Source organism: Kogia breviceps, chromosome 8, assembly GCF_026419965.1.
Source record: "Kogia breviceps isolate mKogBre1 chromosome 8, mKogBre1 haplotype 1, whole genome shotgun sequence".
Lineage (NCBI taxonomy): Eukaryota > Metazoa > Chordata > Mammalia > Artiodactyla > Physeteridae > Kogia > Kogia breviceps.
In genome coordinates, this window is record NC_081317.1 from 89,226,085 (window position 1) to 89,514,442 (window position 288,358).

At 40.0% G+C, this 288,358-nt stretch overlaps 2 protein-coding genes and 1 pseudogene across 7 annotated transcripts; 1 reads left to right on the forward strand and 2 right to left on the reverse strand.

Annotated features, from left to right (window-relative positions):
- Positions 1 to 13,289: 13,289 nt before the first annotated feature.
- Positions 13,290 to 136,857, reverse strand: RNF38 (ring finger protein 38). 5 transcript variants are annotated; one of them, XM_059072177.2, is made up of 13 exons: positions 136,766 to 136,857; positions 83,366 to 83,436; positions 63,390 to 63,539; positions 51,734 to 51,927; positions 43,325 to 43,538; positions 28,693 to 28,860; positions 27,104 to 27,274; positions 24,911 to 25,072; positions 24,304 to 24,410; positions 22,881 to 22,965; positions 19,762 to 19,883; positions 18,123 to 18,222; positions 13,290 to 16,702 (listed from the first exon to the last, which is right to left on the reverse strand). In XM_059072177.2, the coding sequence occupies exons 4-13, from the start codon at positions 51,838 to 51,840 to the stop codon at positions 16,640 to 16,642; spliced, it is 1,299 nt and encodes a 432-aa protein (XP_058928160.1). In that variant the 5' UTR covers positions 51,841 to 51,927; positions 63,390 to 63,539; positions 83,366 to 83,436; positions 136,766 to 136,857; the 3' UTR covers positions 13,290 to 16,639. The 5 variants fall into 5 exon arrangements, with proteins under 5 accessions (XP_058928160.1, XP_058928164.1, XP_058928161.1 ...); XM_059072181.2 differs by lacking the exon at positions 63,390 to 63,539; XM_059072178.2 differs by lacking the exons at positions 83,366 to 83,436; positions 136,766 to 136,857 and adding an exon at positions 70,980 to 71,359.
- Positions 136,858 to 190,687: 53,830 nt separating this feature from the next.
- Positions 190,688 to 191,423, reverse strand: LOC131761408 (large ribosomal subunit protein uL30-like; annotated as a pseudogene).
- Positions 191,424 to 193,648: 2,225 nt separating this feature from the next.
- On the forward strand, positions 193,649 to 275,239 carry MELK (maternal embryonic leucine zipper kinase). 2 transcript variants are annotated; one of them, XM_059072170.2, is made up of 18 exons: positions 193,649 to 193,835; positions 200,983 to 201,078; positions 202,363 to 202,448; positions 204,860 to 204,976; positions 208,825 to 208,968; positions 209,903 to 209,971; positions 211,715 to 211,807; positions 215,622 to 215,720; positions 238,263 to 238,331; positions 239,744 to 239,842; positions 246,581 to 246,667; positions 253,365 to 253,493; positions 257,192 to 257,314; positions 264,804 to 265,035; positions 266,050 to 266,146; positions 267,653 to 267,821; positions 272,385 to 272,488; positions 274,715 to 275,239. In XM_059072170.2, the coding sequence occupies exons 2-18, from the start codon at positions 201,021 to 201,023 to the stop codon at positions 274,890 to 274,892; spliced, it is 1,953 nt and encodes a 650-aa protein (XP_058928153.1). In that variant the 5' UTR covers positions 193,649 to 193,835; positions 200,983 to 201,020; the 3' UTR covers positions 274,893 to 275,239. The 2 variants fall into 2 exon arrangements, with proteins under 2 accessions (XP_058928153.1, XP_066895800.1); XM_067039699.1 differs by lacking the exon at positions 253,365 to 253,493 and having other exon boundaries at positions 193,758 to 193,835; positions 274,715 to 274,959.
- Positions 275,240 to 288,358: the final 13,119 nt, after the last annotated feature.

Below are 288,358 nucleotides of genomic sequence, written 5' to 3' on the forward strand. Positions count from 1 at the left end.
AACATCTGCCCAGCCTACTGAAAAACTTCTAGACCCCAAACATCTTTTCCTTAAGAAGGCTGAGATGAACTTTGTGGTCTTTGTTTGATGAGTCTATTGCTATTTGATCACTGAGTGTATGAGCCAAAGCTCAATACTAAACACCCACTTGAACTTTGCAGCTTCCGCGTTTCATTAAGAAGGTTATTGTAGAGTTTGGCCATGTGTCAAGGACACGTTGACTCTGGGGCCACCCCATTTACCTGAGTCAGTCCTGGAGGAGGGAAGGGTGTGGCCACGAGCCAACAGGGAGGGACGCAGACCAGATGGGAGAGGCTCTGCTGGCAGCTGGCAGCCCTGCCTCTCACTCCCTGCTTGACTGCGGGTGACTCTTGTCCCAGGGTGCCTCAGTTTCCCCGTCAGAAGGTTAACCATGGTTGAAGATCAGTGGACAAGGAAGAGGGAGGAGGGGCACGGGGACAGGTGCATGGGGTTCTGGGGAGCCAGGCTCACATGGGGAGAACCGAGGGAGCAGCGAGGTCTGGCAGGTGGCGGAGTCCCAGCCAGACAGCCAGGACTCTCAGGGTGCTGATGTCCCCACCGGTGACTGGTCAGGAGCACAGACCTGTTCCCAGTGCTGGCTGAAAGCCCCCTCCTCGGTGTGGGCAGCCAGAGAAAAGAGGAGTTTTCTGGGCCTGACACCTGCCGCCCCACAGCAGAGATCAGACTGGACAGCTGCCGTCCTACCCAACTAGTTAGAGTTCTGCATTTAAAAGAGAGAGAAGAGGGATGCAAAGCTGGTCTTTCTGGTAGCTTTCTTTAATTAATTAATTCATTCATTCAGTGCTATCTCTGGATATTTTTCTGCTTCTAAAAATAAAACGTGCTTATTGTAAAAAAATTCAACATAATAAAGATCTGAAACCACTAGAAATAATGTTTCTCAGTACTACCCCTTGAGCAAACCATTTATTGTTATGTGTTCATTGTATGTACTTTTTTTTTTTTGGTCTAATCTTAAGTGAATCAGTCTTTTTTTTAAAAAATTAATTAATTTATTTATTTTTAGCTGTGCTGGGTCTTTGTTTCTGTGCGAGGGTTTTCTCTAGTTGCGGCGAGCGGTGGCCACTCTTCATCGCAGTGCTCGGGCCTCTCACTATCGCGGCCTCTCTTGTTGCGGAGCACAGGCTCCAGACGCGCAGGCTCAGTAGTTGTGGCTCACGGGCCCAGCTGCTCCGTGGCACGTGGGATCTTCCCAGACCAGGGCTCGAACCCATGTCCCCTGCATGGGCAGGCAGATTCTCAACCACTGCGCCACCAGGGAAGCCCTGTATGTATTTTAATGTATGACATTTATCTTTGGGCTTCCCTGGTGGCGCAGTGGTTGAGAGTCCGCCTGCCGATGCAGGGGACACGGGTTCGAGCCCTGGTCTGGGAGGATCCCACGTGCCGCGGAGCAACTGGGCCCGTGAGCCACAACTACTGAGCCTGCGCGTCTGGAGCCTGTGCTCCGCGACAGGAGAGGCCGCGACAGTGAGAGGCCCGCGCACCGCGATGAAGTGTCCCCCGCTTGCCAAAACTGGAGAAAGCCCTCGCACAGAAACGAAGACTCAACACAGTCATAAATAAATAAAATTAAAAAAAAAAATTCCTTCATTTTCTCCTTTTTTGATAACATATAAACATGTTTACTTTGGGCAATACAGAAGTATTTGGATTAAAACATCAGAGTTTCTTTCCACACCTTTTGACCCCTAATTCCACTCCCCTCTGCAGAGAGAGTCGCTGCTAATGTTCAGGGTTCTTTCCTTCTAGACATTCAAATGCAGGGAGCTCACTCTCAAGCTTGCTGTCCAGCGCTGTCAGTGGTAAGGCACCTCCTGCCACACTGGCCTAGGGCTGCACTAGCCCTGCCCAGACTCTCCACGCAGCCCTGCTACACTTCTCAGCTAGGCATCACACCCTGTCCCCTCTGTTCCCCAAAGTCCAGAGGGCACATGTAAGCCCTCTAGTCGTTCCCTGAAGGTTCCTCTCACATTACTTTAGGTAAAGGGGAAGCATCTCTCCATCCCTGTGGGGAGTGTGGGGAGAGGGGACAGGAAGCCTCAGCACTCCAGTAACTCTCCAGTCCTCTGTCCCTTGTGGGCTGGATGGGGGTGAGCATTAATGCCAGCAAGGCTGGTTTCAGGACATCTTAGCATGTCCTGCATATGTGGTCTGGCTCCTCTCTTGGATGCAGGGGAATTAAGCCTCTATCATGTACTCTCAGCCTTTGGGGTCTCAGCTGAAACGGAGATGGAAAGAGGGTATATGTGTGTATGTGTACGTATGCTTACGAGCTACCGCAGGCAGGCTTTTAATTTAGCTGCTGGTTCTTCTAAACAGTGGTCATTTTGGCCTCCCCAGACCATCCCACCAGCCCTGGAATAGGTCCCCCTGCCCTGCTTCTCAAACTGGGAGAAGCTTAGCACTGGACATACCCAATGTATGCCACGGGGTTTATGAGAGCATCTCATTTATGTAAAAGTTTTGGTGGAAAAGGTGATATAACATAATTATTCAGTATTTAATACAAGAGGGATAAATTGGGAGACATCAAGAACATTCCTCCTTTGCAGTTAGCTACTTAGGGATTTGGTGCCAGACCTCCAGGAGATGCACAATTATTCTCCTGTGCCCCTAGAGATGTTCTCCTATGTCGTTCTCCTATGCCTCTCGGGACATCTTGAAATGTGCTGCCTCCAAGAAGGCCCCTGCTGATCCCTGCCTCCCAGTAGTCACACCTTTGAGTACTCCCTTCCCACACTGTGCCAGGGCTGGTCTGTGTGACCAATAGATTATGGCAGAAGAGATGTCATGTCACTTCCAAGATTAGGTTATAAGGTTACCAGGTTATGAAAGACCTGAGTTCTCTTTCTTAGATCATTTGCTTTGGGGGAAGCAAGCTGCCATGTGAAGCAGCCCTATGGAGAGGCCATAAGTGAGGGACCTAGGGCTGCCAACAACCACATAAATGAGCTTGGATGCAGACCCTTCAGCCCCAGTCAAGTCTCCAGAGACTGCAGCCCCAGCTGACAGTTTAATCATATCTTCATTCACACCTTGAAGTGTGAATTACTTCAATCACACCTTGAGCTAGAACCAGCTAAGCCGCTGCTGGATTCCTGGGCCTCAGAAACTGTGACATAATACATGTTTATTACTTTAACCTGTTAAGTTTTGGAATAATTTGTTATGCAGCAAAAAACTAATGCCCTGCCTTATAACACAGTTTCTTTTATAAAACAGCTTGACTACAGGTTGTCTTTCTCTAGATCTCTCTCACACTTAGCTTTTCTGGCTATTAAAAATTTATGCTGAAGTAAATGTGGCAGGCATGGGCCTCCATATGCAACTATTTCTGTACCCCTATGTGGTTTTAACACAAGGTCAGAAATTCAGGATTACTGCTGCTGACAACTGCAATTTGAGAGGGCTAACTTCTGGAAGGATGACCTGATCAACAGCCCAGGCCTTTCAACTTGAGCACCTCTCTTCTTTCTGAGTTGCCAAGGGGACATCCAATCTGAGACTCAGGAGAGACGCAAATCTCATCATTATTGACATATGAGTAATAGCTAAATCCAGGTGATTAGAGGAATTTCCTTGGGGTAAAAACTTTGGTTGAGAACTCTGATGTTTGGGGAGAAATTTGAATAAATTGTTTTTCATCTCAAATACTAGTGCTGCTTCTGTTTAAACACTGGCACTGTTCATGGTTATCTTTTTGAAATCATGAACCCCAGAAGATGTTTGCATGGTTCTATCAGTTATGATCCTATTTTGCCAGTTACAGAAAAGCCAAATTGAACAGGGGTTTTGCTGGCTCATATGGCCAGAAGTCAGATGAGTGAACTTGGTCCCATTTCTTTCCGAATCTCCTTTGCCTTCATGGGGTCAGCTGCATCCTGAGGCTAATTCCTATAGGCTGACTCTGGCTAGCCAGAAGAGACACATACATCCATGTTTACATCCAGGGGATCAGAGGGCATTTCTGAACCAACATTCCAAGTAAGAGCTGGAGATTCACCATAACTTGCCCCTCAAAGCCCTGACTGTGCCCAGAGGAATGGAATGTCCTCCAGGGCCCACCTGGAGCCAGGACTGAAGTCCATTTCCTCCTGAGAATGTGTGCTGCATGGGGAGGGTGGTGGGGACTTTAAGGAAAAATGAGGGAATGGTAGGTAATGAAAAATATCCTTTAGACAAGCATCTAGATCTGCCATTCTAAGAACATAGTGCAGAGAAAGATGCTGCCTCTTCAGTTTCAGAAGACACTCAATGCTCTAGTCCTCTTTTACGGGGAAAAAGAACTGATATTTCATCCAATTCTGGGTTTCAACCACCCATCACCAATATGTGAATGACTCTGGGGTCTTCTCTCCAGATCTTTGCGGGGCCTTTGGTCTCTTAGGGAAGGAGTCGATGGGAAAGTCATCAATCACACGAGCCTGCTGTGTGGGTGGTACTATCATCAGCACTTTCCCTTGCACTACATTATCTGATTTAGTTCCTTTGATCCTGTGAAGAACCTTACTATCCTCAGTTGATAGATGAGGAAATGATGCCCAAGGAGGTTAAGCAAATTACCCATGGGCACAGAGCTCATTAGTGGCATATTTCCAAGACTGATTAGGATTCCTAGTGAGTTGGAGTGGACTTAGCCGAGTCAAAACCCTGGACATTTGTCGTAAGGATGCAAGGGTATCTTGTGGAGCCTGAGGGCTGAGACACAGGTGGGAAAAGAACCAGGGACTGAAAAGCCATCAAGACTCTCTTCTTTTGTCTCCGCTCATTTGTGTTTCTGCTTCATTCTTCTCTCCTCCAGCAGACATGTTCTCTGCTTCTCCAGGTCTTGAGGCAGGAGAAGAGGCCAGTAAGTCACTGTCCTTTTCTTCCTCTCCAAATCCTGGGAAGGCACACCCCGACACAGGGGGTGAATGACGTTATCTGAAATGGCCGCTCCACTGGCCTCCCTTTGGATGGGTGTCAGCTAAGTAAGGCCATGGTGAGCTGAGCAGATACCCCAGAAGCAGTATTTTCTCTGCAGACCAGCAAAAGGGATCACACCTTCCGGCTAGTGCGTTGCTGAGAAAGGAGCTTGGAACCCACAACTTCTGCTGGTTGCCTACTTTTTCTCTCTGTGGGCATTTGGTCCAAGCAGCCCCTGTGGCTGTTTATTGTACAATTCACAAAATGGACTGAGAGCCTGTGATGAAATACTCACTTGGAACCTCAGAATTCTCTGCCACATTGTGTCGTGAAGAAATTCTGGGGCATTTCCTCCAGCATGGCCTTTGGTTTCAGATTGCGTTTGGGTGATGAATTCCCGGGAAGGATCATAACACTCCAGCCCCTTGGGGGCAAGCAAGGCCCTCTCTGGAGAATCGGCCCTGCTGGACCCTGGGTGGTCAAAGAACTGATGGCATCTGTGTTTGGTGCCCAAGCCAGGGCTTGCTCCTGATTGGGGTCTACTAGTGAGTGAGGCCAGTAAGAGGGGCGAGGCTCTCACCTGCCTGAGTTAATGTTGACCTGAACCAATTCACCCCACATGAGAATCCAGGAAGTGCGGTTCTCTCCGAACTGAGAAAGTCACTGACCGCTGGGGCAGCCTCTCCCTGGAGTGTTTGAGTAAAGGAGTGTCTGTTTATCTTCCACTATTCAGAGCCACTAGGAGCCTGGCCCAGGTCAGCATGCTCCAGCTCATAAGGAAGGGAGGGTTGGTCCCCCACCTCTCCGCCAGCCCTGAGGAGACTCCCTCCTGAGGCCTCTGAAGTCAGCCTTGTCTTCTTAGCTGACACAAGTAAGCGCTTCCAAAACCCAATGGCCCAGGCTTCTCTCCAGAGCTCCAGACCTGGTCATCCAGTTGCCCATTGGACATCTGCCCTTGCGTGTGCACCTCACCGGGAGTCTAAAAGGCCAGGCCCCCATCCGTCACACTCTCCTCTCCCATCCTCACTTTTGTCAAAACTGCTCCTAGTGCAGATTCATCCCTTGGTGATTGTCCCCACCAGCCACCTAACCATTCAAGCTGGGGAGCCATTCTCCATTCCTTCACTCAGGAAACATTTCTTGAACCTTTACCCTGTGCCAGATTCTGTGCTAGGCCCTAGAGGTAAAGACATGCCTCAGTGCAGACTCAAGATGCTCACAGGCTAGCGAACAAACCCAAGTGCTGACAGCACCCTGGGGAAGAGAAATGGCTCATCCCAGGCTGTTACAGTAGGAGTTAAAGCATCTGACCTGACTTACAGTACCAGGAAAAAACTTCTGGTGATACCTGAGTTGAGTCATGCGAGGAGAGAGCAAGGGAGGAAGAGGCCTGCCGGGCAGAGGGGTCTGCCTGAGAAAATATAGAGAAAGAAAGAATACGATGTGTCTGGGGAACCTTCAGCAGATTGATACTGTTAGAGGGTAAATACAAGGCAAAGGGGTCTTGAGCATTGAGGCTGGGACCACAGTCAGCAGCAGACCAAAGGGGGGCTTTTGTTGGAGAGGGGCTCCTGCTGTAAGCTTGGACTGTGTCCTGCAGGCAATGAGAGCCTTTTAAGGGTTTGAGGCTATGGGTGGGGGTGGGGGTGAAGGGAGCCAGATTAATACTTTGAAGGACTCATTTTGGAGGCTGTGGAGAGGTCTGAATATGAGGGGGTGGGGTGCATAGCTGGAAGCAAGCGCTTGTAAAGGCAGATGATGGAACCTGAACTAGGGGGCTATGGAGGAAGGGGAGGAGACAAAGGGGAGACTGATTAGATGTCAGAGGCACAAGACGGATGCGTCAAGGACGACTTCCCTGTTTCTGGCTGGGTTATTTGGGTGGGTGGTGGGGTCAGCAATGGAAACACAGAATGCAGGAGGAGAAACAAGTTTGGGGGAAATTTGATGAGTTCACATTTGGATGCACTGAGTTTGAGTGCCTGTGAGCTGTTCGGAATGGGGAGGGGGAAGTTCAGGAGGAAATGTTCAGTAGGCAGAAACTCTGGAGAGAAGCTGGGACCAGAGATGTGAATCTCTGGATCATGAGGACTGATCAGTTGAATCAGTAGGACAGGATGCGGTCACTCAAGAGAAAGGGTGCGGAATGAGAAAACCAGAGGGTGAGGGTGTCCTAGGGAACCCTGTTATTAAAGCTGCAGGCCAAAGAAACTCAGAGAGACAGGAGAGAGAAGAAACTCAAGAGAGAAACAGGAAGATGGGAGTGAGAAGAGGACCATAACAGCCAAAGGCACTTGAAGAAAGGAGTCTTTTAGCTGTAGTGATCCTGTACTATTCTGGGAAACAGATTTTTTAAATGTACGCTTTCTGTAAATAAAAGCAACATTAAAACAGATTTTGGATGTTTATAACCACATCAGTCCTGACCTGTACATTAAAAGGCTTTTATTTGGAACCTGGTTTTGTACAACAGTGCCCCCTGGTGTAGATGTCATACTTAAATACTTACCTTTTATTAGCATGGAGGCAATATTCTGGAAATATTGTTGCTGCTCTCACACTTTTTGTTTAACTTAAAAAGCAAATTCAAAACACAGATGTTTTGGGATGGGGAAGTGTTTAATTTGGGGAGCTTAAGTTTTATGTGATGCAACATTGGGGGTATTGATGTACCTGGTATGGCTCATTTAATATGACAAAACTTTGGAGTTCCCTGGCGGTGGTCCAGCAGTTAGGTGGGCCTGGGTTCAATCCCTGGTCGGGGAACTAAGATCCTGCAAGCCATGTGGCAAAAAAAAAAAAAGATAAAAATTCATTTGCCCACGTGCATTGTATAGCTTTGCTTCTATCAAAGGGTCACAGAGTGGGACCTACCACTTATTTTTAAAATAAAGTTCATAAAATGATATATACAGAAAACTGAGCAAATCATAAGCATAGAGTACAATTAATTTCTCAAATAGAACCACTGTGTAAAGAAGCACATAGATTAACAAACAGAAAATTCCTAACAGCCCAGATGCCCCTCGTGCCCTCTGCTCCTTTCAGTCACTACCACTGCCGCCAAGGAAAACCACTGTCATGCCTTCTCATGGCATAGGTCCATTTTGCTTGATTTTGAAATTTCAATAATTGGAATGATCAGTATGTATTCTTTTGTGTCTTATTCAATATATTCGTTGAGATTCATCCATGTTGCTCTGGGTATTTGTACTTTATTCTCTCTGCTGTTTTAAAAACCATTGCAAAAATCAACCATAATTTATCAATTCAGTAGTTGGTAAAAATTTGGGTTGTTTCCAGTTTGGGGCTATTAGAGTCTGCTATGAACATTCTTGTACGTACTTTTTGTGTATGCATTTCTGTTTGGTATATACCTAGGAGAGAAATTACTGGGTTATAGGATACGCTTAGCTTTTAGTAGATACTATCAAGCAGTTTTCTAACTCGGTTCTCCCAACTTATATTCTCATCAATGGTGTATGAGAATTCCCTTTGCTTCATGTCCTCACCAACACATGATATTGTTAATCTTCTTAATTATAGACATTCTGATGGGTATTGTGTTGTTTTTGAAAAACAGCTTTATTGAGATATAATTCACATACAATTCACCCATTTAAAGTGTACAATTCAATGGCTTTCAATATATTCACAGAATTGTGTACCCATCACAATTTCAGAATACTTTCATTACCCCAAGAAGAGACCCATACTCCTTGGCTGTCACTCCCAACCCTCCTAAGCCAGTCTAGTCAACTGCTAATCTACTTTCTGTGTCTACAGATTTGCCTTTAACATTTCACATAAATGGAATCATACCATATGTGGCCTCTCATCTGGCTTCTTTCACTTACCATAATGTTTTCAAGATTCAACAGATTTTGATTCAACAAAGGAACCATCATGGATCAAATCATACACCTGGGACATAGAATGCAGGCTTGTTCCTATTTATTCATCCCCCTTTAAAAAATTGCTAATTGTTCACTTACCTGATGGTACATTTCATATTGAACTCTCACAGTTAATTTCATGGATATACTAGGAAGCTGTGCTACTCTGAATCAATTTGTGAGAGCATGACTGAGGTTTATCTTTGGCTGCAACAATGAACTGAAGATAAAGGAAGGAACCCCTTCAACACTTTCCAAGTCAAAATTATTTTTTTCATGCTTTATAAGAAATTCTGGGGGACGTCCCTGGTGGTGCAGTGGTTAAGAATCTGCCTGCCAATGCAGGGGACACGGGTTCGAGCCCTGGTCCGGGAAAATCCCACATGCCGCGGAGCAACTAAGCCCGTGCACCACAACTACTGAGCCTGCGCTCTGGAGCCCTCAAGCCACAACTACTGAGCCCACGAGCCACAACTCCTGAAGCCCGCGCGCCTAGAGCCCGTGCTCTGCAACAAGAGAAGCCACCACAATGAGAAGCCTACGCACCGCCAACGAAGAGTAGCCCCCGCTCACCACAACTAGAGAAAGCCCGCGCACAGCAACGAAGACCCAACACAGCCAAAAATAAAATAAATTGTAAAAAAAATAAATGAAATTCTGGAATTTTGAGTTCATTCAATGAAAGATTCAAAAAATTTACTGAGATTGGACAAAACTGGCTTGGAGGCACCCCTATAGCTGACTTCTACGTAGAAGTGTGGGGACTTCCATTCAGCTGAAGACACACAGAGATGCAAGGGAGACATGAAGACCCATGTATAGACAGGCAGAGACTGGAGTTTCGTGTCTACAGACCAAGGCACTCCAAGGAGAAAGAAGCATGGAAGATTCTCACTCAGAGCCTCCAGGGAAAAACAAGGTTGCCAACACCGATTCTGAATTTCTGGCCCCAAAGCTGAGAGATTAAATTTGTTCTAAGTCACGAAGTTTGTGGAAATTTGTTACGGCAGTCATAGGAAACTAATACATTAAGACCTCCTGATTCTGAAGCTGCCTGGCCTAAGTTGGTGCTTAATAAAAACTTGTGTAGCACAGTCTGTTCATAGCAGACTCCTTAAGAAGGACTTGGATCTCTCCTTATTTTGTGGGAAACAGAAATTGACTGACCTTGAACTTTTTCCTTTCTGATTTGCTTCCCTAACTAAAATTTAGTAGCTTGGATTAGGTAGAGGATCCAAGTTTCTTTTAGATATTCTGGAATTAGAGTAAATGCAATCTATGCTCCTCCTCACTGATATCAAAACTGGGGCATTCTGAGCCTGAATCGCCATGGATTGAGATACATTTTTTTCTTGGCAAGGCTGGCTTTGTTTTGGGTAATGGAGTCAAGGTTATTGTTCTCTGATTTAGCTGAAGTCCAGAATGAACATATCCAAAAGCAGAAGTGGAGAAAAAGAACCAACTAAAACATGTGGACACCATATTGCTTACACTGACTACAGAAATGTCTGTTATTACTAGGATTACGCTGGCACTGTCAGAAGCCTACTTGGCACGTTTGGAGAACTCTTCTTTATTAAAAGATAATAACTACCAAGAAGGCTGGATAATATAACCTCATTCTCATCTAAACCTGAAAGTACTGTGGTAGTGGGAAGAGGGAGGCTTTAGAATCTCTTAAGTTTACTATTAAGGGAGGGCTGTGGGGAAGGGATTCTAACACTGAAAGGGAGGCTAAGAAGGCAGCTGGTGAACACCTTTACCGTATACCTGGTTGGGTACTGGCAGAGTGCTGGGTGTGGGCTGTAGGTCCTTCTATTAACCAGCCGCTATACTTTGTTTCCATGTGTAGACCAAGAACCATAGGTTTGAAGGGAATGTGGGTTCCTTCCTCCTAATTCTCTCCCTCTTTGTAGTGAGAAAACATCTATACTGATTCTGCAGCACATTTCCAAAAGATAAGATGACATTCAGTATCCCTGGCTGTCACTATGTTCATTTTATTTTTCTTCAATCTTTCTTATTCCTACATCTCCTGCCAGTTTGGGAGGCAAGAGATAGCCACACGAAAAAGGTTAAGAGCATGTGCACTGTATGTAAAGCAATCTCAGCTGGGATCCACCCCACCCTCTCCGTGTGGGTTGAAAGTTTCTTACTCTCTTCAGAATGCCCAATTTTCTGATTGGCAAGTTAATCTTTCAAATAGGTATGAATCCTGAAGGTGCTATAAGCAAATGTTTGATTTGGGAATTTACTGACAAGCAAGCAACTTTGTTCTTGAATTTAGCCAGGGAAGCTATATATGATGTTCACAGAACTAAGTCTGATTTTTACGTATTTATGTACTGAATATATAGCAACGAGTTACATTCAACTCTACAAAGAGTAAAATATTTCTAATCATACTGTAGTTTATTAAGGTATGCAATGAAAACATTAAGAAGCCTTGGGATATCAAGAGTAACCTTCAATTATTTGGAAACCAGATAACCTGGCATCTAGACCTGTCCAACATGGTAGCCACCATCCACATGTGGCTATTTCAGCATTTGAAATGCTGTGAAATTGAGATGTATTGTAAATGTAATTTATACACTGGATTCAAAGACTTGGTACAAGAAAATACAAATTATTTCAATAATCTTTTATACTGACTACGTATTGAAGTATTTTGGGTATGCTAGGTTGAATGTATTTTTTAAAAACTTGTTTCTTTTTATTTTTTGACATAGCCACTAAAATTTTAAAAATTACATGTGGCTAATTACACTTCTATTGGACACCCTTGTCTATACAGTTCATTAGTCTGAAGCACACAAGAGACCTGAAACACTTGATAGTGATCTGACCACAAACATTTAAAAGAATTTTATCCTGTGGTGCAAATCAGATCTTGTGATCCAGTAAAAGTTAACTGTAGCCAGTGATGTTTAATTGGCACATTTGAGGATTAGTATTATCAAAATGTAGTTAGAATAAGACTAAAAAGACTTGTAAAGGGGGGAAATAAACTGGCAAAGATGAAGTCCTGATGAATAGTTTAAGGACCTCTATTTATTGTTAACAGAAAATTTGTGGAGGCCAGTGGCTTTCTAGAAGAGCTCTCTTCCAGACAGTGGCTCAGGATCCAGGGATACCATCAACATGGCAGAGGAAAAGAGAGCTAGCTTTTATTTTTTTTAATTTTTTGCCGTACACGGGCCTCTCACTGTTGTGGCCTCTCCCGTTGTGGAGCACAGGCTCCGGACGCGTAGGCCCAGCGGCCATGGCTCACGGGCCCAGCCGCTCTGCGGCACGTGGGATCCTCCCGGACCGGGGCACGAACCCACGTCCCCTGCATTGGCAGGAGGACTCTCAACCACTGCACCACCAGGGAAACCCAGAGCTAGCTTTTAAATGCTCCCCCATGGCCTAAGCTTACAGTCCTTTGGTCAAACCCAGCTGCACGGGCCTTGCTACCTTATTGTAGGAAGGGGGATGGGAGAGAGTGCATAGGTACTGACTGAGCAGTAAATGCTTCTGCAGTAAGACAATACAAGTTTTGAGTCATTCAAAGTCCAACACAAACACTCACTCTTTGAAGTATGCTGGAAAAAAGAGGGAAACAATCAGGACTTAGTCCCTTTTTTGAATGCTTCTGTCAAGGGAGTACTGGAGCCAGTCTGAGGGTATCACCTTAGGCCAAAGGACTGCTTCCTGAAAGAGTGAGAATTGGGATCTATTAGCCTCATTTTTTTTTTTTTTTTTTTGTATTTTACTTCTACTTTCAGCATATATATAGACTGCTTTACTTTCTTCCTTTTTTAGTCAAAGGAAAGCAATTACACAAACATGTATGGAAAATGATATGCAGAGGCTCCTCTTTCCATATTATATTGAGAAGTCAGACATAAGCTACTGTAGCTAATGTGAACAAATCTGCCCAATTATTTATTTAGTTTCCATAGTTTATTTTTAACATCTTTACTGGAGTATAATTGCTTTATAATGTTTAGTTTCTGCTTTATAACAAAGTGAATCAGCTATACATATACATATATCCCTGTATCTCCTCCCTCTTCCATCTCCCCCAATTATCTTTTGTACTCTTATTTCCTACATCTTATAGTTGACATACACAGAAAGAAATCTAGCTGCCCACTTATGTAACCTTGATATTCCATCAGCTTATACACCATGTGTGTGCCTACACTCAAGCTATCTTCTTGGCCTTTGTAAAGATATAAATAGGTACCATATGGGTTATAATGAAAGTTGCTTTTATGTTTCTAAGTTGTTTATACACACAGAAACAAAATTCTGAATTACTGCCTAAAGTTAAATCTGGCTGCTAGTAGCTCAAGAACTCTATCTTCCTGTGAGAATCCCCCTCTACACCCCTCCCTCCAAACATACACAACCCCTACCCTTCCCTAACACAGTAACACCAAACACAACCGAATGTTTTAAGTGTACATCATACATTTATTACCAACAACCCTCTCAACTCCAAAATTGGGCACAGGGATTAAAAATAAAAATTCATTGCACTACTTAGTAAAGCATTACTAGTAACTTTCATAAAAAATGTACAAACTTTGTTAAAAATTTATCAAGCCTTCAAATGATTTGGTTACAGATATTTATAATACGTACATTTAAAACTATATGTTAACTGATACAATGGAGTATGATTTGAGGAAATGACTCAGCAAATGATTCCAAAGATACACCCCTGTAAGCTTTCATAATCTGAAAGAAACAGCAAAATGAGGTAACCAAATGTACCAACAGGGGGAAAACAGCTTTCTAACAGGCCTAAGGATATCTGTGAAAAATATTCTCATAAGTGAGTTGGTAGATCTCTTTCAAAATGTTATAAGAGGCCCAAATATAAGAATCTTAACAAATAACATTTCAGAGAGTGTATAAAATCTAAATACGCTTTCACGTTTTCCAGATTTTGCTCAAAAAAATTCAGGACAGAAAATCCTAATGAGATCTTGATACCTGGAGGCCTTGTTTTTTGTTTTGTTCTGTTTTGGGAAGAGGGGGCTTAAAACAAACAAAGATGGTATTTCATGCATAGAAAAACAAAAAACACAGTAGAGTTAAGGTGGTAAAGCCAAAATTGTTTTAGGAGGAAAGAGGAAGAAGGCAACAAACCAACATCTGCCTGCTATCTGGTGCATCACCCAAGGTGTCAACAGCTGGGTATGAATCAACTGTTCTTTCTCTTCTGCTAGCCACAAAGTTGCTCACTGTGGCTAGTCTAAGCTGGTTCAGAACACATGCATGTATGCTCCTAATATGCACTAACCACTTAATAAGCAAGTCTGCACACATCCTTAAGAGCCCCATGCAAAGAAGACATTCCCAAAGACAGATCAGTCACGAGAGTGCAACAATTAATTCAGGATTTTACCAAAATAGACCCTGCTGCCTCCTAAATTGCCAACAACCTCTCAAAATTTTAATGGAAAAGGGGTATTAAGAATTCATCAGGAGGGAAGAAAGAGCTACTTTTCCTAGTCATTAGTACAATGTGCCTTGTTAATTAGGTATCTATATAAATTAGAAAAAGTGCTTTACTTGCATGCTTCAATAAAATGAATACTGAGTGTAGTAGTGTTATGTTAGATCTGTACAGATATAAATTTTTTGCAGCTATATAAAAGAGTCTATGTATAAGATGGGCTTTTGCCATTTTAAACATGATTTCTTAATTAAAAAAAATAAAGATTAAACTATACGTGATTTGTAATGTAGCTGATTATTATGCCAATAATTTTGGTCTTTAACACACTTTATTCATCAGGAACAGGTGGAGGATATTCTAATGATTTTAAAGTAATGTGCATTTTACCACTGTTTAGATGTATTTCTGATGCACTGACAAATACAGGGGCAAACAGAAGGTACACAAAATCCTACTTGTATGACTAGATAGAGGCAACAGTGTCTGGAAAAGGGCAAAATTGTGCTTCTGTGTGAATTGACTTTACTGAACTCTAAGCTGTGATGAGCTTATAGAGTCTTCAAGGGAAGGCAAGTAGCACGGCAGTAACAAGTAGTTAACACTGAGTAGAAAATGGACACAGAGCCAACTGAAAGCTGAGTGAGGCTGGCAGCAAGTAATTACAATCCCGACTGGAGTTATGCAGCTTGTGCTACTGAAAAACAGAGCAAGGACATCAACTGCAGGAAGAGGCAATGTTGAGCACACTAGAATGAGAGAGGAATCCAAACATTGCTGGAACAATGATTTTAAACAATCTGAATTATGCTCAATGAACCTATTAAAAAAACCCACACAGCTATGCATTATTTTCAGATCAACTAAATGAAGGTCAATTCCTGTTTTACAGCATTATTTTTTATACAAAAATCAAATCTTCATTTATACTGCAAGTATTCTGGACACTTATTAAATTAATCTTTTTCCCATTCAAACAAAAATTAAAAAGAAAAGCAATAAAGCATTAAAAGTACATCAGGTCTAAATAACTTGAGCTGTCACAGCACTTGATCCATCCTGGAAATGAGGATTTCGATGAGAAGCACATTTACTGAGGGGAAAAGAACTAGACAACTTTCAGAAGTGGAGCTTGGCAGAACAGAAATATAGTTTTCTTAAAACAATTTAGTTGCCTATGGGAGCTTGAACAAAGAACATATCAGAAGTCAAGCTGAGTTAACAGATCTTGTTCTGGTGGAAGTAGAGGAGGTGAGACTTCACGGGACCAGTGGTATTCTTAGAAATATATTACTCAAATATCTTCAGAATAGACACAAATCTAAACATTAAAAAAAAAAATCACAAGTACTTCCAGTAAGAAGCTTACTGGAAAGGTAAAGGAAAAACAAGACACTATCAACATTCAAATCATTGATTGAAATGCTAATATTGCTAATTGATGATGTATGATATTGCACCTTCTTTTTGGAAACAGCAAGTTGGAGATTTAAAAATTTCTTTTTCACAATAGAATGAAAATATCAGGTTCATGGAGTGAGAATCTGTTACACTTTTTTCCTTAAGTGACCCACTTGGGATCACCAACGAAGAGAAGGTGACAGCTGCCTGAAGCAAAGGAAGAAGGCTTTTCTCATTCCATTCATTGGGAGGGAAGGGGATGGAGTATTCAATGCTTATAATTGATGCACCCTTAGCAATCAGTGTGCAACAGCAAACACAAGGGAAAAAACCAGTGTACAGTACTAGTGCTGTTTAAATAACACACCAGATTATACATTGCAGCATAATTAAAACTACACACACATTCTTGGTACATGCTGGTATATAGGATCTCATACACACTTGAGCTACCATGCCCTCACACAGGTAGTTTCATACATTCTCTCTCACACACACACAGATACATTTATCACCAACAGTCATACGCTGCATTCATTTCCACTCACAGTTTCTGAAGGCTCTATATAAGGTAGATTGCTATATCATCTGGAGCTACCACTTTTTATAAAAGCACATGCTAAAAGATCACGTCCACTGTAATCTTGCAGCAACACTCGGAATGATCACACGAAAACCAGGGAATGTTAGTGCACACACAAAATTAAGCTAAAGAAAAAGTCTTTGGAGTTCCAATCACACGGTTAGTATAACAATCCCATAATTGTGAAGACTAATTGTAAGCTTTTATAGTTGATTAAGTCACACAGTGCAAAGAAAGGTCCATTGACCCTTTTCGTAAAGGGAGGGCTGGAAGCCACACAGATTAAGTTCAATGGATAGTCCATATATACATGTGATGAGGAACACCCAAATTAAATTTGTGCTCTTAGGTTGGTCATTCTGAATCCCGATGCACTTCTGAAGCATCAGCTCGGCAGATTGGGCAAGTACGATTTGCCTAAAACACAGAAGAGAAAACTTTGAATTTTGACTTACACAACAGTGAAACATATTAAAAACAATAGAACTATTTTTACTTCCCACATATTTTTTACATTCTTTGTTTCTTTAAGAAGGTACAAAGCAATCATTTAATCTTTTAAAATATACTCCACAAACCTCAAAAACAATAATAGCCTATGAATAATTTTTTAATAGGTCCATTTCAACATACAGACAAAACTACCCATCACCAGTTTAGACAAATTTAACAACTGGCTTAAAACTCCATCTCAACAAATGGCACTACCACTGGCTGTGCTAAAGTCAGAAACATAAGCAACACCTGCTCTCTTATGTTCCACGAAGCATTTTTCATCAAATACTCTCATTTCTACATTATGATAGCTCTCAAATCAAGTACTCTTCTTTTCATCCAACTTCTACTGTTTCTTCTCCATCTGGCCCAGACCTCCTTATTTCATCTCTCTCTCAGAAATTATCTCCTCTATTCCATTCTCCAAACTGTGGCCGTGATCTTTCTAAAACATATCCTCTCACATGTTTTCAGGATCAAGTCCAAACTCCCACACACTTCACAGTGACTTTGCAATATGCTGCCTCCTGGTTTTACCTCTGAACCCATCTCTTCTCTTGCCTCTCTCCCTCACACTCTAGCCACCAGCCACATGGAACCTGTGTGTTTTCTGGTCATTCTCTGTTCTCACATGTCAGGGCTATGCATACCTCATTTTTCTAAAAAGTCTAGACTCTTTGCCTTCAGGATTCAGTTTGGACTAAACTGGGTACCCTTAATCCGTGCTCACACAGAAGACTGATTCTATTTTATTTTAACTCATCTGTCTTCCTCACCAACTGTGAAGTTATCTAAGCCAGTATTATCATCTCTTACTCAGAATAATCTAAAACAAACAAACCACTAAGTTTACTAAGTTATTTTACTTCGTCACATTTTTATCCTACTATTATGAAAAATAGAAAATAAGAAGTATCTGAAATAATTTCACCCTGGCATACATACTATTAGAATTTGTGTCTTTGGACTCCCCCCCACCCATATACATCAGGGAGAAAATGGTCAGAATTATGTAAAAGCACTAGAGGTTTATTTCTCATGTAAATCTCTGACAAAGAACCTCCAGTGAAGTCCCCTCTAAACTCTTAGAAGAAAGTTAGGACATACTGATTATCAAGGACAGAGAACCCATTTTCAGATTTTGCTCAATCACTCCCACGCTGATGATTGTAGTTCATTTCTACTTGTTTTTTCTCTTAATTTGCAGAAATCATACTGAAAGCTGTGTTTCAGTTTTGTCTCCTTAATCACCCTCCGCCAAACCATGGACTTACTCTACATGAAACTATGATGCATGAGAAAGAAAATGTGATGTCATTCTCTTCAGATGCCATCATTTTACCTTAAGCCATTTGTCGACACACTTGGCATGGAACTCGTGGTTACAGGGTAAAACTCTAAGTAGCTGCCTTGACTCAAAATCACACATGCATACTACACACCTAAAATAAAGCAAAAAGATTGTTTAACCATAAAACCAAGTGGTTTCTATTTTGTTACAACTGTCGAAGCCTACAAAACCACTTACCATCTCACTTATCAAAATATTTAAATTTTAAAACAAAATAATTTATCAATACCTCAAAAAAAGCATGATATTAAGAAATTTAGTAGGAGTGCTTTGCTTTACTGAGTGAGATCATCAAGAAAATTTCTGGCTTAACATCCAAGACAACCTTAATACTGAAGATACTATTATATTCAACAAATGGGGTTGGAACAGCTGGATACCCATATGCAAAAGCATGAAGTTGGACCCCTACCTCACACAATATACGAAAATTAACTAAAAAATGAAAAGCTTAAATGTAAAAGCTAAAAACTATTGAACTTTTAAAAGGAAACACAGGAGTAAATCTTCATGACCTTGGAATAGGCAATGGTTTCTTAGAGATGGTATCAAAAGCACAAGAAACACCAACCAGAAAACGCAGATAAACTGAACTTCATCCATTAAAAAAAAAAAAAGTGCTTCTAAAGATGCCAATCTATAAAGTGAAAAGACAACTAACTCACAGAATGGAAGATATTTTTGAAAATCATAAATCTTATAAGGACTTATATGTAGAATATACAAATAACTTCTACAACTCAATAAAGACAACCCAATTAAAAAATGGACAAAGAATGTGAATACACATTTTTCTAAAGATATATAAATGGCCAATAAGTATAGTAAAAGAGTTCAACATCACAAGCCATCTGGGAAATGGAAATCAAAAGCTCAGTGAGATACCACTTCACTCCCACTAGGATGACTAGAATCAAAAGACAGACAATAACAAGTGATGGTGACTATGTGGAGAAACTGAAAACTTCTATACACTGCTGGTGGGAATGTAAAATGGTATAGCCAATTAGGAACGAAGTGATTCAGGAGGGGGCTGAGCCAGGGTTTAGAGGGTTGGGGAGGAATGGGGAGTGGTTACTAATAGATGAGGTTTCTACTGGGCATGATGAAAATGGTGTAAACTTGATTGTGATGATGCAAATCAAATTCAGAGTTGCAAAATTCTACGAATATACTAAAAACCACTGGATTATACACTTTAAATGTGAATTGTATCTAGCAGAGTTGCTATTAAAAAAGATACTATAATAAGGAGAACCTTCAGGTAAAACCCTCAAATTTTACAGGTATGAAACTTTTCAATCTAATATAATTCTAGTGTTTGAATTAAAAACCATAAGATTTCTAGGCCACCTAAAAATCCAGAAGAGCACTGTCCAACAGAACTTCCTCAGGTGATAGAAATGTTCTACATCTACATCTTCTTATACAGCATCACTAGCTGGTGCAACTAAAAATTTTAACTTTTACTTTATTTAATTTAAATAGCCCCATGTGACTAGCAGCTATCTTACTGGACAGCACAGTCACTACTTATCTTTATCAAGTTATCTTTGACTTCCAAGCTTTTATTTCACAAAAGGTGGAAAAGGAAATTTAACAAAGAATGAGGTCAGAAAAATATACTTACAAAGTCTGTTCTGACTGGTGGTTGTTAGGATTGAACCTGTAAGAAGGAAGTTGTTCAATATCTGCTTTAGTCAGTCCTCGAGGCTTGGCCTCTCCCAGTCGCTCTGCTAGGTTTAACAGGGCCTACAGAGGGAAAAAGAGATATAGCTGCATTTTTCTTTAAATTTTATATTACAATGTATATATATTTAAACTACTTTTATTATGGAAAAATTTTAAATACATACAGCAATAGAGAAATAGTATAAAGAAATTACTTCCATATGCCCATTTCCCAGGCTCAACAACTCACAGCTTATTTCATCTTTTACTGTCCACTCCTAAACCCCAGATTATTTTGAAAGAAAACTAAAACATGGTATTGGTGAAATAGTTGTTTGTTATCTTTAAGACAGTCTGTCAACCTCAGCATTCTGGACATTTGGGGCTTTATAAAATTTTGTGGGAGGTTATTCTGTGCACTGTAGGATGCTTAGCAGTAACCCTGGCCTCTACAAAAGTATCTCCAGATGTTGCTAAATAGCCTCTAATGGATAAAACTGTCCCCAGATTAAGAACTACCACCAATCTAAAAACTAAAACACCTTTTTATTTATATTTTTTTGCAGTATGCGGGCCTCTCACTGTTGTGGCCTCTCCCGTCGCGGAACACAGGCTCCGGATGCACAGGCTCAGCGGCCGTGGCTCACGGGCCTAACCACTCTGTGGCATGTGGGATCTTCCCGGACCAGGGCACGAACCTGTGTCCCCTGCAACGGCAGGCAGACTCGCAACCACTGTGCCACCAGGGAAGCCCCTAAAACACTTTTCTTTTATTTTTTGAAGTATCACTTATAAATTCATGGATTTTAACACAGTTGATATGTTTCAACACATTGCAGCTATTATGCTTGATTTCACACTAGTACCTCCTTTCTCCCAGTTTTCAAGGGCTCTAATTGCTCATTTGCTTTATCCTACAATCAGGCAGCCATGTGCATGCTGCTTCCCCTCTTTTTTATTTTTTTAAGGATGCCACAGGGTTAAGAGAATAGGTAACAAAGAAATAATGATGGACAATGAGAGGAATAAATTTAATTTCCCATAATATCAATAACCAATGCTGTGATAACTGTGTGTTTTAACATGATGCTGCTGCAACACTGCTTTTGGTACAGTGTTATTTGGAGAATTATGTCATCTAAATAAATTGCTCCCCCTTCCCCATGCATGCCCCTAAGTCCTTCTAAATGCTAGTAGATGGTAATTTGTTAAATTTAATTGATGCTGATTACAATTAGCTATAAAGTTTACGATAGAGGTGATATATCTTTTACACCTATATTTTATATTCTATAGGATACTTAGGTCAAGTAATATAATTTATGACCATTATTTTTAGCCCTTATTGGATGGAGAATGTAATGACAATTGAGCCCTCAACAAACCTACATGATCTGAAAGCAAGACAACTGAAGGCAGGACATGATTAGTATGTATTGTTTTATAAGACCTATGAGAGCAAAAAGGAGGGAGAGACTCACATAACCTGGGAATGGGCTAGAAATGCCTTTCAGAGAGGTAGCAGGTTTTTAACTGGTTCTTGAAAGATGGCCATGTGCAGGAAGGGGGAAAAGTTCTTAAGCAGAAGAATCAAAGGGAATAAAGGCACTGAAGCAAGGATGTATAGGGCAGACTCAAAAAATGGTGAGACTCTGGACTAGGGTGTGTTATAAGGGTGTATACTATGAGACAAAACCAGAAAAACAAACAAGACTATTGACTGGATTAAAGTATGACTGTGCAGAAGACTAACCATAGTCAACCCAAAATACAATTTAGAAAGGGACTCCTGGGACTTCCCTGGCAGCCCAGTGGTCAAGACTCTGCGCTTCCACTGCAGGGGTGCAGGTTTGATACCTCGTCAGGGAACTAAGATCCTGTTGCCACATGGCGGGGCCAAAAGATAAAAATAAAAATTAAAATTAAAAAAAAAAAGAAAAAGAAAAAAGAAAGGGACTCCAATGCCAAACACAAAATATTTTTATTATACTAGGATGGTATCACTGTTTTTTTCACTGATATGTATATGATTTGTTTAACAAAGAGCTGTCCTCTTCAGCAACATGACTTATGACTTAATTTTAATACAGAATGCCTAAAGAATGACCAACTCCTTTTCTTACTACTCTGTACAAAACTAGCATAAACAGTGTAGAAACAGGAAATTATTATAGCCCCTTTCTCAAGAAATCTGAGAATGCAATCCAAAGGACACTGCAGTGTGACTGTATATGGAAAAAGTAACACAATGGCATTTTAAAAATTACAAAAGAATATAGATAGCATTTGGCCTGATCTCTTCCACATGCATTAAGAAAAAAAAAAAAGGTGCTGTAAGACTGTGTTTGCATTATGTGTGTCTTTCCTCCCTGTTCCCAGGTTCAAATCACCTAAAAAAATGAACAACAAAAAAACCCCTGTTCCAGTATTCATACTGCATATATAGAGATTCATAAATATAGTGAGGCTGGGGTAAGGCAGTACCAAAACAAAGTCAGAGTCACTCACATTCACCATTTCCAAATCCAAATGTGCCTTCCAACCCTGTCTGTCCTATTCCTAACCTCAAATAATATAACAATGTCAACACCGTCTATTTGCCCCATCATCTTTGAGTTTGCCTTCTGCACAAGCTATTGTAGTCCTTTTGCAAAGCATCTTCTCTTGCAACCTTCCCACTCACAACCCTGACACTACCACAAACCATTCAGTGATGAAATCCTGTTGATTCTAGTGTTAAAATGTCTTTCAAGATATACTCTTTTCTATTTGCAGTTCCCATAGTTCAGAACTTGCATGGTTTCAGAACATCCACTCATAATTCACCATTTTCTCGTTTACATTCTTTCACAGGAATTGTAAGTAATTCTAATAGAGCACCAAAGTCTATCTTGTTATCATAACTGTGTGGTACATGCTGAAATATCTTTAAGGATGAACAGTATTTTTGACACATTTGTATCTTGAAATATACAATGGATTTACCTAATAAATGTTCAATTAGATCAATGAGTTGAGTAGCACAATATTTTTATGCATACAAAATTCCCCAAATTAATTCACATTTCACCTACTAACCTCGTAATTTTCTACTTCTCCATCTTCCACATCCAATTCAAAACTGAAAGTTGGGCCCACTGCAGGTGGCACTGGAAGCATTGATCTGCAATGAAAATAAGCAACACAAGCATTGATAATGCATTAATACATTATTTCAATGAACAGAATGAGAAGAACAAGGCCAGTGCTAAATGGATAAAGAATGGTCAGTGTTGATCAGTGCCAAACTTTTAAAGAAACTGACTTCACTAGTAATAAACAAAAACTGACATTAAAAAAAATACCATTCACAACAGCATAAAAAACCATGAAACATTATGGATGAATTTAACTAAACATGTGCAAGACCTGTATAATATAAACTGTAAAAATACTGCTAGGATAAATTTTAAAAGATGAATAGAGAAATATACCATATAAGTAGGCCAGAAGACTCAATACTGTTAAAGATGTCAATTCTCTTCCAAAACTCACCTACAGATTTCATGTAATCCCTACCAAAATCCCAGCTTTTTTAAAGTAGAAACTGATTGCTGATTTTAAAATGTATATGGACAGGCAAAAGACTTTAAATAAAATCAGTTTAAGAACGAAGTTGGGAGATTTATACCATCTAATTTTAAGACTTACAATAAAGGTACAATTATCAAAATAGTATGATATAGGCACATGGCCCTCCGGTATAAAGACAACATTCCCCAGCCTTCCTAGAAGGTAGTTACAGACATGAGACTAAATTCTGGCCAATGGGACGTACGCAGGAGTCATACATGCAACTTCTAGGAAGTATCCTTGAGAGGATGCAGGTAGGCAGAGAGATCCATCTTCATTTTTGCTAGCTGGAATGTAGATGTAATGGCTAGAGTCTGAGGAGTCATCTTATATCATGCAGAGGAAGCCATAAAATTTTGAAGATAGCAGAACCATTCCTCAGGGTTATGGAGCTAACAAACCAAGTTTGAACTGCCTACTTCTAGACTTTATTACATGAGAAAGAAATAAAGAATTGTCATATTTAAGCCATGGGTGTTTCTGTTACAAACTTAATCCTAGAAGAGTATTTCTAAGGCACAAATACAACTTCTTTCTCCCTCTTCCTCTGAGAGAAGTAGCAGCATCAAATGCTAGATAACCAAAAGAAGGTGGCAAGTGATGCCAGCTGTAAAAGAGGCAAAAAATTTAAACTCTATCTTTTGATTTGTTAAACCTATCTTCTGGCTAACAAATTTCTCCCCCACCCCCCGCCAACTTCTACCTTGTCCTTGCTCTTTCTTTCACCCTTAAATGGTCCCCCCCACTCCAACCTCTTAACATTAAATAAAAACAAATATCTAACACACTCTAAATTAAATATATACCACACAGAAATGTTCATAAAGGAAAGAGAATCTCAAGAATGTCAAAATTCAGAACTCATTAAAATAAGAAAGACAGAACTTACAACACATATGGCAGTAAGCTGGGATGATAAGGGGGAGGTGGTATAGGTTGCTGGGATCGATATCTACTACGTCCTGTGAGCCTCCGAGGCATAAATGGAGGATAAGACTGTAGGGAAAAAAATGGTAAAACAATTTAAGATCATTCTATGTTCACAACGTTTTAAGCTGTCGAATAAAGTCTCTTCTTTTTTAAAAACCTAGGAAGTTGTTTACTGTTCAAGTGGTATTTAATATTTCTTAAATGTTAACATAGATGTGACAGCTTGTTTAAAACATACACTTAGGTGTACTTCTAAATATAATTTTCCAACTGACTGCAAGAATACATTTAAAATTCTAAACATGTAGAGTTACACCGAAGCAGAACTCGAGGGGCTTCCCTGGTTGTCCAGTGGTCAAGACTCCGTGCTCCCAATGCAGGGGGCCCGGGTTCCATCCCTTGTCAGGGAACTAGATCCCACATGCCACAACTAAAGATCCCACATGCTGCAACTAAGACCTGGCACAGCCAAATAAATAAATAAATATTTAAAAAGAAAAAAAAAAGAAACAGAACTCAAAACAAGTAATCAAGTAATAAATTAATAACAATGAATGAAAACTTACTACTCCAAAGGAAACCTCCTGATGCAAAGGATCATGTGTTAAGAACTGCAAAGGAGCTGATGGAGGCAATGTTGGGGGATGAGCCGATGGCGGGTAAGTAAAACCTCCTACAGGAAGATGTTCTCCTAAGAGTTCCACTTCATTTTCTATCCTTTGCAGAGGCTGAGGGGTTGGAAAAAGCAAACTAATATACTTCCAATATTTAGACAGATTGTGCTTTTTATCAACAAAAATCAAAAACCCCAATCTTTAAGGTCATGCATTTCTTGATGTTTACATCAATCTAAATTCATACATGTGGACATACAGCCTATAGTAAAATCTTACTGCCTTTAACTGAATTTCAGTAAGAAAATCTCTCAAACATGTTATTAAACATTTCCACTACCCACTAAAGGATACATTTCTTTCACTATTTGAATGTTCTCTAAAAAATGATAGAAGACAAAAAGTCATGTAGTAAGCCAATTATATGAAAGTTAAAATTACTTTAGTCATGGCACACTGACCTACATCAAATTTTCAGACACAACCTTTAACAGATGAAATCAAACACAGCACATATTGTAAATGAGAACTAAATAAGGCTAAATGGAATACAACACAGCAGGCTGTATGCTATAGTAGAAAGCTTACAGGCTTTGGCATTAGACAAACTCTTGGTGCTGCAACTAATGAGCCATGTGACTTTTATATAAATTACTTATAATCTGAACCTCAATACTGTCATCTATAGAACTGGTATGTTCACAACCTACTTCAAAAGTGTGTTGTGAACACTGAGACAATGCTCAAAAAGCACACAGTGCTATGCAAAGCACATTTGCTATAGATTTGCTTATTCTGGACATTTCATATATATGGAATCACATAGTATGTGGCCCTTGTATCTGGCTCCTTTCACTTAGCATAATGTTTTCAAGGTTCATCCATCTTGTGTTTGTGTAGTTTGTGTATCAGTACTTCATTCCTTTTTATAGTTGAATAATAATCAACTGGATAGATATGCCACTCCATTCATCAGTTAATGGACTTTTGGACTGTTTCCACTTTTTGGCTATTAGGACATTTTGGGCATAATGTTTTCATTTTGATTCTCTTGGGAACATATATTCTTAAATGTTAGTCTAACTTCTTTCCACAGTTAGAAAATGGCAACACAGTATTCAAATACAAATAACTGCTAACACTTCACTTTGGAAGCTTATGTATGCTTGATTGAGGAAGGCTTATTATGTATGCTTGTATGATGGCTAAATTTAGTTTTAATCTTGAATTCCCAGGTACAGGAAAAGCTTCCTACGGAACATCCTGGCATGAATCCTGTCCTGATTCTAATAAAAGATTTTTTGGTAGGAGTAACTTTAACTTTTCAGATTAGCCAGGTAACCTCACCTCTCACCTCTGCCTGAGACCAAGCATGGTGCATAAATCCTAAGTAAAGGATGGTCAGGCTCTGCTAGAGTAACCATCAAGCTCCTTTCACAGGACCAACCATTTCCACTCTAGTTCCACTCTAACCATTTCTATATGTTCTTTCCCCTATTCTCCCTTAATGCCTGATGGTTCAAGATGTTCAACTTGGCCTGTCCAAAAACAATGGGGTCTTCTTCCTGTGTCCTTCCTTCCACTGATACAGTGCTTACCTCTTCCAGCCCCGTGAAATAATATGCCTCTCAGCTATATTCCAGCCTCAGGACGGAGTTTTAATTATATTAAATAGACTATCTCTCATCTACTTTTCATCAAAACACAGTAGAAAACCAGCCTTTGGAAAAAACAACTGAGGTTCAAAGGATTACTTTACTTGCCTAAATGAATATAAATATTATTCTAACAAGTATAAATAATTTTATAATATGTTCATTTTCCATTTTAGAAACACATGGAAGAAAAAAACCAGACTATATTTTTTAGATTTACTTCCCAAAGGACTGCAGATACCAAAGAACAAATTTGATTAGATAAGTGACATATAAAATAACTAGAAAAACTTAAGAAGCCAAGATAATTCTAGGTAAATTATATATATATGTATTTGTATCAGTGGGGATTCCTTAATTCTTTTAAGAACCAGAGAAGTGCCTAAGTTATAATTTTTAATTGGTAACAACTTAACATCTACTGAATTAATCTGTCTTTTAGGTCTAAACATTCTGTGAAAGTTAAAGATATAAGAGTAGAGATACCTACCGATCGTGACTGCTGTGTTTGAAAAGGGACAAACTGGCCTGGAGGTGGCAAATGAGGAGGATGATGGGGAGAAAGGTGAGGAGGATGTAAAAGAAATGGATCGCTAGAAATAAGGGGTGGAAACGCAGCGTATGGTACTGGTAAGTGCTGAACTGAACATGCTTGAAGCATCTGTAAGAGAAATCATTACTTTTTGTTAAAAGTATTAGAATATATAATTAATTTTAAAAAACCTATAGTGAGATTGAAATGTTATTGCCATATCCCTCCCAAACACCATACCAAAATGTTTTTTTTTTTTTTTTTTTTTTTTTTTTTTTTTGCGGTATGCGGGCCTCTCACTGCTGTGGCCTCTCCCGTTGCGGAGCACAGGCTCCGGACGCGCAGGCTCAGCGGCCATGGCTCACGGGCCTAGTTGCTCCGCGGCATGTGGGATCTTCCCGGACCGGCGCACGAACCCGCGTCCCCTGCATCGGCAGGCGGACTCTCAACCACTGCGCCACCAGGGAAGCCCCCAAAATGTTTTAATAACCTATATTAACAATGAAATACTAGTGTACTTTTGCATCTGTTAGTAAAATAATGGTAACTAGTAATTATTCTGGATCTTATACATAGTTCTTATAAATCAGTCAAAACACCTACCTTCTACTTAAGCTTTTGTAACACCTATGAAATGGAGGGAAAGTGCTGCATAGAAGAGGAATCTCTTTCCACTTGGTTTAAAATATAGCAGATATTACTACCTTGCAAGAAGCTCTCCTTTTCAATCTTGTAGATTTTATTTCTAAGAGCCCAACTCACAACTAAATGCTTTATAGGCTAGACTGGGGGCTGGTAAAGGATAAAGCATAGCTTGTAAGAGGCAGAAAGAAGTGAGCGTGAACCCCTGTTTTCTCAAGCTAATTTTCTCTATGATATTAAGCAAGTCATTTTCAGTTTCATCAGGCTTCCTATAAGTGAGGAATAAGTAAGACCAAATATTCAAAGCTCCTGTTAAAACCCAGTAAGTGGGGCTTCCCTGGTGGAGCAGTGGTTGAGAGTCCGCCTGCCGATGCAGGGGACACGGGTTCATGCCCCGGTCCGGGAAGATCCCACGTGCCGCGGAGCAGCTGGGCCCGTGAGCCATGGCCGCTGGGCCTGCGCGTCTGGAGCCTGTACTCCGCAACGGGAGAGGCCACAGCAGTGAGAGGCCCGCGTATCACAAAAAAACAAAACAAAACAAAACCCAGTAAGTGCTGAGACTATTAATGTTGATCACTAGAGTCTCTGAGACTTTATTACTAACCAGTCCAATATCCTATGTTAAAACCCCAAGCCCAATCTTTATCAAGGTTTAATTATAAAGTGCTGATATGTGAGGAACATGCTTTGACCTTCAAAGGATATTAAAATATGTATAATTTAATTAATGTAAAAACATATCAAGTTTTAAAGCTAATTTTATTAAATTGTTACTGTACAGGTACTATTGAAATGTCTGTTGCAATAAAATTGCCTTTTTTACTTGAAAGTGAAAAGGTACAAGGTCTCTCAGGTTTTGCTTATATAAAACATTTAGCCACTCTAAAGAAGGACTGCAGACTTACTGGAGGAGGCACGCTACAGACAGGGAGGTGCTGTCCACTGAAAACCACAGAGCATCCTGGGACCTGTTGTGTACTGCAAGCAGGGATGTGCTGGCCTGTGCAGAGGGGAATCCCATGTGGTGCCACTGTTGTTACTGTGTAAGAAACAGGAACGGTGCCCTGATGGAGCTATTAGGAAAGAAAAACAGAACATTAGAACTTTTAACTGTTTGGATAAAACATCAACTACTAAAAATTAAGATCTGGGCATTTACTGATTCTCCTCTTCGCTGCACATATTTTCACAATGTACTACAGTTTAATCAAAATATTCTTGTCAAAAGAAAAAAAAGGTGACTGTTTCAAGAGTACTATATGATACCCAGTGACCTGGGTCTAAAGTTTTCCCTCAAAAAGACTTAAAAAGTCCAGGAGAATAATGAATTGCTATATTAACTCTTCTAGCCTGCTCTAAAGAGCAGAAAATTTTTCTAAAGAGGACATTTGGAAAAATGAAACATATCTTCTAATGACCTGGTCACATTTAACAGAAAAAAAACCTTTTAGTTGCAACTAGTGAAACAATGTAAAGTATTGATAGTATTTTCAAAAAGTTAAATAATTTCCTTCTCTCCTGGCCAGTTTTATTCCCACCCTACCTTATCTGGAAGAAATCAATAGTAATACCATGTTCTCCCACATCATTCTCCATGAGTACATAAACATATGTGAGCATGATTACCCATTAACTCTTGTCATGTTTGGTTTTGTCCTTAACAGAAATGAGATATTACACTGCAACTTACTTTTTTCAATTAATATTGCAGATATCTCTTCAAGGAAATTAAAAGCAATTCATTCTTTTTGACACTAACAAGATATTTCAAGTACACTCATCACTTTAACACAGTCCTATCATTTATATACTAATGGACATTCAAGTTGTATTCACTCTTTTTACCAATTCAGATACAACCATAAAAAATGTCACTGAACATATATCCTTACATATTAGTTTCATTTATTTCACAGGGGTGACTAGGTAAACAGGTGAATGTATTTTAAACTTTAGCAAAAGTCTGGATATGGATTAAGGCACAATCCCAACAGTAACAAAAGGACTCCCAGCACCTCCATTCCAGGTAGATGTATTTTGCATTACAAGCATGCTTACCTACTAGAAGAATGGGGGAGGTGAAAAAAAAAAACCAATATCACAACCAGCTTGCTTTAAATTTGCATTTCTCTGATTAGAAAGGTTGAACATCTTTTAATATGTTTATTAACCATTACAGATTTATGTAAATAATCTATATCCTTTGCTCACTGCCCACTTTCTTTTTTTTTTGCCGTATGCGGGCCTCTCACTGTTGTGGCCTCTCCTGTTGCAGCCGGACACGCAGGCTCAGCGGCCATGGCTCACAGGCCCAGTCACTCCACGGCATGTGGGATCTTCCCGGACTGGGGCACAAACCCGTGTCCCCTGCATCGGCAGGCAGACTCTCAACCACTGCGCCACCAGGGAAGCCCAGTGCCCACTTTCTACAAGGCTGTTCATTAACATTATAGTTTGGCTTTCTATTTAGAGATACGTGTAACTAAGATATTTTCCCAGTCTATGTTTTATCTTCTGTTAAACCCTTTATTTAATGGTAAATAAACCCTCCCTTTTCCTCTAAACTGAAATACATCTTTTTTCCATCAATAACTTCCCAAACATACTCGGATCTATTTTCTGATCTATTTTCTGCCAAATTTGTACTGTGTCAATTCTAGTACCTTACTAGAAAAGTTAGTATCTAGTAAGACAAATTCTCATTATCATGCTTTGTTTTCATTTTATTTTGGGGCCATTTTCACAAATTTATTCTTTTTTTTTTTTTTTTTTTTTTTTTTTGCGGTGCGCGGGCCTCTCTCACCACCACGGCCTCTCCCGTCGCGGAGCACAGGCTCTGGACGTGCAGGCCCAGTGGCCATGGCCCACGGGCCCAGCTGCTCCGCGACACGTGGGATCCTCCTGGACCAGAGCACGAACCTGCGGCCCCTGCATCGGCAGGGGGACTCCCAACCACTGCACCACCAGGGAAGCCCAACACAAATTTATTCTTAATTTTATCCAGTTTCAAAACCCACTGGAATCCTAATTTATATTAATTGTATTAAATGTTATTTTACAAAGGAAAATTTTATATTACAGCTTTTCTTTGGAATATCATGTCATTACATGTTCGATACTACAGTACTGTACCTTCAAGAAATTAGTTTTCTTCATAAAGATTATTCTTATTAAATTTACTTCTCAAAATTCTTTTGTAAGTTTGTAGACTTTGTTATATTGCTGATAGGTTATTTTTCTCTATTTCCATGTCAAATTGCCTTTTTTCTTCTTTCTTTTTCTTTTTTGGCCATACCACGTGGCATGCAGGCTCTTAGTCCCCCAACCAGGGATCAAACACTTGCCCCCTGCAGTGGAAGCTCGGAGTCTTAACCACTGGATCGCCAGGGAAGTCCCCATGTCAAATTGGTTAAGTGCTAGTAATGAGAAAAGTTACTAATTTTATGTTTCTCGAATCTAACAACGTTATCCAATTTTTTAATTCTAGTACTTTTAAAAATTAGAATCTCCTTTTCTATGTATACAACTGTATTTGCTAAGACTCAACACAATTATTTACTCATCTTTCTGCATTACTAATGAAGAACCTTCAAAAATGATGCTCACAGGCACCTATCTTAGATCTGATTTTAATGGATATGTATACACAATTTTTTTTAATGTTCTGGATTCTAGTCCTTTCTCAGAAATAGTACTGTGAATATTTTCTTCCAGACAGTGGCTTGCTTTTTCACCTTTAAAATACTGTCTTTTGGATGAGCAGAAATTTTTTATTTTAATGAAATCCAGTATGTTGGTGTTTTATCAAGCAGCTAGTACTTTATATATCCTATTTAAGAAATCTTTGCCTACCTTATGAAGACATCTCTTTTATTTTCTTTATCTTTCACATTTAAATCTAGAAACCAACTTTTTGTGTACTATACGAAGTAGGAGCCAAGGTTCAAATTTATCCACATAGATATCCAGTTGTTTCCATACCATTACTGAAAAAGACCTTCCTTTCTCTCCTGGAATTCCCTTGGCATTTTTGCCAAAAATTAAGTGACCAAAACAAATGTCTAAGTCTATTTCTCACAATGAACACAAGTTCTTTAATTTATCAACAGTTCTCTGTATAGTTAGTGCTTTTCCTATGTCTTAAAGAAAGCCTTCCCTACTTAAGGTCATGAAGCCATTCCCATTTTACTTTCTTAAAAGCTTATATTGCCATTAACATTTATGTCTTTAATCTACCTGGAATTGACATTTGTAGATGGTATGAGATAAAGGATCCAGTTTCATGTTTTCATTTGGATATCTAATTGTCCCAGCATCATTATTAAAAATTCTGTCTTCTCCCAACTCATCTGCAGTTATATATCACATACAAAGTATTCTTAAATCTGTTAGTTTATCTCTGGGCTTTATATTCTATTTCACTAGCATATTAATTATTCTGGCAAAAATACCTTCATATAGCTTTATAATTAGTCCTAATAAATGGAAGAGCTACTCTACCCACCTTGTTCTACTTCAGGATTATACACCAGAGGTTCTCTTAATTGTAGTGTGCATTAGAATTTACCTGGGTTAAAACAGATTGCTGGATCCCTTACCTAGTTAAGTCCATTGTATAGTCTGAGAATTTGCATTTTTAACAAATCTCTAGGTGATGCTGCTGCTGATGATCAGCTGATCCAAGACATACTTTGAGGACCAAGTGGCCTTAGAGAGTCCAGACCAGAACGTTAGTTGGCCAATGATTTCACAAAGGGCCAGAAAAGTAAATACTTTAAGCTTGTGGGCCATCCTGGTCCCTGCACAAAGCAGCCACAAATGACAGATAAATAAATAAGCATAGTTGTATTCCAATAAAACTCTACAAAAACAGCAAGCAATACTTTGCTTTTCCCTGCTCTGGATAATCCCAGGTCCTTTAAAATGCCATAGAAATTGCAGAATCAGCTTCTCAAGTTATATCAAAAAACTTACTGGAAATTTACTTGGGAGTACACTAATTCTACACACCCTATATGTCAGTTTTGAAAGCAGACAGTTTTTTACAAATTTGGATCTTTCAAGCCAAATCTTTTAGTATTTAGACAGTTTTGTAATCTTCTACATAGAGGACTTGAACATCTTTTGTTAAGATTCTTAACTTCCTTCTATTACTTTGATTTTTAAATTTTACTTTCTTATTTGCATAATTATTATGGAGAATTTCAAACATGCTCAATACCAGTATAATGAACCCCCATATCTAGCACATAGCCTCCAAAACCACAAAACCATATATCCAATCCACTCCCATCAACTTCTCCCTTTCCTGTACTTTGCTGAAACAAATCCCAGGAACCTATCACTTCATAAATATTTCAGTACTTACTTCTAAAAGATAACACTCAAAGCACTCAAAGTTTTACCATTAATTATGCTGTCTGAAATAGGTTATGTGGAACAAACGTAGAAGATGGCAGTGTGGGAAGATGTGGAGTTAGCGTCTCCCCACAACTAGGGCGCCTGTTGGCTGCTGGTGGGGGACTCTGACGCCCAAGGAGGCGGGAGGAACCCGAGAGTGAACCAGTATGATGTAGGGGGACTGAGGGGGGAGGAGAAGTGGAAGCCAGACAGGATCAGCGCCCCTGAGGCCGAGAAGATCAGGAGAGGCAGGTGGGAGGGGCCCTCCCAGACCAAAGGAGCAGGAGAGGTGGGAGTTTGCCCCACCCACTCGAGCCCAGGAAGCCTGCTGGGCCTCCCAGGTGAGGTCCCCTGCCCTCTGAGACCAGAGGTGGGGGGCATAACTGGGTCCTTTCTGTTCCTTGAGCCTAAGCCCCACCCCCCACAGCCCTCAGGGCCTTTTGCAGCCCTGTAGGTCCTGAGCATTGGCCCCACCCACTGCCCAAACCTCACCCTTGCTTAGGCCCCGCCCTCCACAGCCAAGGCCTCCCCACCCCCCGCCTTTTTTTCCTTTTTCCCCCTCCTTTTTACTACTGTGGTACTGATGTACCTTCCAATTGTTGATTCATCTATATTTTTATTTTTATATTCTTCCTAACATATTTGTTAGTTTCCTAGTCTTATTTTATTTTTTACTTTGTTATTGTTGTGGTTCCCACCGTGCCCCAGGTGGCTTGCGGGATCTCTTGGTTCTCAAGCCTGGGGTCGGGCTGAAGCTCCTGCAGTGGGAGCTCTGAGTTCAAACCACTGGACTAGCAGAGAACCTCAGACCCCAGGGAACGTAACATTCATCAGAGTGAGGTCTCATGGAGTTCCTCATCTCAGCACCAAGACCCAGCTCTACCCAACAGCCTACAAACCACAGTGTTAGAAGCCTCAGGCCAAACAACCATTAAGACAGGATCACAATCGCACTCATTAAAAAAAAAAAGAGAGAGAGAGGATGCAAAAAAATATGTCACAGATGAAGGAGCAAGGTATAAACCTATAAGACCAAATAAATGAAGAGGAAACAGGCAATCTACCTGAAAAAGAATTCAGAGTAATGACAGTAAAGAAGATCCAGAATCTCAGAAATAGAATGGAGGCACGATTGAGAAAATACAAGAAATGTTTAACAAAGATCTAAAAGAACTAAAGAACAAACAAACAGAGATAAACAACACAATAACTGAAATGAAAAATACACTAGAAGGAATTAATAGCAGAAAAACTGAGGCAGAAGAATGAATAAGTGAGCTGGAAGACAAAATGGTGGAAATAACTGCCGAGGAGCAGAATAAAGAAGTAAGAATGAAAAGAATTGAAGACAATCTCACAGACCTCTGGGACAATACTAAATGCACCAACATTCAAATTATAGGGGTCCCAGAAGAAGAAGAGAAAAAGAAAGGGCCTGAGAAAATATTTGAAGAGATTATAGTTGAAAACTTCCCTAACATGGGAAAGGAAATAGTCACCCAAGTCCAGGAAGCACAGAGAGTCCCATACAGGATAAACCCTAGGAAAAACACACCAAATCACATATTAATCAAACTAACAAAAATTAAATTCAAAGAAAAAATATTAAAAGCAGAAAGGGAAAAAAAAATAACATACAAAGGAATCCCTATAAGGTTATCAGCTGGTTTTTCAGTGGAAATTGTGAAGGCCAGAAGGGAGTAGCAGAATATACTTAAAGTAATGAAAGAGAAAAACCTACAACCAAGGCAAGGATCTCATTCAGATTCTACAGAGAAGTCAAAAGCTTTTCAGACAAGCAAAAGCTAAGAGAATTCAGCACCATCAAACCAGCTTTACAACAAATGCTAAAGAAACTTCTCTAAGCGGGAAACACGAGAAGAAAAACACCCACAAAAACAAACCCGAAACAATTAAGAGAACATACATATCAACAATAAACCTAAATGTAAATAGATTAGATGCCCCAACCAAAAGACACAGACTGGCTGAATGGATACAAAAACAAGACCCATATATATGCTGTCTACAAGAGACCCACATCAGACCTAGGGACAAATACAGACTGAAAGTGAAGGGATGGAAAAAGATGTCCCATGCAAATGGAAATCAAAAGGAAGCTGGAGTAGCAGTACTCTTATCAGATGAAATAGACTTTAAAATAAAAGCTGTTACAAGGGCTAAGGAGGGACACTACATAATGATCAAAGGATCAATCTAAGAATAAAACAATTATAAATGTTTATGCACCCAACATTGGAGCCCTTCAATACATAAAGCAAATGCTAACAACCACGAAAGGAGAGATAGACAGTAACACAATAATAGTAGGGGACTTTAACACCCCACTTACACCAATGGACAGATCATCCAAACAGAAAATAAAGAAGGAAACACAAGCTTTAAATGACACAACAGATCAGACAGATCTAATGGATACACCCACAAGTGGCAGAATACACTTTCTTCTCAAGTGGACATGGAATATCCTCCAGGACAGATCACATCTTGGGTCACAAATCAAGCTTTGGAAAATTTAAGAGAACTGAAATCATAGCAAGCATCTTTTCTGACCACAACGCCATGAGACTGGTAATCAATTACAGGAAAAAACCTGTAAAAACACAAATACATGGAGGCTAAACAGTGCACTACTCAATAACCAAGAGATCACTGAAAAAATCAAAGAAGAAACTAAAAAATACATAGAAACAAATGACAATGAAAACACAACGACCCTAACTAAACCTATGGGATGCAGCAAAAGTAATTCTAAGAGGGAAGTCTATAGCAATTCAATCTCACTTCAAGAAACAAGAAAAATCTCAAATAAACAATCTATAGCAAATATAAACACACCTAACATAAGTAATGAAATTGAAACCATAATTAAAAATCTTCCAACAAACAAAAGTCCAGGACCAGATGGCTTCACAGGCGAATTCTATAAAACATGTAAAGAGCTAATACTGATCCTTCTCAAACTCTTCCAAAAAATTGCAGAGGGAGAAACACTCCCAAATTCATTCTACAAAGCCAACATCACCCTGATACCAAAACCTGAAGAAAAAAAAAAATTATAGACCAATATCACTGATGAACATAGATGTAAAAATCCTGAACAAATTACTAGCAAACAGAATCCAACAGCACATTAAAAGGATCATACACCATGATCAAGTGGGATTTATTCCAGGGATGCAAGGATTCTTCAATATACGCAAATCAATGTGATACACCACATTAACAAATTAAGGAATAAAAACCATATGATCTCAATAGATGCAAAAAAAGCTTTTGACAAAATTCAACACCTATTTATGATAAAAACTCTCCAGAAAATGGGCATAGAGGGAACCTACCTCAACATAATAAAGGCCATATATGACAAACCCACAGCAAGCATCATACTCAATGGTGAAAAACTGAAAGCATTTCCACTAAGAACAGGAACAAGACAAGGATGTCCACTCTTGCCACTATTATTCAACGTGTTTTGGAAGTCCTAGCCACAGCAATCAGAGAAGAAAAAGAAATAAAAGGAATACAAATTGGAAAAGAAGCAGTAAAACTGTCACCATTTGCAGATGATACTATACATAGAAAATCCTAAGATGCCACCAGAAGACTACTAGAACTAATCAATGAATTCGGTAAGGTGGCAGGATACAAAATTAATGCACAGAAATCTCTGGCATTCCTATACACCAACAACAAAAAATCAGAAAGAGAAATTAAGGAAACACTCCCATTTACCACTGCAACAAAAAGAATAAAATACCTAGGAATAAACCTGCTTAAGGAGGCAAAAGACTTGTACTCAGAAAACTATAAAACACTTATGAAAGAAATAAAAAATGACATAACAGATAGAGAAATATACCATGTTCTTGGATTGGAAGAATCAGTATTGTGAAAATGACCATACTACCCAAAGCAATCTACAGATTCAATGCAATCCCTATCAAACTACCAATGGCATCCTTCACAGAATTAGAACAAAAAATCTTACAATTCGTATGGAAACACAAAAGACCCCAAGTAGCCAAAACAGTCTTGAGAAAGAAAAACGGAGTTGGAGGAATCAGGCTCACCAACTTCAAACTATACCACAAAGCTACAGTAATCAAGACAGTATGGTACTGATACAAAAACAGAAATATAGATCAATAGAACAGGATAGAATGCCCAGAGATAAACCCACACACATATGGTTACCTTATCTTTGATAAAGGAAGCAAGAATATACAATGGAGAAAAGACAGCCTCTTCAATAAGTGGTGCTGGGAAAACTGGGCAGCTACATGTACAAGAATAAAATTAGAACACTCCCTAACACCATAAACAAAAATAAACTCCAAATGGATTAAAGACCTAAATGTAAGGACAGACACTAAAACCACAGCAAGATCTTTTTTGACCCACCTCCTAGAGTAACAGAAATAAAAACAAAAATAAACAAACTGGACTTAATTAAACTTAAACGCTTTTGCATACCAAACGAAACCATAAACAAGACAAACAGACAACCCTCAGAATGGTAGAAAATATTTGCAAATGAAACAACAAAGGATTAACTTCCAAAATATACAAACAGCTCATGGAGCTCAATATCAAAAAAATAAGCAATCCAGTTAAAAATGAGTGGATGACCTAAACAGACATTTCACCAAGGAAGACATACAGACAGCCAAGGGGCACATGAAAAGATGCTCAACATCACTAATTAATATTAGAGAAATGCAAATCAAAACTACAATGAGGTATTATCACCTCATGACGCTCAGAACAGCCATCATCAAAAAATCTACAAACAGTAAATGCCAGAGAGGGTGTGGAGAAAAGGGAACCCTGTTGCACTGTTGGTAGGAATGTAAACTGATACAGCCACTATGGAGAACAGTATGGAGGTCCCTTAAAAAAAAAAAAAAATTAGAACTATCGTATGACCCAGCAATCCCACTACTGGGCATATACCCTGAGAAAACCATAATTCAGAAAGAGACATGTACCACAATGTTCACTGCAGCACTATTTACAACAGCCAGGACATGGAAGCAACCTAAATGTCCACAGACAGATGAATGGATAATGAAGATGTGGCACATATATACAATGGAATATTACTCAGCCATTAAAAGAAATGAAATTGAGTTATTTGTAGTGTGGTGGAGGGAGCTAGAGTCTGTCATACAGAGTGAAGTAAGTCAGAAAGAGAAAAACAAATACTGTATGCTAAAGCATATATATGGAATCTTAAAAAAAAAAAAAAAGTACTGATGAACATAGTTACAGGGCAGGAATAAAGAGGTAGACACAGAAAATGGACTTGAGGACATGGGGTGGGAGGGTGAAGCTGGGGCAAAGTGAGAGTAGCATCGACATATATACACTACTGAATGTAGAATAGTTGGCTGGTGAGAAGGAGCAGCATAGCACAGGGAGATTGGCTCGGTGCTTTGAGATGACCTAGAAGGGTGGGATAGGGAGGATGGGAGGGAGGCTAAAGAGGGAGGGGATGGGGGACATGTGTATGCATATGGCTGACATGCTTTGTTGTGCAACAGAAACTAACACAGTATTGTGAAGCAATTATACTCCAATAAAGATCAAGAAAAAAAAGAAAGAAATAGGTTATGTGAACCCACTGTAGATCTATTCCTGTTGGTTTTCATTTGTAGTCCTCTTTTCCTCATGTAGTTGGTTAACTTTGTTTACTGCTTACTGCCCTTGAAAATTTACTGGAGTAATTCTTTGAAAACTAGCCTGAAGATTTCTTCCTCCAAAGAGAATCTGCATGTTTTCTAGGCCCCTGCAGTCCCAAGCACTTTCACTAATTTCACAGTCTGATGTGAATCTGGCCGCAAATTACATTTGTTTCTGGTCACTCTTATTCTAAGGATACAGCCCTTTAAGGTGCCTATTTTACGTTAAGAAGGGTCACCTATGTAGGAAGGGACTCCTTAGACAGTGGTCTCTGATTCCTGTTCTCTATGCCTCATGATGGGAATTAAAATTGAAGTTCAAGTTTGCATAAATGAACAACATGCCTTCAGGATAGAACTAGCATCCCTACTCTCCCTTAAATTTTGACCTGGCAATTCCTTCTGATCTTTAAGCTCTTTTGATGCTTTTAGGATATCATTAATAATTTATCTAGTATAGTCAATTGTCCTCAATCAATGGGGATGCTCTCAATAACAGTGTCTACCAGCTCTAGGAAATAAAACTCCCTTTTCCATTATAAGACCTTTTATTGGACATGATGGCTAAATTTTATATTTTTGCATCTATTAACAAAACATTCTCCCTTTAGAGTGTTGATGAAATCTATTACCTTAAAAGATTTCCTGGGCTTCCCTGGTGGCGCAGTGGTTAAGAATCTGTCTGCCAATGCAGGGGACACAGGTTTGAGCACCGGTCCAAGAAGATCCCACCTACCACGGGGCAACTAAGCCTGTGCGCCACAACTACTGAGCCTGTGAGCCACAACTACTGAGCCTGCGTGCTGCAACTACTGAAGCCCGTGCGCCTGGAGCCTGTGCTCCACAACGAGAAGCCACCACAACAAGAAGCTCAGGCACAGCAATGAAGAGTAGCCCCCGCTTGCCGCAACTAGAGAAAGTCCACGCATAGCAACGAAGACCCAACGCAGCCCAAAACAAAACAAAAACAAACTAATAAATAGTTTCCCTAATGTTGAACTTATCCTGCATCGCCATAAACTCTAATAATCATTATTTCAACTTTGCTAATAGACCGTTTTAGTATAACACTAGTTATGGTTTATTATTTAAAGCATCTGCATCTGTATTCAAGAGGGAAACTAGCTGAAAGCTTTCATCTGTTGTACTGTCTGAGGTTTTATTATTAAGGTTATGTAAGCTTCACAAAATATACTTTGAAAATTTCTATCTTTGTCTATGATCTGGAATAGTTTAAATTGGAACTTTCAGTTCTTTATAGAGATTAGACAGAATTCAGATGTAATCTATAAAAACAGGTTTTTTATTATGCCTTTGCTTTCTTCCATAGCTGTTCAGTTTTTATATGTCTGTGTTGTTCTGGTGTTTACATATGCAATTGTTTCATTCTTCAATATGTAGACCCAATAAGTAACTTTACATAAACGAGATATCATCTTTTCTGAAATTAAGTCTTTTCCTTTTCTTTCTTTGGTTCCATCTCTACCCTCCTTCCCTTTCCCTTCACTTTAGCACTCACCCCCCTCACGCCTAGTATATATTTCTCCATATTTTTCTCTATGTTCAGAGTCCTATGTATACAAATATTTAATCACCATGTTTTACAAAATTGAACATAACACTTTCCTCAATTTTGTTTTTCTTGCTCAACAGTATCTTGCAGATATCACTCACATTCCTGGCATAATTCTAAGTAATTCTTTGTAATAGTTACATTTCACGGTATGAAGGTATCCTAATTTATTCTACTATTCTACTAATGATTAGCAATCACTTCATTCATACTTTGTTTCTATGGATTTGCCTATTTTAGACATTTCATATAAATGAAATCATACAAACTGTGAATCTGTGGCCTTTTGTGACTGGCTTCTTTTAATAAGCATGTTTTCAAGGTAAATCCATGTGGCAGCATGAATCAGTACTTCACCACTTTTTGAGTAATATTCCACTGCACAGATATACCATACTGCATCTATTCATCAGCTGACTGACATAAGTTATTGCTTTCTGTATATTTGATTTGCATTTAGGCACTGTATCAAATTCTTTCAAACTAGAATATCTTGTGTTTTCTTCTACTACAATTATATAATGAGAAGGAGAAAGATACAATGATTTCTTTCAATGTTTTATATCCATTACAATATCATTCTGCATTTGGTAGAACTCTTAACATAACACTGAATAAAAACCTGAGGAAGTTATCTCTCTAGTTGCTAATTTGTCACTCACAGATTAGGATACTTGCTATTAGTTTTATTTATTATAATTAATATCCTTCTTGCCCTATTTTGTTAGAGTTCTTAGCAAACTTTAACTGACTTTTCATCATCTTTTGATTATAATCATATGCTTTTTCTTCTACTATTTGCTGATGCGATATGATTTTCATACAAAACTATCGTCCCTTACTTGGAATAGATCTTATGTGGTCACAGTTTATTACTCTTTTGATATGGTGCTATAGTGTATTTTCTAAACATTTAGAAATTCTGCCTGTGCATTAGGGAGTTTGGGGGGATTACTATTTTTATTTGCCTTTGGTATTAAAACTATGCTGGTTTCACAAAATAGAAAGTTTGACTTAAAAAAAAAAAAACCGCCTGGAATTATTTGAGAGCTCTCTAAAGGTTAGAGAAAACAGCTGTGAAGCTATCTTGTCACCGTGCCTTGGTAAATCTCTGATTAGCTTTCACACTTCTGTGGTAATTCACATTTTCCTGTTATTCTTGGGTCAATTTTTGGAACTTCCTTTAAGTGTTCTTTTGTCCCCCCCAGGGTTATATATAAACTTTCATTACAATAGTTAATAATGAAGCAATACTTGAGCACTTGCACCAGTATAAGTGCTCAGAATGGATTAACTCTTAATTCTTTAAACATCCCTTATGAAACAGGTGCTATTTTCATTTTACAGCTGAAAAAATTCTTTGAATGTTTCCTACATATAGAGATATATCTTTTTATCATTCCTACTCTTCTTTACATTTGTTCTTCTTTCTATAACCAAGCTCAGAAGAAGTGTGCCATCCTTAGCAACTTTTCAAAGCATTAGGATTGGGTTTTGTTTGTGCTACTTCTCCTATTAAAAGAATAAATTTTCAAATCATTAATTTTAGTTGTTTGCCTGGTAAGTTATTCATCCCAATTCGTTTTGGTTTATTCTGTAACATTTCACCCTAATTACTCAAGCAATTAGCGTTCATAATGAAGGTTTATAAAAATTTCTTGGAGAACAGCTTTGGCCTGTCCCACTGACTACGGTATGAAAATTTTTCCTTTACAAGCTTGACTCAAATATTTCAGTGTCATTTTTAAAAATCTTTTTTTAAAACTTACAATTTACACTTTTATCAGATTATGACCACAAAAAATATGGTCTGGAAAAACTTTTCTTTTTAAAACTTATTGTTACATGATTAATTTTTTTAAAGTGTTTCAGGAACATAAAGGGAAACATGGCTGAAGGAAGAAGGATGTCTGAGCAAAATCATATTTTCTTTCAACTGTCAGTATATGGTACTTTGTTTTCCATCATCCCGTGCAGTAGATTAAAAAAAAAAATCAAATGCTAGTCTGATTTGATTTCCTTTCCTTTGTAATTTCTGCTGTCTATAATATAAACTTGGAAGATTTTTTTTCCTTATCCTTAAAGTCCAGAAACTTTATAAGAATATGTCCAGATTTGTCTTTTTAAAAATAATATTTAATTACTTATTTATTTTGGCTGTGCCGAGTCTTAGTTGTGGCATGCAGGATCTTCTAGTTGCGGCATGCATGTGGGATCTAGTTCCCCGACCAGGGATTGAACCCGGCCCCCTGCATTGGGAGCACAGAGTCTTATCCACTGGACCACCAGGGAAGTCCCTAGATTTGTGTCTCTTTTGACCTCAGAAAATCATACAATTTTGGTCTCAGGCTCTAAGGACTGGCAAACCCTCTTCTCAGCTAGTCCCTCAGTTCTTGGAAGGAACAAAGGGAAAGGAAGCTGTGTACCTGTCATCTCCGTGGAGACTTAGAGAAACTTGTAAGCAAAGATGCACCAAACTGTCTTGCCTACTGAATTACTCCAGAAGAAACCGGAAGGGAGAGGGAAACAGGAATATAGACTCAAACCACCAGCTGTCTGATACCTGCTATAAATCCTGTATTGGTCATTTTCAACCAACTATTACAATGAAGTCATTCTGAACTTTCACAACCTTGATCCTAATTTTTTAAAGTTCAGCTTTCTTCTAAAGAAGCTGTGTCAAATTTAAATTTTAATCCTCAATGAAGAATGATGAACTTACCTAAAATACCTTCATTTTGGGTAAAACTGTTTCCTCTTACGTAAAATTAAAAGAAATCTACAACAAAAAACAACCAACCTCAATAAACTGCTACCAACTTTCAGCATCTGTATTTCCTGGGCATTCTGTTACTATACCTGATCATGTATGTCAACCATTACTGCATTCTGCTGGGGTGGATGAGCAGCAGGGTGTAATAGACGGGGAGATACATTCGGAGGGTGGAAGGCTCGAGGTTCCTCTATTGCTTGCTGCTGTGCATAAGGGAGATGGTGATAATTTTCATCTTGACTAATGGAATTATGTCGAGACAGACGATCCCTTCTTCCTCTCTGGCGCCTGACAGGAGGACTGTAATATAGCAAAAATGTCAAAAAGGTTGTTATAATGTTTACTGTTGTGATCCATCAGGATTCTGTATTGTCTCTCGTTGTTATCCATTAGTAGTATATGCTGAGGTAGGCTTGAGTATTAAAGAATTGCTGTGGTTCATCATCTGCTCTGAACACTTACAAATTTAAATAGAATGTATATGTTTTTAAAAAAATAACAGAAGTAAACAAAATTGGTATTCAGCTCTGAGATTATTTAGAAATCAATAGCCAATCACTGTCATTTTGGGGGAGGGGGTTTAATTGTATAAAATTGATCCTTTTTTATCGGCAAATATAGTCAAATATCAGCAATTCCATATGGTTTAACCTATTATTTTGCCTCCTTTATTTTATAAACATTTTAGAACAAATTTTAATTTGCATATGTACCTTGGCCGTAATCCACATATGCCTAATGGGCATTTTATGTTTGTCTATCTGGCTAAGACACATAGAAAAGACAGTTTCTATATGCCCAAAATGACAATTTTTTAAAATGAGTAGAAAATACATGAAATAACTAAAGAACATTTAATTTGTTGACAATTGCAAATAATCGAGTTAATTGGGTAAATGCTGAGAATGGAAATGATGGCAAAATAGCATCAGCATAAATGTTCCAGTAATATACAGAATTTTTAGGTAGAATCTGCTTACTGAAGGAAACCACTTTTACTCCCTATGCACTTGTCATGGACATAGTTTTAACACAAATTACAAGTTATCATGAGTAGACTTCCATCTTCCACTTCCCTACAATTCCACAATTCAGCTCCACTGCTTTTTACAATGGCTCAGCACGTGTAACAATTCGAAAAAGCAGCAGGCCTCATTAAAAATGTACTTCACATTAGGCAAAAGAGGCCGAACAGCCCCCTTCAAGATACAGCTGCACACAGCCACCTCAGCAGTATTTACTGAGGACAGGTCACCTTTCCCTTAATTGTTGCACTCTGCACCTCTAAATCTGTTTCTTCTCAGTCAACTGCCCAATCTTAAAAAGAATAAGGGACATTCCTTTGCAACATCAACTCCTCTACAGTGCTCTTAAAACTAACCCCCAGGTTCTTGCTCCATTCATTGCTTCCTCTATCTTTATTTTCAGCATAACTCTTTTTTGCATTTCTGCTTCAAAACTGACATATACTGCATTTCACTGATTTTCAGATGCCATCCACCTTCTAACTCACTTTAATGTTTTATTTTGAGATAATTTTAGTATAATTTTTGTGTACCCCTCATCCAGCTTTCCTTCATGTTAATATTTTCCATTAGAATAGAAAAATTACCAAAATTAAGAAATAAACCTTGGTATCATACTGTTAACTAAACAACAGAATGTATTCAGACTTTACCCAGTTTTTCTACCAATATCACCTCATGGTCTAAAAATCCAGTGCAGGATCCCATTATTGCACATAGTGGTCATGTTTCCTTAGTCTTCTCCAATCCATGACAGTTCCTCAGTCTTTCACGACCTTGATACCTCTGAAGACACATTTACTCTGCAGAGTATTCTTTAACCCAGATTTGCCTGGTGTTTTTGCATGATCTGCATGATGTTATGTATTACTGGAAAGGATATCACAGAGGTGATAGGCCCTTTTCAGTGCATTGTATCCAGGGGCACATGACATCACATGCATCACTCATGCCTATGTATTTACCACCAATCACTTGGCTAAGTTGGTTTCTGCCAAGACCCTCTACTACAAAATCACCATTCTTCCCTTTGTAATTACCAAATATTTGGGGAGGAGATACTTTGAGACCATGCAAATATTCTGCTGCTGCTAAAAGTTTTGCCAATAACTTTAGCATGCATGAATGGACCTTCAGCTATCACTATTATGATATTCTAACGGTGACTTTCTACTCCTCTCATTTCTTCCACATGTATTAATTGGAATTCCATAATGAAGAACTGTTCCCTCTCTCCCATTTATTTGTTTATTCACTTATTTATGAGTATGGGCTAATGGCTATTTTGTTCTTTAGGTTATAATCCACACTATTATTTTGCTGTTAAAATTATTTCAAGTTTGTCCAATGGGAGCACTTTCAGTTTAGCTCCTGTGCCCTTTTACTATTGTTCTTTACTATATGGACAATATGCTCTAGGCTTATCTTGTATTTTCCCTATACCAACTCTGGAATTAACCAGTTCTCCAGAGCCCTGGTTCCTTTGATTGTGGAATGGTATTTAGAAGGTAAGTGCGCTGACTGCTACACTATTTCTAGTCTCTCTAAGAGAAAAGAACAAGAAAATTTATCTATGTATACTAACTCATGTATATGTACATATCTTTATACCTGTAAAAATATTTTAAAGGATGGTTTAATGTATCACTAAAAAAGAGGAGGAAAGCTGCCAATTAGATTATGCTATACCATCAATTTAGAGACATTATGATGTGAAAAAATGTGTACCTTACAATCAAAATAGAAAATATATGCCCAGATCGCTCATCTCCCAAAAAAACACTCAGCCTGTCCACAAACTTTAAGGGTCCCTTTTAATATTGTTTTATTCTGTTGTTGCTTCTTGCTCTCACTTCTCTACTCAAACATAATTTCAATAACTCAAACTTAACACAAATTAAGACCCAAGCTCTCATGCTGACATGTAAGTTCCTTGACAATTTTGGTCCTTGTCTTTCCTGAATTGCCTCTCATTAAATCTGTTATGTATGCCTTTGTAGTAGAACATTTAGATAGCAGAATTATTGGAAAATCTAGAAATAATAAAACAGTGATAAGATGGACAAATATTTCTTTCAGTTAACTTTTTAATCTATGATAGGTACTACTTTGTCACTTCGTTTTACATGTATCACTTGTGAACAGCACAAAGCTGTTCCATCCTGGCCTCACTCTGACCTGCCTTTTGTTAGATTGCGGTTTCTATGTATGTTGTTTATCTGTTTCATTGTGTGGAAGCTATATAATTCCAGTTCTATTCTTCTAGTGACTACACTTAAATTTTTAAACACATACTTCAATTTTTCTGAAAACACCTAGATGGCACATTTTTACTTCTCTCTGCTCTGTCCCCATTTTACATTCAGATCTTTCCTGAAATTTTTTCTCTTTTTTTGAACAACAGACCTTTATTCAGACTTAGCAGTATGTCTTTTTTGTTTCCTTTCCTAATCAAATGGTATTAAATCCTACTTCTTGCATTTATTCTTCCACTTCCTAAAGTACAGTGTTTAATTATTTCAAGAAGCTTCTCTTTTCTTTTAAAATTTCTTTTTAAATTCTAGTTGCTGTACAATATTACATAAGTTACAAGTATACAACAGTGATTCACAATTTTAAAGATTATGTTCCACTTATAATCATTATGAAATACTGGCTATACTCCCTGTGTTGTACAATAAATATATCCTTGCAGCTTATTTTATACCTAATAGTCTGTATCTCTTAATCCCCTACCCTTATATTAGCCCTCTCCCTCCTCCTTCCCCCCCCCACTAGTTTGTTCTCTGTATCTGTGAGTCTGCTTCTTCTTGTACATTCAACTAGTTAGCTGTATGTTTTAGATTCCATACATGTAAGTGATGTCATACAGTATTTGTTTCTCCCTGACTTATTTTACTTGGCATAATGCCCTCCAAGTCCATCCATGTTGCTGAAAATGGCAAAATTTCGGCCTTTTTTATGGCTTAATATTCCACTGTGTACACACACACACACACACGCGCATCCTTTATCCATTCACCTGCTGATGGACACTTAGGTTGCTTCCATACCTTGGCAATTGTAAATAATGCTGCTATGAACATGGGGTGCAAATGTTTCTGAATTAGTATTTTTGGTTTTTTTGGATATCTACCCAGGAGTTAAACTGCTGGATCATATGGTAGTTCTGTTTTTAGTTTTTTTGAGAAATCTTCATACTATTTTCCACAGTGGCTGCACCAATTTACATTCCCACCCACAGTGTATGAGGGTTCTTTTTTCCACACCTTTGCTAACATTTGTTCTTTTCGATAATAGCTGTTCTGCCAGGTGTGAGGTGATATCTCATTGTGATTTTGATTTCCCTGATGATTAGCAATGCTGAGCATCTTTCCAGGTACCTGGTTGGCCATCTGCATTTCCTCTCTGAAAAACTGTCCACTCAGGTCTTCTGCCCTTTTTTTTTTTTTTTTTTTTTTTGCAGTACGCAGGCCTCTCACTGTTGTGCTGTTGTGGCCTCTCCCGTTGCAGAGCACAGGCTCTGGACGCGCAGACTCAGCGGCCATGGCTCACAGGCCCAGCCACTCCGTGGCATGTATGATCTTCCCAGCCCGGGGCACAAACCCGTGTCCCCTGCATCGGCAGGCAGACTCTCAACCACTGCGCCACCAGGGAAGCCCTGCCCATTTTTTAACTGAGTTTTTTTTGACACTGAGCGGTATGAGCTGTTTATATATGTTCGATATTAACCCCATATTGGTCATATCATTTGCAAACATCTTCTCCCATTCAGTAGGCTGTCTTTTCATTTTGTTGATGAATTTTGTGCTGTGCAAAAGCTTTTAAGTTTAATTAAGTCCAATTTGTTTATTTTTGCTTTAATTTTCTTTGCTTTAGGAGACAGATCCAAAAAATACTGCTGCATTTTATGTGAAAGAGTTCACCTATGTTTTCCTCTAGGAGTTTTATAGTATCTGGTCTTACGTTTAGCTGTTTAATCCATTTTGAATTTATTTCTGTATATTGTGTTAGAGAATGTTCTAATTTTATTTTTTTTACATATAACTGTCCAGATTTCCCAGCACCACTTACTTGAAGAGGCTGTCTTTTCTCCACTGTATATTCTTGCATCCTTTGCCACAGATTGACCATACTGCGTGGGTTTATTTCTGGGCTTTCCATCCTGTTCCATTGATCTGTGTGTCTGTTTTTATGCCAGTATCATACTGTTTTGATGACTGTAGCTTTGTAGTATATAGTCTGAAGTCAGGGAGCATGATTACTTCAGCTCTGTTGTTTTTTCTCAAGATTGTTTTGGCTATTCAGGACATTTTGTCTCCATACAAATTTTAAAATTATTTGTTCTACCTCTGTGAAAAATGCCATCGGTATTTTGATGGAGACTGCACTGAATCTGTGGATTGCCTTGGGTAGTATGATCCTTTTAACAATATTAATTCTTCCAATTCAAGAACACGGTATATCTTTCCATCTGTTTTTGTCATCTTCAATGTCTTTCATCAGTGCCTTATAGTTTTCCAAGTACAGGTCTTTTAACTCCTTAAGTAGTCTTACTCCTAGGTATTTTATTCTTTTTGATGTGATGGTAAATGAGACTGTTTCCTTAATTTCTTTTTGATAGTTTGTCATTCACGTATAGAAATGCAACGTATTTATGTATATTAATTCTGTATCCTGCAACTCTACCGAATTCACTGATGAGCTCTAGTAATTTCCTGAGCATCTTTAGGATTTTCTATGCATAGTATCACATCATCTGCAAACAGTGACAATTTTACTTCTTCATTTCCAACTTGGATTCCTTTTCTTTTTCCTGTCTGACTGCTTTGGCTATGACATCCAAAACTATGTTAAGTAAAAGTGGCGAGAGTGGACATCCTCGTCTTATTCCTGATCTTGGAGGGAACACTTTCAGGTTTTTACCGCTGGGTATGATGTCACCTATAGGTATGTCATATAAGGCCTTTATTATGTTGAGGTATGTGCCCTCTATGTCCACTTTCTGGAGAGTTTTTAACTATAAATGGATGCTAAATCTTATCAAAAGCTTTTTCTACATCTACTGAAACGATCATATGGTTTTTACTCTTCCATCTGTTAATGTTGTGTATCACACTGATTGACTTGTGGATATTGAAAAATCCTTGTAACCCCAGAATAAATCCCTCTTGACCATGATGTATAATTCAGGGAGGATCTCTTATTGTTCAACGTTCTTCATCTCTGAATGTTTGTGCATATTCTTAAATTTCACCAAGATCTTGCTCAACACTCAGTCTTTCTTAAATTTTTTTTAAAAAAATATTTATTTATTTATGGAGGCACTGGGTCTTCGTTGCTGCACACGGGCTTTCTCTAGTTGTGGCAAGCAGGGGCTACTCTTCGTTGTGGTGCGCGGGCTTCTCATTGCAGTGGCTTCTCTTGTTGTGGAGCATGGTCTCTAGGTGCACGGGCTTCAGTAGTTGTGGCTCGTGGGCTCTAGAGCGCAGGCTCAGTAGTTGTGGTGCACATGCTTAGTTGCTCCATGGCATGTGGGATCTTCCTGGACCAGGGCTCAAACCTGCATCCCCTGCATTGCCAGGCAGATTCTTAACCACTGTGCCACCAGGGAAGTCCCTCTTCAATTCTTGAAAATGATTCTGTACTATTTCTGTCAAAATTGTTCCCTTCTACTGTTTCCGCCTGGAAATATGATTAGACATATTTAGAACTGATGATTCTTATCTATATTTAAATTTCTTTTCCACACTTTCCATTTTGCCCTTTTACACTACATTCTGGGAAAATTCCTTCACTTGATCTTCCAGGGACCAAGATGCTTTTTCTGCCTGTTTATTAATTTTACCAACTAAGATTGATTTTTATGGATACAATCTCTTCCACTTCCTTCATGTTATACTTATTCTAAAATTCTATTTTGTTTATTCTCGTTTTATTTCTTCTATTAACGGTTTCTTCAAGTTCTTTCTTTTATTGAGTTTCAGTGTCCTTCTTTTACTTTGTTGGCTTTCCTCAAATGCTTGGGAGTGATGACAAATCACAGGACGGGGGTTATAAGGAGGGTTTTTGATGTTCTATTTTAACCTAGGTGTTGGGCACACCTGTGTGTTATCCTTTTAAGTGTACACTTGTTTTACAAGTTCTCCTGAATGTATGTCACATTTCACCATATAACAACAGGAAAGATTACAGCAGGGGCTCAGGCTGTAACCTTGAAACAACCGACCTTATTTCCTCACGCTATTACATTTAACAGCTATAAAATATTTCACCTGGTTGGCATAGAATTATTCTACTTAAACATTCCCATATAATTGGGTAATACTGCACCAGATAATGTAAAAGTCTTAGTGTGTCAATAGAATACAGCTCAGGAACGGGTTTATCTTGTCTCATGTGGAACAATGAATGATGGGTTTTAAGACTCCTTCAGTATTAGTTTCCTAGGGCTGCCCTAACAAAATACCACAGACTCACTTAAACAGAAATTCATTTTCTCACAGTCCTAGAGACTATATCCAAGATGAAGGTGCCAGCATGGCTAGTTTCTAGCAAGAGCTCTCTTCCTAGAGTCTCCTCTTGTAAGGACACTAATCCTCTTGGATCAGGGCCCCATCCTTACGACTTCATTCAGCCTAAATTACTTCCTTAGAGGCCTCATCTCTAAATACATCCACACTGCGGGCTAAGGCATCAACCTATGGATCTTCAGGAGACACAAACATTTAGTCTGTAATACTACCCTACCTCAAGATTATTAGTACTTCTTAAATTATCAACATCCTGGACATATAAACAGTTGTCTCACCCCAAGTATGCTCTACTTCCTTGGAAGAAGAAAGGTATGACCTCAGGCAACTACTAAAGAGGAAGCAGCTCAGGAAATGTATTCCCCAGGGAAGGAAAGGCAAGGGGCAAGTCCTATATGGAAGATAGGACTGAAAGTCAAACTAAATTTCAGTCACTCTTCGTAGCACAGGCTCCACAATTTTAAAGAAACTTAATTACAGAAGGAATATATGGAGAGAGGTTATTCATTTCTAAGAATGGAGTGGATAAGAATGGCACGAAAAAGAGGTTGCTCATTCCTAAGACTATGGTTCTATATTTCCTTACAGTTGTAAACTATAAAATGCATTTTTCAGTAATACGGATTGAAGGCTAGTCCACAAAAAGTCTTAAACCTTAAGGTAGTTGAATTCACATATAATGGTATGGATTGATTTTAGGTAAACCACTTTAGCCTCTTTCAATTTCTTCTATCAATCACAAGCTAAATGAACTCTCATGATGGACTGTAGAAATCTAAACAACTTGTAATGTTGTTTCTCGTGTGTAAGCGTACAAGTAAAAAGGTGTTGATGTGTTTATAAAATTCCTACAGAAAAAATACTTTCTGATGTTAAAAAAAAACCTCACAAATATACCAATGACCAAAAATTTAATAAGTAACCATAACCAACTAACCTTCTTCTGTTGCGTGCAGGTGTGTTGCATCGTTCCCCTGAGAAGTGATGTTGGCTTGGTCGAACTGAAGGGGGCTGCCTATTTGATGTCATCTCCCATGGTCGCATTGGTGGTGAGGGAGCTGGTGATGCTGATGTATAATCAAAGACTGAATGAGAGAGGCGCTGTCTCTTGGGACTTGGACTATCTTCACTCTGCCAATACAACAAAATCAATCACCTGAATAAAATCTTTTAAGGATTTTTGCATTGCATAGGTGTTTAAGTATGTTTACCACAAAGTGTAAAGGAGGGAAAAAATACAGATCAACCTGAATTAAATACCTTTAAAAGATACGAGGGGTGGGGTGGGAAAGGGAGATGCACAGTAAATAATATCAAATGAAAAGTTAACTCTTTCTTTAAAATATCGTAAAATTAACCAGGTAACAACACACAAGGTAAACAATAGGGCAATAAACAATTTCTATGGTACTTGACCACCTCTTTAAAACTCTAATTCAACTGAGAAAATCTACTATGTACTCCCATCAGTTAACAGTTACTCTTTTAGGCATTAATTCTTAGCTAAGAGATCAATTTAGGAGAGGGTATAATTTTTTTTTTTTTTGCGGTATGTGGGCCTCTCACTGCCGCGGCCTCTCCCATTGCGGAGCACAGGCTCCGGACACGCAGGCCCAGCAGCCATGGCCTATGGGCCCAGCCGCTCCACGGCATGTGGGATCATCCCGGACCGGGGCACGAACCCATATCCCCCGCATCGGCAGGCGGACTCCCAACCACTGCGCCACCAGAGAAGCCCCAAGGGGGTATAATTTAAGTAGGCCCTTGATTTGATTTAGAATTACACTTGCCTGCCTCCTTATTCCTGTTGTTTAAGGCCATTACATTTATTATTTAACAATGTTTATGTGGACAAAGTAAAATTTATTTAAAACATTAAAAAACAGTCACCTGATCTAGTTCATCAGTTCTTAACTAGAATACCATAGAATATCTTTGGGAAAGACATGGCATTTCAGGTAGATCATGGGAGTGGTAGATAATTAAAAACCGATACCTGTTAATGTTGAAGCACAGTCTCAAGTTTTCAAGGGTTTAGCTATAAAATTGGTATGGATCACTTAACTGAATTATTAACTCTCCAGGATTCCCCACACAACTCAATTTTCCAATTGAGTCTCTCATCAAAACTCTCAAAATTACAAGTTAACTGAAAGTCTGATGAGGGCTGTGTGTTTTCTAATAGAGCCTCTCCTATCTCCAGTCCACTCCTGCAAATTCTAATCATTTGGGCATTAGGGAACTTTTGATTGGCACCTGCTGCTAGAACAAAAATGTTAATATTAGCTAAAGAATACATGAGGTTACATACTATGTTAGATTTTAGAATATAAGCATATAAAACAGAACTGATTAAACGGATAGGAATGAAGCACAAACTGCTAAATGGTTACTTTTGATCTTTCTAAATTATTTAGCAGATGTATTCAAAAAACCATGTCATTTTCCTTCTATACTTAAGAATATTACAGGGCTTCCCTGGTGGCGCAGTGGTTGAGAGTCCGCCTGCTGATGCAGGGGACACGGGTTCGTGCCCCGGTCTGGGAAGATCCCACATGCCGCAGAGCAGCTAGGCCCGTGAGCCATGGCCGCTGAGCCTGGTCTCTGCAACGGGAGAGGCCACAACAGTGAGAGGCCCGTGTACCGCAAAATATATATATATATATATATATATATAATTCAAATTGTTATAACTAAAATAGAAAATAGTTTTCAGAACCATATACAAATGCTCTTGTAACTTTCCTCACACTAACCTTATTTTCTCCCTATATTTAATGGTGCTATTAAAAGTAGTTGTTTTTAACCCCTTGATTTTAATAAGAAAATCAGTTATGTTCTGATAATCCTAAAACTTAGAAAGTGAAAAATAACCATTAATATTTAGATATTCTGATTAAAACAAAACAGCAGAACAACTAAGACTTGACAAACTCATACATGAACTACACATAAGCATTAGAAATGTAATCTCCACGTGTGGTAAAACAGACTTGATTAACATTGACTTTTTGAGGTACAATATGCTAGCAACCAATCATAATCATTGGCTTTCATATGTATAAACCTGTACCACAAAGCTTGATGCAAGCTAAGACATGGAACTCTGAATTCTAAAAATTCACTGCCCAAATGGAGGAGAATGCTACAGATCCACAAAATAACTAAGTATTGAAAAAACTTAGGCTATTGACTTTTACATATTTTCAGTGATGTTCAAGTTGTACGTTAGCATATTCTTATTTTACAACAAACGCATTACTTTTAAGAGTGGAGCTAAGGAAAGATGACTGAGAAAGTTTCCCATCCCTTCTCTTTGTGTTGTGAAAGGTTCTCAGTGTGTAAGAGGAGACAAAGATTAGGAAGTGAAGGGAAATATGTGGAAGTGAGCTCTTCATTAGTGTTATGGTAATAAGCCTTACTTTTTCACTCAAAGTAATAGGAAACCACAACTGATATTTAGCAACATGGAATTACTAAAAAGTTATTTTACTATATGCAATACGGTTTCATCATATTCCGTATCAATTTTAATACTCTAAGGAACTGCATAAAAAATTCTCAGTTTCCAGGAAAAAAAGGGGGCGTAACCTACAAAATAAAAGAATTAGATTAGCATTAGACTTCCCACAGAAAACAAAAGATGCTAAAGTGCTCTGGGGGAAAATAATGTTGAATCTAGAGTTTTATATTCCAATCAAACTATTAGTCTAGTATAAGGGAAAAATCAAAGACCTTGCCAGATGTATTAAGATTCAAAGTTGCTTCTCACATATCCATTCAGAAAATTTTACTTGATTGATTTTTACGTATGCGTGCATGCTCTCTCCTTCACCTGGGGACATATATATAAATACAGGATCCAAGAAACAGAAGTAACCCAGAAGTGCAATGAAAAGAAATCCCAGGGTGATGGCAGTACAGCAGGTCTGAAAAACAATCATTACAAATTAGAACGAATCAGAGGACTCTGAGAAAAATACCATATACAATGTGGATTCAAAAACAGTATGATTGAGAACTTACAAGTTCTTAATAAAACTTAAGCCCACAGCTCTCTTATCATAAGAAATATAAAAAGGCTATCAGGGAATTCCCTGCTGGTCCAGTGGTAAAGAATCTGCCTTCCAATGCAGGGGACGCGGGTTCAATCCCTGGTCGGGCAACTAAGCCCACGCACCTCAACGAGAGAGCCTGTGTGCCGCAAACTACAGAGCACACGCACTCTGGAGCCTGCACGCCACAACTAAAGAGAGAAAACCCACACACCACAACTAGAGAGAAGCCCGCGTGCCCCAATGAAGAGCCCACACACTGCAACGAAGATCCCGCATGCGAAGACCCCGTGTACCGCAATGAAGACCCCGTGTACCGCGACAAAGACCCAATGTAGCCAAAAAAACAAAGAAAATAATTTTTTTTTTTTTTTTAAAAAAGGCAATCAGAGAGTGAAGGACAAAGATGAAAACAAATCCATATCATTTTGTCACCTAAAGCATTCTCTGAGTAGGACAGGTAGTCAAAAGATTACAACTCCTCCTCCATGGGCCCAAAATGCTACTCGGTTCTGCAATGACTATACAAGTATTCCTAATAATATGAAGAATGTTTACTGGTTTTCAATTATTATAATCAACATAGGACAAGGCATGAAAGATCACTGTCGTAGTTACAGAACAGAAATAAGTATTGTAAACTTTGATATAAAGTAACTATAATGATTTCTGTGACAAAATCATGGACTAAAAGTGAAAATCCTAACATAAACATCTAGAAATAATGGTTTAAATACAAAAAACAAAAAAAAATTTTTTTAAGGTATTGCTAGATTCAGAGAAAAAGAGAAATTTCCAAGGACCAGAAACAAAGAGGAAAACTGAAAACCAGAGGTTTTTTTTGATATTCGCAGGAGGGACAGAAGATAAGGTCTTATCACTGAGACCCCTGCAATAAGGCCAAAATTTCCAAAGTACTATGCTTTCAATAAAAGGGAAGACTAGAAGAAGTCAGCCATTGGCACAGAGTGTCTACTCTGTAGGTATTGAGAACTGGAGGAGGGATCACATCCCTGAGAACTCAAACCACAGGTTAGCTCCTCACACCAAGGCTGGGGTTCAAATTTTTCACTACTCATGTTGTCTGTGAACCTCTAAACTTAGAAATTAATATAAAAACTGATCTAGAATTATGCTACCACAACGACTCTTGACAGAAGTAAATGCAAAGCAGAATCTGGAGGGATACTCCCATTACCTAGGCCAGTGGTTCTCAAACTTTTGCATGCATCAGAAACACCAGATTGTTGGGTCCACTCCCCAGTCTCTGATTCAGACAGTTTGGACTGGCACCCAAGAATTTTGCATTTCTAACATGATCCCATATGATGCTTGGTATTGCTCGTCTGGGACTACACTCTGAGAACCACTGAACTTAGAGATAAGGGATAAGAGGTAAGTCCCTAAGGATAAACTCACCATTACAGAAAAATTCACGTTTTGAAATCTCAGGGGGGAGCAGTTCCCTCCTGTTCCTGCTGACTCAGTGCCAGTAGGAAAGTACCAGATGTTGACAACTTAAACCTGTAAGATGTTGAGTGAAGTCAGGTACTAGTACTGTCTCTACTGGTACAGAATACTGTAGAGATATTACAGTACAGAATACGGATGCAGATTCAGGGATCAAGAGAGGAAGAGAGGGAGGAAGGACAGAAGAAAATTAGCTAGCTAGCTTTTATACTCAGTATTCAGCATCTGATAAAATGAGTATAGGATTACACCTCTGTAACACCAAATCTCGATAAACCAAAACATCATTATTAGAAGTGAAAACAACCCATAAGTAAGTATTCCACAGTTTCGAAAAATGCGAATCAGAAATGATTTAATGCTAAATACCATGGGAGAAAAAAAATACAAACACACTTGCATATGTATAAACACACACACATAAAATATAAATAATATTTATATATAAGTCAATCAGGAAGTCTTGAAGATAATGCAAACTTTCCCCAAAGCAGAAACAGGTTTCATGTTCTAGATTAAAAGTGGTGATTGAAAAGTGCCTCTGATTTCAACAAACACTAGTGAGCCCCAAAGACTTCTAAAAGGAGCAAAGGGGCAACTAGAGTCGGGGAGGTAAAATCTCCAATAACCTGGTCCGCTCTCCCCTCATTATTCAGGACTACCATTCATCTCAGATTTACAAGTAAGTAATCATAGCATGATTTTTGAGTTCCCAATCCTCTTTTAAACTTCCAGACTCTATTTGCCTTATTTATTCTATCAGACATAAGATTTAAGTTTCTCATTCCACAACCATTAAATTTAAATGGCCTGGGAGGGAAAATACTTACTGAATTCCATGAAAGTAAGAGACATGAGAGCACTTAGAAAACTGAAACACTCTACATAAAGCAACTTGCTAATAAAGAATAACCACCAAGACAAATCCCTTTTCGTAAATAATAAGGAATTAATAACTTTACATTTGAATCACACAATATAATTTACAAAATGATCTCTACACATTCTTTCATTTAATTTTCCACAAACCAAAGTCTTTGTTTAAACTACATTCAAATCTATGTAAAATGTTTCTATTAGTGAGGATGTACAAAAGACAATTCAGTGAATACACTGTCTTTGAACTACACAACATATATATAGTCCTGTTTCATATACTTCACAAAGGACTTTAATTTTCTAATGCACAACTTTGATTCCTCAGCTCAAAAGATTTCAGAACAAAATCTAACCTCATAACCACTCAAACAGTACATCCTCCTGGACTGTTATTTTACTTGTAGGTACGGGAGGGAAAAGAGACTTCAAATATTCTGCTTTCAAAAGTTACCACAGCATGCATTAAAAAAAAAAAAATCAGAACTTCGCTTTTTGACGTGGTCCAAGTTTGTGTTTTTTCATAAAAGGCCAAAGACCAGAACAGTTTTATGTGCAGTGAGTGCTTGCAAAGGGAATGTAGTGGTATAACATATTGCAATTCCATCATAATGAAGAAGATAAAATACCGTGTGAAAATATTATGTTTCTGTATTCATTGGCCATAACTGCTAACCCAGCAGTGGCTTCCTGAGTTTAGGGAAGCCTGTTTGGCTAATTTCTGAATAATGTATTAACAACCTTAAGTCCTAGATTTTTCTTAGAACATCACTGGTTCACAAAAACTGATTTACCTTGATGCTGTAATTGTAGTTTTCAAATGCTATATTTAGTTCCCCAGAAGCTACAAACAACGATCAATGAAATAATCTGAAGCATAAACATGAAGCCAACAAAAACAGAAAAGCTGTTAAGAACAACCTGATATCAAGGGATCCCTGTGAATCAAGGGATCCCTCCACATGGAGTCGTTCTGCAGACAACTGAAGCTCAGACTAGGTATGTTAATTCAGGACATTTTGGTATACTACAGATAGATGGTACGTCAACGAAGTTACAGGCATTGACAAAAATTGCTCAAAATAGTTTATACAATGAAAAGGAGGCCCAACACTGAAGAACCCTGAGAAGCTCCAACATTTTATGTTGAGTACCTGATGAGAGGAGAGTGGAGTGTGATGGTAAAAGCCAGTGTAATGGAGTTTCAAGGGTTCAACTAAGAGGTCATGTAGAATAAGGGCTGCAAAACATCCACTGCATTTTAACAACATGGAACTCACTGACTTGAAACTATTTCTTTACAATATGATTTAGTATTATTATGGTATATTTCCTTTTATGACAATTTTTGGAAAAGTTTTTGTTCCTGTCTTTCCTTTGGTGATATTATGAATTTAAGGATAACTCTAGGACTTCCCTAGTGGCACAGTGGTTAAGAATCTGCCTGCCAATGCAGGGGACGTGGGTTTGAGCCCTGGTCCAGGAAGATCCTACTTGCCATGGAGCAACTAAGCCCGTGCGCCACAACTACTGAGCCTAGAGCTCCACAACAAGAGAAGCCACCACAGTGAGAAGCCTGCACACCGGAATGAAGAGTAGCCCCCCTCACCACAACTAGAGAAAGAAAGCCTGCGTGCACACAGCAATGAACCCAACGCAGCCAAAAGTAAATTAATTAATTAATTAATGGGGGGGGGGGATAACTCCGTAAAGCTCTAAAATAAAAAATTTCTCATATTTTTGGCTAAAAGTTTTATTAAGTCTATAAATTTGCTGAAGACACATTTTTACAGTAGTCTTTCAGAAATCTAATATATTTCTTTATATGTATAAATCAACAAATTTCAATCACCTAACTTTAGTAAATTTACAAAATAAAGTTATCAAATAGCTGTATTAAGACACATGCATGCAAGCACACACACATACACACACAGCCCTGAAGAGAAAAGGAAACCCTCCTACACTGTTGGTGGGAATGTAAGTTGGTACAGCCACTATGCAAAACAGTATGGAGGTTCCTCAGAAAACTAAAAACAGAATTACCATACAATCCAGCAATCCCACTCCTAAGCATATATCCAGACAAAACTCTAATTCAAAAAGATACATGCACCCTTACATTCATAGCAGCATTGTACACAATAGCCAAAACATGGAAACAACCTAAATGTCCATCAACAGAAGAAATGGATAACGAATATGTGAGGGGTGTGTGTATGTATACACACACAAATGGAATACTACCCAGCCATAAAAAAGAACGAAATAATGCCATTTGCAGCAACATGGATGCAACTAGAGATTATCATGCTAAGTGAAGTCAGAAAGAGAAAGACAAATACCATACGATATCACTAAAGTATGGTATCAATGAACCTATCTACAAAACAGAAACAGACTCACAGACATAGAGAACAGACTTGTGGTTGCCAAGGGGGAGAGGACTGGGGGAGGGGTGGAGTGGGAGGTTGGGGTTAGCAGATGTAAGCTTTTCTATATAGAATGGATAAACAACAAGGTCCTACAGTATAGCACAGAAAACTATATTCAATATCCTATGATAAACCATAATGGAAAATATTTTTAAAAAGAATGTATATATACGTTAAACATACACACACCTGAAATTCAAATTCCCCACAATGTACATGACTTTTTAATGAAAGCATACAATCTTCAAGCACAATCACTGAACTGGTTGGTAGCACAAAACTGCTAATTTTAAAATTATAGGGGGCTGATAGCAAACAGACATGTGGGAATTTTGGGGGGTGCTGAAACTATCCTATATCTTGATTGTAATGGTCCCACGTCTGTATGTGTTTGTCAAAACTCACAGACCTGTACACAGAAAAAGGTGAATTTTACTGTATGTTAATTATACCTTAATTTTAATTTAAAAAAATTACAGGAGGCACTTTGATTCTAATTTTAAATATAGGCTTATTTTTAGAGACTCAAATGTGCATCTACTTAAACCTCTTTTGTAGGGAAAAAAAAGAGCAAGAAATACACAAAGCCATCATCTTTAAAGGAACATTAAAATACCAACTAAATGTACACCAGGAAACATACAAGAATATTCATGGCAGCACTGTTTCTAATAATAATAATAGAAAAGTGGAGACTACCCAAATGTCCATAAAAAGAGAAGGGATAAACTACAGTACAGTACATTCATATAAATGCAACGCTAAAAGCAGGAAAATGAATCTGCAGGACACAGCCACATGCATCAATATGGATGAATCTCAAAATGACAAAAATACACAATGATACCATTTACATTAAGTTCAGAAACTAAATAGTATAGTATTGAGGTATACTATATGTGCTAAAAACCACAGAAAAGCAAAGAGATACTGAACACAAAATTCAACAGAGGTTTACCCAAGGCACAGGTTTGGGACAGCACCTGAAAATAATATGGAAGCTTCAAAAACATTGGCAATAGTTGATTTCTTAAGCTAGATGGTGGGTTTTTAAAACTTATACATATGTCTTCTTTATATTTTATAACTTGCATATATGAAATATTTCATAACTTTTAAAATTAAAAAACATGCAAAATTTGAAAGATTTTGACTAGAAAAACAAGCAAGTAAAAAGCAGCAAAGTGCAAAAGTCTTTAATAAACAAGGACAGTGACACAAACTTGGTAAGTAGTGGAGATGAATGACAAAAAGAGATCAAAAACAGGATGAGCTTTTTGTTCAAAGCCTAGTGATTAAAAACAAGGATCCAGGAGAGTATCAATACTTTCCTTCACCTCTATGACCATCCTACCTACTAGCCACATACCCAATTCCATGCTTGGAGCAGGAAAAAGCAGTAATTTCTTTACCCTTAGAGAAGGCTACAGGGAAAATGATGTCCTCATAAAAGAGACTAGTTTCAGCTACAATATGGAAGTGGAGAGGGTGCTTTAAGAAAAAAATGGAAGAGGTAGGTGAGTCTGTTTAGAATGAATGGAGTCAAGGGGGAAGGAAAAGCAGAAAGAGTTGGGAGGAGAGGAAGTTAGAGCAAAGCCGAGAGAAAACAATGCATTAAGGGAATAACTTTCTGAGGATACGACGTGGCTGCATAGGTTGTTTTTACATGGCAACTAAGTTTTATAAGGATGAGAACCATAACTGGAACTAAGAAATCACACCCAATTATGGTATCAGAATTGGTTGAAGGTATCTGACAATATCTCGAAGGGGGTGTGAGAAGGATTTACTTTGCTTCATGTCGAACAATGGTAGGGTAATAAGTGGGCAAAGAAAATCTGCAGTCTCTCTTGGGAGCAAAGTACACTAAGGGCCTTATTCTAAAGTAAGAGACAAGTAAGATTTAAGTTAAATTAGGACTATAAATAAAAACTTAACAGTAATACCTTTCAGCTTTCTGCAACATCCAAATGGAACTGGGTCTAACTTTTTGGTTTTATTTTCAAAACATGGGTTTAATTCTTTTTTAAAAAAACTAATTAATTTGTATATTTATGGTTGCTTGGGTCTTCATTGCTGCACGCAGGCTTTCTCTAGTTGCGGCGAGTGGGGGCTACTCTTTGTTGCAGTGCATGGGCTTCTCGTTGCAGTGGCTTGTTGCAGAGCACGGGCTCTAGGCGCGGGGACTTCAGTAGTTGTGGCACACGGGCTTAGTTGCTCTGTGGCATGCGGGCATGGATCAGGGCTTGAACCCGTGTCCTCTGCATTGGCAGGCAGATTCTTAACCACTGTGCCACCAGGGAAGTCCCCAAACATGGGTTTAATCTATTGCATTTGGCAGCTACTCTTTGAGTTTAAAGTTAATATTGAGTTAATGCTTAAAGACTCAAAGGAGGTATGGAGAACACAAAGTGTCAAATAACTGTTTATTTAGTGGCAGCAGCTACGGTACAAAGTCAATTTCTTCCTTAGCTATATTGGTCTAATGCTAAAGATCAAGCTCTTGCAAGCTAATGCTGTATCCAAAATGGCAGTCAATATGCCATTCAATTCAATACAGATGATGTCTCTTAACATACACTGAACTGTGTTTACAGAATTATCTGTTAATATCCAAAGCTGGTATGATATAGTAGACAAGAAATAGCAAAAGTTGGATTTGAGTTTCTGTTCTGCCGATAACTAGATATGTAATTGGGCATCTCAGCGAGATTCTCTGAGCCTATTTCTTCATCTAGAAAACCATCCAGGACTCATTTATTATGAAGGTTAAAAACAAAAGGAGACAATACACACAAAGCAGAGAACCTGGCACAAATATTAACAAAGAAAGCAGACTAAAGAGCCCTAGATCACCTAAACATCTACCCTCAGAAATCCTATACCTCCAACTTAATGTGTCACAAGCATTGCTCTTTCAGAACTAGTCCCAAATCCCAACCTGTCACTCCCACACAAACAGAAAATGAGCTAGCTCTATCCAAAAGTCCTAGCTTTGATTAGCAACTCTCACTACCTCAGGTTTATATACACATGTACAATTACATGACTTGGCCCACAACCCTAGTATACAAAAGCAATTCTGTAACTTAGTTTCCTTTGTGGAAATAACGAATTCCATTACTAAAACTCGCTTCTCTAGGAATAATGGATTGTAAATGTAGTAGCCAATGATTTATGTGAGCACATCCTAGTATTCTTGTTAATAACATAATGACAGTTTAAATCCATTCATACCTTAATTTGTTTTCATTTTGTATATAACCAAATTTTTTAACACATTTTACCCACAGGTATAAAAAGTCATAGAAGGCAAGTTAACCATGTTTTCTCTTTGAAATATGCATTACTATCAAACTCTGGATGCTAAGCAAATAAGTAGTGATGACTTTCAAAAATACCTTACATGCTTCCATTTTTCCTTCCCTATACAATTTCACATATTCTGTAATATCTTCTACCTCCTACAGAACTTGACCTATTAGGACAAGTGATTAAGACCAAAAGATCAAAAAACAAGAATATTAAGTGGTCAAATAGTAACAGCAGCTCAAGACAAGACAAACATTCTTCAGAAAAGCTGGCTGAAAAAATTATGTTAAAGACGCCCTCTAAGAAGAATACTTAGTCCCACATATAATAGAAAATAAGAAGTAAGAAGATTCTGAGAATTCTGTCTCAAGCCTTCCTAGAAACAACCTAGAATGTATCTTGTGGCTTTCAGTCCTATGAAGGGAAAGGGTAAATATATAAGAACCTGGAAGAAAGCTTTGAAGTGAGCATCCTCTTGAACGGTAGTGTTCTGATCACTTGGGAGGAGAGGGAACAGGCTCTGAAGTCTCACCCTTTCACAAATCACCTTGTTAGGATGGCCAGGTAGAGGTGCTGAATTGGCCCCGGGAGATATCTGGGAAAAAGAGGGAGAAGAAAAGGATAGTTCATGGCTAGCTGCACCAATGTGGAGAATCATGCCTATGAAGGACAGTCTGGATTTTCTAGGTATTTGATGATTTTGTTAGCAGAGACTGAAAAGAAATAAAAAATTAATCTTAAACATCAAAACAAATATAAGGATGACAAAGGTTGCCTCTGGCAATGGATCTCTCTTATAAAAACGTTCTTTAAAGGCAAAATAGCACTGCTCAAGAACGCAAAGTCCTTCCTATGTTTCCCATATAATATCTATTGATATCTTTTCTGCTGGCATTAATTATGAAACCCTAAACGATAGATAAGACTTCATGTCGAGAAAAGCTGAAGTAAAAATCACTTAAGTACAGAAAGATTAGTATCCAGCTGGCGATGATTAATTTTTCATTCTCTTTTTAAGCTAACCTTCCAAATGATCATGCAAGGGAAGAGAGATTTCAGAACATCTATGGCAAAATTTCTATAGTGATTCCAAGTATGGAAAACAAGATTTTGATTGTGGAGATCTCAGCTCTATTCAACACAAACCTAGCAACCTTCCTAATGAATAAAGGACAAGATCATAAGCCTCAAAGTAAATGATTGCATGATTTAAATGCTTGACTAGATTGTAGAGTTAATCCCCTTAAACTCATATGTAAGTACACTTAATCTGTAGCATTTCTGATCACAGACATCATGAGTATCACCTGTTCCACTGTGCTGTGGCGTGAACTGCCTTTGGGGTTTAAGGTTTATGTACCCGCTTGTTCCTATACTAAAGACCATGTGCTTTAAGGCTGTCTTGTTTTTAGTTTCATTGCTGCACTCACTCCCTTACATGTTAAGTGTCTACTCTGTGACAGGCACTAAAACAAAAGATAGTCATGATTTCCTACCTTCAAGAAGTATATGCTATAAAAAAGAAACAAAAGCAAATCACTGCATTAAAAAGATTCTTTCTGTGATAATGGTCCATACTGGTGCTTTGGAGAGGTAACTGTAACAGTGTAGTCAAGAAACTACAAAATGTTCAGTGTAACTGGTCAGTAAGGAAGTAGCCAGAGAGGAAGGCAGAGACAAGATCATAAAATGGCATGTTAATTACATTAATAATCCTGCTATAACCTTCTTTAGCCCCTTTACAAATTTTTGTTTCTGGTTTGCTATGAGCCTGGTAAAAAGATAAATGACCAAGCCTGTTGCTAACAGTAAAATTACTTCCAAAGACCTTCCTAGGATTGAAAGCAAAAAACTTGAGGGCAGTAACTTTATAATTCATTAGTACTGCTCCACAAAATGTTTTGGACATGAACTAAAGCTTATCTCTGTACTATAAACATGAATGTGCCAATATCCTTTACCACTGTGATGAAGCATTAATGACTGAATCAAGGAGTTACTCACTGCCTCTTATAAGCAAACAGTTATGTTAGAAAAGAAAATAAAACATGGATCCCACCCTCAAGGAGCTTATTCTAGTTTAAAAAAAAAAAGATGCAAGCAGCCAACTACAGGATAATGTTTTGTTTGTTTGTTTGTTTTTTTGTGGTACACGGGCCTCTCACTGTTGTGGCGTCTCCCGTTGCGGAGCACAGGCTCCGGACGCACAGGCTCAGCGGCCATGGCTCACGGGCCCAGACGCTCCGCGGCACGTGGGATCTTCCCGGACTGGGGCACGAACCCGTGTCCCCTGCATCGGCAGGCGAATTCTCAACCACTGCGCCACAGGGGAAGCCCAGGATAATGTTTTAAATGCCATAATACAGGCAAAAATTAGAATAGAGGTCGGAGCCTTGGGTTTATCTGAGGGCAAGAGTAGAAAATATTTCAAAGGAAGAAGTATTTTCACATTCCTGACTCATTCAATGTAAGAGTGCTTTTACCACTTTAAAGCAGTTCTCTCCTCTCTCAAAATGGTCTGTTCCTTGATGTAGGCTTCATGTTCTTTCTGCAATCTTAAGCTTACACTTTGCACAATAAATACATTTTAAGAGTGTTTTAACAAGGCCATCCACTTTCAACTATCATACGTAAAGCAGTCTCACAAACTGCTAGTACAAGAGCTGGCTGGGAAAACAGATTTCAGTAATATGTAAGTAAAAAATTGGCAAACCCTGATCCTTGCAGGGGGAAGCGGGCGGAGTAGGGGGAGAGAAGGGAAGAGAGAATTCTAAGATGGTCTCCAAGATTCCCACCTCTGGTGTATATCTCTTGTATAATCCATCCCTCCCTGGTGTGTGGGTAGGACTGTAAATATGGTGAATTTCATTCCCATGATTAGGTTAAATTATATGACCTAAATTACACAAACCCTTTCACAGAGGTGAAGGGATATTTAAATATAATTAAGATTCCAAGTCACTGAATTTTAAGTTAGTCAAACAGGAGATTACCTTGGGTAGGCCTGACTTAATCAGAGAAAGCTCTCAAAAGAGAAGTTGAGCCCTTCCTAAAGAGATTCTCCTGCCAACCCTATAGACTAAGCTGCTATGTTTTGAGAAGTCATATGAAGGGGGCCATGTGGTAGAGACCTGAAGGCACCTAGGAACTGAGAATGGTCACCAGTTAACAGCTAGCAAAAAATTGGGGGAACCTCAGCCCTATAATCACAAGAACCACATTACACCAACAACAGTGAGCTTGGAAGAGTCCATCAAGTCTCTAATAAAAATCACAGCTACAGCCAAATAAGATCCTGAACAGAAGACTCTACAGCTAACCCATATCAGGACTTCGATCCATGGAAACTGAGATAATAGATTTGTGTTTTAAGCTACTAAATTTGTGGTTATTTGTTACACACAATAGAAAACTAACATAACATACATGTACATAATAGAATAAAAACTGTTGTGCCATACTCAAGGAGTTTCTTCTCCAAAATTCTAGCTGTATTAGATTAATTATGAAAGATGGCTTTTTATCTAAGCAATACAGCAGTTTTTAAAACCTCAATCTGGTACTTCATGCCAGGAACCAAACTGGGCTTTCTGATCTTTACATACTGCAAGTTAGGGTTAACCAACTTGCTTAAAGAGAAACATCTCATAAACACCAGAGCCATAATTTGAAGCCAAGTCTATCCGGCTCTAAGGTTCAGACTCAACCCACTAAACCACCTTCTAACTGAAGGATTTTAAAAGTAACATTCTTCTTTACAATCTATCTAGTTGGATTAGTAAGCAACAACTATTCCACAATGCCTATTTAAAGCTATTTTAAGCATTTAAAAATAAATTTGTTTCCTTGTAAGTTGTTTCTGACTTCCACTACTTCCCTAACTCTCCCCCAGTATATCTATATCTATATATCTGAAAATCAACACAGTTCTATTTTCCCCTAACCTACCAATTGCTGAGCATTACAAAGACATGGTAACTTCAGCTTTCTCTCAGGATGCACCTATATTTAAAAAGTCCTGCCATGAAAACATTCCTGAGATGGGACTGAACCTGCAAATTCCTACACTTCTCATTTCTAATGTTTATTTACATATAACTATATGACTAATTCACCCAGCACAACTGTTTTCTGTTTCCCAAGACTAGAATTATAGAAAACAGTTTAACCTTTTAAGCAATAACACATTACTATTTTAAGGACATCTTCTGTTTAATGCAGCCTTTCCCTGTCTTGGTAACCATAATATAACCAACAATTTAACCTCTGTGTTAGAGTGTAGTATTATTGTTACTGTGGCAAATTGTTGTAATTATTGTGTTAAAAATAACATTGGACTTAGGTCCACATATTGTCGCAGAACTTGCTTCCTCCAAAATCACTTCTGATGACAGCTTCCTTCATTTACATTTTTCTCATATAAGTGAAGTAGAGGATATACAGGTATGTGATCTCTAGGCCAGTATTAAATAATGTACTTTCCACAAAATAAATTGCTCAAAAGGCCAAACGGCCTTCTCCAAAATGGCCACATTACTCTCCAGGAAAAAAATTGTTCACTGTTACAAAAGCTGCATACCATCTGCTCAAAGGCACTCAAATCATAGGCTAACAGACAAAGGGAAAAAACAAAACAAAAAATGATGAGTTAGGTGCTTGGTCAACGTTGACTCCAACAAATGCCTTACTCCTCTAAGTCCAAGTCTAGGTACCTAAAAAATGAAGAGGTCGAATCCAAATTATCTAAAAATCCAAATATTCTCACTGCTTCCATGATGGCAAATATTAATCTCCTGGAAAGTAATCAAGGAGATTTCATTAACAGTTCGAATCACTGATCTTTCATCTGACAAATTCTGAGATTATATTCCAAAATATGAGAAAAGCCATAAGCACAAATATGTTCATCACATTACAGCAACAATTTAAAAGGGAACTAGAAGTAACCTAAACGTTTAACAAATAAGTATTTGTTAAGTGAGATTATGGTAAGTGTGCTTGGCGGACTATTATGCAGTCATTAAACCACTCAAGAACTGGTACTACTTATCAGGGAAGGATCATTACTGTCCAGCAATGGGACACTCTTTTTCAAAAATAAACTATTATTCCCATTCTTGAGTTAAGGCAAACAACAAACTGGGCCCATGCCTTTCTGGGAACACAGCAGAACCAGGGCTGGTGAAAATAGCTGCAGGCCTCCACCCTCCTTTCTCATTCTACAGCCCAACAAACTAATGGGAAAGGGAGGAAGGGAGGCACGTGCAACTAAGAAAGTCTCTAACCATTACATGTACTGAGCAGGTGAACATAAAGGTTAGGAAAAGTTAAGATTTACACATTTTTAAAATAAATTTTTCTTTCCTTCACTTCCACAATCCGGATTTGCACGCACAAGGATCATTTTCGCCTCAAGGAAGTATGTCTAAAATCATTTTACTTACACTGGTAACCTCAAAGTAGATTGCTCTAAACCATCTTTTCAAGATTTATCTCTTAAGAATTACATGGATTTGAAAAATATCTAGACCATGACCAATAAAAAATGTATACATATATACATACACACACATTTGAAAAGATGAAGTGTGACTGAGTGCTTTATAAGTCTTACTGAATAAAAGTCACAATTAATTCAAATACTGCATTCCTACCACGTGCTAAATGATATGAAAACAAAAAGAAATATTTCTTGCCCTCAAAGAGATTCAGTCTAGGGAGGGGCAAATTCAACAGGAATAAATGAGGACAACAGGGTCCCCCCCTAACATAGAGCGGAGAAGGAAAGGTGTTCAGATCCTTTAAAGGAACATGAAATGACAGAAGAGCTGGGGGAAAAATAAGACTGTGTACATGGCCCCTTCTTTGTCTACTTGCTCAAATCTTACTCGTTAATTCATTATATAGAGTTCAAGCATTTGCTTGATCTACAGATAGACAATGTGATGTTAGGAATCTAACATTTGCTGAACAAATTAACTAGACTACAACTCTAGAGTTCAAATGTGTTTACAATCCATACACTCTGTCGAGAGAAAACATAAAGCAAACTATGATTTAACCAAAGATGAACCGACATGAAAACAGATGCCTGATATATGTTGTTAGCAGGAAAACAACCAGAAAACTAGTGACTAGACCCAGACACTACACAACAATCACAGGACTAATCAAGAACTACCTTACCGGGGCTTCCCTGGTGGCGTGGTGGTTAAGAATCCGCCTGCCAATGCAGGGTGCACAGGTTCGAGCCCTGGTCCGGGAAGATCCCCCATGCCACGGAGCAACTAAGCCCGCGAGCCACAACTACTGAGCCCATGTGCCACAACTACTGAAGCCCGCGCGCCTAGAGCCCGTGCTCTGCAACAAGAGAAGCCACGGTATTGAGAAAACTGTGTGCACACCGCAAAGAAGAGTAGCCCTGATCACCACAACTAGAGAAAACCCGCGCGCAGTAACGATGACCCAACACAGCCAAAAATAAAGTCTAGCGATGTAACTAAAAGCCTCATCCAAAGCAACTGCAGAGACACAACAGGTCTACACTCCACATTATAATGCTAACAAATTCAATTATGTCTTAACTGTGCCATCCTCTGTCCACCCTTGCTCAAAAATCAGGTTGTTCTAGTACAGAAAATTCTCAATATTTACTCAGATTAATAACTTCCAACTTAAGTTTAGCTATAAAAGTTGGATGGTACATAAAACTCAACAAGTACAGAAACACACTACCTTCCAGAGTCACATAAGATATCAGAAGTGGAGGGACCACAGAGAACATTTAAATCCAACTCTCATATTTTACAGATGAGGACTTGAGGAGCACGTAGCTAATGTGTGGCAAAATTTATTCAACTATAGCCTCTCAAGGCTACCAAGTGTTTTAGAAACGAGCCTTACAGAAAATTACAAATACCAACTTAAAATTGAACCCCTACAATGAATAGATTTAAGGTTTAATAGGTTTTCAAAAGTGAAATATACTATGCCAATACATTTATGAGCCAGCAAGAGCTGGAGTACATTAAATGATAATCCTACTTAAAAATCCAGTTAGTAATTTTCATCTATTTACTGCAAGTATTGACTACATGCCAGCTGCAATGCAACTGATCTGACCCCTATATGTGGTTTTGTATTGTTACTTCTATATAAGCCCAATTTCTTCCTAATGGAAGACAGAAACAATTTTACTTTGATCCCAACTGACCCTAGATCCTCATTAAGTTTTGATTTCTTAAAACTGAGAGAACGGATTAAATAAAAAATTTAAGACTAGTTACCAGGGCTGCTACCTAAAGGAATTTTGCAGTAATTGTGTTAACAACAGTACCTGCAATCGAAGCCAAATAGTATCCAAAAAGGCCTGCAATTCTAAGGTAATAAACGACTGTGAATGATTTGCATACACTTAAATTTTCGTATATTAAGTGCGCCTCGTAAGAAAAAAAGCAATTCAATATTACATTATTCGTTTCTATTTACGGTGTAAGAACTAACATACCCAACTTTTAATGTTAATAGTATACATCGTTTTTGCAGCATAAAGAAAAAACGTCTTACAAGTCCTACACAAGTAAACGAAAACTTTATTCTCTTTGGCCGTCAATACTTTGAAAAACTCTCGGCTCAAAACCAACCTCTTTCATTCTTCAGCCCTGAAAGGAAGAATTCCCCTCCCCTGAGAACAAAACGCAGCCTGTTCAGAAACCCGCGGCGTCACAACGGAGACAGGACCCTTCTGACCGGGTTCTGCGTTCTCCTGAGTGACATCATTTCACCTGCGCCTGGGCAAAAAGGGAGGGAGCGAAAGTGCGAGGCCATCTGCCAGACGCGGCGGGCCGGCGCTCCCGAGGGCTGTACCCGCACCTCCTCGCCGCTGCCTCGGGAACAAAGACCGTCGGGCGGCCCGGCCGCGCCCCGCTTAACACCAAGCAACCTCATCTCTAGCGCAGCCCCGCAGGCTCCCAACGGCCCAAGGCTCGGCCCGTCCCGCCCTCGTGCGGGAACCAACGGCTGCGGCAGCCAGTACCTGCAAGGGAAGGCTCCGCCCTGCGGGGCTATTCCCGCGGCTCCTCGCTGGGCCACCGCCTCCTATTGTGACCGCTCGTCCAGCCAGCGGCCAGCTCGCCAGATCCTCTGTTCCCGGGCCTTCTCAACCCTGGAACCCGGGCTCCGACCGACGCGCTATCACGGCGCTTCCTTCCTCCCGGCACCATCACACGGGCCGCGCCAAGATACAACGGCTGCACGCGCAGAGCTGACAAAAGTCGGCTAACGCCTCGGGGGCTCCATCGTCTCGGCCCCCGCGCCCTAACCGCCCCGGCCACCGCACGACCCCGCACCGCTGCACGAGGGCCCGCCCCGCTCCACCCCTCCCCCGTGCTCGCAGACCGGACGCGCCGGCGCAGTACCCTGCGCTGCGCGCGCAAGCGACACCCCCCGCCGCTAGGCCGCAAGATGCGCGAGCACGCAGCCCTCCCACTTCTCAGGTCTGGGTCGCTCCCACCCCACCCCGCCCCCTCTCCGGAACAAACCTCGCGATCCCAGGGAGCGAGACTGCCAGTCGCTCCGCCCCTTTCCCCCTCGGCTGATCTCCGCGCGCGGAGCCACCTTTGTTTCCATCCGCGGGGGAGGGGGCGGGGCGTGCTGGGCTGGGCTGCGCTCGTCTAGGCGCGCGACTCGGACTAGTTCCGGCAACAGAACCGTCGCGCCGTAGCCCTGCGCAGCCCCGCCCCGCCCTGCCCCCCGCGCCTGGCGCCCGGAAAGGCTGCCGTTATGCCGGGCCGCGGGCGGGCCGAGCCTACGAGTTCTATATATTTCTCCCCAAGTGTTGCTGCAAGTCCATGGGTACCGCCTCCAAAACTCTGCCATCAAACAGTAATTCACCTCACTCACATTCATAATATAGTATGTATTCATGTGGCCCAAATGTTAGGAATTTTTATTGACGTAGAGAGAGGTGATTTGACCAAGGTGTCTTTGGCCAAGGTGTCTCAATGGAGAGGCAGGTTCAAACCCAACTTGTCCTACTCTAAGGCTCAATTAAACAGTTATTCATATTGTGCTGAGGACAGGAAATAAGATAGGTACGGAAGACCGAAGCTGGCATGGTGCCTGTCCTAATCACGTTCGAGATCTAAAAGAGAAAGTAAGATCTTCCATAAAAGCGCAATAAATACAAGGACAAAATAGTTTAAATGGTATCGGAGGAAAAGAGGGCAGTCAAGGGGACAGTATCGAAGAAGTGGGTTTTAAGCAGATAGGAATTATATTATGTCTTCAAGGATGGTGATCATATTTCAGTCCAATCATCAAAAAGCCCAGGTTCTGGTTCTTTTGGTATTACTTAAACCAGCCTCCTTCCTGCTGTGGGCCTCAGCTGCCTCCTGTAGAAAATTAGGGAACCAGACTAAAATGATGTTCCAGGACCCTCTGAACCTCTATGCATTGGTATGAATAACACGAAAGGGTAATTATTTGTGAACATCTCTCTCCCATTATCACACTGGGCGACCTGTTTTGACTCTGTAACCCTAAGGTCTAAACCTACAGCCTAAAATACAACAGCAGGTGCTTAGCAACTGCTGAATTCAAAGTTCCAGCAATAACATCACAGGTTTTTACAACTCCTGGACAAAAGGTAGAATGAGATAACAGGCCCCCATGAACATGTCCCCTTCCCCAGCCCCACACCCCCATTATGTAGCCCAGTTATCTAGCTGACTCTTCTTCCAAAGCCCTCTCTGCTAGTCTTCCAAAGCAGCCAATTTGGAGATGATTACATCCAAACTTTTTAAGGTTCCCTCCCCCTCTTTCACAGTGCAGAGTCATAAATCCCAACCACACCTTTAGGTGCATCCAATGTAATCCACTCCTAATATCTGGATCCCTCACAATACCCCCTTTACTGCTGTGGATTCACCTAGCATTACAGATCTTCCAACAGAATCTCAGCTATACAAGCTTCCTTACATAATACAGACCACCCTGAAACAGCTTTTCTTGTTTACTTGGACACGGGCTATGTAATGAGACGGGGAAATAGAGACAAAAATTGGGAACAGGGAGGGAAATTACCATTTGGAAGCTGTCCAAACCTAAGAGTCAGGTTCCTCAAGTGCTGAATTTCAGCAGCAAATATCTATTACAGTCCTCCAGGGTTCCTAACCCTTAAGCTTATGTGAATTCCCCCTGGGCTTCAGCCAATCCTTTGTCAGGCACTCTTTGAGAACCCTTCTCAAATGGCTGAGATCTTTGTTAACTGGGATCTGAAGGCTTCCACTAAGAAGTCTGTCTACATGTAAACAATGCTCCCACACCTCAAGGCTGAATCGTTGGAAATTTGTACTGCAATTTCTTTTCTAATTGATTTTCTTAACCAGAAAATCTGGTACCCTGCTAATAAACATCTGATGAGTGGGTTACATTTTAAGGTGGGCCACTGACCACCTAATATGGCAGGAAATTAATTATAGCAGAGCAGTGGCTCAACCCCAGTCCACCTAAAATTCTACTTGGTGTCGGTCCAAAAAGGTGGGAAGGCTTGTTGGAGAGGTGTCCAATGGATCTTTCTGCAATGATGGAAATGTTCAACATCTGCAGCATACTAAAGGTAGCCATTAGCTACATACATATGGCTACTGAGTGAGCACCTGAAATGGGGCTAGTGCAACTAATGCATTAACCAGGATTGTTTAAATAGTCACATGTGGCTAGGGAACAATACAGCACTTGTGCGAAAAGCAGTTGCTTGTAGTAAGAACTTTTGAGAATTCTGACTCCAAGACTGCCCTTTAAAATTCATTTTCATGACAGAAATGAAAACTGTGAATGCCTTCAAAAAACTTCTTCCTGGGGTACCTAAGTCATTTAAGTCCCCTCAACTTCTAAAATAAAAATATACCAATATGTTGCTTACCAAACAGGAAAATACTGCAGTTCCTTCAAATGTATCTGGTCACTGGGATTGTCTACCTTGGTGCCCTACCAGTCTAACACATGGGAATGACAGCTGAGATTTTTTTATTGGGCAGCATGGGATCCAGAGATAAATTAGGTAGTATTGATATCTTTACAATACTGAATCTTCAATCTGTAAGTAAGATGAACCCTTCTATTTACCCGAGTTGTTGATTTTTTCAATAATGCTTCACAGTTTTCTGTAGAGGTTTTTGCACATTTGTTCTAGGGTCTATTCTAGGTTTTATGTATAATTATTAATTCTAATAGTTTTGTTAATTTTTTTTTCAATTTTCTACATATACAGTACTGTTGGCAGAAAATGACTGTTCAATTTCTTTCTTTCCAACGTGTTTTCCTCTTGTCTGCACTTGCTAGGACCTCCATCCAGTACAATGCTAAATAGATACAGTGAGAGCATGCATCTTCGTCTTATTCCAAAACTGGAAAGCTTCCAACATTTCACCATTAAGTATGATGTTGGCCATAGGTTTTCTGTAGATTCCTTTAGCAAATCAAGGGAGTTCTTTTTTTATTTCAAATTTGTTAAAAGTTTATCACAAAATGGATATTTAATTTCATCAAAATTTTCTGTATATGAGATAATCATGGATTTTCTGTTACTGGGTGAATTAACTTGATTGTTTTTTGGAGGTTAAACCAATTTTACATTCCTAATAAAATCATGTCATATCGCACTACTCTTTTTATATATTGTTGGATTTGGTTTGCTAATATTTTGCTTAGAATTTTTACATCTGTGTTCTTAAGTGAGATTAGCTGTTATTTTCCATTTTTTGTAATGTCCTTATCAAGTTTTGTTACAGATATTATGCTAGCCTCAGAAAATGAATCATAGAGTATTCTCTCTTTTTCTATTCTCTACAAGAGTTTCTGTAAGATTGGTGTTATGCCTCCTTTAAACGTTTGGTAGAATTTGCTGGTTAGCTTTCTTTAGTGGTTATGGATTTCTTGTCAGATTTTCTGTCTTTTCCTTATTTCTTTTCTTTTCTTTTTTTTTTTTTTTTTTTTTTGGCCGCACCGAGCAGCATGCGAGATCTTACTTCCCCGACAAGGTATCGAACCCATGCCCCCTGCATTGGAAGCACGGAGTCTTAACCAACTCGACCACCAGGGAAGTCCCTTTTCCTTATTTCTAACAAAAGAAAAACAATTATAATCTTAGGACATATATAAGGAAGATCTCATTCTGAAACTCACAGGCAACGAGAAAAAAATAAATTGGATTACTTCAAAATGAAAACATCAGTGCAACAGAGTGAAAAGGCAACCTATGGAATAGGAGAAAATATTTGCAAATCATGTCTGATAAGAGGTTAATATCCAGAATATATAAAGAACTACAACCAAACAAAATCCAAAACCTGATTATAAAATGGGCAAAGCACTGAAATAGACACTTCTCCAAAGATGTACAAATATCCAGTAAGCACATGAAAATATGTTCAACATCACTAGTCGGGAGGGAAATGCAAATCAAAACCACAATGAGATACTACCTCACACTCATTAGGATGGCTACTATTAAACAAAAGAAGTAAAAACAGAAAACAACAAGTGGTGACAAGGATGTGGAAAAACTGGAATCCTTGTGCACTCCTGATGGGAATATAAAATGGTACAGTCACTTTGGAAAACAAAATAGTGGTTCCTCAAAACATTAAAAATTTTAAAAAATTTAAAAAAGAAAGAAAGAAATGATCTAGCAATTCCACTTCTAGGCATATACCCAAAAGAGTTGAAAGCAGGGTCTAAAAGAGATATTTGTACACCTATGTTCCAGTAGCATTATTCACAATAGCCAAAACGTGGAAGCAACCCAAGTGGCCATCCATGGATGAATAAACAAAATGCATTATACACATACAATGGAATATTATTCAGCCTTTAAAAGGAAGGAAGTTCTGAGGCATGCTACAACATGGATGAACTTTGACAACATTATGCTAAGTCAGTCACAAAAAGACAACTATTATATGACTTCACTTGTATGAGGTACATAGAGCACTCAAATTCAGAGACAGAAAGTAGAAGGGCGACTGCCAATGGTTGGGGGGAGAAGAGAGTAAATTATTGTTTAACGGATATAGTCTCCATTTTGCAACATAAAAGAGTTTTACAGATTGGTTGTACGATGTGAATGTACTTATTAACACTACTGAACTGTACACCTAAAAATGGTTAAGATGGTAAATTTTGTATTGCACATTTTACCACATTTTAAAAATTCTTATCACAACAGGAAAAGGGATATTTAAAAAAATATAACATCACTCCTTTGCTTAAAACCTTCCAAAGGCTTCCATAATACGCAGAATTGAAACTTCTTTCCCTGCTTACCAAGATCCACTTGATCTAGTCTGTGCCTACACCTTCAACCTCATCTCATACCACCACTTCCACCCTCATCCACCTTGCTTGTGCACATCAGCTTTCCTTCTGTTTGTTTCAAGTTCTAGCCTTATGGCCTTTGCACTAGATGTTTCCTCTCCCTAGCATGTTCTCCTATGCCCCAGATTTTCTCGATATGTTCTTTTCCATCTGTCAGATCTTAGCTTAAGTGTCACCTTCTTAAAGGTCTTCCCTAACACCTAATCTAGAGTAGCCAACTGCCCAATTACTTGCACAGTACTTAAGAGTATCTGATTATTTATTGGTTTACATATACAGTTCATTTTCTGACCTGTCCACAAAAAAATAAGCACCCAAAGAACAAGGACCTTCTTTGTCAGTCTTTTCACCATGGTACTCTGGTGATTCAATTATCCCTGGCACATAGTAGGCACTTATAAATATTTGCTGAATGAATAAATGCACAATTTTTAAAAAATGACCTAAAGCTCCACAATTGAAAACAAGTTAAATAAATTACCATGTACCCTTATGGTGGAACATTATGTAGACATTTTAACTGATGTTTCATGTATATATAATGTGCAGATTATATTTTCAAGATGGCCATGATACGTTCTCCCATCCTTCATTCTCTTATTATGTAGACATTCCTCCCCAGTGGTAGGATTGATGCTCCCTCCTCTTGAATTTGGGCAGGCCTATAACTATGGTGGAAGTGAAGCTTTGTGACTTCTGAAGTTAGGTCATAAAAGGCCATACAGCACCTGTATGGTACTCTTGGGACAGTCACTCTTAGAATCAAAGCTGCCATACTGTGAGGAAGCCCATGCTACATATAGGTGCTCAGGCTGAGGGCCCCAGTTGAAGTCCCAGCTGACAACCAGCATCAACCATCAGACATGTGAGTGAAGGCATCGAGATGACTCCAACCATAGCCACCAACTGACTGCAACTGCATGAGAAAATTCCAAGCAAGAGCCCACCTAGCTGAGCACAGGAAACCACAGAACCATGAACGATACCAAAAGATATGCTTTGCCCCGCTGAGTTTTCGGATAATTAATTACACAGCCATAGATAATCAGTGCTTTAGTTTTGTTTTAACCATGCAGAGAATGCAAAGAAAAATTTGAAGAAAAAATGCATGTTCAGAGTGTTATCTACTGAAAGATGGTACGTTTACTTATGACATGCTCTATTTCCCCACATTTCCCTAATGGAAATCATGTAACAATATAATACGAGGCATACGGACTTCCCTGGTGGTCCAGTGGTTAAGAATCAGCCTGCCAATGCAGGGGGACACAGGTTCGAGCCCTGGTCCGGGAAGATCCCACATGCCGCAGAGCAACTAAGTTTGTGTGCTACAACTACTGAGCCTGCACTCTAGAGCCCGCGAGCCACAACTACTGCAGCCCTCATGCCTAGAGCCTGTGCTCCACAACAAAGAGAAGCCACCACAATGAGAAGCACGACGAAGAGTAGCCCCCGCTCACCGCAGCTAGAGAAAGCCCGCGCGCAGCAACAAAGACCCAACGCAGCAAGTAAGCAAGCAAACAAGCAAGCAAGCAATAAATAAATAAATAAAATAATACGCAGCCTAGGGAGATTTTTTAAGCACAAGGGGGCAAGAACAATAAAAGGACCTTTAACTGACCAGAGAAGATTTCGGAATGGCCAATAAACATATAAAAAGATACTCAGCACAGTTAGTCACTAGAGAAATGCAAATTAAAACCGCAATAAGATGCCACTTCACACTCACTACAGTGGCTATAATTTAAAAGTCAACCAGGGGCTTCCCTGGTGGTGCAGTGGTTAAGAATCCACTGGCTAATTCAGGGGACATGGGTTCGAGCCCTGGTCCGGGAAGATCCCACATGCTGCGGAGCAACTAAGCCTGTGTGCCACAACTACTGAGCCTGCGGTCTAGAGCCCGCGAGCCACAACTACTGAGCCCATGTGCCACAACTACTGCAGCCTGCACACCTAGAGCCCATGCTCTGCAACAAGAGAAGCCACCGCGGTGAGAAGCCCGCGCACCACAACAAAGAGTAGCCCCCACTCGCTGTAACTAGAGAAAGCCACACACAGCAACGAAGAACCAAAGCAGCAATCAATCAATCAATCAATCAATTTATAAAAGACAACCAGGAAAAAAGTATTGGCAAGTATGTGAAGAAATTGGAACCCTCAAGCATTTGTTGGAATGCAAAATGGTGCAGCCACTTTGGAAAAGTTTGGCAGATCCTCAAATTGTTAAAATCAGGTGAAAACAAAAACACGCTCACAGGCAAATGTTCACAGCAGTGTTATTCACAATAACCAAAGCATGGAAACAAATATCCACGAACTGGGGAATTGATAAACAAAATATGCTAGATCCACACAATGGAATATTATTCACCCATAAAAAGGAATGAAGTACTGATTTATGCTACAACATAGACAAACCTATGAAACCATCATGCTAAGTGAGAGAAGCCAGACACAAAAGGCCACATATTGTGTGATTCCATTTACATGAAATGTGCAGAACAGGCAAATCCATAGAGACAGAACGATTAGTGGTTGCCAGAAGCTGGCGGGAAGGAATAATGGGGAGTGATTGTTAATGGGTATAGGTTTTTTTGGGGGGTGGTGGTGATAAGTGTTCTAAAATTAGATAGTAGAGATAGATGAACAACTCTTTGAATATACTAAAAACCACTGTTTGGGGCTTCCCTGGTGGTGCAGTGGTTGAGAATCCGCCTGCCGATGCAGGGGACACGGGTTTGTGGCCCGGTCCGGGAAGATCCCACATGCCGCAGAGCAGCTGGGCCCGTGAGCCATGGCCACTGAGCCTGTGCGTCCGGAGCCTGCGCTCTGCAACGGGAGAGACCACAAGAGTGAGAGGCCCACGTACCACAAGAAAAAAAATAACCCACTGTTTGCAAAGATGAAAAATATTTTACACAAATATAACTTTAAAAAATCCGGTTAATACTAAAATTCCAATTGCTGTTACTTCTGGGAAGAGGGATTGAAGGTAGTGCTGCATATCTTTTTACAATCAACATGTAATTTTTAAAAAAACTAAAAACTTAAAAGATTAAAAGGAAGTATATAGTCATGGAAGAAAAACCAGTAGCACATTTCCCATCTTTCTGAAAGCAGTCTATGTGCGAATACCTGTACACAAATTGGATTGATACCGTCTTCCATGACAAAGGGACTGAAGGCTAGCAAAAGGAAGTTTTGTCCAGAAAAGACTTCTGTTCTGAGTAGCCATTCATATGCAGTTTAGAAAGAACTCTCCATTTCCCTCTCTCAAATGGCCAGCCTTCCCAGAAGTATTACCAGGCCACCATGGAAGAGTGTACCCATTGAGGCTACAAATTAATTCATCTCACATGAAGGAATAGTCTCCTTCTATCAAATTGTTCAATGTTTTATCTCATTCTCAGGACAGACCTATTCCCCCATGTCAAGCTTGTTCTCACTGTGAAGATGACTACTTACTAATCCCAAGGTGACATTAGCTGATTTAGGTTAACTTCAATATCTAAGTGAAACATAAATATGCTATCACAATCATATTTTTGTCTTATTCTTTATACTTTTAAACTGCTTCTACATAACCATCACATTTGATCAGTGCAATACAGCAACACACAATGTGAGGTTTCTTATAAAGAAGCACAGATCTCTGAGTATGAATCAGGGCAGGGGTGTCGGGTCAGAGAAGCCTGGAGTAACAAACAGTCATGAATCACAATGGAGGCCAAAAGGAGCTAGGCAAGAAAAAACTGACAGGCAAAGATTACCTGCCAAGTGGCTTGGTTCACTGTGATTCTCCAGGGCCTTCTCCACTTGAAGATATTTTTCACTGAGCACGTCAGAGTTGAGTGGGTAAAGCTACATTAGGAACAGATTTCTTCAGACGGTCAAGTACAGACTCTGGAATTAGGTAGCTTGTGTTTGAATACCAGTTTTACTACTTACTAACTGGGTAACCTTGGGGAAACTACTTAATCTATGTCTCACGTTCCTCACCTACAAATGGGGATAAAACAACCCCTATTTCAAAGGGTGTTTAGAAGGTAATCTTCTCCCAATACTCCTATATCCCTTACCTGATTTATTATTCTTCATAACACAAATGAACTAACAGTGTCTTTATTTATGTCTTGCCATCTCCCTAACCCACTTACAGAGAGCAAGCTCCATAAGTGTAAAGATTCCTGTCTGTTTTGTTCAATACACTGTCCCCAATGCCTAGAACAATGCTTAGTTCATAGTAGGTACTCAAATATTGATATATAATAAGTGTTTGCTACCTGGAAATTATGGGATATGACATTGTGAATAAATATAAAAATATTGCTGGAGGGCTTTGTGTGAATTGCTATGCCCAATATAAACTGAACATGAGAGTATGTAACTCACAGTAGTTAACAGTAAACCTCAAAGCTGGAAACAGCTCCTTCTGGCACTGTAAGTTACAAGCCGATGTATAGCAGCAGAGAAACTTAAGTTGGAAAACAAGCCAAACCATGGAATTTGGGGGCTCGCCACCACTTCCAAGGTTGTAGAATGGAGGTCCAACAAATGGACTGACCCTTTTTCTCCTTGGTTCCACCCACATCACACATGAATTAGTTAAAATTCAGACAACATTTAAGAAAAATCAACTTTTGTTCCCAAATCTGATAAATGGACCATGCCTGAAAGCTAAGTGAGGATAATAAGCAAAGCATCAATATGTGTTTTGACAATGTGCTCAGAATAGCCAGACAATTACTTTACATGGCTTGTATCAGGGATAGAAGATGTGATCTAGCTGCAGCACTCTAGGGTGACTCCTGAACAAGTCTCTTCTCCCACAGGGGTTACAGCTTGCAAGTTTATTTTAAGAAGAGGGTTGAATTAGCTGTGCTCTATAATCCCTTCAATTCTCAGAGAGAGAGAGAGAGAGAGAGAGAGAGAGAGAGAGAGAGAGAGAGAGAGAGAGAGAGAGAACACATACCTACATATCCAAGTGGCATATATCAGGCAGCAGGTTTTGTTGTTGCTTTTGCAAAACCAATACCCATTTATTACAGAAAGAAAGAAGTCAGAAGCTGCTACAAACACAGAGATCTGATTCTTGTCCTATCCACCACTCTCCTCCCCAGAATGATGTCTAAGGATCCTATTCAAAGCTGCAATCTGTAACATCAAACTCTTGGTGGTCCTCATCCCACTTATTCTGCTGTATGTTTCTTTAATCCATTGTGATTATAGCATACTATGTAACTTATGTGTTATGTTTATTTTTATTGTCTGCCTCCCCCAGTTAGACTGCACACTCATGAAAAAACAGCAATCTTTGTTTTGTACCCTGATATATTCCCTAAGTGCCAAGAAACATAGCTGCCTATCAACAAATATTATTTGCTGACTGAATCAGTTGAATCAATTATAGTCAAGAGACCCTAATCCATTCTCTCCATTTCCCTCTGGGAAACCATCATAAATATATGCATGGTAGGTAGGAGAGGAGAGCAGTTTCTGACAGTTCTTTGATCTGCTGATCAAGTGACAAAAATCCCTAAAATTTCTCTTCCCTCCCCCCATGTATTTCAGGAAAGATCCCATCCTAAAAGCACAAAATGAGTCATACAAAGATTCAGAAATTAGGAGGAAAACCATTTTAAAGTAGATAAAAAGTATCTGGCAGAAATGGACAGAAATCTCATCTCTTGACTCTAAACCTGGAGACAGAACAGAGAATAGTCTGGCTTCTCCACTGTAAATGAACAATGGATAGAGGCATATTATACCTAGCTGCGGAAGGAAATTTTAACACCCAAACATCTTTACAATGATATAACACAATTCTTTGTAATATTACTGACCAAAAGTGATTTTGCCTTTTCTATCAGTCTTATTTTCAAATGCTTGTCTAAAATCTGTGGTATACGGAATTTTAGGGAGCTAACTATATAGTCTAGAAGTATTTTTCAGTGGCTTGCTTCTAAAAGAAGTTAAAAGTTAAACCCATGCCTCTGGATTACTATCATAATAAGAGAGAATCTGGAATACTAAAATCATACCACTCTCTCTAAACACACTGAAATCTGACTGAGTAAAGCTCACAAAGACAGAGAGCAACACACAGAACAAAAAGGCCATTTGGAAAATCCCAATGATCGACCAACATCTTGATCGAGCTCCAACAGGATGAGGGAGGAGGATCTTGATTACAACAGCACAGAAAAACAGCACTTGGATTGGTATGCCTGGGGAAACTACCAGGGGAGTGATACATTCCTGCATACAAGACACAGGAAATGGGAGGGAGACCACTGGAAACTGATGGCGGAAAAGAATAAATTTAAGCCCATCCAATATCAGCAGCCAGAGGTTCCAAACACCAAGCCCACATTAGTATCTACTTAAAGGGCTGGGCCATCAAAGGTGCTGATGAGTACTGGAAAGCCCCCAAAGACCAGTTTCTTTAGAGATAAAAAGAACAGAAGCAAAATACCCAAAGTCTGGACCTGATTTAAAAAATTTAAAAGGCCCAAAGCAGGCTTCTTTTGCATGAATCAGACAGGTTCCACCATCATTCCTCAACATTTAAATTGGGCTTTGGAAACAGAGCCACCCCCCTCCCCCGCCAAAAAAAAAAAGTAAGCATGAGAATAAGCCATAATACAATCAACTACAAAACAAACCAAATCAGAATGTCTGAGATATTTCAAATTGGAAACAGACACAAATTGCTGAAATAGTTATCAGCTTTGGGAGCACCTGTTCATATATTAAGATAATCCATCCAGGCTGTGCAGGAAAAGAAGCAGCACAGTGACAGAGACAGGAATGGGGGTAAGGAAATGGGTTATCAGGAGTCCAGCCCACCTCCTGGGAATGATCTGCAAGTTTTCTGGAGCAGTCTAGTGAGCTGGCACACAAACCAGCAAGGCTCTCTGCATCTCAACATTGTGCCCCCCAAGTCACACTCTTCTGCCCCTACGACCAGAGTTATACAAGTGAATCCAGTGATATAAGGGCAGCATGCATTTTCACCATTGTAGACATCAACACGGACCTCACCTTGTCACTGTCATCATGACAAATGTGGTCGTGATGGATGGACTGGCACTGAAAAGAAGCACCAACACTACCTACAAGAGAAAGGGAGGAAAAGTTAAGATGCAGTAATTCCTTACATTTAAACTGCTTTACCAGTTAAAGGTGCCTTTATATCCATCATCCCATCTAATCCTCAACAATACTCGGAAATAGGCAGGATAGGGATTGTTATTCATGCAGTTTGAGCAAAACAAAACACAGAGAGGCTGACTTGCACAAAGGAGCAGTCAGTGAAGTGGCAGGTCTGAAACCAGAACCCCATTATTCAAACCCCTAATTCACCACTTTCTACTACACTGAGTGGTTAGTTTTCAGAGTAAGGCCACCTAAATAAGCACAACAGCATTCAATAAGGCAAACTTCTATTTAGAAAAAAGTATACTGCTTTTCAGGCTACACATACTTTCTTTGAGAAAAAAATTGACCCTATAAATTTTCAGCACACAAATAACACAATCTAATACACAATCGTAAGATTATAAATAGGTTTTTATTACTTTTAAAAGTATACACATTTTTAATATACACAACCATTTGTTAATTTGAAGATCTCCTAATAACTGCTCTATGACAACAGTGACACTTCTAACCAATAGGAAAACAAATGACATTAAAAAAAAATAATCTTGGAGTAAGAAAAACCTTCTGAAAGACGATACTAAAACAAGAAGGCATAAATGAAAAATCAGCATGCATGACTGTGGACCAAAGAGGAGCAAAACCCGTTCTCCCTATGTATGAGAATTCAACCTTGGGTTAATCCCTGTTAACCTGATTAAACAGCATGCCACCTACGTTACCTGGCAACATTGCTTAGGATAGAAATTACCAAATTAGTAAATTGCATCTGGACTGGAAGTACAATAGCCACTTACTAGGAAGCCACGTTCTTGAACTTCTCTGAGTACGGTGCCATGTTACCTAATTAGGCATGTCCTGGCAAAAGACCCTGGAAACTATGCCCATGGAGTTCTCTGCACCACACAATGTGGATCTCATCTCTTTGAACCTAAGCTGTGAGAAGAGCACTTCAGACCTAAGCTGTGAGAAGAGCACTTCAGAAAGAATGAACTGCTGCAAGGACTCCCACTGTCTTACTGATAAGTTATAGCTTCTGTCCTATATCCTTCTGAATAAATGTTGCTAAGTGAGACCTATGGTGGTTTTACCAGTCTGAATGTGCAAATGTTTAGTTGAACCTAAGAAAACATCCCCATGTCACTCCTGTGCACGTTACACTGACAAATAAAATTATAAAATATACAATGCCATCAATTCAGATGTCCAATTATTCTATATGCTTGAGAAGAATGCTGCCAACTAAACTTTGATACATTTTCTTAATAATAAAAATTTTGGTTTTACACTTATTGAAATAACTCTTTTACACTTTAAAGGTAGATTTTTATCATATATTACTCTTATGCATTCATAAAAAGAAAATGAGAAAATAATTGGCAGTAACAGAAAATTATTAAAAACTACAAAGGATAGGGCTTCCCTGGTGGCGCAGTGGTTGAGAGTCTGCCTGCCGATGCAGAGGACATGGGTTCGAGCCCTGGTCCGGAAAGATCCCACATGCCACGGAGCAACTAAGTTCATACGCCACAACTACTAAGCCTGCACTCTAGAGCCTGCGAGCCACAACTACTGAGCCCAAGTACCACAACTACTGAAGCCCGTGCACCTAGAGCCCGTGCTCTGCAACAAGAGAAGCCACTACAATGAGAAGCCCATGCACTGCAACAGAGTAGCCCCCGTTGGGCACAACTAGAGAAAGCCCACGTGCAGCAACAAAGACCCAACACAGCCAAAAATAAAAATAAAATAATTTTTTTTAAATATGAATTATTTTTTAAAAATTCAGTAGATGAGTTTCAAGGAGTTAGTAAAAATTATACTTTCAGTCTCCTATTAATCTAATATCATGTAATACTAAAGTTAGACTGGTGAAAAGAACCCTAAGAACTGATGATTATAAGCATACATTTAGATACCTTTCAAAGAGGTACCAAAACATACATTTATCTTACTCTTACGCAAAACCGTTGTATTTAAGGTATCATGTTATATGTGTTTCTCTTGGACACAATCTAAGAAAAATGAAACTTTGTTAGAAATAGTTCACATAATACCACCATCTAATAACTATGAGGGAGTCCACCATTTGGGACCATTGTCAAAAACTTGGACTTGGGCTTCCCTGGTGGCGCAGTGGTTGAGAGTCCGCCTGCCGATGCAGGGGACGCGGGTTCGTGTCCCGGTCCGGGAAGATCCCATGTGCCGCGGAGCGGCTGGGCCCGTGAGCCATTGCCGCTGCGCCTGCGCGTCCGGAGCCTGTGCTCTGCAACAGGAAAGGCCGCAACAGTGAGAGGCCCGCAAAAAAATCTTTTCCAAAAGAGAGTATTAAAAATAAATGAATAGACGTCCACATACAAAAAAAAGAACCTAGACACTAACCATACACCTTTCACAAAAATTAACTCAAAATGGATTATAGACCTAAATGTAAAACACAAAACTATAAAACTTCTAGAAGATAACGGGAAAAAATCTAAGTGACCTTGGCTTGACACCAAAGCATAATCCATCAAGAAAAAAATGGTAAAATGGACTTCAATAAAATTAAAAACTTCTGCTCTGTGAAAGACACTGAAGAAAATGAAAAGACAATGCCACAGGCTGCTAGAAAATATCTGCAAAATGTGTATCTAATAAAGGACTGATACCCAAAAGTATTCAAAGAACTCTTAAAATTCAACAGTAATGGGAATTCCCTGGTGGTCCAGTGGTTAGGACTCCATGCTTTCACAACGGGGCCCTGGTTTGATCCCTTGGGGAACTAAGATCCCACAAGCTGTGCAGCCAAAAAAAAAAAAAAAAAAACCCGAAAAACAAAAAACTCAACAGGAAGAAAATAGAACCCAATTTTTAAATGGGCAAGGTTTTCTCTTTTTGATTTATTCCCCTGAATATCAGAATTCACTCCTTTGCAACAAAGGGAAGGGCCCTTTGCTGGAAAACAATGCAGAAGCATCCTAGAGGCAAATGAAAGCACAAAAGCACCAGTTTCCCTCTCCAGCTGTCCCTGCCCCATAAGAAAAAGAATGTAGACAGATCACTCAAACTGAACTCCTGAAGAATAAAATACAGATTGTAAGCAACTTTGGATAGCTAGTCAGAGAAAGAAGCACACAGAGGCAAAAGAATAAACCTTCTATACTAAAATAAAGGAGCCAATTTTTGAAAATTGAAAGAATCTAGCCAAACATACATTAAATGGCAGTGTTTACCACGGGTTTTCTGATTTTTTCAAATGCATTTTATAAAGTTATTATTCCTGCTCAAGAACCTACCCTGGCGCTCTACTACTCAAAGCATAATGTCCATGTCTGAATCCTCCACTCCCCATGAGAAATGTGGCAGGATGCTTCCATGCAGACGAGGCCTGTTCCTTCACCTGGTGAGCACGCAGTGCTCTCCTCACACCAGCATGACAGTTCTCCCTCTCGGTTCTTAACCAAGACTTACATGGGAATAAAATTTTACCACCTTTATTTTCATTAACTAGAAACTAAATGTAAAAAATCTACTCTATTATGAAAACAACAACAAACCACATTAGGATTGACAGTACCTGTGATTTTTATCTCTAATAAAAAACACACATATTTTCATATAATACAGTTGCTGGAGGTATATTGCAATATCATTTACACTTATCATTACTTTAAATTTACAATAGCTATCAGGCCCACTGCTAGAATGTGTTATTTAATACATTAAATAACAAATATATTTTTATCACAAATTAGTTTTAATATTTTGATAACTACATTCCAGTATGACTGGTTTTCTTTGTAATCTCATGTATTTCATTTTATGCAATTAAAAGTATTCTCCTGGGAAGGGGCCTATAAACTTCATCTGATTACCAAAGGAGTCCATGACGCACTCAAAATAGTTACAAACCCCCAAAATGGTTAGCAGAAAGTGCTGGGACCAGAGGGAGAACCAGATTAGGAGCATTATAAGGGAAAATGTGCAACATCTTGGGAAGAGTCAGACAAGTATGTGAAATCGAGGGAAGAGAACAGAAGTGAGGGCTCAAGTCGGGGTACGAAGCCCATAGTTTAGAACTAGGAAACACAAAGACGTCGAGGTTGAAACAGCGGTGGCAAGTGGAGAAGTTTCCGAGCAACTTCCAAGAATACGAGATAGTGTTTTAAGTCCACAGGGGTAAAGGTAGTGAGGTAAAGCAGAGACACTATTTGTCAAGTTCCCGGAGACCACTATACTGCAAAATCTAATGGTCAATTCTGAATCTTCACCTTTCTTGATCTACCAGCAGCATTTGACGCAGGTGACCCTACTCTCCTTCGTGAAACCCTTTTCTTCACTTGGCCTCACAGAAGCTTCCTACGTCACTGACTGCCACTCAGTCCCATTTGCTAGATTCTCATCTTCCCATTATAAAGGTTGGAATGTCCCGAGGATCAATCCTCAGACCTCTCTTTTCTATCTATATTCACTCCTTTAGTGATCCCAACTAGTCCCGTGGCTGATGACACCAAAATCTTTATTTCCAAGCTCTGACTCTCCCACCTCCCACCCCAAGGAAACCCAGATTTCCATATTCTACTACCTATTCGAAATCACTTAGATATCTAAACAGCATCTCAAACATAACATGTCCAAAATTGAGCTCTTGATCTCCTCTAAACCTGCCTCCAGTTTCAGTAAATGGCAGAACTATTCACCAGCTGCTCTGGCCAAAACCCTTGGCATCTTCCTCAACTCCTCTCTTTAATTCACATCCCACATTTGATGAGTTAGCAAATCCTGTTGGTCCCACTTCAAAAATATGCCTGAAATATAACTACTCAGCATCATCCACTGCGGCTACCCAAGCCAAAGCCTGGACTAATGCAATGTTTTCCTGACTGGTCTTAGTTCCACTCTTTCCCCATGAACTTTCCCTACCTCCTCCTCAGTCTATTCTCCACATAGTAGCACGAATGACCCTTTTCAAGGTTCAGATAGATCATGTCACTCCTCCTTTGAAAACCTTGTTCCGTCTCTCACTCAAAATAAAATCCAAAGTCCTTACTCCTTGGTCTACGAGGTCTCACATGACCTGGGTATCCTAGACCTTTCTGATCATGTCTCCTACCTCTTTTTCTTTCCTAAAAGGGAAATAAAACACAATAAACACACCTGTAGCAAATTATCAAGATATTATGTTATATCCTTAAAACATTGTCAAACAACACCATTTCTTCATAAGCAGTAATAAGGCCTCTTAGTGCCAGGCCCATCTAGAACTCACACCCTTTTTGCTGACATGCAGCATGGTTTTCCAAATGTCATGTTCTCTCAAGGATAATTGGAATGTATCAATAACTGAAACTCTTCTGCACATTGCTTTGAAGAAAAAAAATGTTGTACTGAGTTTGTGAAACATTAACATATAATCTTCTTAGATAAACATCAGCAGAAAACCATTGTTGAGATATATGCATATTCCTCGAAATCTGGCTATAAAAAACGAGGGGCATTAAACCACAAAACTGAACTGCAGAGACTTGGGCAAAATGTGCACATCTCTTTAAAAGTGGTTAGGCTCTTTAAGTTGTCATGAAAATGTGGCATTTTGAGCACTGTTAGAATTATTCCTAAATGTGCACATGTGAGATGGGGGTTTGCACTGTAATAGTAGTGGGTTAATCTAAAAGTATGAAGTGAGCCCCTCTCAAGCATTTCCTAGACTCATTTTTGGTTTTGTTTGTTTTTTCTGACCCCACCATGCAGCTTGTGGGATCTTGGTTCCTTGACCAGGCAATGAACCCAGGCCCCTGACAGTGAGAGCGTGGAGTCCTAACCACTGGATGCCAGGAAATTCCCAAAGATTTGAGGGTTTAAAAGTAAAGATTTTGAGCTACAAAAGTGGACAATGGGGAGAGCAATAGCACCAACCTGAGCACCACATGCTTTCTGAGACCTGTTCTACAGGACCAAAAGCAGCGGCTCCCACTGGCCAAACTCTTACCAGTTTAAGCATTAAAAACAACAACAACAAGAAAAGACTGTAGATAACCAAAACACATCATATAAATGAAAATCTGGGAGTCCCTTAATAGCAACTTTTTTTCCTCTCCCATTGCGGAGCACAGGCTCCGGATGCGCAGGCCTAGCGGCCATGGCTCACGGGCTTAGTTGCTCCGCGGCATGTGGGATCTTCCCGGACCAGGGCACGAACCCGTGTCTCCTGCATTGGCAGGTGGATTCTCAACCACTGCGCCACCAGGGAAGCCCAATAGCAACTTTTTAAAAATCATATATTTATCCTACCTTTTAGAGTAATTGAATAGCCCTAGTTCTACATTGCAGAAGAATGCCAGCTAATAGATACAGAAGGAATTTCAGAATTAGAAAACATCATTTTGCAAGCCCCATAAAACTGTTGATTCAGGCAAGGGTCACCAATTAGGCTAAAGACATTAAGTACACGGCTGATGGGGGTTTGTAAAGTGCCAAAGTAATGCTACCCACATTATCTATAGTTGCAGGGAGAACCTAACTACACTGTAAAGAGACCTAATCCCATCACCTTAATCCAATGGCCAATCCTAGCATCATTAACAGTAGGCCAACCAGATGTGACCTCTGATGTGATACACTGTGAAATTCAGACATAAGCTCTGTTTGGCATTCAAGCAAACAATACTTTCCTTGGCTCCATTAAACTATTGGATATAACTGGCAGTTTACAGGAAATACAAGGGATAGACATTACAGGAAGCAATCAGCTCATCCAAAAGTTGGTTCTGCAGAAGTGCTCAATAAGTCGGTATTATTATTATAAAAGGAATAAAAAAAGATAGGAACTGTGCTAGATTAAAAGAAATTAAAGGAAACAGATACAATGTGCATACCAGATTGCAGATTAGTTTAAATAAACTAGTTAAAAAGGATATTTGGGAGAGAATTGGAAAAATCTGAATATGGTAAAATTAGATGAAATGAAAACTTACTGAAATAAAATGCTAACTTAAAAATAATCGGAGCTTCCCTGGTGGTGCAGTGCTTAAGAATCCACCTGCCAATGCAGGGGACACGGGTTCGAGCCCTGGTCTGGGAAGTTCCCACATGCCACGGAGCAACTAAGCCCGTGTGCCACAACTACTGAGCCTATGCTCTAGAGCCTGCAAGCCACAACTACTGAGCCCACGTGCCACAACTACTGAAGCCCACGCACCTAGAGCCCATGCTCTGCAACAAGAGAAGCCACCGCAATGAGAAGCCCGTGCACCACAACGAAGAGCAGCCCCCACTTGCCGCAACTAGAGAAAGCCTGCACACAGCAACGAAGACCCAACCAAGCCAAAAAGAAAATAAAAATAAATAAATAAATTTTTAAAATAAAATAAAATTTTTAAAAAGCAGAGAATATGAATACTATGCTTTCATGATGGTTAAGTAAATATGTATATGTGTACACAGATATACAAAGGAAACGTTCAGAAGAATATATACCATGATACTAACAATGGTAATCCCTGGGTGACAGGAGGAAATTTTTCCCTTATTTTTGCTCATCTATATTTTCTGATTTTCCATGATGCCCATTAAAAAAAGGGCCTAGCTCCAAGGCTAGCTCCCAGTATCCCTAGGAATACTAGACCAAATAGGACAAACTCAAGAAAAAAAAAAAAAGAAAGAAAGAAAGAAGAGAGGGAATTCCCCTGGCAGTCCAGTGGTTAGGGCTCCTAGCTTCTACTGCAGGTGGGGCACAGGTTCGATCCCCAGTTGGGGAACTAAGATGCCGCAAGCCACACAGCAAGGCCAGGAAAAAAAAAAAAAAGAGGACTCCAACGGCACCCCCATGACCATGAGCAGGATTCTTGAGGTGAACTATCCATTATCTTCTCTCTCCTTTGAGACCCTGTCTACAAAATAATCTTGGTGGTAACTGTTAGGATGTTCTGCTAAGATGCAACCATTAGCCTAAGTATAGGCAGGGATATTTTTACTCCATTCTTTTTGTTATTAAGCTCCAGTCCAAATCTGTAATGGCTTCTGACAAAAGTACCTTAGAGAAGGCAGCTGAGACCAACCTATGAGCGCTTACCTGGCTCGTTCATGAAACCCCTCAAAGGTGATGTCTCTCTCCTCTCCATCCCATCCTCCCCCAAACACAGAGAACTGGGACTAGAGACATAGATAGAATCACTCGCCTGGCCTGGCTCAAGGACAGCATTGGGCAGTTAAGAACTGAACCTCACGCCTCAGTGATCTACCCAGGGCTTTTTATACACCAGTTAAGTACACGAGATGATGATCAAGGCTTGGAACAACTATTGTCCACACATCCCAAGGAGGTCAAGTGATTAACTGGGGTCACAAGTGGGCCAAGATGGAAGTCATGTCTCAGACAGAATCTTCTTGATAATCCAAAGACTAGCAAGGGAGAATTCAGTTATGCATTGCAGCAGATCGATTTATAAGTTCCAGCAAGGAGACAGTAAAATTCAGGTAGAAGATGCTAGGTCTTACACTGCTTTTAGATTCTTTAGGACACTGGTACAGGCCCTTGTACATAGTGGGTATTCTATAAATTTAATTAATTATTCTGAAATCTGGTCCCATTTTCTGAGGTATTAACAACCCTTCCAAATCAGTCTTTTGAAAACTTAGATTAGCCTACCAGCCACCACAATCCAAATAATTGGCATAGATACTAAAAAGCATCTGAACTCAATCAATAATATAAAAAAAACTAAACAGCTACTTTTTTGTTCATTCTACAATAAGAGAGACAGGTAGACTTTTAAAAAATCCAGCCCTAGGAACTTGCGTGTACTTTATAAGTAACTGTCACTGTAATTACTGTCCAAAAGAGACTCTCAGCACTTAAGTCTAATTTTTCGGTTCTGTTCCCATATAGTGTTTTTTCAGGGCTCTTTTCCTTTCACTCTAGCAGAAAGAATTTTTTTTAAGTGCCTGATTTTGTAGCAGGACACCAAAACATATTGAGCCTTATCCAATACTTGGCCTGGGGGCTGCTACACTCTGGAACATGATCTCTCTGGGTTTTAATCACATCACTTGCAGCAGCCTTCTCAACTGCTACCGGAATACCAGAGTCTATGACACGGCTTTGAAGAAAAGTGCCACGAAGGTTCCGAGTTTTAACAACCAACAACTTCCATATATCTGCTCCAAAGATTTAAGTATCAACCAATTGTTAAAACCCAACTTTATTTATACATCTCTCCTCAATGCTTCAAATTTTCTCCAATGAACTTACAAAACAGGCTGCACTATTTTTAGAAATCTTACTTAAAACTTACTAGACAAACTCTATTAGCTAATAATACACTTTACGACACTATTAGGGACTTCCCTGGTGGTGCAGTGATTAAGAATCTGCCTGCCAATGCAGGGGACATAGGTTCGATCCCTGGTACGGGAAGATCCCACATGCCATGGAGCAACTAAGCCCGTGCACCACAACTACTGAGCCCGTGCTCTAGAGCCCACGAGTCACAACTACTGAAGCCTGCACACCTAGAGCCTGTGCTCCGCAACAAGAGAAGCTACCGCAATGAGAAGCCCGTGCACCACAACGAAGAGTAGCCCCCGCTTGGGGCAAATAGAGAAAGCCCGCATGCAGCAATGAACACCCAATACAGCCCCCCCCCCAAAAAAAGACATTATTAACATAAGGTAAATGTTGATAAATAACATGCGAGGAAAAAGCCAGTCTTACTCTGTAAGTGACAATCAGTTGCTTATTTATTTTTACAATAAGTAATGATACTTCTAGCTACCTAGAGCAGAAAATTCAATTTCAGAGTCTCAGGATGTTTTGTTTTAAACAATTTTGTTGAGATACAATTCACATAACATTCAATTCCCGTTAAAAGTTTTTTTTAAATACATTCACAGAGTTGTACAACCATCACAATCAATCTCAGAACATTTTCATTACCCTAAAAAGAAACCCCAGGCCATTACCTCCTTTTCCCCTTCCATGAGCCCCTGACAATCACTAATCTAACTTGTGTATATGCCTATTCTGGACATTTCATATAAATGAAATCATAAAATGTGGTCTTTGTAACTGACTTCTTTCACCTAGCTTAATGTTTGTTTGCAAGGTTCATCCATGTTATAGCATGTTATCAATTCATTTCCTTTTTATATATTTTACATATTCCAGTGTATGGATAACCATTCATCAACTGATGGACCTTTGGGTTGTTTCCACTTCAGAACTATTGTGAATAGTGCTGTTATGACATTCATTTTTGGGTCGATGTTTGTTTTCATTTCTCTTGAGTGGAACTGTTGGGTCATACATATATACCTCTACTCAACCTTTTAAGGAACTGTTTTCCAAAGTGGCTGTATCATTTTACAATTCTACCAGCCATATATAAGGATTCCTCTAGTTGTTTCTTGAATGGAATGATCCTTGGAGTCAGACCTAGATATAGTTCAGTCATTTACTGCATACGTGATCTAAGGCATGTCATTTAATGTATCACATGCCTTCCTCATCTCTAAAGTGGGAAGAGTAATATCTACTTATACCTACTTCACAGAGTTGTTCTGAGGATTATTATTAAGAGTAAATATATAAAAATGCTCACAGCACAGTGCCTGGCACATAGTAATTCAAGAAATGGTGTTATAAATAACACTTCTATTCAAACCAAGTCTGCTGATTTTCCTGTGAGACTGCCTAACTCCTTAATTTTTTGCTAGAACTCTTTCATTGCCCTCATCATACTGTAATTTTTTGGTTACATGTCTGTCTCTCCAACCAGACCATAAGATCCTTAATTTATCTTTTCAATTCTGGCAGGTACCACGTTTCCTGGCTCATGGCAGGCACTAGGTAAATGCAGAAACAAAGGAAGGCAGAAAGGAAATAAAACAGTGAAAGGCGGGGGTGGGGTGGGGAGGAGAGGGGAACAGAAAGCAAAGGAAGCCTTCCTGATTCCTCCCCTCCCTTCCCTGGTCTGCACTTTAATCAGTCTCTCTACCCTCCCACCCCCAGTGAGATTTAATTATGCCTTCCTCCTTTCTCCCACACAAGCTGCTTAGGCCTCATAATATGTTTTGTATATAATAAACACATAGAAATTCAATTTCCCCTTCTGGACTATATTTTCTTTGGAGTCAGACACTGAGCCTTATTCACCTTTATAATCTCTATAGAGCCTAATGCCAAGTTTTGTTCATAGCAAGCCCTACTAAAAAAGTTTACTGAATACACAAAGACTTTGTGCAATTGATTAGCTCTGATTTTATGCCTAACAAAGGATCAACCAAGTGAGGCAAGGAGTAAGCTTCAGCTGGATAGATGCAACAAGACACAAGCTGAGGGAAGTACCCTTACTTCTCGCCCTCAAGGCTATAATTCTTGAATTGTCCATTTTAAAGAGCGCCCTGAGCACTTGCTGAGTACCTACTCTATACTAGACACCTATGTACAAGACACAGCAAAAAGCAAGCAAGACCCCTTGCTCTATGTAGTTTACAGCTCAGTGGACAGCATTTGCCTTCTATCCTGAAGGTTCTAATCTCATTCATACTCCAGAAATTTCATCTCTGCAATTGCTTCATTCATTAAGTATTTATCAAACCCCCACTGTGTCAAGTCTATCCTAGGGACATGGGATAAATAAGACAAGGTTTCTGCCCTTCATTTACCTTATATTTTAACCAATTCTATAAAGACGCATTTCCCAGTCAACTCTGTGAAATGCCATCATGTAAAAGTAAAACATGCACATTAAGTTTAAAAAATAAAAAAGAATGAAGTGGTTTATGATGAAAAAAGAACTCTTCTACTGCCCTCCCCCAACCCGGTCTCCCTTCCCAGAGGCAAGTATCGTCAAATCTTGTAGGCATCTCCTCCAGTACTGACCTCAATTTTCCTACATAATATGCATATATTACTATTGTTTGGCTATCAAATTTTATGAGTTATTTATTGAATTTCTGTCATGCCACTATCAGACGACTAAACTCTTCCATCCCTCCTGTTTCACGTCCTATCTCACCCAGTCCTCCAACATAATTATGTCACATTTTGTGTTTGTATCAAAATGATAGTCATAGAAATTTCAGAAACAGAAAAGCCCTCCTAAGGAGAGTAGAGTTTTCTAGGCAACAAATATAATCTAGTTCTTTGCAATTCTGTGTTTTCTTATCTAGCAGGACCTAGAGATTTTTATTTCTTAAAAAATATAACCTGTTTCAGCAACAGACTCACAGATATAGAGAACAGACTTGTGGTTGCCAAGGGGGAAAGGGGAAGGGAGAGGGATGGACTGGGAGTTTGGGGTTAGTAGATGCAAACTATGACATTTAGAATGGATAAACAACAAGGTCCTACTGTATAGCACAGGGAACTACATCGAATCTCCCGGAGGAAACCATATGGAAAAGAATATAAAAAAAAGAATGTATATATGTGTATAACTGAGTCACTTTGTGTATAGCAAAAGTTAGCCCAACACTGTAAATCAACGATACTTCAGTTAAAAAAAAAATTCTGACTTGCCTCAAAAAAAAAAAAATCACCTGTTTCAAAATTGCAAAATAATTCATTTAAATATTAAGCTTCCCACATAATGCTGTCAGCTCCTAATGCTAAAGATAGCCTTCTGAGAGTATATTCATAATTGTGTAATAATGTTTCATAGATGAATCTTCCACTAAAATTAGGCTTTTATCACTCCTAAGTGGTAGCAGGGTGTTCTGTTTTGCTTTTATGAGGAAGATACCAAAATGTGAAGAGTGAGTAGAAAACTAAATAATTGGGGGAAACTTCACTGTAAAGTATCCAGGGATGCACTAAATGATCTCCATGGGAAAGCTGACATTAAACTCATGATCCAAACGAAAAGAGAGCCCAATTCAGTTTGGAAAGACCTAAACCACTCAGCTCCTTTTCTGAAAGATGACTGCCCATTATTAAAATAGTAATGATAAACTTAAATAGCATATTCTGAATTATCATCTTAGATTCATTTATATCCATTTTTTCCTTCTATAATATGTGGAAGATATTCTAATTTACAGAAGCATAATCAATAGCAGGAAACAGACACACTAAGATTAGCACTAAAGAATGGGAACATAAGAATAAATAATATAAAAATGAATAATCATCCATCTTTTAGCCTTGCCATGGCAACCTGGGTCACTAATCTTTGAAGTTTGTTTCCTGGCCTGCTAGATCTGAAAGAAAGCAGTTTCTACCACCAGCAAAAAGTCAGGCCCTTCCTTTTTCCCTTTTGGTCGCAGCTAAACATTGAGGAAGCAAATAGGACAGGAGTGGCTACTTAAAGTCCACTCAGGCTGCAATGGCACGTGGCCAGCCCTTCCCTCCCTCTCCTGGCATTTCAGCTGATCAGGGCAAGAAAAGTGAGAGAGTTCATGCATCAATCTTACTATCGAAGATGCCACTTCTCACCCAGCATCAGATGGGTCATATGTATCCTATCTGCTTTTTTTTCTCAACAAATCTTACAATTAAAATATCTTCTTGTAACAATTCTTGGTTATCTATGATGGTGTTAGTGAGACCAACTATAAATGCCAGTATGTAAAATCAACTCAGAGGAAAATCTACCTAAGCTTGGTCAGTTACTATTGTATCTTGCCTAAAATTATTCACACATCCTTAATTGTAAAATATTTACCCTCCATCTGGGTAACTAATCCTTTTCACCTGAATTCAAACCTTTCTAAGGGCAACACTCTAAAAACCAGTGTTGTCACCGGTCAGAATGGCCATCATCAAAATATCTAGAAACAATAAATGCTGGAGAGGGTGTGGAGAAAAGGGAACACTTGCACTGTTGGTAGGAATGTAAACTGATACAGCCACTATGGAGAACGGTATGGAGGTTCCTTAAAAAACTATAAAAAAAAAAACAAAAACCCTACAAATAGAACTACCATACGACCCAGCAATCCCACTACTGGGCATACACCCTGAGAAAACCGTAATTCAAAAAGAGTCATTTAACAAAATGTTCATTGCAGCTCTATTTACAACAGCCAGGACATGGAAGCAACCTAAGTGTCCATCAACAGATGAATGGATAAAGAAGATGTGGCACATATATATAATGGAATATTACTCAGCCATAAAAAGAAACAAAATTGAGTTATTTGTAGTGAGGTGGATGGACCTGGAGTCTGTCATACAGAGTGAAGTAAGTCAGAAGGAGAAAAACAAATACCGTATGCTAACACATATATATGGAATCTAGGGGAAAAAAATGTCATGAAGAGCCTAGGGGTAGGATGGGAATAAAACACAGACCTACTAGAGCATGGACTTGAGGATATGGGGAGGGGGAAGGGTAAGCTGTGACAAAGTGAGAGAGTGGCATGGACATATATACACTACCAAACGTAGGGTGGATAGCTAGAGGGAAGCAGCCGCGTGGCACAGGGAGATCAGCTCGGTGGTTTGTGACCACCTAGAGGGGTTGGGATAGGGAGGGTCGGAGGGAGGGAGATGCAAGAGGGAAGAGATATGGGAACATATGTATATGTATAACTGATTCACTTTGTTGTAAAGCAGAAACTAACACACCATTGTAAAGCAATTATACTCCAATAAAGATGTTAAAAATAAAACAACAACAGTGTTGTTCACTTATCACCTGATGAGTGATAAGCCAATTAATGCTACTCCCTGTCAGACTGAGCTTGGTGCTGGAAGGAGGGTAAAGGCAGCAAAAATATGGTCCCCATCTTCAGGCAGCTTTCAACCTAGGAAGGGAAACAAGGCCTAAATATCAGAGGTTGACCCTAAAATAGCTTGTCAAGAAGTTTTACTTTGGACTGTAAGTGAATGGTTTTTAACAGATCCTCACAGGTTCACTACTCTAAAATCAAGTATTCAAGATTCCTACCCCCACACTTCATCTCGATCCCCTTACAAGCAGGAAGAGCTTGAGGACATTCAGTACAGTACAGAGAAGAGCTTTCACTGAGCTGAGCAAAAGGCCTGGAGGTAGGAAAACACACTCATTCTCAGATACATTTACTTCCACAAAGCCAAAGAGGTAGGGGGTGGGGAAGTGTCAACGCCATTCCTAACTGGAAGGAAAAAAGTTCCCTCTACCCAGCTGGCTAGGTAAGAGGCCTGACATCTTCCCCTGCTTGGGTAGAGATGCCCTCTCTCTTGCTCTCACTACCTTAGAGTGCCATGGCCTGGGGGAGGGCAAAGCAATACACAAGGTAAATGCAGACCTCAGAAGCTTAAGAATTATTATTAGGTGCACGTATCTTTTTGAATTATAGTTTTTGTCTGGATATATTCCCAGGAGTGGGACTGCTGGATCATATGGTAATTCTATTTTTAGTTTTCTGAGGAACCTCCATACTGTTTTTCCACAGTGGCTGCACCAACTTATATTCCCACTGACAGTGTAGGAGGGTTCCCCTTTTCTCCACACCCTCTCCAGCATTTGTTATTCAAAGACTTTTTAATGATGGCCATTCTGACTGTTGTGAAGTGGTACCTCACTGTAGTTTTGATTTGCATTTCTCTAATAATTAGCGATGTTGGGGCTTCCTTAGTGGCGCAGTGGTTAAGAATCCACCTGCCAATGCAGGGGACACAGGTTTGAGCCCTGGTCCGGGAAGATCCCACATGCCGCGGAGCAACTAAGCCCGTGTACCACAACTACTGAGCCTGAGCTCTAGAGCCCATGAGCGACAACTACTGAGCCCACGAGCCACAACTACTGAAGTCCGTGTGCCTAGAGCCCGTGCTCCGCAACAAGAGAAGCTACCTCAATGAGAAGCCTGTGCACCACAATGAACAGTAGCCCCGCCTGCTGCAACTAGAGAAAGCCCGCACACAGCAATGAAGACCCAACACAGCCAAAAATAAATAAATAAATTTATTTTTTAAAATAAAATTAGCGATGTTGAACATCTTTTCATGTGCCTACTGGCCATCTGTACTTCTTTGGAGAAATGTCTATTTAGGTCTTCTGCCCATCCCTATGTTCGTAGCAGCACTATTCACAATAGCCAAGACATGGAAACAACCTAAATGTCCATCGACAGATGAATGGATAAAGAAGATGTGGTACATATGTACAATGAAATACTATTCAGCCATAAAATAGCACGAAATAATGCCATTTGCAGCAACATGGATACAACTAGAGATTATCATACTAAGTGAAGTAAGTCAGAAACAGAATGACAAATACCATATATCATTTATATGTGGAATCTAAACTATGACACAGGGACTTCCCTGGCATTCCAGTGGCTAAGATTCCATACTTCCAATGCAGGGGGTGCAGGTTCGATCCCTGGTCGAGGAACTATGATCCCACATGCAGTGCGGATTAAAAAAAAAGTAAATAAACTAGGACATAAATGAACCTATCTATGAAACAGAAACAGAATCACAGACATAGAGAACAGACTGGTGGTTGCCAAGGAGGACAGGGCTGGGGGGGGGGGGCTGGAGTGGGAGGTTGGGGTTAGCAGATGTGAGCTTTTATGTATAGGATGGATAAACAACAAGGTCCTACTGTATAGCCCAAAGAACTATATTCAATATAATATAATATATAATAATATATATAATATATATTATATAATATAATAAACCATAATGGAAGATAATTTTTTACAAAAAGAATGTATATATAACTGAATCACTTTGCTGTACAGCAGTAATTAACACAACATTGTAAATTAACTATACTTCAATTTAAAAAAAGAATTATTAATTAGACATTTCTCTCAGCCTTGAATACTGCTACATAGTATACTGCTACTCTCTAACCCACAAACTAGAATAGGAGATAGAATGAGCCACAGGGGCCACTTCATATTGCCATATTTCAAATCTACACAGAATAGAGCTATACATGAAAAGCAACAGAGAGGAAAACTACAGAACTACAAATAAACAAGAAGTGAATTTTAAATTAGAACATGAAAATTATATTCAAGCTAATTCTAACATCACTGGCAGAAAAAAATTTTTTTTTACTTGCTAATTATATATTTAGACTTAGAAATGAAAAGTGGAAAAGGAGCAAGGTTCTGTGATGACACAGGCTTGGGCTTTAACCCTTGTTCTTTCATTCATGGGCTGTGAGACCTTGGGCAAATGAGCTTCAATTTTTTTCCTTACCTGGGAAGGGGTGTTAACACCTATGACACAGGTGGTTGCAAAGTTTATACAACGTATATAAAAAATTTAGCACTGTGTCTGGCACAAAGAGGGTTAATAAGTGGTTATTCTTATAATATATCAAAGAAAAAGTTAAAGTACCAACCTCCTTTTCCAGACCTCCAGAAATTGTCTGGCATAGTCTGTAACTAGGAAAATCTTACCAGTATCCATCAATATGAAAGTGGTTAAGTAAATCATTGCTATTCCTTCCTATGATCTACTTATTATACAGCATTCCTAAAAGTTACTGACATAGAAAGGCCACCAAGATATATTAAGTGAAAAAAAGCAAGCTGCATAACAATAAATACAATAAAGTCCAATTTATCTGGGAATATATACAAACTGTTAACAATAATTATCCTTGAAAAGGATAATGGGACTGGGGGTATTTACATATTTTATATTGTTTGCATCTTCAATTACAAGCACTACTTGCATAATTGAAAACTGATAACAAAAGAGAAAAAGGTATTACCTATATAATTAAAATGAAAATTACTCGTACAAAGCACTTATATAACCCCAGATACTGATTTAACCTCTCTATCCAAAACATGTTTTTCCTAAAGTAGCTCATGGTCTGACACCCCATGAACACCCCACCCGATGAGCAGACTTATTTTTGGTTCCATCTACCAGCCAATCTAACACAGCCAAGGCAAAGCTGGGCATGGCTCCTTTAACCATAATAGTGGCTAGGAAGTGGGGGAATGGGGTGCTGGTGTGAGTAGAGGAGAAAGTGGTAGAAGAAATGATGAGAAAGAAAAAGAGAGCACCCTTCTCTATTTCATACCGTACTGTTGGGGTTACAAAATGGTCTCTGCCCACACTGGTAGGCACCTATTGTGGCCTCAGTCATCCATATGACACATAGCCAAACCCTCCATGAATGTCAGCTGCTAAGTAAAGATGTAATTTATGTAATTTCATTTAGCAGGCTTTTTACCTGTTCAGGGTTACTCTGCCAAATCTTTCTTAACATTGAATCATATCACCTTGGATGGATTCCAAAACTATTTTTCTCATCTCATTTTATTTTGTCAGACACTACAAACAGTCCAACATACATTCATAAAAACATTCCTCAATAAAAAACTTGTACACCTCCTTCAAAAAGGCTTGCTTTGGGAAATTAATTCTAATGCTAAAAGGTGACTCCAAGTCCATCTAAATCAGCCTATGAAGCAGACTTCTGTTCAAAGAAATCACAGCTACTTAAGGAATGACTACCTTCAAGAAAGAGTATTTCCTATTAAATCATTTGTGCTTCCAAAATGATTTACAGTGAACATTAGGTGGTACTAACAGCTGTTACCACTGAATGTTAGCCTGCTCTTAAACACTAATGATGATATATTCTTGTATGTATTATACTTTATTGAAACATCAATTCATAAAACTCTTTCCTAACATATAACTTTAACATTACCATTCCTCTACATAGGAACTGTCAATTGTTTTCTGCTACTTATAAGATTAAAAAGTCAAATTTCTCCATCAGGCATTCAAAGTCCTATACAATCTGCCCTGGTCAATCTTCCTGGTCTCATCATTACCAACATCTTATCAAAGCCTTTTGCTCAAGCCAGCTTGAACTTGAGTTCAAGTTCCTGTTCTTTGAACTCATCTTCATCTGCCTGAATTTCTCAAGTCAACACATTTAAAAAATCCTACCTGAATTCTGCCATCTCTCAATACTCACCTCAAACCTCAAGAAAGCTAGCATCATGTTCCCTATGAACATTTTAGCAATGATTACCACTGGGGTTTAGGGGATCGTTAAATAAAATCCCTTCCTCCCAGCTACCCACCTACCTACCCACTTCTGGAATAATTGATAAAGACAGAAAAGTCAAATAGATGGAGATCAAACTGTCAGTTTTATTATAGGTAAAGCTCTTTTTTTTTTTTTTTTTTTGTGGTACGCGGGCCTCTCCCATTGCGGAGCACAGGCTCCGGACGCGCAGGCTCAGCGGCCATGGCTCACGGGCCCAGCCGCTCCGCGGCATGTGGGATCTTCCCAGACCGGGGCACGAACCCGTGTCCCCTGCATCGGCAGGCGGATTCTCAACCACTGCGCCACCAGGGAAGCCCAAAGCTCATATTTTTAAATGTAACTTAAAGGCATAGCAACAATGTCTTCCTAAAACTTCACCCAAGAACTGAGCTAATTCACTGGCCCAATGACAGTCACAGTCGGAAAACTACAGGTTTCTCCACACAGAGGTCAGTTTCTGGAAAACACAGAGGAACAGGCTATCGGTACCTTGCTCCCCAGGAAAGGAGAGAGGAGAGGGACTGAGAGCTAGGCCCTGACTAGTTCCTTGTCCAAATTATCCAATAAGATCAGCCACTCCTCCCTGGACAATGATGGGCCAAGGGAATTACATGGAGTGATATCCCTCTACACGGAAACATGAATCTAGGCTGAAAAAGATTTCCACCCTTCAAAAAACTGCTTATATAACTTTATTAGCAATTTATCAAACATAGACCTATGCCACTTCTTCTATAGATGACTTAAAATGTTATTTTTATGTAAGACTTTTACTGTTTTTTATGTACTTACTATGTTCGTTATCTCCAAGTAGATTTTAAGCTCCTAGTGGGCAGCATATTAAATGGATTGTCCACAGGCATAGCAGTGGCAAGATTTAGAGTGAGGATAGCAATACTATGAACCAGATGACAAAAATCTCTCATGAATGAGGGGAGCAGGATGAGAGAAATGTCTGTGCCAGAAGTTTTAGTGGATGATCACAAAGAGGGGTAAAGGGCAATATGGTATAAACCTCAAAGACAGGATTTTACACAAAGGTATTAAAGCAAAAGTAGGAAAGTTGCAAGAGTAAAAAAAAATGACAATGCTGCTGTATATATACTTACATTAAAAAGTAAAAACAAAGCAATTTAATCTTTATATCGTTTATATACACAATACGACAACCACTCAGTTGCTGGGACATGGAAGACTCAAATGACAGCTGGAAATCACTACAAGCAGATTAAAAGTCTCAATTAACATATATAGACAGAAAATTGTTTCAAGCTATCAAACTTTATAGATCTGTAGGCAATGAAAAGAACATCATTAAAATGCAAAGAAGAAATGAATTCAAACATTGAAAAGCAGGCATAACCACTGAACTGAAAACACATCCAAAACACATCCCTTAAGATGGCAAACAGACTTGTCCGCCTGGCTTTCGCGACTGATGGAGGCAGAGGTGCTCAGGGAGAGCATGAGAGGAGAGGAGAGACCTTAGATGAGAACCTGGTGAATATACCATGGAAGATGGGCTGCAAATGCAATGTACAGATGCTAGGCGACAACAAATGAGTGAAGTGCATGGCATGGAGCCAAAGCACTGGAGCAAACATGTGCCCCTCCCAGTAGAAGCAGCTCTGAGGATCACTGCCACAGCGGAATGGCCACCCAGTGCAGCCAGGTCACTTCCCCCCAAAAGTTACATTCAAATTCTTAATATAAAATATTATATTTTTATTATTGGCAACTACTATAAACATTTTCAGAACACTTTGAGGGCCAAATAAAATGTGTCAACAAACCAGATTTGAACCAGAGATTGCCAGTGTGCCATTGCAGATTTGAGGCATGAACAAAGAAAAAGCCACCAAAGCACCTAAAAAGAAATACAAAAAAGAGACAGTGAATGATCAGGACAGAACAGTTCACTGAAGCAAAGGCAGAAGGATTTCAAGAATAGTGATAAACAGGAAGTTCAACTAAAGTTCAAGGCTGAAAAGTGTCCAAAGAATTCAATTCACTAGAAATTCACTGACAGAATAAAGGCTTGGAAGAGACAATAGGCTGACAGCTACTTTGTACCAAAAATACTTCAGTAAACTGCCATTTTTGAAAACTCAGGGTTCAGAAAATTTTGCTAATCTAACAAAATTTTCTGCATATCCTTGATTAAAAATTAAAAATCAAATGTAGACTGTGGCTTTACAAATACTACAACTGTATAGTTTAGCTTTTCAGAAGAAAAAAAAAGTAAAATCTGAATAAACAAAGGAATACTCTCCCCCCCCCATGCTGTTATTTCTCTTTATTAATCTGAAAACAGAGCATGATTTCATACAGCTTTAAGAACCATTCCCCTTTCTTTTGACAGCCACCTCTGAAGATCACTTATGATACACTCTGGTTAAGCTATTATCCCTTAGGCCCCAGCAAATTCTGCATAGATCACAAAGGCTCAAATCTCCTAAACTACACTGGCTGACCCAGGACACATGGTGCCTCACCAGGGTTCAGCATCCACAAGGGTGAACCACCTCATTCTTTCTTATCATGGGACAGCATGTTATGATGATACTCCCACCCTAGAATGGCAGAGAGGGTACACACAAATGATGTGACTTAGGAACACTCAAAAACAACATCAACAAGAACCATCAAGTAGAAGCAAGGAACAACAACAAATTACAGATGGGAAGAAATTAATCATGAGATCCTTTCTGAGAAAATTTGAACATGGCAGAGAAATTGAATATGGTTAGGGAAACAGACAATAGAAACACAAAGTAGATTTCATGGCCACATGTCCCCAACTTTGAGAGAAAACGATTTCACATAATTTTTTTCTTTTTAATAATGGTTACTTACTAACTGAATAATTAAATGAACTTATTTATCACTTGTTCCAATCTCTTTCATATTCGTAGTTCTATAAATCAAGAAATCCCCTGTCAGATGGTGTACACAATTTGAGATTGGATAACTGGTTGCCATATGTATCAAAGCAATGGAGACTACAACACTGGTATAGAGATGCTTACAAATAAATTATGGAGTTGGGATGAGAGAAAGTGTAAGCAAACAGTCCATGCTAAGACAGGGAAGTCAAGCCATAGACCAGAAAGACCTGGGGAGGGTAAGAGGAACAGAACCAGCTACTGAAAGACTCTCCTTAAGCGCGGAGGCACATGGCCCTCTGAAAGCCAGGCTACAACTCCTTAATCCAGGTTTTCAACTCAGAACTTCTGAGTGTCAGCTGATCTCAAGGAGTGTCACAAAACAATAAACACAGCAGTAAACATGTTCCTTTACAAAAACAACTCACAGCTTTAACATGTCACCTGAAGTGACAGCCTAGAAAAAGATGTATTGAAATTCTTCCCCCTTTCATCCCGGCTTGAAACACATCACCTTGAAATGGAACATGAGAGCCAGTCCCACACAGTGCAATGCTTAGGACTTCAGTTGTCTAGTCCTCCCATACTCATTCTGCCTCTAAACTAGTCCTTGTTTTCCTTCCTCCCCTTCCCCCAAAGTTTTGGCTCTTGCATAGAAAAGTCTACCAGGCTTTGTGATGCACTAAAAATTCACATGCTGTTCTGTGTGGTCCACATGCACAACTGGACCTCACTCATATCAGGGAGTTGCTCTGTGAAACAGCCCTGAAAAGTCCTAAGGATGCTAACAGCCTCCAGGCAGGACTTCTGGCCCTTCAAGCACAAGCTCTGGCAATGTTACACTAATTTTTATCACATGAAGGGTTACTTTCTGTTCCTGGAGTTTTAGGGCAAGGAGTTAATATAAGGGTTCATACACAAAGTGAGGACTTGCCTGACAATTTCTTTAAGAGTTGAGGGCAATGTGAATTCAGTTCAGTAGTTTATATGAAATGCTTTTTTTCTCCCCTATGCTTCTTGGAAAAAAATTTTTGAATAAGGGAATGGTTTGGAGACACTGTTTATTTCTTTGCATTAAAAATGAAATCTAAAAACCGTTTATTTTAAAGTTTAAATAATGCACATTAGACTGATTAAGCTCTGTGATGAAGTGTGGTTAGAAATTTTGACTCCAGAGTCTCATCACTGTGCCTGAGTAGCATGATCTAGATCCTCCTCTTAGATCCTCCTCTGTGCTGCCACAGACCTCTGCATAACACGTCAAAACACATCACAACGCTTTGCTTCTCCTGCTACACCAGGAGCTGCTTGACAACAGAGCCATGACTTAATGTTTTGCTAAACCAAGCCCAACACAGTGCTGGGCACATAATAGATGTTAAACACTTCTGAATGAAAAAACATCATGCTCATTCTGAATTCAGAAGATAAATTTCTAACTAAAATTCTGCTATCTCTGAAGGATTCCAAATTAGCAATAAATATCTACACACCTCAAGCCCTAGATGTGTGGGCATTTGGTAATGTGATGTTAGTAAATGTTAAGTAACAAATGACCTGATAAAATAGATAACCAAGGAAAGGAATAAGCCCTTAGAGAAGCTAAGAAAATACAAGTACTTTATGGACTCTGAATTTTTTTTTTTTTTAACAATCATTTCGGGCTTCCCTGGTGGCGCAGTGGTTGAGAATCCGCCTGCCGATGCAGGGGTCACGGGTTCGTGCCCTGGTCCGGGAAGATCCCACATGCCGCGGAGCAACTAAGCCCGTGAGCCATGGCCGCTAGGCCTGCGCGTCCGGAGCCTGTGCTCCGCAACGGGAGAGGCCACAGCAGTGAGAGGCCCGCATACCAAAAAAAAAAAAAAAAAATCATTTCAATTGTTTTATTTATTTATTTATTTTTGGCTGCGTTGGGTCTTCGTTGCTGCGCACGGGCTTTTCTCTAGTTGCGCGAGCGGGGGCTACTCTTCCTTGTTGTGCGCAGGCTTACCATTGCAGTGGCTTCTCTTGTTGCGGTGCACAGGCTCTAGGCTCACGGGCTTCAGTAATTGCAGCATGTGGGCTCAGCAGTTGTGGCTCGAGGCTCCAGAGCGCAGGCTCAGTAGTTGAGGCGCACACTTAGTTGCTCCGCCGCACATGGGATCTTTCCGGATTAGAGCTCGAACCTCTGTCCCTTGCATTGGCAGGCAGATTCTTAACCTCTGCGCCACCAGGGAAGCCCTGGACTCTGAATTTTTGAGCCCCCTTATCAGGCTTGGGATTCAAAACAACTATTGCATAAGTAACAGAAATGTAAACCCAGAAAGGAAATGGTCTTGCCAACTACCTTTTACTTTCTCTGTTTTCTTTTCAAACCCAATAACCATAGGACCAAGGCCAAGAAGAAGCTTGAGATTTCACATTCAAAAATCTATTAACTGTATTGAGACCTAAATAAAAATTTATTCATTTGAACTTCAAAATTGGGTTTGTTTTCACTATGTGCATAATTACTGTCACGGGCAATCAAGAGTAGCTGCTTCTACCCTGAGAGTTTTTTTTAACTAAAAGCATGGAGAGGGTGATTCTTCATTGCAATATTGAAGCCTACATTCAGCTTAACAGCTCTGGATGGCACTGCTGAAAGGAACCTTTAAAGCTCATCAGGTCTAGGGAATTCCTTGGCGGTCCAGTAGTTAGAACTTCGCACTTCCACTGTAGAGGGCACGGGTTTGATCCCTGGTCAGGAAACTAAGATCCCACAAGCCGCACGGCGTGCCAACCCCCCCCCAAAAAAAAATCTACCTCTACCAGTTTCCACTGAGCACAAAACTAAAGTCCACTGAGGTCAAGAAGGAGACATAATGGGAGAGCAAGGGCAGAACAGGTCTTAAAGCCGAGTGAAGCCAGTGATTTACTACCCCAAACCATCTCTGTGCAGCCACTAAATTTGTGTTTATTGTGATAAACTGTGTCAAAGTATTATGCACATGCAACATTGAAATGATCAAGTATAGCAAAATCTTCCCAAGCAGACTTCTCAGAAAAACTGCATATTCTAGTTGATTTAATTTTCTGGTTACCAAAGGTTTGTTTTGATAACTGAACTTCACAATTATCAGGAAAAAGAACATGAGAAAAGGGAAAAAGCAGAATGAATACATACTATCTTTCTCCTAGATATGCTATAAAGTAGTGATGGTACAGTACAAACAGCCCGGCCTTACCACTGACTGATGAGCTGTGAGGCACTGTTCAAGCCAATCTCTAGAATTCAGTTTTCACATCTTTAAAAAGAAGAGGTTGAACTAAATAATGTAAGATTCCTTCCAGCTCTGAAACTCAAAGCTTCTACAACACTGAACATGTTTTCTTATCATTTGCAATGTTCTCCAGAAAGTGCCTACGTCCCATGCCCTCCTCCCATAAAAGTTTTGAGTATATGATTATCACACGTTGAACTAGACCTGAACAGTAAACTGCTTAAAACACCCAACTAATACCTGGATCTCCCCTACAAATACTTTTAACTCTAATGAATAATGGTTTGGGTTCGTATAGGAACTGCTCAGAGATCTTCCATAGTTTAAAACATTTTTGGCCCTACAATGGGTTGGGAGTGGGGGAAGTTGCTCAACTAGATGGAAGCTTTCCAGACCCCTCGCTATATCTAAGGAGTTCCAATTTTGTGTTTTATTTATCATGTTTTGCTGTTCAAAGTAATTCTGGAAGCTCACTAGGTCTTTCTCCCCCAAAAAGAATACAGCATAACAAACACATATTAGTTATTTTCACAAGAACCATACTGCTGACTCTCCTCATGTATTTATATGCTATCATATACTGTTATGAGGTTGTCCCCCCTTTTGTATTTTTTTTATTGTAGTGAAATATACATGACATAAAATTTACCATTTTAACCATTTTTTAGCGAATAATTCAGTGGCATACATTTTATTCACAATGTTGTGCAACCATCACCACTATCTATTTCCAAAACTTTCTCATTACCCCAAACAGAAACCCTGTAACCACTAAGCAATAGCTCCTCATTCTCCTGTCGTTTATTTTTTATAATTATAGTCTCAAAGGCCTTAATAACTTTCAAACTATGGTATGCTGCCACCAGGTGGCAAGAGAGTGTCATGGCTGCCCAAGATTGGAACTTGTTTCAAAATAATCCAAGATAGGTTTAGGGGAAGTAAGTAAAAGTGTAGATGAAATAAAACTGTCACAGTCTGGGGTTAGGAGTTCATTATACTAGTCTCTCCAAATCTGTACATGTTTGATATTTTCTATAAAAATATTAAAAGTGTGCCTACAATATTACAAATACAGAGATTTCATACATTTTTAAACCCTAGAAAGCAAAATATACATCAATATTGCACAGATAATTTTCTTCAGCTATTTTTAAAACCTGGGAAGACATTTTATACCTAAGTATCGATTATACATTAATTTTAAATCTTGTAATTAGATGGCAGATTTCCAAGGTTACATATTTAAACTAGTTAACAAAAACTTTGTGTTATATCCAACTAAACCTCATCAGCTACAAATGTGAAAAATCAAATTTATCAGCATTCAATTCTCACATGTATGCAGAAATAAATTTCTGAGTAACTGCAAATGCAATATTGGACTTTATCTCAATTAAGAAGCTTTTGTTTCTTTAATAGTAAGCACAAATATACAAAGGAGCCTCTCAAACATTTCCAGGGACGGAAGCTAGGAGGCAAATAAGTCAGTTTAAAATTGTAGGGCTTCCCTGGTGGCGCAGTGGTTGAGAGTCCTCCTGCCAATGCAGGGGACACGGGCTCGTGCCCCGGTCCGGGAAGATCCCACATGCCGCGGAGCAGCTAGGCCCGTGACCCATGGCCACTGAGCCTGTGCGTCTGGAGCCAGTGCTCCGCAACAGGAGAGGCCACAACAGTGAGAGGCCCGCGTATCGCAAAAAAAAAAAACAAAACACAACAATAAAATTGTACTTGTGGGCTTCCCTGGTAGCGCAGTGGTTAAGAATCCGCCTGCCAATACAGGGGACAGGGTTCAAGCCCTGGTCCAGGAAGATCCCACATGCTGCAGAGCATCTAAGCCCGTGAGCCACAACTACTGAGCCCATGTGCCGCATCTACAGAAGCCCGTGCACTTTACAGCCTATGCTCCACAACGAGAAGCCAACGCAATGAGAAGCCCGCGCACTGCAACGAAGAGTAGCCCCCCACTTGCTGCAACTAGAGAAAGCCCGTACACAGCAACAAAGACCCAACACAGCCAAAAATAATAAATTTATTAAAAAAAAATAAAACTGTACTTGTTTTCCTTCTTTTTTTCTTTCATAATTTGCCAGTTGACCAGATCACAGAAAAGTCAGCTCAGTAATTTTTAATTTTTCTAGCATCAGTAGGGAGTAGAGGCTGTACCTGGATGAATTTTCTTGATATTCAGCTATCTAACAAATAATTTTTATTTCTACCATCTTTACTGATATTATTCAAAAGTATAATATGCATTCTTCTGCTTTATAAAACATTAAAAGTAATTTAAAAATTTTCAGGATACATAATCATCATTAACATCAATTATCAAACTCTGATGTTTGCTGCTGCAGAATCAAGGGAGACTTAGACATTTGCTTTCCTGAATGCCAGGCTCTTGGTTTTTCTCTTCAATGATGTATCCTAAGCTCTGACTTGCAAGGGAAACTGCCTCCCCACCTGGGTTGAGGGTTTCTCTTGGCCTCTTCCTGCAATTCAGCTCTCAGCCTACTGAACTCAGGAAATCTAATGAATGCTCACTGCTTCTGTTCCTAGCTAGCTCAAGGGCCCCACACCTCCATGGGTCCAGAATGGCTACATCCACATTGTGCCAGTTATGAAGACCAACAGACTGGGCTGTTTTGGCCACTCACCGTGTTTACCTATTTAATGGTGGATGTGTTTTAGTATTATAAGATATGAAAATCTCAGTGATAAGAGTTCAATCTTCCTGTTTTATACATGAGTAAAAGCCCAGGAAGATGAAGTGACCCATCCAAGGTCACAGGATTATTTACTGACAGAAAAGATATTAATAGAACTGCTGGTTTCTAGTCCAAGTGCTTTTTGCACTACTTACATGAACATTCACATCCTCCAAGATTATCATACAATAAGATACAAGCTGATAAAGCCATTAAGAGCGCCAAATTTTAGCCAAATTCTTTAAATTCAGGGACACTAGTCCTTCTAGGAGTAAGACAATAAAACCCTAAATTCTGATTTCTGCTAGATGAACTTGTATTAAGGTAGGACCAGCTTGATCACAAATATTTGCTTTCTTCCAGAACATGGAAACACTGAACTCATAGGAATCAATCCTATTTAAACTAAACAAGGAGTTCCCCGATGGTCTACAGGTTAGGATTCACCACTTTCATAGCCCGGGTTCAGCCTCTGGTCAGGGAACTGAGATCCCACAAGCCGAGTGGCGCAGCTAAAATAAGAAAATAAACAAACCAAACATAAAATAAAACTATCTCACAGAACCACACATTCTACATATAGGTAACAGTTTAGAGTAGAACATGCTTTAAACAGACTCCCTCTGACTGAATTTAAACCATCGAATTGGCAATTCATCTTTTTTTTTTTTCTTTTTGGCTGCATTGGGTCTTCACTGCGATGAGGGCTTTTCATCGCAGTGGCTCCTCTTGTTGCGGAGCACGGGCTCTAGGCCCACGGGCTTCAGCAGTTGTGGCTCGTGGGCTCTAGAGTGCAGCTCAGTAGTTGCAGCACACGGGCTTAGTAGCTCTGTGGCATGTGGGATCTTCCCAGACCAGGGATCGAACCCATGCCCCTGCATTGGTAGGCGGATTCTTAACCACTGCACCACCAGGGAAGTCCCAGCAATTCATCTTTTAATTTTTAACTCCTTTTTACTGAGTTATGAGAATATAGCATGCATCTATCCTTTCAAAAGAACTATACCTCACACCACGGAATTCTGAAAGTCTGCAAATGAGCACAGACGTTAATATTTATTTAAATAGTTTAAATGTCTTTGTTCAAAATAACTTAAAACCCTTATGTATAAATTTTATGGTAAATCTCATTCATGTTAATCTTTAAGGCACAGGTTCTTACATTGAAGTCCACAGCCCTAAAAAAAATTTATCAATGGACTTTAGGAGGTCTGTGAACTCCCAAAAAACTGTACATAAAATTCTGTGTGTATATGCACAGATGCATGTGTTAGGAGAGAAGATCTACAGCTTTATCAAAAAGATCAGCATCACGGCTTTCAGTAAAACGAAGTATTCAGGCCATGGAGGCAAGGCAGCTAGTTCACTGCTGGCTGCAGAATGCCCAACAACAAAGGTTTGCTCTCTTTACTCATACCAACCCTTCTGGAATGCAAAACCTCAACAGAGTGGTATTCTTGAGAGACTAAAAGTTCCCTGGTCACAAGACTGGGAAACAAATCCACTATATACATTAAGTCCACTATATCTTCCCACCAACCTATCACCACATTTAGTCTCTTAACAAAAGAGCATCAAGATATTTTTAAATTAATTTATTTTATTTTATTTATTTTATTTTTGGCTGCGTTGGGTCTTCATTGCTGCACACAGGCTTTTCTCTGGTTGCGGTGAGCAGGGCTACTCTTCGTTGCAGTGTGCAGGCTTCTCTTTGCGGTGGCTTCTCTTGTTGTGGAGCACGGGCTCTAGGCACGTGGGCTTCAGTAGCTGTGGCACGCGGGCTCAGTAGTTGTGGCTTACAGGTTCTAGAGCACAAGCTCAGCTGTTGTGGTGCATGGGCTTAGTCGCTCCGCAGCATGTGGGATCTTCCCGGACCAGGGCTCGAACCCGTGTCCCCTGCACTGGCAGGCAGATTCTTAACCACTGTGCCACCAGGAAAGCCGAAGATATTTTTTAAGAAAGCAAGATTGCCCTCCGTGGCCACACACTAAAAAGATGGGGGAAGGGGTGGAGACATGATGGGGGAGTCCCTAAGGTAAAGAGCCTTCCAGCATCCATGAACTAGCAAAAGCCCACCCTGAAAATACTTTATCTCAACTACTACTGCCACCTCTTAGGGTTAAATTTACTAACCTGTGTTAAGATATTAACTCCTTTTATTGTCCAAAAATAAAACCTCTTTGTCAAACATCAGGGATGGAATATTTCTTCATTTGGTACTTTGAATATTTAGTATTGTGAGAATAAATCGATTATCATGATTTTATAAGTATGATCACAAATCCCCTTAGAATTTCTGAGAATGAAGAATTATTTTATATTTAACACCTTGGACGCATATGAGAGAAGGAGGGAAGGAAAGAAGGAAGGGAGGGGAGGAAAAGTGTGTGTGTGTGTGTGTGTGTGTGTGTGTGTATTAGAGAGTATGTGTACATACTCCATACTCCATCACATGCAGACCACATAAAACATTAACTCTAAATACTGTATGTTGCTTACACAGAAATCCTTTCCTTCCACCACCACTCAGTAATAATTGTTCACTTTAGAGGTTTGTTAATTTTTGAAATTTTAATTTTCATATTCTTCTTCTACTGCCATGTAAAATGCTAAGAATGAGTTTTAACTGATTTCAGTATTCTTGCAAAAGAAAATAAAGGAAGGATTATTTAGTCAGGAAATCTGTGAACACAAGATTCTCCACAGTGATTGGTACCATCAGTATAAATGCTCTGTTTTACACCTATGTATTTTTAGGCTATTGCTATCCAACACTTTAGAGGAAAAAATTTTATCTTAATGCAAAAAGGAAAAAAAATTTTTTAACTTAAAAGGCAGAGAAATTCAATTCATTCACCAAAATCATGCCTCTTAATACCTGAAAACTTAGGGCCAAAATCAATGCCTCCAACTAAAGATCACAAGTGCAATTAAAAAAACCTTTTACTTGTGGTTTATTAAGATCATGATCAACTACCTACAAAACAGTACTGAAAATTAAAAACTGTAATGACCAATAAATACATTAGAAATTCCAATTCTCCCATTTATAGGCACAGCATAGTTGTTTGATATAAGCACACAGAGTTAATTACCTGCACACCTTCTCCACAACTCCATGCAGGTGTCTGACAAACAAAGAAGGTAGTGGAGAATATTAAAAACAGGTTGTTCTTAGTAGAGGGGAAAGAGTGCAGTGGAGGGTGAAATGGATAAAGGGGATCAACTTTATGATGATGGATGGAAACTAAACTTTTGGTGGTGAGCATACTATAGTGTATACGTTAGTAGAAATATAATGTTGTACACATGAAACGTATATAACGTTACAAACCAATGACACCTAAAAAATAAATAAATTAGTAAATAAACAGGAAGGAAGGAAGGAAGAATAGGTTGTGCTAGTTGCAAAATTGACGGTTTACTTCTCTAGCATAAGTGACCATAAGTAGGAAGAAACTAACCTAATCCAAAACTTAAGCAAGCAAACAGGAAATTCAGAGGCAGGAATAAAAAGAACTTTCTTTCATTTCTATTGGTTTAGTCAAGGTATCATATACACATACATACTGGAGTAAATGTAAATAGAGTGACAACAAAGTGTGTGGGTACAAGTGCCTGCCCCACACCAGCCCCTACCATAAGAACAGGGCTCATTCAGAGAGTAAAGTAAAACACAGTGGTAGAAAACAGGTTTTTCCTAGGCCCAGGAACACTTAATGGACTGGGAGAAGCAACTAGCTTAATCAGTGACATGAACACATAATGTACAAAGAAACACAGGGCCACCTGAAGGTGGCAATAAGCAATGAGAAACAGGTTCTAAGACCACTTGTGTCATGTCCAGCTCTGCCCAGAGGAGAGGACAGGCACAAATCTGGATACTAGAGGCATCTACTGCTGAGAGGAAGAGATTTTTCATCAAGCCCCCTATCACTGAGATGAAATTCTCACAAGATGAACTACCTGTTTTTGCTCTAATTCCATTCTATGCTTAATCTATACGGAGCAGCTACTAAATGCCAGGCACTATATAAACCCTGGGTACATCATGATGGTGAAAACAGGAGACATTAACTCCTCATGCTGCTTGCAGACTAGTAGGGAAGACAATTTCTAAAGGGGTGGGGGAGGATAGGGGGACCTGAATTCCCTTCATTCCTTCTATTCTTCCCAATGCCAAACTTGTGGTCAGAAGGAGGTACTTTAGGATAATATACCAAAGTTAATATTAGGAGAGCTGGCCAAATAAGAGGGAGGTCTTGGTCTATCCTAAAAATGTTCAGTTTTGAAGAACATGATGATCAAAACCACCTTACTGGCTGGAGCCAGGAACAAGTCAACCCAGGCTTGAACACAAGCTGTCAAAGATTTCCCCAGTCTTGGGCAAAAAAATAAATAAATAAATAAAGGTTATAGAAAAGGAAGGAAGATCAGAGAATGGGCTTCTGGGAACTCACCCAAGACAAAGTCAAAAATTATTTGCAGCCTTTTCTCAACTCACTTTCTCTGTGATCAGTTACAATGAAGACCAAAGTCTTCTGCTAAAGGACAGGACAAGTATCTGGGCCACATATGCAAACCCATGAATGAGTAATTGTAAATTGTGGTTAAGTGCTATGAAGGAAAAAACAGGGTGTAATAAGAGAGCAAAGAAGTAGAACCTCCTTTAGACAGGGTAGCCAAGGAAAGCCTCAGAGGAAAGCTGAGCACTAACGGATGAGTAGGAACTGAGCACTCAAAGGGCAGAATGAGAAGTTTATGCAGAGAAAACAGCTTGTGAGAGGGAAAGGAAAAACTGGGTAAGTTCAAGTGCAACAGGAAGCCAATGAATGGCTTTAAGTAACCATGTGACCCAGTCTTTTAAAAGCTCTCTGGTTGCTGTGCAGAGAAAATGGGAGGGAAGCCAGAGAAGTGTGATGACCAAATGAAAGGCTAGAGTGGTAGTTCGGGGGAAAGGTGAGATGGATACGATGGAAAGAAATGGAAGGGTACAAGATACATTTTGGAAGTGGGTTGAAAAGGACTTGGTGAAGGATGTAGAGGGAGGGTTGTGGGAGAAAAACAAAGGTGCCAGAAATGACTCCTAGGTTCCGGTTTAAGCAATAGGATGCCATTATCTGAGGGGGAAAATGGGGGGTAGTGGGGGAGACAAGTTCCCCCTCAGTTTTGGCTGCATAATAAGTTTAGTCTTTGACATGTAAAATATGAGCTCCTTGTAAAATATAAATTTGGGAATTCTCAGCATATAAATGATATTTTAAATCCTTGGGAACAAACAATATCATCAAGAGAAAACAGAAGAGATGAGAGTACAGGACCAAGCCCTGAGCAACTCAAACCTGTAGCGATTGAGAGGAAGGGGCTAACAAAAAGTACACACAAAGGTGGGAGAAAAACCAGGATTATGTGATTACAGAAGTCAAGAGGTAAGGATTCAAAAAAGAGGGAGAATTCCATGGAGAATGCTGGTAAGACACGTACTGAGATGTGGCCTGAACCACAGGCCACATCAACTCACCATCATTGATCTTGTCAAAAGCAGTTTCCAGAAGTAGAAAAAAGGGTCAGGTAGATGAGGGCTGACTTCCCAGCTATAACCAAGAAGCAGGCAAATCACTTAATCTCCTGCTCAACCAAAACAGCCTCTTAACGGCTTTTCCTCCTTCAATCCTTACCCTTCTACAGCCCATTATCAACACAGCTGCCAGTGACCTGGCTAAAAAGAAAGTCACATCATATCATCATTCTCTGCTCAGTGATCTCATCTCACTCAGAACAAAAGTTAAAAGAAAGTCTTTATAACGGCCTAGAAGGTCACTATCTACCTCCTGCCACTCTCCTTCTCTAGCGGCTCAGAATTCCCTCCTGCCCCTTGAAGTCTCAGGGCTTCTACACCTGCAGTTTGACTCCCCACTTCCTTCAGGCCTCAGTTCAAATGTCACCACAACAAAGAGGCCTTCTTTGGCCAATGGATTTTAATAGTACTTGCTCCTTTCATTCTTTGCTCATCTTTCCTTACCTACGCTATTTATCTTCTTAGCACTTACCATCTTTATGACATATTATATATTTATTAGTTATTGTTTATCTCACATCATCAGAATGCAAGCTTCATCATAAGAGCAGAGGTTTTACCTCTGCTACCTCACTATTGTCTAACCAGTAAGTAGGCCTGGTACACAGTAGACATTCATATTTATCTGTTGCATTTAAATCATTAGAAAGGCCCTTTCACATTACAAATTAATAAACTTGTACTTTCAGTATGGATATAAGTCTTCTGTTATTTAGACAGCATGAGTCTTCTGATCACCTGTAGACATGCAAAAAAAAGCCCAGTTTCTGGGCCCATGAAATTGAATACTAGCCCCTATGCCTTGGAAAACTCACAACATCATCCTGTGGGCCATCCGCTACAGACTCTTCAAGGAGTATTTCCATTTAGATTTCAATATGAACTGTTTTCAATATGAACTTTTGGCTAAGGCAAAGTACACTGGACAAAAACTATTTGTAATAACTCAGAAAAGGGGTCATGGACGGAATAGTGGTACTGATGAATCACACAAATACGAAGACAGATATATACATATTATATTTGAACAAAGGCAAGTAGATATGATGCTCTGGGATTAGTTGATTCTTCCAAATAATGGAACAATGCTCTCCGGTCTGTCCATCTGGTTTCCCTATTCATCTCTCTGATCACAAAGAAACAGACTATATCATTTTTCTCTGCAAACCCCCTACCTCAGGCTGTTCTCACTGGAAGGGTAACTGACTGAAAAATATTACCTTGAAACTCCTGATGAATTTAGAGCAAACAAGGCTCTGAATTACATCAATGAAATGAAAATCTTAACCAAACCTTTGAAATGTTTCAGTAAGTCATAATAGATCATCAACTCATGTAATCTCATACATAATCTGTGCAAACATAGATCCTGAAAACTATAGTACTCACCCAACGAAATGATTCACAGTACTCACCCAAAGAACTGATTTACATTTATTGCATAGCTAAGAATGGAAGGCAACAGCAAAACAATTTAAAATTCTATTGTAAAGGGACTTCCCTGGTGGCACGTTGGTTAAGAATCCACCTGCCAATGCAGGGGACACAGGTTCGATCCCTGGTCCAGGAAGATCCCACATGCCACAGAGCAACTAAGCCTGTGCGCCGTGACTACTGAGCCTGCGCGCCACGACTACTGAGCCTGCGTGCCACGACTACTGAGCCTGCGCGCCACAACTACTGAAGCCCATGCACCTAGAGCCCGTGCTCTGTAACAAGTGAAGCCACCGCAATGAGAAGCCTGCGCACCACAACGAAGAGTAGCCCTCGCTCGCCGCAACTAGATAAAGCCCACACACAGCAACGAAGACCCAACACAGCCAAAAATAAATAATAAAGTTTAAAATAAAATAAATTCTATTGTAAATCTGGCTACATAATACATGAAAACATTTAAAAAATCATTCTCAAAAGAAAATATGTAATTTATAAAAACAACACAGATAAATAAAACTATAGATTATATTTATATTAAAAAATAAAGAGCGGAGACATAGATGTACTGAAATGCTTGTATAAAAATTATGAGGGGGGGGCTTCCCTGGTGGCGCAGTGGTTGAGAGTCCGCCTGCCGATGCAGGGGATGCGGGTTCGTGCCCCGGTCTGGGAGGATCCCACGTGCCGCGGAGCGGCTGGGCGCGTGAGCCATGGCCGCTGAGCCTGCGCGTCCGGAGCCCGTGCTCCGCAACGGGGAGAGGCCACAACAGTGAGAGGCCCGCGTACCGGGAAAAAAAAAAAAAAAAAAAAAAAAAAAAATTATGAGGGGGCTTCCCTGGTGGTGCAGTGGTTGAGAATCTGCCTGCTAATGAAGGGGACACGGGTTCAAGCCCTGGTCTGGGAAGATCCCACATGCCGCGGAGCAACTAGTTCCGTGAGCCACAACTACTGAGCCTGCGTGTCTGGAGCCTGTGCTCCGCAACAGAGAGGCCGCGATGGTGAGAGGTCCGTGCACCGCGATGAAGAGTGGCCCCCGCTTGCCACAACTAGAGAAAGCCCTCGCACAGAAATGAAGACCCAACACAGCCAAAAATTTAAAAATTAATTAATTAATTTAAAAAAAATTATGAGGACACCAAAGATACTATTTAGCTCTGCCTGACAATTAGAGAAAGTTTAAAAGCCTTTTTTAAATCTACATGGATCAGTAACACATGAAAAGATGCTCAATATTACTAGCCACTAGGGAAATGCAAATCGAAACCATAGTGAACTACCAATGCACCGATAAGACAGACAGACAGTAACAGTTTTTATGATAATGTGAAGAAATCAGGACTCTCATACATTGCTGGTGGAAATGTAAAAAGAAATGGTACAACCACATTGGAAAACAGTTTGGCAAGTCCTCAAAACGTTAAACACAGAGTTATAATTTGACACAGTAATTCCACTCCTGGGGTGATACATATATGTGTGTGTGCGTGCATGCGCGTGTGTGTGTGTATGTATCTTAAAGAAATGTAAACATATGTCCATGCAAAATCTAGTACACAAATGTTCACAGGAGCATTATTCATATTAGTCCAAAAGTGAATGCAACCCAAATGTCCATTAATTGATAGATGAATAAATAAAATATAGTATATACATACACTGAGTATCATTTGGTCATGAAAAGCAATGAAATGTTGATATATGTTACAACATGAACCTGAAAGCACTATGCTAAGTGAAAGAAGCCAGTCATAAAAGACTGTATATTGTATGATTCCACTATAAAAGGTCCAGAATAGGCAAATCTATAGAAAAAGAAAAGTAGGTAGTTGTTTCCTAAGCTTGGGGTGGGAGGAAATGGAGACTGACTGCCAGTGGGTACAGGGTTTCTTTTCTGAGCAATGAAAAGATTCTGGAATTAGACAGTGGTGATGGCTGCACAAGTATGAATATACCAAAATACTAAAAGCCATTGAACTCTACACTAAGTGAACTGTGTGATATGTAAGTTATATCTCAACAAAGCTGTTAAATTTTATAAAAGAATGAGGTAGGGGGCACAATGGAAGGTGTCTGGGGTAACTTTAATATATTTCTTGACCTGTCTGTTGGGTACACAAGTGTGTTCACATTGTGATTTCTCACTGATTGGCAAACTTACAAGATGTGCATGTTTTATAAATATATCACATGTTAAATAAAGGTTTTAGCAAAGAATAACTAGGTCTATAAATACTGACTTGGAAAGGGATCCAAGATATAAAGTGGAAACAAAGAAAGTTTCAAAACCATATATATACAATATGGTCCCACTTTTTATAAATTTATACACATATATGTATGTGCAGAGTAAAACACACACACACGAGTATACACACAAACCTGTTCTCATTGATCTCTGAAGAATTCAGATAAAGGGACTTAATTTTCTCTGATACATATTTCTGTAATGTTTGAATTTTTTGCAATGTGCATTTTTATAATCAGAAGACAATAAATGTATACACTTTTTAAATCTTTTAAGGTGTACAGACAGAATTTAATAAAGAACAGAAATTCCTCAATCAGTATACAAAAACATAGAAATAATAGATCCAAGAATAAAAGATAATCATTTTTCTAAAAAAATAACAGCAACAATCATTTGATTGCTTACTATGTAGTTGGCACATATATTAGCTCATTTTCATTATACCTATTTTACAGATGAGGAAATAGGCCGGGAGATTTTAATCTAATCAAAATAGAACAAAATATAGCTTATGAAGAAAGTTCATAAAATCACTTACAGAGAAAAGTTTATTTTATTTTATTTTATTTTTTTGTGGTACGCGGGCCTCTCACTGTTGTGGCCTCTCGCGTTGCGGAGCACAGGCTCCGGACGCGCAGGCTCAGCGGCCATGGCTCACGGGCCCAGCCGCTCCACAGCATATGAGATCCTCCCGGACCGGGGCGCGAACCCATGTCCCCTGCATCGGCAGGCGGACTCTCAACCACTGCGCCACCAGAGAAGGCCCAGAGAAAATTTTAAAAAGTAAAAGAACATAATGAACTCACTCATACTTTTTTTTTAATCTGGAAAAGAATTTAATTTTCTCAAAAAAAAAATTTTGCCAAAATTGACTGCTCCCCCCCCCCAACACACACACACACACCCAAAACCGAAAACTGAATGGAATAAGCTAAAAAACAAAATAGAAATGGTGGGCTTCCCTGGTGGCACAGTGGTTGGGAGTCCGCCTGCCGATGCAGGGGCACGGCTTCGTGCTCCGGTCCGGGAAGATCCCACATGCCGCGGAGCGGCTTGGGCCCGTGAGCCATGGCCGCTGAGCCTGCGCGCCCGGAGCCTGTGCTCCGCAACGGGAGAGGCCACGACAGTGAAAAGCTCGTGTACAGCAAAAGAAAAAAAAAAAAAAAAAGAAATGGTTACTGTCCTTCCTCCCCAAAGGCTATTTTTCCATGCTACCAAAATCCTTATATCAAGAATGGTACAAGGAAGGAAACTTACAGGCCTTCTCTCTTGTGATTATATACCAAAGCCCTAAATACTAACAAATCAATCCAGTACTATGAGCTCCATTACAAAAATTTAGGGATAATTCCATACTAAAAATTGATTAATGTAATTCAGCACATAAATAAGTAAAAAGAGACATAACCTCCAAGGGTAGATAATTGAGTTGGAAGGCATTTGACAAACTTATTCTTTCTAAGAAAAGCACTTAATAAATAAAAATACTACTTCTTTAACTTGTCAGCTTTCAGACCCACAGTCAACCCCACAATGAACAGTGAAACACAACTGAGGCAGCCTCATTACGCTACAGTCAAATATTGAATATGACATTTTCTGGATGTTATAGTGTAGCCAATGAAAAAAGAAAGAAAAATAACAGAGGAAAAGTACTGAAAAGGAGTCTAAATTAGCAGCATTGTCCAATAATAGAGCTGTTCAACTGGAATACCCAAGAAAAATCTATGAAAAATTACTAAAATGACTGAAAGAGCTCAGGAAATTGGCAGGTTTTTAAATAAATATACAAAAATCAACAGCTTTCCCTAACATCAGCAAAGCTCAAAAAATATGATGAAAAACATCCCACTGTCAAAAGCAAGAAGAGGGGCTTCCCTAGTGGCATGGTGGTTAAGAATCCACCTGCCAATGCAGGGACACGGGTTTGAGCCTTGGTCCGGGAAGATCCCACATGCCGCGGAGCAACTAAGCCCATGCGCCACAACTACTGAGCCTGTGCTCTAGAGCCCGCGAGCCACAACAACTGAGCCCAAGTGCCACAACTACTGCAGCCTGAACACCTAGAGCCCATGCTCTGCAACAAGAGAAGCCACCGCGGTAAGAAGCCCACGCACCACAACAAAGAGTAGCCCCGGCCGCAACTAGAGAAAGCCCACATGCAGCAACAAAGACCCAACACAGCCAAAATAAATAAATAAATAAAAATTTTTTTAAAAGCAAGAAGAACATAAAAGACTATGGAATTGACATTATGTGAATTAAACTACAAAGCCCTACCTACTAAGGCACATACTATGGCACTACTAAGCTCTACTAAGGCACATACTATAAGAAAAGGGGAAAGAAATCATGTTAATAGATTGATAGATGTTAATGGTGTGATGAGATCAACTATTTCCAACTTCATAAATTTAATGCTTTTCCAATCTGCGTATCAATGGGATTTTCGCAGTAATCCTGACAAAAACTTTAAAAAAGGGCTTCCCTGGTGGCGCAGTGGTTGAGAATCCGCCTGCCGATGCAGGGGACACGGGTCCATGCCCCGGTCCGGGAAGATCCCACATGCTGCAGAGCGGCTGGGCCCGTGAGCCATGGCCGCTGAGCCTGCGCGTCCGGATGAGCCTGCGCGTCCAGAGCCTGTGCTCCGCAACGCGAGAGGACACAACAGTGAGAGGACCGCGTACCACCAAAAAAAAAAAAAAAAAAAAAAAAAAAAAAAAAAAAAAAAACCAAACTTTAAAAAAGTATCTGGACAGTGGGGAAAAGCATGTAATGAAAGGCAAAAGTCTTTTTTCAAAATAATAATAACTACAAGGAGTTGCCCTACAAAGCATTTATCCATATAAAACTACAATAAGTAAAACATATAATATTGGTGCCAGAATACTGACAGATCAATAGAACAGAGTGAGAAACAGATCTAAGTATTAATGAAAATTCAGTATATGATTAAAAATGTCATGTTAAATATATAAGGAACTGGTTAAATTGTGGTACGGCCATTATCAAATACAATGGATATTACAGTTATTAAAAATGAGGTAGATTACACTGATGTAGAAAGATGGTCGCAATATAGTATGATGTAAAAAAAAAACAATGTAAAGAATAGGAAGAATATGATCCCTGTGTTTTATTTATTTGTTTATTTGACAGCCACGCTATGTATAGAAAATGTCTGGAAAGATACACATATCTAAATAGCACTGTCACTACCTCTGGGATTATAGTAAGGAGAGGAATAAGAATGGAGAGTCCATCAGTCATTACCCCAACAGTGAAGAGATGGCAAACTCAAATTAGAATAATCTGAAGGGGGTTTATTTATAAAAGGAATAATTACAAAGTTGGGAGGTGAGGCCTACAGAAACCACAGGGGATGAACAGAACTAGCTATAGCATAACAATTATCACTCTGGCTCCGAAAAAGACAGGACACAGAGAGTACCAGAACCCAGGTAATGTAAGGCCGGCCACCCTGAGAGAGAATAAATATTCTGACCTCATTCTTCTCCTTCCCTTCAATCTCCTCTTAAGGCTGAACCCAACCAGAAGACCTGGGAACTCTTTCCCTGGGGCAGAGAACCAGGTGGAAATGGGTGAAGGACAGGCATGGAGAAGTAAATAGAAGGTACCCGGGCCCAGATTTCTTTTCCCTTTTTATAAAATTAATTACATAAATAGAAGTACAATATCTTCATTAAAAATGAAAAACTTACATAGAAAGCTAAAATCCCACCCTCCATAATCCTGGATCCTTCTCCAGAAGTAATCATCTTTATTATCATCATTTTGATGCGATTTGTCACTGACTTTTTTCTAGACAGAGACACATACTCACCACAATAAAACACACAGAATTGCTTTAGGAGGTGTAGTTTGCTCAACATGAACAGTATTAATAACCCTATTACTTTCTGCAACCTTTTCTTCTCACCATTTTCAGTTCAGTTATAAAATAATGCTCAAGGAACCAAGAGGAACAGTTTGAAATCTCCTCAGGGTTGTTTACACCCTACCTCAGTGGTTCTCAAAATATCCCCACACTCCCCCAACAGCTGCATTAGCATCACCTAGGAATTTGTTTAAAAGGCCCCACCCTAGTACAGTGAATCAAAAGCTCAGGAAGTGGGGCCCAGTAACCTTCCTTCTAACCAGCCCCACAAGACGATTATGCAGGCTAAAGTTTGAGTGCCACTACTCCATCACCTGTGCCCTTGCTAGGAATCTGCTTTTTAACTAGATCCGGGGGTGATGCGTAAGTAAACTGAAGTGTTAAGAAGCCGGTCTACCTCTGAGCTATAAACCTAACCCCAATCCACATTACCCGCACCTATCCGCACACAGGGTATTATGAGTGGTTTCTGGAGATGGGAAGGGGGGAGGCCAGCAAAAAGAGCAGTGGTTTTAAACTTCTTTTAATTTAAATCTATCACTCCTGTGGGAAAAACATCAGCACTGCATGCCCTAGTTAGGCAGACCATGTTAGCAGTGTCGTCTTTTGTGCGTGACAGATAGCACATAACTACCTTTAAACCACCCTGGAAATGTACCGCTCTTAGGTGTCAATATTATATCATAAGTTCTCATTTTTCTTTTAAAATAAGTTAATTTCAATGTTAACCCCAGGCATAATAAAATTATGTAAGACTAGCTAACCTCTGTTTGTATCACTAATACTGTAATGGGAATCCATCATTTTAAAACAAAGCACAGGGATACACCTTTTCTGATCTAACAAGGATACTTTTATCAACATTTACAAGTGTATCTACCCTCCACTTCCATACTGCAGCCTCCACCTCTACAGAGCGTGTGGGGAAGGGAAAATGTCCCCAGAATTCCACCTTTAACTTCCTGCTGCCTCCCTCAAAGGCTGACATTTTCTTTCAAAACCTGCAACCTAAAGCCCCTCTTCCTTTGCTCTTCTCTCATTTTTCTCCACGGAGTCTTTAGGTCTGTCCTGAGTCACGGGCAAACATGTTGACTTTCTCAGGAAATCTGCCAAAGCAACGACATATATACATTTGTGCTTGAGAATCGGACTGTCTCACTGCTTAGGCAGCCTGATTCGGGCTAACACAACGATCTGCTTTTTTAAGGCACTTCCAGTTTCACTTCTAGTTCCTACCAGGCTTATGCCCCGCCCCAAGGCAGCACAGCCCCCTCTCTCTGAGCTTTCCTGACACAGGAAGTAACATAGTCAATTCTGTGGGGCCCAAACCCAATTTGACTTGCCTCTCTCCCTTCTTAAAGCAATCTCAGAATCAAAATTTCTAAAGCTCCTTTTCCGTCTGATAACTTTTCTTCCATACAAAGAAACTTTTAATCATGAGAAAATAAATTTGGGCCTTGGGTTTTTAATTACATAGCATCAGGAAAAATAATATAACTATTCTATCAAACAATTTTATTTCGAAAGGAAACATGTTTCTAATAAAGATGTTAAAATTTTTTTAAAAATGAAAATGAAAAAATGAAAGGAACATGTTTACATCTCAAAAGTGCTATAAAAAGATTTTGGTATGGAAAAACTAGTTTGATTTCTATCCTCACCCCACACAATTGTTTCTTAAAATCATTTATGGCAATTGAGACAGTTCATTTTTTAAAGATTTTCTTCTACCAAAAGCTAGACTCAAAATATGTACAGAATTACCTAAACATTCTAGAGTCAAATTCTGACTTTAGTTTTATCTCATGAACATTAATAATTTCATGAATTAAACACAGATTCACTTTAAGAAGGCAAATCTTTTTTTTTTTTTTTTTTTTTTGCGGTACACGGGCCTCTCACTGCTGTGGCCTCTCCCGTTGTGGAGCACAGGCTCCGGACGCGCAGGCTCAGCGGCCATGGCTCACGGGACAAGCCGCTCCGCGGCATGTGGGATTCTCCCGGACCGAGGCACAAACCCGTGTCCCGTGCATCGGCAGGCGGACTCTCAACCACTGCGCCACCAGGGAAGCCCAAGAAGGCAAATCTTTTGACTTGTTGCCTTTGCAGGGTTTTGCCTTTGCAGGTTGTTTTTTGTTGTTGTTAAGCACACAATGGTGGCTTTTATTTAAAGTTAAAGCTCAAAAATATCATGGAGGGCTTCCCTGGTGGCGCAGTGGTTGAGAATCTGCCTGCTAATCCAGGGGACACAGGTTCGAGCCCTGGTCTGGGAGGATCCCGCAATGCCGCGGAGCAACTAGGCCCGTGAGCCACAACTGCTGAGCCTGCGAGTCTGGAGCCTGTGCTCTGCAACAAGAGAGGCCGCGACGGTGAAAGGCCCGTGCACTGAGATGAAGAGTGGCCCCCACTTGCCACAACTAGAGAAAGCCCTCGCACAGAAACGAAGACCCAACACAGCAAAAATTAATTAATTAATTAATAAACTCCTACTCCCAACATCTTCTTCAAATATATATATACATATATCATGGAATAGTAATTTCTGTTTTCAATTTATGCATAGTTTTTAATAGAAATATTGGATAATTAGATCACAAGAATTCATGACTCATATTCTTCATATACAGCAAAGACAGTCAACAATGTCTTCCATTAGAGCCCCATACTGTAACTCTAGAGATGTTCTGATGCTAAGGTTCTTAAAGAAACACAAACCAGTATATGGGTGGAAATTCCTCAATTATCTGGATTTAATCAGCTTTTATCCTGCCTGAATAGAAGACTATCTTCCTCCTATGAATTAATTCTCATATTGCTTAGTTATTTGAAAGGTGGAGAATTCATTTTTCTTTTCCAACTATCCAAAACAAAGAAAAAGACTGAGCTGGCAGTGCTTAACTCAAAAACATGACATGTTCCAAAAGTCTAGAACTACTGTATCTCGTTTTGACCTTAGAATCCCATTTTCCCATAGAATATTTTCTAAATGTATGGCCCACCAATGCCTATTAAGCCCACAACATAAACGAAATAATATTAGAAACACATCTAACTGCTTGAGAAAATTTAATCTCAGATTCCAACTTTGGGCCACCTAAAGACAGAATTTTCAACAAGCATTCCAACCAAGTCTGAAGTAGTTCATTTGGGAACCACTACGCTACATTATTTTCCTCAAATAATCTACTATGTCAGACAGCATCAACACAGCACCAGGCTCTCCAACTGATGCCTGAAATATTCATATTCTATACCACTGAATAAAGGGATATGTTTATGCTTTAGCTTGTGACAAATCAAAGTTTATTATGGAAATTAAGAAGGCTAAAAAGAAGTCTAACATCCATTCTTGTACTAATTTCAGAGAGGGAGGTACTCATATCCACAAAAAGGTGGGGTTCTGAATAGGGCCAAATTTTTCTGTGAGAAGTTTTGTATCTGCGTAAGTGACCAAACAAGCACTGAGTTAAGACCAATGTTCAGAATCACGGAACATGGGAGATTTTCTAAGAAGCAATTTAAATATACCTGATCTGAGGTGAACCCACTCCAATGCAGGTACTCCTACTCCTTATTATGTGAAAAAGTAATGAATGACTAAAAAGAAAATTAAATAATCCTAACACAAAAATTCAGAACTTAAACGGAGTGTATTTCTCAGGAGGAACAAAGGTAAAACTGAAGACTGCAAATTCTCTCTAGTGGCTAAGACAGTGGTCACCTTTGCTTATGTTCAATCTTCTTACCAAAACTTAACTGCTATGTTTGCTTAAGCCATCTATAAAGTGAGACGTAAAGTATGATGGCTAAAAGTACAGACTCTGGAATAAGACGGCTTGGGTTCATATCCTAGATAACACTCTTAATAGCTGCGTCATCTTTAGCAAGTTATTTAACCTCTCTGCGCTCCAGTTTCTTCATCTGCACAATGAAGATGATAAAAGCATCAACCTTAGAGGATTGTAGTGAAAATTAAATGAATTAATCCAGGTAAACCACTTAGAACAGAGCCTTGCACATAATAAGCACACAGTAAGTGACCACTATTATCTAGATATTAAAAAATAAGCAGGACTTGGAGAAGATAGGAAAAATTAAAGCTGAAGCAACAATCAAATGAACAGAGGTGAAAAAGTGATACACACACACATGGAAACAGGGCATTACACTTCCCTGCAGAATATTCATGAAGAATAGTAGAGACTGGAATAATGAAGACCCAATTATGCTGGCCCTGAATGCCAAACCAAAAAATATTTTACTTACAAGGCAGCCACTTAAATTTGTGACCTGATTAGATCTGTGCTTTAGCAATGTTAATTATCATGATTATATCATATCACTACTATTTATGCAATTTTGATGTTCTCAAACCCAAAAATTTGTTTGGTCAACTAACACACTGTCAGAGTCTATTGCTAAACTGTTGTATATCTGAATCAAATCTGAAATCCCCACTGTGTCTGGTACATAGTAGGCATTCAATAAATGTTTTATTGTTACTTTTACTGGTCACCAGAGCAGTGAAGTAAACAGTCAGAAGTTATATGTATATGTATTGCAAGAAATATGTACTATAAATTAAGCAAATGAAGTAGCCAAGTAACAGCTGGTAAAATGTTAAGTCACTGCTGAGCAGTATACTTGCCTAAAACAGGGGTAATCACCCTTACTTTTCATTAAAAGCAGATAAAATGGAACCTTGTATATTTTTAAATCTCATAAAATTTAGCTGTCAGATTGATACAGTCGTTTTAAGGATTATTTGGGCAATATCTTTGTAATGGACTACCCAGGATTCTTATGTGATGATAAATTTAAGGCAGATTTCCTCAAGATATCTGCACTCCCATGTTCATTGCAGCATTATTCACAATAGCTAAGATAGAGAAAGAACCTAAGTGTCTGATGAATGAGTGGATGAAGAAGTTGTGGTATATACATACAATGGAATATTATTCAGCCATGAAGAAAGAAGGAAATCCTACCATTTGCAACAACATGGATGAAACTGGAGGATATAATGTAAAGTGAAATAAGCCAAAGAGAGAAAGACAAATAAATACTTTAAGATGTCACTTATACGTAGAATCTAAAATAATAATTTGTTTTTTAATATAAAAGTCAAACCCATGGAAACAGAGATTAGAATGGTGGTTACCAGAGCCTGGGGAGTGGAGGAAATGAGATGTTGGTCAAAAGGCACAAGCCTTCAGTTATAAGATAAGTAAGTTCTGAGGCTCTAATGTACAGCATGGTGACTATAGTTAATAGTACTGTATACTTGAAATTTGCTAAGAAAATAGATCTTAAGCATTCTCACCAAGAAAAAAGGTAGTTATGTGAAGTGACGAATGTATTAATTAACCTGACCATGGTAATCATTTCGCCATGTACACAAATATCAAACCATCACATTGCACACTAAATACATACAATTTTATTTGTCAGTATAAAAGGGAGAGAGAGAAGGGAAGGAAGGGAGGGAGGGAGGAAGGAAAGAAGGGAGGCAGGAAGGAAGAAAGACGTTTGAGACACTAGTAAAGTAATATACTAATAGTTAACATAGTAAAAAAAAAAAAAAGTGTTCACTAGAAGATTGATTGCCAACAGATCTTAGAAGCACATCATGACAGGATGGTTGATATAAGAGGTTACTAAACACATATCCCAGATTCATTGATTATTTTCTGGTGGTGGTAGGGGGAAATCAGCTTCCCAAGATGTCAGTCAGTGCTAACTTTTAGAAACTTAAAAAAAAAAAAAGATTAGCAAGAGCACCCCATGGATAGTAAGCAAGTTATAGATTTGGCTTTCTTGGGCAATCAATCATTCTGGCAACACAAGCATAAAACAAAGCAAGCCTGGATTTCTACATACCTTCTTGTAAAGTACTTTTTTTTAAAATATAAATTTATTTATTATTATTTATTTATTTATTTTTGGCTGTCTTGGGTCCTCGTTGCTGCATGCAGGCTTTCTCCAGCTGCAGCGAGTGGGGGCCACTCTTCGTTGCAGTGCGCGTGCTTCTCACTGCCGTGGCTGCTCTTGCTGCAGAGCAGGGGCTCTAGGCACGCGGGCTTCAGTAGCTGTGGCATGTGGGCTCAGTAGTTGTGACTCACGGGCTCTAGAGCACAGGCTCAGTAGTTGTGGCGCACAGGCTTAGCTGCTCCGCAGCATGTGGGATCTTCCTGGACCAGGACTCCAACCTGTGTCCCCTGCATTGGCAGGCGGATTCTTAACCACTGTGCCACCACGGAAGTCCCACTGTAAAGTACTTTTCAGTTACAGTTTTAGACTAGAAAAAAAAAGTTCCGGCTGTCTTGTGCTTTTTAAAGCTTCAAGTATCTTGCAAGTATTAGAATTTAAAACCTTGAAATGTATTCATTTAAACACATTCCTGTCAGCATTACCAACAACGCTCCATTATCCATTTTGGTACTGTCTCCAGATGCTTTTAATCCCCGCCTGACTTCTCCCTACCAACAAGTACTTGGATACCATCTTTACCCTGTCTGCCCCCATTACTTGGTTGTGCTTAGGGAATTATAATTACAGTGATCCCGCCTTTAAAACATCCTCAGAGCACAAAGCCTCTTTGTATGATTGGGGGTGAGGGGGGCGCCTTCCAGGCTCCACAGCAAAGTGTGGGTGGTGGCAACATAGGCAGCAACGAAAGAAGAGGAGCTGGGGTCACTCTGGAGGCCTTCGGGTCTGGTTCAATATTGTTCGAGGGGTTTTACTTGTGCGTGTCCAGCCCAAAGGTTCTACAAAGCCTCTGCACCCCTCCCATGAGGAGAGTAAAGGACAGGACCTGTTCTGACAGATGGAGAGATCACCACCAAGCCCAAAAGGCCAGGGAAGCATGAAAAGGGGGAGAAAAGAAAGCAGTAGCTGAAACATACTCCTTTGTGCTGTTCTCAGTACTTCAGGTAATGAAGTCTCTGACAGTGAAGCTATCACCCCAATGAATCAGTGGCTAGTACTGGTATTACCAGCACCCAGTAGGTGCTCACTCAAACACGTATTCAGGCGGCAGCAAAAATCTACATAGGAAGACAAATCTATTAAAAATTTAAAAAAATAAAATAGCCTAAAAGCCAAATGAAAATACTTTTTAAAAATTATTAGAGTCCCATCTTCTAGCTGCAAAAGTGATTATGAAAATGAATACTTGTTTTACTTTGCCTCCCCTACTACTTCAGTGTAGTCTTCAAAACTGCTCGCTTTCCAGCTCTGTGACAATAAAACAGACTTCAACTAAAGATCAATGAGCACCATCTGCAAACACTGAAATCAAAGGTGCTGAAGCATAACAGATACTGACAGGTGACTTTCAACTTAAGGTACATCCCAGAAGCACTACAAAATGTTCTACTACTTAATTGCTTGCAACTCTCTCTTCCATGCATGTATTTCTTCCTCTTTACCACTTCTTCCCTTCTTTCAACAGGGTCAAATGGTTATATCAAAACTTACAATCTCTCCCTCATTTCTACACATATTTTATCACAAATGCAGACAATACAGTGACAGCTTTCCATATCATGACTGGAGGGGGCTACTGATAAACTCTAGTATAATCCCATCATTCTCCTCCACCTGCCCAACATGGTTAACTGTCCCAAGCAGTCCCTAGAATAGCACTAATATCCATTTAAACTAAAAACAGAAGAAAAACCCTGAAACTGCTTTGGGTGAGGCTTATAGGTGAGAACTGTTTATTCTCCTTGTGTGGGCATAAGACTAGTTTTGTTAAACATTTTCAGTTTTATTTACATACATTTTCTTTAAAAAAAAATTTATTCAAGACAGCAGCAAAAGCACAATGGAACCCTCTATCCATCACCCTCAATCATGTTTTAAAATAATAATAAAAAAGACAATAGAAACCACTTCAAATTGTACCTCTCCCTTGAGCCCACAGAACAGCACTCTTCCATGACAACTGTTCTGAAAAAACAGGCTGCCATTATTTGCAAAAGCAGTAGGAAGTCCAGTCTTGTTCTTGGTTCAGCACTCCCCCTTCCTCTCTCTCCAAGAAAAAATGAAACAGCAGGAAGCATAAACAACCGCTTAATGGAAAATACAAATGGGCAAATATTTTCAAAATTGGCTAAAAAGCCTGAGGTCTTAAGAAATTCAGGAATACTAGTGTAGGAGGAAATAGGAAGAGAAAAACAGTATCGTATATCCCCCTCAAAGTGAGCACTATGTGACTGCATGAGCAAATGTGGCACATAGCTACTTTCTCTCCTTCACTTACCAGATGCTTTTGTCTTTTTAATGATTTCTTTCTCATTGCCTTTCCATAAATAATGGTATTTATCAAATTGTTTATTCTGTACAATTTCTCCAGACCCATAACAAATTTTACAATTTTGAGCTGAACTCTTTGGTTCAACTGAGCATGGTAATGAAAAGCCAGAGGTAGGCCCTTTCCCATGAAAAGCTCACATGGAGAAAACTCTTTTGGAGTCTCAGGCCTAGCAGCGACCAGCCCTCTTCACAGAGCCTGTGGTGAGTATGGACGGGTAACAGCTGGACCAACAGTTCCAAAGTCGCAGGGCCATGCTAGTTCACAGAGCACCTTTGTAAGGATTAGAAAAGGGTGCCCCCACTAAGGGGACACAGTTTCCACACAAGGTGTTCATCTTGGTAAGTGGAGCACAAAATGGGTTTCTACTCCCACTTGCAAAACAAAACAAGCACCCAGTGCTGAGAACAAGCCACACAACCCTCATCAGCAGCCCTGCAAAAGTGTACCTGGGGCAAAACTGCACCTGCAAAGTAGGTTTCCAAAAAGAAGAATGTCACCAACAACAAACAGCATTTTACAAATTTCATTACCAGAAATCCTCACACGTTAATATAAATTCATTCACAAACATCATTAGGACCAGAGGAAAAAGGGTCTAGCAAAGAAGGAAAACTAGAAAATTTGAGAGAAAGGAAACTCTTCCATCTAGAGGAATAATCAGTTGTTCCTAAAGCCCCCAATCTTTGACTACAGGTTCAAATAGCTGAACTTCAAATGCATGTGCTAAGCTAAAACAGGCAAACAATCACTATCATCTGCAGAGAAAGGCATGATCACATACATTTACCTTTGGGGGTTTACTTTCTCCAATTTGCTAGTTTTCCTTCTCAGTCAGACACTTTTTTGCTCCTATCCTAACTATAAAACCATACACAGTGATACATGTGGTTAAAGTTTATAAAACCTGATAAACAGCCCTGGCCCTTAGCTACCTGCATGAAAATAAGAGGAATAGACAACCTGGATTATGAAGGGTTTAACATTCAATGGCTTCCAAGCCGATCATTCTTTTATGCCCTACAGAAGAGCTAAATATCACATGGGTCCAAATTAGTCCTAGTCGTGCAGGAGGGGCAACAGAAGGCAGCCTGGGGACTAGGCTGGGCAAAGCTGAGAAGTAGTACAGCCCAGAGTCAGAAGAAACCTTAAGGCAGTGGTTCTCAAACTTTAGTGGGCATGAGAATCTATTAGGGAACACGTTCAGAATCAGATTTCTGGGTCCCTCCCTACATTTGATAGATCAGAATGTCCTGGAGCACTTATATTTTGACAAAACTCAAACTGCTGACCTAGGTCCACCAGAAAGTTTAGAAAGACTGGGAAATCCTCCACGTGCTTATCAACTGTTCCAAAATAAAAGTCATCCATCACAAAACTAGGCTTTGCGGGTCAGAATGGGGTGAGAAAAGGATCACCAGCCAGCATGCCTAACAGGCTGTGCTGGGCTGGATCCTGTGGCTAGGAATTTCACTATTATGGGACAAAAATCCTCTGCTATGTAAACAAGCAATTGTTTTGCATGTTGAGAACTATTTCAAACATCTGAAAAATATTTAAATATCTCTGTACCCTACATCCAAGATAAGCAAATCTTAATTTGCAATTCTCTGATTAAGGTTTAATAAAATACTAGATATAACTAAAGCCCTCTGTGTACCCCTGATCAATTCCATTCCTCACCCACTCTCCTGAGAGATAACCACTACTCTGAATTTGGTATTAGTTGTTACCATGATGTTTTTATACTATTACTTCATATGTACACAGACAATATTATTTTGCATGTTTTCAGATTTTATGCAAGTGGAAACATTCTCTAATAATTCTTCTGTTACTTGCTCCCCCAGCCCCTGTTATGTTTGTAAGATTCAACCATTTTAATGCATGTGGCTATAGTTTATTTTTCAGTGCTCTAATATTCAATTGTGTGGGACTATCTAACAATTTATGTATTTCCCTATTGGTGGACATTTAAGCAGCAATAAACATTCCTGTACTTCTTTTGTACTTATTTTCTTGGACAAGTGTGCAAAGATCTCTTAAAGTATATACCCAGAAATGGACATTTTATGTACATAGATTTGTTTGCCCTCCTCCTGCTAGACATCACTATGCTACTCTCCAGAGTGACTGTATCTATTTACATTCCCACTAGCAGTATATAAAAGGTGATTTCCCCATAACCTTACTAACACTTGGTTATCACAGCATTTAATTTCTGACAATCTGATGAGTGTGAAATGGCATGTCACTAATGTTTCAATTTGCATTTCCCTGATTTTAAGTCTTTGACAAGTAAATTTTCATACTTTTATATATATGTCAAATATGTTTTTCTCAGTTTTTTAGAAAAATTTAACCCATCTTGTCTGAATAAGGACAGTTCTTCCCAAAGAACCTTGCCAACAGCCACCACAACTGGAAAGCTGAGGTGCGGGACGGCAGCAAGAAAACAGCTGACTTAAACAAGGAATCATCTTGGACAAAGAGCCCTAATTAATGCATTTGCTAATTAGTCTTTCCCTTCCCTCTTTTGTCAAGGCTTACTTCCAAGACAATACTACGGGCCTGCAGCCTTAGAACATGAGAGAGAATGGGGGGGGGAGTACCCAAAACATTATGTAAAAGTACTTACAACTGTCTTTACTCAAAGAAAATGATGTGATTGCAGACCAATACCTATTACTCAACCTTGTAAGATATCATCCACCTCTAACAGACTCCTTTCAAGCTCATTACCTTTGGCTCCCTCTTTAAAACAGCCCAATCTTTTTCTCTACACTAGACACTGTCCCCCTCCCTTCAAGCAACCCTTTCATCTCCCTTCCCCCACAATGAATAAATTTCCCCCTTTTCCCCCATTCTACAGCTTCTAATTTCTAACTCCACAGGACCCTCTTCATTGACTATAACACTACTCTCTCTCCGTTGCCTCTAGAACCCCAAGTCCCTTTCCAAGATGCATCCACAATAAAAACAACCCACCCGAAAGAAAAACGGGAATCTCATGCAGTACATGACCCTCTTCCATGCCAGGGAGGTGGGTGACCTGTCCCAATCCTCTCACTTCCTACCCCTTCACGCCTGGGACAGCTGTTCTTTCTCTGGGGGTTCCCCAAGTGTGACAGGTCCAGACCACCTGGGAAAACCTCATTTGGCTTTCTGTGGCAGAAACGTCTTTACTAGGGCCATATATACACTTGGTTGGGGCAGGAATGAAACTCGGGCCATTTCGTGAAAAAGACACCTTACAGGCGCCTCCACAAAAACAGGCAGGCCTCCTCCTATTAATTACAGCTGGATTGGTTTAGTCCGTGCAGTGGTGGAAAAGGTGGCCTGGCAGAGACCAAATGGTCCCCGCAATAAGAACTTTCCGAAGCTCTGACCTACTCACTCAAGAAAGCCCTGTTCCCTGAGAGGACAACCTCACAGGAGTCTCTCCCCCTGCGGCTCCCCAGGACACCACCAATCCCCCACATCAGCAGCTACTCTCCTCCGTCCCAGCCTGCAAAAGATCCTTTCTCCTAAGCCAGCCCCAAAAGCGCTGGGTGGGCGTGCCTGGGGCCGGGGCCTAGCGCCCCCTCCTCCGCGATCAATCTCTCCGGGGCTAGGGGTTCTTCCTCCTCCCAGCGCCCCCTGCTCCGGACCCGCGCCGGCCCAGAGTGACCCTGTGGTCCCAGCCAGGTTACGACTTTCGCCGGCTATGTGACCTTGGGCAAGTCACTTCCCCCTGTAAACCTCCGTTTCCTCCGCCACCCAGAGGAGACCTAGAGAGGTCCTGCCCTGCCCACCCTAGGGGAGGGGGTTACCCACCAGGGGAGAAAACGCTTTGTGAGCCGCTCCGCGCAGCGGAGACGCAGGGTTCACAGGGGCTCCAGGGCCGGGCTAACCTGACCCGGACAACGCTCCACCCCCGCCGCGGGGCTGGGCGGCTGCACCACACGCCTCTGGGCGCCCCCCCAACGCACACACCCGAGACCAACCCACGCCCCTCCCCGCCTGGCCCGCTCCTGGACCCCGTACCTGCTCCCGGCGCTCGGCCGCAGGCGCCGCCACCCTGGGCGCCCGCCCGGAGAGGCCCGTGGCCCGGAGGGCTAAGGCGGCCGGCTGCGGCGGGCTCGGGCCGGGGCGGCGGCGGCAGGGGGCGCGGGCGGCGCGGGGGCCCGAGCTCGGCGGGGCCCGGCCTGGGAGACGACGACTGAGGCTGGAAGTGCGCGGCGGCCGCGGCTGCTGAGGCGGCAGCGGCGGCGACCGCGGCGGCGGCGCTTCCGCTCATGGCGGGGCCGCGAGCAGCAGCTCCGGCTGCGACTCGACTCCGGCGCGGCGGGCGCTGGCTGGGCCCGGGCCGGCGGCGGCGGTGGCGGTGGAGGCAGCAGCGGCGGCGACGGAGGCGGCTCCCGGAGGAGGAGGAGGCGGAGCCGGGAAGCGGCGGCGGCAGCGGAGGGGGCGGGGACGCGGAGGGGGGTGGGGACGCAGCGCCGGCGCCGCCAATGGGCGGCGAGCTCCTCGGCCGGCCGAGGCTCACGGGCTAGGCGGGCGGCGCCGTGGGGCATTTTCTGCTGCTGAGGCGGGGAGACTAAGGGCCGCCCGCTGGGAGAGCCCAGTTTCGGGGGCTGCTCCGCCCCCGGTCAGACTCCGGGGTAAGGCCGCGGGCCTCCGGGGCAAGGCCTCGCGCCACCCAGGCCCGCCTGTGCCTGGGGCTCCGCCGCGGCTGCCTGTGGCGCCGATGTCGGCGTCCGCGAGTTTGCCGGGGGCTTGGCCCGGGTAGCTGCTGCCTGCCGGCGCGCCCGCCCGCCCGCAGGCTCCCATTCCATGGGTTGTGCTGCCTCGGCCTCCTTCCTCCACCTCTCCCCACTCTAGAGCCACGGACTCCTCTCCTCTCCCTCTCTTGGCTGTTTCCTCAAAGTTTTTCCTTTTCAGACACTTAGGAAAGAAACTCTCCCTTCCCTTCTTGGGCTGTGTCTCAGTGGTAAATCAGTCCCTGTGGACCCAGAGAGGGTAGCAGAAGCAGAAACGAAACTGATGGAGATGCGCTGCCTTCTCTGAGTCTAGAGACCCATCTTGAATTATGAGCAGAAGCCAGCCTGATCCCTCGCCCCTTTCTCTGACTTTATCTTCCTCTTTCTTACTTTAAACCCTCTTGTTGTTAAAAGACAGGAAACCATCTAACTCGGCTGTGCCTAGTATCAAGAAAGGGAGAGACTGTGAGGTACAGAAAGGCTTTTGAGATGTGCTGACAGTTTTCTTATGAGAGAAGAGCTCTGCAGACTCATGACCCCCTTGCACCCTCTTCTCCTTGGATGTGATGTTAGTTACTGAAAACATTTTCCTTTCATGTTTCTCTGACTCTCAAATCAAAGCCATAGGGGAGCAAAATAAAGTCTGTCCTGAAATAGGAGTGCCTCTAAGTACAGCCGTGGCGGGTAGGAGTGCTACTAAACTGCTGAATAGTTCATTTCAATAAAGTATTATGCTCAGCCTTTCCCAACATGCAGCAACCGACTGGGGACTAAGCAGGTAGAGAGAGAGCTACAAGTTGACAAGGCATGGTACTACAGTGGTGGGCTGGCCGCATGAGAGAAGTGGGGATGAATCTTCGGCAACATACATTTCAAATTACACCCTAACACTTAACTAAGTGTATGATCTTTTCATTTATACAATCGTGACCAATGCTAGACACTAGGATACATTGATAGAGATACAGTCCGGGACTTGAAAGAGTTTACGATCTCCTTGGAGGCTGGTGAGATATATTCTTAGAAGTTAAGAATTTAAGGATGAGTAGGAGTTTACCAGGTGGAGCAGACTGGGGGAAAGTGGAGTGGAAAGACATTAAGATTATAATCAGCCAAAGCACCTAGTATCCTGAATCCCACCCTTGACTTTCTGGTCGCAGAGAAGGCAGGTAACATCATATTACTAGCTGGGTTTGGTTCCCAATGCCTACTGTAGAATGCCCGCGAGCCATAGTGTTCTTATCTCTTTTGATAGGTCTCACAGCCTTGAATGAAATCAGGCCTATTTTCACTCCAAAGCCCAAGCTCCAGTTTCAGCTCTTACAACTTCAGTTTGGTCACATGTTTTGCCCACCAACCCTAGAAGAGAAGGGGCAGGAAAGCAGTTGGATTCAGTAACCAAAGAAGCCCACTGAGGCTGCCTCGCAGGCCAGGAAGAAACAAGGGAGAGGGCCAGGCCAGGCCCTGGGCCACCTCACCTTGACAGTTAAGGAATGCAAAAGAAAGAATGGATGACATCCATGTGTCCTGTGACCTTTATCTCTGAAAATTTCCATCCTCCAGCAATGATCGGGAAGAGACGAGTATGATGTGTTTAGGAAACCACATTAATAGGGCTGGAGCACAGCCTGGGTGGTGAGCTGAGAGATCAGACTGGAGAGTTAAGAAGAGACCAGAAGACCATGAAGAGTCTTGAGTGCCGGGTTGAGGCATTTGAGCTTACCCCAAGTAACTAAAGGGAGCTATTGAAAGGTTTAATGAGAGAGACATGATCAGATTAGACTTTGGAAAGACTCTGGCTGCTTTGTAGAAAATAGACTGGAAGGGAATAAGAAGAGAGGTAATAAAACCAGGGGAAAAGCTATCATAATAGGCAAGGGATGAAAGTGACCCAAACTGAGGCAGAGATGGTAGGAATAGAGAGATATTAAGGTAGTAGAATTACCAAGACATAGCTGTTGAGGGAGGTGAGAGAGAATCAAAGATGACAGATTTTTGGCTTGGGCAACTGGGTGATAGTGGTGGCATTCCTGAAGGTAGGGAATACAGGATGGGGAAGAGAGAACTACTATCCTGGTTAATTCAGTTTATTTCTCTAATCCTCACTAACCTCATTCATATAAGGCAGAAGGGCTGAGGGAGTTGCCTAGAGTCACTACTGTACAATTACTAATGTCCTTCTAAGATTGGCACAGGCAGATTTACAAAGAGAGGCAAGATACCAGAATTGCCCTTTTCATTTTTTGTTTCCATTTTCTTTTATTGTGGTAAAAAATACATATCATAATTTTATCATTTTAACAATTTTCAGGTATACAACTCAGTGGCATTAGCTACTATCTTAGTTCGGGCTGCCATAACAAAATACCATAGGCTGGTGGTATAAACAAGTGAAATTTAATTTACTCACAGTTCTGGAGGCTGAAAGTCCAAGATCAAGATGGCAATGTGGTCAGTTTCTGGTGAGAGCCCCCTTCCTAGCTTATAGATGCTGATTTCCCACTGTGTCCTCACATGGGGGGGAGAGAAAGAGCAAACTCTCTGGTGTCCCTTCTTATAAACGCACTAATCTCATCTTGAGAGCCCCACCCTCATGAGCTCAAAACCTAAAATCTCCCCAAGACCCTGTTTACAAATCTTATCACATTGGTAGGTTAGGACTTCAACATATGAATTGGGCTGGGGGGGGGTTGCATAATTCAGTCAATAGCAACTACATTCACAATATTCAACCATCACTACCATACATTTCCAGAACTTTTTCATCATCCCAAACAGAATCTCTGTATCTGTTAAACATAATTCTCCCACTCTCCTCTCCCCCCAGTCCCTGGTACCTCCCTCCATTCTACTTTCTGTCTCTATGAATTTGCCTATTCTAAGTACCTCATACAATATTTGTCCTTTTGACTTTGGCTTATTTCACTTAGCATAGTGTTTTCAAGGTTCAACCATGTTATATCATGTATCAGAATTTCATTTTTTAAAGCTGAATAATACACCATTGTATGTATACACCACATTTTGTCTATCCATTCCTCCATCAGTGGACATTTATGTTGCTTTCGCCTTTGGCTGTTGTGAATAATATTGCTATGAACATTGATATGCAAGTATTACTTGAGCCCCTGCTTTCCATTCTGTTGAATTCTACCTTGGAGTGGAATTGCTGCATCATATGGTAATTCTGTGCTTAACTTTTTGAGGAACCACCAAAATGTTTTCCACAGTGGCTATACCATTTTACATTCCCATTGACAATGCACAAAGGTTCCAATTTCTCTACATCCTCATCAACACTTGTTATTTTCCAGTTTTTATATTAGCCTAGCCATCCTAATGGATGTGAAGTGGTGTCTCATTGTGGTTTAGATTTGCATTTGCCATTTCACTTTCCAGCCCAGCATATCTATTACTTGCATTTGTCTTCCAGCATGGTTTGCAAAAATTTGGTGGGGGTGGGGTTGTTGGTAAAGGAGGGAGATTGTAAGAAAATACTGAAAGAGTTATTTCCTGAAAACTTGTAACAGTGATAGACTTCTAACTTTATTATTTATTTATTTTTGGCTGCATTAGGTCTTTGTTGCTTCGCAAGCGCTTTCTTTTGTTGTGGCGAGGGGGGGCTACTCTTTGTTGTGGTGTGCAGGCTTCTCACTGCGGTGGCTTCTCTTGTTTCAGAGCACGGGCTCTAGGCACACGAACTTCAGTAGCTGCAGCATGCGGGCTCAGTAGTTGTGGCACACAGGCTTAGTTGCTCCACAGCGCTTGGGATCTTCCTGGACCAGGGCTCGAACCTATGTCCCCTGCATTGGCAGGCGGATTCTTAACCACTGCGCCACCAGGGAAGTCCCACAGTGATAGACTTCTAATATGTAAAACCAAAAGAAGAGCAAGATAGTCTTGGCTATGCTGCAGAATAACACTCTGCAACCTTAGCCACTGAAGGACTCCAGATGAGTGACAGTGACAGTCATAACCATGCCCAGAAAAGGCAGTGGAAATAGCAATGCCAAATGGAAGGGGCTGGAGCTGGAGATGATAGATTTAAGTACCAATACCACGTGACTACACTTGTTCACAAGCACATCACAAACACCTGTGGAACACCTCTGAGGTTTCCCTGAAACACCTGGGGATATATATTGCAGGGTGTGGGTGAGGGCAAAGGAACACATGCTGACCATTTTTCTCACTGTTACAAAACTAACAAGTGTTAGTTTCTATTTGCTTAGGCTAGATTCCTAAAAGTAGAATTGCTAGCTCAATGTTTTTAAAGATTTTACTTTCCAGAATGATTGTAGTAGCAATTTTTTTATTTAGTCATTTATTTATTTTTACTTAAATAGAGGGGATTAACTCGATCCCATTCCTCACTTGCAAAGCCTCTCACATTGGTTTATTTATTTTTTATTCTCTTTTATCCATATTTTCCAACCTCGTTCCCCTTTCTCACCATAGGAAAACATTCCAGTCTGTTTAGTGTACATCCTTTTGTCTGCAGGTGTTTATTTGAAAAGTGTACCATTGTTTTAGATGCGTTTTTTTCCTATGTAGATAGTATTATAAAATATATTTTTTTCTTTTTTTCTTCCTTGAAGCAACATGTTTTTAAGATCTAGTCCATTGCTTCTAACTACTGTATAGTACTCATCCACCACATTTTGCTCTCAAGGACTTCTTCAGTTATGGACACCCACATTGTCTCCAACTCCCCACAACCAAAAACAATACTGCTGTGCATATATTCATATATGCCCCTTATTGTGACCTGTGAGAATTTGGGGGGTTTGGGGGGGTTATATATCCAGTAGCAGAATTGAATATTTTATAGTTTTTTCTCTTTTATATAGCTTTGATTTTCATTTTTGATTACCGATAAGGATAAGAGAGAGTGTGTGTGTGTGTGTATTTCTTTAACCAGTGTATTCTTCCAGGAATTTTCTGACCACATTCTTAGCCCTATCCTCCATTACTTCTTTAAAGACTAATTTGGTCTGGAATTGATTGTAACACATTGAGTAAATGTGATACATGAATCCACATGTGAATCCATAATGATACTCAAAGAGAGAATGAGTGAAAGGAGAAAAAAACTCATTTGCACCAATGGAAATACTATGACACCAACTTCTTTGTCAGGAAATTGATAATTAAAGAGAAAGAATGAAGCATTTAACCTGCCATTTTTGGAAGAAATTAGGTTCATTCCCAATTGATGAGGGAAAACTCTACTTTATAGAAGAATGTAGCTAATAAATGTAGAAGGACTGATAGAATTAGAAAATCACCATTTTGCAATCTCCAGTAAGATAATTGATTCAGGCAAGGATCATCACTGAATGTTAAACTATTAAAAAAGAAAGAAAAAAGACCAATCTACCATTTTATCAATTTCGTACCACTCACTTGCCCTAGAACACTTCCAGTTTGGCTGCTGCTCCCACCATTCTATTGAAACTGCAGTGCTTAAAGGACAATGATGACTTCTCAGTTGCTAACCACAATGGCCTTTTCTCATCCTCCACGATCTCTTGATGGTATTTGACATTAGAGGCCACCTCCTTTTTCTTGTAACTCTTTCCTTTCATCCACAAAAGACTGGTTATCTGTTGCTATATAACAAACCAACCGTATTATTATTAAGTTATTATTAATAATAATGTTTTCCCTCATGGTTCTGAGGGAAAACTTGGCTCAGGTGGGTGTTTCTCACTCAGAATCTCTTATAAAGTTGAAGTCAGATTCTCGCTAGGGCTAGAGTCATCTGCAAGCTTGACTGGGATAGATATCCAAGATGGCTTCCTCACTCACTTTTCTGGTCCCTAAGCTGAGATGGCTGGAATAGCTGGGAATTCACGGGGCATCTCTTTTTCTCTCAATGTGGCTAAGCTTGGGCTTCCTAAAAGCACCGTGGTCTCAGGATAGATAGACTTCTTACACAGTGCCTAGCTCTCCCTAGAGTAAATGTTCCAAGTGTCCCAGGTCAAAGCTGCAAGGCTTCTTAGGAGACAATTAATGGTCTCTTTCTCATCCACTATGTATCATCCACTATGTCCAGCATTGGGCTATTTAGAGGGGAAAAAGAACCTAAAGACCCTTCCAAAGATGAGTGTAAAACCCATCCATATTTTTATTGTTTCATTTTTAACTATGTGTGTATCCATATCTAAACTCAAAGCAATTTTGAAATACTTTATATCAAGTCTTTCAAAAGCATTTAATTTAGTTTTCATAGAACCAGGAAGTCTATCTTTTTGTGCTTGTTTTTCTGTAGTTACTTAATATTTAATTAACTAACAAAATTGCAGTAATAAATACAACTAACATAAACAGTCTGGGGGACAAGGTACCAGAAAGCAGCCATTGGCTGTGAGTGTTCAGTATACAAGGGCATAAATCAGTGTATTTTACATAGGGAATGAAAAGCATTGGTTAATCTGTTTAATCAGTTAAAAGAGTTTCTAACTTATCTTTTATTGAACATTTTGAATTGGAAGTAACAGAAACCACATTAAGAAACATAGAATGTATTGGCTTCATTCAGGGGCTCAAATGATGTCATCAGCTCCCAATCTTCCTCCATCTATCAGCTGTGCTTGCCACCATGTTGGCTTCATGCAAGATTCCATGTGGTGGCAGGATAGTGATGGCAGCTCCTAGCACAGAAGAGAAAACATGTATTCCTCTCAGCAATCCTAGCAAAAGACTCAAAACTCATCGTTGGCTAAGATTGGGTACGTGCTCACTTCTGTACCAATCTGTGGCCAGGGCACTGTGTTAACCTGATTGATTAGGACTGAGTTCCATGACCCACTGAAGCCCTACCTAACCCCATGGACTAAGAAAAATTGCCTTGAAATGTTCCAGCATGCAACTATAGAAGTCCATTGCTGCAGTAATTATTGAAAGAAGGACAATGTGCTCCTTGAGGGCAAGTATAACTTCTTGTTCCTCCCTGTACTCCCTCCCAAACTATCCAGCCCCCTGTCTGTTTCCCTCCACACAGCAGGCATTACTTACGGTGAACTAAAAATCGCAGGCATCTTTCTCTTCATTTACTGTGCACCTTAAGGCAGTTTATAGAAAACTTGCTCTTGGTATGCAAAGTGCCAGTCCCCATTTGCCTGAATTTTATCTTTTGATCTCTCATGCTGTCAAAAGGTCTCAAAGCATGGGCTTCAACAGGGTTTGGACTCAAAGACCCACAGAGCTGAACTCTGTATAGAATCCTCTGAGTAAAGTCTTTCCTCTCCATCTCAAGTCTTGCATTTTGCCTTATAAGGGTGGTTATGATGAGGCAGTTTTAATATCATCTTCTGGGTTTGTACTAGAGCCACTTTTAAGGACTCTCCTTGGGTCTTTCCCATAGTCCTCCTCCTCCCTTCCCCCTTCCCTTGGTCCCTCCCTTCCCTGTAGCCACAGCTGCTTGGCTCCAGGGCACTCAGGCACTGTCGCCTAGGCAACGTAGGAGGGGGCTTCAATCTACTGTCTCCCCAGAGGGGCTGGGCTGGCCCTGAGCCAGAAAGAGGCAGGGGGCAGGGGACCTGACTGGCCCTGCGCAGAGTGTGTCGGGAAGTAAACAGACCATTGGTGTGTTGCCTGCCAGAAGAGATGGGGAATGTCATGGCTGTGATTGTCTGTGTTGTACTAGCAAAACGCCAAGGATGCTATGGCTGGCTGAGAGAACAGGAATGGGACAGGAAAAAAGAAGGCCTGATGCATCTTGGCCTGATGCAGTATCAGGGGGTTAAATGGCTGAGGTTCTGCATTAGTTTCCTGGGGCTGTGGTAACAAAGTATTGCAAACCAGCCAGCTAAAAATAATAGAAATGTATTGTCTCCCGGTTCTAGAGGCTAGAAGTCCCAAATCAAGGTATTGGATGGACCACTCTTCCTTCAAAACCTATAGGGGCGGGCTTCCCTGCTGGCGCAGTGGTTTAGAGTCCACCTGCCAATGCAGGGGACACTGGTTCGTGTCCTGGTCTGGGAAGATCCCACATGCCGCGGAGCGGCTAGGCCCGTGAGCCATGGCCGCTGAGCCTGCGCATCCGGAACCTGTGCTCCGCAACGGGAGAAGCCACAGCAGTGAGTGAGAGGCCCGCATCCCCCCCCCCCACAAAAAAACAAAAACAAAACCTGTAGGGGCATCCTTCCTTGCTTCTTCCTAGCCCTTGGTGGTTTACTGACAATCTTGGCGTTCTTTGGCTTGCAGCTCAGTAACTCCAACCTCTGCCTTCATGGTCACATGGCATTCTCCCTGATTGTCTCTTCATGTGGTCATTTTCTCATAAGGACATAGGTCATATTGGATTAGGGGTCCACCCTACTCCTGCAGGACTTCATCATAAAGAATTACATCTGCAATGATGCTATTCCCAAACAAGGTCACATTCTGAGGTATGGGGGGTTGGACTTCAACATACATTTTCTTTTTTTTTTTTTTGCGGTACGCGGGCCTCTCCCGTTGAGGAGCACAGGCTCCGGACGCGCAGGCCCAGCGGCCATGGCTCACGGGGCCAGCTGCTCTGCGGCATGTGGGATCTTCGCGGATCGGGGCACGAACCCGTGTCCCCTGCATCGGCAGGCGGACTCTCAACCACTGCGCCACCAGGGAAGCCCCAACATACATTTTCTAAGGGGACACAATTTAACCTCTAACAGGTTTCCAAAAAGGTATGAATGACGGGTTTAGAAGTTCCTATAGTATAAAACAAAGGCCTGGAAAGGTTATTTGACTGAACTAAGGAAGATTTGGAACACTAGGCTGAGGAGCTTGGCTTTTATTTAGCAGAGGGGAGTCAAGAAGGGTCTCGGAGCAGGTGGCAGTGTGACCACCTGTGTGACTGACTACCTATGAGACCCAGGATTTTGAGTCATTTGTTGCTTTTTAGTTTTTAGTACCAGTGGAATGAACCCCTTCTTTCTTCAGTGCATAACTGTCTAAGTCTCAGCCCAACCACATAGTTGAAGCCTGGAAAAGCCTACAAAATGAATAGCACAGAGTTTGGCACAGTTCAGAAATAAGACCACCACTTGGCAACTATGTTTGCCTTATAGTCAAATGAAGATAATCAGAGTACCTATCTCATAATATATACCATATATATGTGTGTGTATATATATATATATATATATATATATATATATATATATTAGAAGAATGCCTGGCAAAGTAAGAGCTTAACAAATGTTCACAATTATTATGCAAAGATGAACTGTTCATTTGGCGAAGAAGGGCAGGAAAAGCAATTATTATTAGTGGTGGTTGTTAGACTTTAGATCCTGGAACTACTGCCCCTTCCTTCTCCCTTCCAGAAATAACAGTCTCCCACATCTGCACAGCACTTTTCAGTTTTCGAAGTACTCTGTCATTCATTCTCCTGTGTAATCCTCTTGACAATCTTGTGAGGCAATCAGGGCTTTCAATATTGTCTCCATTTTGCAGATGAGAAACTGAGACCCAAATGGAGTAAATCAGCTGCTTTCAACATTTTTTCTTCTGGAACATTTTGAGAGATGATGCTTTCAGGTGGACACACTCCCCAGTGTAATTCCTGCCATATCTTCATTTCTTTCTCTCCCTTTGGAAAGTATTTGATGTTACACAGCCTTTAAGAAAGGTAAGGGGCTTCCCTGGTGGCGCAGTGGTTGAGAGTCCGCCTGCCGATGCAGGGGACGCGGGTTCGTGCCCCGGTCCGGGAAGATCCCACATGCCGCGGAGCAGCTGGGCCCGTGAGCCGTGGCCGCTGAGCCTGCGCGTCCGGAGCCTGTGCTCCGCAACGGGAGAGGCCACAACAGTGAGAGGCCCGCGTACCGCAATAAAAAAAAAAAAAAAAAAAAAAGAAAGGTAAGAAGAGCTTATATGCAATTCATGTGGAGCTATATCTTTGATATATTGTTGATGAAAATAAATCAGATTGCAAATTTACTATTTATAGTAATATTCTATGTATGTTTACACATGCATAAAGCTGTCAGAAAGGCCACATAGGAAACCATTCATAGTGGTTAACCCTGGAATTGAGGAGTGAGACGTGGCAGAGTGGATGCAGGGAGCATTCACTTTTACTTTACACGATTTGTAAATAATCATGTATTATTTTTATAATGAAAACCTTATTCAGTTTTGAAAATAAAGCGTTCAGTATGCAAGCAACATTATTATATGCATACCTTGAAACTGCCCTGATTTTCTTCAAGGAAATCATTCATGAACATGCATAGAATATCTCTGGAAGGGTATTTCAGAAGCTGATGACAATGGTTGCCTCTCAAGAGAGAGAATGGGGGACTGGTGTTCGGACTCAAGGATGAGAGGAAAATGGACCTTTCACTGTATACTCTTTCATAAGATTTAATTTGTTTTTAACCAAGTGCATGTATTATGAATTCAAATAAATTGAGAGACAATTCCTAAAAGCTTCAGTGATTTATAATTACCAATGAATAATTTGTAACTCACTCATGACCGATTACAACACACCAGTGCTTCCCACTGTATTAGATACTAAGCAGAGTGCTAAGATCCAAACTCAGGACTTCTGACTCCAAGTCTGTGGCTTTTTATACTACATTATTGCCCAATGCAGTTGCTTCAAGGGCTGCACCCTCTCATCCCCCAAACCCCTCAGGCCTACCCCTCAGGCTCAACAAACCATGGCAGCAACATCACAATTGTCATGGCAGAAAAGTCAGGACTGTGGAATTAACTCCCCAGCTAGTCTTTAACCAACCACACTTCTGTATTGTTTCTTTTTTTCACATTGAGATATAACTTACATGTGGTAAAGTGTACAAATGTTCATCTCAGTGAATTTTTATATATGTTCACCTGTGTAATCACCATCCAGTTCAAAATATATACCATACCATCTTTCCAGAAGGCTCCTTCAGGCCCCTCCTGCACATACCACCCCCTAAATATAACCCCTATTCTGGCTCCTAGCCACCATAGATTAATTTTGCCTGTTTTTGAACTTCACATAAATGAACTCATAAAATATCTACTCTTTGGTGTCTGTCTTCTTTTGCATAACGCTATATTGTGAGACTTACCCATGTTGTATGTAACAGTTGTTTGTTCATTCCAGGAGTGGAAGTGCTGAACCACAGGGTATATGCACACTTAGCTTTATATATACTGCCAAACAGTTGTTCAATATTGTTGTACAATTTATACTCCTACCCGTAATACAAGAAAGTTGCAGATGCTCTGCATTCTCATCCACACTTGATACTCTAAGTCTTTTTAATTTAAGCCATTTTGATGGGGGTCACAACTCAATCTTGATCCCCCCTGCCACACCTCGGTTCTCTGGTTCCCCATCTGCTCAGTGTTCTGGTCTAACAGCCCCTGAATGGACTTTTCCTACTCCTGATCAATGCTTCCTGCTCTTCTTTCCTGGAAGAGAGCCCTATCCTGCTATAACCCCAGCTATGGATTGAACTGTAGCGCTCACCACAAACAAATCTGATTTCTGCTGCAAGCTGAGACCTGATTCCAGTACAGACTGAGCCCTAATACTGATCACAGACAGGTCTCTTTCCTAACCACAGACTACATTCATATCCCACCACAGATTGAGCCCTACTCACAGCTACCCGGTGAACCCTGACACCAACCACAGTCTGAGCCATGACCCCAGTAGTAGACCAAGCTCTAATGCTAGACGTAGCCTGAGCCCTGAAGGTACTTACAAACTATCCTGAGCCAAACACAGACTGATAAATACAAATGGATCAAGCACAATGTTAGAACTTACAGTTGACATTTCAATGACACAGGTTAGAACTGCACGGATCTTCTTACATGTGCATTTTTTTCTCAAATACTATAAAATCCACTGTTGAATCTGTGGTTAGTTGAATCCGTGGATGTGGAACTGCAGATATGAAATACAGTAATTGGGAGTATGAAGGAACCCCGGGTATGAAGGAATCCCGGGTGAGGAGCGCAGACTATAATTTATAGAGGGATTTTCAACCATGTGGTGGGTGGGCACCGCTAACTCCTGCATTGTTCCAGGGTCAGTTTTATTAGAGACAGTGAAATTACAAGAATAAAGTCCACTGTGAAGTGAATTACAATCTCTATGGTCTCTTCTTGGTTCACTTCAAATTTTAAGTGGAACTAAATTTTGCTAAGTTAGGGAAAAAGACTATAATCAACCCCACCCTGACATGTTGTAAAGAACAGGCTGGAGGCGGGGGAGTGTGGCTCAAGGAAGCCTAAAGCTGAGCTAGCCCTGCAGATGGTGGTGGAAAGACAGGCAACCTTCTTCCTGTCCTCACAAGATGGCAGGTTTATTTTAAGGGTGTTTTTAACAGCTTAAAAAAAATGGATTCAGAGAACACTGGGGGAAGCCTCTGATTTTTGGGTTTCTGCCATGGTGCCTTTTTTTTAAAAAAAAAAAAAAAACAATGGTATTTGACTCCTAGTGAGATTTGTTCCTTCATTACATTCTGATCATATTGCTTTTTACATCCCTCTCCTTGCAGTGGCTGTTGGAAAGGAAAAAGGAACCAGAGCTTTCAAGAATGAATGCTTAGAGGTTCTGTTTGCCGTTTTTCTGCTAATCAGCAGCAAGCTAAGAACACAATTTTTACTTTTTCTCATGCCCTTGAGAAAAATCTTGATTTCACCCATAATGCTAGGAGAAATACCCTGAATGGACTGTATTCTGTGAAGGACGGGTGACGAGTTTGCCATGCAAAGTCGACCTTCACAAACATTTTCTCTCCTGGACAGAAATACTAATTGGTTTGAGATTTATGATTTTCTACACATTAACAGGTTAAGGAGCCATGTGCTATTATGGACAGGCACTGGGCTGGGAGTCAGGACACCTGAGCATTTCTGCCACCATTTATGACCTGGTGCAAATCCCTTTCTCTCTTTAAGCTTCCTCTCACCATCTATAATAATAAAGTTCAAGGGTAGCTGTTCATAATATCTTTTACATACTTTATCTGATTTAATCCTTACAACAATCTTATAGAGATAAGAACTATTATTACATTATTATTATTCCCATTTTACAAAAGAGGTAGCAGGGATGTAACAGAAAGTTAAGACCTGCCCAAGATAACGTAGAAGTCAAGTCGTTTTGTTGTTATTTATCATTAATTTGCTCATTGACAAACATTCATTAAGCATCTTCATGTGCCAAATACTGATTTTAACTCAAGAAACAGGGACATTTTCAGACCTAACCTTGTTGGTTAACTATTCTATAAAGGTCAGCATGTCAGCTGAAGGGGGTATGAATAGAACATTTTACGTTCTCCTTCTCTTAGTACAAATTTGGGCTAACTTTACAGCTCTGTCTCCCTGGAAGTGTAATAAAGGTACAATATCAGCTATAGTAGTAGGCAGCATTGCTTATAGTAAAAATAACCCCTGATTGGTAAAGTGCATCTGGCCCAGGATATATAAGTACCTGGTGAGAAGCCATGGCTCTGGGCCACCCTAAGCACAGTGACTCTTGAGACTAGGTTCATCTCCCACAGAGAACCTGAAAGCTATGCCTGTGGGACACAAGGTATTGATTCCTATTTGGGACAGGGCACTTCTAAACTAAGGCTGTTGCCCCATTCACTGGTGTGATTTTGTCTCCCTGGGCCGGGGGAGCCAAAGAAGACTAACCGCTGGATTACCACAAGAACTCCTGCTGAAGAGAAGTACCAGGGTACCAGGTGCTGTCCTATTGGCATGCTGTTTCTTACCTTGGCCCTTTGTTAGTTAATCTGATGCCAAATGAGGCCTATGGTAACTGAGTGAGGCCAAATGTCTAGTCGAGCCCAAAGAACACCTGCTGATGGACATTTCAGGAACAAATCCAGGTCACGAAGATAGGATTCCAACCCTGTTTTTTCAGACTCCAGAGCCACAGTTCTCAATCTTGGCCACATAGTAGACTCAAATTGAAATATTTGAATCACTTGCCACAATCGACACAGCAATGGAAAAGAGCAAAACACTGCTACACACGACATGGATGAATCTCTCTGACATAATGGTGAAGGAAAGAAGCAGACAAAAAAGAGTACCTACAGGCTAATTCCACTGATCTGAAGTTCAAAAGCAGGCAAAACTAACCAGAATAGTGACAATTGTTGAGGGGTAGGTATTGACTGGAAGGAAGTACAAAGGAGCCTTCTGGGGAGCAATAAATATTCTGTCTTGATCTGTGGTGGTTACATGAGTGGGTGTATATATTCATAAAATATGTGAAAGCAGAGTTAATCCGGGAATGCAGAAGCAGAAAGATAGGCTGGACCCAAAGGTGGATGGGACGTTTAATGGGAGATCAGGCAAATTTGAGGCCTTGGGTTAGAGGCTATATCTTCTAGAAAAGCTCCCACTGATTCTTCAGGGTAGAGAGTGAGCGCCCCATGGTATAGAGTGTGAATAGTGTTTCAATCAGAGAGACCCAAGGCTTTGAAGAGAAGAGAGATAGGGGTACATGACCTGCATGATCAACTCCCAAGGGAAGCAGGGAAGCAGCACCTGGAGCTGGAACCAAAAGGCAAATCTCTACTATGCCAGGAGCTATTCATATAAAACACAGGGGAGGTAATATTTTGTGAATATCAAGTAACAGCTTTCGGGATGGTGTTTTACTTTGCATGTGTCTCCCTTTTTTCCCTATCTATTTTGTAAGAGGTTTAATTGCAGGGAAATTTAATAAACTAATTTATAAGGCCTTATTTTAGTCAGTTTGGAGACCAGAGAGTACCTGAAATTAAGTCCTGCCTATGGTTGAAATGGATTCTTTCATTCCTGGCTTCAGGCTGGGACAAAACTGCCATAAAACCAAATTGAAAGGGAGAACCCAGGAGTCCTGTCTTATGAGAAATGGCTGAGAGGGTGGAGGTCATGGTCCTGGAAAAGTAAAGATCTGAGGGAAGAAAACAGGGCATGAGAAGTGTCTCCAGATATCTAAATGTTTGCCCTGTAAGAAAAAGGCAGATCTGCTCAGGGTGACTTCAGAGGGGAACAAGGATCAGTGAGTAGAAATTCTGGGAAATAAGAGTGCAGTGAGGAGAACCCTCCATGAGAAATTGGAGACCTCACAATTTCCCCCAAATGCAGTTTATTCATGCATATTTTCATTTCTGTGCTAGGCTCTGGGATACAGGGAACATGACCCCAAGGTCACTTATGGGGTTTACTAAATGTGGCAGAGACTGCAGATTGCCTATCTAATATTTATTCACCTCTTTTCTCTTACTGACAAAATTCTGATTTTGTTATGGGCTTTAATGTGTCCACCCAAAATATTACATTGCCCAATCTCTTATTTATTTATTATTGGCTGCGTTGGGTCTTCCATTACTGTGAGCGGGCTTTCTCTAGTTGTCGAGGGCTTCTCATTGCAGTGGCTTCTCTTGTTGCAGAACACAGGCTGTAGGCATGCAGGCTTCAGTAGTTGTAGCACATGGCCTCCAGTAGTTGTGGCTCACGGGCTCTAGAGCGCAGGCTCAGTAGTTGTGGCACATGGGCTTAGTTGCTCCGCGGCATGTGGGATCTTCCTGGACCAGGGTTCGAACCCTCGTCCCCTGCATTGACAGGCAGATTCTTAACCACTGCACAACCAAGGAAGCCCCTGCCCAATCTCTCTTGTAGCTAGAGATGACCAGTGAGTTGTGAATGGAAGTTGTAGGGTGAACTTCCAGGACATTGCCTTAAAAGAGGCTCACTTAGATAATAGAGGTACCATTATTGCCCTCTTCTTATTTCTGCTTAGAATATAGATGAAAGGACTGAAGTTTGAGCTGCCATCTTGGGTCATGAGTTGCCCTTCACAAAGGAAACCACTAAGGATAGTGGAAGAGAAAGACATAAGTATCCTGGGTTTCTAATGACTGTGAAGTCTCCATATTAGCTCTATATCGATTGTCTGTGGACTTTTTTACAAACTTCTACCTTGTTTGTTAAGTTATTTATTTAGGTTTTCGGTTGTATGTAGCCATTTCTACTCCTGATACACTAAGCAAAACTTTTTTTAAAAACTAAACTTGTATAAAACTGAGATCCATTTTAGCTCAAACAGCTGTATACCATGACTATTACTCTGAGGTCCCAGTATGGTATCACCTTCTATATGAAACTTTCCCAGATGTTTTTTTTTTTTTTTTTTGTGGTACACAGGTCTCTCACTGTTGTGGCCTCTCCCATTGCGGAGCACAGGCTCCGGACGCGCAGGCTCAGTGGCCATGGCTCACAGGCCTAGCCGCTCCGCGGCATGTGGGATCTTCCCGGACCGAGGCACGAACCCGTGTCCCCTGCATCGGCAGGCGGAGTCTCAACCACTGCGCCATCAGGGAAGCCCTCCCAGATTCTTTAAGAAGGTTAAATCTCTCCCTCTTTGAGTCTCCTACAGCGCTTTGTTTATTCTGCTAGGATAACACATCAAATTGAGTCTTATGGCAGGTCCCTGACACACACACATTTATGATTCCTGCTCATTATTGACTGTATAGGCAGAGTATGAGTGTTTAAATGGGGAGGGCACTTGTGTTGCTGTCCAAGGTCCTGAACCTTCAAACAAACTAGGACACAGTTGCTTTCTCCAGTCTCTGAGACACTAATTCTTTAAATTTTGTTGTTGTTGTTGTTGTTGTTGTTGTTGCATTGGGTCTTCGTTACTGTGCACAGGCTTTCTCTAGTGGTGAGCGGGGGCTACTCTTCATTGCAGTGGATTCTCTTGTTGCAGAGCACAGGCTCTGGGCACGCCGGCTTCAGTAGTTGTGGTGCTCAGGCTCAGTAGTTGTGGCTCATGGACTCTAGAGCGCAGGCTCAGTAAGTATAGCGCACGAGCTCAGTTGCTCCTCAGCATGTGGTATCTTCCCGGACCGGGGCTTGAACCCGTGTCCCCTGCATTGGCAGGAGGATTCTTAACCACTGCGCCACCAGGGAAGTCCTGAGACACATTCTATCTGACCAACCTCACCAAACAATTCTGATGAGGCAAGGGAGAAGCAACAGCAGGAAAAAAAACAGTAAGAGCTGAAAGAGACAGACAAATGGACAGAGAACAGAGGCTGCTCAGAACATTTTTGATGAAAGGAGGCCAGGGAGGAAAAAAAAAGTTTTCTTTTGACAATTTCAAATAATGTCATCAGAGATAACAAAGATTGATAGATAAGATGAGTCATAAATTTGTGTTCTAAGTGATGCAAAGCTGTGTAAGTATTGATATGAACAGCTATATTTGTGCAGACAGGGAAGCAGAACTTTATCTAGGTGGAGATGGCAGGAGGAATGATCTTCACTGGATTTACACCAGTGTGCTCATGCTTCTTCTTTTCAATTCTTTTTTTTAAAAAAAATATTTATTTATTTATTTTTGGCTGCGTTGGGTCTTTGTTGCTGCACGCGAGCTTTCTCTAGTTGTGGCGAGCAGGGGCTACTCTTTGTTGCGGTGTGCGGGCTTCTCACTGTGGTGGCTTCTCTTGCTGCGGAACATGGGCTCTAGGCGCGCGGGCTTCAGTAGTAGTGGCTCGCAGGCTCTAGAGCGCAGGCTCAGTAGTTGTGGCGCACGGGCTTAGTCGCTCCGTGGCATGTGGGATCTTCCTGGATCAGGGCTTGAACCTCTGTCCTCTACGTTGTCAGGCGGATTCTTAACCACTGCGCCACCAGGGAAACCCCTTCTTTTCAATCTTGATAAATACTTTGTGATTTTTAAAAATAGTGTCATATAAGAAGTTGGACTGTGACTTATGTTTTACAATTCCTACAATTGATTTCATATATTTTTTCATGTTCTACCATATTTCCATGTTTTTATTGGTTATATGTATATATGTTATCTCTCCCCCAAACTGGAGAATGGATATTCTGCCCATAGTCCCTCCTCCTTGCAACCCATCCCAGTTACCCTGTGTTTGGTTTGGCTAGTCACATGAGTCCCCTTGTACAAGATTTTTACAGTGCTCTTGATTTAAATACATCCTAGGGGGCTTCCCTGGTGGTGCAGTGGTTAAGAACCCTCCTGCCAATGAAGGAGACACGGGTTCGAGCCCCGGTCCAGGAAGGTCCGATATGCCACAGAGCAGCAAAGCCCATGCGCTACAACTACTGAGCCTTTGCTCTAGACACAAGCCACAACTACTGAGGCCATGTGCCACAACCACTGAAACCCACGCACCTAGACCCTGTGCTTCACAACAAGAGAAGCCACCGCAATGAGAAGCCTGTGCACCACAATGAAGAGTAGCCCCCGCTCACCTCAACTAGAGAAAGCCTACGTGCAGCAACGAAGACCCAGTGCAGCCAAGAATAAATAAATAAATTTATTTTAAAAATAGATGCATCCTAGGTGCTTAAAAATGCATTATCTCAGCTAATCCTTTCAACAGCCCATAATATCAGTATAATTATTCTCAATACAATTAAATTCATGTTTGAGGCTGTTTGTGAATTGAATAGTTGAAACAATAAATAGTAGTTCACAAATGTCAAGGGTCTGTTCTAATTTACCTGTCTCCCAAAATAGCCTATGAAAACTTTGAAGTCATGAACCATATCGTATTCATCATCATATTTTCAACAATATCTAGCATGGTTCCTGACACATAGTAGGGGTTCGAAAGTATTTTTAGAATAAATGAATGAATTAATGGAAATATATAATCATTAGCATTGTATTTAAATAATTTAAATAGGGTGCATTTATGAATAATAGGTCAAAGACACATAAGGGAAATCTCAAAATTGTCTTAACTATAGTGAAGGATTAGAAAAACATCCTACATGATATTTCCACTATATGAAATAATGCATTATTGAAAATTAAGACAGGGAGCAGGAATAGTGAAAAAATACCCTTCACATCTAGGTGATGAACCAAAACGATTTAGCTTACTCTAAGGGATAAAAGGGAAGCCCTCAGTCCCATCTCCTTCCTTTCCCTTCTTTCCCTCCCACTTTCCCTTCTCCTTCCTCTCCTTTCCCTTCTGTTCCCATATTCAAACATTTATTGAGATCCTACTGCATTAATGCCCTATGAGGATTTCAGCACTTGCCTTCAAAGAGTTTACTCTCTAGTCAAGAGGGGGAAAAGTTCGCAAATAGCAATATCTACAACCATAGTGATACCATCTGATTCTGTACAGTAACATCAAACCCACAGTTTTGCCTGGAGCTGCCCTCTTGCCCAACATGAATCCCATCTTGGAAGACTTACCTGATCTTACCTCCTAAGCAAAGGACAAAGAAAATTCTTTTCCTCAGTATCTAAGTACTCATTTGACTGAATTACAATAATAGCAAGGCTTTCCTCTGGGATTAAAAGCTAGGAAAAGCCCCAGAATTATATCCAAAATGACTAGAGCTACTCGAATGAAGGATTATAGCAACTAAAAGGAGACTTTATAGCTCCTCCAATCCAACCCCCTTATTTTTCAGATCTGGAAGCTGGAGTCCAGAGAGGTGGAAAGATTGCCTCCAGTCACACAGCAAATCAGTGGCAGTGCCACAGCTAGAGCATAGGTTTATAGGCTCCCACTAAATAGTCTCTTTATTTTCCACTATTTTTAAAGTTCCCAAGGTTTACTCAGGGTTAACATGTACATCCATAGGCTGTGCCCTGAACAGCTCTGATGTGACCATGATGCAAATGGCACTCTTAGACTTTTGCACGCGACAGCCCTGGTTTTACCAACGTGCTCCTGAGATTATTTTAAGTAATTCAAGACAAACATTTAAGGATACTAATAGTTATGCCTTTATTTTAATGTTTAGGAAACATAAAAAGCACACTAAACTTTGATTTTATGGATAGGGATATTAGATAGTAATCTAAAGTTTACTTTAAAATTTAAGTTGAGGGCTTCCCTGGTGGCGCAGTGGTTGAGAGTCCGCCTGCTGATGCAGGGGATGTGGGTTTGAGCCCTGGTCCGGGAAGATCCCACATGCTGGCCGCTGGGCCTGCGCGTCCGGAGCCTGTGTTCCGCAACGGGAGAGGCCACAACAGTGAGAGGCCCGCGTACCGAAAAAAAAAAAAAAAAAAAAAAAAAAAATTTAAGTTGAAAGGTGAATGAATTAAAATTAAAATATTTTTTAAAGGCATGCAACTGGTAACAATGTGATAAAAATCATGAAAGAAGTATACAAATTACTGACGTTTAGGAAACTTTGTGTTTATCATATTGTGCTGCATCCCTCCAAGATAAGATAAAGTATTTTTATAAATTTACCTGCTCAGGACATTGTAAGAAGATGAGTTTTTAAAGTGAAAGTGATGATTGAATGGTTGGATATATGTACATTTAGTAGAAACAGGTTAAAAGCAGTTAGGGGCTTCCCTGGTGGCGCAGTGGTTGGGAGTCCGCCTGCTGATGCAGGGGACGCGGGTTCGTGCCCTGGTCCGGGGGAATCCCACATGCCGCGGAGCGGCTGGGCCCGTGAGCCATGGCCGCTGAGCCTGCGCGTCCGGAGCCTGTGCTCCGCAATGGGAGAGGCCACGGCAGTGAGAGGCCCGCGTACCACAAAAAAAAAAAAAAAAAAAAGCAGTTGAGAGAGGATATTTTATTCAGGAAGGTTAGAGGGCAACTAGATGGGAGAGTTAGGCCTGAGTTTTGGCGTGTCATGGAAATGATTATGATTTTCAGATATGCACTCTTGGATTAGCAAAGGGTTAGGTAAAAACCTTGTGACCTATTTCCTGTAATTGAAAGTGAATATTTATCAGAAGAGATAGGTTCAAACCCTGCTTCTGCCACTTCCCAGCTTGTGCCCTCTACCAACCCCTTTGAATTTATTTTTAAAAGCTGTGTTGTGAGGAATAACTATGAGAATATAAAAATGCCTTGAAAGGGAGAGTGAGAGAAAGACTGAAAGAGAGAGGTAGAAAAAGAAAAGAATGATGAAAGAGAGGAAGCCAGGTTGGATGGACTGTCAGAAGAATGGGAGCTGGTGAAATTATCTCAGACTTTATGTGCTGAAATAGTCATTCTTGTCACAAGCTGCTAGATTTTTTCTTATGAAAACATTTCTAAGGTGGCAGATGAATATATATATATATTTTTTAGATGGATATATTTTTAAAAATTTTCCTGAAACATAACACTCCAAAAGGATGTGTTAGAGAAATGCCAAGAAAAGAAGGCAGAAGGAGGTAAAGTCCTTAGATGAAGAGGAAGATAAAATGATTTATACATGGACCTATGGAGGCAGAAGTCTCACCTCCTCCACGAACCTTCCTGACCTCCTGGGTGAAACTGACTATCTCCTCTTGGACTCCCATTAGACTTGCACACTTTCTACTAGAGTTGATACAATGGTTTAGGAGCTTCTCTGTTTGCCTGTCATTCCCATTAGATAATACAGGCATGCCTTGTTTTATTGCACTTCACTTTATTGTGCTTTGCAGATACTGAGTTTTTTACAAATTGAGTGTTTGTGGCAGCTGTGCATTGAGCAAGTCTATTGGCGCCATTTTCCCAACAGCTCACTTTGTGTCTGTTTTGGTAATTCTTATAATATTTCAAACTTTTTAGTTATTATTATACTTGTTATGGTGATCTGTGATCAGTGATCTTTGAAGTTACTGATGTAATTGTTTTGGAGTGCCACGAACCAGGCCCATATTTAAGCCCCTTGAGTACTGGGACTGCATCTTATTCACCTTCTGTATTCTAAGTTACTTCCACAGAACGTGGCACATGCAATATGCTTGACTAATGTTTGTTGAATGAATGAGCCTGGGTCAAGGGACTTAACACTATGTCCTTTGAGGGAGGCAGTCCAGAGGACATTTAACCTGGAGAAGAGATAACTCTGAGGAGGTATACTCAATATTTTCCCAATATTTGTAGCACTAACTTGGGGAAGTGTATTTGACTGTTTTATTTTTGGCCATGCTGTGCAACATGCGGGATCTTAGTTCCCTGACCAGGGATCAAACCCATGCCCCCTTCATTGGGAGCTCAGAGGCTTAACCACTGGACCGCCAGGGAAGTCTGGAGGAAGTGTATTTGAAATGGGCTCTGTGGTCCCCATGGCATAGCTAGGACTAAGAAAGCAACCTTGCCTCGTTATAAGGAATTCTAACTGTCAGAACTGGCCATAAATGTTATGGCTTATCTCATCGAGGCAAGGGCTCATTTCTGCAGAGACTAGATACCACCTTTCAATGTTTCAGATACTGGATTAGATGATCTCTGTAGTCTACCTGTCTTCTACTCTTATTTTTTGCTTGTTAGGTTTCTAGCTGAATTCAAAACATCTTCCCATTGGGCACCTCTATCTATTCTTGGAAACATAGACCTTACAGCTGGAAGGAACCTCAGAATTCATTTGGTTCAATCCCTTCTTTGTTTTTTTTTTTTTGTGTGTGTGGTATGCAGGCCTCTCACTGTTGTGGCCTCTCCCGTTGCGGAGCACAGGCTCCAGACGCACAGGCTCAGCGGCCATGGCTCACGGACCCAGCCGCTCCGCGGCATGTGGGATCTTCCCAGACTGGGGCACAAACCCGTGTCCCCTGCATCAGCAGGCAGATTCTCAATCACTGCGCCACCAGGGAAGCCCCAATCCCTTCTTTGTACCACTCTACATATGAGAAAACTAAGACCCAAGTCAAATAGCTAGATTATGGTGGAAGATAGCCCTAGAACCCAGTTCTCCAGGGTTCTCTTCATTGCTGACCAAGATATGGTGCCACTGTGTCTTAAGCAGTAGGACTCTCTTCCCTTTCCTTGTAGTATGTCAACAGGTACTGTATCTCTAAATCCCATTCTATCACTTCAGAAAAAAAATTGAAAGAGAAAGGGCTTCCCTGGTGGAGCAGTGGTTAATAATCCGCCTGCCAATGAAGGGGAGATGGGTTTGAGCCCTGGTCCAGGAAGATCTCACATGCCGCGGAGCAACTAAGCCCATGCACCACAACTACTGAGCCTGTGCTCTAGAGCCCGCGAACCACAACTACTGAAGCCCGCATGCCTAGAGCCCGTGCTCCGCAACAAGAGAAGCCACTGCAATGAGAAGCCCACGCACCGCAATGAAGAGTAGCCCCTGCTCGCCGCAACTAGAGAAAGCCCACACACAGCAACAGACCCAACTCAGCCAAATAAATAGAGTTATTTTTTAAAAAATTGAAAGAAATTGCAGAATTAATGCAGGGTTATCCTGAAGTTAAGACAGAGAAAGAAAAATACTGTATGATATTACTTATATGTGGAATCTAAAAAATACAACAAACTAGTGAATATAACAGAAAAGAAGCAGACTCAAAGATAATGGAGAACAAACTAGTGGTTACCATGGGGAGGGGTGGGGTGGGGCAACATAAGGATGAGGGAATGGGAGGTACAAAGTATTGGGTGTAAGGTAGTCTCAAGAGGGCTCCCCTGGTGGCGCAGTGGTTTAGAGTCCGCCTGCCGATGTAGGGGACACGGGTTCGTGCCCCGGTCCGAGAGGATCCCACATGCCGCAGGGCGGCTGGGCCCGTGAGCCATGGCCGCTGAGCCTGCGTGTCCGGAGCCTGTGCTCCGCAACGGGAGAGGCCCCAACAGTGAGAGGCCCGCATACTGCAAAAAAACAAAAAAAGATAGGCTCAAGGATGTATTGTACAACACGGGGAATATAGCCAATATTTTTGTAATAATTGTAAATGGAAAGTAACCTTTCAAAATTGTATACAAATTCAAATTTTTTTAACAAAAAAAGAGGGAAAAATACAGACATCATAATGAAAATACCATCCTTTGATAAACCATTATTGCATAGTGGTTAAGGGCTACGAGCCTGGAGCACAATGCATGACCGATGCACAGCAGATGTACCCATGTCCATGAGCTCTGGTGCAGGGCTTCATGGGCCAAGAGGCAGAGGCACCTGTTTTAAATTTACACAGGTGACACAGGATTGAAACTTGAGGGTCAAAGAGACCTGGGTTCTAGTTACTCCACATTTCTAGTAGTGTGATATTGGGCAAGTTAATTAGATCTCTGATCCCCAGTTTCCTTATTTCTAATATGAGAATAACTATACCCCCTCCCCAGGGGAGTGGTAATACTTAAGTAAAATAGCATGTAAAACTCTGAGCACAGTATAGTAATAAGCACTCAATATATAACTTAAAGTCAGCCCTAGTCTTCTTGTTTTTCTTTCCAGTCTCTTATCAGATATAAAAAGAGATAATTGAATAAAACTTCTCAATATTCCAGCCTCTTGCACTTCTACTGGAAATAATCCAGCTCAATCCCAGTGTCTGTCTCTGTGAAAACTTCTCCTGCACCCTCACTAGATGACATTGCATAGTCACTTTACTCTATGAGCTGTTTCTTCACCTGTAAATGAAGGCAGGAGAGTAAGGAAGGTCTATTTTCTATTTATAGCAATCTGTTACAAGTATATCTTAATTTTGTAATGCAAAAAAAAAAAAGGATTTTTGAAAATTGGACTAGAGTGTTATCTAAGGTCCCTCCCTGCTCTGACAAGATTTGAGTTTGAGAATCTAAACCTTCCTCTCTTTCTTCCACTCCCATTCCTTTCCTCCATCCCTACTCTCTTCTCTGGCCTTAGAACATGAAACTCAGTAAGAGTGACCCATGCAGGTGGAAGGACTGTAGGAAATGGATTTCTTCTTGAACCAGTCCCAGGAATCACTGTAGCTGGAAGTGCAGGGAAGCCCAGGACAGATCCAGTTGCCTCCCTTAGCTGGAGCCCAGCCTATCTTTTAAACTGGAGTGCTTTTCTTTACAATTTCACTATGTCATTCCTATCCAGTATCACATTTCCTTTAGGGAAAGTCAGCAGCTGAGTTAGAAAAATACAGACCTAAAAGTGCACAACCTGGGTAATAAAGAACACAAGTTTCGGACTTCCCTGGTGGCGCAGTGGTTAAGAATCTTCCTGCCAATGCAGGGGACGAGGGTTCGAACCCTGGTCCAGGAAGATCCCACATGCCATGGAGCAACTAAGGCCGTGTGCCACAACTACTGAGCCTGAGCTCTAGAGCCCATGAGCCACAACTACTGAGCCCACATGCCACAACTACTGGAGCCTGCGCGCCTAGAGCCCGTGCTCTGCAACAAGAGAAGCCACTGCAATGAGAAGTCTGCGCACCACAATGAAGAGTAGCCCCTGCTCACCACAACTAGAGAAAGCCCGTGTGCAGCAACGAAGACCCAACGCTGCCAAAAATAAATAAATACACCTATAAAAAATCTAATTAGACTTATTATCATAGAGTAAATGCAGGTGGGGTGATATCACATAAAATGTAACTTTAAGCTGTCTCTGAGAGCTCCATCTCTGACATTCCACCACCTTCTAAAAACCCACTTTTCCTAACACCCTATTCCCAGCTGCTTTTCTGACAGAGAGCAGTCTTAACAAATCCTTTCCTAATCCTTCAGGAATTCTGCTGAGTAATGTTACCTCCATCTTCTTACAGAGGTGTTTTTAAAGTGGGAGTCCAGAAGAGTTATGGACTCTGTATGAGGATGAGGGCAAAGCATCACAGGGATTACTGAGGAAGGAACCTCCTTATCCCAGGTTTCATGCATTTCAGTGGAGGGACCCCTGTAAACAGAGAAGCAGTGGCTTATGACTTGTGCCTGGTGTGTCTGGAGGAAGGAATAGCACAGACAGGGCTTTTTGTTTGGCACAAGCCCACATGGACCTGGCAGATATTCTGAACTGTTCCTTTATACCTTATGTGTTACTGGAGATCAATGATTGCTGGGAGCTGAATGAGGAGAGGTGCAGGAGGTGCATTAGAAAAGGGTATGGGATACTTTTAGGGGTGATGGATATGTTCATTACCTTGATTGTGTTGATGGTTTCACAGGTATACAGGAATGTCAAGACTATTAGATTGTACACTATAAATATGTACAGCTTATTATATCTCAATTATACCTCAATAAAGCTGGGGAAAAAACTAAATAGGTAAATGCAGAGAGGATTATGAAAAAGCATTTTCTATAATAACATGATTTTATTGTAAAAATCAATGAGAGTCACCTATAAAATTTACATATATATACATAGAACATGGGAAAAAAATGGTTAACCAGTTTTAAAATCTTCAAGATAAAGAGAATCATTGGGTTTTTAAAAACTCATTTGTTAGAATTATTGTAATGCCACATCTTGCAAATAGTTTGCAGGAAAAACTGATTAACATAAAGGAAGATGGAAATTTATTAGCTGAATTTCAATGAAAAGCAGTAGGAGTGTAAAATTGAAAGAGGAAATCAGGTTTTGATATACATATCAAAGTCTTGGATCTACATATCTCTGTGAAGCATCTTTTATAGCTAGGACAGCCTCAAAACAAACATTCAATAAAGCTGAAATGAGAATAGACCTTCAAATATCTATATCACAAATTATTTTAAAAGTTTTAAAAACAGCAAAATACATTCAATATATGGTACTCACTAAAATATTATCATTGGTTAAACAAATGCTTTTTTCTATGACTAATAGATAAAATAAGGTAAAACTAATTTTTAAAATAATGTTTGAAATAGTACTTCTAATAGATAAAATTTTAAAAATTAAGAAATAAAGTCTGACTAATTCCAGGGCCAAATATTAAAGTCATCTGGCCTCAAGCATAAGCCGTGTTCTCCAAGCTAGACTTTATGAATAATCAAAATGACATATTACTCTCAATCAGCCAGTTCCTCTGTCTACATCTCAAATAGTTCTGAACTGAGCAAGGAAAAGGGGAGAGTCATTTATTAACCTCCCAATAGTGGTGACATTTTGCTGGATTTTTGAAGACTGAATAGAAGATCACCAAGTAAAGATGTGGGAGAGGGCATGACAGGTAGAGGAGAAGCATAATCAAAGTTACGGAAGAATTAAAGAACCTGGTGCACCAAGGAAGTGCATGGCTGGAGATTTAGGGTGTATGTTGAAAAGTGGCAGGAAAAGAGGCTGTTGAGCCATACCCTTGGATCTAGATCAATGCTAAACATTTGTGTCTTAAAAGCAGGGGTCATATCCATCATGTTCTGCACTGACTACCTGGTGCCTAGAACAGTGTCTGGCTCAGGGGAAGGAATAAGTATTGTTTTGCACTATGTTTAATGAATTTGAGTATTTCACTGGGGGTGATGGGAAACATTCCCTGTGGGTGATGGGTGAGTTCAATTCTTCAGCCTTTCCTTTTCTTCTGTGAGCTAGCACATATCATTTGTTCTTAAGTTAGCCAGAGCTGATTTCTGTTGCTTGCAACCAAAGAATCCTGCCTGATTTAGCTCCCTCAATATCTCTTCCATGAAGTATATCAAGGGCATCCAAAGTGCTTTCAGTAGTGGGCTACAAGTTCAGAAATCCCTGGGTGTGTGCCACTGGCATTTAAACTAATAAACATAGAGAATAAAGAGGGTCTATATGTGTGCTAGATGGAAGTCAAGTGTGTGTGTTTAAGTCTAGTGTGTGCAACATATGAATGAGCAGAAACATTAAACATAACCTTTAGGAAAAGACAACAGGCAAGTCCAAACAAAAAGAAAGCAGAATATGCATTATTCATATTACAAAATAAATTCAAGGAAAGCAAAATCTATTTAGATATTTACCAAAGGGAGAGCACTACATAACAAAGCTTATGGGAATGGGCCAAATCTCTACTTTCAGGAAGATTAACAACCTTAAATTTCCTTATTATAGAAATAAGAATGAAATGTCTGAACTGAGCAGTCTAGTTAAGAAACTTGATGAAAAGAAGGGAGCAGACAGAATAAGAAAGGTGTTCGGCTGCAGTCAGGTCCATGGTAGGGGGCAGGGTGAGGAAGAATGGCCTCTCAAATGCATAAATCATATGGTCAGAAGGGTTCAAGGACAGCCAAAAGAGCTCAGTGTCACAGAAGCAAGGAAACAGAGGTGGTTTTTTGTTTGTTTTTTGCGGTTCGCGGGCCTCCCACTGCTGTGGCCCCTCCCGTTGCGGAGCACAGGCTCCGGACGCTCTCGCTCAGCGGCCATGGCTCACGGGCCCAGGCGCTCCACGGCATGTGGATCCTCCCGGACCGAGGCACGAACCCATGTACCGTGCATCGGCAGGCGGACTCTCAACCACTGCGCTACCAGGGAAGCCCGGAAACAGACTTTTAACGAAGTAATGAGTTGCAGAAAGGAGATAAGCCAACAGCATCAAATGCAAAAGAGAGATCCAATAAGAAAATTACTTAAATTTCTACAGAATTTGGCAATTAGCAGCAAGAGGTCATGAGAGTTTCTTCTAGCTTCTCACAGAAAGAAAAGACTTTTTCAGAATGAAAAAAAGGACATGGAGTTAGTGGTTATTTCTCATGTTTACCATCCAGCATCTTATTAGCCTTCTTATGGTAAATGCACTCCAATTTTGTTACAAAAGAGACAGCCATGCAGAAACTTGCAGCCATGTTGTTCAGATGAAGGTGACATGTTTCCATGTCTGCGCTTGATGTGGCACTGTGGGTTGGATAACCTAACATCATTCCCATCCCTCCTCTCTCTTACCTGCTCCCTGCCCTGTACTCACTTTCCCGATTACTTTATAGCAAGCAGTGGCAAAGCGATGTGTGACGCAAAGGAGACATAATGTCTAGACAGACATGATGACTAGAACTGGGGCATCCATCTTGTGAGAAAAAGTAGAAAGTTCAAGAGAATCACAGCTCTACCAGCCCTGAATAGTTGCTCACTGGATGGACACCAGGAGCTGTGTGACTCTAGGCGTTTTATCATGTGAGAAATAGAAATTCCTGATGTATGAGAAGTATAACCTCACCCTTCGGTGGGAGGCATATCAATCACATTGCAAGAAGAGAATGTGCAATGGGATAAATATATTGATGCAGCCATCTCTGGAAAAAACAATCTGCTACAGGCTCTATCAGTTTCATGTTACAGAAACTCCAAGACTAACTGGCTTAAAGAGAATAAAGAGAAATTGGGTTCAAATGACATAGCTTAAGATGTATTCAAGCCTTATCTGGAGTCAGCCTTACCCCTTGAGTTTTCACATATGTGACTCAATAAATTTCTTCTTTGTTTAAGCCAGTTAGTCTTGGGTTTTCTATAACACAAAACCGAAAGAGTGTAGCAGATTATTTTCCCTAAAGATGGCTGTAACCATGTATTTATCCCATTGTATGTTCTCTACTTGCAATGTGACTGGGTCTGTGTTCCCATCCCTTGAGGCTGGGTGGGGCTTGTGACTGCCCTAACCAGTGGAGTATGGCCTCGTGGTGCTGTGTGAGAAACTATGCTAAGGTATCAAAAGGTACAGATTTCACCTCTCTCTTTCTGTTTGCCATTGTAACCCCCAACTATATTGCAAGGAACCCTAAGCCACATGGAGAGGCCATGTGTAGGTGTTCTCACCAACAATCCCAGCTAAGGTCTCAGCTGACAGCCAGAATCAGTCACTAGATGTGAGTGAATGAGCCTTCAGCTAATTCTAGCCTCTAGTCTTCAAGTCTTCCAGCTGTGACTCAAAATATCAAAGGGCAGAGACAAGCCATTCTGGTGGTACCCCATCTGATATCCTGACCCACAAAAAACATGAAAGATAATAAATGATTATCACTGTTTTAATGAAACTAAGTATTGGGTAATTTGTTCCATGTTGCTAGATGAACTAATACAGAGCCCTAATTAATAGGGTTGGGGTTCTATGTGAGAGTGGTTTAAGAACAGTGAAATGAGAAATAAGATTGCAGAGTGTGAGTAGTGAATTGGAAATGAGGAAAATGGAGCCAGAGTGTAAGCTCCTTGGGAAAATTTGCATGAAGGCATCTCCCTGGGGTTGAAAAAGGATAAAACAAGTCTGAATCCAAAGCAAACAGCAGCCTTCATGCTTTTGCTCATCGTCAGAAGACTAAGGTTATGAGTTTGATAGAATCCAGAAGAAGGAATTTCAGCTAATAAGTTTCATGAATTCCTCTGAATTCAAAAAGGCATTAAGAAGGAATTAAAGGTGAATCAGTGAAACCCTCAAGAAGAAGACATTTATTTGAGAAGCTCTCTGCTCAAAACCTCCAGCAGACTGCATCACCTATGGTTAAGATCAAGCTCTTCAGCCTGGCATTCAAGGGTCTCTTTAACATTTCTGTTTCCCAGCCTCCCCTTTACATACACTGTGCTCCAGCAGAACTGCAGTGTGCAGAATGGCACTACTTGATATTCTCCAATCGCTCCTTCACTTTGCCACCTCTGGGTCCTTGCCCTTGTCGGGAGGAAGCTCTGGGACCGAGCCTTGGTCAGAGTGCTGTTTAGAACCCGTGCCCATCTTCACCTCAGCCAAGGTCAAGAAGCCTCCTGGAGACAAGAATCAATGATATGTGGTCTTAGGGCCTCCAGCCTTCTTCTTATGTGACTTTTAAGTTGAGGTATAATGTATATACAATAAAATGCATTGCTCTTAAGTATACAGTTCTATGAGGTTTATTTATTTATTTATTTAATTATTTTTGGCTGCATTGGGTTCTCGTTGCAGGCATTTCTTTTGGGCTCTTCTTTTAGTTGTGGCAAGCGGGGCCTACTCTTCCTTGCAGTGCGTGGGCTTCTCATTGTGGTGGCTTCTCTTGCTGTGAATCACGGGCTCTAGAGCGCAGGCTCAGTAGTTGTGGCGCTCGGGCTTAGTTGCTCCACGGCATGTGGGATCTTCCCGGACCAGGGCTCGAACCCGTGTCCCCCTGCATTGGCAGGTGGATTCTTAACCACTGTGCCACCAGGGAAGCCCAAGTTCTATGAGTTTTGACAGTTGTATTCTCACGGTAACCACCGGAGCTTTAGAATATTTCTGTCACTTCAAAAATATCCCTCATTCCCCTGCCCCTTTCCAGTCAATCCTTGTGCACCTCCCCATCCCCCAGAAAACAACTGCTCTGGTTTCTATTACCATAGATTAGTTTTGCCTCTCTTTGAACCTCATATAAATGGAATCACACAGTATGTATTCTGTGTCATGTTTCTTTCACTCAACATGTTTCTGAGGTTCATTTTTGTGTGCATTAATTTTTCATTTGTGTGCATTAAACCTCTTTGTGTTCATTAATTTTTCATTCCTTCTTATTGCTGAGTAGTATTCCATTGTATGAATGTAGAACAATTTGTTTATCCATTTCCCTGTTGATGGAAATTGGAGTTGTTTGCAGTTTTGAGTTATTATGAATAAAGCTACTATGAACATTCATGAACATTTCTAGTGGACATGTGTTTTGATTTCCTAGGACTGGAATTGCTGGGTCATGAGATAAGTGAGGTTTAACTTTGTAAGAAACTCTAAGCAGTTTATCTAAGTACTTGTGCCATTTTATGCTCTCATCACCATTGTATGAGAGTTCCAGTTGCTCTATCCTTGCCAATATTTAGCATTGTTAGTCTTTTGGTATTGTCAGTGGGTGTGAAATTATACCTCATTTTGGCTTTAATATGCATTTCCCTGATGACTAAAGATGTTGGGAACCTTCTCATGTACTTATTCATATGTGCTCTTTTGTGAAGTGTCTATTCAAGTCTTTTGCTATTTTTAAAATTGATCTGTACATGTTGAATTCTTTGTTGCCAAGGTTACAGATACAGAATCCAGAAGCCCACCTGGAGTTCATCTGGCACACGGGTTCAAGGCAAGAAAGGTCAAGTGTCTATAATCAAAGAATCTGAATCTACTTAGGAGTTAGGCCACACAGGATCATGTAAACATTGAGAATTGTGTCTTTTGATATTGGACATGACACAGTGCGCCTGGAAAAAGAGCAGAAATTCTGAGTATTATACTGCAGTGGTAGCTCCCAACATTGGATCCAAATTATCCCAAACTCTGGAGAGTTTTCATCTCCAGAGATTGTGATTAAATGGTGGTGGTGCAGCCATGGCATTTGGAGTTGTAAAAGTTTTCCAAGTGACTCTAAAATGCAGCCAAGGTTGAGAATCGCTTTTCTAAAAGGAAAGACATTCACTCATTACTCGGCATCTGCTATGCTACCTTGCTAAACCATCAAGCTCATTTAAACAGAACATTAGGTGTCTTTTTCACATAGGTAAGTTATTTAGAGAAGCTGGAGATTTCATTTATCAATATCAAGTATCAAACTGCAGAATGTGGACCATGATCACATATCATTCCTGGCTTCATCTCATCTATAATAATCATATTTGAAATAAAGTAAGGATTTAGTCTTCAGTTCTAGACACATTCTCCACCCAACAGTTAAAATGAGATGTAAGGGGCTTCCCTGGTGGCGCAGTGGTTGAGAGTCTGCCTGCCGATGCAGGGGACACAGGTTCGTGCCCCGGTCCGGGAAGATCCCACATGCCGCGGAGCGGCTGGGCCCATGAGCCATGGCCGCTGAGCCTGCGCGTCCGGAGCCTGTGCTCCACAAAGGGAGAGGCCACAGCAGTGAGAGGCCCGCGTACCACAAAAAAAAAAAAAAAAAAAAAGAGATGTAAGAATTATCTTTATTTCTTGTCTTAAGCTAAAGTGGAGCCATCCCATGTATTTGTAACTTACTACCAAGTTCCATCCCCCCAAAAGCCAGATTTCAAATTTGGGAAAATCTGTATAGAAGTTATGATCTAGGGTAAGGGTCAGCAAATTATGGCCAGTAGGCCAAATCCTTCGTGTGGCCTAAATCCAGTACAATGCCTGTTTTTCTAAAGTCTGTGAGCTAAGAATGATTTTTACATTTAAAATGATTGAGGAAAGTCAAAGTGAGACTAATAACAAGAATTAATCAAGGTCCATAAAATTTTTTGAAACACAAAAACATAACTGTTCATCTACATATTGTTTATGGCTGCTTTTGCAGCCAGAGGTTAGGACCATGAAGCTTTAATTCCTTAACCCATCAAAATAGAGACTTCCTTTCATCCAGCAGTAAAACCTCAGATTCTCCTCCAAAAAGCACCTTGTGATCATACTACTGAACTGGAGGAGAACCCTTGTGACACAGGTAGGGCAGATGAGACATTGAGACACTCTGTAGTGGACACATCTTGTAATCAAAAGTTAGCCAACTTCAAAAACACTATTTGATTACAGGACTTCCCTGGTGATGCAGTGGTTAAGAATCTGCCTGCCAATGCAGGGGACATGGGTTCGATCCCACATGCCGTGGAGCAACTAAGCCCATGCGCCACAACTACTGAGCCTGCGTGCCACAACTACTGAAGCCCGCGCACCTAGAGCCTGTGCTCCGCAACAAAGAGAAGCCACTGCAGTGAGAAGCCCGCGCACCACAACAAAGAGTAGCCCCTGCTCACCGCAACTAGAGAAAGCCCACGCGCAGCAACGAAGACCCAACCCAGTCAAAAATAAATAAATCAAATAAAAAACCTAACGAAGACCCAACCCAGTCAAAAATAAATAAATCAAATAAAAAACCTATTTGATTACAAACTCTATAGGTAAATGGTATCATTTCTTTTTAAAAATCACAAGAGAAAAAGAATAAGAAAAATCCTACATATTAAAAGAGACTTAAGGGCTTCCCTGGTGGCGCAGTGGTTGAGAATCCGCCTGCCGATGCAGGAGACACGGGTTCGTGCCCTGGTCCGGGAAGATCCCACATGCCGCGGAGCAACTAAGCCCGTGAGCCATGGCCGCCAGGCCTGCGCGTCCGGAGCCTGTGCTCCGCAACGGGAGAGGCCACGACAGTGAGAGGCCCGCATACTACAAAAAAAAAAAAAAAGAGACTTAAGAAGCATTGCCACCAATTACAAAGCATAGATCTTTATACTTTGAATCCTGATTAGAGCAAACTGGGAAAAAAAATGTGACGATTGAGGAAATGTGCACTCTAGATATTTGATTATATTAAGAAAGTAGTATGAACTTTTTTACATGTGAGAATAGCATTGTGGTTATGGTTTAAAATAATTCTCATTTTTAGAGATGTCTAAAATATTTATATGAAAAGATACAACATCTGGGCAGGAGGGTAGTAGGCAGGGGTATAGATGAAACCAGACTGACCATGAGTTGATAAGTGTTGTAGCTTGTTAATGAGTGGATGTGTTCATTATACTATTCCATCCATTCTTGCATATATTTCAAATTGTCCAATATAAAAAGTCTTATTTTGTTTTTTAAAAAGGCTTTTTGAAAGAGCAGCAATAACATTTATTTGAAAGAAATCAGTTATTTGTCCAACAAAATATTTAGAATTCTTATAAAAGCATTATAGTATTTGTGCAGGTGAGTAAAACATTAGAGGTTTTTATTTTTTTAATATTTATTTATTTAGGTTGCACCAGGTCTTAGTTGTGGCATGTGGGATCTTCGTTGCGGCGTGTGGGCTCTTTAGCTGTGGCATGCAGGTTTCTTAGTTGCATCATGTGGGCTTCTTAGTTGCAGCATTCATGCAGGATCTAGTTCCACAACCAGGGATCAAACCCGGGCCGCCTGCATTGGGAGGGCGGAGTCTTACCCACTGGACAACCAGGGAAGTCCCAAAACATTAGAGATATTTTTGATAACTGAGTTTTGCCTGCATGATATTTTCTAGTGTTTCATTGGAAAGGGGCTGCTTTCCTCATCATCTTCTCCCCTGTTGGAATAGACCAATCCACAAATACATACCTATGCATTCGTTGGGCCATGGATATGCCTTTCTAGGGATAATTGCTGTTCATCATCACTGTGTGCTGGGGAAGGTGAGTGAGGCGGAAGGAAGATCTTCCATGTAGGCAGCAGCAAACCATCATCACAAGTAAGGTAAAGACTGCAAGGAATCCTATAGGCAGGATTCGCTCTGACGTTTCCCAGTTCACACAGCTAGTCCTGGGGTTATTTATCCTGCATATCCACACAGTTCTCCAAGAATACTTCACGGTGGGTATCTCTTAGTGAGTTATGGATGTCTCTTCTCTTTCCAGGTGAAACCCACTACAGAGGAGTTCCCTTTCAGGCTATCGTAGTCCTAAATGGTACCTGTGATTTGGAGAGGAGTCAGTAGTACTTAGTTTTTAGTGCTTTTTGGTGTGGCTGTGGCTTCTTAGCTTTTAGTACTTTTGATGTGGCTGTGGCTTGTCTCCAATCTCCAGGAAGGCTTGCAATGAGATATGCGTATCCACATGGGTGGTCTGGTACACAGTACAGCAATGGGAGTGGCCAAAAGAATTTCATAAGGCAAATCGCCTTGGCAGGTCTTTCTCAAGAATTCCATTTGTGTACCCAGTTTCCCAAGCTGGAATGAATCTGTTGATAGAGTCCAATCTTGACTTGGAAGCCTGCTGAGGCCCATGGTCCTTTCAATTACAGTTTGCATGTACATCGTGAAAATTGGAAATGGCTTGACTATTTAAGGCTGTATTGTTGCAAAGTTTACTAAGTCCTTGCTTTGCAGTCTATTTGCCAGAGTTTTGGGGGCCATGCAAAATATGTTGAAATTTGATGTTTAGGTATATATATATTATATATACATATTACATATGTACATATTATATTATATATACATATATTTCCAACATATGTTGGAAAATTTGTCCTATAAAAGGTACCCATACCTTTTTATTAAAGGTAATAGTATTTGCTTTCCAGCAGGGGATGCCTTGAGACATTGAGAATAGTTATTTCTTGCTGCCTAACAAACACCCCAAAACTCATTGGTTAAAACAATAATATATTATTCTGAGATCTGTCTGAGATCACGGTCCACTAGAGGGTTAGCAATGACACTTTCCTCCTCCTCTCCTCACCTTTACACTTTTAAATTTTCTTCCTCCCCGTCTTGCTTTCTCCAGACTCCCTGCTCTGCCCTCAGCCGCTTTGAGCAGGCAACTCTCAGAGCCTCAGTTTATCTATCTGTAAAATGGACACATTAATTCGTGCCCATTTCATAGTCAAGTTCCATGAGGATGAGGACATGCTCCGAACATTGTCAAGAGCTGGGCAGATGATGCCGAGGCAGTGGAAGATGCTTCAGAGACCTGCCCAAGGACACCTTGAGGTGGCAGGTGAACAATAGAGACAGAGAGAGATAGAGAGCTATATAACAATATATATATATATACATGTACATATATATGTGTATATATATTATAGAGATATGTTATGTGTGTATATATATGTATATATATATATATATATATAGAGAGAGAGAGAGAGAGAGAGAGAGAGAGAGCGAGCGAGCCAGAGAGAGTGAACCAGAGAGAGAGACAGAGAGAGACAGAGAGAGGGAGAGAGAGAGAGAGAGAAAGAAAGATTTATTATGAGGAATTGGCTTATGCAATTATGGTGGCTAGAAGGCTTATAATCTGCTGTCTGCAAGCTGAAGACCCAGGAAAGCAAGTGGTGTTAATTCAGTCAGAGTCCCAAAGCCTGAGAACCAGGTGAGCTGATGGTGTAAATCCTAGTCCAGGGGTAGAACAGGAGATGAGATGTCCCAGCAGTTCAAGCAGTGAGGCAGGAAAAAAGGGGTAAATTTGTCCTCCCTCTGCCTTTGTTCTATTTAGGCTCTCGGTTGATTGGATGATGCCCACCCAAATGAGGGGGTGGGGGATGTAATCTGCTTTGAGTCCACCAATTCAAATGCTAATCTCATCCAGACATACCCAGAAATAACATTTAATCTGGGTGCCCTGTGGCTCATCAAGTTGACATATAAAATTAGCCATCCTGCGTGGTATGGATGTACCACAGTTTATTTAACCATTCATCTATTGAAAGACTCTTGGGTAGTTTCCAATTTAGGGCTATTGTGAATAAAGCTGCTATGAACATTCATGGACATGCTTCTGTGTGAAAATAAATTATCATTTCTCTGAGGTAAATGCCTAACAGTGAAATTGCTGGGTCATATGTTAAGTCCATTTTTGGTTTTAAAAGGAACCACCCAACTTTTTCAGAGCAGCTGCACCATTTTACATTCTCATCAGCAACGTATGAGTGATCCAGTTTTTCTGCATCCTCACCATCACTTATTGTTTTAAATTTTAGCCATTTTTAATATTTTGATAATCAAAATTCCCCCATATATTTCCAAAATGTTCCCTAGGTAGCATTGCTTCCAATGAGAATAGCTAGATCACTGGTTCTCAAACTAGACTGCCCACTGGGATTGCCTGGGGAATTTATGCCGGCGTCCCTCCCTCAGAGACTCTAGCCATCGGGAAGTTTTTTTTTTTCATTGGGAAGTTTTAAAGTTCCCCAAGTGATTTCAACATACAAACAAATTCATGAAACACTGATGCCATTCTCATAACTCCGTCATTTTAGTCCTAAAGTTTCAAGATCTCATGAATGAGATAAATTCAAGGACTGAGATAATTGTCTCTTGAATAAAGTAAGATTTAAAAGCCAGAGCTGTATTATATTCACAGCAGAATGTCAGTAGAGATCAAAGGGGGAAGTAAAAATAACTGTGGCCCAACAAGCCATGTTATAAGAAGAAACTTGAAAAGTAGACATATAGAGACTTCCCAGGTGGCTCAGTGGTTAAGAATCCGCCTGCCAATGCAGGGGACATAGGTTCGAGCTCTGGCCCAGGAAGATCCCACATGCCATGGAGCAACTAAGCCTGTGTGCCACAACTCTGAGCCTGCGCTCTAGAGCCGCCTGCAAGCCACATCTACTGAGCCCACGAGCCACAACTACTAAAGCCCGCGCGCCTAGAGCCTGTGCTCCGCAACAAGAAAAGCCACCGCGATGAGAAGCCCATGCACCACAACAAAGAGTAGCTCCCGCTCCCCTCAACTAGAGAAAGCCTGCATGCAGTAAGGAGGACCCAATGCAGCCAAAAATAAATAAATTAATTAAAAAAATACACATATGTAAGACTAAAACCCAAATCAAATTATATAAAAACAAGCTACAAAAGCATGGGACACATTTCAATTCCTAGAATTATGATGTAGTGGCAGAAAGAGAATGGGGTTTGGAGTTAGAAGTCCTAGTTTTTCCACTTAAATCCTGTGAGATCTTGGATGAGTCATTTGGTCTCTCTAAACTTTATTTTATTCATCCCAGAAATCTGGAACAAAAGGTTACTTTAGAGGCCTTTTGCAAAGATCAAATATATTGATATGTGCTGTATTTTTAATTATGATATACTGAAATTATGATACACTTATTTTTGATAAGAAAATTAGAAATATTTGCTATCTGGGCAGCATCTGGCTCACCTCAACCAATATTTAATGAGCATCTTTGATGTAATGTTTGCTATACATTATAAAGTTTCTTTTTACCTTTTTTTTTTGTGGTACATGGGCGTCTCACTGCTGTTACCTCTCCCACTGCGGAGCACAGGCTACAGACGCACAGGCTCAGCGGCCATGGCTCACGGACGTAGCCGCTCCGCGGCATGTGGGAACCTCCCGGACCAGGGCATGAACCCGCATCCCCTGCATCGGCAGGCGGACTCTCAACCACTGCGCCACCAGGGAAGCCCTAAAGTTTCTTTTTATAATTTCTTAGTTTTTATATTTTTACTGTGGAAATCTCAAACATACACAAAAGTAGAAAGAATAATGTAATTTGATGCTTCTTAAGCATTAAGTGTTCCTATGATTCACCTGGGGAGCTTGTTAAACTACAATTCTGACTCATAGGTCTGGGGTGGGGCCTGAGACTCTGCATTTCTAAAAAGCTTCCCTGTGACTGACATGTTGCTGACCACAACCACCATATATTTGTGCTGCCCTAACAAAATACCATAGACTGGGTGGCTTAAACAACAGACATTTATTTCTCAGTTTTGGAAGCTAGTAAGTCTGAGATCAGGGTACGAGCATGGTCAAGTTCTGGTGAAGGCCCTCTTCCCGGTTTGCAGACAGTGCCTTCTCCCTCCTCACCAGAGGGAGATCTGGTGTCTCTTCCTGTTCTTATAAGAGCACTAACCCTCTTAGTGGGGGCTCCATCCTCATGATCTCTTAATACTTCCTAATACCATCACATTGGGGGTTAGGGCTTCAACATAAGAATGTTGGGAAGACATATATGGTCCATAACACAAGGATATAATGAACCTCCAAGTACTATAACTTAACTTCAACAATAATTAACTCATGGCAAATTTTGCTTTTGCCTCCTCATCCCTTGCCCTCCGCAGATTATTTTGAAGTAAATATCAGATATGCTATCTTTACAAATACACATCCTATATTTCAATATGTATCTTTTAAAAAAGAGAGATATTAAAGTACTTCCTTTGAAAAAAATAACCATCAGTGATGGTTCAACAGTGATTCTTAATATTCAACAGTGATTTCTTAATATTATTCAAAATCCAGTCAGCATTCATATTTCCCTGAACGCTTTTTTATTGTGATATGTTAATTTGTCTCTTTAGTCCTTTTTAAAAAACTTTATTTACTTTATTTATTTTTAGGCTGCGTTGCGTCTTCATTGCTGCACGCAGGCTTTCTCTAGTTGCGGCAAGCGGGGGTTACCCTTCATTGCGGTGTGTGGTTTTCTCATTGCAGTGGTTTCTCTTGTTGCAGAGTATGGGCTCTAGGCAAGCAGGCTTCAGTAGTTGTGGCATGCGGCCTCAATAGATGTGCCTCACAGGCTCAGTAGTTATGGTGCATGGGCTTATTTGCTCCATGGCATGTGGGATCTTCCCGGACCAGGGCTCGAACCCGTGTCCCCTGCATTGGCAGGTGGATTCTTAACCACTGTGCCACCAGGGAAGCCCTCTTCGGTCTCTTTTAATCTGAAGATTCCTCTTCCAGCCTTGTCTTTTCCTTGCCCTTTTGTTGTTGTTGTTGTTGTTAAGAAACTAAGGCGTTTGTCCCATAGAGATTTCCATACTCTGGTTTTGCTGCTTTGCATCCTCATGAGGTTGTTTAACATGGCTCTTTCATTCCTGTATTTTCTGTAAATTGGTAGTTGGATCCAGAGGCTTAATTGGACTCAGGTCTGCTTTTTTGGCAAGGCTACTTCAAAGGTGGTGCTGTGCACTTCATCAAGAGGTCCATAATGTCTGGTTGTCTTTCTGTCCATAACCTTTTAAAAGGAGTCGGCTCTCCAATGAAACCCGTGATTGGGGCATGCTGCCACCAGGTGGTAACAGCACACATAGCCACAGGTTCAAGCAGCAGAACAAGAAACACTTTTCAGCAGAGATCCCAGAAGGCGGGACATGTCTTCCTCATTGAACCTACATTAAATCACCATGATTTTTATTTTTTAAAATTTTATTTATTTATTTATGTATTTTGGCTGTGTTGGGTCTTCGTTGCTGCGCGTGGGCTTTCTTTAATTGTGGCAAGCGGGGGCTACTCTTTGTTGCGGTACGCGGGCTTCTTATTGCGGTGGCTTCTCTTGTTGCAGAGCATGGGCTCTAGGCGCGCGGGCTTCCGTTGTTGTGGCACGTGAGCTCAGTAGTTGTGGCTCACGGGCTCTAGAGCGCAGGTTCAGTAGTTGTGGCGCATGGGCTTAGTTGCTCCGTGGCATGTGGGATCTTCCCGGACCAGGGTTCGAACCCGTGTCACCTGTATTGGCAGGCGGATTCTTAACCACTGGACCACCAGGAAAGTCTCCTCATTTAATTCTAACAACTCCCAGGAATGTTAATCACTGTGTCCATGGTTAAACAGTGGTGAGGCTGGGATTTGATGTCTATGTTTTTTCTCTCTACCATTTCTGCAGCCTGCTACCTTCTCTTTTGGTTTGTACTGGAGTCACCTGTACTTGCTGTCCTCCCCCAGCTTACAGCTCTACTGATTTTTTTCCTGCTCCCTTCCATCCCCCACCCCCATTCATTCTCCACCCATCCCTGCCCTGGGAAACTGGCTTCTGTGGATTCTATCAGCAGGCTGCCTTACCTGCTGGCTTCCAATGACTTCCAATTGAATTCACCCCGATTTATTCTTCATGCTTCTTCCCCACCTCTCTCTTGTTTCTGAATGCTGCTTTCCTCAACTACAACTTCTGTGCCAGGTGGCCCCTCTTCCATGGCTTTTCACCCAGCTTCAGTTAATACCTCTCTTGCCCCTCAGGCCTCAGCTTCCTGTTATTCTATTCCCTGGGAGTTTCAACTTCCCCTTCACTACTCTTACTCCACCTACCTCAGTAAAGAGTATCTTCATTAAGATGGCTTTTAAAACCTCGCAGCTGGAGGAACCACGCGTTTCCTGCTGGGATTCTCTCATTCTCTTCACTCTTGTCCTCACCTTTCATTTCCTCCTCAGCTGACTTCAGTGAGGCAAGCCCCTTAGCGCTTTTCTGAAAGGTTACCACCAGTTCCATCTTCCCTAGCAAATGGTTAACTCTCAGTTCTCTTCTTATTTTTAATCTCCTAGCAGCTTTTGATGCACTCCTTGATGCACTTCCTCTCCAGGCCTTCTCAGTCACCATGTGCTCCTCCTTGTACCTTCTCAGCCACTCCTCTTCCTGACCACATCGTGGTGGCATGTCCCAGTGTGCAATTCACAAACCTCTTCTCCATCTCCACTCTCTTCCTACTCATCTCATCTAGTCCTGGAGCTTAAATACCACTTCTGCACGGATGACTCCCCAGTCTGTCTGTAGTCTCAATCTATCTCCAGAGTTCCAGAATCACATATCTAGCTGCCTACTTGCTGTTCCAAAATTAACAAAGCCTCAGATAGAATTCTTGATTCCAGACCTCCTCCCACCCCCTATATATAACCATCTCAGTCAATGATATCACGATTCACCCAGTTGCTCAGCTCATAAACTTTGGAGTTATCCTTGACTCCTCTCTTCTCCTCAATCCCCAAGAAGATTCTTCCTTCAAAATATATCCAGTGTCCCAACAACTTTTCACCATCCACTACTGTCACCCAAATCCAAGCCACCATCATCCATTTGGACAGCAGTAGCTTTCTTGACTGGTCTTACTGCTTAAACTCTTCCCATTTCCAGCTGATTGCTTACACAGCTGCCTTCTGGTCTTTAAAATGTAAATCGGTCATATCACTCCCCAGTTGTGACTTTACATCACACTTGGAATGTAGGCTGAAGTACTCCACAGGGCTGCAGGACCTTATGCAATCTGGTGGCTCCCACCTCCCCATCAAACTGCCAGCCTCTCTGCTCCTGTTCCCTTCGTTCCAGACACATGAGCCAAGCCTGGGCCTGCTCAGAACCTGTCTCTGTTGTTCCCTCTGTGTAGAATGTTCTTTCCCATCTTCACATGGCTATTTCTGGCCCTTCACACCTCTGCTCTCTCATCACCTCCTCAGAGGGGCCTTTCCAGATGGCCTTATCAAAAGCAGCAGCTCTCTGTTTTGCTATATACATTAGTTTGTTTTTTTAGATTCCATGTATAAGTGATATCATACAGTATTTTTCTGACTTATTTCACTAAGTATAATATTCTAAGTTCATCCACATTGCTACAAATGGCAGAATTTCATTCTTTTTTTACAGCTGAGTAATATTGCATTGTATATGTATATACCACATCTTCTTTATCCATCTGTCTGTTGATAGGCACTTGGGTTGCTTCCATACCTTGGCTATTGTAAATAGTGCTGCTATATATAGCAAAATAGTAACAGACTCACAGATGTATAAAACAAACTAGTGGTTACCAGTGGGGAGAGGGAAGGAGGCAGGGACAAGATAGGGATGTGGGATTAAGAGATACAAACTTCTGTGTATAAAAGAGATGAGGAACAAGGATATATTGTATAGCACAGGGAATTATAGCCATTATCTTATAATAACTTTTAATGGATTATAATCTGTAAAAATACTAAATCACTACATTGAACATCTGAAACTAGTATAAGATTATAAATCAACTACACCTCAATAAAAATGAATAAATAAAAATAAAATAGCAACTCTCTCTCTGCATCACTTTCTATCCCGTCCCTGCTTAGTTTTCTTAGTCAGCATGTGTCACAATCCGAAATGAAATCACTTATTTATGTGATTTCACTAGAAGATCTCGCCCACTAGAAGGTAACCTTTTTGAGAGCAGGGACTTGCAGGCACTCAGTGGATATTTGTCGAGTGGGTTAATGAGTGACTGGTATCACTTTCATTTCTGTCTCTATACACAGAAAGCACTTGGCATATGCTTGCTCACTGGAGAGTCTTAGAATCCAGGCCCTGATTCTGAAGGTTCCAAGCCTGGTGCAGGCCCCTCCTGAACTTGGGGGTGGACAGTGTGTGAACTCCCTAGGGTCCCCTGAGGGATATGCAAGCCCTTCTCAAGGGCATGGTGGTATCATGACTGGGGTTGGAGGTTTCAGAAGACTGTCTGTGAGCCTTCTTACTGTGGCCACGGCCATTTCTTCACCTCAGCCCTCCTGTTCGTCCTTCAGTTCAGATCTACACACATCCCAGAGTCTTCTGCCAGCCCTGCTGGTGGGGAGGCAGAGCCAGGGAAGCTCTGCTGTGATGAACTCATGGCAAGGAGGGGTCCACAATAATTGTTGCAGAGGAATGAGCGCACAACAGAGGCCAAGCAGACAGGTGAAAAATGCCTCAGCTACAGCCCATTTTTTCCCAAAGTACTGGCCTGAATCTTTCTGCTCTTGGATCTGCTGCCTTGCCTGAACCTAGAAATATTCCTCAGCGTGAACAGGTTAGGCTTTCCACACTCCAGTCCAGCTTCAGAGATTCTGGGAATCCCGGCTGGCATGAATACCTTCTGAAGAGAGAGTTAAAGCTATTTTAAGATTTTCTTTGTAGCCAAGGAGGGTGATCTCTGGGCTCTGGTGACTGTAGAAGATGACCCTCCAGATGACCTGTTCTTCTGATGGTCATGGCTCTCAGGTACAGTGTTACAGCTGAATTGGAGCTGGGAGACAACACAATATCACTTTTTCCTTGGCAGATGTGGATGCTCATTTATTTACATGTCATTTAAAACGTATTGAGTTTTTAAAAAATTTATTTCTTTAATTGTAGTTGATTTACAATGTTGAGTTAATTTCTGGTGTACAGCGAGGTGACTCAGTTATACACATATATACATTCTTTTTAAATCCTTTTCCATTATGGTTTATGTATTCAGTTGTTATGTTATGACATTTGTGATGTTTAACTATATTCCTTTCTCCATGTGGTTTACTACTCTCCCCTCAACTCATCCCCCCACACCCTCCTTCATTCAAGGTGCTGCCTTTTTTGTTGTCTATGTCCTTATGGAAAGAATGTGATAGAGATGAAAGAAAAATCAAAGGAGTCTCTCTTGCTTTGGTGTCCAAAAATGTGTGCACTTCCATAGAGAAGACTCCAAGAATAGACAAAATCTCTGTGGGAGAGAGCAGGCCTTCCTGAACCCCATCCTCAAACAGAGAAGAGATTTCCCTGAGGCTGGAAAAAAGAAAAGACAAAGGGGAAGTCCTGATGATGGAGACCTTAGTGGCGTTCTGAGGGACAAGCCCTGCCTTCTGGACAGAGACCCAAGAGGTAAAGCTGAAGCGTAGGAGGAGGGAGCACCCTGATTCCCATACTCTTAGATGGCACAGAGGGGAAAAGAGCTTCCAGGCAGAAGGCCTGGCTGTCAGGAATGAGAGCAGTAGCAGGAGCCACTGGCATGGGCTGATGACCAAGGGTCAGATGCTTACCTCCATCATCTTAATGGGATGAGGGAGAAATTGAGGGGTGCACTCCAAAGACTATGTTTCTGCTCTTTTAGCAAAATGGGGATTTAAATTCAAAAATAAGCCAAGTTCTCTCTCTCTCTCTCTCTCTCTCTCTCTCTCTCTCTCACACACACACACACACACACACACACACACATACAGTACTTCAAAAAGAAAGGTGATTGAGCTCCTACTGTGTACCAGACTGGATAAGCCACATAGACACGGACTCTGGTCTCTAGAGTTACAGAGTCTCTCTGGGGGAGTAACACTCGACCCGTTGGCCATGAGCCTTGGTGCTAAGTGGACTACTGGAGATGTGAGCATAAGGCTGTATGATCACAGAGGTGGAATGTGTATTCTTCTGAGAACTATACCTCAGGCTTCACAAATGTAGAAGATCCCAGTTTTGGGGTGTTCACAGCAGTCACCAAACTCCCAGGAGACTACTAGAGAAAGCCAGAGCTTGTAGGTTCCTTCACAGGAGGACAACAGACACGTGGGCCACTCTCAGCTCCCAGAAGATTGCTCAGAGTGTGCAGACTAGAGGCAAGGTGCTGGGATGCTGCTGTGGGACAGTCCCCTCCGGCTCTGAAAGGGCTCAGAATTCTCCCTGCTGCCCTGCTCAGTCTCTTCTCTGGTGACGAGTCCTCCACCCACAGGGACTGGATACACAGTATTTATGTCCTAGAAGCTGGCCTTCTTTCCTCAATGCTCCACTCAGGTCCCTTTCCTTCTCCACTTAAAAAAAAATTTGAGGTGTAGTTATTTACAATATTATATAGTTTCAGGTGTAAAACATAGTGATTGAAAATTTTTATAGATCATATTCCATTTAAAGTTATTATAAAATATTAGCTATATTCCCTGTTGCTATACAATATATCCTTGCTGCTTAATTTATACATAGTAGTTTGCCCCTATTAATCTTCTATCCCCATATTGCCCCTCCCCCTTTCCCTCTCCCCACTGGTAACCACTAGTTTGCTGTTTATATCTGTGAGTCTGTTTCTTTTTTGTTATATTCACTGGTTTTATTTTTTAGGTTCCACATGCAAGTGATATCATACAGTATTTGTCTTTCTCTGTCTGACTTATTTGATTAAGCATAATATACCTCCAGGTCCATCTATGTTGTTGCAAATGGCAAAATTTCATACTTTTTAATGGTTGAGTAATATTCCATTATATATATATATACCACATCTTTATCCATTCATCTGTTGATGGATACCTAGGTTGCTTCCATATATCAGCTATTGTAAATAATGTTGCTATGAATATTGAGGTACATGTATCTTTTCCAATTAATGTTTTCATTTTCTTTGGATTTATATCCAGGAGTAGAAATTCTGGATCATATGGTAGTTCTATTTTTAGTTTTTTGAGGGACCTCCATACTGTTTTCCTCAATGGCTGTACCAATTTACATTACCGCCAACAGTGTACAAAGGTTCTCTTTTCTCTACATCCTCACCAACATTTGTTATTTGTGGTCTTTTTTTTTTTTTTTTTTCAGTACGCAGGCCTCTCACTGTTGTGGCCTCCCCCGTTGTGGAGCACAGGCTCCGGACGCGCAGGCTCAACGGCCATGGCTCATGGGCCCAGCCGCTTCACGGCATGTGGGATCCTCCCGGACCGGGGCACGAACCCGCATTCCCTGCATCAGCAGGCGGACTCTCAACCACTGCGCCACCAGGGAAGCCCAATTTGTGGTCTTTTTGATGATAGTCATTCCGACACGTGTGAGGTGATATCTCACCGTGGTTTTGATTTTCATTTCTCTAATGATTAGTGATGTTGAGCATCTTTTCATATGCCTATTGACCATCTGTATATCTTCTTTGGAAAAAGGTCTATTCAGGTCTTCTGCCCATTTTTTTTCTTTTTTTTTTTTTTTTTTTTTTTTGTGTGTGTGGTATGCGGGCCCTCTCACCGCTGCGGCCTCTCCCGTTGCGGAGCACAGGCTCCGGACACTCAGGCCCAGAGGCCATGGCTCACGGGCCCAGCCGCTCCGCGGCATGTGGGATCCTCCCGGACCGGGACACGAACCCGCGTCCGCTGCATCGGCAGGCGGACTCCCAATCACTGCGCCACCAGGGAAGCCCCCTGCCCATTTTTTAATCAGATTTTTTTTTGATATTGAGTTGTATGAGCTGTTTACATATTTTGGATCTTAACTCATTACTGGTCATATCATTTACAAATATTTTCTCCCATTCAGTAGGTTGTCTTTTTGTTTTGTTGATGGCTTCTTTTGCTATGCAAAGATTTTAAGTTTAATTAGGTCTCATTTGTTTATTTTTGCTTTTGTTTCTCCTTCCCAACTTTTGTCACTGACAACTTATTTTCCTGGATTAGTGTTTCTCTGATAATTGTGACCCTTTTACTTGGCTGGTTTTTATTCTCCTGGTAAAGATTTGAGGGAAACACCTTTATTTCATGGGCAACACACAATCTTGATCTTTGGGTGGGCCATATTTCTAAATTTTGGTGATTTTCATAAATTCTGTTATCTCCAATCAGAGCAACACTTCCTGCCCAGGTTCCCAGGTTCTGGGAGTGAAGGCTATTTGGAGAGGATTATCTAGCTCTGAAACCACTGTCCACATACAGATTTTTTTTTTCTTTCCATCCAGAAGGTCATTAATTAAAAGATTTTTTAAATTGTAAGTAATCATACCTGTTGCATTTTTTTTTAAACTGCAGGTATTACTTTGAAAAACAATTCAGTTTTGAAAGGTGATAGACAAGCCTGGTATAAAATTCAAAATATATAAAGCCAAAGTGGTGAGAAGCCTTTCCTTCCCTTTCCTCTGGTCAACCAATTCCCTAGAGGCCATCTCAGCTACCAGTTTATTTTGTCTATGTATATATTATAAATCTTTCCCAGTTTGTTGTTTGCTTTGCAATTTATTTATTTTTTGTCAGATTGATGTTATAACATTTTATATAATCTATTATTTTTAGATCTAAAAATTAGTTTAAAAATGCATGCAATAACCCACACACAAATGTTCATAGCAGCTTTGTTTGTAATAGCTTCAAACTGTGATCATCCCAGATGGCTTTTGACAGGTGAATGGTTAAATAAACTGTGGTACATCCAACCATGAAATGCTACTCGGCAATAAAAAGGAATGCACCATTGATGCATGCAACAGCTTGGATGAATTTGTTTTGCAAAATGTTACCACTGGGAGTGTGTGACATAATAAGAAATACATACTTGTTGTCTGCCCTCCCCACTCCCCCTTTCCTGGTGCACAGCTCTAAAACCCTTGTAATCTCTGAAGTCGTAAGTAAGTGTGTTTTTGTTGTTAATGAGATGACTAGTGGCTGGAGAATCCTGGAAAGCTCCTAAGGATGGGGGACTGGTTTTTGCTTGGAAAGTCAACCATGTGATTAGAGGGTTGGAATTTTAAAAAATATTTATTTTATTATTTATTTGGCTGCACCGGGTCTTAGTTGCGGCATGCAGGATCTTTTAGTTGTGGTGTGCAGGATCTAGTTCCCTGACCAGGGATCGAACCCGGGCCCCTGCATTGGGAGCATGGAGTCTTAACCACCAGGGAGGTCCCAAGGGTTGGAAGTTTTAATCAATCATGCCTACATAGTGAAGCCTCTATAAAAAAAACCCTAACTGAAGCTTTTGGAGAGGGTGCTAAATACATCAAGGTGCTGGGAGGGTGACAGTCCTGGAGAGGGCATGGAAGCTCTGTGCCCCTTCCCATACATCTTGCCCTATACATCTCTTCCATTTGGCTGTTCCTGAGTTGTATCCTTTAATAATAAATCAGTAATGAGTAAATAAACTGATTTTTCTGAATTTTGTGAGCTGCTCTAGCAGATTATCGAACTCAAGAAGGGGGTCATGAGAACCCCTGATTTATAGCTGCTTGGTCAGAAGTACAGGAAGCCTGGATTCCAGATTGGCATCTGAAGTGGGAGCAGTTTTGTGGGACTAAGCTCTTAACAATTGGGGTCTAATGCTAATTTCAGGTAGATAGTGTCAGAATTGAATTGAATTGTAGACACCCAACTCGTGTCAGAAGTGTTCAGTGTGAGTAGTAGTACAGAAAAAAGAGGGTTTTTTTTTCCAATTTAGAGAGAAACTGAGCAAAGCATACAACAGAACTCTCTGCATTATTTCTTACTACTGCATATGAATCTATAATTATCTCAATAAAGATTTCAACTAAAAATACACAAAATAGAGTAGTATAGAAAGTAAACACTAAATCTTCTTTCCATACCATATCCTAATTCCATTTTCTAGACAGAATGTTAACACTATAAAGTATATCCTCCCAGACATTTTCCTATACTTACACATTTTTCTAAACAAAAATGGGGCTGTGTTTTTGTTTCTATCAGTAGCTTATTTTGTTCACTTAGAAAACAGACATCGTTTCACGGCATTTAGGGTTGCCAGATATAGCACATAAAAATACAAGATGTTCAGTTGAATTTGAATTTTGGATAATGGATAATCTTCTTAGTGTAAATATGTCCCAGTATGTTGCCATGTTATTTGGCAACCCTAATGGCAGTATACTTACCTAATTCTTTTGAAAAATTGGTTGCATAGTAGTCCACTGATATTTAGCCTTTTCCTATCGATGAGGGTATTCTTTAGATCAGTGTTCATCATAATTCTCAGTAATTCATAAAGTCTCTTATATTTGTATGGTACCTTAAATTATTCAAACTTCTCTCATACTTCATTCAACAAAAATTAACTGAGAATTACAGCAGAAAAATCCTGGGCTTTGGATTCCTGGCTGTTATTCTTATCAGATACTTAAACTCCCTGAATTTCAGTTTCCTCATTTGTAAAATGGGAATAAGAATACCTACTCTGCAGGATTAGAAATAATGTGTATACAACCCCTAGTAGTGCCTAGCAGAGAATGGAACTCAAGAGATAAATCATTGTTATTTACAGTAACGTTAAGATCCTGTGGTAGGTGCTAAGGGATAAACAGAATTAAGAAACATATTCCTGACATTTTGGGGTTATTTTTAATTTTGAAATAATTTCAAAGTTATTGGCAAGTTGCAAGGATAGAACAGAACAAGGAATTCCCACATACTCTTTACCCAGATTCACTAATTCTACATTTTGTCCTATTATCATCATCATCAACATCCTCCTCCTCCTCCTCCTCTCCCCCACTGTCATGTTTTCCTATGAACAAGAACATTCTCTTATACAACCATAATTTAATTATCGAAATTAGGAAATTTAACAAATTCCCAAAGTAGTTTTCAAATTCAAATTCCTGAAATAGTTTTAATAGGTTTTTTGGAGCTATCTTCTTTTCTAGTAGGACTATGGCCCAAAACTTAATTTTGTGTGGCTTCTCATTTTCTCTTGGATTGGATATAAGAATCAAGGCATGGTTTGTAGCCTGAGGTGTGCTAACCTGACTGGCCTCAGAAGAGAAACAGCACCGCTATGAACGGACTGCAGACTTTGCTTCCCGTCCCCACTGATGACTCAGCCACAAATGGTGCTGACATTAAGGCATTCATTCCACCACCAGAGAAGCACAGCTCTCGCCCTGCCTTGCCAGGCTCGGATACTCTTATGCTGGCAGAGTGGCTGCGTGGGCTTCCTCTGAAATGCACAAATGCCCATCTCCCTTTCCTGGTCAGCACCCCTCCCAACTCTAGCCTGGCACACAAGGCCCTTCACAAAGGGTTCCCTGATTACTGGCTCTTCCTTTCCTGCTACACCCTTTGTTTCCTGTGCTCCACCCAACATACCTTTCTCCCAGGAGACTTGTGTTTTCTTGCCTCTGTGCTTCTGCACATAGAGCTCCCCCTGTCTGAGGAATGCTCTTCCCTCGTCAAATTTTTCTTTTTCTTTTTTTTTTTCCAAGGCCTAACTCCAGTACAAAATACCTCAATCCCCTGATCAGAAATAATTGCTCCCCATTTTCAGCTCTAACCAGCATGGCTGAGTGCACTTGTATTTAGTGCTTCTGTCTGTTCCTTTATTAAAGTTGGTTGTCTATGGATCTCTGGCTATTCTGTCTTTGTGATTCCTTGGGCAGAAGACACATCTCTTTTCTTCCCTTTTCTGGCATTGCCCTGAACAGGGTGAGGCATAGCGTTGACACCGGTGACTGATAAAAGAATGAATAGCATGAATTACCCTGTGTGAGAGGGGCAGACACTTGGTTATAGAGATAATGCATGTAAGTGCACATTAATCGTTCAAAAAATTGTAGAGGGTTTTATTATTACTGCTAATGGTGTTATTATTGGTAGAGATGTTACATTCCAAATGGCCTGACCCACCCAGTTAGTGGCTCAAGAAACAGGGAGCAGGAGAATCATATCCAATCTCCTTATTGTCCATTTGAGGAAACAGGTTCACAGAGGGGCAGGCACTTCTTTCAGGTCAGGTTCCACAGCTCAGAGCCCTGACTCCTTGCACTGGACTGTTTTGTCTTGCAGCCTAATTACTCTCCTTAATTCAGTAATACTCAAGCTCTTTTGAATATGTACACTCAACATAAGTTTGAAAAACTTTAAGTAGATATCTAAATTTTCTCACCCTACTTTTAGTAATAATTTTTCTAACCTCCTTTATTTATATAGAATTTTAAGTTAAAAACTGTTATTTTCCTTAGTACTCTTAACCATGTGAGGCAGACAGCCTTGACTATATTAGCCCCATTTTACAGGCAAGACTGGAAACATTCCCATATTTAGTATAAGACAGATCCAGGATATAAGCCCTGGGCTTCCACACTCACAGCTGCTCTTTTCCCAATACTTTTTGACACATCATTTTAAAGTCATCTGATTTTACAATGTTTCACAGTATCAGAGTAACATCTGTAACATCTAATCCTGGCAGGTTAACTCTTGAGCCAACCAATTTAATTACCTCATAATCTGGCACATTTTAAGGCACTGTTAATACCTCCAATTCAATCTCACAGCTATGTGTAATAGGGAAGAACGTTCTGTATTCTATTACAAGTTAATCAGTAAAGGGATGTTGCCTATAAGCTTAAATTATACATAACGGCCAATCTCTGGTAACCCTGCCTCCCAGGTAATGAGCATTAGGCTAAAATACCTTTGTTTAGCTGACCAGGCTCACCTGTGAACGAATAACACATCCCCTCCGAAGGCTGACGGGAACCAGCAAGTGTTTTGACTTTACGCCCTCCCCTTTCAGTATAAAAGAAGCCTGAATTCTAACTCAGGCAAGATGGTTCTTTGCGGCACGAGCCTGCCATCTTCTCAGTTTTCTGGCTTTCTGAATAAAGTGGCTATTCCTTGTCCCAACAACTCATCTCTCCATTTATTGGCCTGTTGGGTGGCGAGCAGTATGAGCTTGGGCTCAGTAATATGTTTGAGCGCCCCATGAACCAAAACTGCAGCAGAGCTGATCTTAAAGGACCAGGGGACACAATAGTTAAGCATGTTTTCAGCTCTTAAGCTGGGCCTGGCACACCCTCACCAACTGCTTAGATGGCAAGTTGAGGCAACTGAGTGACAGGAGCAGAGGGAAGGCCCATTTAGGGGTGGACACTGATGACAAACACAAGCTGGGTCAGACCCTCTTTTTAGGTCTAACATCTCCAGGAGTGTTGGTCTACATTATTACTTGCAGGGTAGAGAGCAATACTTCTGGAGTCTAGACTATATAAGGAAAGGGTCCAATTAAGCTGCTTGCCTGCAGCCTAAAAGACCAAATAGTGCTAATTTCATCCATGCCAAACCAAGAAAATGGTTCACTCTTTCCTGATTTGGGTTTAAGAAGAGGACTGATCATCAGGGAAACCAGAAAATTCCGTCCTGAAACCCAGCAGAACTAAATGGTGGGCATTTCCCTGAGTCATAGATGGCACAGGGACTCAGTCATCTACCACCGTGTTCTTAAAAGGAAACACTCATTTGGCTTGAAGGGAAAAAACTACCTTGGTAAGCTTTGGTCTTCCATAGGCCATGGAACCAGAAGAGACTAGGAAGGTCAGAGCCTGGGTGACCAATCCTGATAGTGCAGGACTTCTTCACATAAGGTGCATGGGTCCCTGAGTAGGGTCTACAAATACTCTAAACTTCCAAGAGGGAACTGGAGTTTCTGCATGTTTTCCTGGGGAAAGCATCCTTCCCTTCTCATAGATCCAAGAACAGGTTAAAATCCTGAGCTAAAGAAAAGCATTCAGCCAGCTGCAGGCAAGGATAAGGAAGCCATCGTATACACTTAAGAGTTCTGTGTAAGTCTGAGAGCTCACAACGCTGTCACTGAAGTTAGAACATGGACTCACAGCAGAGACAACCGAGCACTGCTTTTGTGTGCTTCTCTCTAATTGTACTTAAAATTCTTTCCAAAACAAGGCCCTAGGAACCCCTAGGTTCAAGTATGTCCCTGGGGTTGGTCCACTGCTGTCTTGTATTCATGCTTGGGTATTCATTCACCAACATTAAACCTCAGGATAGAAGATGTGACAAAGCATCCCTCCTGCATGGCATGAGTCTTTTGCTGGTTTCAGAGATGGATGGTGACCAACACCGAAAATACACAGGAATGTTTCCTTGGACCTGGGGTGGGATGAAAAGTGCCTGCCATGACATCACCATCTTTTCCCTGATACTTCCCCTCCAGTTTCTGAAGATATAGTAGAAAATAATCTTTTTTGAAGATACTGGGTAACAATTCCATAAAACAAAAACACATGCTTCCAAATGCACTGTGCTTTCAGATATTCTGGGTTTAGTTCAGCTGCCGAATGACCTGACTGATGCTTTCTCCTCGATAGCCAGGTGAGCCCACCTCCTTGAGGAAACCCACTCTATTCTTGGTAGCCTGATGGGCCACTGAGAGTTGGAAAGGGCGCAAAACCCCTGAGATCAACTGAAAATTCTTCCTCAGGAAGGCAATTTCATGAATGAGGTCTCCCAAAGCAAATGAAACCAAACTTCCCCAGGTGCTCCTCAATCACTGTGTCGTCTGTCAGATGGTTTTGTTCTTGACCTTGGCTTGTCCACGTTTCAAGATGAGTTCCCAAACAGACTTCAGATTTGGAAATCCCCAGATCATATAAGGTTCCACTATACAAAGCGTTTTTATGGTTTTAGGGGTTACTTTCACAAAGACACCACTGAAAATCTTATTCAGGCGAAGTCTTGCAATAGTCCTCTGCACCAGTGAACTCACCCCATTAATCCTTTGGATGAATACAACAAAGGCCAAAGAATATTTATCTGGCACTTTTAAGCCATGAGGTTTCACTTCTAGTCGTCTGAGGTGCACCCTGTCACATAGCTGCTGCCAGGAATCATGTAGGTACCATTTTAGTTGCTTAAACTTGACCTTTTTCCATTCCTCTGTTCCTCCTGTGCAAAAGCGCCTGCTTTGCCTGGGTGGCTTTGAGGGCCTGATAAGCCTTCCTCTTTTTCAGGAGGTTTTCTGGAACCAAAGGGATCTTCCTTCTTTGCTCTTCCTCCATGTTTCCCATACTGCGGCTACTGCTCATGCACAGCCCCACTGGGTGGGGAAAAGAGGAATGGCTCTATGTTTACTTGACCATAGAGACGTCTACTCCAGCTCAGGGGTCCCCAACCTCCAGGGCGCAGACCGGTACCTGGCCACACAGCAGAAGGTGAGTGGCCAGCTAGCGAGAGCGAAGTTTCATCTGCCACTCCGCATCACTTGCATTACCTCCTGCACCATCACTTGCATTACCCACCCCCCCATCCCATGTTCAAATTGTCTTCCATGAAACCGGTCTCTGGTGCTAAAAAGGTTGGGTACTGCTGTTCTACCTCATGGCGGGGCGACCAGGACTGCTGCGCCTTCTTAGCAGCAGTGAACCGCGGAGGCCTCGCTAACCCTTATTCCTGCCAAGAGTTGCACAAAGCTTCCTGTGCACTGCCTCCAAGCTTTTTAGAGCTGTGTCATCTTCAAAACCCAACCCTTTCCGTTTCAGCTGTATCTCATAATGCTGGAGGCCAGGCTATAAACACTGAATGGCTTCCCACCATGCATTCTCTCGTTATAATTTTAAATAGTCACAAAGGTTTTAATTTTTGGATTAACTGTAATTATTTTTTAAAACAACTGGTTATTGTAAACCTCTGAAAGTAAAGTTGTAAGTCCTTAAAAAATAGGCAATGGATTGGAAATACCAGAATGATTTGATACCCACTATTATCTGATAAAAATTACATGAACAAAATAAATAATTTTCTTTTTTTTTTTTTTTTGCGGTACGTGGGCCTCTCACTGTTGTGGCCTCTGCCGTTGCGGAGCACAGGCTCCGGATGCGCAGGCTCAGCGGCCATGGCTCACGGGCCCAGCCGCTCTGCGGCATATGGGATCCTCCCGAACCCGGGCACAAACCTGTGTCCCCTGCATTGGCAGGCGGACTCTCAACCACTGCGCCACCAGGGAAGCCCAACAACTTACTTTTTTTTTTTTTTTTTGCGGTACGTGGGCCTCTCACTGTTGTGGCCTTTCCTGTTGCAGAGCACAGGCTCCGGACACGCAGGCTCAGCGGCCATGGCTCATGGGCCCAGCCACTCCGCGGCATGTGGGATCTTCCCGGACCGGGGCACGAACCCGTGTCCCCTGCATCGGCAGGCGGACTCTCAACCACCGCGCCACCACGGAAGCCCCAACTTACTTTTTAACTTGCATGTTTTCCCTCCTTTTTCTCCTAACTCATATTTCGGTTCCACAGAATGTTATCTTAGTGTAATTTTTTTTTTGCTTGAATATCTTTTATCCAGTGCAATAGCACACTTCATTGCAATAAAAATACATATATAACACTATTCCACTTCACAGGTAGTCAGAGCAGAAAAATTTAGGGCAGTGAAACTACTCTGTATGATACTATAATGGTGAAGACATGTCATTATACATTTGTCTAAACCCATAAAATGTACAACACCAAGAGAGAACCCTCATGTAAACTGTGGTCTTTGGGTGATAATGTAGGTTCATAAATTGTAACAGATGTACCACTCTGGTGGGGGATATGGATAATGGGGGAGGCTATGCATGTGGTTGGGACAGAGTTTAGGAGGAATCTGTACCCCTCAGGTTTCCTGTGAATCTAAACCGTTCTTTAAAAAAAAGTCTATTTAAAAACTACATATATAAACTCATACTTAATATTTTTTTCTTTCCCCTTGCTATACTTTTTTTTCCTTCTGGATTATCATTACAATTGTAGTAATTCATACAGCCCTTGAAAGTCAAATAATGACCAAACAGTAAAACGTATTATAAGGACTTCTATGATGCTAGGTAGGTGTTTCTGGTACCTTGAGCTATCTAATGGACAATTTGTCCCCTGGGGGTTTTATTCCTCGTGGCAACATATTTTAGTAAGATTTTTAGAGGGGAGCGATATACATGTCTTTAGTTGGATGGGAGAAGGGCCACTGGGCAAGGGGAGGACGAAAATGAGAACTGTGACTGCTAGCGACTTCTCTGCAAATCAATTTTAGGAAAGATAACTTAAAGTTGAATTATGTAAAAACTTTGTATGTTCACGACACCACGAAAATCTTCACGTGCCCTCCGGGGAGGGGCACTCCAGGTCGAAGACCAAGCCCTTAACTCACTTCTCAGCAAGCTCCAGAGGTTTGGCTATGCCACTCCCTGGCCATGGTTCCTCGCTCCCTGTTCTAGGGCGACCGCGCCCCCTCCTCGCTGCGACCGCCCAGACGCCGCTGAGTCCCCGCCCCTTCCGGCGCGCGAGGTTTGATTCACTTGGCGGGCGGAAACGGCCTGAGCGTGACCATCCAAAAAGTTTGTAGGAGCTCTCTGCGCTCGCCGCTTCGCTTCGGACGGCAGGCCGGCGCGTCTGTCTTTCTGCCTGGCCCAGTCCCTCCCGGCCCTCCGCCCTCAGGTCAGTGAGTCCCGCGTGGGTGGGCTCGGGCCCAGAGTGCTCCTGGCTCACAGGAGACTGGGGAACTTCACTGGAGTCCCACCTTATGAGTACGGTTCCTTGGATGAGATAGCCTTTCCGACCCCTGGTTTTCTCCTCTGTAAGTGGGATAGGGATCGTATCCGCCTCCGGGTTATCGGTGAGGTAAAGCGCTTGCCACCTAGGAGGCTGTGATAGATGTGAATTCCCATTCCATGTTTCCATGACACTGATGGTCTCCGGGAAAGTTCAAAGAAGGGTTTCGAGTTATTTCTGTTCGTACAAGTCAATTTACTAGGCAGTTAAGTAAAAAAGGAAATGTGTTATGTCTTATCACCCCCTTTTCAGAGTCCAAATCCTTCCTTTTCCTTCACCTTCCCAAAGTAGTGGCTTAAGAGGCTTAACACTAAAAGGGGAATATGCACCGAATACTATAGCACTAAAAGGAGTGACCCACCGAGAGACCAGTGGGAAAAAGGGAGACTTCCAAAGGAGGGCGTCCCGGGAGAGTGATCAGGCCTCTAGCTCCTAGGATGAATAATTGTCCTTGAGCTTCACAATTGGTATTTCTCCTTGGTAGTGGAAAGGGGGAAGGTAGTGCCTGGAGTTTTGCTTAGAGCCCAGTGTTCCTAACTTTTTTGTTCATATTTTGGTTCTATCTCTGTGTTGTGTGGGATAAATCAGAAACATCCTTACTGCACCTTCTTGGGCGTGTCTCACCAGTGGATCTGTCCTTTCAGTATTTGGAGTGAATGCCTCTTTACTGGTGCTCCCAGAAGCCTCTGCAAGGGAGCAGGACAGTATGTTAATTAAATGTATTACAAGGCCACATTATATGCCATTCTGTATTTTACTTCTCATTTGAAATAGCATCACTGTCATACCAAGCTCACTAGATAATGTAAATGTATTACACAGCAGGTAATAGCATAGCCCAGATAAGACTATGTTGGTAGGAAAATGCCCCCAATTTGTTGCTGTCTTATAAAATTTACTGATAAACTTTCTCCCACTATCTAGGCAATTCCTTCTTTTCTCAGAAAAGTTCAAGACCCCAATTGTATATAGCTCCAGTTCTTCTACTTAGTCACATTCAGAAGGACATTCAGGTGTCTGGGGTCTAGTTTCCTTCTTCATTATCCACAGTTGGGAGGCTGTCTTCCACATTGACTGATCATATACTTCCTTTAGCAGCAAGTGGGTTACTCCAGTCAAAAGTCTTTCCTGTGTTCTGTAGTTCCAGACTCTAGAGGATAAACAGAGAGAGCACTTCAGAATATTTAGAACCAGCTCCACTTCCACAAAATTTAAAAACCAAGTAAAATCTGTTATCATTATAGCAGTTTTTCAACGTAAACACCAGTTTTCTTGCACAGTAGCAAATATGATGTTCCCTGGATTCAGTCAATACAATTTAGGGCCACATTGGTATTACTCACCTAAAGACATGGTGTGATTTGAGGGAAGGGGGTAGATTAGAAAATGGAAGGAAGAAAAAGAAGAGGTGTGTGATTTAGTCTTACACTGGTGTGAGTTGATCTCTGCTAGTTGACTGGAGGCCATAACCTGGAAGTTCAAAACTCATTTGGGAAAACTCTGTCAAGAAGTTGGTTATGACACTCTTATATCCCTATCTGGGAAAATGACCAACATCATACCAATTGCTTTCTCTTTCTGAGTGTGGCAATTTGAAATAGCCCAGTCCTTTGTATGGAGTTTAGGCATGTGCAGTGGTGGCAATTAGGAGTCTTATTTATACTTCCTAAGGCCTGCTTCTTTCCCTTTGTCCATTTCCATCTCATGTTTTTTTTTGTTTGTTTGTTTGTTTTTATTTTTATTTTTTGGCCGAGCTGCACAGCTTACAGGATCTCAGTTCCCTGACCAGAGATTCAACCCAGGCCATGGCAGTGAAAGCCGGGAATCCTAACCATTAGGTCACCAGGGAACTGCCTCCATCTCATGGTTTTTAAACTTTGAAATGTCTGTTTGTGTTTCCTCTTTAACCGCTGTGTTCTGAATACCCCAATACTGCATTAGTTGGAGCTTTGCTCTCTAAGGAACCTGATAGCCTACTTTTATAGCAGACCACTTTCTAAACAGATTTATAGCCTAACATTCCCCCATTTCCAAAGTCCTGCTCGTTCTCTTCTCCATCATCAGAATCCCAAAGATTTCTTAGCCTTGTGTTGACCTCTATACCTTTACTGCTATTTTTGACTGTTTTAAAAATTCTCAGTCCTGCGATTCCTGTGTTTTGGGGGTGTGGTTCCACTTCATTCCCAATTTGCTCCAATAACAAATGCCCTTTAAAAGGTTTCTGAATTAGTAAGGATATTTCTCATCCTGTGTCTCAGGTGCCCAGGGAGAATAAATATGTCCTCTGTGCTGTCTCCTTGCCTGGAACAACTTTTGCCACTCCAGTGGAAGCAGAAATATTTCATTTTATATCACCAGCTTTCCGCTAGTATCAGGACCTGACTTTGCTTCCTTTGTTTGCCTATGCTGTTCATGCAGATTCAGCTAGATTAAAAGTTCCACCTGCTTATTAAGTTGGTTCAATGCCACCTCTTCCTAGGAAATGACTAATATTGTTTATTGGATCAGAATGTCTTTTGCCCATGATCTTTATCTTTCTTGCTATTTCAGCTTTGACATTGCTACTAAAACCTTTTTTTTTAAGCTAATTTTTTTCCTTGGGTTTTGATATTTTTCCTTCCAGAACTTCTGCTCTAGTGTTCATTTCACTGACCAAATTTTTGAAGACTTTTTACTTGCTAAATAGCATACCTTTTGTCTCCAAGTAAAATGATTCCTGGAATCAGAGTGCTTTAGGCATTTTGTAAGGAAATTTAAAGGGATCTTAAAAAAAAAAATCCTCTGTGTCTCTTGGGCTTTTGATAATTTCATTCATTTTTTTCTCCACCTCAGTTTAAGAAGATTACCCATCTTCATTGTAGCAAGGACCTTACCTATTGCTCTGTCTTTTCCTTTATAAACTCACCACAGTCCTGAGGTTGAACTCATACTCTAGGTCTTCCAAAGTCATACCATTATTAAGGTTTAATAACATTCTGGCCACTCAGCTCTGGATGAGCCAAGATGAAGAACAGAGAACTTGAAAGTAGTAAACATGGTGTTGGCCACTTAACCAATCCCAGAGCCTTCAGCAGACTTGCTAAAGCCCTGCCTGTTGGTGAAGGGAGACTGTCTGGCTCTAGAAATGAGCACTAGCACCAGGTTTCCACTACTGAGAGGCATTAATTAAGATGTATGAGTTTTGCCCTTTCCAGGTATAACTTTGCCCAAGTCCCAGTTGGCTATGCATATATTTACCTAATCTTTCTAAGTGTTACAGAGAGTGGGGTCCTGGGATCTTGAACTCTGTGGTGCCATACCTAGTCCATTGCTAGGGCGCAGAAGGAGATTTGTGCACAGGAGTCAGACCAGGCAAAGGAGTTTATCACTAGCTGGGTCTTGGACTCAAAGCTCTTTGTGAACTCTAGAGCCCTTGGTGTGCTGTGCTGACTCAGTGACCTCCACTTCCCTGGGCCCCTCTGATTCCTGTGTGGCTTGCTAAGGGGTGTGGGAACATCTCTTTCCAAGGTTGAAATCTCAAGTCCTGTCCTGTCACACTAGCCTCCAAGAGCTCCTTAGAGAAACTGTATCTATATAGGTTCAGAGAGCTTGCACCCCATGTCTACCTATAAGAAAGCTCCACTTTGCAGTACCTAAACTCAGGTCCTAGGACTTAACCTACTTAACCTGTATAGGAGCACTTCCATATTTATTTAGAAATCTACTTCCTAGAAACTTTCTTTTTAGTAGTGTTGCTTTTTTCCTTCCTTCTTGGCTTCCATGAAACTGTATTCGAATTCTTGCTTTTCTAATTGTTATCTCCATGCTCTTCCTCTTGCCACTCCTAGCTATAGGTCTGGTATGGGTAAGGCCTTATCTGTCTTAATTGTTTGTCTTTCACTTTACAGTCTTTACTGTAATTGATTTTGTGTGTGGTGTGAGGTAGAGATCCAGTTTTCTTTTTTCCCATATGCCTAACCAATTGTCCCCGCTCCAAATCTGCATTTCCTTTTCCTGGTACCTCTAAAAGCAGTTTCAATTCAGTACATGTCAGCCTTTTCTTCCTCTGGGATCTTTGCACCTAAATTCTCTCTTTTTGGAATGTTCTTCCTCTCATTCTTTTTGGGTTACCAATTCCTGTTAAGGCCTATCAACCACAGACCTTTAGGGACACATCTGTAATTAAAAAACAATTAGGTATACTTAGCTTGCTGCAGCAAGAGAAACCATACACCCTAGGATCTTGGGCATCTCAGTAAGAGTGAATTGAAAGGGGCTTACAGGATTTGGGCTTGTGCTGGGGAAGCAAGGACCAGTTTTTTGTTTGTTTGTTTTTTTAGTTGCAGCATGTGGACTTATTAGTTGTGGCATGCAGGCTCTTAGTTGTGGCGTGCGAACTCTAAGTTGCAGCGTGCATGTGGGATCTAGTTCCCCAACCAGGGATCGAACCCAGGCCCCTTGCATTGGGAACAAGGAGTCTTACCTACTGGACCACCAGGGAAGTCCCAAGGACCAGTTTTGGAATGGATACTGTCAAAGAGCAGGAGCATTTCAGCATTTGGGTATCTGAGGAAGCAGGAAGTGGGAGGAATGAGGTAGTGCTGAGGATGTCCTTGGTGAGAACGCAGCAGTCTGTCAAATAAAGGAACATTATCATTTTAACTGCTTCATATAGAAACATTGTTTACATGGTCCTGCACAGTTCCTATTGGAAACATTGTTCAAGTTTTGATGAGAAGGGCTGCTTTTCCTTTTCTTGCTTCTCATTCTTTGAGTTAGATCTTGACTTAAATGTTACCTTCTCAGTGACCCATTCTAACCACTGTTGCTTATTTTCCCCAGTATTTATTACATATTGTTATTTATTTATTTATTTATGGCTGTGTTGGGTCTTCCTTGCTGCGTGTGGGCTTTCTCTAGTTGTGTTGAGCGGGGGCTACTCTTTGTTGCGGTGCACAGGCCTCTCATTGCGTTGGCTTCTCTTGTGGAACACGGGCTCTAGGCGTGTGGGCTTCAGTAGTTGTAGCACGTGGGGTCAGTAGTTGTGGCACATGGGCTTAGTTGCTCCGAGGCATGTGGGATCTTCCCAGACCAGGGTTCGAATCTGTACCCCCTGCATTGGCAGGCGGATTCTTAACCACTGAGCCACCAGGGAAGCCCTTTATTACAAATTATAATGATTTAATTCATTGTCTGTTAATTTTCCTTTTGTCTTCTCCACTGGAATGCAAGATCTATGAGGGCAGGAACCATATTTCTTCCCTGTTATAGCCTTGGTGCCACGTGCAGGTCTGGCGCATCACTGTTGCTCAGTAAACACATCTGTATGGTTAAATGAATGCATACAAGAAAGTTCAGAGTTAATAGTCTGATTGCATTAGCAGTTCTGACATATACATTGCTAATCTCTAGTTAAAGTCAACTAGGAGCTTATCCTCCCCAAATAAGACAAAGCTGGTATGAGTATGACCTCATATGTACTCACCCCATGGTGTTTTGTAGTTCTAGTTAATTTTAAAACTCAGGAAGACAAAAATCAAATAAGACCTCCTAAGACTTTTACAACTAATTTTTTATTATTTATTTATTCATTTACTTATTTAATTTTTATTTTGTATTGGAGTATAGTTGATTTACAATGTTGTGTTAGTTTCAGGTGTATAGCAAAGTGATTCAGTTATACATATACATATAACCATTCTTTTTCCATACTGGTTATTACAGAATATTGAGTAGAGTTCCCTGTGCTATATAGTAGGTCCTTGTTGTTTATCTTTTTTATATATAGTAGTGTGTATGTGTTATTTTTATAAATTATTTGATATATACTTAAGAGTATAGGGACTTCCCTGGTGACGCAGTGGTTAAGAATTTGCCTACCAATGCAGGGGACACAGGTTTGATCCCTGGTCCGGGAAGATCCCACATGCAGCTGAGCCTGTTTGCCACAACTACTGAAGCACACCCACATGCCTAGAGCCCATGCTGCGCAACACGAGAAGCCACTGCATTGAGAAGCCTGCGCACCGCAACAAAGAGTAGCTCCTGCTCGCCACAACTAGAGAAAGCCTGTGCACAGCAACAAAGACCCAACATGGCCATAAACAAACAAACAAAAAAATAAATAAATAAGAGTATGTGTAACACACGTAAGTTGTGAAGCATAATAATAAAATATGTATCTCATTACATGTATCTTAAAATTATATATCATTGGGGTCTTAATTTGCATATCCCTGTGACTAATGAAATTGAGCCTTTTTTCATGTTTTTATTGGTTATTTGTGTTTCTTTGTGAAATGCCTTTTTATTTCATTTGCTTATTTTTCTGTGGGGTTGTATTTTTCTATATTGTTGTGATGGAGTATATGTATTCTGGATAAAAGTCCACTGTTATAAGTGTTGCAAATATTTTCTCATATTTATGTTGTTTTTTTCTTAAATGATGTCATTGGATATGCAGAGATTCTTAATTTCAATGTTATTTAATATTTATTTATTTAAATAATGCTAGCTTTTAAAAATTTATCTATCTATCTATTTATTTATTTATTTTTGGCCTTGCCACACGGCTTGTGGCAGTTTAGTTCCCCGACCAGGGATTGAACCCGGCCCTCGGCAGTGAGGGCGTGGAGTCCTAACCACTGGTCTGCCAGAGAATTCTCTATTATTATTTTTTATGATTAACACTTTCTGTATCTATTTAAAAGATCCTCTTCTATCCTGAAATGATGACAATATTCTATTAAAACTTTTAAAGGCTTACCTTTCATATTTAGGTCTTTATTTGATCTGGAATTGATTTTTATGAATGGTGTGAGATTGGAATCCATTTTTTTTTATATGGTTAATCAGTTTTTCCAGTATCATTTATATGCCTAAGACTTATTTATGTTTGTAGTTACAAGAATGAAGGAGATAGTCTCTCCTTTTTTTTTTTTTTTTAATACAGTAGCTCTGATTTTATTTTTTAGGGATCTCAATAAGAATGAAGGAGATAGTCTCTTAATAGTTCCTTTTTTGATCATGTACTGTTTTTGTTTTTGTCTTACAGGTTCTTTTTATAATTTTGAGTAAACTTCCAGGAGGACTATGAAAGATTATGATGAACTTCTCAAATACTATGAATTATATGAAACTGTTGGAACAGGTAATTATTTTCTTCTTGGAGAGGATAGGTCATCTATTTGAGAGTATAGTATATTTGGGTAGCCAAGAGCTTTTTAGCCTAACTTATGTAGTTTTAAAATTCTTCAACCTATTTTAGTAAGAAAAAGTGGAGCAAGAGAGAGGAGAATTGTGGGAGGGGCCTTGTGGTTCATTTTATTTAGAATAAAAGTCACTAGAGAGTTTTGAGCCAAGTAGTGGTCTGACCTTTTGTTTTTAAGGTTCACTCTGGCTGCTTGGTTGTGAATAGACTGGCTGGGAGAGGGCAAAGATGGAAAAACATAGATGTTAGGAGGTTATTGCTATAATTTAGGTGAGTGATACTGGAGATGATGGTGACTTGGATGGTGACAGAATTGAAGGTAGTGAGATTCTGTGTATAGAAAGGGGTGGGATTCTGTATACAGACATACACACACATACGTACATTTAAGTATAGTTTATTGAGGCATAACACATAGTAAAATAAGCAAAGTGTACTAATTTTGATGGAGTTTTTGTACACATATACCCATATGTTCCCTGCTCAGATCAGGACATAGAAATTTCCAGTCAGTGCCTGCCTCCTTTCTCCCAAGGTAAACATTAATATATTTTTGAAGACAGAGCCAGTGTGATTTGTTGGAGGGTTGGATATGTGGTGTGAGACAAAAGGGAGGGGCTAAATCTGGCTTCTGGATTTTTGGCCTGAGCGCCTGGGAAGATGGAGTCGCCATTTACTGAGATGAGGAAGACCATGGGAGGGACTGCCAGGAGATTCTTTTTAGAAGTACTAAGTTGACAGTTTCTTTTAGATACCTAAATGTAGACATTTATCCAGCTTTTGAGCCAGTTTTGAAACATAATTGCTTATTTTTACAGTTTTGACACTGAATGGAAATTTCATATTACTTGTCTTTTGTCTCTCCAACTTTATATTGTGTTCTGGCAATGTTAATTATAAAGCAGGTTTAATTGCAATGTTAATTATAAAACAAATTTCTAAAGAATGAATTCTTTTTTCCTACTTCTTCATTGCAAAATTAAAGATATCCTATCATGGCAAAGAAGAGTCTTTAGTTAGTCATTGGATGAGGAGAGGTTAGGATCATGGCCAGCACTTTGGAAGCAACAAGAAGAAAGGGCCACAAACTTCAGGAAAATATAGATCAATAGATCCTTATAAAAGTATGTGGAAAGGTATTTGTGCCTGAGTTCTCAGTTTGCTCTGATGATGATATTTAAGTTCGTTTGCTTCTCTTTTCATAATACATTTTCCCATACTTAGGTGGCTTTGCAAAGGTCAAACTTGCCTTCCATATCCTCACTGGAGAAATGGTAGCTATAAAAATCATGGATAAAAATGCACTAGGGGTAAGCTTAACATTACTTAAAAAATATTTATAGATCAGTTTTGTGAATTAAAATTTGAATTTGCTCTAATGTTCTAGTTACTGCTCTTTTATTAAAATAACATTTCCGTAGCCAGTTATGTATAAATCTGTGGTTTTAAAAAGTAATCTGGGGACTTCCCTGGTGGCGCAGTGGTTAAGAATCTGCCTGCCAGTGCAGGGGACATGGGTTCAATCCTTGGTCCGGGAAGATCCCACATGCTGCGGAGCAACTAAGCCTGTGCGCCACAACTACTGAGCCTGCAGTCTAGAGCCCACAAGCCACAAGTACTGAAGCCCACGTGCCTAGAGCCTGTGCTCCTCAATGAGAGAAGCCACCACAATGAGAAGCCTGCTCACTGCAACAAAGAGTAGCCCCCGCTCGCCGCAACTAGAGAAAGCCTGTGCATAGCAATGAAGACCCAGTGCAGCCAAAATAAATAAATAAATAAATAAATAAAATTTTAAAAATGTAATCTGGGGAAGGGGTTACTTTGTTCTTAATTTTAATACAGGGCAATGGCACGTATTTGAGGTCGACAGGGTCCATTTTTCTGCAGTTGTTTCATAGTCTTGTAGGTGTTTCTGGGTATTGATATCTCTCTTCTTTATCTTCCAATGATACCCTTACTAAATGTTGATCTACTTTATAGTATAGATCGATCTTATGTCCCAGAATTTTATTCAGGAATAAATTTTATTCAAAATTTATTCTAACTTTTATTAGAAATTATGAAATCCTTTTCTTAATCAGCCTTTTTTCCCTCTATATGAATGCTTCTAGGATTGAGTTGCTCATTACCTTCTAAAGCAGCCCATTTAATTTGTGATCTTGGCTATAATGTGCATAAAGTTTTCTGTTTTTCTATTAAGGGAAGATCTGTCTCTTTTGATGGTCTTTGGGCATTATATACCCTTCCCAGTGTTTGAAGTCATCCTGAGTGGTCTTTTTTTTTCTAATTCTTTCTACCATCCCTTGTATGGTTTGGTTTCTATGCTTTGTTCTGGTCTCTTTCTGCTGAGAATTCACTAGTCTCTTAGTATGCATCTGTGATTGTTTCTTTTTTTGGAGATAAATTTAAAAAAATTTTTTTAATCTTTTGTCCTCTGACCAAAAATCTGAGTGTTAAAAAAAGTTTCTTATTCTTTGCGATTGAATTAGCATTATAATTATTATTAGTATACAGTTGAGTAAAACAACGCAAACATTTTATGTGTTGATAATTATCAAACATAAAAATCAGTTTACTGAAAATGCATCTATATTAGACACGTTGGACTTTTTTTGGGGTCTCTCTTATTGTTAGGATGAGACAGAGTTTAATATCAATTGTTACTTTATTTTTAAGGATGGAAGTGCTGATTAACATACATAAATTAGTCAAAGAGAATATGTTTTGTTATAATAATGTCACTCAATTCTTTGAACTGCTTCTGAAATATATGCCAAAATCACACAATGATCTATATCAGAAATTATTTTTAATAACCTATCAACTGACAATTCAGGCTCTCCTTCAATATTTTTATTTTCAGTGCTCAATACTGTATTTATTAAACTAATAAAAAGGTAGTAAAAAACATTTTTCTTGAGCATTTAAACACTGGTTACAAAACTGATTAATTCCCTTAAGCAATTTCAACTTCAGTTATAACTTTAGTATGACTGATTTACTTGGACACAGCAAACACTTAAATAGCAGACAGAATGTGAACTGTTATTACAAAATGCATTACCACATCAGTACTCAAAACTTATTCTAAAGCATCAATATGATGATATTAATTCATTATTTCTAAACTTGTTTTTGTATTTTTTTATTGTTACTCTGCTTATTTTAGTTACTTCCTGGGACTTTAAAATATTTTGATTACTTTCAGGATTTTAGTTATCAGACTTCCACATCCCCCAAAAAAGAAGAAAAAAAGATTATTATATCAAAATAGTCAAAGTTACAATTGATTCTTGGTTAAGAACTAATACCTAGTTGCATGGCCCTAGATAATTGGATATTAAACCATAGATCAAGTCCCTTTTTTTTTTTTTCCGGTATGTGGGCCTCTCACTGTTGTGGCCTCTCCTGTTGCGGAGCATAGGCTCCAGACGCGCAGGCTCAGTGGCCATGACTCACGGGCCTAGTTGCTCCGCAGCATGTGGGATCTTCCAGGACCGGGGCACGAACCCGTGTCCCCTGCATCGGCAGGCGGACTCTCAACCACTGCGCCACCAGGGAAGGCCCACAAATAAGTTTTGTTTATAGTTCTATATTGTTGAACAAATTGTTTTGAGGCTGTTGATTGCTTTTGCTACTTAGTATTAAAGTTGGTGATTTTGATGCTTGAAACACTTCCCAAATAGGTTTATTGCTCATTTAATGAAATGTTTTGTCACAGAGTGATTTGCCCCGGGTCAAAACAGAAATTGATGCCTTGAAGACCCTGAGACATCAGCATATATGTCAACTCTACCATGTGATAGAGACAGCCAACAAAATATTCATGGTTCTCGAGGTCAGTAGTATGTTCCAGAGACCTAAAGTTATTTGGTCATTGTCTTAGTCTGTTTGGGCTGCTATAACAAGATATCACAGACTGGGAAGCTTCTGAACAACAGAAATTCATTTCTCACAATTCTGGAGGCTGGGAATTCCAAGATCAAGGCACCATCATGGTCGGGTGAGGGCCCTCTTCTTGGTTCATAACTGGTACCTTATTGCTGTGTCCTGATGTGATAGAAAGGGCTAGGGATCTCTCTGGAGCCTCTTTCAGAAGAGCACTAATTTCATTCATGAGGGCTCTGCCCTCATGTCCTAATCACCTCCCAAAGGCCTCACTTTGTAATGCCACCATCTTTGGGGGTTAGGATTTCAACACATGAATTTTTGGAGGGACACAAACATTCACAACATTCTCACTCATTCTATCGATAGTTATGGGAAAAGTACATTTCACTTGAAAGATTAAATGTTAAGCGGCTTACCTGTTTGAGTTCTGTAACAATTTAGATCAAGTAGGCATATATAATAAATTGGAGATACATTATAAATGTATCCTTTCTGATACTCTCCTAATGGGATGGTGTACTTTAGTGGACAGAATATGTTAGAATTTGTTCCTAGAGGGAACGATTCATTCCAGTTTTATATGATGTATTAGCCTAGGGCTGCCACAAATGTAGTTTAAAACAAGAACTTACTGTCTCATAGTTCTGGAGGTTAGAAGTTTGAAATCAAGGTGTGTACATGGTTGCTTCCTTCTGAATTGTCTGTTCTATGTCTCTTTCCTAGTTTCAGATGGTTGCTGGTAATCCTTGGCATTCCTTGGCTTATAGATGCACCATCTCTGCCTCTGTCTTCAAATGGTGTTGTCTTACCTGTGTGTCTGTGTCTGTGTCCAAATTTATCTCTTCATACAAGGACACTAACAATTGGATTAGGTTCCACCCTAATCCAGTATGACCTCATTTTGACTTGATTACATCTATAAAGACCTTATTGACATATAAGGTTACATTCACTGGTACCAGGTGATAGGACTTGAACATATCTTTTTGGAATGACACAGTTCAACCCGCAGCGTATAGGTAGACTTTAATGTATGTGTTATTTGAACCAAACTCTTTCAAGTTTTAACCTGCCCCTTTTGGCTTGAAATGTAAAGTCTTTAGAACATGTATCATTCATCTCATTTCATTTTCCTTAGTCTCAGCCAAATAATTTGTAACTGCACATCATTTTGACAGATTAACTCTTTTTTTTTTCTGTTTTTTTTTTTTTTTTTTTTTTTTGCGGTACGCGGGCCTCTCACTGCTGCGGCCTCTCCCGCTGCGGAGCACAGGCTCCGGACGCGCAGGCTCAGCAGCCATGGCTCACGGGGCCCAGCCGCTCTGCGGCATGTGGGATCCTCCCGGACCAGGGCAAGAACCCGTGTCCCCTGCATCGGCAGGCGGACTCTCAACCACTGCGCCACCAGGGAAGCCCTTACCTCTGTTTTAAAAGCACATTTTAAAATTCATAATGCTGAAAGTTTCAGACATACCATTTTCTCTTTATTACACTGTAGATCCACCCACATGGTTTATAGTGGTGAATTTAAAACCTTTTTAAAAGTTGATCCTTTTGTCCAAATTAAATACTTCTAAAAAACCAAAATCCATGAACCTGGGACAGAATTTAAAGGATACAAGAGAGGGGACTTCGCTGGTGGTCCAGTGGAGAGTCCACCTTCCAATGCAGGGGATGCAGGTTTGATCTCTGGTCGGGGAACTAAGATCCCACATGCCGTGGGGCAACTAAGCCTGCATGCCACAACTACTGAGCCTATGTGCCTCAACTAGAGAGCCTGTGTGCCACAAACTACAGAAGCCCTGTGCTCTGGAGCCTGTGCTCCACAACTAGAGAGAGAAAACCCGCACGCCACAACTAGAGAGAGGCCTGCGCCGCAATGAAAGATCCCACATGCCTCGAGGAAGATCCTGTGTGCCGCAACTAAGACATAGCCAAAAAGAAAAGATAAAAAGAAAGAAAGAAAGAAAATAAATTATAAAAATAAATATTAAAAATAAAAAAGAAAGATACGAGAGAGTATATATTGAAAAGTAAAATTCTCTCTCCCCTGTATCCCAGTCATCCTGTTTCCTTTCCCTTATGTCAATCACTTACTTTTTTGGTTTCCTGTGTACTTAGAAATACCTATGTATATTTTATGTATATATATATGTGTTTTCACATATATTTATGTGTATGTGTAGCTTACTGGTTTCTGTCACACAAATGGTCCCATACTATTCTGTACCTTTTTTCCCTCCTATTTAACATTTTAGCTTGGAGACCATATACGCATATTCATAGAGATTTTCGATGTTTTTGTTTTACTCTATTTTGTATTTCTTTATTTGAAAATACAAAGTAGGTTGTTTTCTTTATGTAAATCTTATTGGATAGCATTTAAAAAATTGACTATTTAGGTATAATTTATATACAAGAAAATGAACACATTAGGTACAGTTTTTGAAAAAGGTACACACCCATGTATTTCCCACCGCACTCAGGGTATAAAACATTTCCACTACACTAGAAAGTTTTCTCCTGACCCTTGAAGTTAATCCCTGTTACCCCACCATCTCGGTGCCCTTCTCAGTAACCACTGACCTGATTTTTTTTTTTTTTTTTTTTTTTTTTTTTTTTTTTTTTTTTTTTTTTTTTTCGGTATGCGGGCCTCTCACTGTTGTGGCCTCTCCCGTTGCGGAGCACAGGCTCCGGACGCGCAGGCCCAGCGGCCATGGCTCACGGGCTTAGCTGCTCCGCGGCATGTGGGATCTTCCCGGACCAGGGCACGAACCCGTGTCTCCTGCATCGGCAGGCGGATTCTCAACCACTGCGCCACCAGGGAAGCCCCACTGACCTGATTTTTATCACCAGAGATTAGTTTTACCTATTCTAGAGCTTGATAAAAATAGAATCATACAGTGTGTACTCTTTTGTATTTGGCTTCTTTTATTCAGCATAATGCTTTTTGCAAGTCATTATATCAGTATATTCTCTTTTACACCTTGCTTTTTTCACTTAATATTGGAGATTGTTTCATATCAGCTTTTAAAGAGTTTCCTCTTTTTTTTTTTCCTTCTTTTTATGGCTGCATGGAATGCCATTTTATGTAGTGTGAGTACATTTGGGTTGTTTCCAGTCTTTTGCTGTTACAATGCTGCTGCAGTGAACGTGCATTGTTTTTTGATGTGAGAGTGTATCTATAGGAACAGTTCCTAAATGTGAACCTATGAGGTCATAGGCTATCTCCATTTGTAATTTTAATTGATATTGCTAAAATGAAATGAAATCTTAAATGGAAACCCCCATTTACGGAATAGTGGAGCTGCTCTGGTGAAGAAGGGATGGAAAGCTTAGATAGAGCTTTGTGCTCTGGTATCCATTCTCTCGTAGCCTCTGAGGAACTTGTGTATAATTGGTTCTTTCTGATACAGACTGAAAGTCACTGATCTTCAGGATGGAGAAGCAATAATTGCTGCTGGGTTTTTGTTTGTTTAACTACACTAAATGTGAGTGCATTAAGATTAGAATGGGTATTAATACTTTGCTATAAAAATATAAAAACCCTGAATGAACTTAAAATCACAGTGGTAGTTGGTTCTACTTCTACTTACTGGTAATAAAACTGCTCGAGACCAAGAGCTGTTGTTCTCTTTCTTGGAATACTGAGAGTGTATTTTTGAATGTGCCTTACTTAGTTTGTTCCCTTGCTTGTAAATTGAATTAATAATATCTCTGAGTTAGGTATTTTAAATTTCTCTGAAGCGCTTTCTGTAAGTAGTAACAATATTTATGTGACTATTGCTCTTTAAGTATTGCCCTGGAGGAGAGCTGTTTGACTACATAATTTCCCAGGATCGCCTGTCGGAGGAGGAGACCCGAGTTGTCTTCCGTCAGATAGTGTCTGCAGTTGCTTTTGTGCACAGCCAAGGCTTTGCTCACAGGGACCTCAAACCAGTAAGTGACTGCTTCACAGATGGTCACCTGAGAGTTCAACATCATTTACCTGTCATTACTAGGTTTCCAAATGTTCTTTCTGTTTAGAATTTGTGTGGGCTTTGCTTTTTGTTGTTGTTGTTCTGTTCCTAATGTATCACTTTTTTTTCCTCCATGACTTTTGACTCCTGGTAGGCTCTTCAGGTTGGACTTATTGGCATTCTTTTTCTTTGTCAATTATGTGTGACATTATAAATATCTTTGTAGTCAGCTGCAGAATATGAACCTCAGGGTTTTATTTCTAGGAAAGAAGAGTTTTAGTATTTTCTTTGAGAAGATTGTCATTGAATATTTTCCTCTCAATACTCTCTTCCTGACACCGTCTTCCTTTAATTTTAATTCCATTATGCTTCAGAAGGGAACACTCAGTGGAATGGGCAGACTCAACTTTTCAAGGACAGAATAACAATTTGATACTCTTAAGTCTGTAGGCTCTGATTGATATGCATGATGGTGAACATGGATTTTAATGTTATTTGGTACTAGGGTTAGGGACCTAGAATTGGTCTAACAAGATATGGCAGTTTATCCTTTTCCCTCTGTTTCTATCCATTCCCTCTGTTTATATCCAACACTTTGATTTGAGTTCAAACTTGCTCTTTTTGTTCAAACTTGCTTTTGGCACACATTGTGTTTGCTTGTAGTTGAACCTCAGAGCACCAAAGAGAAAATGGTTTATGCTAATGTGTCTTGAGGGGAAGCAGGATAGTTATCAACATTCATCTTCTCTTCCCTTATGTTCTTCTTGTCATTTCATTCTTTTTTAATGATTTTCATTCTTGTACCCATGCTGTTTAATATAAACAACCTTAAAGTGATTTTAGAAATAGCTAGAGGTGGGATATGATATAAGGAAGGCAGTATATAGTTATGAAAATATCTTTGTTTTTTTCAGGAAAATTTGTTGTTTGATGAAGATCATAAATTAAAGTTGATCGACTTTGGTCTCTGTGCAAAACCCAAGGTAAGTGCAGAGATAAAAATGCATTTATTTCCTTTGTCAGTGTACCTCTTAGTATGTTATCTTACACTGACTTCCACTTAGTCTTTATTGAGCCTGGTTGCATCCATTGAGAAGAATGTTAAATTTCATGGTTTTTATAAGTTCTCTAGATGATTTTAGTATATAGCCAAGATTGAAAACCACTGCTCTAGGTCCAGGGTTGGTCCTGCTGAAGACCGCATGGGTATGCTGTGAGAGAATTTACAGCACCTAGGTGACAGGAGGCCATCACAGTGTGAATGCTGAATTGACCATGTTCTTGCAGTTAGAGTGTGTTGCCACTAGATGATGCCTTTGTTCATTTAGGTATGAGTTTTGGGAATTTAGTGCAAATCTGTTCTTTATTATCCAAATGGTTATATAACTAACAGTTAGTTACATTTTGAGAGACAATCCCCTTTCCTTGTAAAAGAAGAAGGAAAAAGTCCATATGCACTTTAAAATTTATACCGTGATATATTTCTTTAATTTGCACTCCATAGTTAGGTACTGGTGTTCTCTAGCATACCTTCTCTTTGAGGTGACTTTGAACTTCCTCCTGTGTGGTTGCTTTCTTCCGAGTTCTCTAATGATGGTACTCACAGTCTCTAAAATGAGCTGTCTACCCTCATTAAGGATGTTGAAATTTCAGACCTGTCTCAGCCCTTTGGAGTCCCATGATTATTTCCTGCCCCAATCAGAATTAGCTGCGTGCAAAGGGAAGCAGATTTTGCCCCTTTGGCTGAATGTCTGATTCTTTCTGGTTTTCCTCTCCTTCCCTTGGCTCTTCAGAGATTGTCAGTCCAGTCTTGTGTCTGGGAACCAAATGCTAGAAGGCATTTTTTTTGATCAGCAGGCAATAAAGGTAAAGCATACTTTGAGCAGATAAGCTGGTTTAAGTCATGTTCATCACAGGAGGCACTGGAGAATGTGTGTGACAGACTCCCTTAGCCTTTATTTATGGCTGCCACAGATTCAGCCCACACAGACACTGTCTCAAAAAGCAGAGGTTGGCTGGGAGAGGGTGGCCTCAGCTTTCTTAAGCTGAGGAGCTTACTTCTGGGTGTGTTGTAGCAGTTGTAAATGAAATCTCACAATTTCACAAGTCATCTGCCATTTGTGGAACTCTGTATAACTGTTGGGCAGTGGTATCGTTTTCATTACGTCTCCATATTTCTGTGGGAGACCAGAGGAGGTTGAGCAGATTCCTCATTTGAACAATCTGGAAGCTCAGCTCGTGATTTGTGTTATAACCGAGTCTAGAAAGCAGACTCCCAAGGCACTATTCTGTGTAGCATTTGCTCTCTTCCCTCTAGGGGAAAAGAAACTCTTCTGTATTTGTAAAGATTTGATATTGGAGATAGGGTCCCATAGAGAAATAACCCTTTTTCCTTGAGTACTTGGGAGTGGGAATGCTTGGATGTATGCTAAGCTGATTATTATACAAATGGATGCCTAGGGAAGTACGAACCTGACTTGACTGAGCTAAGGGGAGAAGGATTTTTTGTGTGTCGGGTTGTCGTGGTATTGGAAATCAGAGACGAGGAAGCCACACGTGCATGCATGCACATAGGCAGAGTATTGAGTTGGCAGCAGAAGTCTTTTATTATTTGGGGGTAATTCTTCATCTAGCATCTCTATGCTTGTGCTGAAGAATGTTTATCAGGGTTTTAATTTTCTTAAGGGCTGTAGTTAATAAGTGTTTCATTTTTATCTTATTGGCAGGGTAACAAGGATTATCACCTGCAGACATGCTGTGGGAGTCTTGCTTATGCAGCACCTGAGTTAATACAAGGCAGATCATATCTGGGATCAGAGGTAATTATTCACTGATTAATTCAATATATAACCAATATATGTTTATTGGTGACCTGTAGTGAGTCAGGCACTGTATTTTGAGGGTGTAATGAGGTACGAAATAAACTTGTTAATCAAAGAGCTGTCTATTCAGAGAGTGAGATAATAAATATATATTATAAATAAATATAAATAAATATAAATATAAATAATATATAAATAATATATAAAAATATAAATATAAATAAATATAATAATACACAGTATACTTATGAAACAAGGATATATTTCTGGTGTCCTTGTTGTGGTTGCTTTTGTGTTTAACTGTGCCATAGTTTTAGACTGATTAGTCCAGCCAGGTAGAACATGAGGCCAGGATTATAGGAGCAATTTTCAGAGATGCTGGTTAGCACAGAGAAAACCTGTACTTTGTTCACAGCCAACTGTTCAAGGCCGGCAGTCCCGTGTAAGAGGCCCAGGCTCAGAAGGCCTGGGCATTGCCTGCTTAACCACTGGCTGCCGCAAGCTAGTCAACCCCTTCCACTCTCTGGAGTACTGGTTTTGCTGATATTAGTGTCATAAAATGAAGAAGGTTTAGTTGTCAAAAGGTCTGGAAATGCTGGGTTGAACAGTTTTCTTTAGTTAAGGACATCTCCAAATCTTAATATGTTCCTGTACAGTGTCCTTTGAGAGTAGAACATCACAGACAGCAGCTGGTCTCAATTTTATGCACCTACAGAATCCACTTTTTACGTGGAGCATCTTTTGGAACTGGTGTTGTACGGGAGAAACTTTGAGATATGCCGGTTTACTTAATTTGTAACATGAGAAGATGGGGACTAACTTGTTTTTGGTGACCTTTTATTTGGATATAATCTCAAACTTACAAAATAGTCGCAAATGTGGAATGAGGAACTTCTGTATATATTTAGCCAAATTCATAATTGTTTACATTTTTCCCCATTTGTTTTATCATTCTCTATGTTTATATGTATGTGTATTATTTTTTGAACCAACTGAGAGTAAGTTGGAGACATTATACCCCTTTATCATTAAATACCATGTATATATTTCCTAAAGGAAAGACTCTCTCTTTTATAACCAGAGAGATTTATAACCAAATATCTCTGATTTTGAAATCAGAGAATTTAACTGATACAATTTATTAAATATTTATTTATTTGGCTGCATTGGATCTTGGTTGTGGTGCATGGGCTCTTCATTGCAGCGCGCAGGCTCCAGGGTATGCAGGTTCAGTAGTTGCGGCATGCAGACTCTAGAGCGCTTGGGCTTAGTTGCCCTGTGGCATGTGGGATCTTAGTTCCCTGACAAGGATCGAGCCTGAGTCCCCTTCATTGGAAGGCGGAATTTTTTTTTTTTTTTTTTTTTTTTTTTGCGGTACGCGGGCCTCTCACTGTTTGTGGCCTCTCCCATCGCGGAGCACAGGCTCCGGACGTGCAGGCTCAGTGGCCATGGCTCACGGGCCCAGCCGCTCCGCGGCATGTGGAATCTTCCTGGACTGGGGTATGAACCTGTGTCCCCTGCATCGGCAGGCGGACTCTCAACCACTGCGCCACCAAGGAAGCCCCAATAGATCCTTTTTGTAATTTTCATTTAAGCACCACAAAAATCCTTTGGAGCGAATACTGTTACTCTGTTTCGTAAGATAAAGAAGATGAAGAAATTGAGGCTCAGAAATTAAGTGCATTTGCAGGGTCACAGCTGGCAACTGGGTCAAGATTTGAACTGAGTGAGGCTTTACTGCAACACCTCTACTGTTTTCCACTGTTCCATTCAGTCTCCCAGAAGGAGTGGTAATGATATGCCTGATGCTCACAAGATTCCTAGAGGTCTGGTGATGAGGCCCTGCCGGTTTTAATGCATCAAGATTTTCCTATAGGATCTTGTTTTCTTATCCATTTTAGTTAAATTTCCATCCTTCTAGGACAGTATCTTAAGGACGGTGTACCAAGGAATTGTCTGGGGGCACTTGTTAAAATATGCAGAGCTCAGGGCTGTGCATGTTTAGAGATTTTGGTTTTGTTTTCTAAGGTGGGGCTTTAGCAATCTTCATTCTAAAAAAAGTACTTTAGGTTATTCTGTTGCTCATGGTCCAGATCATGCTTTAAGGAATGTTCTATGGTAAACATCTCTAATTCATTTTGTAATTTCTCAAAGGAAGTGGTTTCAAACCCCTCTTCCCCCCAGTTATTTTTTTCTTATTTGGCAGTTGGTAGCTTATAGATTTACTTGCATTTGCTTTGGTTTATGGTTTTAGTTGATTCATTTATTCTCATATCTATTTCAAAACAGTGAAGTGAAGGTGCTTTGATGGGTTAACTGAAGAATACTTTTTCTGCTTTTTTTTCTCTCTAGTAGGCTTTTGTAGATTTCTGTGGGGATGTTACTACTATTTTCTTCGTCTTTTCCTTTAACCTCAGACGTAATCTCTCTTTTGACCTCTTCCTATGGCATTTGATGAGGCCATGTTAGCCCACTCTTCCCTGTGTAGTCTCCTTACCTTGACTGTAACACCCTGGTCAGGAGTGCCATGCCGTCAAGACTCAATTTATGGATGAAGCATTTGATATCTTTCAGGCATAAATGGTTAATTTCTGACCTCCTGCAACTTGGAGGAAAAATCTAGTGTTTGCTTGAAAGTAAATTGTTCACTCGGGGCTTCCTAGTTGAGTCCCAAGAATTTGGTGCGATCTGGTAGGCAGGATGACTAGGTGTGAGATTTGTGTTATTTAGTATAGGTACTACCTAGATGTGTGATGCTGCTGAAGTTATTTAAATTTGTTTCTCCCCTCTCTCCTTTCCCCCACCTTTTTTTTTCTTTAAACATACTACATGATGCCCTTTTACCTCTTAAAATTTTCCCAAGGCTTAGATGAGGGTGGGAACTGTGACTTCCCAGTCATCGGTGGCGTGGATATCTTACATAAAGACTAAGTTCCTTTCTGGGACTTTTTTTTCTTGCCCCCTCCCCCCCCTCTTTTTAAAAAAAATTTTATTGGAGTATAGTTGCTTTACAATGTCGTGTTAGTTTCTACTATATCCTTTCTGGGATTTTGAGATTTGTAGGGCTATTTGTGCTGGCAGGCTAATTTCTATTCTTGATCCTTGAAAAGTCAATTGTTGAACTTTATTAAGGTGTCTCTACATAGAGAGGACTTTACAGTATAGCTTAGTTACATTTGCAGATTATCAGCAGTAAATTTTAAGACTTGTTTTGACATCCTCATGCATGTTTACATAATCCTCATATGTAATAAACCCTCAGTAGCACTATAGTTTTGTCTTTCAGAATCAGAGACCTAGGGACTTCACTGGTTGTCCGGTGGGTAAGACTCTGCACTCCCAGTGCAGGGGGCCCAGGTTCAATCCCTGGTTAGGGAACTAGATCCCGCATGCATACTGCAATTTAAAAAAAAAGAAAAGAAAAGAAAATATCCCCCATGCCACAGCAAAGATCCTGCATTCTGCAACTAAGACCCACTGCAGCCTAAGTAAATTTTAAAAAGAATCAGAGACTTAGCCTCATCTTCTTCCTTATCATGCCCAATCCATCCCAGCCAACTAGAAATGATTTTCTATTAAGCATTAGAGGGGAGTGCACTGAACTGGTCACTGGTCAAGAGACCTACCTGCGTGGCCTGCCATTGACTGGGTGATTTTGGACAAGCCTTCCTTTCTGGGCTTCAGACTGTACAAGGAGCAGGTTGAATTGGATGATCTCTGAGCTCTTTTCCAGCTCTGTGAAGATTCTTTGTAGTGCCATTTTGAAATGCGTTCTAATTTTTTATTATTATTATTTTTTTCTCCTTCTCAGGCAGATGTTTGGAGCATGGGCATACTCTTATATGTACTTATGTGTGGCTTTCTACCATTTGATGATGATAATGTCATGGCTTTGTACAAGAAGATTATGGTGAGTATTACAAGGCACAGAATTTCATTGTAGAAGTTTTCTATATTGCAAACTATATGCTTCTATTTATAAAAGTACAAGAATAGGCAGAAGTAATGTATGCTGCTAGAAGTCAGGATAGTGGTTACTCTTTGGAGGTGGTTAGTGACTGAAAGAGAGACATGGTGGGGCTTCTGTTTGGTTTTTGATCTGGATGATGGTTATACTTGTATTCAGTTTTTGAAAACTTATCAAAGTGTACCTTATGATAGGTATACTTTTCTATATGAACATTATACTTCAGTAAGAAGCTTAACAAAACAGAAACAAATGGGAAAGTAAACATCTAAGCTGATTTTTCTGGTAAGAGTTTTTGTTTTGAATCATGAAATGATGCCTTAGTAAGTTGCTATGTTAAATCACATTTTTCTTTAGAGTTATGTTAAAATAAGAGAAACTGTTTCTTTTTGAAGGTAAAATTTGGCTTTAAGGTATAATAAAACCACAGTTAAGAGTACTGTAAGCTTTGTTAAAATCATATATATCAGAGGTAGAAAGTAGATTTGTGGTTATGGGGCTGGCTGGGGAGGGATGGAGTGGCAGTGAGGAGTGACTGCTAATGGGTGCAGGGTTTCTTTTTGGGTTGATGAAAACATTCTGGAATTAGATAGTGGTAATAATTACACAACTTTGTGAATATACTAAGAACCACTGAACTGTATACTTTAAAAGGGTGAATTTTATGTTATATAAAGTATATTCAATTAAAAAAACTCAAAAATCATATATAGGAAGGAAAATAGTAAAATTCTTTTTAAAGAGTTAATATTCAAAGCAAGCTAACAAAAGAAGACATGTAAAGAGGAAGAGCACCATATTGTGTCCATAGCAAACCAAAGTCAGACCAGCAGAGCAACTTCTCTGAATGTGGCTTGAATTCCGTTCTGTTTAACAAATATTTCCTAAAGGTCTTTTTTGTATGAGATACTGAAAGACATGAACAAAGACTTATGAAATTTAATCGTTGTCTGCCAGATTTCTTGTTGGAGACAGATACAAGGCTATCTAAAAAGGGGAAAGGGTGAGGGGTGCCATTTTATAACAGAGGTTAAATGAAGTTAGTACAGGAGTGGGTGTGGGATTTAGGAGAACATCTTATAGTAAGTGAGGTTTGAGCTGGGCTTTAGAAGAAGGTTAGCAGCACTTCAGAAAGGGTTGTGGGAGAGAGCATGCCTGGTAGACAGTATCAGCCAAGGCGTAAGATAGGAGAAGCGTGGGAAGAAATGGTCAGAAGTTTTATGTGGCTGGACCATTAGGTCTCTAACACCCTTTAGGTAGGGAGACAACCTAAATCAGCTCTCATTTTTGGAAAGTAGCACACAGAATTGAAAGTGGTAGAACCAGTTGGCTCTTTGCCTACCCTACTGAACAACCAAGTCTGAGGGCACTGAGTTCAATCTGCAGTTATTTTATTTATTTGACTTAATAGTTTTTCCTGTATCCCACTCTGGAAAAAGCTTTAAAATTAGTGCCCAAACTGCAAGAGTAGTTTTGGGAAGTGACGGAATTGCAGTAGTTCCAATTTCTTGAAGGCTGAGGAGTTCTGATTCTGAAGGATCAAAGAGAAGTCATGTTAGCAGTAGCTGTTGCCACTGTTTTGGGGAACCGTGAGTGCTTGTGCTTCTCCTTGGGGAGGGGAGATGGATGGGGCAGTGGGCTGGAGGCCAGCCTCCTGGAGCCTGCTGGGGTAGCCAAGACAGCCCGTATTTCCTCCCGTCTCTTCTCACAAAGCCTCCCCTAAACTTTGCAGGGTAGCAGTTGTTGCCTTGGCTCTGCTTCCTGCCTGTGACAGCAGTTCCTGACCTCACAGAGCCACATTCCCCGTGTCAATAACAGCATACAGGGAGGGTAGTGTTAGGATTGCTTTGTAGTTTCAGCTTTAGTTAACAGATGTGGAGTGGGAAGGAGGCTTGGTCTTTGGGCGGCTCAGTAACAATTTTCCAGTTACACTTTCGAAAAACATTAGGTTGACCTCTTGAGTTATTCCCTCTTTTTGTTACTCTTTCTATAAAGTAGAGCTCTGTTTTTTGTTCTGAAAATAACTTTAGTATTACAAGCTACTAATATGTTTTCCCATATTCTTTTTTTGCTGTGGGTACTGCATGCCAGAGAATAGACTGACAGACAAGGTTCTCCAAAGATGAAGTAGAATTGGATCTGTTTGGTGTTATAGCATGAAATCTTATACCTTCTAGAATTCCAGAAAGACCGTGTGGGGACACATTATCATAGAATTTCCCTGTTGGAAAGGATCTTACCAATCATGTTTTCTCCTCTCTGCTTCTTTTTTTTTTTTTTTTTTTTTGCGGTACCCGGGCCTCTCACTGTTGTGGCCTCTCCCGTTGTGGAGCACAGGCTCTGGACACGCAGGCTCAGCGGCCATGGCTCACAGGCCCAGCCGCTCTGCAGCATGTGGGATCCTCCTGGACCTGGGCACGAACCCGTGTCCCCTGCATCGGCAGGCGGACGCTCAACCACTGCGCCACCAGGGAAGCCCCTCATTGGTATTTTTAAAATCCAGGATCTCTACTTTCTTTCTGTGGGCTTTGGCAAATTACTTAGCCTCTCTGTGTGTCAGCTTCTTCATCTGTAAAGTGGGTGATAGTAGTCATAACATAGTGTTGTTAGGATTAAATGAGTTAGTTCATTTATCGTAGTGCTCAATAAATGTTAGCTATTATTATTATTATTTTTAATGAAAGGCCCAACAATCTTTTTTTAAAAAAAATTTTTATTTATTTATTTATTTATTTGGCTGTGCTGGGTCTTAGCTGCGGCACGTAGGATCTTTGTTGCCATGGGCGATATCTTTGCAGTGTGTGGGATCTTCTTTGCGGCATGCAGGATCTTTAGTTGCAGCATGTGGGCTCTTTTAGTTGCAACATGCGGGCTCTTTAAGTTGCGGCATGCGGGCTCTTTAAGTTGCGGCATGCGGGATCTAGTTCCCTGACCAGGGATCGAACCTGGGCCCCCTGCATTGGGAGGGTGGAGTCTTAACCGCTGGACTACCTGGGAAGTCTTAGCTGTTATTATTGACATATGTTTCTAAATTTGGTTTGCCAGTATTTTGTTCAGGACTTAAAATTTGTTCAGAGATTAATATGTAGTTTTCCTTTCTAGAACTATTTTGTTTGTTTTTGGTTTCAAGATTTTACTAGCCACATATAGTTGATTGGGGATATTCCTTTTACTGTTTCTTTTCTTGTGTGTGTGTGGGGGGGCAGTATAAGGTTGGAATTTTTGGGTGTTATGGAATGTGCTTGGAAGTCCATCTCCACCAGTGACTTCTTTATTGGAAGATTTAAAAATAGTAAGTCAGGTCACATCCCTTTATTGGAAGCTCTCCAGTGGCTTCTTTCCCGTTTCACTAAAGTACTACGAGCCAGAGTTCACCCTGTGGGCTGTAGGTGTTATCCTAGGTGAACTGGCCTCCCATTATCTCAGTGCTCTCATTGCTTACTCATCTTAGGATGAAATTCTTAAATCTTAAGTCTTAAGTTCAGTCTAGTTACTGAACACCTAATCTGTGCCAGGTGCTTTTCTAGATGCTTGGGATGTATCAGTGAATAAAACAGATGGAAGGTCCCTGCCCTCATGGAGTTTATATTGTAGTGGTAGGGAAAAAATAGTGGTGGTGGTAGAAAAAGATAATAAGCATAATAAGTAAATTATATTAAAAGATGATACTTGCCTTAGAAAAAAGAAAAAATTGGACAGGGTAAAGAGGAATCAGGAGAACAGATAGGGAGGGGTGTGGAGGGAAGAGAAGGGCTGGTTGCATTATTAAATATTAAATAAGGTGGTCAGAGGTGAGATTTGAGCAAGACTTGAAGGAGGTGAGAGTGTTAGTCAAGAGGCTATCAAGGGAGAGAATGTTTCAGGCAGAGGAAGCAGAGCAAAGGCTAGTAGGTAGAAGCATGCCTGGTGTAGTCAAGGGAGGGCAGAGGGCTAGTGCCACTGGAGTGGAGTAAATGAGGAGAGCCGTAGGAAATGAAGTCTCAGGGGACAGGAGCTCCAACTGCCTTGGGCTCCGTAGCTGTCATAAGGATTTTGGCTTTTTCTCCAAGTGAAATGGGGAGCTACTAGAGGTTTTTTTTTTTTTTTTAATAATAAATTTATTTATTTAATTTATTTATTTTTGGCTTCCTTGGGTCTTTTGTTGCTGTGCGCGGGCTTTCTCTGGTTGCGGTGAGCGGGAGCTACTCTTCATTGCAGTGCAGGGGCTTCTCATTGCAATGGCTTCTCTTGTTGCGGAGCACGGGCTCTAGGTGCACGGGCTTCAGTAGTTGTGGCACCCAGGCTCAGTAGTTGTGGCACACGGGCTTAGTTGCTCTGTGGCATGTGGGATCTTCCCGGACCAGGGCTCGAACCCATGTCCCCTCCATTGGCAGGTGGATTCTTAAGTACTGCACCACCAGGGAAGAGCCCCCACTAGAGGGTTTTGAGCAGAAGAGAGACATGGTCTGGTTTAGATTTTATCAGGACCACAGTGGCTACTGTGTGGAAATAGGCTACAAGGAGCCAAGAGGAGAACCATGGAGACTGGTGAGGAGGATATTGTATATTGTAGTAATTTTCAGATGAGAAATGGTGGTCATTGAGGTAGTGAGAAGTGGTTGGATTCTGGGTATCCTTTTTTTTTTTTTTTGGCTATGCTGTGTGGCATGTGGGATCTTAGTTCCCCAACCAGGGATCAAACCCTTGTCCCTTGCAGTAGAAGCGCGGAGTCTTAACCACTGGACCACCAGGGAAGTCCCTTGGGGTGTCTTTTTTTAAAAAATATATTTTAAAATTAACAGAGTAAAATAATTTTTTGGTGTGTAACAGGTCTACGAATTTTAACACACATATAGATTCATGTAGCCACCACATAGTCAGGATATATGTTTAGATTAATCTGTTGTGTTTTGAAGGTATAGCTAACATAATTTGTTGATGGATGGGATGAAGGGAGTAACCTGAGCAACTGGAAAGTTGGAGCTGCCATCAACTGAGATGGAGAAGACTCCTGGTAGGGCAGGGATGATAAGGAGATCAGTTTTGAACATAAAGAATGTGTATTTTGTCTAGTTGTTCAAATTTCTTGGCATACGTTTATTTACCCAGTGACAAAGTGTATATCAGATTTTTATGTATTTTTTTAGAGATTATAATATATAAGGAATCTTATATTTTATCTCTATGCTACCCCCTTCCCAGATTTTTCATACAGATGGTAGCATACCACGAACACTGTTCTGTATTTTGTCTTCTTCTCCTAACAGTATGTCTTGGAAATCACACCATTTCATACCCAGCTCAGAACCTTTTCATAGAATTCACTTCACAGAATTGCAGTGTATATATGTACCTTAATTTATTTAACCAGTCCTAGGTTAATGGGTATTTAAGTAGTTTCTAAGTGGTCATTTTGTACATTGTGAATATATCTGTAAGAAAATTCCTGGAAGAGTTACTGGGTCAAAGGGTATGTAAGCTAGTAATTTTATTAGATATTGCCAAATTGCTTCCCAGCAAAGTTCTATCGATTTATACAACTACCAGCAGTAGCATGAAAATGCCTATTTCTCCATAATCCCATCAATACAGTATGTCACGTTTTTCTATGTTTAAGATTTTTTTTGGCTATGCAGGAATTGTTTTATTTTTGTTTGGTCAAATTTATCAGTCTTTCACTGTCATTTGGAAAGGCTTTCCTATATAGATTATTTTTTAAAATTCCCATGTTTCCTTCTAGCATTTTTATTTTATTTTTTTTAAGTTTAAATATTTGATTCACTTGGAATTTGCTTTGCTGTTGTTTCTTGCCTTTAAAAATCACTAAAAAAATTGTAGAGATTTGTTTTCATATTCTGGATCCTTGTTTTTAAAAATCTTGTAATTGTGATGACAATGTAGCCATATGTACTTGGATTTGAGGTTCACTGTTAGCAATAATGTGCATAAGTGTATTTCAAATAGTCTTGATAATTTCAGGTTTTAAGACCACTTGTTGGATCTGATTAGGTCTTTTTTTAAAAAAAAAAAATGTATTTATTTATTTTTGGCTGCGTTGGGTCTTTGTTGCTGTGCGCGGGCTTTCTCTAGTTGCGGTGGCTTCTCTTGTTGTGGAGCATGGGCTCTCGGTGCACAGGCTTCAGTAGCTATGGCACATGGGCTCAGTAGGTGTGGCTCACAGGCTTTAGAGCGCAGGCTCAGTAATTGTGGAGCACGGGCTTAGTTGCTCCATGGCATGTGGGATCTTCCTGTACCAGGGCTCGAACCCGTGTCCTCTGCAGTGGTAGGCGGATTCTTAACCACTGCACCACCAGGGAAGCCGCTAGGTCTTTTTTTAACCTTGTGTTTTGGCTGATGGCCTCACACTAAGAGTAAAGGTGTCAGCTCTGTTATTGTTGTTTGCTTGTGCTTGTAGCAAACAAACAACCTTTAATCTGTGGTTTCTTTGCAAGAATCTTTTAAAACCAGTTGGCTATTTTGTGAAGATTTAGTTTAGTTAAACCAGATACTATGATCTGTAAATCCGTTTAACTGGGCACAGTAGTTCAAATAGGCACAGAGTGGTGCAAAGTAGAGCCACTGTCACCTGTCATGTGTCATTGTCACAGTCAAGGAAGAATGACTTCATTTTGTAGTTTATGTAGGGACTAGTGAGGGTGCCATTGCCAATCCATATACTAAATTTTAATAAAGCTTAATTTTTGTCTTATGTTTTAGATAGAAATGAGAGTCCTAATATATTCTTTCCATGCCCTAGTGTGTCTTCTTACATGCCTTTGAAGACCACCAGTCAAGAATAATGAGTGGTCAACTCTACATATTCTTTAGATGGTCTCTCAATTAATATAACCCCTCTCAGCCAGGTTATTGAATATCAGTAAATTAGGGATTATTCTCCCTGGAAATTTACTGAAGTTATGGCTGAGCTGAATAAGAGCAAAAGCAAATGTCAGTAAAACTGGTGCAGGAATTGACATCATTCTGTGAACATTGAGTCTTCCAAGGTTACTTGATTTCTTGGTGATGAGTATTTGGGAATTGCAGTAAAACATTATGCCGTAAAGGATGACTGTAATAGGGAGTTCCCTGGTGGTCAGGGAACTGGGAACAGAGATCTCATAAGCTGTAAGGATGACTATAATAATTTTATCCAAGAAAAATTTTGAATACTTGCCTTGATCATGCAAAAGTCTCAATAAAGATGTCTGACTTTGAGCAGTCTACCTTCCATATACCCTGTGGATATACACCTAGTAAAACAAAATGAGGTATGGATTTACTAACTATGAACTTTGATTGTAGAATAATTATATCTCCTTTATAGCAATGATTATACAGGGCTATAATTCTTGATTTGTGATGTTAAAATGATGTAATCCACGTGTAAGAAGAATACTTGGCAGGAGGGCATGCATTCAGTTCTTTCAAGTCATACCCAGGCATTAGGGGCAAGTTAAACAGAAGGGTAGGTAGGCAGGGAGGGGGGGTTGGGGGGTGGGGACATATCTTTGTTTTATCATATTGAAAAGTACTAGCTGTTCTGTCAAGAAATCATTCCTCCCAAACCTCACTCTTGAGTAAGTAGCATAATGTACAATTCTATAGATGTGTGAATAGCTAAGAGTGTGTTGGAGCTTAATTTACTCCTTTCTAGAGTGCTAAGTGCAAGGAAAGTTTGGTTAAAATCTTAATCAGTCTTCTTGGCTAGGAGTATAAAGCAGAGGTTGGCAAACAATGGCTTGCCAGCCAAATCCGACCCACCACCTGTTTGTTTAAATAAAGTTTTATTGGAACACAGCCAAGCCTATTTGTTTATATATTGTCTGTGGCTGCTTTTGCACAACAATGGTAGGGTTGAGTAGTTGTGACAGAGATTATATGGCCCATAAAACCAAAAATGTTTACTATCTGTCCCTTTACAGAAAAAGTTTGCTGGCTCCTGGTATAGAGTTATTGATCTGTAGAAGAATGATCCTCCCTCAAGCCTGTCTGCTCCTTTCCTAGAACATTGGCCTGAAATGCCTAGGCTTGTCATTTGTCAGTGAAGTGACATTCAGTTAATTGTTTTTATGATGAAAAACAAAGTATGTATGGTAAAAAGTTAGAACAGTACTAAGGAGTATAATTTAAAAAACACACAAAACTTCCTGCTTCCTTTCTTTTCTTCCACAGAAGCAACTATTTATAAGTTTCTTCTATACATTTGCATAAATTATTTATACTTATACAAACCTTTATGTGTCTATATCCTTTGGAATTATATAATTCATACAGTGGACCTTGCCCCCTCCTTTTATTTTATTTTTTAAACTTAAATTTTTAATTTTAAAAAGAATTATTTATTTATTTACTTATTTTTGGCTGTGTTGGTTCTTCGTTGCTGCACGTGGGCATTCTCTGGTTGTGGCGAACGGGGGCTACTCTTCATTGTGGTGTGTGGGTTTCTCATTGCGGTGGCTTCTCTTGTTGCGGAGCATGGGCTCTAGGTGCATGGGCTTCAATAGTTGTGGCACGTGGGCTCAGTAGTTGTGGCTCGCGGACTCTAGAGTGCAGACTCAGTAGTTGTGGCTCACGGGCTTAGTTGCTCCGCGGCATGTGGGATCTTCCCGGACCAGGGCTCAAACCCATGTCCCCTGCATTGGCAGGTGGATTCTTAACCACTGCGCCACCAGGGAAGCCCCCTCCTTTTATTTATTTTTTATTTTTTATTTTTTTGTGGTACGCGGGCCTCTCACCGCTGTGGCCTCTCCCGTTGCAGAGCACAGGCTCCGGACGCGCAGGCTCAGCGGCCATGGCTCACAGGCCCAGCCGCTCCACGGCATGCGGGATCCTCCCGGACCGGGGCACGAACCCGTGTCCCCTGCACCGGCAGGCGGACTCTCAACCACTGCGCCACCAGGGAAGCCCCTCCCTCCTTTTAAATTTAATGCTTTACTTTGAAGATTGTTTCATATTGGTATATAGCAGCATGTATGGGTTTTCATTTTTCTTTTTTTAAGGGTTTATTTATTTATTTATTTATGGCTGCATTGGGTCTTCGTTGCTGTGCACGGGCTTTCTCTAGTTGCGGCGAGCAGAGGGCTACTTTTTGTTGCAGTGCGGTCTTCTCCCTGCGGTGCCTTCTCTTGTTGCAGACCATGGGCTCTAGGTACACGGGCTTCAGTAGTTGTGGTGTGTGGGCTTAGTAGTTGTGGTGCACTGGCTAAGATGCTCCGTAGCATGTGGGATCTTCCTGGACCAGGGCTCAAACCTGTGTCCCCTGCATTGGCAGGCAGATTCTTAACCACTGTGCCACCAGGGAAGCCCCTACGTTTTCATTATCTTTTAATGGCTGCATGGTATCATGAAATTTCCTTTATTCTAAGTTTGTATACATCATTAAAAAATTAATATTTAATTACCCAATTATTGCATAAAAACATTCTCTGTAATAAAGAATTAAAACATTACAGATAACTAACATTCTCATGACCTCTTCTCCAATATCTGTCCCCAGTCCTGCAATCTTTACATAGGTAACTACTGTTATTACTTTGGTTCTTCCAGATGTTTTGTCTTTGTAGTATTTTGTATTTTTTTCTTAGCATAAATGGTGTCATACTAATATTATTCTGTATCTTTCTTTATTCAACAGTATGTGCCTTCATACACATATAGTACTAACTCATTCTTATAAATAGTATGTCTAGCCATTTGCTTGTGAACATTTTCAGTTATTTTCTAGTTTTTTCACTATTATAAGTGATGCTTAGTAAGATACCCTGTGCATACCTCTTTGGACTTAAGTAGTGAGTAGTAGAATTGCTCTGTCATTTTTTTCCAATTTATACTCCCACCAGCAGTATATGAGAGTGCCTGCTTCCCCATACTCTCCTCAATATTGTTAGTTATCAAAATTTTGGATCTTGATTAATTGAATGGGTAGAAGTAGCATCTGATGCTTTATTCATGTGTCCTTAGTAATTACTTAAATGTTTATATGTGTGTGTGTGTGTGTGTGTGTGTGTGTGTGTGTATGTATATATATTTCTGTGAATGCCTGTTCATAGCATTTTCTCTTTCTCTTTAAGGTTGTTAATCTTTTTCTTATTAAATTATAAGAATGCTTCTACAATAAGGAATAATAGTAATTGCTACCATTTATTGAGAGTTTATTATGTGACATGTGACTGTATGCATTTTACATGGATTAGCTCATTTAATCCTCACGATTGTCCAGTGAGGTGTAGGTACTGTTATTATACCCTTTTGAAAGATGAAGAAAGTGAAGCAGAGAAAGGGAAAATAATTTGTCTAAAGTTATCCAACTAATCATTGGCAGAATTGGGGTAAGAACTCATGTGGTCTGGATCCAGAGCCTGTATATTTTTATACAATTTTAATTAATTTTTGGCTGTGTTGGGTCTTCGTTGCTGCACAAGGGCTTTCTCTAGTTGCAGCAAGTGGGAGCTACTCTTTGTTGTGGTGCACGGGCTTCTTATTGCAGTGGCTTCTCTTGTTGCAGAGCACAGGCTCTAGGCACCCGGGCTTCAGTAGTTGTGGCACGTGGGCTCAGTAATTGTGGCGCACAGGCTTAGTTGCTCTGCGGCATGTGGAATCTTCCCAGACCAGGGCTTGAACCCATGTCCCCTGCATTGGCAGGCGGATTCTTAACCTCTGTGCCACCAGGGAAGTCACCAGAGCCTGTATTTTTTTTTTTTTTTTTATTCGGAGCCTGTATTTTTAACTACTGTGCTATGGATCATCCCAAGGATTTAATACTTTGTCCTATGTGTTATAGTCCATATATTTAAATTTTTTCCCCTTGTTTTTTTTCTAGTACTTTTACATTTAAAAAATACTAGTTCTTTGATCTGCCAGGAATTGATATTGGTATAAGAAGTGATACTCAACTTTTTTCTTTTTTAATAAAATTTTTATTTTAAAATAGTTATAGATTTACAGAAAGTTGCAAAGGTGGTACAGAGGGTTCGCGTTTACCCTTGCCCAGTTCTCACTATTGTTTACATCTTATGTTACTGTGGTATGTTTGTCACTACTAAGGAACCAACATTGATTGGTACATACATTACTGTTTAACTAAATGCTGTAATTATTCAGATTTCACTAATTTTTCTCTAATGTCCTTTTCTTTTTTTTTTTTTTTTTTGTGGTACGCATGCCTCTCACTGTTGTGGGCTCTCCCGTTGCGGAGCGCAGGCTCAGCGGCCATGGCTCACGGGCCCAGCCGCTCTGCGGCATGTGGGATCTTCCCGGACCTGGGCACAAACCCGTGTCGCCTGCATCGGCAGGCGGACTCTCAACCACTGCGCCACCAGGGAAGCCCCAATGTCCTTTTCTTATTCTATATTCTTTCAGGATACCATATTATATTTAGTTGACATGACAAATATAATATCTGTGATAGTTTCTAGGGATCCAGTTTTTAAAAATAACCAGTTCTTTATTTAAAAATAGAAATTTGGTTGTCCTAGAACTATTTATTCAATAATCCATCATTTTCCCATTGACTTGAAATAATGGTCTTATTATATATTAAATTCCTACATTTACATATTTCTTTTTCTGGGCTCTTTATTTCATTGTATTTAACTTTTTGTCTATGTTTGTTTTATATGTAATTGTTTTAATTACTGGATTTTTTATAATACCATTTATTTAATGTCTGGTAAAATTAGCTCCCTCTTATTGTACTTTTCCCCTAGAATTTTCCTGGTTATTCTGCTATAAATTGTTTTTCCCTGGTGTACTTTTTTATTTTTTAAATTTTTAAAAAATTAAAAATTTTTTGGCCATGCCACGTGGCACACGGGATCTTAGTTCCCCTTAGTTCCCCGACCAGGGATCAAACCCAAGACCCCTGCAGTGGAAGTTCAAAGTCTTAACTACTGGACCTCCAGGGAAGTCCCTGTGAGTCTTTGACAGTGCTTCCTTTTCCTTTTGGAAAACGTTGTTAAATTATAATACTTTATAAGAGATATTCTATAGCCATAAAAGTGAATGAGGAACCTCTTTAAATACTGATATAGAATGATATCGAAGATATATTGTTAAGGGGAAAATCAAGGTGTAGAACAGTATGTATAGTATACTGTCATTTTAGTAAAAAATAAAAGAGAGGGAGGTATGTTTTTATTATTTGGAGTAATATGGAAGGAGATATAAGAAGTTGCTAGTTCCTGCTCCTTCTGGGGAGGAAAATTGGGAGAGGGAAGGGAGAATTTTCATTCTGTGTTCTTTTGTACCTTTTAAGTTTTGAATCATGTAAAGGTTCTACTTCTTGCCTAATTGCTGTGGCTAGGACTTCCATTACTGTGTTGAATAAAAGTGGTGAAAAGTGGGCATTCTTGTCTTGTTGTTGATCTTAGAAAAAGCTTTCAGTCTTCCACCACTGAGTATGATGTTAGCTATGGATTTTTCATATATGGTTTTTACTATGTTGAGGTAGTTTCCTCCTATTCCTAGTTTTTTGAGTATTTTTATCATGAAAGGGTATTGAATTTTGTCAAATGTTTTTTCTGTATTAATTGACATGATCATGTTTTTCACCTTCATTCTGTAAATGTGGTCTATCACACATATTGATTTGTATATGTTGAGCCAAACTTGCATTTCAAGGATAAATCCTACTTGGTCATGGTGTATAAATCGTTAATATGCTGTTGAATTTGGTTTGCTAGTAATAATTTTTTTAAAAAGTAGAATAATAAAGTTTTGTGTGAGTCTTGAATCTCTAAATCTGATGTGAAAAGTGGGGGAAGTGCCTTCAGCAGGCCAGGTCTGAGTCTATCTCTAGATATACAGAAGTAGAGTTCTATGCTTATTTGGGTTGTGCTGAAGTCTCCTCTGTCTAGAGCATCTACATCAGTCTTTTTTTTGTTGAAATTTTTTGCTTTTCTCCCCGAATTCCTTTTTTTTCCTCCGGGGAGATAGAGCATTCTGAAGTTTGTGTTTTTCATATTTTTGTGACCCTTGCACATGGTTGCTTATTCTTATTCTATTACAAAAGTAATACTAAACATTCCTGAGTTTTTCTTATTTGCCAGACTGCTCTGAGTGAGGTAGTTGCTATTATTGTCCCACTCTTATGGATGAGGAAACTAAGGGGCAGAGACCTTACATAACTTACTCAGGGTCTTATAGCTAGTAAGTGGCAGAGCTGGGATTTGAACTCATCTAGTCAAGCTTAGAGCCCGTTCTCAGACCACCATGAGATACTGTTTCTCATCTCTGTAGTTGCTAGTCTCAAGAGAATCGTAGACTCCCAGAGCAGAAAGTGATCCCCATCCCAAGCTTCTTTTTGTGTCCATTAACTTGGGAATGTTCCCAGACACCCCAACTTTTCAGATTTACCAGGACTATATTTACTAGTTCTCCTAATTCATATTAGGTATTGTGCATCAGTTTTTCTACTCAATTTAGGTGTCACCCCTGGTAGAGCAACTTGTCCTCATTTTCTTTATCAGTAGTGTTAAAGCATTGCAGTAGTCAATTATTTCCAAGGTCCAGTCCATCTCTGAATAGCTGTAAGTTCTCTGACTTCTATTTATTCACAGTCAGTTTTCCTTGTTTGTTTCAGCCTAGTATTCTCCTCTGTTGATATTTTGAATCTTGATTCTGATCTCATGTAATATCAGCTGTCCTTGCCAGGATTGTGACATTTTGTACATTTCTTAAATATTTCTAATCCAAGTTGTTGATTAAAAAACTGAATAGAGGGCTTCCCTGGTGGTGCAGTGGTTAAGCATCTGCCTGCCAATGCAGGCAACATGGGTTCGAGCCCTGGACCGGGAAGGTCCCACATGCTGAGGAGCAACAAAGCCTGTGCACCACAACTACTGAGCCTGCGCTCTAGAGCCCACGAGCCACAACTCCTGAGCCCATGTGCCACAACTACTGAAGCCCGTGTGCCTAGAGCCTGTGCTCTGGAACAAGAGAAGCCATCGCAATGAGAAGCCCGCACACCACAATGAAGAGTAGCACCTGCTCGCTGCAACTAGAGAAAGCCTGTGCGCAGCAACAAAGACCCAATGCAGCCAAAGATAGATAGATAGACAGACAGACAGACAGACAGACAGATAGATATTTTTTTTTTTGATATTTTAAAAAAATTTTTTAAAAAAACAACTGAATAGATCTAGACCACCCGTAAGTGTTCTGGGTTTTTAGCCTGTATCAGATACACTTAACCAAGATTTTGTGGTTTTATCCACAAAGATAAAATGTGACTGTTAATACCTTATTGAAATTAAGCTACACTATACCCGTGGTGTTCCGCATTTACTGACTTAACTCTAAGCTTGCCTTTTTTTTTTTTTTTTTAACCTATCTGGACCCAAACTTCTATGCTATTTATTTGCCTTCATTTGCTATTACTGCAAGTTCACATTCATATGGCAGCCATGGAATTAATGCTAATTATTATTATTATATATATAAAATATATAATATATATTATAAATATATATAAGTATATACGTATATATTTTTTGGGAGGGCTGCACTGCGTGACTTGTGGGATCTCAGGTCCCCAACCAGGGATCAAACCTTGGGCCCATGGCAGTGAAAGTTCTGAGTCCTAACCACTGGACCGCCAGGGAATTCCTGATGCTCTTAATTATTAATGTACTGTTTCACCAATACGAGGTGAATGTACCAACATACAAACTTCAGTGTTCTCTACTTTTATTTATTTATTTTGAGTACACTAGTGGATCCTGGATGAATCCTTTGGGGGAGGGGACTTATCTCAAGATAATATAAAATTGTTACATCCTAATAGTAGATATTAGATACAAGTTTTGATATTTTTGGTAAATCAAATATTTCTTCGGTGCAATGAGTATGGTATAAAATGTCTAATTCTTGTTCAATAGAGATTTAGCCTTCCTAATTAAAATTATTTACTAATACTGTATATTCTTTGTTTCTCCTACTCTGAATTTCATTTTTTTTAGTTTTTCATGTATTTGCAAGTTGAAAATAGATTCAGATTAGGACTTTTATGCATTATTATGGAATTTAATTTCACACATTATAGATTTTGAAATTTATTGTAATCTTGGCTCAGAACTATTGTTCCGAGTCACAGTGTAATACAGTCTGCTGGTTGAATCTAATTAAGGTGTCGTATCACTAGCATGCAGTATGTATCTTTGCCTAGAATGTTCTAAAATTCCTCACTTGGGAATAACACTTCACTCAGTTCTTGGTTTGATTGAAAAACCCAGCAATATTTGACACACTGTATGTAACTCTTGTTTAAGAGGCAGACTTTGTTTATCTTTTGTGTTTGTTGACTATTTTAAGCAAAATGCTAAACTGCAGTTTCCAGCATGGTTACTAATAGACTGAGTATTAATCTTATTAATGTCGCATATTCATCTGCTGTCATTGCATTCAAAGACAAGCGTGACTGTATTCCAGTTCTGGGTACACAAATATTAAGGAAATATAACTAATTTAGTAAATGAAAGTTGAGTAGCTTGAAAGTAAAATTGCTTTCTAACAAGTATAATTTATAATTTTAAAGAAAATGAGCAAGTTATCTCTTTATGAGATAATACTTTACAATTATAGGGTTGACTGCAGTACTATTATTATGTGCCTTTCTTAGTACTATATGAAAAAACAAACAATTTCAATCCCATTAGTATTCCCAGGATTATCTCACTTATTAGCACACAGATCTTTTTTCCTCCTCCCACTTGGTTTCTCCCTCTATTACCTGTTTCTTAATCTCATTTGCAAGGTAATCAGCCCTTAAGTAAACAAGAATTCTCCGAAGACTGAGCAGAAACCAGGGTTAAGGGGCACCGGCCTGGTTAACACAGGGCCTTTTGTGAAGATGCTCTTCCCCAGCAGAATTGTTCCTCTCAAGACCTTTTCTATTTGATCCTTAGATATATACTTTCAGTATTTAAATAAGGAGCCCTTCTCCCTGTCTATTTCTAGGTACCCTTAGAACTTCCAGTGCAGTACAATAGAAGAAGTATTGTATCTCTCTTCTAGTCCTTTCTCTACCCCTTTATTTCTCTATAACTATGTTTCTCAACTTTGGCACCATTGACATTTTGGACTAGATAATTCTTTGTTGTGGGGGACCGTCCTGTGCATTGTGGGATGTTTAGCAGCATCCCTGGCCTCTACCCACTAGATGCCAGTAGCAGCCCCCAAATTATGACAATCAGAAATGTCTCCAGACACTGCCAGATGTCCCCTGGGGGACAAAAATCACCTCCAGTTGAGAACCGGTGCCTTACAATATTGAACAGGTATTTGATTTCCCTGGCAGAGACAGTTTCCTCATCTATGTAATGTAGTTAGTAATCCCTGCCTACTGAACAGGATAAAATATATGTACAAGTGCTTTGTGTGTTTTTAAGTACTGTGTACAAATAAGAGGTTGGGGTAAGCCTGGCAGCAGAACTCAGCTCTTGACTTTATTTCTGCTAGTATTTCAGTGTAGAGAACGAAGATGAGAATATCAGGTCTTGGTGATGGGGCACAGGCCTCATGCTTTGTTTGTCAATAGTACTCTATAGAGCTGTTCTGTCCAAATGGAGAAAGTGGGTGGGTACGTTTCAGGAGGTGATGTGAGCAGGACATGACTAGTTGATGTGTTCTTACCAGGCAATGCTGAGATCCTGAGGCAGCTTCAGTGGGGCAAAGCTCTATTGAGAGGGCATGTGCATCCTCAGAATGACTCTAGCCTTTCTTACTATACTGAATATTTAGCACCCTGGCATGTATGGCTTTGCCAACATGCCATCTTTGCTCTGCTACTTTTTTGAGTAGCCCTATCTTCCCCTCCTATTTATTTCAAATTGAACAAACATTTAGTGTCTCTTATGTGCAAGGCATTGTGCCAAGTGCTTTCATATACATTCTTTTCCATTCCTTTTATAACCCTGTAAGTGGCATTACTGTACTTGTTTCACAGTAACAGTAGTAATAGTAGTAGTAGTAATAGTAATAGTAGTGGAGGCAGCAGCAATAGTAGAAACTAGACGGTATTGAGTTCTTACTCTGTGCATGTGCTAAGTGCTTTATATGTATTAAATCATTGAGTGCTAGCAACAATTTATGGAGTTGATACTGTTATTATACTTCTTTTTATAGATGAGGAAACTGAGGCACGGCAAGGTTAAATAGCTCATCCACACAGCTAGTAAGTGGTAGACCGTGGATTTGGATCTAGGCAATTTGTCTCCAGAGCCTACTCTTAGGAAACAGAGTCAGAAAGATGACATAACTTGTACAAGCTCAAGGAGCGAATGAAAGGCAGACTAGGATTCAAACATAATGTATGACTCCAGTCTGTGCCTGTTTCCAGTGTGCCAAGCACCACACTTCTCATTTATTTATCCTCCCTGCCTCTCTCTGAATAGGATTGCTTCTATGATACTACCTTACAGCACAGCACAGGGGATCTATTAAAAGATACATTGTGAATTCAAGTTGGGACGATAAAAGGGGTGATAAATAAGAGGCAAAGAGGAGCTTGGAATCAGCCTCGTGGAGCTCTTGTTATTCGTGCTTTGGTCTGAAAATTCATTTTTACATCTGATTTCTATAGAATTCTGCTACTTTTAGTTTAAGAATGCTTTTGTTTTGGATGGTAGTTTTTGAATTTAAAGGCATAACATTTATTTTATTACATATAGTTCTGGTTGTGGACCTGTTATCTGTGTGTTGGAGCAGACCAGAAAGGGCTAGAAACTGGAACCAGATTTATCCTTGGGATGGGCAGGTGATGACAGGAGAGAGGTAATGCAAGTAAATTAAACCCTTATAGATGGTATATTAGTTTCCTAGGGTCGTTGTCACAAAGTACTACAAGATGGTGGCTCAAAACAACAGATATTTATTCTCTCACAGTTCTGGAGGCTAGTCTAAAATCAAGGTGTTAGCAGGGCCATGGTCTCTGAAGGCTCTAAGGGAGACTCCTTCTTTGCCTCTTTCTAGCTTCTTGTGTTTGCCTGCAATCCTTGGCATTCCTTGGATTATAGATACATCACTCCAGTCTCTGCCTCTGTTTTTTTTTTTTTTTTTTTTTTCGTTACGCGGGCCTCTCACTGCTGTGCCCTCTCCCGTTGTGGAGCACAGGCTCCGGACGCGCAGGCTCAGCAGCCATGGCTCACAGGCCCAGCTGCTCCACGGCATGTGGGATCCTCCCAGACCGGGGCACGAACCCGTGTCCCCTGCATCGGCAGGCGGACTCTCAACCACTGCGCCACCAGGGAAGCCCTCTGCCTCTGTTTTCATGTGCTGTTCTCTCCTGTGTGTTTGTGTCTCTGTGTCTAAATTTCCCCCTTCTTATAAGAACACCAGTCATATTGAATTTAGGGCCCAGCCTAACACAGTATGATCTCATCTTAACTTGATTACTTCTGCAGAAGCCCCTATTTCCAAATAAGGATGCATTCACAGGTTCCAGGTGGACATGAATATTGGGGGGGGTCACTATTCAACCCAGTGCAAATGGTATCCAGAGAGTAAGCAGCAAATGGCTTTGTGTGCAGTCAGCATGAGGAGAGACCCACTGGAGTAGGTGTAGGTTCTGACCAGTAAGTAAAGCAAAACAGGACACTCTAGAGGTTGTGCAGGTTGTGATTAGAAATTCAGGTAGATCATGACCCTTTGATCAGTGTAAGCAGGTAATAGAGTCCTTACTCCAGGCCGGCCTATACTTTCTATTGGACCCTGGCAAAAGCAGGCTACAGTATTTGAGGTACCAGGCATATGATCAGTTTGCCAAGAAAGAGAACATGTCAGGTACCCAGGATTTGAATCATGAGTGGCATTTGGTCTCAGGAATAAGGAAAAGCTCAGCTAAGAGAGGGGGGCCAACTAGATCAGGGCCAGCCATGCAGCAACTGTGACTCGCTGCTGAGTCCCAGCGAGGTGGCTGAAGCATCCAAAAATCCCCCCTTCCTAGGGATAGGCCTGGAGCCAGGCAGCACTGAGCCTTCAGTGCTTGGTGGATGACGGATAGTAAGGAGAAATGAATTAGAGACTTCATTATTATAATTCACAAACTGTCAGCATCTGACATTGGCAAGTGTTAAGGTGCCCTGGCAAGGTATAAATAAGAGTGGTATCTCTGGGTACTAGTGAGTGCTTTAGATAAAGGAGAATGAAAAACTTAATAACATTAAATGTCATTTGTAAAATGAAAGCTCTTGCCCTTCCTAGGAAACACTTTGTAGGTCAGCCTGTCTGCTCTCATTAGAGAGGCTGAATCAGAGGTTGAGTTGTTTTAACGTTAACACCTTTTCTTTTTAAATAAATTGCTTGATAACACTTCCTTGGAACTTCGACTATTTCTTTAACATATTCAAAATCCAGCCTGTCATGTAGTTCTAGGATTCTGAGTGATCTATACTGTGTTTCTCCCCTCACTGTTAAGCTGGACTGATTTCTGTGAGAATTATGTCCTAGACAATTCGTAAGAACAGAGAACCCCAGTGCTGGTGCTAGTTGAAGCCTTCTTCACCTACCTGCCTCCACTGTTCTTTTGTCATTGATTATTTTTGGGAGCCCTCTGGATTCCATCAGACCATGTTCCTTAGTTTCCAAAGTTATCACAAACAGTTCTGTGGTGAATGTTACTGTTCATAACACTAATAAATTTTTGTATGCCAAATTATTTGCTTAGGATAAATTGCTAGAAGTGAAATTGCTGGATCAAGGATATGCGATCTTGAATGCTTTTTTTTTTTTTTTTTTTTTTTTTTTGCGGTACGCGGGCCTCTCACTGTTGTGGCCTCTCCCGTTGAGGAGCACAGGCTCCGGACCGGCAGGCTCAGCGGCCATGGCTCACGGGCCCAGCCGCTCCGCGGCATGTGAGATCCTCCCAAACCGGGGCACGAACCCGTGTGCCCTGCATTGGCAGGCGGACTCTCAACCACTGCGCCACCAGGGAAGCCCTTGAATGCTTTTTATACATATTTCCAAATTACTCTTCAGAAAAGTTTATGCTCTCTCGTTGTATATGTAAGCGCTCTTATCCCCGAACTGTAACACTGGATATTTTTTTTGAAGTTTATCAATTTGGTAGATCATATTTTTCTTTAAATTAATTGCTTTTTATTTTTGGCTGCATTGGGTTTTCGTTGCTGTGCGCGGGCTTTCTCTAGTTGCGGCAAGCCGGGGCTACTCTCTGTTGCAGTGTGCAGGCTTCTCTTGTTGCGGAGCACAGGCTCTAGGCGTGTGGGCTTCAGTAGTTGTGACGTGTGGGCTCAGTAGTTGTGGCTCGCGGGTTCTAGAGCACAGGCTCAGTAGTTGTGGCACGCGGGCTTAGTTGCTCCATGGCGTGTGGGATCTTCCCAGACCAGGGCTCAAACCCATGTCCCCTGCATTGGCAGGCAGATTCTTAACCACTGTGCCATCAGGAAGTCCCTAATTGCTTTTTTATTGCTAGATTAGTTGAACATATTTTCATGTTTATTAACCATTTAAAAGTTCTTGTTTTTGGAATTACCTGTGAATATTCTTTGCCCATTTTCTTTTGGAATGTATGCTTTGATCCCATTTCTTCTTTTATGGAACAAATATTAATTGAGCACCTTTTATATGTTAGGGCCAGACAATGTTCTAGGTGAACAGCACAGACAAAATCCCTATAATTAAAGAGTTTATATTCTAATATAGTGAGGCAGAAAATAAATAAATATGTTGTATGACAAGTAGGGATAAGGACTGTAAAGAAGGTGCCATGAAAGGCAGGTAAAGATGATGGTGGGCAGGGATGCTATTTATAAAGGTGGTTTGGGGAGGCCTCTCTGATACCACTGGTATTTAAGGGGAGACCTGAAGAAGATAAAGGCACAAACTCTGCTGATATTGGGGAAAGCATTATAGCGGCGGGAACAAAGAGTGCAAAGGGCCTAAGGCAGGATTGTGTTTGACTTGTGATGTGATCATAGTTTGGTGAGTGCGGGAGAGAGTTAGGAGGTGAATTTGAGAGGTAGCAAGGAGTGGGGTGGATGTGGGGTTACAGACCACGTAGGGCCTTGGAGCCAGAGTGAGGAATTTGGATTTCATTCTGAGTGAGATGGGGAGCCATTAGAGCATTTTGAATAGTGAAGTGATATGACCTGACCCAACGTTTTGAAAGAACATTGGTGTTGCTAAGTAGAGACTAGACTGTGAGGGACAGTGATGGGCTCTGGAAGACCAGTTAGGAGCCTCTTGCAATATATCAGATGAGAGACCCTGGAGGTGTGGTGCAGGTAGTGACAGGTGATTCTGGATATGTAACATAGAACCAATAGATTTGCTGATGGATCGGATGTGAAGTGTGAGGGAAAGAGAAGCTAAAGAAGATCCAAGGTTTCTGACCTGAGGAGCTGGTAAGGCAGTTGCCATTTGCTGAGAAGGGGAAATGTGGGAAAGAGAGGATTGGTGGTGATCCGCGAGAGCTTTTTATGTGATGAAGTGTATTAATCTTTTGCCATTTAGGCGGAAAGGTTTTTTCCCTCAATTTGTTGTTAATTAACTTTGTTAGTTGTGTTTTGCTGTACAGAAATGTCAGCTTTTAAATCTTATCATCTGTTAATCTTTTTAGTTTTCTGGTATTGCTGTCATGTCTAGACAGGTTCTAAAAAATAATCACCAGCTTTCTTTAAGTATTCTCATGGTTTAGTGTTTGCATTTAACTCTTTAATCTGGTTAGAGTTAATTTTGATATAGACTGAATTACAGTTCAATCTTAATTTTTATCATATAATTAACCTGTTATCCTAGCATCATTAAACTATTTGTTCTCTGCTAAGAAAAATGATCCTATCATTTCCTTTGAATTGGGAACGAGGGGTGTGTGACAGGTTGTGTGAAGAGGTACTATATCACGTATTTGTGTTTAGCAAGCCCCTAGTCTTGTTTTGGTTGATGACTTGGTGACTGTAATGTCTGAGTATAACAGATTATAAACATTTATCTCCTGAGTCTCTTCCATTCCCAAAAGAGGTACTTGCCTTAGAAGGTGGCTTTCATCAGTTCCCTCAATGATTGTGAATTCTGCCTTGCGGATGGTATGTGACCTGTTTTTAACCACAGCCTGTGTCCTCCTACCAAATATGCTTTTTTGTGACCTACTTTTGTCAACTGACAATTCCTCTGGGATTTTAAACTAAAATTTGCTTCAGCAATAAAAACACTGACTACAGTGTATACTTCCTGTCCATTTAACTGTACTGTAGATTCCAAAGCCGTAGATTCCAAAGCCCTGTAACATTTACATTTGCCACTTACATTCTCTGTGCTCTAGCCCTTACCCGACCTGTGGATACTTTAGAGGTGACAATAGTCTTTAACTAACTGGATTTTCTTCTTTAAGGCAAGAAATGGGTTTCTTATGTTATTAATAATGTTTACCAAATCTTAAACTTGGGTGAAGTCTTCAAGCTTGGAAGTAAACCTCCAGCACGTTGTTAACCTTAGAAATTTGTGTCAAGGCTGATTGAACCTAAATCTCTTAAATGCTTTCTTTGTGTTTTGTAGAGAGGGAAATACGAGGTTCCTAAGTGGCTCTCCCCCAGTAGTATTCTGCTTCTTCAACAAATGCTACAGGTAATCTTTGTTATTTAGTTTAAAATAATAGAAGTCTTTTGTAATTATTTGATTTTAAGATGTCTGTAGTGCTACTACATTTATGTATCAGCTGTAAAAAAATTCCATTCATTATATCTACTCTGCAGGTATTCTCTACTAGGTGCTTTCTTTGCAAATGCATTTTTTTTTTTAAAGACTGCTACCATATATCTTTGCTGATTTGGTTTTTCTTCCTTTTTCCTGAGCATTGCCTTTTTTTTCTAACCAGCTCTTGCCCACTGTTTTCTGTTTTCTTGCTCCCACTCTTTTTCCATTAGATATATAGTAGATACGGAATAAATGCTTAAATGAGCTGATGTACAATTGAGTGGCCCCCATGATCTAGTGCAGTGGTTCTCAAACTTTAGCATGTATCAGAATTGCCAAATGGGCTTATTGAAACACAGATTTCTGGGCACCACCCTGAGAGTGTCTGATTCAGGACACTGGGGTAGGGCTAAGAATTTGCATTTCTAATAAGCTCCCAGATGACACTGATACCGCTGGTCTGGGAACCATACGTTAAGAGCCACTGATTTGGTGTTACGATCTCTGAGGGTGAAAGACAGGAGCGCTGAAGTCTAGTTATCCACCCTACCAATCAATAGGCATGTCACCTAACCTGGTTCTGACCTATAAAATGGGGATTCTGAGCTTGGCCTCAGTGCTTGCTACATAGTGTTACGTGGATAAAATGAGATTAATGGGAAACACTTTGAAAAATGAGTACCTTATTAGCAATATTTTTTTCATTATTATGTATTCAGTTTTCCCATATATTAAGCCATCTCTACTTTTCATTCAAAATTTACCTTAAGCTCACCTACCTTAAGTAGGGCAAGACCACCAAATCTCCATAATGAGATTGAAAACACCTCATCCCGTCTTCTAAACTCCCCAAAACTTAATCTTTGTTGATTAATTTTTCTCTCCTCACATTTGAAAATTACAAATGGAAAAGAAAGTTGTGCTTTTCAACTTCTTATATGTGATTGTAAGCTCATCGGAGGTAAAGATTGCATATTCAGTGTGAATGCCCTGCATTGTGCCTGCTTGAATATTAAATTGGTGAATATTTCCTGTGAATAGGTTTTCCAGCAAAAGACTATTACATCATACAATAGGTTGACTTAACTTCATGAATAATGTCTATACCAATGAAGTTCATGTTTGTTAAACATTTATCTTCTAAGCCCGTGTTGGTAGCTATAGTTTTCTTGCCTCTATTCCCTTTTTAAAAGAATTTATTCCAAGGCCATTTTAAGGTCTTTGACAGCATTTTTGTGATGATAAAGTTTACATCTGTTCTGATGAATTTTGAGTTCTCAAGAGGAAAGGTGTTCTGTGCTGTTTAAAATGTTAATCTCCAGCTACCTCTCAATGACCACTAGGTGGACCCAAAGAAACGGATTTCTGTGAAAAATCTATTGAACCATCCCTGGATCATGCAAGATTACAACTGTCCTGTTGAGTGGCAAAGCAAGACTCCTGTAAGTAAAATGAAATCCAGTAAAAAACAAAACCAAAAACTTTGTGTGGATTCAGGATGTACAATGATGTGGTCTAAATACAAAAAATATATTTTGTAGACTTATCTGTCAGATTGGTGTTTGGGAGATTGTAACTGAATTGTATATTTGCCTGTTAATCTCTAGGACAGTGGCTCCTAACCGGGCCTGCACATGAGAATCACAAGGACCTTAAAAAAAAGTGCCTGTGCCCCGTCCCACAGCAATAAATGGATATTTTTTAAAAGCTCCCTGGTGTTTCTCACATAGTCAGAATTGTGAACAGTGCTCTGGGAATCTTAGGCAAGTTACTTAACTTTTCCAAACCTATATATTCGTCTGTAAAAAGTAGGTTAAACCTGTTCTTTGGGCTTGCCTGGTGGCACAGTGGTTGAGAATCCGCCTGCCAATGCAGGGGACACGGGTTCGTGCCCCGGTCCGGGAAGATCCCACATGCCGCGGAGCGGCTGGGCCCGTGAGCCATGGCCGCTGAGCCTGCGCGTCCAAAACCTCTGTTGCGCAACGGGAGAGGCCACAACAGTGAGAGGCCCGTTTACCGCAAAAAAAAAAAAAAAAAACCTGTTCTTTCTATTTCCCAGAGTAGTTATAAGGTTATAGAGGTTCTCAAACTTTTAAGTCTGAGATAATGCTCTTATTATTATAATGCTCTTATTATTCACTTATTAAAATATTTATTCATCGATTCATTTAAAAGTAACAGTACTAAACCTATTACAGTTTATCACAAATATTTTTATGAAAAATGACTATTTAAAAAATAAATTTAGTGGGAAGACTATCATTGTTTTACATCTTTGCAAATTTCTTTAAAGTCTAGCTTAATAGAAGACACTTGGATCTCACCTGCTTCTGCATTGTTTTGCTATGATGTTTTTTTTTTTTTTTTTTTTTTGTGGTATGCGGGCCTCACTGTTGTGGCCTCTCCCGTTGTGGAGCACAGGCTCCGGACGCTCAGGCTCAGCGGCCATGGCTCACGGGCCCAGCCGCTCCGCGGCATGTGGGATCTTCCCAGACCGGGGCACGAACCCGTGTCCCCTGCATCGGCAGGCGGATTCTCAACCACTGCGCCACCAGGGAAGCCCTGCTATGATGTTTTGATTGGAGATCCTCAGGGGTCTACAGACCATATTGTGAGAACTGGTCTAATATATATATGAAAGAACGTTATTTATTTTTAACATCTTTATTGGAGTATAATTGCTTTACATTGGTGTGTTAGTTTCTGCTTTACAACAAAGTGAATCAGTTATACATATACATATGTTCCCATATCTCTTCCCTCTTGCGTCTCCTTCCCTCCCACCCTCCCTATCCCACCCCTCTAGGTGGTCACAAAGCCCTAAGCTGATCTCCCTGTGCTATGCGGCTGCTTCCCACTAGCTATCTGTTTTACATTTGGTAGTGTATATATGTCCATGCCACTCTCTCACTTTGTCACAGCTTACCCTTCCCCCTCCCCATATCCTCAAGTCCATTCTCTAGTAGGTCTGTGTGAAAGAACTTTAAATAACACAAAGTGCTATGCAAATTTAAGCAGTTATATTAATAAGTATTCCTACATTAATGTTTTAAAAAATATTTTTTTAACAAATGGCAATTTGAACTTGGTAAAAATGTGAGCATTACTAAAGGGTATGTATAATATTTTTTAATTGAAGTATAGTTGATTTACAATGTTGTGTTAGTTTCAGGTGTACAGCATAGTGATTCAGTTATGCATATGTTTATTTTTTCAGATTATTTTCCACTATAGGTTATTATAAGATATTGAATGTAGTTTCCTGTGTTATACAGTAAATCTCTGTTGCTTATCTATTTTATGTAAGGGGTATGTATACTTTGTATATTAGCGAACTATTGCTGCATAAAAAACCACCCCAAAATTTAGTGACTTGAAACAGTAATAATTTATAATTCTGTGGATCAGCAGTTTGGGGCTCAGCCAGACATTTCCTATGTGAGTCTTACCTGGGGTCACTCATGTGGCTGCAGTTAACTGGTGACTTGACTGTGGCTGGATGGTCTAAGCCTTACTCAGAAGACCAACTGTTTGTGCTGGTTATTTGTTGGGCCACACTGTCCAGCATTGTACAGTCTGGGTTCCTTGATATGTCAGCTGGATTCCAGAAGAAGCAGAAAGTGGGCAAACCCTAACACCCAAGCTTTTTTTTTTTTTTTCTGCACCGCGTGGATGTGGGATCCTAGTTCCCCGACCAGGGATCGAACCCACGCCCCCTGCATGTAAGTGCAGAGTCTTAACCACTGGACTGCCAGGGAAGTCCCATACTCAAGCATTTTTCAAGCCTCTGCTTGCATTGTGCTTACTAATGTCTGGCCAGAGCAAGCCACAAGGCAAAACCCAGAGCCAGTATGGAAAGTGTAGCCATCAAAGTTCTTATCCTCTTTTCATAGATAAGGAAATCAAGAAATTAAACATAACTACTTAAATAAATCTAGTGAAAAGAGTGGCACTGCTTTACATCTTTGCTGATTTCTTTAAAGTCTAGCTTAGTAGAAGACACTTGGGTACTCATCTGTTTCTGCATTCAGTCTGTTTTGACATGTTGTTTTGATTAAAGCATATGGAGAAAATGCAGCCTTACACAAATACATAGTTAGAAAAAGCATTTTAATGCTTTAAAGAAGAAGTGTTTTAATAGCCTTTTCAAGTAATTGGGGATGTTTTTTGATAATCTACTACTGCGTCTGCAATGGAGAGGGGTATGTGCATGGGTCAACAAAATAGCTTGGATACATGCCACATTATAGACCTGATACAGCTGTTGGGTATTTGCTTTCTGGAAGAATTACACCAATAAGTATAAATACTTGGAAAAATAGACTATGTTTGTTTTTAACCCCTTCTCACTAGTCTGCCAACTCTTATGACCATGCAGCCTGATCTGAAATTCCTCCTGATTCTCCTGTGACCGTCAACTCCTAAAATCTCTCTTCTCCATATTTCCCTTAACCTTCCAAGATATCTTCAGTATCTATTGAGCAAACACAATTAGAGCTGCAACTTAATGCTAACAACCATCCACACTGAGAGCCTAGGACAGCAGAGTATACGGAGTCTGAGCAGCACAGCAGCAGGACCAGGGGAGCTGTGACGTGCTCTTGTGAGGTGGAGAAGGTGGGTGGTGCACATGCCTGTGTTCAGCCATTGGGGGTCATCATTTCTCCATGTGTGGGAGGACTTTGCATGTCTTCTTAGCCGTGATCTTTAATAAGGTAGGATATGCTACTGTTTGCAGTGGAACAGACACCCAAATGAAGAAAGTCTCTGATTTCAACAACACAAAGATTATTTTAAATTAGGGCACAGTATAAGGTAAGATACATAGTTTTGAGTGTTCCAAAAAAGTATATGATTTTCCTTACATCTTAGTATAATAATTACTAATATTTATTGAATGCTTACTATAATAGAAAAGTGTGCTACTGTAGTACTATAATATAATATAGACAGAGCCCTTAGGATAGTACCTTTAAAGGCTTTGTTTTTAATTCTTACTAACTCATTTAATCCTCATACAAACCCTCTGAAGTAGGTACTGTTATTGTCCCCATTTACAGATGAAGCAACTGGACACAGAATCATGAAATAACTTGCGCAAGGTCAAATAACTAGTAAGTGTAGAACCAGGATTTTAACCCAGACAGAAGGGCTCCAGAATATAATGGATCTGACAGGCCAACTAATTCAAACTCAGGGCCTGTATTCTGTATAGCTACAGCTATACATTGAGCCTTTGTGATGAGCATTAGTTGTCTGGTCTCTGTTGGAATAGCTACTGGAATAGAGTCATGGAGAGGTGGCATTATGGTGTGGTAGGAAAAACCCTGGGCCAGGATGAAAAATGCCAGTTTCAGGCAAGTTGCATAAATTTTTCTGAGTCTTCATTTTCTCACCTCTAATATGGGTATTCTAATGCCAGTCTCTTCTGTATGTTTGGATCACGTTTTGTCATCTATAGAGTGCCTTTAAATGTTATGTCATTAATCTGTCATGTCTGCCTTACAGAGCTGTCGCAGGGATCAAATGAGTTATATACAGAAGAGCTATAAGGGATTATTGCTTTTCGAAGTATTTGCTTTTCTGCCTCAGTATTGTGTTTCATCAAGAGTGAACTATAAAAAATAATTCAGATTTAGTTGGATATTTAAGGTATAGATGCTATTCTGTAACTCTATGCATGATCTCCTTCTATCATTTTCACACATAGCTCTAGTACCCAAGTATTGTATCAAATAGAAGTTATATTAAGTTCTGTTTTCTGCCCTACTGAACAGGAAATGTAGCAGACACGGATAATCCAAAATAATTGGCTAGCTTTGGGTATGCATTTTTGTACTTAATTTAACTGGAGCATGTGTGGCTGAGAATTCAGAGTACTTAAAGTGTTGAGTGCCTTTGGAAAACTTGAGATAAACCATATTTTTCAGACTTTGGTTCTTGTCCCACTCTTTTCATTCTTTCCAGTTCAGGAGCCCAGCAAAGAAGATCGCATCTCCTTCCTACCCTTCCTTTCCTCCACACACCTTCTGGTAAAGTTACAGAGCAAGAGGCTATGGGGGAGAGGTTTCTGTTGTTAAGAAAGTAACTTAAGATCATGGAGGGAACCCCAGAAATCATTTCCTTCATGCTTGAGCAGTGGTATCAACAAGAAGATACCCAACTGGCTGGTAAAGTGTCCAGGCTTCTGAGGTTGAGCCCTTCCTGAAGCAGGAATCTACATTTTGGGGAGCTTCTAAGGTCAAAGCAACACGATGAAAACTTACTTGTGGCATTTTTGACTTTCATAAAACCATCAGTATAAACCTTTGTGGTCTCCCCATTCTCCATAGCCCTTGAGGTTGAGCTTGTACCAGCCAATCACGCAGGTCATTGTCTATATTGTTCCTGTAGTTTCATGATGGCAACATGACTTTCTCTTGAGTCCGATGTTACAAGTGTGGTGTCCAGAACAAGGGAAGGTCATGATATTGCTCTGCCGCATGCTGGTACCTTGAAGGTCAGTGAAAACCTGAACTATGTGATCTAAAAAAAGGGCCAGAATGGTAAGGGGGGTTAATCATTAAAACAGTAGTTAAAGGAACTGGAAAAGAGAAAACTTGGAGAGGAAAGGTTGTTGATAATAGGAATATTCAAATTTCTGAAAGTTCTTATACCAAAGAGGAAATAAAATTATGACTGTTAGTAAAAATAGTTAACAGTTTTTTGAGGGCCTACTCATTTAAGGTGATGTACTAGGTACACCACATAGGTTACATATATTGCATGGCAGGTGCCATCTCTGTTTTACAGATGATGAAACTGAGGTTCAGAGTGATGTAGTAATATGTTCAAGGTCACATGGTTATTTTGTGATGTAATGATTAAAACCAAGGTCTCTCTACTTCCAAAGCCTGTCAGCTGTCAGACTGTACCAATTCACAGTGGATAGGGATCACAGGGAGACAGACCTTAGGGGAAGAGGAAGAAGCTAACCATCTCAGCTGTTCTGGAGAGGAAGACTAAGCAGAAAGTGAAACATCCCATATTGGGGCTGTTGTGAAGCGAATTCTTACATTGGAAAGATGACTTTAAAATTACATTCCTTATGATTCTTTTCCCATATGATTTTCTGAACTCCTGTTCCAGGTCCAGGCCGGACCCTTCCTGCCTTTTCATTCTCAGTGATCCTTGTTTGGTTCTGAGAACTCATTTCTGGCCCCATCTCTGGTGAGGTCTCATCATGCAGGGATCACAATACTTGGATAATTTCTGTCCTTAAGCAAAATAAAATTTGTGTAGCGGCTGTGTCACTTCTTCCTTTTAAAAATTGTGCTTTACTGGTACCTTCAGCATAATGATGATTGTGCAGCATCTATGGCACCATCATAAGTGCTCCTTGGATTGCGCTAAACCCAAACATAACCTGGGGGACAATATGCTACAAGTCTGAGCCACTCTTTTACCCAGTCTGTTGTCCTACCAGTGATTTTGGATGCCTAGATGACTGCTCTTTGATGCAAATGCCGGTCGGTCCCTGTCTTGCGGTAGAGGAGGAGAATATAGTCCCTTGGCTGCACAGCAGAATTTTAACAGTTGATCAGATGATGAGGGTGATGTGAAGGGCTGGGAAAGAGAGCTCATCATCTTCTTGAACTTGTTATTGTTATTTGCTTATATCTTTAAAAATTGCAGGGGATGTTTATTCGTGTGTTTTTTTAATAAATAAATTTATTTATTTATTTTTGGCTGCGTTGGCTCTTTGTTGCTGGGCGTGGGCTTTCTCTAGTTGCGGCAAGCGGCGGCTACTCTTCGTTGCAGTGTGCGGGCTTCTCATTGCGGTGGTTTTTCTTGTTGCAGAGCACGGGCTGTAGGCATGCAGGCTTCAGTAGTTGTGGCTCGTGGGCTCTAGAGCGCAGGCTCAGTAGTTGTGATGCACAGGCGTAGTTGCTCCGTGGCATGTGGGGTCTTCCCGGACCAGGGCTTGAACCTGTGTCTCCTGCATTAGCAGGTGGATTCTTAACCACTGCGCCACCAGGGAAACCCGAGAATGTTTATTCTTACCCAAGAGTTTGACAAACTCGTGTTGTTTTTACATGTTGGTGTTTGATTTTACCAGGTAATTACGGTAATTTTAAAATTTCAAAACCATAAATATTTTGTAATTTTTTGTTACTAAAGTTGATACAATTTTTTTGTAGCTTATTCACCTTGATGAAGATTGTGTAACGGAACTTTCTGTATATCACAGAAACAACAGGCAAACAATGGAGGATTTAATTTCACTGGTAAGAAATACAGCATGAATTTGAGAGTAATATCTTTTGTTTCATCATTGTTTTTTATTTTATCAGTACATTAAAAATAGTATAGCATTTTTCAGACCTATGATTTTATCATGGGTGTAAATATTGCACTTATTTTATGTTTATGTGTGTTTTCCACTCAACTCTTTTTTCTGATGTCTGGTGGATATACTCTTTAAAAATGAGATTGATCAAAGAGACTTACAATGGAAAAAAAACTTTTAAGAAACGTAACAAACGAGTCCAGAGAATTGACAGAGTTTCAATTTTGACTACTTTAAATTCTCTAACATGGAACTGTGATTCTGTTGTAGAAATGAGGTAAACACAAAGCAGTTTTCATTTTACCTGAAAGCAACCTTGTAGCATCGCATCACCCCCAACCTTATGAACCAAATACCATGAAATCATCATCATGATTTCTGGTACTGGATCATTTTAGCTCTTTCAGATGCTTAATCTCTAGATCACACATGTGGTTTTTTTCTAGAGATAGAGGCACTCACATCTGTCTCTGAGTACAATCTAACACGATGGGCAGAGATCACAGCCAACATGGCTCCTGGTTCAGTACTATGTCTCTCATCACCTATGAATCGTATTTGTTTTTTTCTCTTTTCTAACTTGAAAGGTAAAGGCCTTAAGCAATTTTTTTTAAACTAACCAAAGCTTTACTAAGCCACAATTGTTTTCAGTGAGCAGGAGATATGAAGGAATTCTTTTGAATGACATAATACGTCTTTTGAATGACAATTCCAGAAAAACGGAACATGTCTAGAAAACAATGATAATTTACTTTTTCATGGAATGAAAGGGGATGGTAAGAATTGGGAACCGCTGCCAGATATGTCAGGTCCTCAGTATTTTACAATGAAAATTCGAAGTTTTCATGTAAACAAGTTAAAAAAAATTACATGACCTTTTCTTTGGAATGCTCTTTAATAGAAAACTATATTTTGGATTCAAAAAATTTCTTCTTAAATTTTTATTATAGAAATTTTCAAACAGCTACAAAAGTAGAGAGACTAGTATAATAACAATGGTTTTCCATGTACTCATCATCCAGTTTTAACAGTTTTATTAACATTTTGCCAATTTTATCTATATTCCAACACTAACCTCCATCTGCCCTTTTTAGCTAGGGTATTTCAAAGCAAGTCCCATATATCATGTCATTTTATTCAGAAAAAACTTAGTATGAGATTCACAAACTTTAAAAATCTGAATCTTAAAAGTAACATACTCAGAATTTCAAGAATCATTAGGGAAAAAAATGTCTTTAAAATAGTATCCTTTATGTGGTGTCCACATAATTTTCAAACTTAAAAGTGAAATGGAAATGGGAATTGTTTTCTTCTGATAAAGGAAACAAAATAATGAGGTATGATAGAGATTGTTTTCCTGGTGTTACATCTCTTTAAAAATCTCAGTTATCCTGAAAGCTAGTCATGACCAAGATCAAGAATGTGTGAGGAAAGTAATAGCTTTTCTTCTTGTGTACTTTTCCCTCATTCTTAAATGCCTGTTTATACGTATTTTCCAGTCCTAGGGATGAGTAGACAACATCTTCTTAACCTTGCCTGAACATTGTAATCACCTAGGAACTTTAATCCTGATGCCTAAATCCCACCCCCAGAGATTATTATTTCATTGGTCTGGGGTATGGCATAAGCATCACAATTTTTAAAAGCTTTCCAAATGATTGCAGTGTGTAGCCAGGAATTGAGAAGTATTACTCTAGATTCTTGCTCTTCAAAGTGTGATCTAGAATCAGCAGCATCAGCATCACTTTGTGCTTGTTAGAAATGCAGAATCTCCGTCCCACCTCAGACCTGCTGAATCAGAATCTGCATCTTAATAAACCCTAAGTGATTCATCTATACATTAAAGCTTGTGAAGAATTGGTCTAAGTCAGTGGTTCTCAACTGGGAGTGATTTTGCCCCTCAGGGGACATTTTTGGTTGTCACAACGGGTGTGTGTGTATATGCTAATGGCATCTAGTGGGTAGAGGCCAGGGATGCTGCTAAATATCCTAGAGAATAGCCACTCACCACAAAGAATTATTCAGGTCAACTATCAAATAGTGTTGAAGTTGAAAAATCCTAGTCTGGGTGGTTTCAGGGAATTCACATTGGTTCTAGGTACTCTCCAGTTTAAAGAGGCTTGGGAAAACCAGATTTGAGATCAGCCGTGGTCTGTTATATTTTTTTTTCTGGCATCTTGGGATCTCTAGGGGGCTGACTAGACAGGACAGAGATCAGTTTAATGTGATCCATGCTGGGTATGGTGCTGCTGATCTTTGTGTAAAGAGAGAGAAACAATATTATTCCCAAACATTCAACTAATGGAATTACCACTTTTATATTATATACATGAGCATTCTTAAACTGCTTTTTGTATGTGGAAGTGAGAGTCTCTCGTGTATCATGATTTTGAGCCATCTCATAGTCCTGTTGAGATTTCCTCCTGTGGTGCTAGAGCTTCCACTTCATAGCTTTCCTTACTTTCCCCCGATCTTCCAGCCATGAGTGGCTCTCGATTGTGGAGCAGCCAGTTATCTATCTGGCTTCGCTGAGGGTCACATGTGCACACGAGAACCTACAGACCAAGACAGATCCTTTCCTCTCACCCCTGCAGTGCAAACGCCCATGTGTTCTGGTGGTGGAAGTTTAAAGATTGAGGGCCTCGGGAGCAAGGTCAGGAGAAGGATGGTGGGCCACTCCTCAATTTCTCAAACCCTCTGTTCCAGTAGCTGCCTCTCCTCAGCCCAGGTGCCCGGGCAGTCCTTTAACATTTGGCTTGCCTGAACAGTAACTGGGGATTTTAAAATGTTTTTTTGTTTTCTAGAAATGGAACCTTCTTTATAACAGGTAAACCTATTGCTTTACTTTCAGACATTTGACTTTCAAAAGAGGGAGCTGCCTAAAAGATAAGGGAGACATTGGTTGCATTAGACTTGGGGACCGACACCACCTGAAAAGCATAACTAATGTGTTGATTTATCTGTTATTAAACATAGAACTCCCCTGTGCATCTTATTGTAATAAGTAGTATGAAGTGGCTATGGCAAAAAAGTTATTAAAAGGATGCTTTTTTGCCTAGGGAAGTAGAGTTTCCAGGATTGTAAAACTCTGAGGCCTGTTTAGAAAACTCCACCTAAGACTCTTAGCGCCTTCCAGGTATTGTTTACAATGCCTGGGTTATGCCATTGTTGACAAGCAAGTGGCAACTTGTTTCTGAGCAATTGTCTCTAATCAGTTTATGGCATCTCTTTCAAAAAGGCAGCTATCACACATGAGACCATGGATGTGGGAGGTACAGAAAAAACCTTTAACTAGCTTCTTTAAAGTAGAGAGTGATTATAACTATGTAGTTTTCACCTAGTTTCCAAGTACCTTCTCCATGAAACCTTTTCTGTCCTTCCTTTCCCCCAGCCTTTCTGGATTAAAGGCAACATTCCATGATAATTTATCACAGTGTTATACTTCTTCCACTAGATTGATAGATCCATTATGAAATTTTTCAAAGCATATACTATGATTGTGGCCATCTAAAATGTTAACAGATAAAATTTATTAATAAAATCAGAGGTGATAGTAGACCTCTTTGGATTGTGCACTTTGTGAGGTACATAGCACAAAATATTATTTAGCATTAAAATTTAACACTTTTGCAGGGCAGAGAGTCTGAAAGTCTTGAGTACATTATTTAGAAACGTTCAGTTATTCACGTAGATTGAACAGACATGTTTACATCCAACACTTCCTAAAACCTCACTAAAATATCAATAAAGGAATAAAAAGACAAACAATTCACAATGAAGAGAATAAAAGAGGAGACAAAAGAAATGTCAGGGCTTCCCTGGTGGCGCAGTGGTTGAGAATCCGCCTGCCGATGCAGGGGACACGGGTTCGTGCCCCGGTCTGGGAAGATCCCACATGCCGCGGAGCGGCTGGGCCCGTGAGCCATGGCCGCTGAGCCTGCGCGTCCGGAGCCTGTGCTCCACAACAGGAGAGGCCACAACAGTGAGGCCCACATACCACAAAAAAAAAAAAAAAAAAAAAGAAATGTCAGTAAAATTTTAGAAGTTACAAAATGGCTAAGTGGCAGCTGACCTAGCATTTTAGAGAATACTGAAAGCAAAGTGCCTGCAGTGGGAAAAGGCAGTAAGCAAATTGATTAGAGCCCTGGAGCTCCAGAAAGGCTCAGGAATCAGAGGTCCTAGGAACCTCTGGAGTCAGGGAAGTGAGCAGGGTGGAAACAGGAAGATTGGTTGAAAGTCTGTATTAGGAGCAGTTAGATTGCTAGGTCCCTCTGTTTACCTTGTGCTGTATGATAGCCACCTCTTCTCCACTCCAGCAAAGATTGGAGACATTGAACAAGAGGCAGTCTTGTACCAGATGCAGCTCAAGTGGGGGGTGATGAGCTATTCTGAAATGGATGCATTGACACACACATTCCTCTTACTGAACAGTGAACCACTGCCTCTAACTCTCTTCCCTATTCAACTCTGAGAATGCTAGGATCAGGATTTTATCCTAATTGCAGTGGGGTTGGGGAAAATATTGGGAGACTCATCTCTAGGGAAAAGCCAAGAGAAAAGACCTACTATACCAATGGTTGGGAGTTCAGGTTCCTGTCTGTTCACCTTAGAGAGAAGCCCATAAGGTAATGAGCAGGCCTAAACTACACAAGAGTCTTAAGTAGCTGCATAGTTATACTGTTTGCTTTCAAATAGAGACAGACAGCCAAAGATCACCAGACTTTGGAGGACGGCCTCTAACATGAAAGTCAAAGATCAAAACAAATGGGGTGGTGGGAGAGAAGGAAGAAAAAGCAAAGATGCTCAGAAAAAAACAGATAATGCAGGGAGTGGAAGAAAATAGCTAAGAAACAATAATTAATATTCTCTGAGATAAGAGAAGCTATTTCTTTTTTGAAATAGGAATAAGATGACTAAAATAACATTTTAAGAGATACTCTTGAAGATTTAAAATATGACTACAGAAATGAAAAGCTCAGTAGAAATGTTTGAAAATGAAGGTAATGTGAAATCTTTCAAAAGTAGAACCTAAAGACAAAGAGATGCACAAAGAAAAGAGAAGGGATAAGAAAGGTCCAACATAGACATAATAGAAGTTGCAGGAAGATAAAACAGAGAAGAAGAAGGGGAAGGAAACCATCACAGAAATAGTACAAGAAGAAATATTCCAGAACTGAAAGGTATGAGTTTCTAAGAATGAAGTGACTTAACTAGGGTTTGGAAAAATGGATGAAAATAGATTCACACAAAGGCCTGTTTTAGTGAAATTTCAGAAAACTAGGAAGAAAAAGGAGATCCAAAAAGTTTCTAGAGACAAGAAACAAAAGGTCATACACAAAGGCTTGGGAATCAGAAAGACTTCAGATTTTTCGATAACTGTACTAGAAGCTAGAAGACCATGGGACAGTGCCTTCAAAGCTGTGGAAATTATTGTCAGCTTGGAATTCCATACTCAGCCAAACCAGAGTCAAGTGTGTGGATAGCATACAGTCATTTATCAGACACGCAAGATCTCAAAAAATTTACCTCCTGTTCATCCACACTCAGGACGTTGTTGGAGGAAATGTTCCACCAAAACAAGAAAGTAAACGAAGAGAAAGGAACAGGTGGGATCTAGGAAACCAAGGGGTATATTGTAGGATAGAAGTGAAGGGAACCCCTCAACCAACAGTTGAGTTGCAGGCTGAGAAAGAAGCCAGCCCAGAGTGGAGCATAGAATGCAGACATCAGGTGGAATGTCTCCAGAAGTGAGACAGAGGAGGAGACAGATTAGCTGATGTGTTGTGAACATGTTGGGAGGAGGTGAAGAGTGTTGGAGAGTGTGGAGTTGAGTTAGTAAGATGACTAACTGCTTCTTTTTTATTTTTAACTTCAAGAAAAAGTTTCAAAAGAAGAAAATGCAAGGATAGCACCCTGTGTGGTTTGGTTGCAGGGCTGATATTCAACCAGTATGGCCATACAGATTATTAAGATACTAGAATATTTGTATACTGATTGGTAAATAACTACTACACTGAGTGCCCTCACTGTTGCCCTGTTACCTCCCTTAGGCCTGGTACCTCCCTCTGGTCCTGCCTCATACCCAGCAATTAAAAGGTTAATAATTGGCATGGCAAGGGTTTCCCAGGAACCTACTCACATTTTGGCCTCTGTTTTGATTCACTGGGGTCAGGGTACCATTAAATTTTTTGAATATTGCCTTTACTTAGTTGCAAATACTATTTATATAATCACAATAATGTAAATGTTGATTTAACTAAAAATTATAAAACTATAATAGGAGGATGCAGGGAAGTATGTTCGGGGGAAGGAAGGAGTTGTAGTAGAGCTAAATTCTTATTTTCTATAGTAAGAAATCTAGAGATAATATCTGAAGCTGAAAAAAATTAAAGCTGTATAAGCAATTAATTTAGAAATATAGAAAAAACAGCCGAAGGTGCCTTTTAGGGAGTGGAAATTGTGTGTATGTGGGAGTGGTGTAGGGGATTGCTGTCTTTCGTTATATGCTTTAAAGCCAAAAATATTTTCTCAATTCTGAACGTTTGTTACATTGAGGAAAAAATTAATTCAAAATAAAACATTATTTCAAAAAGCAAGTTTAGTCTTCTAAACAATTTGATTTTCTTTTCCTCCAGTGGCAGTATGATCACCTTACAGCTACTTATCTTCTACTCCTAGCCAAGAAGGCTCGGGGAAAACCAGTTCGTTTAAGGCTTCTTTCTTCCTGTGGACAAGCCAATTCAACTGCAGTCACAAACATCAAGGTGAATGTCAGAAGCTTTTGTGTGAGTGCCTTCTGCTCTTGCCATGTGCCCACCTTGTTCATAAGTGGATACATGCCAGGGAAGTTAACTTTGCTGGTGTCAGGGCTCCACAAGCAAGACATTTTTATGATTTAAATATTTTTGATGAGGAAAATGGGAAATTCTGAATGTGAACACAGAATTTTGAATGTCTACATGGCATTAAAAAAAAATTTTCTCCCTCCCCTTTTTTCCACAAAAGTAACTCCTGATGTAGAATAATTTTAAGCCACAGATAAGCTAAAGGAAAATAGAATTTACCTATAAAGCTACTACCAACTATAGATAAAATAGTTTATATTTTATTGTATCTTTCCAGTCTTTTTTTAGTATGCTTGTTTATATAATTTATGTAAATTATAGTGCATATTATACTTTATATAACATGAAGTATTTCAGTGACTATTTTGATACTCACTTATATTAAGGGTTTAGGTTGTTTGTTTTGAGCAGCAGTTGTAGCTCATGCAACTCAGATTCCTTGTATGAGTTATAACCGAATTATTTTTTTCTATTTTGTTGACTTTGTCTCATTTTCCTTTGTCATGAACATTTAGGATGGTGGAGAAGGCTTACATATTTGGAAGCACCATGTTATTCCTAAGTGTTCAAATTAGTGTATGTTTTCTGTGTGATTCTTTATATCTCCCATGCCTTAAAATTACACCTTCCAAAAAATACTTTGCCAGATAGGTGTGGAGCTTTGTAATTATAATCTTTCCTCCATTAATTCAAGTTGCAGTTTAAATAGTTTTAGCATTAGGAAACTGTACTTTTGTCATTCTCAGAGAGAAGGAGTTGGCCCTCTTCATGGAATCCAGTATAGCAGAAATGATTATGTGTGTGAGGTGATATTTTTTCTTTAGATCTCAAAACTCTATTTTAAAAAAATGTTCAAATGCCACCTCTTTCATAATCTTTTTTTGAATGCTGAATGCCCCCCCCTGCCCCCCTCACTCCCCTCACCCCTCGCCCGCTGCCAGCATTTCCTTTAACAACTTAATTTAGACCTCTCTTCAATCACGTGCTGCAGGTATAGTGGGTCTTTTGTCCCTGCCACACCGAACTTGTCTCCCTTCTCTCCATCGTTGGTCTTTTGACCACATCAAGAACCAAAAGTGTTAGTGTAAGGGGCTGTTGTGTAAAGAAATCTCTGAAGTGAGATAATCTTATTGCTGGGTTGTTTTTCTAATCTGTTCTTAGAGAGTTGTACTGGGCTGGTGAATATCCCATGCCCAGGCAGATCTTTTACCCATGGACTCCATGAATCATCCTATCCCTCATCCTGCTCACAGGGCAAACCCTTTAAAGTCTCACACCCAAGTCAATACCTTTGGGTCTAAGAGGACACAAAAACATAACTTTGCTTCTGATCAAGGTAATTTCAGAAAGATATTAGATACCTCCATACTTAGAATAAACCTCAGCTAAATTTTAAGGTTTATGACACCCTAGTTAATGTTTAAGACCCTAGTTTAAAAGGTCTTAGACATTTTCCTAAGCCATTAGATTTTCTTATATCTGGATTGGCGTGGTCTCAATTCATCTACATATGTGAGTCATAGAGTATCCAAGTAGAAAGGATCTGGGAAGACATTTACTCTTATCTTCCATCTAATGAGCATTTATTTACCTAATAATTTAATCATTGGGGCATTTATATTATTGAGCCAATTTTTATAGCCAATAAAGAGATATTTTAATGACAAGCAATGAAGTAGAAATCAAATTTTGGGTTTTTTTTTTCTGGTCTTTATGCAACTCACTAAGGCTGGAAGCAAGCTATATAGTCTCTTTGTGCTATTCTCCTTGATAAAATCACTCTTTTTTCTCTGGAGTGTTGTTTATAAGAAAGTAAGTAATTCTGAACGGTTAATCAATAGATGCCACTTTCAGTGAAACAATAATACAATCTGATCTGAGAATCACAAAAGACCACGTATCATCAACATCATTAGCATTTTCAGGCACCGTGCTAGCTCTTGGGAAACAAATCTGTATAAAGGGTAGTGCTTGCTGTCAAACAGTTAAGTTGAGGCAAGATATACGTATAGATAATACTACATCGTAGTAGGTGGCGTGTGCCAGCTAAGTGCTAGAGGTGTGTGGTAGGGGCTTTAGAAGGTGAGAGTGGTCACCATGGGTGATCTGAACTGGATCCATACTTAGGTTTAGAAAAATGCAAAAGAAGGAGCACAGAATTCAGGGCAAGATAAATGGAATTAGCAAAAACTCAGGCACCTAAATGTGCTCGATGTATTCTTTTGACAGTGACTAGACTTGTTTGGTTAAAATAAAGAGTTCAAGGGGGGAAAGTAAAAGAGGAAGAGAGTGAATGGGTGATCTGGAAGGGTAGCTGAGAGCTAGATTGTAGGGAACCTTGAAATGCCAGGTCAGAGGGTTACACTTTATGCTTTAAGTAATGGGAAACTGGGTTTTTGAGCAAGACATGACATGTCACCAACATGACTGATTTTCAGAATTCATCCAGTTGTATATAGGATTTTGTTCAGTCAGGGATGTTTATGTGCTTTTATTCTCTACTGCAGTACCCTGACAGCCTTCATTCATATGACACTGTGCTTTTCCCCACTGGGCATAGACTTAGCTTTAGTATTTTTCTCAGCCTAGCACTCCATGTAGCTAGTTCTAGTTGATAGTAATTGACAATCCTGGAGAACTCTGTCACCCCTGGTTGAGAGGGTGGGAAGATTGGTGGCAGGGACCATATTGTCCATTTGAATAGTTTAGGTATGAGAAGATTTGTCCTTGAATCAGAAAATTAGAAAAAAAAGGATGGAATGTAAGAAATTCAAGTACAGTTGCTTGGTCAGGCTAACTAGATATTGAAGGAAAGGAAAGGAGTGAAAAATTAAAAATCCAGCTGTACTCCATAGTCTTAGAATTTAGGGTGTATCTAGTGTACTCCTAGTTTTTTGAGGGGGAAGAGTGAAGGAAAATAAATGACTGGGGGTATTATTAGCATAGGACCCCGAATAGGCTGTCTCCAGGAGATCTTTCATAAGTCTAATTTATTCCTAGTAGAAATAGCGAGCTACTCAGTATGTTCTTGCAACCAAGAAACCTGTATTTCAGAGTCCCTTCCATCTTCTCCTTTGTCAGAGAGCTTCTTATTTATAGATTTGCAAAAGAGTTATTTGTTTGGTGTTATAGTGATTATCTGTTAATGATACGCTAAGTAGATTGCCATATAACATAAGAATGTTCCAAGGCATCTTGTATGAGAGTCAGAGATTCTCTTATCTAACAATTTGAATTAATTTTTTTTTTTTTTTTTTTTTTTTTTTTTGCGGTATGTGGGCCTCTCACCACTGTGGCCTCTCCCGTTGCGGAGCCCAGGCTCTGGACGTGCAGGCTCAGCGGCCATGGCTCACAGGCCCAGCCGCTCCGAGGATGTGGGATCCTCACGGACCAGGGCACGAACCCGTGTCCCCTGCATCAGCAGGTGGACTCTCAACCACTGCGCCACCAGGGAAGCCTTAATTAAAAATTTTTGACTTCCTGTTTTGGGTGGTGATCTCCTTCAGTCTACTGTCTCTCATTTGTTTCTGCTTTGAGGACCTTGCCCTGTGCCTGCAATATACTCTTAAAATTGAATCATGGTGGTGTTGTTTCTGAGTTCTTCTGTTTTTGAACAGTCAAAGAATCTGAGTCTAGAAGATGTGATCACCAGTGATGAAAATTATGTGGCCGGATTAATAGACTATGAATGGTGTGAAGACATTTCATCAACAGGTGTGGCTACTCCACAAACACCACAGGTTGGTTATTTTTATTACTGTTTAAAGTAGAATATGTTATCTCAATTATAAAAAATATCTAGGCTCTAACATAAGATCTAGTTTGTGCTTGCAAATTTAATGAATTCCTAAGCCATTGAAAATATTAATGGGAAATTGTTGGAATATAAATGAAAGGGAAGCCAATTATTTCCAAGTTGAAGAAAGCCAAGATTCCATTTTGGAGCACTTCACTGCTCTTTTTTCCTTCCCTTCCCTCCCCTCCTCTTTAAAAAATGAGGTATAATTTACATGTCCCTTTTGCTCCGCAAACTTATCAATACTTGATATTTTTTGTTATTTATTATTTTCTAATCTGGTGAGTGTAAAGTGATATCTCACTGTGGTTTTAATATGTACTTTTCTGATTATTAATGTATCTTTTCATATATTAATCAGCCAGTGGTTTTTCCTGTTTTATGAAATGGCTTTTTTTGTGTCCTTTGCCTATTTTTCTGTTGGATTGTTTCTTTTTTCTTGGTGGTATTGAGGAAATTCTTAATTTAATTTTAATTCTAATCCTTTGTTGGTTGTGTGTTGCAGGTATATTGTCTGAGTTTGTCACTTGTCTTTTTACTTTGATGGCAGAAGTCATTAATTTTAATGTTACAAGTTGTCAGTATTTTCCTTTATGGCTTATAATTTTTGTGTATTTTAAAAGAAATCATTCTACAGAAGTCATAAATGTATTCACATTTATTGCTTCTAAAAGTTTTAAAGCTTTTCCTTTCACATTAAGTTTTTAGTCTGTGGAGAATTAATTCTCTTGTATGGTATGAGGTAGGGAATCAATTTTTCCCTCTTATAATCAGTTGTGCCAGCAGCATTGACAAGTCCAGTCTTTCTGCACTGATCTACAGTGGCACTTCTATCATATATCAAGTTGTTATATAAGTGTGTCTGCTTCTGAGAAATATTTTGTTTTATTGGTTTATTTGTATGAATACCATATGTCTTATTTCTTTCGTTTTATAATATTTCTTTTATCTGGTTGACCAATTTGCTCCCATCTTCTTCTTCTTTAAGAATGTCTGGGCTTCTCTGGTGGTGCAGTGGTTGAGAGTCCGCCTGCCGATGCAGGGGACATGGGTTCGTGCCCTGGTCTGGGAAGATCCCATATGCCACGGAGTGGCTAGGCCCGTGAGCCATGGCCGCTGAGCCTGCGCGTCCGGAGCCTGTGCTCTGCAACAGGAGAGGCCACAACAGTGAGAGGCCCGTGTACCACAAAAAAAAAAAAAAAAAAAAAAAAAAAAATGTCTATTCTTGCTCCTTTGTGTTTCCATATACATTTTAGAATCATTTTGATAAATTTTACATGCACTTAAAAATTGAAGTTACGTTGACTCTAAGATTCAACTTGGGAAAAATTGAAATCTATATCCTCAAATCCCCCTATCTGTAAACACAGTATACCTCTCTATTTATTAGGTTTTAGTTAATTGCTTTCAATAAAATTTTATAAATTTCTCTAAAATGATCTTACATATCTTTTACTAGATTTATTCCTGAGTACTTTTTTTTTTTTTTTTTTTTTTTTTTTAAATGGGATCTTCCCGGACCGGGGCACGAACCCACGTCTCCTGCATCGGCAGGCAGACTCTCAACCACTGCGCCACCAGGGAAGCCCAGTACTTTTGTTTTTTATTGCTATTGGGAATGGTAGGTTTTTTTAAATCACATTTTTAAACTGATACTAGTGTAAAGATATGAAACTGATTTTTGTGTATTGATCTTATATTCAACAACTTTCCTAAACTCTTTTAAATTCTTATAGTTTGTATATTCTTTTGAGTGTTGTAGAAAATTATATCATCTATGGATGACAGTTTTGTTACTTCCTTTCCAGTTCTCATGCCTTTAATATCTTTTTATTACTGCACTTTGTAGTCCTAGCAGTATAGTAAGCATTCTTCTGTTCTTCCCAATTGTAGAAGGATGCTTCTAATATTTTATCATTCAATATGATGTTTGTTCTCTCTTTTTCCTTCCCCTTTCCCCTTCCCCTGCCTGTTCTCCTTTCCCTTATCCTTCTTTTCCCTCTCTCCCCTCTGTGCCCCCCCACCCCATATTTTTCAGATTAAGACCTTTTTTTCATCTAGTCCTGGTTTGCTAAGATTTGTTTAAAAATTATGAATCTCTGTTGCAGAAAAAAGATTAGATAGAATTCATTTAGTGAGATAATCATCTGGTTTTGTTCTTTCCATTTGTTAATGTAGGTTATATTAATAGATTTGATGTTAAACCAATCTTGCATCCTTTAGATAAGCCCAGTTTGTCATGATGTATTACTATCTTTTTTATACATTGCTGGGTTTAGTTTACTAACATTTTGTTTAGGTTTTTTGCTTCTATGTTCTTAAATAAGATTGGCCTATTATCTTCTTTCTTATATGATTTTTTTCTTTTGAAAACTTTAATTTTATTATTATTGATATGTAAGTAATACATATATACATTCATCTTGTAAAAAATTCAAACAATATAGAGCTGCTGAATAAAGAGTGAAAGGCTTTCTTCTCCTGTTCTTGCATCCCATCCCATCTTATATTAATCGTATCTGACTGGCATTAATATTGCCCATCCCATCTTATATTAATCATATCTGATTGACATTAAGATTATAACTAGGGCTTCCCTGGTGGCGCAGTGGTTGAGAATCCGCCTGCCGATGCAGGAGACACGGGTTCGTGCCCTGGTCCGGGCAGATCCCACATGCCGCGGAGCAACTAAGCCCGTGAGCCATGGCCGCTAGGCCTGTGCGTTCGGAGCCTGTGCTCCGCAACGGGAGAGGCCACAACAGTGAGAGGCCCGCATACTGCAAAAAAAAAAAAAAAAAAAAGATTATAACTGGTCTTTGCAAATGACTTGGGATATATTCTTTCTTTTTTATTCTCTGGAATGGTTTTTAAGAGCTATTAATTGTATTTTCCATGAATGTATGATAGAACTTATTATGTAACTATCTGGGCCTGGAATGTTTCTGTGAGAAGCTAGTCAACTACTGATTCAATTTCTTTTGTATTTATAGGACTACACAGTATTTCAATTTCTTTTCATCAGTTTGGTGAATTTTGTTTTTCTAGTGTCCATTTCATACAAGTTTTAAAATGTTTTGGCATAAAATCAACAGGAGGATATTATGATCTTGTTAATATCTGTAGAATCTGTGTTTATGTCCCCCTTTTCGTTGCTGAAGTGTATTTGTTTATTGCAGCTCTTTCATTTTTTGGATCAGTCTTATCAGAGTTTTGTCAATTTTATTATTCTTTTCAAAGAACCAACTTCTGGCCTTATTGATTCTATTATATTTTAGTTTCCATTTTGTTATTTTCTGCCTTTATTTTTCTATTAGACCAATCTTATTAAATTCTGTTGTTAAATCTTCTACAGCCATACTAATATTTTGTCTGCTTGACCCATAAATTTATCTGCTTGAGAGTGGGATATGTTAAAAATCTTCTAATGAGATGGTAGTTTGTCATTTTCTTCTTGTAGTTCTATTTTTGCTTCATATATATATGTACAAAGCTATATAATTAGTGTACAAGTTTAGAATTTTTATTCTGATGAATTGAACCTTTTATCATTTATAGTGATCCTCTTTATTACTAGTTATGTGTTTCTCCTTGAAGTCTATTTGTTTCTCTGATATTAAGATAGCTATATTGATTTTTTTGGTTGTTATTTTCTTGGTTTATATTTTTTTATCTTTTTATTTTCAACCTTGCATGCCCTTATATTTTAGGTATCTCTTTATTTTTAAAGATTTTAAATGACTTTTTTGAAGTATAGTTGATTTACAATGTTGTGTTAATTTCTGCTGTACAGCAAAGTGATTGAGTTATACATACACACATTCTTTTTCAGATTCTTTTCCATTATGATTTATCACAGGATATTGAATATAGTTCCCTGTGCTATACAGTAGGACCTTGTTGTTTATCCATTCTATATATAATAGTTTACATCTGCTAATCCCAAACTCCCAATCCATTCCCTCCTCCACTCCCCCTAAGTATATCTCTTAAAAAACAACATATAGCTAGATTTGGTATGCAAACTGAAAATCTTTGTCTTTCAAGTGAGAGCTTACCAAATTTACATTTATTTCGGTTACTAATGTTCTTATTGTGTATCTGCCATCTTATTTTGTGCTTTCTATTTGTCCCACTTTTTCTGTATTTTTTTCCTATATTTATTGTCTCTTATGTCAATTTTTCCCTTCATTCCATTGGTTTCTATTTTATTTTAATATTTTATCTTTTAACATGCTATTTAACTTAACCAAATAAAAAGTTAATCTGTATCTTTACTTTTCTTCTAAACATATGAAATCCTTAGAACACTAATCTCTGATCACCCTCTCTTAGATTACTAAATACTATTGATATGTCAGTATTTTAGCTATCTATTTTTTTAAGCTTTTCGTTTCGAAATCTTTATGTATTCACGGAAAGTTACAAAAGTAGTAAACGGAGGTCTCCTGGACCTTTCACTCATTTTTCTCCACTAGTTACATTTTTTTTTTTTTTTGAAAAATGTATTTATTTTATTTATTATTGGGCTGCATTGCGTCTTTGTTGCTGTGCATGAGCTTTCTCTAATTGAGGTGAGTGGGGGCTACTCTTTGTTGCAGTGCAGGTGCTTCTCATTGCAGTGGCTTCTCTTGTTGCAGAGCACAGGCTCTAGGTGTGTGGGCTTCAGTAGTTGTGGCACACGGGCTCAGTAGTTGTGGCTCGCGGGTTCTAGAGCACAGGCTCAGTAGTTGTGGCACATGGGCTTAGTTGCTCCACGGCGTGTGGGATCTTCCTGGACCAGGGCTCGAACCCGTGTGCCCTGCATTGGTAGGCGGATTCTTAACCACTGAGCCACCAGGGAAGCCCCAGTAGTTACATCTTGCATAACTGTGGTACAATTTTTTTTTTAGCTCTATACATTTTTAACTTCATAAATTACATATTATTTTTACAATGTATACTATCAGTATTTATTTGATTGACTCACATTTTCTTTTGTTTACTTATCCTTCTTATCTCTCAAACCTTCATTCTAAAAGTATTTTTCTTCTTCCGGAGTACATCCCTTAAAAATTCCTTTAGTGGAAGTCACAGTTGATGGCAAACACTCTTTCTAAATTGGCTAAAATTGTCTTTATTTCACTTTCATTTTTGGAATGTCATTTTCTCCTGTATTGATTTCTAGTTTATCAGTTATTTTATGCTCTGCAGTTGGAAGATTTTATTCTTCTCTCTTCTTGCTTCTGTTGTTACCATTGAGAAATCTGTCAGTCAGGTTTCTTTCTAGTTAGTCTTATCCCTGGCTCTTTTTAGGATTTTTCTCTTTGTTTTTGGTGTTCTGCAGTCTCATTGTTAGGCTTACTGTCTCTGTGGGTAGTGTCCTCTAGAGTTGTACAGCCTAGTAAATACAGATATGCATTTCTTTTTATTTATCTTTATGATTGTGTTTCCTGTATTTGAGGATTTGTATCTTTAATCAATTTTGGAAAATTCCTTGAATAATTGCTGCTTTTTCATCGTCTTTATTATCTATCTCTGGAACTTAGAATAGACATATGTTAGACCATTAAATTTCATTTTCCATTTATTTTAAACTCTCATATATCCCATATCTTTCTCTCTGGACTGCATTCTAAATCATTTCAGATTTATTTCATATTCACATTCTTTTTTTCATTTCTATCTAATCTGTTATTTGACATGTCTATTGAATTTTTCATTTTTATCATTACGTTTTTTATTTCTAGAAATTTTTATTCTTTTTCAAAACTGCTTTAACATTTCTCTTTCATGTTTTCAATTTCTTTTATTATTTCAAACATATGGAAACATATGAGCATATTTATATTCTCTACTTGGTAATTTCTTCTTCTTCTTCTTTTTTTTTTTTTTTTTTTTTTGCGGTATGAGGGCTTCTCACTGCTGTGGTCTCTCCCGCTGCGGAGCACTGGCTCCAGACGCGCAGGCCCAGCGGCCATGGCTCACGGGCCCAGCTGCTCCATGGCATGTGGGATCTTCCCGGACCGGGGCACAAACCCGTGTCCCCTGCATTGGCAGGCGGACTCTCAACCACTGCGCCACCAGGGAAGCCCCTCTACTTGGTAATTTCAATATCTGACATCTTTATGGGTCTGATCCTTTTGTTTTTTTCTGCTGACTTTTGCTCATGGTGTTTGTATCTTTTGGCATTTTTTTTTTTAATAGGCTCATTTTTCTTGGAACTCTGTGTGAATGCTTTGAAGCTTGGATTAAGGGTTGAGGTCTTGGGTTGTGTTGGATTGAAGCTTTTCTTTCAGCTAGGAATTGTGTTTGCTCTGTCATGTCATGTTCCTGGAACACAACCAATTTAGGACTAGGACTACTTTAAATCAAATTCTAGGCTTGAAATTTCTGGGGATCATGCAGGTAGTATGAATTTGGGCTCCAAACCTGTGTGAAGACTGTCCTGTGGCTACTTAAAAATTATTAAAGGAAACTCTCTTTTCTCCTCCAGAGCCATGGCCAGGACAGACACGTTTTCTTGTAGAGTCCTTTGCAGGTCAGGTTTATATTTAATTAACTCTTTCATTTTAGTTATAGACCTTCCTGGCTTTACATGGGAGCTTTGGCTCTAACTTAGCACCCTGTGTGGGTCTAATCTACTCCTACTGTAGATTATATGAGAGAGTAGGTAGATGCCCTTAGGGCAGCGGACAGTTTCAGCCTTGATGACATCTCTGAATTCCTGCTCCTGTTTTTAGTTTGGCCTCTGAGGATTTTCCTATCTTTTTTGCAAGCTCGACCATAAATTTAAAAGGATTAAAATATATTTTCTATCCAACATTTCTGTTAGAGTATTTTTTTTTTTTTTTTTTTTTGTGGTAGGCGGGCCTCCCACTGTTGTGGTCTCTCCCTTTGAGGAGCACAGGCTCCGGACGCGCAGGCTCAGCAGCCATGGCCCACGGGCCCAGCCGCTCCGCGGCATGTGGGATCTTCCCGGACCGGGACACGAACCCGCGTCCCCTGCATCGGCAGGTGGACTCTCAACCACTGCGCCACCAGGGAAGCCCCTCTGTTAGAGTATTTTAACATGGTTTTTCTGAGCCGGTCATTGACTAAACTTTTATTTCTTGTTACATATTAGAGACAAACTGGCAGTCTAGGTATGGGAAGCAATTCTTAGGGATTTATATGTGCCCATCCTCCATTGCCTAGAATCTGGGTATGTTTGATTAAATACGGCCTGAAACATGTTGAAAATTTCCTGTCAATAGAACAGCCTAAAGTGATCTACATGTACTAAAGAGAAGTGAATATACATTTTCAAATTTCCTGGTATTGCCCATAATATCCTTTTGATAGTGTTTCATTTTAATAAAAATGGTGCAAGGTAATTTGCAAATGATTAAGGCATGTTGTAAAGAAATTGACTTTTCTTCTTCAGTGTGCTTTATCCAGTAACTTTTATTTTCCAGTTTGCCAAGCATTGGACAGAGTCAAATGGTCTGGAATCTAAATCATTAACTACAGTATTATGCACAGCATCTGCCAATAAATTAAAGAACAAAGAGAATGTATATACTCCTAAGACTGCTGTAAGGAATGACGAGTGCTTTTCATTTCCTGAGCCAAAGACTCCAGTTAATAAGAACCAGCATAAAAGAGAAATACTCACTACACCAAATCATTACAGTACACCCTCAAAAGGTATTTGCTGTGTAGATTAAGCAGTGGTAAAACATTTTGAAATTCCTTCTTCTTATCATGCTAAATAAACATATAGCAGGTCAGAAATGGCTAGCAATGCTCTCAGGAATTGCTAGGAGAAGCCAAGCTGCTTTTTAAGCATATGTTATTTGCATTAGTTGAAATGAAAACATATTAATCACCTTCGAAATTTTTTTATACTCTCAGTATACAAAGATGAAAACTGTTTTGATAGATATTGTTGATTAATTTTATTTTCTTGTTCTTATGGAACCAGTGAGAGTAATGCTGTATGGTTATAGAGAGTAATGCTGTATGGTCAAACAAAACAAAACCCCCGATCCGTTTTTAAAAGCTTGGAATCTTATATTTATTATGAAGTGAATATTATTATCTCTAATTGGTATACTTTTAGATCATGAACAAAAAGTTAACTAATGAGTAGTAACCAGATTTGTTAATGCAGGTTTGTCACAAACTATCTGGGATACAAATACCCTACTAGAATAAAACACCAAATTTTGGAATAGGGAATATAAAAATAACCAAAGCTTACAACCTCTTTAATAACTTTTGTCAGCTTTCACAGAGGACTATTCTCTTTGCCTGATAGGAGTTGAAAGGGCTATGAATTGAATTAACACCTCCCAGTAATATATTCATTAAAGGCATAAATACAATTGACTTTTATTTATAGAAAGGAGAATCAGTAATCATGAAATATTATTTATGTGATCTATTTAGATTTTTCATATGATATTTATGATAAAATCATAAGCATGGCCTCAGTTTTACAGTGAAGAAAAAGAAGAGCCACACATGTAAAACAAAATGATTTTTTTTTAATTGTAAATTATCTGGTAACATTTCTTTAAAGAATTAGAGCCTTAACATCACTGGGCAAGTGATTACAATATTTCTGAGCCAATGAGTGAGGTGATATATGCATTATTGATGGAAAATTTGAAACTATAGCATGTCAGCTACATATGGTTTTTGTTTGTTTTCTAATAGCTAGAAACCAGTGCCTGAAAGAGACCCCAGTTAAAATGCCGGTAAATTCATCAGGAACAGAGAAGTTAATAACAGGCGTCATTAGCCCTGAGAGGCGGTAAGTGTTCAGTTTTATATAGTTTGTTTAGTATATGTAACCAGATTTCCTTTTTTCCTATATGATAAACCCAATTAAGGTAAACCCTCATGTAGGTTCTGTCAGGGACTGTAGGAATGTCTGTATGAACGTGGTCTGTGGCCATTACTGAGGCTGTTGCCACTGCCTTTCTCAGGGTGGAATTGTGAGACTCATCAGCAGTACGACTGGCACCTTAACTTAAAATACAGTTCCTGTGCTGAGACCCATCTTTCCCTACACTTCTTCCAGTGGAGTGTAGACATCCACTAACAAACAGCAGTCACTCAAATATTAAAGATCCTAAAGGGTGCTTCAGATAAAGCCCATTCCTCTTGTACAAACAGGTCTGCAGCATAGGTGACCTTTCATTATCTTTTATAGCTATTTTTTTGAGCAGGCTCCATTTTGAAGATAATTGAGAGAATTAGAATGTGAACTAGATGTTAGATGCTATGACATTATTATTAATTTTCTTGATATCATAATGATATTGTGGTTATGTAGGAAGATGTCCTTATTCACTGGTGATGTATGCTGAAGTGTTTCAGAGTAAAAGGTTGTGATATCTTTTTAAAAAAAATATTCATTCATTCTGCACCAGGTCTTAGTTGCAGCATGCAGGATCTTCGTTGCGGCATGCAGGATCTTAAGTTGTGGCATGTGGGATCTTTTAGTTGCAGCATGCGGACTCTTAGTTGCAGTGTGTAGACTCTTAGCTGTGGCATGCAGACTCTTAGTTGCAGCAGGTGAACTCTTAGTTGCCGCATGCATGTGGAATCTAATCTAGTTCCCCGACCAAGGATTGAACCCAGGCCCCCTGCATTGGGAGCGTGTAGTCTTACCCACTGGACCACCGGGGAAGTCCCAAGGGTTGTGATGTCTTCAGATGGATTACTTTGATGTACATTTTTTTTTTTTTTTTTTTGCGGTATGCGGGCCTCTCACTGTTGTGGCCTCTCCCGTTGCGGAGCACAGGCTCCGGACGCGCAGGCCCAGCGGCCATGGCTCACAGGCTTAGTTGCTCCGCGGCATGTGGGATCCTCCCGGACCAGGGCACGAACCCGTGTCTCCTGCATTGGCAGGCGGATTCTCAACCACTGAGCCACCAGGGAAGCCCTGATGTACATATTTTTAATGTATTTATTATATATATGTAGAGAAAGCAAATGTGGCAAAATATTAACAATTGTTGACTCTAGAAGGATATGTGGATGGTTATTATACATTTTGTTCAACTTTTCTATATATTTGACACTAAAAAAAAGGTCGGGAAAAATAGTTTTGGCAGTTGACTTGGGGGAAAGGTGACGGCTACATTTCAGTGGGAGATGGCTTTCGTGCTCTCTGAGGAAGAGTAAGATGGCTTGCCCAGGCATACCTGAATGATGTGCACCTAACAGCCAGGACAAATGCACCTCTGTGAGGGACCCAACAGGCAGGAAGTCCAACTCTTACTCGTGGGTTCATTGGTTTTTTTTTTTTAAGGTGTCGCTCAGTGGAACTCAACCTTAACCAAGTACATGTAGAGGATACTCCAAAAAGAAAAGGAACCAAAGTGTTTGGGAGCCTTGAGAAGGGGTTGGATAAGGTTATCACTGTGCTTACCAGGAGCAAAAGGAAGGGCTCGGCCAAGGATGGGCCAAGAAGACTAAAGGTAAGTGGACTGGAATTCTTTAATATGGATTTTAGAAGCTGACTGCTAACTGGACTACTTTTTTTTTTAAAGGAAAGTACTGAATGAATGAATTGATTAGTATTTTTAATTTATTTATTCATCCATTTAGCTAATACATATTTTTTGAGCACCTAAAATATACATGTTACTATGCAGTGGGCTTAGAGAATGCAGAGGTAAATTAGATACAGTTGCTCCTTTGGAGGAACAAATAACTAAAATTCAAATATTAAAGTTCACATAGGGGGATTAATCACAGAGGCAAAAGAAGAGGTGGGGAAGCATGGGGCATATATAAGGAACTGCCTTAAGGATGAGGGCTTGAGGTCAGTTGTCCTATCTTTGGTGCATAGGAGAGTCCCTGACACATGGGTACCTTTGTAGGCCCTCACAAAATATCTGAATGCATGGGAAGTTAATTTGAACTTTGAGTGTGGTGTGTGTGAGGAAAATAGGCTGGCTAAGACGTTTGGACCTTACTTGACAGACCTATTATGTTTTTACAGCATGTTTAATGTGTCAGTGGTGTGGACAGTATATTTGGTGGGGATAGGAAAAGAAAAAGAAGTGATTAGTAGATATAAAGTACTTCTTACTCTCTTGGATTCTCTCTGAGCATTTATTCAAACATCTAATGAATGACATTTTTGTTTGGGGGCAGTAAGAGGTGAAGGGAAGAATAAGACACAGCTCATGTCTTTAAGGAATTCGTAGAGTGGCAGTGAAAACAGGCAGGGATGTTGCTCTGATCCATGGGGCTTATTGCTGTAATAAAAACATGTTCCAAGAGGTGTGGGGCCCAGAGGAGGGAAGAGCAGATGGTGGTGTTCCCCATGATTTGGGGACTGGGTCTGTGTTTAGATTTTGCACTGAGAGTCTCATTTTGAGCAAATCTGGGCAGGTTTGGGGGAAGAAAAATGCTGAGCTGCTGGGTGGAAGGGTGCCTCAGGGGAGAATGTTCTGAGATCCCATTTATGTCCTGTCTTAAAGTGAGAGAAGATAGGACTTCTCCATTAGTATTTGTTGCCTTGTTAAACTTACATAATGCACTGGAGTTTTATGTTGCATATGGCTGTTTATTAGGCATATTTTATCTTTTTATTCTAAGAGTTCTCTAGTTGGAGACAGTTGTGAGGTATTTCAAACCCTGATATTGGGATTATGAAAATCATGGTGTCATTTCTCTGAAAGTATTAAATAAAGAAAATTAAGGAAACTTGTCCAGTTATATACATTATTGAGAAGCTCAGTGGTTATCAAATACTGATAGATGATATTCTAAAAATGTTCACCAATGTAAATTATTTGGAACTTGAATGCATTTTTCAGTAGGAACTGCTGTGATACTAGTTGGCTTTCTAGATATTTCCCAGTACTTCCAGGATGTAGGAGAAAAATCATAAGATTGGGAATGAGAAGCCTGGTTTGTAGCCTCAGCTTCATACAGTGTAGCTTGGATAAGTCATTTTATCTCTGACTATCTCAATTTTTTTATTTGTAAAAACTGGAGATAATGTCTATCCTGGCAGCTTCACAGAGCTGGGATATATAAATGAGACTGTCTGTATGAGATGCTATATTGCTTATGAAATGCTTTCTAAATATAAGGTGTTCCAGTGTCAAGTATCATTATTATTGTCATTGTTGAGCATTTTAACCCCAATGTAGCAGAACCACAGTTGTAATTAGCACACACCTAAGATCTGAAGCTTTATCTAACTTTGGATCTTTAACCCTTTCTAATGTTTTAAGTTTTTCAGAACTGAAGGACTTACTTTAGGAGATTATCCTCATTTTCCACCTAGTTCTTTTCTTTTCTTTCTTTCTTTATTTTTGGCTGCATTGGGTCTTTGTTGCTGTGTGCGGGCTTTTTCTCCAGTTGTGGAGAGCGGGGGCTACTCTTCGTTGTGGTGCACGGGCTTCTCATTGTGGTGGCTTCTCTTTGTTGCGGAGCACAGGCTCTAGGCGCGTGGGCTTCAGTAGTTGCAGCACGCGGGCTCAGTAGTTGTGGCTCGCGGGCTCTAGAGCGTAGGCTCAGTAGTTTGGGCGCACGGGCTTAGTTGCTCTGCAGCATGTGGTATCTTCCCGGACCAGGGCTCGAACCTGTGTCCCCTGCATTGGCAGGTGGATTCTTAACCACTGAGCCACCAGAGAAGTCCACACCTAGTTCTTAAATTAAAAAATTATAAACTTACAGAAAAGTTAAAAGGATGGTACAAAGGGACTTCGTTGGCTGTTCACTGGTTAAGACTCCACGCTTCCACTTCAGGGAACACGGGTTTGATCCCTGGTTAGGGAACTAAGATCTTGCATGCTATACGGTGTGGCCAAAAAGAAAAAAAGATGATATAAAGAACACCTTAATTTTTTAAGATAGTGAATCATATGTAGTTAAGCCCTCTTTTAGGAAGCAATCTATAAAAATCTGAAATTTAAATAGATAAAATAGGATTATTTCTTTATTTTACAAAGGAATCACTTGAATTGTGATTTGAAAGTGTTCAGTTTGTTATTTTCTTGAAAAAGCCAATCTAATTTGGTGAAAAAGTCCTGGATTGGAAGCCAAGAGACAGAGGGGCCTGTCATAGCTGTGCCACTTGTTCCTTTTATAACTTGAAGCTGAGGTTCCTGAGCTCTAGTCATTTGACAGTCACCCTCATGTCAGCATATCAGCATATCATCTGCACTGTTATTTATCTGGTACTTTTATATGATGTATTTTAAAAGCAGATTTATAGAGGTATAATTGACATGCAATAGTCTGCAGATATTAAAAATGTGCAATTAATATACTTTGGCATTATATATGTACCTGTGAAACCACCACCACAATCAAGATGACTAACTTTATTTATTTATCTATCTGTCTATTTATTTATTTATTTTTGGTTGTGTTGGGTCTTCGTTGCTGTGCGTGGGCTTTCTCTAGTTGTGGCGAGCGGGGGCTACTCTTTGTTGTGGTGCGTGGGCTTCTCATTGTGGTGGCTTGTCTTGTTGCGGAGCACAGGCTCTAGGTGTGCAGGCTTCAGTAGTTGTGGCACGTGGGCTCAGTAGTTGTGGCTCCCGGGCTCTAGAGCACAGGTTCAGTAGTTGTGGCGTGTGGGTTCAGTTGCTTTGTGGCATGTGGGATCTTCCCGGACCAGGGCTCGAACTCGTGTCCTCTGCATTGGCAGGCGGATTCTTAACCACTGCCCCACCAGGGAAGCCCCAAGATGACTACCTTTTTAAAAACTTGTATTTATTTAAAAAGAAACCATATGTCATTAGTTTTTCTAATCTTATTTTGCTAAATCTGATTGGAACAAATATATAAATATTAAAATAAAAGTATTTATCCATGTACCACTTAGAGTTATATTGTGTAACTCCAGTGCCTTGGGAAGTTCCCTGGTGGTCTAGTGGTTAGGATTCCAGGCTTTCACTGCCATGGCCCGGATTCAGTCCCTGGTGGGGGAACTGAGATCCCCTGTAAGCCGCATGGTGTGGCCAAAAAATAATAATAATAAAGTTTAAAAAATTAAAATTAAAAAATAAAACAGTGCCTGGCACCTAGTAAGCCGTCAATAAATAGGTGTTTGAATGAATGGATGGATAGATACTAATTAAGAATGAAGTTATTTCTGGACTTCCCTGGTGGTGCAATGGTTAAGAATCTGCCTGCCAATGCAGGGGACACAGGCTCAAGCCCTGGTCTGGGAAGATCACACATGCTGTGGAGCAACTAAGCCCATGCACCACAGCTACTGAGCCTGCGCTCTAGAGCCTGTGAGCCACAACTAATGAACCCACGTGCCACAACTACTGAAACCGACATGCCTAGGGTCCGTGCTTTGCAACAAAGAGAAGCCACCATAATGAGAAGTCTGCACACCGCAACAAAGAGTAGCCCCCGCTTGCCACAACTAGAGAAAGCCCGCGCGCAGCAACGAAGACCCAACTCAGCCAAAAATTAATTAATTAATTATAAAAAATTATTTCTGAGAATTATGCTGTTAGTGAATGAGAAAAAAAATAACTTGACATTACTTTTTTAAAGGGATACTTGTTATATTCATTCCTTCATAGAATTGTCATAGGATCACCTCCTGGGATTCTGTAAAATTCCTTAAATGATCAAGAAAGAATTAAGGAAACACATGCAACTATATACAAGTGAAATTTTCTAGGGCATTTGTTTTCTCACAGTTTACATTTCCGGAGTCTTTATCACCGTGTAGGAAGGGGGAAATAGGTAGAGCTCAAAGAGATAGACATTATTTAATATTTATTTACTTATTAAAAAATTCGTAGGAGAGGATGATGCAAATATAAAAAGGGTGATATGGATGCAGTTACTAATAAACATGATTTCTGCAGGCTTTCCCAGTGCCATCTCAATCCAACTTACCAAGAGTTGGTTGTAAATTCTTTCAGTGTTTTTCTTGAAATATTTCCACTTGAAATGGTACTATGTTGAGGAGTTTGGGATCTCTAAATGAGGTAGGATGGTCTTTGTGTTGATGTAAAGATTTACTTCTTAACCCCTTCTTTTTCTTTTTTAAGCCTCACTATAATGTGACTACAACCAGATTAGTGAATCCAGATCAACTCTTGAATGAAATAATGTCTATTCTTCCAAAGAAGCACGTTGACTTTGTACAAAAGGGGTAAGAGGCACACTTGCATCTATTACTTGACGTCTTTTGAACTTTGAAAAAACATAGGTTGATTCCCCTCTCAACCTATGTTTTTAATATAATTAAAAAAATAAATTGTTTAACATAATTAAAAAATATATTTTTCTCGCCTCATTTTTCCAAAAAGCTTTTATGTTAGTGTCTGTGTTCATAATTTATTCTCTTTTGTTTTATATGAGCTATAGAAGTTTTTAAAGTGCCCATATTGTCACCACTTTCAAAGTTAGACTTTTCAAAATAGAAAAATCTGAACTTCTTCCAGTTTCTTTTGCATCTTCTAATTTTCTTTGATGTTCTACTTTACAATAATAGTTATAAGTTGTAATCTAAATTTATGAGACACGTCAAACAAATCAAGGATATATATAGACTCCTTCTCTTTATAACATTCTATGTGACAGAACTGGTTTTCAGGACTTTCGAAAATTATTTCACCATAGCTGTTTCCCACTGTTGAGTGAACTGCCATCAAAGCCTCCTTGGTCACGATCTCATGGTCTGGACAGCCAGACCTCTTCTGGTTGCTTAAGATGTTCATATTTCTAAACATTTCCACTTAGTTATGTCTCTTTTAAATTTCATTATTAAAGCACTAACAAGAAGAGCCACTGATAGATTAACAAAAACATTTAATTGGAACAGTCAGTATAGAGTAAGATTTTAAGAAACAGTCTTTTGCAAAGTAATTTTACTTTTCATTATCTCTAAATGTTGGCAAGCACTCTTACGTGAACCCTGGCTTTCTTCTTTAGGTATCATTATATCACATCTAACTCTGACCTGTTCTTCATGCTTGGGATTTATCCACAGCGTTAGAACGTCTCGCCAAATCTGTGTTAGAAAGCTTTCGATTAATTTTCCTTCAGCGTATGATCTATCAGATCGGTAACTGGCTATTCACCAGTAATCTGTTCCTTGAACTTCCTGATCCACCTGAAGATCTGCCTTTATCCTTCTTTTTTCTTTTTTCCTTCTCTGTTTGTTTTTACCTTTTTTGTGACAAAGCAGAATAACAAAAGCTAAATTTTTCAGTGGTGTGGTGTCACTAATCTCGGTTATATTCCATTACTATCTTTTTCCAATGAGGAAAAATCACTTTTTATCTTTGATATGACTAAATTGCTCTATGCTCATCTTCCCATCAGGAACCTTAACTACAGGGTTTACCTTAATGGCATTTCTGATAGCAACTGCTTATTTTTAATAGATCAAGCCCCAAAGGACATAACTAAGTTAGTAAGAAAAATAATGATATTTTAATACACCTTGTAATACATAACAGATACAAGTAATTTCTCCCCATTTACATGGAACAGTGCCTAATCATGTGCCCCTAAATATTTAGGGAACCGAAATTTAGAATTGATCCTATTATTTATTGTTTGTATTTATCTATTGAAGGTCAGTAAGACAATTAAATAAAACTAAAATATAATGTAAACAAATTAAAAGTTGATTTACATGAATTCAATTTATGCAACTTTGCAGGAACCATACCTATTTCTTAAGATGTGTGGAAGGCTTCATATAGACAGGGCCTTTCCATTATCAGAGTAGTTAATGTGGCAGTTCTAATTATATATGCCATATGTTTCAACCATGGGAATGTACTGTCTCATTGGACTTTCTTTTATAACTCTGCCCTAAAGTGTTGTAATGATCACAACCTCTTATTACTGTTAGAAAAACCTCAGAAACATATGTCCTACTGACAGGTTGCTGGCTTCAGCTTTATTTATATGAAAGACAGAAGTTTCTGATGAAGTGCACAAAATAAAATATTCTTAATCTTCCCTCTGCTTTCCTTTGTTGTGAACATTGGGGAAATGGCCTCATGTTCACAGATTACACCATTGAAAGACTTGCATAAAGGATGCCGGAAGATTTCTTGAGCATGAATGGCATGTATAGCTATGAAAAAAGGGGTTTTCTTTGGAGCAAGGGAGAATTCTGGTAAAGCCTTTTCATCTGTATTCTTTTTTGAGATCCTGGTTAGCTTTTGGGAAAACACTAGTCATACTCCATCACTAAAGCATATCTAGGTCATCTGGAAACTGTAAGCAGTACTGTATTGCTTAATATGAAATAATGGTTCATTTTCCCCACTGGCCTCCTAGAGGCTTATAGAAATCTCTTGTATTATACAGAATATTCATGGTTCTCCTGCTAACTGGCTTCTTATCTTGTTTTTCACAGCTATACACTGAAGTGTCAAACACAGTCAGATTTTGGCAAAGTGACAATGCAGTTTGAGCTAGAAGTGTGCCAGCTTCAAAAACCTGACGTGGTGGGTATCAGGAGGCAGCGGCTTAAGGGTGATGCCTGGGTTTACAAGAGATTAGTGGAAGACATCCTGTCTAGCTGCAAGGTTTAATTGATGAATGGTTTCCATCCTGCCTGATGAGTATGGGTGTGATACAGCCTACATGGAGCCTGGTGTGATGGGTTTGATTTTTAAAGTCCTCTGGAACTGCGAACTCGTTTCTAAAGCGCTATCTTAAAGACCAATATCTTTTTGTTTTTAAACAAAAGATATTTCGTGGATGAATCTAAGGCAAGCCCCTCTGTCATTATCTCTTACTGTCTTTTTAAATCATGTGCTTTGTATATTAATAACTGTTGACTTTCTTAGATTCACTTCCATACATGAATGTAAGCTCTTAACTATGTCTTCTTTTAATGTGTAATTTCTTTCTGAAATAAAACCGTTTGTGAATATAGCAGGCTTCTCCTCTTCTTTGTATTTGATTTTGATCCAAATAAAACCTCAAATGGCTTCTTGACTATTAAGTAGAGACTATTTGGAGTATGTTTTATCTGTTATCAAATATGCCTTGGGTAGAAAAACAGATAAGAATTCATTTGCATAATTTTTCCTGTCTCTGATTTAAGTAGGATTTATTGAGATCGTTAACTAAGTCACAGCTGTGGTTACCAGAGTTAAACAACACATTTAATATGTTGAATAAAAGAGTATTGACTTCAGTATGTATGTTTGGTCAACAATGATAACTATCTGGACTATGAACCCCCATGAAATGTTACTTTATAGTAATTTTCCGTTAAGTCTCAGCATTGGCCTCAAATTTGTATTTTTATTTCACTTTATTGGTCTCTAAAGGCCGGCGCTCAAGTTACATTTGTATGGATTTTACGAATTAAACTAGTTGGAGAAAAAATAGCACTGTTTCTAGTCAGTAGTGAGGGAATGTTTTGTCATTCATTTATTCAGTAAACGTTTACTAAGTTTTTACAAGTGTTAGGTTCTAGGGCTGAATATGATACTGTCTAGTAAACTCAAGGAGTTCAGAGTCTATTCGCAAGGCAGATACATCAACCAGTATTTATAGCAGAGAGGGCATGATCAGCTTTGTCTGGAGGAGTAAGGGATGATTTCTTGAAGGAAACAGTATTTGGTCTTGAAGGATATGTAAGAGTTCAATAGAAAGAGAAGACAGAGTGTGACATTCCTGGCAGCACGAACGGTATGTGCAAAGGCATGGAATTATAAAATGGCTTTGTGTCTTCAGGGTGGAGGCAGAAAGTGGTGCAGGGGAAAATAGCAGGAGATGAGAGTTGAAAATTTAGCTGGAAGTAAGTGATGCAAAACTTGAAGGAACTTGAAGGCTCCACTAAACTGTTTGGGTAAAGGAGAGCTGTCAAGGGGTTTAAATTTTTTTATAACAGCTTTACTGAAATATAATTCACATACTATAAAATTACCCCTTTAAAGTGTACAATTCAGTGGTTTTTAGTATATTCACATTTGTGCAAGCATCACCACAATCTAATTTTAAAACATTTTCACCACCTGAAAGAGAAACCCTATATCCATCAGTGGTCACTCCCAATTCCTCCCCCCACACCAGCCCCTAGCAACCACTAATCTACTTTCTGCCTTTATGGATTGATTGCTTTGGACATTGCGTATAAATGGAATCATATAATATTTGGCCTTTTGGGTCTGGCTTCTTTCAGCTTAGCATAATATTTTCAAGATTGATCATGTTGTAGCATATTTTAGTACTTCATTCTGTTTTACTGCTGAATGATATTCCATTGTATGGATATATCACATTGTATTTATCCATTTATCAGTTTATGGATATTTGGGTTGTTTCTATTTCTTGGCTATTATGAATAATGCTGCTATGGATATTTGTGTACAAATTTTTGTGTGGATGTAGGTGTTCAGTTCTCTAGTGTGTATACCTAGGAGTGGAATTTCTGAGTCATCTAACATTTTGAGAAACTGACAAACTGCTTAGCATTTTATGATCCCACCAGCAATGTATGAGGGTTCTAATTTTTCCACAGTCTCTCTAACTTTGTACATCTTTTTTGAGCCTTTGCCCATTTTTAATTGGGTTGTCTTTTTATTGTTGAGTTGTAAGAATTCTATAGTTCTAGATATGTCCCTTATCAAATACATTATTTGTAAATTTTTTTCTCATTGTGTATGTTGTCTTTTGAAGAACAAATGTTTAAAATTTTCTAAAGTCCAATTTATCTGTTTTTGTAAGATATAAGAGAAGATCACTCTTCTATTCCTTCAGTAGATGGCATGGTCTGGAACAGTGACTCTTAAAAACTTTTGACCATGAACCATAGGAAGAAGCACATTTTACTTTGGGATCCATCACATAAACATATTTATAAAACACTGCTTAACTTTAATATAAGAGATACTATTTTTTCTTTTTTTTTAGCGATACACGGGCCTCTCACTGTTGTGGCCTCTCCCGTTGCGGAGCACAGGCTCTGGATGCGCAGGCTCAGCGGCCATGGCTCACGGGCCTAGCCGCTCCACGGCATGTGGGATCTTCCCGGACCGGGGCACGAACCTGTGTCCCCTGCATCGGCAGGCGGACTCTCAACCACTGTGCCACCAGGGAAGCCCAGGAGATACTATTTTCTATTCTATTTTCTCTTTTAAACATGCAGTATGACAATTGCAATCCTTAAATTGGAGTTTTTAGTATATTTACTTTAAAATTTTTTTTAAGTTAAAGATCTTTTTTGGGGATCAATTCAGTCTAGAAATGCTGTTATTAATTCTGCCACCCATAGACTGGATAAAATAAAAATAGGTTCCCTGACTGCTATTTAGGATAAATCTTGCTTTTCTTTAAGGAAAATGTTAATGGTTGCCATATCATCTAAAAATCTATCACTTAGCTCTAATTCTATAGAACCATTTGGAAAATTAAAGGGATGTGAGTTAATTAAATGAGGCTGGGTTAGTTCCTAAGAGGCAAATATGGTTTAGATTGTTGACACTAAACTAAATCTGCATAGTTGTAAGTTGGCTCCATTCTCCATTGTCCAGCCACACCTGGGCTTCTTTATAGGGCATATGTGAATCTTATGTCCAGAGGAAGCCAGTCTGAAAAAATGATGAGGGAATTTGTAAAGAATTGTTGAAGGAATTGGGAGTTTGGAACCTGGAGGACTCCCAAGGGGAGAGTATGGGTCTTGTTTTGGTGAGAATAGCAGGCAAAGAAAGTTCAGTGAAGAGTTGGAGATAGAGGTCATATCTTATTCATCTTTGTGTTCCCAGCATGTGGTAGTATCTGGAACATAGTAGGTACTCAGAATATACTTATCAAGTCGAACCATATTGGACTTTTTTTTTTTTAGTTTTTTGACCACACCGTGTGACATGCGGGATCTTAGTTCCCCGACCAAGGATTGAACCCATGCCCCCTGCAGTGGAAGTGTGGAGTCTTAACCACTGGACCGCCAGGGAAGTCCTTGAACCATATTGAACTTAAGCTCACAATAAAGAGCTTTCACAATAAAGAGCTTTCTCTTGTCATGTAGCTCCAAGCTACATGACAAGAGAAAGGACACTTAGAGTGGTTTCCCTGTCATTGGAGGTGTTCAAACATGTTGGACAACCATTTGTGGGATAGGTCATAGAAGGGATTTAAATACTGAGCTGAACGAATAGTCCTGAAGCTCCTGTCTGCTTTAGCATCTGAGGTCCAGTAACATCATGGAAGACGATCAGTTGTTTGGATGATGGGAGTAGAGTGACCCCAGAAGCTTTTGCAGCAGCATTGTAGGTAGTGGGAATGATAGAATGGTGAATGAATCACAGGAGCAATAAAAGATTGTGTTTGTTAGCTGTGATAGGGAGAAATAAAGCAATGATCATAGTAGCTGTCAGGTATTGAGTGCCTACTGTGTGCCAGATACTGTGCTGGATGATTTGTATCAGGAGTCAGCAAACTATGGTTTGTGGGCCACCCTGCAGCCTTTTCTGGTAAAGTTTTATGGGAGTACAGCCAATATAAAATAGTTCATAATGTCTATTTTTGTGCTTTAGAGGCAGGGTTGAGTAGTTTTGACAATGTATGACTGGCAAAACAGAAAGTACTTACTATTATAAAGTATTGAAAGAAGAAGTTTGCTGACCCCTGATTTAGATCTATGTTTTCAAATCATCATAACATATATTATACACATTAACTCATTTATCTTTACACTAACTTTGCAAGGGAGGTGGTATCCTTTTTACAGGGGAGAATGCTGAGGCTCAGAAAGACAAAGTAATAACTCTTTCCAGGTTGTAAAACTTTTAAGTGCATTGGATTTGAACCAGGAATGACAGGCTCCAAAGTCCATGTTCTTTCCTATACTAGAAATAGAGGTAATACCTCTCCTGAAATTGTACCATATAGGAAAGCATGATTATATATGATACTCATTAGATTGCTTTTTTATAGCAGCAATCTTACACAAACTGGTTAAGACATAGGAAAACTTCACTAATTCAGACCTTATTACAGTGTCATTTACTACAGTTGACTGTGTTATGTGAGTCTTTTTAGTAAAAGTAGCAAGTTCAAAGTGTCTTCCTCTGAGTAAGGAGAATACAGTCTAGTAAGGGAATAAGAATTGAAAGACTTTCAGCTTCTGGATTCCACAGTGATTTCATGCATTTTAAAAGCTTATTTTTATGATTATGATTATTATGTAATACAGGCCTACAGAATTATATATTTAAAAGCCTTTCTTGTAGAGTAGGATCCACTTCCTTTCCTTTTCCAATTTCTAGAGGCTGCCTGCATTTCTCAGCTCATGGTCCTCATCCTCCATTTTCAAACAAAGATGATCACATTGGGCCCACCCAGATAATGCAGGGTTGTTTTCCTATTATAAGGCCAGATTTTGCCAACTTTAATTTTGTCTGCAAGCTTAATTCTTTTAATATCTCATTTTCATATGTCCCAGGAATTAGGTTGCAATGTCTTTGGTCAGGGGACATTCTTCTGCCTATCACAATGGTCAACTGATTTTTGACAAAAGAGCCAGGACAATTTAATGGGGGAAGAACAGCATTTTCAACAAATGGTTCTCAGATAACTGGATATCCACATGTAAAAATGAAGTTGGACCCCCTACCTCACACCATATAAAAAAATAACTTTAGAGACCTAAATGTAAAAGCTAAAATGATAAATATTCTTGGAAAAACATACAGGATTAACTGTGACCTTGGATTAGGCAATGATTACTTAGATGTGACATGAAAAGCACAAACAACGAGAGGAAAAATAGATACATTGGACTTCACCAAAATTAAAAACTTGTGCTTCAAAGGACACCATCAACAAAGTGAAATGACAACCCAGAGAATGGGAGAAAATATTTGCTAAACACCCATCTGATAAATGACTTGTATCCAAAATATAAAAGAATTCTTAAAAGTCAACCATAAGAAAACAATACAACTTTAAAAATGGGTGAAAGATATAAATAGATGCTTCACCAAAGAAGATGGCAAATAAATATGACAATGTGCTCAACATCATTTGTCACTGGAGAATTTCTAATTAAAACAAGATACCACTATACACCTATTGGAATGGCAAAAATCCAAGAAACAAAATATCAAATATTGACAAGGATGTGGAGCAACAGGAACTCATTCATTGCTGGTAGAAATGCAAAATGGTACATACACTTTGGAAGACATTTTGACAGTTTCTTACAAAGCTAAACATAGTCTCACTATATAACCTAGTAATTTTGCTCCTAGGTCTTTACCCAAATGATTTGAAACTTACGTCCACACAAAAACCTGCAAGTGAATGGTGTTATAACAGCTTTATTCATAATTGCCCCAAATTGGAAGTCACAAAAATGTCCTTTAATATGTGACTGGATAAACAAGCTGTAGTACATCCATACAAAGGAAGAATATTCAGCAATAAAAAGAAATGAGCTGTCAAGCCATGAAAAGACATGGAGGAACATTAAATGCATATTGCTAAGTGAAAGGAATCATTCTGAAGAGACTACTGTATGGTTACAATTATATGACATTCTGGAAAAGGCAAAACTGTGGAGACATTAAAAAGATCGGTGGCTGGTTGCTAATGGGATGGGAAGGAGTATTGAATAGGTGCAGCACAGGAAATTTTTAGGGTAGTAAAACTATTGTGTGATACCGTAATGGTGGGTACATGATATTATGTATTTGTCAAAATCTATAGAAATTTAAAGCACAATGAGTAAATATTAGTTGTCTTAATCTATTCAGGCTGCTGTAGCAATGTACTATAGACTAGGTGGCTTAAACAACATTTATTTCTCACAGTTCTGGAGGCTGAGAAGTCCAAGATCAAGGTGTTGGCAGACGCTTCCTGGTTCAGAGATGGTTGTCTTCTCATTGTGACCTCACGTGATGGAAGGAGTGAGTGAGTTCTCTGGGGTATCTTTTATTTTTTGGGGGGGGGTCTCTTGTAAAAGCACTAATTCCATTCATGAGGGCTTCATCGTTATGATATAATCACCTTCCAAAGGCCCCACCTCCAAATATCATCACATTGAGGATTGGTTTCAACATATGAATTGAGGGGTGAGGGGCAGACACAAAACCTTCAGTCTATAGCATTACTATAATATGAATTTAAAAAAATCATTTAGAAGATGCGATATCACAGGAAGAAATGTATACTGTGACAAGAGAATCTAACTGTATTACAAATGTATGAAACAACCTCACTAAAGGGAGTGGGGGAAAAGGTGCTGACTTAAGTAACTTTGGAAATGAGGAAAGTGTGTAAGACTCAATGCAAAAGGAACCACACAGAAACACTCTACTCTAGATGATAAAGTTGTTTCCCATGGGCATACAGTTTAACACTTCTGATACTTGTATACTAGCACTGAAATAAATGGATTTTGGGTGGTGGAAGCCAGATTTCTCACTGTTGGAGTGGGGATTTACAGATAAACAAGGGAAGGAGGCTAGAATGATCCTTGTGGTGTTTACCTTAATATAGATACAGATGGTTTCATATAGAAATATATAAAGCTATGTATAATTACACAAGTTCATATTTGCACATATATTTCTTTGTCCTGTCAGCTGAGAAGGTCTCAAAGACACTCCGGCAGCAATAAGCAGATGGATGCTCAGATCTTAGTTCCTAATACCATTCTCTAATAAAAGGCAACAGGGCTTCTTGGAGAATTGGCTAATTCTAGGACTAGGGCTGGAAATAAGCAAGATGAATCTTGATCATCTCTTAGTGCCAGAAAGTAGGGAAGTGCTAACAACGACAATAACACTCACACTGATGGGGGTGTGTCATTAAGTGGAACAGTTGGGGTTGTTGGCAGGTTTTAAAACACTTAAGATGTTTGAAATGGCAGTTATTGTAAAAGCTCTGTTATGTCCTAGCTGGGAGACTTTGAGCAATTGCTTGGCCTCTGAAAGCTTCAGGTTCTCAGCTGTAAAACAGAAAAAATAATGCCCTCTTCAGAGGGTGGTTGCAAGAATTGTTAGATAATATGTGCAACTCAGCACAGGGTCCACCCCAAGGGTCCGCAGACAAATTTCACAGTGTCTTCCTCACTGGACTCTGTGTAGAGTGGCTTTGCCAAAACACAGATCTGATATGTGTGCCTGGCCCTAGTCCTTCCACTACCAAACTTAACGCCCCCAAATGATTAGCCAGTTGATCCCATGCCATTTGTTGAATATTTAGTCTTTTTTAAAAAAAACATCTTTATTGGAGTATAATTGCTTTACAATGGTGTGTTAGTTTCTGCTTTATAACAAAGTGAATCAGCTATACATATACATATATCCCCATATCTCCTCCCTCTTGCGTCTCCCTCCCACCCCTCTAGGTGGACACAAAGCACCGAGCTGATCTCCCTGTGCTATGTGGCTGCTTCCCACTAGCTATCTATTTTACATTTGGTAGTGTATATATGTCCATGCCACTCTCTCACTTTGCCCCAGCTTACCCTTCCCCCTCCCCGTGTCCTCAAGTCCATTCTCTACGTCTGCGTCTTTATTACTTAGTCGACTCATTTTTAACTTCATTTAGTTCAGCTACTCAGTCAACATTTATTGAATTTGAACTTGATACTTGGCACTAGATGGGATATGGGAAAGAATAAATGTATTATTCTGCCATCAGGGTGCTAAGGGTCTCAATGAAAAGCACAGTGGGCAGCACCAAGATGCATAGACATTCACACATGGGCTTTTTTGGTGTCTCTTTTCCTCCCGATCCTCATTCTAAGCCAGTGTTCCAAGAGGCACCTGTTTCTCATAACATGAAAAGGGTCTGGCTATGACCTTTTATTCCTACTTTGAGGCATTGTGAAGACTTCTCTAAGACCAGCTGTGGCATTTGTATCACTGTCTGTGAGCCTGTGCACTTTAGCAGAAAGAGCACTGGATGCTGGGACTCAGGCGCTTAAAGAACTCAGCAGACCTGATTCTGCTGTATGACCTTGGGCAACTCACTGTCTCCAGGATTGATTCTATAAACATGAAACATACATGCGAATATGTGCAAACCTCTTTCAGGGTAGTTCCTCTTAGCTGATACTGCAAATGACATCAAGGTTTGATGTGTAATTTAGAGTGATGGATTAAAGTTTAGCCAAGATAAGTAGCTCCGACAGAGTGGCTACAAACACCTCAACACATGACATAAATATAAGGATACTCTGGCCTGGACAACACACTGCCTCTGCATTTAGATGTCCATTCTGCTGATCTGCTTGGTGTTCTGAATTCCCAGTCTGGTTTATACACTCTAAAAAGCCTCAGGCATTTGCTTGATGGATAGAAATAACTTGCATAGAAAAATATTTTGAATTACTAAGCTCAGAGTTATAGAGCAGAAAGGTGTAATTCCATAGGAGACTGCGAGAGAAGTTTGTTGGTTAATGGGAAATTTCTTATATGTGTCCTAAGAAACGTAAACCATACAGAAGGCCAGGGTATATACTCAGAGGTGAGAGTGGTATACTTTGATATTTTAGAGTCATAGATGCCAAAAAAAGTCTTTGGAGGAAGGGGGTGTCTCTCAGGATTTAATATTTTAATTTTATTTTTATGTTTTAATGTATTTGAAATGTTAAATTTGATTCTGTTTGGGGCTAGACATTAGAATTAGGAAATATTGATTTGTAGAATTTCAGGGGCCCTTGAGATAAATCTACAGCCTTCTCCCCACCCCTGCGCCTGTCCCTGCCATGTCCTTAGCTGAAAGGAGGATCTTTTTTTAGAGAGAGAGATGGAAAGAAATCATAGGGGACAAGTCCAGGGTGACAAGATCCACCATCCATCATGACTCCTGACCACGAACAGTTGGAGCCTTTCTCTTTACTCTGTGGGTTTTTTTTTTTAATTAACCCTTTTTCATTTTTCCTACTTTAAAATTTCACATTATAGTCCTTTGTTCATTCTCTTTTCTCTCGATAATGAAAATGGATATAATATGAACTTAAACTCACTTGCCCTGGGTCATTGCCAGTGCTTAATAAAAGTATATTAGTATTTGTAGTAATGATAATAACCCACAGATAATGATGTCGCTAAAGACCAAAGGGTCCCCTTGCATGAGAAGCCCCCCCTTCTAGTCACCTAGCTTTGCTGAATTTAATGGAGACCTTGACTGCTTCAGATAGTCATTGTCCCTTTTAAATTATCAAGGTTTCATGGAGACAAGCATTCTTCACTTAAGGGTTTTCCAGACTGTCTGATGTGCTGGGCTCTGTGTAACCTTCTTCCTATGTCATCATATGTCATGCTGTCTCTCGGAAATTGTTCCCTGATGTTTGCAAAAATGAACTACTTAAAGGAAAACTAAAAAGAATTCCTTTTAACTTACACACACACACACACACACACACACACACACACACACACACACACACACACACACTTAGTTCACTATTGGAAATGGTTACATTCAGATAAGTGGGTCAGGGTCATGAGGGGATTTGAAGCTGTGTGATGTGAGGAATGGTGGAAGGCATGGAGGTAGCCAGGCTTCATGGCGACAAGACTGAGGAGGAGGTGTGACAGGCATCTTCAAGTCTGAAGATCTATGGAAGAGAGATTTGAACTTTTATGGGTGGACCCATTTGGTATAAAGAAGACAGAACACATGGGTATAATAAGAAGCTGGATTTGGTTTGCTATGATGGAGGCCTTTCTCCTTAGCTGTCTGGGAAGGAAAGATGCTTGGCCAGGAAGTGGCCAGTTACCTATCCCTGCAGTTCTCTAGTAGAAGCAGGACAGCCCCTCAGCTGGGACTATTGAGGAAGGGTTGTAAGGATTTAGTGATGTTTGAACTAAATCACTTGAGGTTCCCTTTCAACCCTGAGAAGCAATAATTCTAGTGGTTCTTGACATGAGAATCTATGATCTGATTTGTACATTGCAGAGTGGGAGCCCCAGGGCTCTCTTGATAGAAAGTTCAAGTCTAGGATCTGGCTTTAGGAATGGGAAAATGGCCCTTTTCAATGGCCTAGCATGTCCCCTGGCCCCAGGGTGATATGACTAGATCTCAGCCCAGCGAAACTGCAACTAGATCTAACCACTGTCAACTACTCTCTGAAGAATAGGTGATGGAATTGAAAAGAGATGGGAGAGGAAACAAGCCATTAAAGTCAAGAGAGGAGGCCTTTGAAGGAGGGATAAACAACAGTGCTGGATGCTGCAGAAAGGACAAGAAGGCTAAGCAATGAGAAGAGGGCATTGGATCTGTCAAGGAGGAACCAGGGGCAGCTTCAAGAGTGTGGTGGGGCAGAAGCTTGACCTCAGGAACAGAAGAGAATTGCTGAGAAGTAGAGACAAGAAGTTCAGACCACATGCTCATGGATTTGGCTGCAAGAATGATTGGATGGAGCCTAGACAGGTAAGACCTATGAAGAAGAAGATCGAAGGCAGAAGGGAAGGAGAACGAGGATGAGGATAAGTATTGGATCTTGGAGGCAGAAAGGATGTTGGGTAGGAGAAAAAGAGAGAACTTCAGTATGGCATTTCTGGTTTTCAGAGTGCTTTACAAATGGCAGTCCTTGATGCAATTTGATCTTTTAAGTACTAATATTCTATGGTCTGTGGATATCATCTCCATTTTTTTCAGATCCACAAATAGACTCCAAGCAGATGGGATGAGGTTTACAGAGAAATTATTTGGTCAGAAGGGGATATTAGAGTGTGGCTATGGAGGAAAGTCCAGTGGTAGAGTCTCCAGGGGTACCACCACTGACTTGCTCATTGCTGAATTCAATTACTACATTATCTCTTCCTGTCCCCTGACTCGGTTGACCACTTCCTCCATCTGGAACTCCCTCTGCTTTTGATTTTATTCCCTTCTGGTTTTCCTAACACTCCTTCTCAGTCTCCTTTTCAGCCTCTTCCTCTGTCTGCCCCTTAGATGTTAATGTCAAGCCATTAACATCTCTTCCTGCTCTTCGCACTTCTCTAGATGTTCTCATTTGTCCTATGGCTCATGATGGTTCCCAAATCTGAATCTCTGGCCCAGACCTCTCTCCTCAGCTCCAAGCCCCCATGTCCACCTTTCCATTGTATGGTTCCATTTAGATGTCCCATAGGCACTTAAAAGGCAATGTTTCTAGACCCAAACTTTTTATCCCCTCAAACTCTATTTTCTCCTGTAATCCCCATCTTTAGGGTGACTATACACCCCAGGTTACCTGGGATAGTCTCAGTTTAAGCCTGTTGTCCCAGCATATTTATTAATAATCCCTGCTTTACTCTGAAAAATGTCCTGGTTTGAATGATATAAGGTCACTTTATTCATTTTTGACAGTGGCATGACCATTCAAATGCCTATGCCAGGAACTTCATATTTATCCTGAGCCCCCTCTTGCTTAATTCCCACATTCTATATTGTTCATCTCACTCCAGTAGACTGAGACCCTGGAGGACAGGGACAGTGTCTTTTTCACTTTGATATTCCCAGTGTCAAGCACAGAGTCTGGCCTATAGAACACACTCAATAAATGTCAAGTAAAGGCTATGAAGACAGAGTTAAGGGATAGAATTAGAATCACAGAATATTAGAGCTGGAAGGGCAGGCCTTTAGGCCTGTCTTCTCATTTTATATAAGGAAATTGAGGCCTAGTGTGGTCAATGGACTTGACCAAAGTCACAGGGCCAGTTAGTGGCAGGGTCAGTATTGGGCCCCATATCTGTCAGAAGTTATCTAAGGCTCTTTTCTAGGTGGTTTCAATTTTCTTCATTAAGTAGAGGGACAGCTTAGCCATCACCCTTCATTAGATTCACTGTGTGCATATGCATGTATGTGTGTGTGTCCTAGGGATTTGGGGTGTGGCATGGAGGGGGAAGAATAGATATTCTTGTTTCCAGTAGTGTTCAAAAGAGCTAAGCAGACCTTTCAAGGCTTATCTGAGAGGCATTATACCCGTTTTCTATTGCAGATATTTTCACCTCCTTAACATTGCCAGACCACGTGAAAATAAAATCTGATCTGACAGGAACTCAGGTGTTATCTTTTTTAAAAAAAAATTTATTTATTTATTTATTTTTGGCTGCATTGGGTCTTTGTTGCTGCACATGGGCTTTCTCTAGTTGCGGCGAGTGGCTCACGGGCTCTAGAGGGCAGGCTCAGTAGTTGTGGCTCACTGGCTTAGTTGCTCCACGGCATGCGGGATCTTCCCGCACCAGGGCTCGAACCCGTGTCCCCTGCATTAGCAGGCGGATTCATAACACTGCGCCACCAGGGAAGCCCCGGATGTTGTCTTTTGTTTTTAAAGTTAGAATCAGATACTGTGAAACACATCCTCAGCACAGCGAATGGGAGGCTATGATATCCTTTATTGCTCCATCTGACTCTTGTGTTGGTGGATGCAGAGATTATAGAAAAGAGGCTGTTTGACCGCCTTTAGTAGAATCCTTTCCCCCTTCTTTTAGTTCACCTCTGATTCTTCTCTTAGTCTTGCCTTGGCTAAGACATCATTTGATTTTGAAAAAAAAAATCATTCCCTTTTCTGAAATTTTTGTTCCTCATTTATAAAATGAGTAGGTTAGGCTATATACTCTCATAGCTGCTTCTAGCCCTGAATTCCATCATGTTAAGGCTCCTCTGTCCATTGCTTGGAGCAGACTTAGACATTCATATCTGTTATATATATATTGTGTGTGTAAATATGTATATATATATATATATATATATATATATATATATATATATATATACACCAAAATCTATGACTCTGCTTTGTTCTTGGCCAGACTGAATATCTCTCCTATTCTAACACTTGATACTTAAACTCATCATTCCTTAAATGTCCAATCCTCTTTCTTTTCTAAACACTCTAATAACCTTATTATTTCAACCATTTATATTTAACATTAAAGTTTAATCATGAAGTTGTTAACCATAGAAAATTATTAAATAAGTGAGTTTGGAATGAGCATGGAACAGCTGAAAAAAATGAGTGAGTATTTCAAAATGAACACTTTGGAAAAGAAATTTATGCATAGAAAACAATGGAGAATTACAATTAAGAGCTCTGGGGATCTCA

Excerpts from the sequence above, each read along its gene's own strand:
- RNF38 (XM_059072181.2), bottom strand. The coding sequence starts at position 51,840 with ATGCGACCATGGGAGATGACATCAAATAGGCAGCCCCCTTCAGTTCGA. Across the intron at positions 43,539-51,733 it reads CCTGCACGCAACAGAAGAAG|TCCTCCTGTCAGGCGCCAGA; the intron begins GTTAGTTGGTTA and ends GCTATATTACAG. Across the intron at positions 24,411-24,910 it reads AGGAGGTTTCCTTTGGAGTA|TCTTATCCTCCATTTATGCC; the intron begins GTAAGTTTTCAT and ends TTTTCCCTACAG.
- MELK (XM_059072170.2), top strand. The coding sequence starts at position 201,021 with ATGAAAGATTATGATGAACTTCTCAAATACTATGAATTATATGAAACT. Across the intron at positions 239,843-246,580 it reads AGTGGCAAAGCAAGACTCCT|CTTATTCACCTTGATGAAGA; the intron begins GTAAGTAAAATG and ends ATTTTTTTGTAG. Across the intron at positions 266,147-267,652 it reads GTCATTAGCCCTGAGAGGCG|GTGTCGCTCAGTGGAACTCA; the intron begins GTAAGTGTTCAG and ends TTTTTTTTTAAG.